The following is a 228,812-nucleotide window of genomic DNA, read 5'->3' as shown; positions in this document are numbered from 1 at the left end:
AAATGACAACAGCTGAATATTATCAGGATGAGTAACAGCATACAGATTCTATTTGGTCTAAAATTCAGTAACAGCTGAACAGCAATATTTTCTGATGCACTGTTACGCTGGGGATCAACATGGATCATGTCTCAGGTGACAGAAATATAGCCACGATTAGCCGGGAGCTTTAGGATACAAGCAGGGCCCTACTTTATCACTGCAAGGTGATGTGGAATTAAGGAATGGGGAAAAAGTCGAGACACAACACAGTCTTTACTTGCAAATATGATGGACAAACACCAGTCAGGGCACAAACACAAGAAGATGGTTTTATACGTCAGTGTTCTTGATACGGACTTAAGAATTAGATTTGTGTGTGTTAAATTTGGAATAATAGTAAAAGAAGGTAACAGAATATACCAGCATTTTAGAACCTAATCATGGATTGCACGGGTTATTAACACATAAAAATGTCGTATAACTCTAAGGATGGCTACTGAATTAAATAAATAAAGCTGATGCTTTTATAATCTCATCTCTATATGATATTAACGGTATTTGTGTAAGTGCAAAATTGACCTTTTAAAATATGGGAATATGTATTCAGAGGGAAAAGTTACAGTAATACAGTAATCATCAGACATTTACCTGAAGATGGTTTTCACATTTGCGTTTTTGTTTCTCAGACTCTGGACGGTAGGAGCCAAGATTTTGGTTCATTTTCTGAAGTGTGAATTCTGTTTTTGAGCCCAGGAGGTCACTGGAGCAAACCAAACACTGGTGTGGTCCAAATCAGGTGTGGAATGTGAATATTGTAATGTGATTGACATGATACTTCCTGTTACATGTTACATGCGTGAGTTATGATGTTGATATTCATATAAAAATACTGTATGATTATGAGCCCCTACTGCGGCCAGAATCAGTTCTGAGTGTTGACTCAGGTATTCATACTTAATGTGAAAATAGCCTTAGTGTGTGTATGAGATAGATATTTTAAACTACCCTTGGAGAAAAGTTGAAGTATCCCTCCTTTAAGTGTACACTGGCAGTAAAATAAAATGCTTTGTTCGTTCACGGTTTCTCTCATAACTCTTTCTGACACCGAACTACGCTGATCTTCTCACGATCCAGAATCCGAGCTGTTCTAAAACGGTCTGTTAGTCGTTCTCAGATGTACAGAGAACCTGCATGGCTGCAGTACTAATCCTCCAGACTCTGACATTGACAGCTGTCCTCACTTTATGAGTCCACATCCAGAATCCTTTCAATAACGTGCCAACATCTCTCACCATCTCTCGCCATGCTTCCCGCACAAGCTGACTGTTTCAACATGAGCATGGAGCCCATGTTTCAGCTCATAATCCTGACACATTTTCAGATAAACATTCATGTCATAGCTGGTCTGTGTGTGATATCTGGAGATGCTACTGCCTAGGCTGCATTTATACTATTTAATATTTGAGTCCGTCTCAGGAGACTAATAGAAAGAGCTGGGAATCGGTAACTGAGAAAAGAAAGCAAAACTTTTAAAATATTTATCTCAACAAGACATCTCTTGTGCTTCATGATCACAAGTAACAAAAGCAATTAAATAAGATAACACCTGGGATTTGAACCAACAACCTTCCAACACCTTATCCACTAAGCTACCACAACCCCCCTGTAATAAAGGTTATAACTGTTCAAAAAATATAGATTTTATTTTATTTTGTTCAATTTTAGAGTAGTATTAGCATTACTTAAACTGCAAACTATCTGTCTAACTGTCTTCACTGAATGTGCTTTTTATGGTCTTTCATTACAGAATTGTTTACCGTTTATAGTTACAGGATATCAGTCGAAGGAAAAAGAGAATCAGGACACACATTCCGTCTCTCTCTGCTTTTACCATAGGCATGCTGCAGGCAGAGAGGACGTGGATAACGAGACTTGACACCATATCAGCAAGTTCACTCTGATATGCTTTTTAAAATACATTATCTATCAGCAGGAAGAGCAGAAAGCACATGTCACATAACTCCCACACATCCTGCCATTCAAATAACTGTGGAAAATAAACTGGTGGAATATGATAAATTCCTAGTTTGATTTAGTGAACTACAGTGACGAAAAAGTCTTATTTAAATACATAAACAGGCATGAATCACCTCAACAAGCAGTCGCACTTACCGATCACACACATCCGCGGGTTTATAAACTGTGCATGTTAACTGTAAGGGTTTATAAACCAATGCTCTTATAAACTGAGGCAACTTGGTACTTACTGTCCATTTCCCGAGCATTCCTCTGTGCCTGACCTCATGCTGGTTAACATCAGCTGTTTAGTTTTGCAGACAAACATCCAGGCTAATATAAAGTACATACATGATTAATCAAAGACCCTAGCAGCTCTAAGTACACACATCCTCCTACATGAGTGACAGAACTCAGCATTCATAACAAAAAACTATTGAATTCTACTTAAATTGAAGATGTGTTACCAATTTGTGACCAAAATACGCTTAATCACATCATCAATTTAAGTAACATTAAATCGTTTTTTTGTTATGAATGCTGAAGTCAGTCACTGACAGGTGAAGTGAACAACATTGATTCTCATCACAATGGCACAGTGTGATGCTCTCGGTAATGTTCTGCTGGGAAATCTTGAGTCCTGGCATTCACATGGATGTTACTTTGACAAGCATTACCTACTGAAACATTTTTGCAGACCAAGTACAGCACTTCATAGCAACCGTATTCCCTTATGGCACTGGCCTCTTTCCACAGGATAAAGCTCCCTGCCACACTACAAAAATTGTTCAGGAAAGAGTTTGGAGAAAGAGTTCAGGGTGTTGACTTGGTCAATATAAATTTGACTTGTACTTCACTAGCTACACTGGGTGAGCTACGGGCTCATCTGTCAACAAAAAGTCCAAGCTGTCCAACCTGAATATAGTATAATGCAAAAGAATCTTTTTCAAGTCTTCAACTGTCCAGTTTTAGTCTTAAATTACAGTTTATGGCTGGAAAGCGAGAGGAGATGCTTTTCTGCTCACACCATTCTAGGTAATGCGTTAAAATTCCAGGAGATCAGCAATTTCTGAAATAGTCAAACCACAGACACGACCATGCAAAAATCCGGTCATGGTCAAAGCCGGCTGTGAACGTGAATAAAGCTTTTAACTCATATCTGCATAATTTTATGCACTGCACGGCTGTTACGTGATTAGCTGACTAGATAATTAAGTGCAGTTTTTCGTTAACCCTTCCCGGTTATATCTTACAAATCTGGTCACAATTGTCTCATTTTGTCTTCTTTTGTTTGTTTTTCTGTTCAATCAGTCCTTTCCGTATATTTAAAATACATTTAAATACTACTGTACAGCACTGAGTTCTTGTTTCTGATTGGTCAGAAGGTGTTTATTCATGTTCTGAACCAAGCAGAGATTTATATGCAGACTAATAATAAATGGATTTAAAAAGGAAGTTATTTAACAAATGAAAACATACTGTATTAACATTCATTCATTCATTCATCTTCTACCGCTTATCCGAACTACCTCGGGTCATAGGGAGCCTGTGCCTATCTCAGGCGTCATCGGGCATCAAGGCAGGATACACCCTGGACGGAGTGCCAACCCATCGCAGGGCACACACACACTCTCATTCACTCACACAGTCACACACTACGGACAATTTTCCAGAGATGCCAATCAACCTACCATGCATGTCTATGGACCGGGGGAGGAAACCGGAGTACCCGGAGGAAACCCCCGAGGCACGGGGAGAACATGCAAACTCCACACACACAAGGCGGAGGCGGGAATCGAACCTCCAACCCTGGAGGTGTGAGGCGAACATGCTAACCACTAAGCCACCGTGCCCCCCTGTATTAACATCTTTATCATAAAGCATTCTTTAAAAGTTTATTTAATATGTATGACGTTGTCCCTTTAAGTGCTCAACCACACAAGCGTCTTCTGGACAGTGAAGCCTTTTTGCTTTCAGGTTTCATGTTAAAAATGATCCACTGGGTTTTTATTTCTGTGCTGATGGACTGTGTTGTCCTCTCTACATAACATCCATGTGTATCAGGAGCCAGATGTGGTATTTTTTAAAAATAACAGCTGATACATATGTATCTGTACAGATGTTAATAGTATATAGATAAGTTTAAAATCTTATTTTAATAAAAATGTTGTAATAAATGAGAATTAGCTGACAAAGACCTGCTAGTATTACAGACACAGTCAGTAAACTCTGCATGAATGGGAATTTATCTCTAGGCATCATGAGCTAAAAGTCTAGCTAAACTACTCACTCACTCATTTTCTACCGCTTATCCGAACTACCTCGGGTAGCTAAACTATAGAACAGCTGAATAGTAGCTGACAGTGTGAAATCCTACTAGGAAACAGATGTTTTCCCTCTGCCTTTGTGTCAAAATATGCACAAACATCAGGGCAGAACAGACTGTAAATGTGTTGTAAGGGTGCAAAACATTTCATGTTCTGACAAACATGAAGAACATGTGCATCATAATGCCATTTAGCCCACATATGCCATTTAAAATGCTCTTTAAATCCTGTGAAAACAAAACGTTTCTTTTGCAAGTTAGTGTGCAAATGTTGCCTAGCCTTGCTCTGAGCCAACAATAATTCAACTTAACCTTGTCTCCTTTGTAGATGTCAAATAAACACCACCGAGCCTGATTCAGATGAGGGTTAGTGGTACCAAAATAAACCAGTGGGTATCTTGGGGTGTGTAGTGCACAGGGTCTGTCTGAGAGTTGTGTACTCGTGTGGAATAAAGTTACTGTAATCATACCAGGCAAATAAGAGATCGCTTAAAAAAAAAAACCCAAAGCCTAGAAACACAGTAGCACTGCTCTATTTACTCAACATCAGAATATCACTGTGTGTCTAATGCAGCGGTGTCCAATCTTATCTGGAAAGGGCCGGTATGGTGCAGGTTTTCATTCCAACCAAGCAGAAGCCACAATAGGGTCTACTAAACGCCAAGAAAGACTGATTAAACAGGTGGAATCAGGTGTGGCTTCTGTTGATTGGTACAAAAACCTGCACCCACACTGGCCCTTTGTGGATAAGATTGGACACCGCTGGTCTACTGTGTATGTACAGTGTACCTCAATAACCCTGTTAGTCAACGAGGTCATGAGGCGACAAACAGCAGAACATGTTTATCGTAATGAGATAAAGCTGAAAGAATTTAACTCAATTTAGGATAAGTGCTGGAAAACGAGTCCAGGAAAACACACAGGAATGTTGCTCCTCACAGAGCTCTGAGGTCATCAAAGGTGGCAGAGGAACATAAAACATTTCTGGGTAACTTTAGAAGCGAGTAAACAGACTTTCCACAAGACACATTGTGAAATGTGCATAATTTACCACAAACCACTAACAGAAGTAAATCTCAAGTGGAAGATGATGCTTCATTGTAACTGTCTGTTTCAGCTCGGGCACAGCTTCTAGAGCAGACGTCTGTGTGAATATTAGAATATTAGACAATGCATTTATGGGACAATGAATAGGGCTTTTCACACTGTGCTTAACCCCGTGCTATCATTCTAATCCCTGCTTTCAACCCCAGGTAGAGGAATGTTTCACACAGAATTTAGAAGCTGCAGGTTAGCACTGCTTTTTTACCTGGGGTTATGAAACTCTGTTCCAACACATTGTACTGCTCCTTGTACATTGCGGTGCCAAATCTGTACAGCATGAAATGATGTGGCGTTAGAATGTTATGTATAGCCGCTTAACAACAAACATCCGATCAGAAATGAAACACAACATACGTTATATTATGTGAAAAACAGGACGTCGAACAAAACAGCGAACAAAAACGGCTCGTTAGTGTCAGGAAGCAAAACGCTGAACATCATGGAAATGCATGCCCTCGCTATAAATAATAATTTTAACCAATTTAAAATTCTACAAAACATTCAACCGCTCATCCCTGAGATATCACACTAGGTTTTGAAAACAAGTAATGTTATAAAGGTTTTTGGTGTGTCCGTAATTCTTTATGAAGTTACATTGAGTTGATGGCTAAGCAAATGTTTTTAATCAGGAGCATGGTATGCAAATGTTTTGTTAGAATTTCCATCTCGATGTATCAACATGTGTGTGTGAGTGTGTGTGTGTCCTACCTCAACATCAGGCAGGTATTAATAATAATTAATCTCTTACATATGCCCATATGAAAAATAATGACCACATTTTTTTAAATCTTAAAGTTTTATATATATATATATATATATATATATATATATATATATATATATATATATATATATATATATAGTAATGGTGCAAAATTGACACAATTTAATACTAGCACCATGTAAAGCTCGAATATGCACAATTAGACAACAAAGTTTTCATGTTTGAGATACAGTCAAGTAAAATGAATCTTTTCAACCTAAACAAAGCATCCTATTAAGATTTTGTCACCACAAGCCATGAGGTGAGGTGTCACTACACCGTGGCATCAATTCGTTGAATCTTAATGATTGAAGTGGACAGCATCGTCTAACACGACATCGGAATCTCCCACAAACACTTAACTGTGTTGAGAATGTGATCATATTCACACTCATATCCTGGAGACAGGGGAAGGATCAGCCTGGATGAGACCACACCTATCAGGAGAGGAATGATTCATCATCTCATAAAGGTGATCATTCAGAAGAAGTTTGCAGTGAAGCTTCACTCTAAAGGGAAAAGACGAGACTAATATCATCAATTACTAACTATAACAGAGCAATTGGGTTCTCCTTTGAAAAGCTTTCTGAACTCTCAGCGTTATCCTTTCTTTTTTCCCCTAGAAAGCCTGTACTCATATTTCACTCAAGTCAAAGTAGCAGAAGACAGAAAACACAATAATAGAAGTCATCCATTTTATTTATTTGAAGGAAGGCAAAGCCTGATTCAAGCTATTGGAAGATAAACATTATGAATGTTTTTTAGTTTTATGATGAAAATCCCAATATTCTCCTATAATTACAGCAGATGTTGAAGTTTCAGAAGAGACATCTTTAAAGAAGCAGATCTGATCCATCCACTAACCATCTGAACTCTGAAAACAAAAAAATAATGTGTAAACATACACGCAAACTCAGTGGGTCCTTCTCGCTCCGGTGTTTATACGACTGGACGACTTACGATTAACAAAATCTGCAGCACATCGGAACTCTGGATGTAAATCAGGAACAGTTTACTTCACGCTCAGACTTCTGAAGAAGGAAATGCCGTTCATCAGAAGAGAGCTCAGATTGCAGTGACCCTGAAAATCAGGCGTGATGCCTGGAGCATCTGGAGCACTGAAGTGAGCGAGAAGCTGTGGATTCAAAGTCACAAGAAACAGACAATCTGCTGCTCTGGATCCTGAGCACAGAGAACTTCACGATAAAAAAAATAAGGGGGACAAATCATAAATCCGTTCATCAAGCAAGTGAAAGCTGCTCGGTCCCACAAGCTTATTTCCCAGAATCCCACTTAACTAGATCATCTGATCTGATGTAGAATGAATTAAATATACCAAATAAAATCTATAGATTGTACGGTGGAGGAATAAGTGTAGAAGAAAGCTGGGGACTGCTAGTCTACCGAGCTTACATGTAGCCAGGCAGCTATAAATATAAAAAAAAATAGATCTTTTTGTGCTGGATACATTTATCCATATTTCACAATGCGCTTCATTGTCTTGTCTACCTATTCGTGGAATCCCAAGTCCAGATGTCTCAGTGTCTTCATTCCTTCTGTAAAACATTGCAGATCTACCTTATAACACAATATCTACTGTAGGATCTTTGTATTTCTCTACACTGAATTCTGCTTGTTTAGGCACACAGACTTCACTGCTCTACATTAGGGCTAAAGTTCTTTTTTGTGACAGATTTGTCAAGTATTTTAAACCTTGGTTCCTTCAGTAGATGGAAGCGAATGCAATTTAAATCCTGAAAATAAGCAGTGCTAGACACAGGCAGAAAAGTTTCCCATAAAGATAGGATATATTCCAGGGGTTAGAAAAGAGTGGAAAAAGTATAGGAAGTGGAATGTGTGTGTGACTGGAAATTTAAAGTGTGTGCGAGAAAGTTTAGAGGACAAAGGATGTGCTTAAGAAAATACAAATGTTAGAAATCCAAACCTAAAGATAGTGCTGATGAATTTTTGAGATCTGAAAGGACATTAAAGTGAAAAGAAGAGGTCTGGGATCGATGCTGTAATGTACAACAAGGTTAATAGAGCATGAGAAACACTAATTAGAGTCTAAAGTCATCAGGTCAGTGCTAAACCCCTGCAGCGAACAAGCCAAAGGTCTTAAGCGATTAACGAGTAGATTTACAAACTGAAGAAGAAATACACAGCTTTTCTACACTTACTGATGTATTTAAAACACACACAATTCTTTATCAAGGGACGATTCGCTTCTTGTCGCCCACTGAAACCTTTTGTTTCAAAGGGTTTAATACGAACATGAATTGCTTGAAGTGGCACTGAAGTGTCATTTGGCTTGAAGTGGGTCATTTAAAGACACAACAGCCCTCAGACAGAACGTCTAATGACAAAGAATGACGACAAACAGTAATTACACAATTACTAAATCTCAAGACTCCTGAAGGCCTTTAACTACACTAAAGAGTAATAAAGCATCACTCCTCCTGTACAGTAAGGAAATTATTATAAGGAGTCATATTATAACACACATCACTCAAGGTTTACTTGCCTCAGTTTAAAAAAAGAAAAAAGAAAAAAAAAGCCTGTTGTGGTAATTAACAATTTTTCTTGTACTGTTTACTAAAAACCAGAGGATTACTGTAAGTCTAGAGATTTACAATCCTGAGCCTGACTCGAGCTCTGAGCTGTCAAACAGCTTTCTTCCTCTAGTTTAACGGCTCTCACTAAGCCTCCCATAGCCAAAGAAGGACTTGCTTGATGAAACGCACCTCTCCAAGTTCCCGGGAGAGTTCAAGGGGAGGGTTACTTTCATCAGTGGAGAGACGTGAAGTGAAACAAATCCTCCAACAAATTCCCTCGATGGCTCACAATAGAAGATAATGTCAGTCATTTAAAACACACCGGAGTCACAGACACAAAAAAATGTGGACAAAAACAGTTTGGTGCCAGAATAGTTGTAACAACATTACAACCATTTCAAAGATTAAACATAGCCATTGGCTTGTTTTTAATAAATGTACACACAGTAGGGTGCAATAAAGTTCAAAGCATTTAAGTGAAACTGGAGATTACATCCTATCAAAGGAGAAAACAAGGTTAGCCGTGTGCTCAGCCTCCTAATAGTTTAAATGAATACCAGAGCTGTGCGAGTGTAAATAGCAGACTCTTATCATCTCATCATGCCCATCCTCTGACTGTGTACCATGTTATTACAGTGTATTTGAATCCATTATCAGAGGAGACTGGATCACACGAGTAATAACAGACCTGCTCAGGCATTTCTCCACATTAAGACGACTGGCACGCACTCTGTCAAGCTGACATACAGTACAGTATTTTTCAGTCCGGAAGAAAAAAAAAAAAGATGAGACAGAAACTCTGTACACTGGCTTTATAAATGAAGTGAATTTCCACAGCTCGATTCTAGACAAGCCGACGACAGCTGGAACTTCAAAGGAGAGGACGGAAAGGATTTAACCATCGTTTTCAACCATAAAAGAATTTCCTCCTCGAATGCTTTAATTATTATGCATATTTCACATCATAAACAACGTAATAAAAGCAGCATGTATTGGGCCAGCAAGAGAGGAGAAATAACTGTATTATTGAAAGCAAGGAATTTCTCACTCACTAATAATGCAGGCAGAAAAACAAAAAAAAAGCCTGAAAGACATCACATGTTGTGATTTTCCGTACGTTCATCTCTGCCCAATCTATCTATTAAAAGCATGACGTGAGAAGTTGTACATCATGAAATAAGGATACTGTTTCCCCCCCTCACCAGAGTATTCCACAGTGAATCCTGCTTTCAGCGAAGTACATCTCACTGCCTCCATCTACTGGCAAAAAGAAAGACAAAGCAGAAAAAAAAAAAGACGAGAAAGATTCCTTCATAAAATTAAGTTCATTTCAATTCAGCATTAGGAGCTGAAGATACGTAGAAGGAAGCGTTTGACAATTTATAAAGAGGGACAAAAAGTTTTATTGTTTATATTAAATCAAAGTTAAAGCACTATATGTCACAAACCAAAAGCATTATGGTGTAGTAATATTTTAATATCTGAAAAAAAAAACAATAATAATAAAAGGTTTAAAATGGCATATTACAAAAATAATAATAATAAAAAAAAATTAACAACCAAAACATAGTAACACTAGTGAATAAAAATATTTTTAAATAACAGAACTGTACATTTAAAAAAAAAAGTCGAATAACAAAAAAAAAAACAATAAACAAACAAACAAAAAAAAAAAAACAGTAAAACATCACCAAAAATCATACAAATAGAAAAAAATGCTGCTCTACAAACAAAAAATATCTACTAATATTAATTGTAGTACAGACCAGTATAACAAAAAAGTGTGTATATATATATATATATATATATATATATATATATATATAATGTTTTAAAAAAAAAGAAAAGAACATTTTTAGCACAGGGCTTGGAATAGGGGGGAAACATCACAGTACAATCAGAGGGACGGTCACGAGGTCAGAGCCCAGCAACAATAAGGCAGAAGAAGACGAGACGTCTTCTAGAAAGCAGAAGGAGCAGGCTGCGAGTGCCGTCTGTGAAAAAAGACTTCTATAGCTGGAGCTCGAATCCAAACTTTTGAACTGTGCAGAAGCGTCTACATTAAAGTCTGCATACAAACTGTTTCAAACGCAAAGCTGACACAGATAAGCTAGACAAAGAAAAGAAAAGGATGCTATGCAAAGCAAGATGCAGCAGAAACCCTGACCTCTGATCTGCATCATGCTATGAAAGAAGAAAAATGATAACTCCACTTCTTCAACTGCAGATAGTCGTTAGATAAATTTTTTTTTGCTTGGTTTTGTACATACAAAATCTCCCCAGATCCCTTCAAGTGCACAGACCACAGAGTGCTGATAAAATCAAAGTGGACATGGTACACACGTAGTATTGCTATTGCCTCAAAAAACGATCTTACAAAAGAATCTTTTAAATAATGTTTTAATCCCCGTTCGAAGAAAAAGCTTCTTATAGAACAAAGCTTACCCAGCCTGCTGATACGTGATATGATTTAGTGAGCGTAACAAAAAACATGCGTATTCCTGAGCAACGGTACTGCGCAGCGATAATTCCTTTTAAAAATTTGTTGGTCATTTTAGTGTGGCAAAGTAAAACAAAAAAAAATTTTAAAAAATAGTGCATACATTCAAAAGGCCTTTTTTTGCATACATCATGTGCAAAATCACAGCGACATCCATAGCCAAAAAGCAATTCAGTTCCTTCTGATGATCAGTGCAAAATGTTCAAAGGCGGCAATAAACGCAAAGCTTAATGTGTACCATGTCCACTAATAAACATTCTGACCACAGAGGGAATGCAGGCCAAGCGTTCATAAAAACACCACAAATCATTCACAAAAAAAAAAAAAAAAAAAAAACAACCAAAATTAAATTCAGAGCTTGACAGATCGACAAATGAAAATAAAAGTCAGTATAAAATGTATAAAGTGAATATATAGAACTTGTACATAGTATTAAATATACAGGTAAAATAGTTCCTTTCTCAAGACCTGGGACTTTCCAGCCTTGAGTTTACATTGATATTAAATTCTGCATAGCCAAAAGCATGAAGAGGGCTTCTATTCACAGACCAGACCAAAAAAGATAGAAATATACTCTACCAGAAAGATACCAAAATCATAAAAACTTTAAACTTCTACTTCTAAGCTTTAGGTCTTAAACTTTTTTGTAAACAGTTTTCCCTTTTTGAAATTATGAGGCATATGTATTTGTGATTAACATTTAACTTTTTTCCAATACAAAAAAACCTTAGAAGCGAAAAAATAAACATCATAATGCTCTGTACAGAAAAGCCTGATTCCCTCATCTCTTTACTCTTCAAATATATCTATGAGGGACAGAATTCACTGCTCATGCTAGGCAGTCTGGAGGGGAGGGAAATAGCTCGACCCGTCCTGCTGGTGCACAGACACGGTGCATGTGGTGCATCAATATGAGCTGCGATCAGGCAGATTGCTGTCTCCTTCTGTTCCACAATGCACCATGCTGTTGTGTATTTTCTCTCTCTTTCTCTCTCTCTCTCTCTATACAACCACACAGTGCAGACAGGACAGTGCTGGATAGGCCCCACGGTCGGCTGCTATTTGGCATACAATCGGGAACCGTTTCTGATTTCTAACAATCGTGCCTGAAAGCAAACATGGCTTTCTGGATGTAAAAATAGCGCATTCTTTTGGTTCTAGCCATTAGAGACCTGCGATGCGGTGGAGCAGGTCAGACAAGTCTCGTGTCGTAAAGCTGCCTACATTTAACAGTGCTGATTGTCAGGCTGAATACGAGACCTTGATGTTAGACAGGATCTCTGTAATAAGCAGCAGTCAGAAGCAATTAAATGAGCAAAATTACAACAACCACAGTGCTGCTGGTGTCACTCCTGCAAGGTGATTACACTACCAAAAAAAAAAAAGAATACACCCTCAAGGATGTAATGCACATTTGTACACATGTTCTCCGTTCGTAAAAATGCAGAATGCTGGAGGGCTTCATCAATTCCCAGCTCGAGATTTAACAGATGTTGGGACTGGCCACAGATTAAAAGATTAAAAATCTTTTTCAGTCCTGGACCAGGCTTCCTGTCTGTGTGTGTGTGTGTGTGTGTGTGTGAGAGAGAGGGTATATGAAGCAATCAGACTGAATTCACTTGGTGTTCTCACTGTGAATATTACAGTCATCAGTGTCTCAAGTGGCAGATGGAGAACACAGAGTGAGAATGGCCCCTGAGAGACGATGCTCCTGTGAGTCACAGAAACGTGTGAATATCTCACTAGTAATCGTACATGAAGCTGTAGTGTATGCGTGTGAGGGGAAAAGGGCCATATGTTTTTGCTTTGTGTGTGTGTGTGTGTGTGTAAAGAAGGACTGGGTTCTGCTGGTGCAGTTTTACACAGCATTGGACATAGGGTCTTGAGAAAGTTTGTGTTAGACAGAGAAAGAGAGAAAGAGAGAGACTATGCATGCACACATGCAGCTCCTCAGAGTCTGTCACTGCGGAAGCTGTCCTCCACTGAGGGGTCTGGCAGAACCATGTTGGGGTCACTGAGCATGCTCAGTCCATCCAGGCTGAGAGGTTCAATGCGGAGCTCGTCCTCCAGGGGGAAGACCCCCTCTGAATCGAAGCACTCAGGCACGGCTGACAACACGCTGCTGATATCCTTCGACAGGCTATGACTTGACTCATCTGTAAGCGGAAGTCCAGTGATATCATTTAATACGTTTTAGAAAAAGGCTCTGATGCAGTGTTTGAAGGACGTCTTTTCCCTTTGTTGGGTTCTCCAATATTTAAGCATTTAGTAAGATCTTATGTTTTTATAACTTATTGCATTATTGAGTCAGTACAAAAACTATTTCTGAACATTACTTTTCCAACAAAACAGATAAATATTACAGAAAGATGTCACAAAAAAAAAAAGCGCAACGTGACATAATACATCACATTTATAAGTAAGACTGTAGGACCTTTTTCTGTAACTGACATTACCTGTAAGTATGATATTGGGCACTGCACCCCCGCAGTTCGAGTACAACATGTTAGCCTTCATCTGCAAGGGGTCCTGTAGGTTGCCATGGCTACCGCTCAGGCCCATTAGCGAAGCTTGTGAGCAGTAAAGGTTAGAGGAAGGGTCAAATCCTCCGGCCATGGAGCTCATGGCCTGCTCCAGCATATTGTACTGGTCCTGCTACATGAAAAACAGGATACACACAAAATACCTTTTACACAGCATCCAAATTTGACACGAGTTTCTGCTACGTAACAAATTATCAGCTCTGGCACGGCTAAATTTAACATTAAAACGAGTTCTCGCTAAAGAATCGGGCCTTTAGGCTCTGGCTTTGTAAAAAAATTAAAAAATAAAAAACTGTGGAAATATTTTTTAGCAAATAGTTTTTCTAATTACTGATATTCTTGTCTGTAGTAAAGATTTGTTCTTGTTTAATATTAGCCTCTTGCTTTGAGTGAACTTTATGTAATGCTCTCTGATTATTCAGTATAAACAGAATTGGCATTAATCACCTATTCGCTTTCTAAATCAATAAACCTACATGACAAATGCACCACGTGTCAAGAACGTTTCGTAGACACGGTTGTTGCGATGAGGACTGAACAGTTTAATATGTGATGGAATATTATTGTGTACGTGAAATACACGGTGCGTGTTTGCACCTGGTAAGCTGAACACTTTGACTGGCGACCAGAGAACTGCAGCTCCAGGAACGGATCGTTGAAAAACACACCCATGTGGTTTTGCTAATAGAAGACAAAGAGAACAGATCTTAGATCACATCATATACTTGAGGTAAAAGCCATACAAAATAAATAAATAAATAAATAAATAATAACTATTCTACTAACACATCACGGATACTAAACTACTTTACTTATGTGTCACTCGCGTTATTTTATTAGTGTTGAGTATTGACTTACATGCGTGATGAACATTGTAAACAGAGTTAAACAGAGTAAACAGAGTTACTTTTTATTGTCTATATTGCACAGATTCTTTTTTGTTCTTGTTTACTGTGTAAAAGTTTGCAGCATAATATTACAAATTAATATTCAAAGAATTTATAGGGTGCTTAAGTGTATTAATTGTAAAATTAAAATTGTAAAAATGAATTTTTTAAGTGTAAATTAAACACACACACACAGACTAATTGCTCTCTAGCAGGTTTATATATAAACAACAAAAAGAGATTCCCCAAAACTACTGCATCAAAAGTAACAGTAAATATTAATAAAAATAAGGCAAAAGTAATGATGCTTTGTATCTCACCCTACTTCGGTGATGGGAGGAAAAAAGTCTAAGGAATAGGAACTCACAACACTGGAGTTGAAGTCCAGAGGAATATTTTGCAGAGGGGAAACGGGCTGCTGCTGTCCTCCCTGAGGCTGGTGCTGTTGGAGGTTGGGTTGATGGGACTGGGTCGTCTGCTGCTGCATGGCCTGCTGAGATTGCTGGTAGAGAGGATAGGGAGGAGGCGGCTCCATTGGCAGATTGCTGGTGTCCAAAGGGACCCCCTGGAGAGAGCAATACAAATTGTGACCTGTCTGCACAGTGTATCCAAACAGGTGGCAATTTTCAACTTATTCAGACTTTCTGGAAAGCCCTATGTAAATGGATATCCTCTTGCCACCTAGTTCAGGGTCATACTGATGAGCTGCTGTGGAAGAGCAATACCTGTGTGATTGGAGAGAGGGAGGGAGACATGGTGGGTGAGAGCTGCTTCCCCAGGCTGCGGCGCTGCTCCGAGCCAGGAGAAAGGGTGAGGGGGCTGATGGGAGCTGGTCTTCTCCTGGGTGAGGTGGCCATGCCCCCTGTGGGAGGGCTGGAGAGCGAGGAATGGCGTAGGGACGAATGGATGGAGGGGTTGCTCAGAGAGGATGAAAGGCCTTAAAAAAAGATGAGACCGCACAAAACCTTAATTGCAAACTAGAAGAGAAATGTATAATCCTCTGTTTTATGAGACAGACGAAGCTTTTATCTACTAAAACAATTTTTAAATTAGCCCACATCGTGGGATTTGTTTTTCAAAATTCACTGTATTCGGCTAAAACTAGCATCATCACTTTGCCTGTGTGTGTGACACCGTTTGCCACCGACAGGGAAGCAATTTTTACTTTCAATAAGTTAATAAATATTACTGGACCATTTGAGACAATATTACACTTAAAAAAAAAAATAACTCATACACTATGTGGTAGAGTACATAGTGTATAGTGAATGTGAATATTGTGTAGTGTTTCATTTGGTGCATCTCCGCTACAGGAACTAGAGTGAATGTTCATGGTCCACAGTTCCAATACTCCATAAAATATCCACCTAGTTTAGGTTATTTTCTATAGACCAGGAACTATTCAGGTGGTAGATGCAGTAATGAACAACCCCAGCATTCTGAATATTAAAAATATTAAATCAGAGTTAAGAAAAATGACCACGTTACTCTGCTTTTTGCGTCAATTATCCTGCCTAAATATATATATTTTTTATTTAAAAGGTCACAAAAGGTCCAGGAACTGTAGTTCTCACTTAGGATAGATCCAGACGCCATTAAATCTTCAAAAGGCTCTGAAACCTTGATGGAAGCTTGCTGAAAGCGAACATGTTTTATTAAGATCATGTTGGATCTTTGTAGTCTCAATCTGTCCTCTCTCACATACACACTGAGTGATTGTTTGTGAGCTGAGGGACCACTGAGGATAGGGAGAAAAGAGCTGTTGATAAGACGCCAATTTAAGGGTCAAAGTTCACTGTGATTCTGGAATTCAGCCAACCTGTATCCAGTTCAGGGGATATTGGCAGGAGCAGTTGGACAGTGCAGTCAGTTCCCAGACATAGGCCTGAATGTAAGGTCCAAAGCTCAAGAGAGAGCTGAACTGAATGAGAGCAATCAGATAGTGGAAAGTCGGTGGGTGGATTGGATTGGTGGGTGAAAGAGAGGGTTGGGGGGTTGGGGGAGCAAGATTCTGGCTGTTCTTAGGCACGGATGTGCTTGTGCTGAGAACAAGACGCATTTATTCATCACACTATGTCTAAAAGAACCATGAAACAAAGGGCGGAGTGTTCAGCAAGGCACTTGTGAAGCATGACTTCTGCCAAGTTCAGCTGAGGAAATGTACATTTTGTGCAAGGATCAGTCACAGATATCCTGCAGTCTCCAGACAAACAAAGCTGCAAACAGTTTTGAATTTAGGACTTGATCTCTCTCATATGACAATTTTCTAAGGTTTTTGCTGTGTAATCACCAATTTCAACTTTTTTCACATTTCGTACACACACACCCAATGACCTCACCCGGAGAATTTCCGATTCCAAGGTGCATCATGGCAGCGGGCAGGTTTCCTGTGCTGCTGCCTCCACTCAGGTTAAGATAGCCCCCCTCCTCAGGGTCAAGCGGGGTGGGAAGAGGAGAGGGGAAGTGCAGGTTACTGAGGTCCGGTAGAGAGCCGCCTGTATTTAATGTGCCTTGGTAATGAGAGAGACCAACGTTCTGCTCCGGAGATGGGAATATGCTGCAAAGAAGAGAGAACCAGATAACATGAAACACGTGTAACATACAAGGGAGACTTGGCTTGGAAGATACAGGCTTTACATATATCAGCTGAAGCAAACAGAATAGAAGACTGTTTGTAACATTAACTATAGAAAAAGCGCTTCAGACGTACTTGATACCAGGCACTTCACAAGATTTGGGCCGTGATGAAAGGGACTGAACCTGTGGCAAAAAAAACAAACAAAAACAACAACAAAAAAAAAAAAAAAAAAAAAACACAGAGCATTAAACCAGCTGAGTTCAAATGACAGGACTTCAGAGTACAATAAATACATAAAAAAAAGAGAACTGAAACACTGCAACTATTGAACACAAGGATGGACAAACTGCATGTAAACAGCAGAAGAGTTATATGACCAATGGGTGATTTTTTTTAAATAAATATAGTTATAAAATAGTTAGAAATATAGTTAAGAAAAAATTCACTTTATTTTTTTATATAATAAAGTGAATACCTGTATGTTTTGAAAAGACAGCCCACAATCCAAGCATGCTGCCCTGACACCCATCTAAGTAAACAGTGTTATACCGTCAAGCTGATTGTGAGTCAGGAATGTGAGTAGTGCAGCAGGCGATAGGATTTGGATTATAGTGCTATGGTTAAAGCATTAAGGTGTGCTGCAATACTGTGAAGTGACAGTTATACAACCAAGAAAAACGTGTTTTGTGAAAGACAATAAAGATCCAGTAAGCTAGAACAGAAACAGCATAATACCTGCCTCATAATATAATCGTAACACAAGCCCAATTAAAGCATAATGCAATCCATAGGAAATGTTGAAGATTGGAACTGAGTGATGTTTAAAATGATTTGCTCTCTTTAAATCTTGTGTACTAAATTTTAAGGAAAAGTGGTGAAGCTCAGCAGCTCTACCGTGGCTACAGCAGGAGCTATTCCTGCCTAAGGAAAAAAAAAAAGCCTGAAATAAAGACAAAAGCCAGATCAATTTGTTGCAGTTTGTCGAAGGCGTCTTTAAAATAACTAATTCTGTAGACATTCTGTAGGTCCGGATGAACACTTGGATAAACAATAGAGAAGATACACATTTAAGCGTGATAACTCGGATAACTTCACTCACTCACCTTTTTGGCCTCCCACAGCTGCCTGGGCAATGGCTTACTCACACCTATAAGACTCTCCTCATTATGAACAGCAGGGAAAGAGAAAACTGCAGAAAAAGAGGAGGGAGTGAAAAAACCCCAGAAAAAACAAACAAACATCTATTTATCCACAAGAAGACCAGTCTGGCACAGAAATAAAAAGCATCATAAACCTTCTCTAAAATACTTAATTCAGTGTTTAAATAATTCATTTTTAGAAACAGACATAATCAATTCTTCATTTGCTAAAGGAAAAAAAAAAATAAATTAACAGACAGAAGACATTCTCCCTGTGCCTGACCTCTCCTGCCAGTAGGGGACACTAATAAACATCACACCAGAATAGAACAGGCTGAACCTCAGCCCTGGAAGCAACAAAACTGTGGTTATGTAGATAGCTAAAACCACAGGGTATTTTAAAATGCAGGCAAAAAGAAAAAAGAAAAAAAAATATATATATATACACATCTCGTATACCGCAGTAGCTTGTGGAGGTTCAAGAGAGGTTTAGTGAAGGTTGTGCACTGTGTAGAATGCCACAAGCAGGGTCAGTAATCTGAGACATTACCTGTATGTCAATATTCTACCCACACACACACACACACACTTACCATCTCCTGTGCCATCCACCTCTGCTTCATTCATGCTGGCTGCATCACCACACGAACACAGCAAAGAAAAAAGACAAAAGAAATGTTTTCAAATACAAAGCAATCTTATTTTATGCAGTAAGTTCATTTAGCACAAGTAAATAAACATTGCTACAAATGTGTTGTGACAGTGCAAATAACACTGTTGACAGTGATTCATGCAAGTACTAATACACTGAGACTACGTTATTACACAAATAAAAAGCTGACACAGGTTTTAAATATTAAACAAATACTAATTCTCCAAACGATTTACGTTACAATTGTCTAGCCGTTGTACAGGGACAGAAAACCAGTTTAGAACAGGTTCAAATTCTTTCCATTCATTGCAACCCAAAATATCGGATCTTAGAGAAATGCTTGTGACCAATATGTGTATTTGTATTTCTGTAAAAGATGGCTGCAGTGCTTAAAGCTGCATTTGTGATGTTAATCCCACTGGGATGGCAATCACTCCCCAAAGTGCAAATATTTGATTCGAACAAACTGAGTCACTTGGAGTGCACACTTGTTCCACCCATTTCACAGTTCAGGCCGATGCTAAGGCCTTTTGCTGAAGTTCGGACTTTTGGAGAAAAAGCTACAATGCCGTGTCTCTTCAAGACAATTATAAGAGGAGCTGCTTTAAGAAGAGGAGGGGCAGGCAGGCTCAGTGACTACAGGCACTGTGAGAATCAAAGGAAAGGCATTGTTTAGCATGCAGCAGAGAGATCCTTCTAAGAACAGGCCTTCTTTCTCCTTCCCCTGGGTGCAACTGGGCCAGTGCTGGCTAAGTGCAGGATCACCTCGGGCTTCGAGCCAGAACTCTCTGCTCTGCTCAACAGCACCAGCAAGGCAGATCTCAGCACCCGAGTCAACGTACATAATAAAAGAAAGAAAATGGAGGAATTATCATTTAAAAAAAAACAAAAAAAAAAAACAACTATTGTTTTCCCCTCAAGTACAATATTCTAATAGCTAGAATGTAAAATACTCGGGTTCTGTTAAAAGTATCAGTTTAAATGATTTACACATTTTTACATTTTTTCACTTTGCAATACATATGCTGTTCTGACTAGCAACAAAATGTATAACAACGCCTTGACTCTACGCGTATTCTGGATCAAAGGCTCACCCAAGATCAACTATACAAACCTATGCCCCATGCCTAAGCCCTAAACAAACACTAGTTATATTTACAGGATACCCAACTGCTTAGCTTCATGTGCTGAAACTAGAGAGCTTAATGAATTTTGCTCTAGAGGTGCTTGTATAAATAGAATAGCTTCGTTCTGGTTCTATGGGGAAGCTCCTGCCCTTTCAAAACACGTTTAGTACAACTCTCGTGTCAGACTGGTCGAAAGAGCCAGTTTCTACATGTCATGAAGAAAAGAAAAAAACAAAATCAGTTGGTTTTACCCAACACAATCCAACACTGCGTCTGCACTGCTGAGGTTGGAGACTCGGAAGTGTATTTAATCCCAACTGTCAGTCCGCGCTTTAAGTCTCATCAGCCAGCACTCCTCAAAAGCAAAAGACAAGCTGCAGGCTGTTTTGGTATTGTATCTGCCCTGGATACTTCACTCAACATCCTGCATAAACATGATTAACTACACTCTCACTGTGCCTGAGCTACATGTCCTCTCTGCCTGCGAGTCACACAGGGAGCTGTGCGTGGTCTATGCGGAATGTTATTACAGTTATTACACTACATTTGCATTTATTAACTTGGCAAATGTTTTGGACAGAATACATTTTAATTCAATCACACAACAGAGTTTAATGTCTTAATCAAGGGCACAACACTGGCTCCCTAGCAATCGCGGCTTTTATTAGAACAGAACCGTATCCACCAAGCTAGAGCTGTACCTAAGGCAACTGGCACAGGGCACCCAATCTACCGAGGTTTACAAATCATCCCGACTTGTTTTTTTTTTTAAAACTGTCAGCAAATGAAAAGCAGGAACACAGAATCCATGCCACAACACAGAAATACACTCCTTGCTTATAGTAAGCTTCTCTTCATACAATACAACAATGTCAGCATAAAATAATCACAGAAAAGAAAATGGCCAGAGATGATGGATTTACTGTATTCATGTGCCATTAATGTGGCAAAAGCAGTCATGCTGCTACCATGCAACTAGAAAATGAGATTCACTGTGCATGGCTTTCCTGTGGAGCAGCACACACACTGAAACTAGCACACAGGACTGAAACATTGTGATTTCTCTCTGTGAACCGATATGCTTTCTGTGCATGATACGGTTACTTTGAGTGAGCGTTTAAAGACAGCAGAGGTCAATAATGCTGGTTAATATAACGATATAAAACCTCGCAGCCTTAATCCCCGAACAGATCTGTGTTATTAGGTTAATTGTACATGTTTGTATGTGTGGGGTCATGTTATTGTGCTTGGGAACCAAACCATCATCTTTTTCCCTGCTTTACTTTATCATTAATTCTTACACACAAGAATTTCACAACACCCAACAATGAATTTTGTTGGCATGGTGTGTACGCTGATCACCACAAAATAAATTAACAATGCTGTTTTCTTTTTTCAAATCCGCACCGGGGGTCAGTTGCCACGGTAACACTGCAACCATCGCCAGGCAAGTAAGAGAAACAACTAAAAGAGAACGATAAAGCAACACGAATTAGTACAATGAAAGAAACGGCAACCGTTTTACACTTTTTGTCATTAAACATGGCCCAAGTTCACAGAAAAAAAAGGCCATTTGGCTGACGGTAACATGACCAACTGCATATTCTTTCGTGGTCACGTTGGGCAAACACTCTGACATGAGGACCGTAGAAGAACAAGCTCTGGATGTGGGTAGATGCACATCTTCTGTCTAAGAACTGCCTACTTCACGGCTGTTGCAGTAACACAGCAGATGTGCTGTCTCACAGTAAGCCTGTGCCCAGGGAATGGCAAATTCACAAGGAGGTGGTTCAGCTCGTTTGGAACACCTACGGAAGTCTATCTGTTTGTGAACAGGCAGAGAACTCATCATCCAATGTGGTTCATGGGCATGGAAGAGACAGAAAGGCTTTGGGTCTGGATACCTTAGTACACAACTAGTTCTGTATGCTTTTTCCACCACTGTCACTGTTTTGGATGACACTGCACAGACTACACAAGCTGGGCTGTTACCCTTATTCTGTCTGGATAGACAAGTGTCCTCTGGATCAACTCCAACATACAGACATGTTTACAAGGTGTCACAAACACTCTTGTGAGTTTGATTGTACATCTATGCACCTTATGCACTGCAGGATTTTTTGTTTTGGGTTTTTTTTTTGCGCTGACCTCTAATTACAGCACATGAAAGGCTTGATAATTACCCAATGAGATGATTCCGGTGTGTAAGAGCAGAAAAAACAAAAAAACGTGCAGTGCATATGAGCCCCAGGAGTACTGTCCTTTTGAAACAAAATAAACAGGCTGAACACAGAGACAAAGCACTTCCCAGAGGGTCATGTTTGCAAGGATGGCAAACATTGGGGAAATTCGTGCATAAACTAGACAAACCGTGTTTTCTGTTAATCAGTAAACCTTCATTTACTGATCAAACACCCAAATAACCAGAATCAGCTTGACACACACATATACATACATACATACATACATACATACATATACACACACATGTATGTATGTATGTATGTATGTGTGTGTGTGATTCTGCACTTTAACACAGAGGATACCTGTACTGTGCAATCTACAGCTTCCATACTATACGTACAGTAATGAATGACGGTCAATCATCTACCAGAAAAGAATGCTAGTACTTCTTTCATTAAGTCACGTGTTCATAATAATTCAGAAAGGTTGTATTAATGTTTATCACCCACACACAGTGCACCGTATCCCAGCCTGCATGCCACCCACACAAGTGCTGCATTGTTTATGGGAGTGTGAGCTGAGCAGTGTTTTTGCTGATTTTAAGTGCTTTTTGGGTTATTGTACAGACATATATAAATGATGGATTACAATTATGCAGTGAAATGTGAAGCGTGTGGCGCTCACCGTTGCGCTGGGGCGGCCCTCTGCCCGTCTGCTGGTTCCCACTTAGCGGATCCTGCGGGTTTGGGTTCATCGCACTTGTATGCAGAGCTGAATCGGAGTTGGTTCTGTGTGGAAGAGGAGAGAAGAGTGCAGGAAAGGTGGAAATAAAGGGCTTGTTAATGCCATGCTGGGTCTAGAAGCATATAGAGTAATAGGCTCAAGTGAGTCTCAGACCTGAGAAAGTACATGTGTGAGTAAGACCCACAATCCCCCCCTTTCTGCAATCTTTAACCAGTTACACATGAGATCTCTCTCAATGGCTCTTCATAATGCACTGCTGCTTTTCTGGCTCTTTTTGCCATGCACACACTCACTGTGGAGCTCAAACATTAATCATTACGCATGAAAGGTGAATGCAAAGCATTTTTCTTTGACAGGGGGCTAACACTTTAAGTGTTGGTGCACTTGGACAGAAAAGAAGGTAGGTTACAGCGCTACATAGACTGGACTCAAATCCCAAAGAATTTTTTTTAATTTAGAAAAATTCCACAAAAAAATAGTGTCGGAAAAAAAGCTAAAAAAAATTCAATTGTGCAAAATTATACTTAGTATTACAATACTTTAAAAGATGATTTCTTTTGTCAGTTCAGTTTCCATCAGTTTCAGTTGACAAGCTTTTTTCAGGCTGTACAACTCTATTAGCAAATCAAACTGAATTTAGTGTGAATAAAAACAGAACTTATTTTCACTTCAGGACAAACATGACCTGTTCGTTATCTGAGAGATTTATATATGCTTTATTACAAATTAAATTAAGAAACAAAAAGGAACATATACTTCATGCTTTAATTTCCAGTAAAAAGATTCAGGTCCAGGGTGTTTAAAAGAAATTACAGATTAAAAGAAATTTAGAATCCTTAATATCAGGTTAGTTTAATATAGAAGGGTCTGGCATATAAATATATATATTTGCTGTACTTGTGAGAGCCAAATATGATTGAAGCAGAAAAGAATATAGAGACCAAAGTTAGTGATTTGGTTGCAAAACCCTTATCCTTGTGATGGGAGACATGAATCATGGTGTTAAAAGGCAATAAAATAAGAGGAGCATGTGTGAGGAAGAGTAAGTGAGAAAACATGAGAGAGGAATCCAGAAGAGCTGATCTGTGAAATAGTAGTTGGAAGGTCAAAGGTCACCTGTTGAGCTGTGATATTAATCTAAACCCAGGCCGTTTCTCTTCGGTCCATGGCTGCTGTTCCCTTTGGAAATGGAAACAATCGTGCGTTACTGACCACCACACACAAAAGACCAGGAGCTCATGGCTCAGAGCGTTAGTAGAGGGAAACAAGCAACAGGACAGACGGAAGGCCAGAGAGAGAAGCTGTGGAGAAAAGAAAGAGTGGCAGCCTAATGTGGCACTCTGCAATCAACAGGAGCCTCGACGGGCCTGCGGGCAAACGCAAACAGAGCCGCACAAATCACAGCTTACTCCCCAGTGTTAACTCATCCAAGGCACTTGGCTGATTTACTGCCTCAATTATACTACAGGGACAACCACGTCTGGGAACAGATCAGAGAACAAACAGAAGTGCTGCAATAATCACTGCATTTAACGGGACGAATAAAGTATACAATCAATAAACATGAGAGATTTATTTAAAAAAAAGAAAAGAAAAAGAAATAAAATAAAAATGCCTGAGCTGAAGCGAATAAAACGGCTTCACTCTGATCAACAATAATACCTCTAATGTGCTAATATACTGTAGAGAAGACCACCACAAATCAAAATCACTAAGCACAACAGAAAAGCAAGCATGCAAGCCATAGTTTCTACAACAGATGCTGCATGTTAATTCAGATGCCAAAGCAACAGCGGTGACTTTTACTTAGCCAACATGTTGCGTTCTGACATGTTTAACGAAGGAGGTCTTCAAAATTCTACTGTGGAAAATGGCTATAAGTATGATGCATAACACTCACAAAAAAGGACCAGCAGTGCTAAGGCCATCAACATGCTGCATCTCATCTCCCATCTTCGCAGATATTATATGGTACGCATCACTCTAAAATAGATGTAAAGTCTGAAAACGTGCAGACTGTATGGATAACCAAATACGATAAGACAAATACGGATACTGTAGAGTAAATGACTGACCATTTTGAAATTTCTGACCCACAACAGAGTGATTTATATAAACTGTTGGCCACTGGTGTGTGCATGTTTTTTGGGTCATGCAAGACCTAATATTAAAAGCAGATCCCTGATAGCTAGCATGAAATCATTCGAACCGCCAAGGCACTAGACAGATTGTTGAATGAGTGCATATTGCTGTTGGACCACACTTCCACTACAAGTCTCTGAGATATGTTGCTGTTTTGAGGGTGACCTCCCTCGAAAGGCCGGACTGACAAAACAGCGAGAGGGTGAAGGGAGCGTGGGACCTGGAGAGCAGCCCTGACCCTGAGATTTGACCTGGTCCAGCTGGGTTCCACTGGGGCACTGTATGGACCCTACCCAGTCCTCAGAACCACGCCAAATCCATTTCAGAGGGACTGCGTTTCCCTTAGAATAGCTCGGCCCTTGTCTAGGAATGAAAACTGACATCACTGAAAAAACAGTTGAGAGAAATGGGCATTTTTGTTGCACTGAAAGACTTCCAATATTACACTCCATAAATATTCTTATCAAACCAGATTTGGAAGCTTCATGCACCATTTATGAAAATTTAAAAAAAAAAAAAACATCTGAAGCATCTGAAAAATATGGACTATGAAATCATTGATCAACAAACGTTTAAGCTTTGTACTGCTCAAGTGTTCATAGAGTGACCTACTTTGCTGTTTGATGCAAAACAAATGAAAAGCCACAGCAAACCACACTTTGATCTTAGAAGAGAAATGAAGAGCCCTCTACATTAACCAAGTACAAACATACGACGATACAACAAAAGAGCCACCCACTCTCATGGGGATGACAGGAACAGCCTGATCCTGGTGTGTAGACAGAATTGCAAATGTTGATCGGGACAGAGGGGGTTAAAGCGAGTGTGTCTTGCCTCCAACATGTCCTAAACTAATGCATTACAGATGTGAAAAGAACTGTAAACATGTCCTGCTCTTCTTTTCCCAAGAGGTCGTACATTAGCATCTGCTTCCCAACTGGAAAGGACTCTATCTCTGCTGGCCAAATGCTGGTCCTAGCTTGTGGATACGTTGTGCTAAAACTCCTAGTCAATTGTCACGCTTGCAGATCTTAAGTGCTTATTAGAAAAAAGAAATGCTTAGACTTTTTGGCATACTCCTACTGATGGCAACTTACCCTAACTCAGGTAAAAATTCTCAGCTTCTGCTAACAGAGCATTAAAAGGCCAAATGAGAAACACTGGAGTCTACTGTTGACCAAAAAGCTAACCACAGCTTAAAAAAATCTTGGCTAGATGAAGCGATCTCCAGTTCATGAAGCCTAATGCAGACCAAAGTAAATAACTGCTTAACTGGCAAACTGCTTGTTGCCCCTTTTTACCCTTTCAATAACCTATATAGCCAAATATATAGCCAACCAAAGATGTGAATTAAAGCTCTCGCCAAAATATAAGCCAGTTGCCCCACCGCAAGAGAGCATTTTCATAAATTTAACAGCCAGGTCTTCTTAAACTTTCCCAGCAAAGTAACTGCCATGCAAATATAAGTACCTCTATATTATATATATATATATATATATATTATATATATGAAGTATCTAGAGAGAGAGAGAGAGAGAAAGAGAGAGAGAGAGAGAGAGAGAGAGAGAGAGAGAGAGAGAGAGAGAGAGAGAAAAATCCTGGACAAGAGAAGCTTTACAAAGCTAAAAAAAAAAAAAAAAAAAAGTGTCATTTTTTACACAGACAGAGAAAATATCTTTCCTGGTTTCACGCTGCCAAAAACGACGCCCACCTTTCAATTAGATACATCAAAGAGAGAAAGCAAGGAAACGAACCACAATCCCACAGTGTTGCTATTGTTCATACATCAAGCCAAGCCTTTTTATCAAGCACACAGGCCATGCTAATTTTGGTCTAATCCTGAAGGTCCTGGGCAGAAAGGAAGTGAACCTCTAACACAGTGAGAGCACAATCTGTTATGGGAGGCAGCAGACGGCAAAAGCTTGGAGGAGCGCAGATCTGGCAGATTTAGTTAGTGCTGTTCGCTCTGGGGGAGCGCGCACACACACACACACACACACACACACACACACAGGAGGAATAGCTACATACTGAACCTTGAAGAAGAAAGACATGGTTAGATCAGAGAGCAGGGCTTAGTTAGAGCTGGAACTTCACCAGGAGCTCATGAAAAACATTAAAATAAAAATGAAAAAGTCACAAAATAAAAATACTGAACATCTAAAAACATTCAACACGAAATTATATTTCATATGAATATACATTATACAATTTTACAATACAATTTTGATCGATCGATCGATAGAAACAGACAGACAGGCATATAGACAGAGAGAGAGAGAGAGAGAGAGAGAGAGAGAGAGAGAGAGAGAGAGAGAGAGAGAGAGAGAGATCAGATATAAAATAAAATGTGTCATTCTGGATAGATCTTGTGTTACATAATTTATCATAAAACCCTGTGCGCATCCTTTGATGCTAGACCATAAGGAATAATGTGCTCACTGCGTGTGTAACCATAGGCTCGAAGTTGGCCAGTGATTAAAGATGCAGTCTATATCAGCATGAAAGAAAATATCAGATAATGTAATAATAATGTAAACCCCCTCTCTGTCTGCCTGGTCACTCTGCTGACTCACAGACCGACATGAACCTTCGGGTTCCACTTCCAAAATAAAATAAATAAATAAAATAAATAAAAAAAACAAACAAACAAAAAAAAAAATTACATGTTGAGTTTGTGATCATTTTTGGCATCTGCTGTTAATTCAACTAATACTACATCAAATATTTACAATAAACACTATTTAAATAAAAATGCTTTTTTTTTTTTTTTTATAAATTCATTTATATTTCTGCACAGGCTTATACTGTACACTGTGAAAGAAAGAAAGGCGTGAACTTACAATGTGACAAAATATTTTGTCTCTAAACAGACTAAATATGTGTGATGATTAATTATTACTGTAATGTTAAAGTAAATAACAGCCTTAAAAAAAAAAAAAAAAAAAAAAAAAAAAGAGTAGATAGTGTTTGGAATGGCAAGTCCTCAGGTAATCGTGTACATGTTGTGTAGCATATGGCTGTCACAGCATTCAGGGAACAGAAGGTCAAGCTAAAGCTGCTCTGGCCAATATTGTCCTCAGGTGTAAACAGTGACAGAGGGCGTGGACTCGTTCAGTATAACACAGAGTACAGTGTGTCAGGCAGGTCACGGTGGAACTGCTATTGGGAAGAAGCCATACTGGCTAGAAGCCAGACCAACATGCAAAACATGACTGTACAGAGAGGAGGAGCTGCATCAGGACGTTTATTACAGGATGCAATTCACCAGCTAGTGAAGGCAATAACAACAAAAAACAAACCTCCACGGATTACAGTTTACTGAGGATGGGGGGAATGGGGAGCGGTTTTAAAAGACATTATCAATCCAGATTTGTGTTAGGGTTTAATTTTCTGGCATCTTAATATTGATGGATGGATGAAACACAGTTGGTGCTATTTTTGGTTTTGTAGTGCATGTGTGACGTGTGTGTCTGCACCATGGACATAGATATAAGTGAGGTCACTGGCAAATTATGCCATTTTTTTTAGTTGTTCTGTGACCAAAATAGAAATAGTGAACTGTGGAGCAGGTTCTCCTTCAGGTGAAATGAAAGAAAAACGTCATTCGCTATTGTGTATGAGCTATTCACTAGAACGCAACACACACTCACATTCCACTCGAGTGCACAACATTCTAAACCACACCTCGACGTATGACGGCTTTTGGGTGTTGCGTTTGTGTGTGTGTGTGTGTGTGTGTGTGTAGCATTGAGAGGTAGGACACAGAAGACTCACCTTCTCCAGTTGTTGTCTGGGGGAGGCGACAGGTATACCGTTCCATAAGGAGAACTCTCTGCGTGCGTTAGTCAAGGAAAAGTGCTGCTGTCTAACCTGACACAGAATCACAGCTCAATGTTTAAACGAATCTGTCTAGACTCTGTGCGTGGCTATTGATAAGCAAGAAAACCAGCCTAAATAGGATCATGAGACAAAAATGACTTAGAGATGTGGATTCATTTTTAGGATACTTTTTAAAACAAAATGATGACAAAAGGAAGGACTGTAGAAACCTAGAAAGATAAACATGGGTTCTTCAGCTGCTTAGAGCAGTGTTCACAATACTGACTCGTCATGACTGTGCCAAATCTCCTGTTAGAGAAGAGGCGGAAAGGAGAAACAGAGCAGGAGTGAGTCTGGCGCGTTCTGTTAAACATCTGCTGAAGCCTGAAAAGCCGAGTCATCGTTTCTGCACTGAGAAGACTCCATTCTGCACTCCAGTAGCACTACCATGGCACAAAAATATCCATCGACTGACCTAGAGCATGACACCACAGGAATGACCACCAGCAAACAAAACCTGACCACTAAAATTCCCCCTTCCTTTGAAAATAAACCGAAACACTTGAGTCATTCGGGTTGATCTAAAACAATATGCAGTGCCATTTCCAAGACAAACATGGCACCCGGTCTGTTGTTTTCACCACTCTGGCCAGCACTCATTATGATGGGTAGGTGGAGCATAACACAGCTTGCTTCAACTTGGCAGAAGGAGTTGATATGGTTTCTAGGAAAATTGAGCCAACACTGTATGTGGCATCTGGCAAGTTTTCTCTTAGAAGCAAATCCTCTACCCTTTACAAAATTAAAATGTTAGTGGTAAAGGTAGAACGGATATTATGATGAATTACAGTAGTACAGACAAAACTGGAGCACTTAACAAAGTGATAAATCGAGTGAAAATCATCCATCGTAACAGATCGGTTGGATCACTGAGAATATGATAGCTTTATAAAAGTATCAGGAAAAAAGATCCTGCAATCCTTACAATAACTGGAACCAAACACAAAAGCTTCATATTCCCTAAAGAATCAAGTCAACAGCTGCTCAAAGCATGAGATCACCTTGATGCAAAGATAGCTAAAAATCTCGCTCTTGATTTTCCTCATCGCAGTTTTTAACATTTGAACAACTGAGTAGTCATTTTCCTTCAAATTCACATCCCTTTTAACATTTATCACTAGCTACTTTGTGTAGCTACCGAGTGTTTGTGCTGAAAAGCACAACCAAAAAAAACCCTCCTGTTACTATTAGCATGTTTTTCTACCCGTTTTTTTCCGGTTACTCTGAAATATATTTACTGAACGTCAATTAATGCTTACTAATATACTTATTGTAGGTGGTACGGTGTAATAAAAATATAATAAAGCTTTAACCAATTAAAGTGGCTTTGTAGTTGAAAAGATTTAGCCCTCTAAAAGACAAAATAATGCAGCCAGACCTAGTGCTAATTTATTCATAATGCGGTGTAAGATGGTCAGAGCTGAAGTCCGTCTGTTACTGTAGACTAACCCCAAATCCCACATATGCAAAAAAAAAAAAAAAAAAAAAAAAAAAGCCTTCCACACACAGAGCAACATGAAACACGCACACGGCTACTGCTCACCCACAGCAACATCCATGCTGGTATGAGCGCTGAACAGTAAGATACAGTCAAGACCTGCATTGACCCTACGGCTTTAAAACAGCTGCCCACACGAGTAAAGGTCAACGTGCTCTCATGCGTACAACCACCTGCTCACACATAAATGTGCATGTAAATTCTGGACTCACCCTCCAGTAAATTTCAAAAATATATGTTTTTTTTTTTTGTTTTTTAAAAAGCTGTTTGTATGATATTTCCTGTCGTTTATTTTCTATAGTGTTGAAACTGCACTGTAGGTAAAGGATATCTGCCGTCCGTGTTTGTCGATAGGTCTGCGGTGTGGTGAATTGATGCGGTTGCGGTCTCTTTGGACCGCTCTCTCTACCAGACCGTGGTGCCTGGTCCCTCTCACAGAGTCAAGCCCAGAGGGAAACGTGCCCTGAAACAACAGAAGAAAAAAAAAAAAAAAAAAGAGAAATGGGAGAATGGAGAATTGTAATGCTAGAGCACAGGAGCAAACAGATGATATGATTTACAACAGAAAAAAAAATTGCAAATAATTACAGTGAGTAACTGAATAAAAATAGCTCGAGGGAAATGAAATGAATACGTATGTAATAACAGATCAGAAAAACTGGAGGACTTGGTAAGGACACCTGAAATATCCTAAAAATATGATCCTACAACTAAAGAGGATATCAGTCAGAGACTAATAGCTATCGTGTATCTCCACATGTTTAAGTCTGATACTGAAGTAAGTCCACTTCTTGGCTAAGATGGTAAGCAGGCCAGGAGAGTCATCATGCAATATTTCCCCGAGTTTAAAGAATCCACAATACATCTTAATAGTCCACTCATTTCTTATCTAAAACGTACCATAAATTCCACCACGGCTGTGTGTTCATCCCGATACTAGTGTGTCGTCAGAGAAATTGCACACATGAGATGACTCAGTGTTGTACCTAAAGTCTGAGATGTCCAAGGTAAATGAAAAGGGAGCCAATAACGTTCCCAGTGTGATGCCTTTGGTGTATAATATTCTGAGATCACAGAATACACTAATCTATACTTGGAAGTACCAGTCAATAACCAACACCAATGTGATCCTGTTAGAGGAGCTACAGAAGATTTAGATCAAGTGTCCTGGGATTACAGGTGAACAAATTTCAGCCTCTCCAGTGTTTATCATATGTGAGGTCACAAACCACTGGCAGTCATTTAACTCATTTGGTTGGTGTTTCTTATGGCCCAGGTCCAGATATGATGCTTTCCATTCAACCGCAAGCCTTTACAGACTCACCACTAAAGAGTTTAACTCTTTACTCCACTTTAGTACAACGAATAAAGAGCTCCACACAATTTTTTAGCAAAATACAACAAACTCCAAAACCTCTGTGTTTCTGAAATGAGTTTCCTCAGATTTCACTTCACCTGCACCTCTGACCTCTTTCCATCAAGGTGGAGCCAGTGCTAGTTACTAGTAACATAAACGAGTTTATGTTAAACGAGTTCAGACGCCCTGGACGTTTTCAAGAACTAGCTTGCATCACCACCAGTTCAGGATTTATCCAGAATAGACAATAACAACAAGGTTGTAATATACAACAGTTATATTAACTGCTTATGAAGAGTTAATAGCTGCTCAAATAAAATTTTGTTGGCCTTGTTGAAACAGTGGGCCAGTAAAGCTTTGGTTCTTTTCTCAGAACTTTGATTCATTAAAAATATAATTTTTTTGCATTTTCACCAAGAATTTCTAAACCACCTTTTACATTTTATTGACTGTAATTAAGCTGTTGCTGTCGGGGGCCACCGCCGCTTATAGGTTTTGCAGACGGAGATCCAGATTTGCACCGAAGCCGTTTCAAGCCGACTTGGTGGAAAGGAGCTACTACTCAGCAGTGGAACGATGTATATGCAAGTAGACAAACAGAGAAGCATAAACGTTTTATCCCAACTTTGTAGTTGAAATGGAGTGAGGTTGAAAAAGACCTCCCACTGCCATGGCAAGTCAAATGCAGCATAAGTTCTTGCCTGGGGTAAGTTTAGACAAGCACAACAGCACTAGATATACATATATGGAGGGTGGAGGAAGAAGGAACGAAGTGTGGAAACTTTTATTGTGCAGCAGTGTGCGCTGTATCAGGGGGACGGGTGGACAGGTGAAGAGGAAAACGAGTGACCAGAAGGATTTTTGTTAAACTTGTAACATTTCAGTAATCTGAACATTTCTTCCACCCATATTTTTGCATATTTAACTAGCAAAATATGCAAAAAATAAAACAATGTATATGTGCAACCATTTAGTCTCATTTTTCCACCCAAGTGAGTTTGCAAAGCATGGATTTACCTCACTGGATTCAGTTTCTGATGGCAGACAAAAAAAAAAAAAAAAAAGAAAAGGATCAGTATCCAATTCCTTAAAGGAAGCTTTTATTCAGTGCAACAAGAGCACTTTCACTTGGAAGTACACAACACTTATTCTCCTAAGAGAACATATCAGGTTTATAACCCAAATTGTCCAGCTACTTCGAAAAGACCAACTGTGATGTGAAGAGAAAAAAAAAAATCTTTGTTTTGTTACATGACTGAGGTTTGCAATTACCATCTCTGAACAACATTCATGTTAATGTAGTGAGGATACTATTGAAGTTTATCTTCCCCTTAATAAAACCATCTTGCTTAAGTCCTTTGACTTGGATAAAGCAGGACAGGCCATTTACCTGGAAATCAGTGCTGGCATTGCCAATCTGGTTGACGTTGGGCAGGGAACCACCGTAGTACTGGGCACGGTTCTGTGATAACCGAAGCTGCTGGAGTTTCTGAAACTGCACCTGCAAAACAACAAGGAGGAAAATTATCAGTGGCTTTATATCAATATCTGCATGAGTAAAGAATATGAAAAATGACCACCATAAAGTTTATGGATAAACACTGAGAAGAGGGATTCTTAGAAATAAGTAAAGTTTCTTTAAAATCTTAGATAAAGAAGTAAATGATCAACTCTGGTCAGGAATAAACAAGCTGCCATTAGCTCATTCACTGCACCAACCAAATGCCAACAATTCACACCACGGTACAATCCAGATATTTCACCAGAAAACTTCTTTCACCAGAATTACGCATCAGAGAAAGAATAACTTTAGGTTTTTTTTTTAGTTTGGTGAATTTCGTGATGGTCGTGCATTTTCTTGCAAAAACGACAAACTTCCTTCTCTGAGTTACTGCATTCATCTGTTTCCGCTGCATTAAAAACTAAAGCAACTAAAGGTGTAATGAGGTGATTAGCTTTGCAAAGTAAATATGCAACAAAGTGAAGTAACACACAGGAAAGTAAGATTTTCATCCAGGGTAAACTAGAAAACCTGAGAATAGAATAAAGCGTGAAAATATTTTAAGTCCAATAACCAGACTGGCACCCAGTCATTGACTCACAATTTATCACGTTGTTCTCGTGATATAGAAACAATTACACGTCTAGTGAAAGCTGTCCCAGCTGTCACTTCACTGTTTTCACTGTAATCAATCTAAACATGGCTCATTTTGCTGGGAGGAATAAAAATAAGACCTCCTGCAAGACATTTTGGGAACAGTGCACCGTGCGCATCACACGTTTCCACCTACGCAGCAAATCACAACAGTGACGACTGGCCTGAATTTAAACATTTGGAATTTACTAAACAGATGGAAGATGTCACGTTAACTACATCACTACTTAAGCACACTATACTCTTCAACCCCCTAATAAAGCACTAAATTCAAAGTGTAACAGTATGGAGGTTATAATACGATGTTCTGTAATATTTAGAAATAGCACCAGACACAAACCTACAAACACTCAACAGTTTTTGTCCCCCTACAGTCCTAAAGATATTGCCAGACAAAGAAAAGCTATGAGAAGTCGAGTGAACGGATTCGCTCATGCGCTCGAGACTACTGTATAGAGCTGATGCTCAGGATATAAAGAAGGGGTCCGTGTAGATGAACAGAATGTGTAACCTGCAGCAGCAGCAGCGTGATGAAGAGTGCAATATACAGCAACTCCTAAAGTGCATACTGAGGTCTGAATCACCTGAAGTGTATTAATCATTAGATTCCACAAACACGTTTCCAAATATATTTTAAGTTCAATATGATATGATGCAGTTGTGTCATTATATACACGATATACTATACATACAACAAAACTATCCAGGATGAAGATGTGCCTCAGACTTCTATTTTCAACTGATAGAAACATTCAACACTATAGGCATTTTGTGCAGGATCTTTCAGACTCACTGCAGCATGTAATGACACCCTGGACTGTAACTAAACAAAACAAGGCTAAGCTTTCACTGCTGTGACTGAAGCACGAGGCTTCGGTCGACAGTTGCGATTGACAAGTATTACAGATCTCTCTGTGTCGCTAGATGTGTTTGTGACCACTAGGGAATATAAACTTCCCAGTTACAGCAGAAATTAGTGAGGAAAGATGCAGCACAGTCGCACACGGTTCGGTGACACAAAAAGGGGAAGCTGAAGTGCTCCCATACACCAGACATACAGTAAAATGAGAAGATTTGGAGTAATCTTCCAGCTTCTGCATGGTGCCGTCTTTAGTCAACGATGCTTTTTCCTCACCTGTGATGATGCTAGTGGACTGACTCAGGAAAATCAGTGTGAAGCAGAAGTAGTGATTTTTAAAACCCCTGTAGTCTTGCCTTAGGGAAGATGAACTTTTTTTAGGGAAGATGTGAGTGTGGCCTTGATTTAGTACTGGAGCGATACGATACTAAACTCTACTGTTGATAAATATATAGAGTTAATAAACACTTTTTTTCTGATGCAATAAAAAAAAAAACACTTGTACTCGAGAGCTTAAATATTATTTGCAGTCAATGACTATGATCTAGGAATAGTTTGTGATTATATGTTGTCTCATGAAGCACAGTAATATTAATGCTAATATCTACACTGTATTTATGGGAAACATTAAGCATTACATTTTATGTGTATAATAATGAAACATCGATTTTCTCACACAGAGCTAGCCATGTCTGACTTCGATCATTTACACCCAGATGGAGGAGTTAAAACCAAAATCACTTCTGGATTTAAGTTCAGTTTAGTCGAGCTTGTTTTGTTTTGGGAGGAGATCAGAGGAGACCGCTTCGTAAACAGAGAGCTTATTTATTTTAGGACCTATTTATTTTTCTAAATCAACTTAAATCAATATGAATCAACTTAATGAGCTGTGAGCGTAGCAGACTGAAAGCTCATGGATGTATTCCTAATAAACCATTCACATTTAATCTCATTCAAAAGTAACCACCATACAGCTGTCGTCAATTAAATAATTCTGTTTAACCACGAATAAAAATCAACTGTTCCTGTAGGATTTTCTTCACTTCTTTATGGTTCTGAACTTGAAAACCTGCCATTTTATTAGGGGTGTGTTTGTCCTGGTTTGGCCTCTAAATGGTTGCAGATTCCTCCGATTAGCAATAATATGCAATTGCTACCATTAGAGATTTTATTTTGGGTCCATCCATTTATTTTGACCTCACTTACATTGCACTGGTTTGATGAAATAAATTCACCTCCTTAATTCCTCTTAGGTTGCGGTGAATTTGCTGCTAAATATTTTGTTTACGCTCCGAGACACAAGTCAACAGACTCCGTAGTCTCTCATTAGGCATCTCAACCTGTGATCTCACCTTCCTCTTTCAAAGAGAAATTCTTCATGTTTTCTGGCTGTTTTGTAGCTCTTGCCCTTTCCGCGCCGTCGATTTTTAAATCGATTTCAAGGCCGTCGCCAAAAACAAAATCAGCTGTGGCATACACGCCTGACGAGCGATAAGCGTTTATCAACAGATTACAAACAAATATGAAGAACATCAGATTGTTTACAAAACTTTTGTAAATCCAAGCTTACATTTTTAACTCGGTTAGGCTCACACAAATATTGCTTAAAACACAAACTCAAAAACTTTGCAGAAAGATTGATAAAGAGACTTAACGTTAGTTTCTTTACATCTCAGGAAGAAAACACGATAAGACGAAAAGACGAAAAAATAAAGACTAGCAGAACCATTCAATCACACCATCCACTGAATAAACTTATTTAAAAGAGTTTCTGTACATCCCGAATGCAAAAAGCACATTTTAAATTAAAATGTAGTTTAATAAATGTAATGAATTCAAATGTTAAACAGCTGTACAGGAGGTGAAAAGCAAACCACAAGCAATCTTCTTGCTTCGCTCATGCTGAGTGAAAATGCCATATTTGCATCTACTCTTACCAACAATTCAAAAACGTACAACATTTGAATGAGAAAAGTACGACTTAGTAAAGAAAGGAACCCTTTATGAAAGTACAATCCCCCTGAAGTCCTTCTGCACTCTTACATCATAACCGTGTAAGACATCATGGCAGACGATTTGTAAAAGAAGAAGTTCATTTCTGCCCAAATAACTTTTAAAGGGTCTTTCCTTACTCAGTGATTCAGGGAAAAATGTCTTATTGAAAGCAGAGCACTTTAAGAATATAAGAGGATTAAAGCATCTGATGTAAATAGCATGGAGTTTCCCTTCTACTTATACTGTACAGTACATCCGCTATTCTCTTCAAAAACTGACTGAAAGAAAAGTGAAATAAAGAAAGCTGGAATGTTATCCATGTTCACTAATCATTAATATTCCATCAGCTTGTCAAGGTTCTTTAAAAAAAAAAAAACCTGTTAGAAGCAATAGACCGAACAACAGCTCCTTTTAGTCACCGTACTGAATGAACTGAATCCATCAGCAGAGGATGGACGACTATGCGACAGAAAAACCTGTGCGTCTGTAAAGATGGTACTAGCGATGAGGTTATTGTAGATGGAAGGCTTAAAAGCCATAAATAGCCTGACAATAAAGCTTTTACAGTTGAATAATGGATTATATCACAAGGTTTCATTGATCGCACAAGGATAATGTGGTACACACAAGCTTAGCCTGTTCACGGAAGTCGTGTTAAACTAAGAAATGACAGGAACTAATTTGGGAAGAGAAGAAGTTAAAAGGAAGTTAGTTGAAGGTTTGAAGTGTGCAGAGTTGGGATGTAGACAGGGTGTGTAAGCAATCCTCCTTCTTCGAATGGAAAAAGGGGTGCGAGATCGAATGCGTCCTTATAAAACTCACCCAGATAGTAGTAGTTTATAAAAGAATAGAAAGGAATATAGGGTTGAGTTAATAGCATCCATTGTGAGTGTGTGTGAGCACAAACCAAAGAGTGACAGAGAGCTGAGACAGATGCATTGCTGAAACAATAAATCATCATTATCATACAGAGCTTCAGTCATTTCCTCTAAGCACCAGGCTCTAGTCCAGTACAGGTGATGAACAACTGCTTCACTGCCCAACACCAACAAAGTGCATGCTTAGAGCGTTATAATGCGTCATTACGGTAAGTTGTGACTACTGACAGCTCAGGTGTCAACAGTCTCTAAGCAGCAGCACCGACATGCTGAGATTTAATATCGATGCGATTAAATACAACCGAGTCGTTTTACTACGAACAACTAAACATATACAGTAGCACAGTTTTCTATTTAAGATCATAAATGTTTTTAAGCCATATTTTTTTAGACATTGGCTTTACTTTACCCTTGAGACGGTGAGGTCCGTCATTAGTTGCTCGAAGGCCCGCGTTTCCTCCGCTTGTTTCTGGTTGTGCAGCGCGATCTTCTCGCTGAACTTCCTCGGGTTAGAGGAGCTACTCGAGCCCGGGGATCCGGACATGATGAGGGCCGCAAGAGTTTATATAGACTCGACTTCACAGCAAAAACAAATGTCCACTGGTTATACGCTTGCAGTTAAATTTCAAATACGTTTTAAATATCCTCTCATGGTTGACAGTCCTGTTGGCTCGAAATGCAAATCATTTTTGAGGGGAAGAAAGTCCGAAACGTCAGCTGTCAAACTCTCTAAACTATCTAAAGTTGTAAACTGTCTAAAATAAAAAGTCTGACTTTTTTTGTCTTGTACGTAAATAAGTCTCTAAGAAATATTATATCAGTATATTATTGTCGATTTAAAACTTTTTTACCAACGGTCTGAATTTGTTAACAGGTTTAGCCGCGCTAGCTACACTACCTTAGCATGTAGCTACTAGCACGTATCTGCATCATTTCCTCCATTGGGATCTCGATATTATTTTTATTTTCAGCTAGATATCTAATGTACGGATTTTTCCGATTTGTTATTAATCGGTTAGCAATAATAAAGCAAGTATTTTCTCTGACACGTCTCTGAACTTAGCTTAGCTCGAAAGCAACATTTCGAGCTCGCAAGCTAAGCCTTAGCTAGTTAGCTAACAAGCAGCTAACGACGTTTAGTTAAACTTAACTAAAAATTGCCAATTCCGCTTAACATTCAGGTCGGATAAATTCCTGTCAATAGCGTTGTCTTGGATAAATTGTTTGTGGAATCAAATGCTTTTGCTGAACTCTTATAGCTGTTCAGCTGTAGCTTCCTTAACTAACCTGCTAATTTAGCCAACAGCAAAAAAAAGTGCCTCAAGCCCCGCAAAGCTAACAACCAAAGCCAGTATTCAGTGAACACAATTCGACTTCTTCCTTCTTCGTAGATGTTTAAGTTTTTACAGACGTAATTGAAAGTATTTCAGACAGCAATAGATCGACCCACGAACTAGCAAAAACACACAAAAAGTCTGCTTTTGGTTTTCATGCACCGGTGATTGTAAACTTTTCCCAATTTTCAACAAGTGGTCTGAGCACCTTAACTGGAGCTAAAGCCTTGATACGCGTTGACATCTAAACAAATAAACAAACTTGACCTTGTTGTTGAATTGAATACAACGCTCTCATCACCGTCTATATAGTCACTGAATCTGCTACTACAGCCATCCGACAGTGAAGAAAACAAAACAATCAAGTGTCAGATTGTCAAATCCTGGTCCTCTGGATCAAAGTGTCCTGGATCATGACAGACATGTTCACGTCCACCTGCACTGTAGTTTATTTCATGCAGGCTCTTCTTGTTTTGGTTTAACTCCGATGCCCTAATCACCGAATGAAAACAGCAGGGAAAAAAATACACACAAGCTCGCTTCAACACTGTACGTCAATTTAAAAACAATAAAACTTTGTCCACAAGACGGCAGTGGAGTTTTCTTAAAGGGATAGTACAGCTTTATACTGATGATCATCAGGGCTCTCAAGTTTTGAAGACAGGCAAGAGTGACATCTCCAACCCTCCACCCAAACACAACAATGGGGTGACCCCTACTTGCCCACCAACCACCCCAAAAAATTTATGACATAAAACATTCCAAAACTTAATATTTGAATTAAACAAAACATATTAAATTATGAATGAGAGTGTGTGTGTTTGTGCCCTGCGATGGGTTGGCACTCCGTCCAGGGTGTGTCCTGCCTTGATGCCCGATGACGCCTGAGATAGGCACAGGCTCCCCGTGACCCGAGGTAGTTCGGATAAGTGGTAGAAGATGAATGAATGAATGAATGAATATTAAATTATGCTGTTGGTTAGTAGCCTTATTTTTCTGAGATTTAATTATACAGAATTTATGATACATTTATTATTTTATAAAATGTCATAAAGCCGGGGCCCCTTGGCACCATCTCAGGGCCCCCAGTTTGAGATCCACTGGCCTAGACTACTTGTTCTGAACAGGTGTTGTCAGTGAATCATCAAGAACAACAGTAAAACTTACAGTAAAGTTACAGACACTCATGAAAAACTCATGCTATTTATCTGGGAAACTTTCTCTAACAGCAGTCAAAATGTCATTGTTTGTGTCAAACAAGTTGTGAGTTTGTTGTAACATTACAACAGGAGATCATGACTTACTCTGTGCTCAAAGTGATGCTTGCAGCTCCAGTGGTTTTCTCTGTGGGTGAACGAGGATGATGCTGAACAATTCCAGGATATGCTTTTTTTTTTCATTAGTTGTTGCATTACCCAGATACAATAGTGCTATTTTCTGATTGGCTATTGTGTAGCCTCTTTTTTTGATTGGCTGATAAGTGGCATTCTCGACTAAGAGCTCCAGGGGAGACGCGCTTGATTCTTGCCCGTTTCCATAGAGACAGCGGTGCAGACTGATACATTTTGGCCGCTGTGGCATATTAGATATATGATAAATAGTACATTTTTCTGCGTGATAAATACAATGTGTGGCGGGAGAGCGTGACAAAAGACCGAAATGCGTGACTTTCACACTCAGTGCGTGACACTTGAGAGCCCTGGATCATTGAGTCGACTCTCTTTCATTCTTGTTTGTGCGTTTTAATAATAGGGAAGTCTTAAAACACTTACATTTACATTTAGCAGACACTCTTATTTAGAGTGACTTACAATTTCTTTTGATTTATACAACTGAGCAATTGAGGCTTAAGGGCCTTGCTCAGGGGCCCAGAATGCCCCCTTTTCCATCAGAAAGAACCGGGTGCTGGTTCAGAGCTAGTGCTGGTGCTGCTTCTAAGTTGGTTTCAGTGGCGAGCCTTCTAAGAACCGGTTTGCCTTTCCATGGGCTAGAGATCCATCACAGAGCCAATTTTTATGTCACTGTATACAACGTTATACTTTAGCGCAGCAGCGGTAAACACAAACACAACATCAACAATGGCGGATGTTGCTTTACTGTTAATGCTCATGGCTTTGCGAGCCTACTGTACATTGGCATCCAAACGCGGCAAATCCTGATTTAAAATAATTTAAAAATAGCTCTAATGATGTTCTCTTTGGTCTTGTTGGTCACAGTAACCCTGCCCCAGCCCACTTTTCCTGGTTCAGAGCCGGTGCATTGGGTGTCGTAAAAGAAAGAAGTGATTTTAAATTAGGCACTCAAACTGCCTTGGTGGTAAAGGGGAAGAAGTGGCAGCTTAGTGGACCTGGGATTTAAACTCATGACCTTCCGAGCAGTAGTCCAACACCTTAACCACTAGGCTCAAGTCCCAACAATTATTTATTATTAAATGAGAACAGGTTAGAATAATAAGTAATGAAATTTATCAAAATTGTTAAGAAATAAATGTCATTAATTTGTTCCAAAGAGCTCAAAACATTCACAAAAATTGTACTTAGCAATTGTAGTTGTTTTAGGCGGATCTATATGCGTAGAAACTGATCATGGTGGCATTTTATGTTAGTACTGCATTTTAAAGTCACTACTCTCTTCAGTATGACCCATTCTAATGCTATTGCTTGTCTGTGGAGAATGCATGGCCTTTTGCTTGATTTTATGCACCTGTTAGCAATGGGTATGACTGAAACATCAGAACTTATTAATTTGTAGGCTGTCCACATACTTCTGGTCATTTAGTGGATTTGAAGTGTTACTGGAGCTGCGTCTCGAGTGATGTATGACTTTATGCATTTACACTATGCGCTATGCATGTCTGTTATGACATCAAATACACATAATGCAACACTGCTAGCTTTAGCAGAATACGGGCAAGTTTTAAAATAAAAAAAACAAGAAAAATAGTCAGGATTAATTAGATAGGTCAGGAGGGTGAGAGGAGCCATATCGTTAGAAGTGTGTTAGGATCTGACACCAGGCAGCTGGAGCTTGACATGGAGAGACAGGACAGATTATTAATGATACTCATATCCTACAGTGATTTAAAAGGGTTATCATTGTTTTTTCAGTGGCCTTATATATGCAACAGGAAAGACAGGAGATGGCTTTAAATTTATATGGATTTTAAACAACTTTCTCCACAGGGAAAGGTGGTTGACTGCAGCAATAAAACTGGATTTTACGTTTTCATTTTATGGTACAAGAGTTTCAGTTCAATCAATCATCAGAAATGATCTCAAAGACATTGCTGGTTGAGTATTTCAGATACCACTGAGCTCCTGTGTTTTTACAGATATTAGAATTTACCCAGAATAGTGAGGAAGAACAAGGAAACATCAGTAAACATCAGGCCTGTTGGTGGAATTCACTTTGAGGATGACAGAAGTCAGAGTAGGATGGTTAGAATTGTTTGAGGTGATGGGAAGGCTAAAGTAACTCAACCATTCTGTTTAACCATGGTGAGAAGAAAAGAATAACAGAATGCACATCAAACCTTAAGGATGGGTAACAAATAATAAGGACATTATGAAGGTTCTCCTGCGGTCAGCCAAGGAGCAAGGATACGAGGCTACACCATCACTTGGGTTTTATGATTGTCATCACTTAAAATACAGTTCATGACACTTGTAGGACTGATTCCATGCGGCACTGAAGCTGTTCTGGCTTTCACAACACTTCACTAACACACGTTTTTGTTGACCTATTGTACACTTACCACATTAAATAGAACCTACAAAATAGAAACAGCAATAAATCCAAGAAAGGAAAAGCAAAAAAGAGGTCAGAAAGGCCAAATAATTTTACACATTTATTTATTTTCCAGCTTTACTTCGATTGTCATAATGGTCTTTATTTGTATTGCTCTCTGGGCTATTCAGCACCAGCATATTGGGCAAAGCCGCACTATACTGGCAGGTAAATACTTTTAATTAAAATTTTACACATTTGTACGTACGTGCTATCAGGCAGTCAAGTGCTGTTCAATCTGATTGTATACAGTAAAACTTATGAAAGGGCAAAACACAATGATGATGAAATATCGAGACCCAGCCAACAATGACGCCATGCAGCTAGATGTAGTAGTCCGACACCACCATAAACAGTAACCACAACAGACAGAAAACGTGAAAAGTTGGTTGGGTGAAAAAAATGGAAAGGAAAGCAAAGCGAAGGAAAAGAAAGCTGATTTAAACGATTAAGTACTGTAGCATTTACATCTATATCCATTTCCCACAGTAAGTGTAGTTCGTTTCAAATAGAGAAGCAGTGTTGAGAAAGACCCTGGCACCGTGTTCTGCCTTTGGCCGTCATACTTCAGTAGGAATCGAAGAGCCCTGTTAAGACTGCTAATATATAAGCACTTTACCCCCAACAGTTTATTCAAGTTAAGGCAGTATAAAAACAAATTTTGGAAAAAAAGATGCTAAGAAAGCAAAAAAAAAAGGGCAAAAACTTAAAATTCATACAGCATCTCATAGCTGGGAGGGGTAAATAGATATATTTTCCAATAAATTACAATTTGTGACAAGATAATACAATCCAGGTTTCAATTGCAGAACTCTGAGTAAGGCAGATGATAAGTTTTGCATCGATAAATATCATTCCCGGCTGCCTACTTCCTATACGACATACTAAAGCATACTCCGAAACATGCTCTGTCTTACCGAGGAATAAAATTTTAAGGTAACAAAAAAAAACCCCATCTTTTTTTTTTACACATTATATAGTATTCAATGCTCATACAGCAGAATTTTCTGCAAAGTCAATCATTTTAGCACTGTTTCAAAATGATGAAACATTACTAGGAATTGAAGAACGTTCTCATTTGACACTTGAAAAGAGGAATATTCGGAGTAGTGCAGGTGGATAACAGGACCACAGGGGCAGGTTGTGGTATGGCCTTAGCTTTGTATTTAACAGTCTATTAAGCTGTTCCCTGAAGCCCTTTTATTTGCCGTAGAATTTCTTATTCAGCAGGAAGATGAGCAGGTTGACGTTGATGGTGGCTCGGTCAAAAAGCTTCATGACAGCAACGCCCTCATACTGTAACTGCAGAAGATCCTGTGAATCAAAGAACCATTAAAATGTACTGTACACCAGCAATGGCAATGATTCATATTCAATACCAAATATAGCTTATTCTATTGCATCCTTTTTTTCTTTTCTTTTTTTTTCAAAAGCATGCAAAAAAAGAAAAAAAAGGAAGCAATAGAATAAGCTATATTGGGTATTGAATATGAATGTCTTACAATGACAGGTCTAAATTAAATAAATGAATGAATAGGTAAATGATTAAAATATTAATAAATTCAATGAATAATAATCAATCAATTGTACAATAACTTAATTAACTACTTAAAATTCAGTAATAATATAAAGAAATCTGAATCCAAAAGAATATCTTGTATCTGGCTAACAATCGTGTCAAAAGAAAAATAAACCAAAGAAACAAAATATAGGATGTAAAATGTTTTTAAATGCATTATGTTTATTCTAACACAAATGACAAAAGGTCCAAATATAATAAGATAATATAACGTTTTAAAAAAAAAAGTGTAAAGTAAAACAGCAACACAGGATGGAATAAGGATATTAAAGAGAAGGAGAATAAACATTACCTGATATTCTAACATTAGCGTCTCCAAATGGACTCCCATAAACTTGGCTTTTACATCAAACACTCCCACTGACTCAGATGGTGAAATCTCAAAAATGACATTCTTGAACCTGTGAAATATTGAAAAAAGGAATTATGACGCATGTTGTAAACTGTTTATGGCATGTTTAGTGTGTATATCTATCTAGTATCTCTATATTGAGAGAGAGAGAGAGAGAGAGAGAGAGAGAGAGAAAGGGAGAGAGAGAGAGAGAGAGAGAGAGAAAGGGAGAGAGAGAGAGAGACAGATATTTGAGATGACTCACTGATTGGTTTGCAGATCCTCAATCTCGATCAACACTCCCTTCTCATGCAGACGTGCTGCTGTGTACTTCTGTGAAGTCTGCTTGCTCTTCTTAGCCTTGTTTTCTCCAGGCTTCTTTGACACTCTGAGCAGGAATAAAGACAATCCATAAGAGCAATATTCAGCCTTCTTTGGCTATTTTTTACGCGACACTGATATTACCCTCATCACTGGACATAAAACAGATGAAATTCACTCACTTGCCCTTGCTGGCTAGATTGTCCATGCAGGTCTTGATGTACTGGTTGTAGTAGTCGATTTGTACGTTGTAGAAACTGGTCTTGGTGTTAAGGGCGCTGTTGGTCTGCTGAAGCTTGACCAGCTCTGCCTTCCTTCTCTGTCGATACCTCCTCTGATTTCTAATATCCTGCACAAACGACACAGATTTTACATATACATTATGAAGAGTGCTGTGGGATTATATGAATGTGTATTTTGTACCTTTACATACACAGCGTCTCTGCTGGACTGGTCATGTCCACTTACCATCTCTCAAATTATTATTCATTAAGAAATGAGAAGCTGAACTAGTTCTAGATGATGGTTAAGACACATTAAAAATCTGAATTACTTAAAAAGTTCTTCGACAAAAAAAATGGCACTGTAATATTAACCTGCATTTACTACACACTACACAGTTCTGTCAGAATCTATAATGACGCCTTATCTGATGCTCCCATCTTATGCGGTCACTGAATCCACTTAATTTACCATCCATTTATTTTAAAATATACATTCTGATGGTTTCCTAGAAAGAATACAAGCTCACTACTGAGTGCGTCACAAGGATCTAAATCCTACAGTACACCGTGCACTAAATGGAAAGCGGATTCATCTAAAGAAAGAGACTAAGCTGAATGTTAGAAACCAAATTTTCACATATAATACATTTCTAAAACTTTTTATTTCATTTTGAAATGTATACTTTATTTGAGAAATACATCACAATAGGGTGCTATTCATTTCAGAGTCCATAAAATAAGCAAATAGGGTCTTTTGATTAAAAAAAACAAGTGTTTCCAAGGTTTCAAAAGAAGGCTTTAATTCTTGAAAACTGATATATGTTACCTTGGTGATGTCATTGATGAGATCCTGGTATCGGTTCTCTGGTTGCACTTTCCCCAGCTCTGCCAGCCTCTGCAGGTTGCTCTTAATTTTATCCTTTTTGCCCTGCAGTGTGAGACTGTCGTCCACCACCGGTTTGGCCTGCTTCATTTTCTCAGGTGTCTTGGCATCACGGATGGCTCGCCGCTGCATGGCCCGCTGGTACTCCACTTCCTGTGGATGACACAAAGCGATAACATGGCATCAGTGAACACATATAGCTGGCTTTCCTGGTAGAGCGACGGCACGCTTCCTTCCTGGTGTTTACCTGCTCCGGGGTTGCTGCCGAATCGAGGATTTCGGATAGAGTTTCTCCTTGTTGGAATCGGATCACGTCCACAATGAGCCTCTTGGTGCTGAAAAGGAGATGATTTGAGAGTTTTGAATTCTGAAATACAATTCACCTGAAATAAACCTAAACCAGTGTCTAGAGTAGGATCTACTTCAGAAGGAGGGTCTTGGCGTCGGTTTCAGCGTTGGCTTCTCCAGGGACGTCAAATTTATTGGTAAGGGTGAGAGAGACTTCTGTCTTGCCCATCATTTCCTTGTTAGGGTCATCAGGAGGCAGTGGATTCTCTCCTACAAGTGAAAAAAAATAATTGCAGCATAAACTGCTGTTCGGTCACTTTCGCTTATTTTCTACGTTCCCTCAGTGACTTACCGATCAGGGACTCGATGGTTGGAACCTCTCCCAAATCTTCCAGCAGCTCATGAATGGGATCATTGTGCTCAGGAGCGATGGCATCCTGGTGATCTAGCAAGAGCTGTGAGATAAGGAGGAGAAAAAAAAGAACAAATGAGTCATAAATAGATCCTGCGTGCAGGTATGAGTGCGAGTGTGCAGACACGAACCGTGTGTGTGTTGATGATCTCGCCGATGGAGATGTAAATAACAGGCTTGGACACGGTGACCAGATCCGAGTACTGATCAACGTTAAATTTATCTTCCAGTGACGGGACGTCGCAAGCTGCCAAGAAGAAACGTCTGTAGGAAAGAGAAGAAAGAGAAGAAAAGGAACATGTAACAACAGATGAGGCTGTAATTAGAATGTTATTGTATAACATACCATTTGTTATCATCCTTATTTGATTATAAGATTGGCTCACAAAATGCTATGTGAGACACTGTCAGCAATAGTGGAAATGAAAGGCATGGGGTGAATAAAAATTTGGTAAATGATGTACCTAAATTTCTGGTAGGAGTTGGTAAGGTACTCGTTGATGGGGTTAAGATGGGCGTTATCTCCGAGAAACATCTTGTTTGAGGCAGCGTGTTGCAGCATTTTAGCAATGGAGCCCAGGTTTCGTCGCTGATCAGTGGTCAGCTGACCACCAGCAGACATGTCGATGATGTCAAAGGCATCAGGGGCAACAATGGCGGGGTTCATGTAACGATAATACAGCAGGTTTCCAACAATCTGAAATCAGACGTACACAATCAGCCTGACTGCCAGTGCTTTCGTGTAAGGCGTAAGGAAACGCAATTAAGGTTTTCCTCTAGTGTTTCCAGGTTTCCACAGTGCGGAGCAGAAAATAAGGAAAGCAGGGTGCGTGAAGGAAAGAGAAAGAGTGATGTGACTCACCTGGTGTGCTCAGGAACGGAGAAGCTAGAAGTCTCATGAGAGGAGCAAAGGCAAGGGCAAAGAGGGCAGCTGCAGCCAGAAGAGACGGCGGGAAGAAAAACAAGAGAGATAGAGGCAGCACTCAGCTTTCAGAAAAGTGAGGAGACAGAAGCACCACGGATGAAAACTTCACAAGGACAGGTTCTGAAAGTATTAAGAAATATGTAATACAGTATAGTGATGGGCATGTGTAGTCACCTAATCAAGTAGCTCTTATGTAAACACATACTCGACTAGTAAAATGCTACAGAAATTGGGCTGAGAAACAAAAAGACAAGGAAAAAAAAAAAATCAGGTCCATCTGTCCATGGTGAAGAGTGAACTCATTGTGTTTTGGTGTTACCTGCCCACCTCAGCGTGAAACAGGACATAATGAAGACGACGCCAAGTGTTCAACACTGTTTATTGAAAATAGAGATCTGCTAACGCAAAAGTGAAGTGCACTAAATACCTCCTACAAAGTAGCACAAATATGACGTTCTCCCTTTATTTGTCACAAACCTGATCTTTTTCCATGACTGATCCTTTTAAATCATGTGACTTTCCCCACACTTGTGTGACTGTAATACTGCTGAAACTTGAGGACAGAGGAGAGCAGTGACAGCAGTGATTATATTCATGGGAAAATCAAGCCTGTTGAAACCGAGTAACAAAGTCAAACTGTACTCGCATGCAGGGGGATTTGGAGGATGGCGCAATCAAACCAAAGAGTTGTGATGAATGTGACCTGACAATATACAGTAGACACTACAAGCTCTTTTTTTCCTTGTATATGTGAACGTAATTAGGATTAATCCGAATCACCATGGCTTCATGTTCACTGTGTGTCGGATTCATATTCCACCTGTTTAACTACTATAATATCTATTAGTACCAGGACTGTATAAAACCAAACTAAACAATCTACAGCATTAATGTTTTATAATAAAAGTACGATATTTCCATCATTTTGTTGTTTAGGGATTTGACCTGGTTTATTTATCAAGCATTCTGTATACAGTAGCTACTAATGCATGTTCTGTCTGACGTAAAATAATACATTTAGCAAATTCTACCTTTCTACTATGCTAGATAAAATGTAGCTGTTTGCTGTAACAAGGGAAATGTTCTGTTATTAAAACTTCCCATCATCAACGAGTCAGTCGGTTTATTTTAAATATGAAGTAGTCAAAGTTGTTGTTTTTTTGTTTTTTTTAAATCAACCACAAAATTACTTCAGATGCCCATCACTAGAAGTGATCAAATCCAGGTTTGTGTATATAAACATACAACAGATCCAAGCCAGAAACGACCCAAGAAAATGAAGAAAACGTGCACAACATTTATAACTCAGAGGCACGATCAGCGGTGATCACAAATCACAAACCTTCAAAAGCTCATCCTCTGTGGCATCGGGGAACTTTTCTTTCAGTGTATCCTTCAGCACTTTGGCAATGAAACGCATTCCGTAGCTGCAGATGAATAAAGTCAGTCAGTCAGAGTCAGAGAGAGAGCAACACTGATGCTTCCACACTGAGCCTGAACAAACAGGCAGATCATATAACAGGCCTGCGTTTGAATATTCAAATCCGAACACACCAGCGTTCTTACAGCTTTACATATAATGAAAAAACACGCATAAGAGACAAATCTACACATGCGCAAACACCAGAAAAATGGACTCATCATGTCAAAGAGGAATACTCACGGGATCTTATCTACTGAAACTACGATGGCTGACAGGAATTTGTCCGTCACCGTCTTCATGTTCTTAATGGAGGCTTCCAGGCGGTTTCGAACCTCTTCGTGGCTCATGGCTTGCTCTGGTGTGACATCATAAGGCAGCTTGCTGTAAATGAAAAAAAAAAAAAAAAATGTAAGTACATTAAACTCTCCAGCTTCCTGAAAGCAAAATCTTTGTGTGTGATGGAGTGGAAAATATCCATTACATGCTCGAACTCAAAGAAAATGTACTGAAATATGTTTCTCTTTCACATGTTGTAAAAGCTGAAGTAAAGCTCTAGCATTTTAATATCTGGTTTTCCCCAAAAGTAAATTTATATAAAAAAAAAGAGGTGCAAAAGTATATAATAGGCAAAAATATTTGACCTTTGAAATCTCTTGCACCGTTTCTAGAGTATCAGCTAACACAGGAACTAATGAGTCACATAACAACTATAATATACTTAACTAGAAATAGACTGAAAGGGTCATTTGTTAATGAATAAAATATTTTTCATGTTGCCAAATTGTGGTAATGGACAGATACAATGATTAGTCACTTCACACCAGCAAGTCAATGCTTATTTTTCTTAGAACAGCACATTCTATTTTGTTTTATTGCATAGCTAGAACCTGGTTTAATCACAAGTTTGATAAGTCATTAAAGTGCAAATGTAAAACTTTAATAAAGCAATCGTTACCTGGCCTCTCCAGTCTGAGACTCCATCTGGTTCACCCAGGCCTTGTAAATGTCCACCGGGTCAGTTTTAATGTTTAGCGTCTTATCATCCATGATTTCTTTCACGACCGGAGCCAGGATCTGCCTCAGAGCGTTCTGACCGCGAGCTCCTCTGTTGAAGCTCACCACCATTTTAATGACGGTTGGGTTTCCAGTTACGATCTCCTGGATCTGATCCACTTTTGATCTATTCAAAAAGACTGAGCATTAGACTCATGACTAAACGGATGACTCAGACAACCGATTCTAAAGTTTCATGTTGGATATGATGACCTGGGTCTTGAATCTTACTTGATTTCCTCTTGCAGTGCTGTTTTGAAGAGCTTGAGCAGCAGGTACTCTTCACGCTGGTTGGATGCATAGTTGTATAGCGTGAAGATCACAGAGTCCATGAATTTAGTGGACTTGTTCTGAGGCATCTGGAAGATCAGCTTGGCCAGATAGGTAGGATTCGTCTAAGGAATGAATAGAAACACAAAAAGCTTTTAGTTTTTGCCAAAAGATGACAAATCGCAAGACCTACTGTACGTGAGGCAGAACTTACCTGCAAAAGGTAGAAAAGGTACTGATAAGCTTCCAGCTTCTCTCGCTTTTCTTTGCTGAGAGCCTTCAGACCTCCCCTCTGCTTGTTCATCATCATGAGGTTGGACAGCTCACCCTTATTCTTCTTGGTGAGCTTCTTGCTGTGGGACACGACCTCCTGCAGAGTGATCTTGTTTTTCACCAGAAGTCCGATCTTGATGTCCATCAGGTTGAGGTCATTCTCCAGCTGCTGGTTGGAACGAATGTTGGTGATCACTTCCTCCCTCAGGCGCATCAGTTCCAGCTCTTCCTGGAAGTCCTGGTCACTGTGATCAAGCAGGTGCACGAATTTACGCACGACCGCCATCGGTGGATCGTCTGCGCTGACTGGGTCAGAAAAGAGGATGTGAGCACAAAAAAACAACAAAAAAAAAAAAACCCACAAATACTACTAAAAATTAGAATGTATTAATCTATGAATAAACGTATATCTCAGGAATAAATCATTATAGAGATATGATGTGATGCTTACTGAGTGTCTTGTAGTCATCTCTTGCTTTGTTGGCCCGGATGAACGCCTGAATTTTCACCACTTCATCAATCTGAGAATACGAAAGATATCCGAGGAACCTGGTTAGTGCTCCAGATCAGCATGCACTGTATTTACAGTTGAGTTGAGCATGTGTAGTAATGATTTAATACCAAAACTACATCAACGGTTTTCAGACATAATTACAGACTTAAGCGCTACTCAGACATTACGTGAGAGTTACTCACACACGAGTTGGTCTGATGAAACCATGCTAAGCTTTAATGATGCACTTCTCTGTCTTTGGACAGTTTTCTTGTGCTCTATTGGGTCTAACATAGAGCAGTATTACTGTACGTTATACCGCTGTCTGACAGTTTGCTATAAGCACAATGTCATGCTGAAATATATGAATATATTTTGACTGTAAACAAAAAAAAAAGAAAAGAAAAAAGTGGGACATTAAATGCAATCTAATAGGATGTGCTAGATCATTTATTAATTTATAATTAATATTACAGTAATATTCCAGACTGCAATTAGATATTTATTGTAATCTCATTTATTTTGAGAATTTTTAAACTATCTGCCACTACTATGTTACATCTGACAGCATTTCATTCTATTCCTGATTTTTTTTTTTTTAGGCTTTATGGCATGACTTGAGTTTAAAGGTGGTGGTCTAGATGATACTGAAAAACCCTGTTCTTTTACTAAAGACGTATTTGGCAAACTTTAGCCATGTGAACTATATGCATTAGGAAACCAGACAATCCACTTAAACAAGTGTATAAACCCATTTTTGGTCCGCACTCTTCCTGAGTAAACATTGACGAAGTCTGAATAAGAAGCTGTGAAAAAAAAGTAAATACTGCTAATAGATAGCATTGTTATATACTGATGCTGAGGAAACGGTTACTCACATGGTCTCTGAAATACTTCAGGCGATCTCTATATTTTTTGCGAGCTTGGTGCATCCTAACCATTGACTGGATCTGAAAAATAAGAGCCCGAACATTAGCTCACACTTGTAATCACTTGTAATCATGACTCAACTAGATCAGTGTCTCTAAACTACAGATATGAAGCGCAATCATACCTTAACAGCATCCTCAGTGTGATCCTTCAAGTACTGCTTTCTTTCACTGAAGGCCTTTCTGTCTTTATAACCCTTCCAGTGGGCCTGTCGATCACAAAGGACTAATCAATTCAGTGGCAAAGTAAAGTCATGAACAGCACCACTTACAGATTACACACCAGTCCTAACGAGGCCTGTTGCCTGGAGTCCAGGACTCACCTGGATGCATCTGATGGATGGATCCTGGGACTGTAGGAAGTCGAGTCGCTCTTTCAGATTCCTCCTAACCAGGAAACCCCGGCATCGTGCTTGCAGTTTAGCGATCAGACTCTCATTAGCCAGCCACAACTGCTCACGGTTGTAGGCCGCAGTCACTCCTGATACGACCGACTAGACATGAACAGAAACAAGAATCGGCTCATGATTACGGTGATGAAATCAGCTGCAGTGCAAATTACGATGAGACAGCTACCAGATGATCATATCCAAATTATGTAAATTAAAAAGGAGCCTAAATTATTATAGCATATTCTTTTCTTCACATATCCCAACTTGTTAGGAATTTGAGGTCAGAACACAGGGTCAGACATGATAGTGTTCCTGGAGTGGAGAGGGTTAAGGGCCTTTCTCGAGGGCCCAACAGTATCAGCTCGGTGGTGCTGGAACCTGAACCCCTTGTAACCCACAGCCTTAATTGCCGAGCCTCTGCAGCACAATCAGAATAAAGATAATATTAAATCACTGTCGAAATATTTTGTAATATTCACCTGGATCTCATCCTTATTCAGCTGTGTGTTGTTCTGTATGAATCCTGTTGGTTCGTCCCATGTTCCCTCTCTAGTCTTCAGGTTGTAGTAGTAATTGTAGCCTCCCTTCACCCAGTGCTGCATCCATTCACTACCATTATCACCTAGGAAACACATCCACTCGGTTCACATCCACCTCAAATCCATCAAAATATGTCTAAAGTTACCGGTACACAGGTGATGCACATGTTACACTCTCACCGTCCTTCTTTTTGTCGTTCTTGATCTTAGACAGGTCATCCTGATATGTCTGGGCACACTCTGGGGTCAGCCCATACAGACTAGATCCAGGTGTGCGCAGAGCTGCCAGCGTCTGGGTCGCATCCCCGCTGTCTACAGCCTCATTAATGGTTTGGATTGCCTGAGAGACTGTCAGAGTGAAGCTGTGTTAATGCCAAAAAATAATGAAGATGATGATGATGTAAGCTCGAGACTATGGGTAGTCTTTTCTTACACTGCAGGGCCTCTTCGGTGTCTTTGTTGGAATGGAAGATGGCCTCCTGGATTTCATCCAGCCAGAGCACTGCTGATGGATCCTGAGTCTCCTAAACCAAAATAGAGTCAAAATAAAAAGTTGAAATGATAAAAAAAAAACTGTGTGTCAACTTTCCTACCTAAACACGGATCTCAATAAATGTATTCTCTCTTTTAGCCACCAGGAGGCTCTGTTTCTTCGCAGGGTCACACCAGCCTGCGGTTTTATTCTCCCGCCCTTTTTACCAGCACACTGCACTGGGATTGGCTAGAAGTTCTGACACATAAGCAGATCTCTGTTTGGATTGTGAAACTATTTATGAACCAGAGACTTTTTAGGTACAGTGAAGTCTTTCTGTGTATTCTTTTTTTGGGGTTTATTTACAGCACATGCGCTCATGAGTTTAAAATAAAATGGCTTACTTGGTGCTTAGAACAAAACTGATTCCCTTAGTGTTATGTTTCACTAATAAGTTTCCCGATTTGACAGAAAATTAAACTCGGCAAAACGAGACATTGATATTTTGAAAACAGAAATAAAATCTCATTACATTTTTACTTACAGCATATTTAATAAATCTCTTTGAATTCAGTCCTGTAGTGAATCTATCATCTAGTTCTGTAATCTGTTGCTACAATTGGATGAAGAGGAAGTGGGCGGGGCCTTGGAGGTTTCCGCTGTGAGCAAATCTCTATGCTGATTGGCTAATAGCGCAGGGCCCCTCCCCATTAGCCTCAAGTGCTGGTGGTTCAACTGAACTTTAGGGTGTGGTGGTGAGCTACTAAACCACTAGGGAATAAAAAGTTTAGTGTTTTTCCTGGAATTGATTAAAACCCTGCTGTTTTGTGATCATTTGATTTAAATCACACTGCAATTCTTGTCTTGTAATTCGTTTTGAGCTTGTGCTTAAATTTATTATTATTATATTTGATGATCGTTTGGATATCAGATTATGACCATATTTATTCATAATACATTTATAAGGATTGTGCCCAGGATGTTATTTGTACAGTAACTCCACCAAGCTTCTCCATCCATCGGGGTATAACAAAAAATTTGCCAATCGCAATTAAGGAAGTGAAGCAAGGTGGAGCAAAATGACAGATTATATTTTAGCCTCTTTAGGCTCGGACACAACATGAGAACAATAAAACGGGGTTGCTTCTAATTTTACCCAGAATTTCAGCTCAGAGTGCAAAACCTTTGCAGCTTTGTTTGAATAGAGATCTTCCCTTGCTTCAGCTGCACAGTACATGACTTTGCAGAAGTTAAAAGAAGAAAGAAACGATTCAGAAACTTCCTTCCATAACCACTTCCTGTCACAAGAACATCTGGAGAGCTCGAGGTACACATCACACCCAGGAATCTCCACTCAGAATATGGTCAGAGCTTAAAAATGCATAGTCTAATTCTGCCAGTGTGGAGGAGCAGAGTTTTGTCCTTTTAAGGCAGCGACAGTCATCAGACTGTTATTTCCTACTGTTGAGAAATCCATCGCATAAAGGAAGACTTTGTTTTCATTGCCATGTCGACTCCTGCATGATTCAGAAATTAGACAGAGCAAAAACTAAGCCTCAAACACACATTAGATAGAAATCGGAGTTGAAAATCATACAAAGTCTGCATAGGTGTGGAAAATAAGTAGGGGGAAAAAAGTCAATACGTCATAGACTCTAACTCTTGCAACACAATCAGTGGCTATTCAGCAAGGCTGGAAATATTCTCATTACATCTGCAGGCTGGTGCCCGCTCCAGGCTCCCCCACATCTGGATGACGTTATTTAAGCAAGCACAGGGACGACGTGAACTTACCTGCATATTCAGACTTTCACTTTCAGCGAGTGACAGCTTTACAGTCACTTTGACACGTGTAAACAAAGTGATGGCTAATTATTTCTAATGAAGAAAAGCAGCCAGGGGAGAAATCCATACTGATGAACAGTATCAAACAGAATGTGTTTGATACTCAGACATTGGACTACTACTACAACTAACAATAATAATAAAGGTTAAAAAGGTTAACATAGAGCATGAGTCATTGGGTCTTAATGATGTTATCAGTATGAGGTCATGGGTTACTGAGTCATATGCAATGAGGAATTAATGACAGATTAGAAGTTTACACATCCCCTTCACTGAGAAGACTAAAAAGACCATTAGCCTGATATATTTTATGTTCCTTCATCTATACGTGTGAGCAAATCTAATAATAGGAAATACATAAGGCCGTCTTTATCCAAAATAAGGAACAGCTCAAAGGGTAAATTACCAGCATGAAAGCTCCCTCACAAATAACTGCCAAATCAGTGACTAGCAATCTGATGTGTTAGCAGTCTGTAACCACAAATAAGTTTTGCTTTCAACTGAAAAGACATTTGCAAAAAATAAATAAATAAATAAATATAAAATTAATTAAGTGTTATGGAACTGTAAAATGTAGGGAAAATATTGGCAGGAGTTCTGGGCAGCTTCTTTACTACATATGCAGAGATCCAGACTCTAGAGTAGGGAAGAGATGGTGAGGTGTGGAGTGTAGTTGCAGGTGATCAGCAACTCAGCTACTAATCTATAATTCTGTTGTTTACAGATACACACACGATAGAATTAATCTACCTGATGGTTTAAAAAGCATAAATTAAAGAAAAATGTAATTAACATTAACAGTTTTTCTACAAATTCTCGTCTGACTTACAAAAACAAAAGCAATTTCTTCATACTCGCTTGTGTATGCTGATAAAATCAGTGCCTCCAGGATTTCACTCTGTTTATTTGTGGTTGTTACAGCTAAAAATGCTTGATTGTGCTGCAGCTTTTTTCAGTATCTGTGCTTCTATTTGCAATAAACTGCAAAATTGTTGAAATTGCCTGTTCTTCTTTAAAGTCTTACCAGTGAAGACGTGTAACTATATTTGTTGACAGCAGTACTCATGGTTGATGCACGTGAATCGAAGTGCTTTGACTGAATGTGTGTTCTGATGATGTCTGGTCCAAATCGGCAGGAAAAATTGCAAGTGTCTCCAAATACGGTGGCGTTAGCTTGATTTTGTGTTAGTTTCTATGATCGCAAACTCGTGGAGAGACTGATGAATCATTAATGCCCTTACAGAGCTGGAAATGACAAAATGGCAACTAAATGGATAAAGAATGGTTCATGAGAGTGCAGCAGTGTTGTAATGTAACGGAGGAGTACAAATACTTCAAATACAAATACTTCGTACCTGTCCTTAAGTAGAAATTTCACGTATCTGTACTTTACTTCGCTATTTAAATTTATGTCAACTTTCACTTTTACTCCACTACATTTCCTAGATAAAATGTATACTTTTACTCTGATGTATTTCCACTAAGCGTCTTCGTTACTACAAAATAAAATCAGAAGAAATGTGTGTGACTGCAATAAGGGAGGTTTGGCGAATCACTGCTCCTAGATTGCATTACGCTCCGCACGCTCTATTTCAGTGTAAAGTTGCCAAAGGAGGCGGAAGCACAACTGAAACTGCCATGGAAGCACCTACTGGAGGACCTCCCGTTATCGTAGACGACCACCCTGACCACCGAGTGGTGAACAGGGTGAAGTAGATAACGTTATACACCCGTGGCCGTATTTGCAAGAAATGTTTCTGTACATTGGAATGAAAGATTCTTCCTACCGGATGAAGTGCCTCTTATGCCTTAACGAAAATCACTGAAATTTTACTTTTGACTTTTACTTCAAATACTTAAGTACATTAAATATCAGAAAATTACTTTTGATATTTAAGTACAGTAAATATCAGATACTTTAAGACTTTTACTTGAGTAATATTCTAAAAGGTAACTTTCACTTCTACCAAAGTCTTTTTCTAGCACGATACTTGTACTCGAGTATAAAAGAAGGAAGAATTAGTTGTTTGTGTCTATTGTAGCTGGTGCGCTACTAAATCTGACAGTGATGCAGCTCATCCACTGAAGCGCACCAGCTACAATAGACACAAACAACTAATTCTTCCTTCTTTTATAAGATGCTGTTTTTATTTTGTCCTAATTGGACAAAAGCTGAGGCTAATTATTTATTTATGGAATTACATTTCTTGTGTAAATGCGGCTGGGAACAATTTATAAACACATTTATTCATTTGATTAATAAGGCACAATGACTGATACCTGCAGGCCTGGAGTGTTGTTTTATGTTATATTATATTTTCTATTATTACTAAAATATTCTTTAACCTTCAACAGAGACAGTGGAGTGACAATTTAGAGTGACTTTGGTCTTCTAGAATGACTGGGCAATTGAAATTTTATACTGCACTCATTCTGTAGAAGAAAAAACTTACGTGAGCTTTCTCTCTCCGGGTCTCCAGGAGTTTGTCGAAATAATGCTGAGCTATTGGTGGATCTACATCCGTCAGCTTGGCTGCAGGGTGCTGCAGGGCCTCCAGAGTCTTCTTTGGATCTCCTTCATGGAGAGCCTCATTAATCAGTCCAATAGCAGCGATTCCTGAAAACATGACGCATCAGAAGTTTGTGAAAGGTCAGAACCAACGATCCAAGGTTGTGGACTGAAGCTTATACGTGACTCACTCTCATGCTCCTCCTGAATCGTGCTGTTGACCTGATCCACACACGCCTGGATGTCGTTCCACGTAAGATATTCGCTGCCTTCTTCTCGCGCTGCATCCTTCAGGCGCATCAAATCCTCCATGTACCTGCAAACAAAACCGAAAACCTGTTTGAACCAAACCATGAAGGCACAAACACACCACCAGACAAATATCCCAAAACATCAGAGTTTATCATGTTTTATTTCATTGCTTTGCTCTCATGGTTGTACGAGTTTGACATGTTCATGAGAAACCTATTTTAAGCCAGACAGAGTTACAAAATGCTTGAACAAGGACTTACCACTCCTTACTTAAGTATTTATCCCTTAAATGTTCCTAGTTTATAGCAACCTGAAATAACCTGGAACTGAAACTCTTCTTCAGGATTATAGACCATTAATATGGTTCTGACCTCTCACAAAATAGGCAAAAACAAATCAATATAGTTGGCAAAATTTTGATGACTGCATAATTATTCACCTCTTTTGCTACAAAACCTAGAAACTGGTGCACAAGTGATTTTTTTTTTTCAAGGCACTGTAGATGTTTGCTTGTTGGGAAATGAACGTCTGCAAGATGCAATACCAAAATGGGGGCAATATAGAATGATCTGAACAAATGTAAACTTTGTCTCAGTTTGCATACTTTTTATTATATTCTTTACCTAGTGCTGTGATGATGTTTTGGTCCAAATCTGCAGAAAGTCTTTGGTCATTTTAAAAAATTCCAAGCGTCTCCAAATATTGTGGCAATTTAAAAAATGGCATCTAAATGGAAAATGAATGCCTCCTGAGAGTGCAGTGACTAAATCTGCCAGTAATGCAGCTCATCCACCGAAGCGCACCAGCTACAATAGACAAAAACTAATTCTTCCTTCTTTTATAAGATGCCATTTTTAGTGTGTCCTAATTGGACAAATGGCAGGGTTTATAAACTATTGTTTATATTACATGCATCTTTAAAATTGCCTGTTCAATTCTAATGGCTAGTGTTAATCCTCTAAATCTTCTACAACAATAAATTACATGCTCATTTTTTGCAATTAGAGAGAACATAGAAATGAAAGGAATAGCTTATAAAGCCTAAAACAGACAACAATAACCTGTACATGTGCATTTTGTTTTGGTGTTGCCTGGAGCAGTGGAGTCAGTGTAATCACAATAAAGGTGATTAATTTTTAATAACACCATTACAAAGAGCTATATAAACATACAGAGCAAATATAACCATGGCTTGCAGATGTCGGGACTCAGCTCTATTCAAAATGGAAATTTAGGCAGTTTGTTTAAGAGGTTTCTGTGAGGTGATCTGAGAATTGACCAAAAGTGTTTGATATGGTAGATATCCGTGTTGCTTTATGGAGTTGACTATCCTATTTCAGCCACAAATCAGAGCTGTGTTGATCACTGCTTTACAAATCAACATGGTGTGTGTGTCATGCTTATTTTTATGCAAACAAGACCTAATGCTCATGGCAGTATGAGGCATGGTCAATATACAGCGTGTGTGATGATAAAACAGCAGCCATATTGTCTATTATATAATGTTTCCCCATTAGCCTGAGCTTCCGCTCATTGCTAAACAGGAAATCATATAAAAAGGTCATTGTTGTAGCTTGTAAATATAAAACATGTTTTTTTTTTTATGTAATAGGGAAAATGAGTTAAGTGAAATTTACATTCTCTTAAAAAATACAAATAATAATTGATCGCGGACATTTCCTCAGTAGGCATAAAGTTTTATGGGCATTTTACATGTCAGTGCTATTTTTTTTGTTTAATTTGGGCTTAAATTTTTCTAAACCTGAAAAAAAAAAACATAAAAAGTGGCTAGCGTGTGACTGAGTGATTCGTACAGCAGGCTGGCAGTGCGTCTCACCTCTGAGAGTACTCTCCCTCCACATTACTGAGGCCTGTAACAGGGCTGCTCAGCTGTTTCCACAAAGCGCCTCGGTCTCCAACATCCAGAGCCTCGTTTATCAGCACCACCGATGACAGCATCTCTACGGCAACCAGAAGTTCCGGGTGAGTGAGCGAACCCTGATCAAGCGGATAAAGATACATGTTAGTCAGGACAAGGGAACTCGATCTTACTTTAAGCGTATGTTTGTGTATTCTGACCTCTGGGCTTTGCTGCTGTAGAGTGAAGAGTTCTCTTTGGTAGAGTTCAGCGGCTCTCGGGTAGACGGCTGGGAGCTGAGCATCTGGATTCATTAGCTCATTCACTGTGTCCTCAGCTACACCTGTCTTTATTGCAGCATTAATCCGCTGTACGGCTTGAAGCACTGAGAAAAGACACAAGTTGGGTCAAAATAAAACGGACTCAAACAAAGCCATTGAATCAACTGCAAAAACCATGGTTTAAATCACGCAATACTTAATACTTTTTGTCCAAATTTATTTGAATATCTGGAAATTTGCATGACCAAAAAAAAAAAACCATTTCATACACTCAAAAACATATATACATATACACATATATATATATATATATATTAATTAGGGTGTTGTGACAAGGAAGTACACAAACAGGGAGACATATTCATACTTTTCTGATAGCTGTCTGCAACGCTGTTAGCTGCATTAACGCCACTCTGCAGCTCTTCTTTGGTCAACGGCTCTCCTGGGTTGTTCTGAGCAACCAAAAGATGAGAGTTATATCCATTTATTTTTCAAATATAAGCGCAAATAGCTTAGCTCTGTTTTTTAACCCATTACCTGTTCTTTTGCTTCACGGTCTGCCATCAGCTGTTTGAGGTACCAGCCTTTGTTCTTTGACTTGAGGGACTGCAGACCCAATGCTGGTGATGAAAGCGCCTGGTAGAGCTTGTCCTCATCGCCACCGAATAGTGCCTGCTCCACTGAGGTCAGGGAGTTAGACACTGAAATACAGCAAAGAAGGGCGTCAGGACGGAAAACGCTGACGTCAAGAAGCCAAACGTGTATACAAGCAGAATATAGCAAACTTACAGTTAACTTTTTTGACGTTGCCCTGAATTTCAGCATGAGTGAGCAGCTCCTCGTAGACATCCCGTTCTGCATCCATGTTTTCCCCGATCTAAAGCAGACACAGCGCTTAGATCTTATGCAATGACAGGATCATTGGGTTAATAAGACTGTGGCTCATATTATGCAACTGGTTAAGATTGGTTAAGCTTCTCGCACCCTTTTCCTGGAGTTGGCCACTTTCTCTGATTTGGCCTGGTACAGCGTGTCCTGGTAGTGCTGGCCGGCGTTCTCATCCAGGTGAAGCAGCATGGCATTGGGGTTTCTCATGGCTGCCAGAGTGCCTGCAGGGTCTCCATGGTCAATGGCTTCATTGATGGCGATCACGGCAGCATGCACTGAATCAAAGCAACACAGCATCGTGTCAACACTCTCTGTCTAACAATGTTTCTTACCTGAATGCTTAGTTGAGTTCTTGGCATTACTTCATAAGATTTCGTCAGATGTGTGTGTGAATTATACTCAACATGTATAACAAAAACCTTTTCAATACCTTTGGAACCAGAGTTGCAAATGTTTACACAGTAATAATCAGTCATCATTTTTTTAATAATCTTCTTTTCATTCTGAGATATTCTTCCAAGTCCTACTTCCCCTCAATTTGTCATTATCAGACTTATTTAATGCTGTTTCTTTAACTGGATGAAATGAGCCTCCACAAATTTAACACCAGCATGCAGTAACTTCCTGTTCCCTGACATTAGTAAAAGTGAACTTAAATCAAAGGATTAGATTTCCATGTTTGACTATGAGATTCTCTAATAATGTTCTCCAACACTGTATCATCTTCAACAGCTTTTGCTTGCTCTCCGTTGATATCTATTTTTTCTTCCAAAATATCTGTTCTTACAATTTGACCCAGATTTTATAACAGGGCCAGATGTTAAAGATTGGCCAAGCAGATGTGTCAAGAGAAATGGGAATTCACTGCCTTCTTCGAATCAGCTCTGGGGACCAAGAAGGTCATGTCAAAACTTCAACATCTTGCTTTTGTCCTACCCACTCGCTTACCCACTGCCCCCACACACCAAAAGCATCTAGAAACATCCTGAAAACTCTCACTTCTAAATAAATAAGGAAATAGAGATCCATTTTCCAGATCTAAAAAAAAAAAACACCTCAATTGACTGAACCTATAATTGATCATCTTTGATTGTGGAGTATAAGAAGGATCTGTAAATAAAACTCACAAGCAGCCTCGTCAACAGATAACTCGTTAGCCAGGATCCCGCCAATTTTACTGAAAGCCGGCATCTGAATGTTGTACTTCTCCAACTCGATTTTCATGTTGTTAATCTCCTCCTCTGAAAGACAGAGATTAGGCATATGTGGGTCAAACATGATAGTTCCAGACAAAACACAGGCTCTGTATGACCTCATTTTAGCCACAAAATTTGGGTTTATAAAAGGTTAAACATCACGTGTACGTTTCCAGTTCCACCAACAAGGTGTGGTATTTGTTCTGATCTTAGAACAGAATTTAGTACTTATCAACCATTTAGTACTTTAGGACTTTTCCACCAGGAAAGGAGTCTCATTAGCAAAATGTGCCGGTCTGAAACCATGAAACGGCAAGTTGTTTCTGCCCTGTAGTTTGAGTTTTCAGATACTAGACTAATGCTATTTACAGAATGGCACCAAATAAGGGAGCATGTAAACATACTGGACGTTTTTTTAATGGTAGTGAGGGTTGGACATTGTTCTTAGCATGCGTGTTCAAATCACAATCCCCTGCCATGAGCTTGGCAGGCTGAGCATGTTGGCGCGACAGGAAGTGACCGGAAAAGCTCACACAATCAGTAATAGTTAGTAATATACACTCCCAAAATTCCACGAGTCCTTGAGGCTTCCTGCTGCTAATAGAAAACAACTTCAGAGGGTAACTGAAGCACACTGGGGTCACTCACCTGTGAAGGCCACTTTGCCGTACAGGTCTGCGATCTGTGGGGCTAAGCCTAGCTTGAACAGGTACAGGCTGAAATGAAATAAGAACAGGCTGAATTACAGGAAGAGGTCTAGTTTATTTCTGTACAAGCTCAACAGGAATTAATCACAGTATGCAGTGGTGCATAGCTTTTGACTTTCAACACCTTCTCACAAACACGTTTGTGCAGGAGTTACATCTGCGTTGTTAAAAACATCTACAGTAAGATGCAGTTCTTTTCCAAACACAAACCCCCCTGTCTTTCAGCCCACAAAAGCCCCTGGCCAACCTCTCTTCCCTGCTACACTGTGTGCAATTTCCTGCTTCTGCAAGGTAAGATTTATGGTCTGTGGTCTGTGTATCCACTCACCGTAGGACTGGAACGAACTGTTAAACACAGCTTGCACCAGCTTTTCCGATGAAAACTGCTATTAAACATACAACACACACTAAACGTCTCCTGATCAGATAAGCTTGAAATTTAACGGCACTTTCACATTGCAGAAATGTGAACACTTCATTCACCAAACTGTCAAATCTGGACCTGCCTCTGCCTCTACATTTGGGAGATTTATTAGTGTGCAGTTTTGCAGAGCAGGGTGGAATAGCTAGAAAAAAAAAATCCAGATTTTAATGACCTTTAATTATCCCTTTTTTTTTTCCCTACTGTCCAAGCTTTTTCACACTGTTTTGTGTAAAATCTAAAAAACTGTTGAGTGAAAATCCTTGCATCAATCCAGTCCATATGACACTGTATACTATATGGCAAATCTGCATTTGTTTTTATGTACGTTATGAATAAAGGGCCTTATGTGACTTCATAAAAATTCAAACAGAGCTTATGTGCAACACTCCCTGAACCAGTTTTAAGTAGAATTAAATGTAAAAACACGGACAAGTAAATGGATTCAGTGTGGGTCTGGAGTGGTACGTGAGGAACATGTGGCGTACCTGAGTGCATGGATGCAGTAGATGCAGCGTGGCATGTTCTTCCTGTCGTATATATCTGTGGTCTCAGGATAGAAAATCTGAGGAGGGGGAGGGGAGACAGCAGAGCCTGGGAGTGAGCAGTTTAGTGAGCATACACTGAAAGCTCTCTATTGTCATCACACAAACGCTGAGCTGTTAGGCAAGCTGGATCATGTTCGAGATGCCTCTGAGTGCTGAGGGATATTCATTCAGTGGGCATGTTAGTTAGTGAAACTGTTACTGGGTGCTTCACCCAAGACATAAATATCACATCTGTAGTACAGGCAGGGCATATATCAAACTCTGATGTTATATGTATTTTATATACACGTGCATATTTTATATATATATATATATATATATATATATATATATATATATATATATATATATATATATATATATATATATATATATATACACACATATATACACACACACATATACACATATACACATATGCACATATACACATATGCACATATACACATATGCACATATACATACACACACACACACACACACACACACACATACACATAATGAGCGTTTAACAATTTGAACAAGATAGCTAACTTCAGAGTTGTCAATTAGATTTGACTTTGGCCCAGACACTTACCAGTGTACCACTTCCTCCTCATTTACATTCTCACTCCTCACTGATTTTCAGCTGCATGCGTCTCATAGCTAGATACAGCAGAGATTTGGGCTACTTACATGTGAATGTTTTTTTCCTCTACATTGTACACAGGCCCACACAAACCTGCTAGATCTCCTATACGTAGGTCTTGAAAGTAGGACAGCTTTCAATACTTTTATTAAAGAGATTTTAACATGACTGTAAAATGTGTTGGGAGGAGGGAACATAATCATGAACCACTAATTGAATATCAGACTCGAGTACAAAAATGAAGAATGAAACATCAGATACAGAACAGAGGCAACCGGCACAACAGTTAAAGGTTAGTTCTATTTTGGCTAAACAAATGGGTGTTTCAAGACATTTTGTACCGGTACCTTAGTGTTAACAATAGCATGGAAGTATATCTGAAAAGTTTCGGGAGATAATCTCCTTTTAATTTTACAGTTCACTTCCTGATTGATGATTTATACCCAGAAACATTTTGTGCTTGACCATTAATTGGATCTGATATAATTAACCAAGTCTGTCACAAGGACTATATATGTCCCAGTCCAGAAGCTGGGTCTTGCTCTAGTAGTATTAGCTTGTTAGCTCATTAGCAGAAAACATGGCTCGTCAAGGTGTGTTTGTGTGTCTTCATTATTCTTTTTTGTTATTTCCTAACCCTAACCATCCCTTGGCTAAGAAAACAATTTAAGAAAAAAAATTATTTGTGCAAGTATGTGAGTCAGTATTTATGGAACTTGGGGCATTTTAATATTGGAATTAGTTGCTTTCTCATACTTAGTGAGAACACAAATGCATCTTCATACAATGTTTGGGTTTCTCCATCAGTAAAAGAATAATGTGGTCAGTTTAATATAGTTTGCTAAGTTACTATAAGGTTTGTTTAGGATCGAATGCGAGTCATTTCTTGACCACTTAAGGCATTTATGTTAAACAGTTCAACATGACAATGCTATAATTTACTATGTGTAAACATAGAAAGTCAAATCACAGCTAAAACGCTATTTTATTAGCTAGTAACCATTTTCCAGCAAAACCTTTCCCAAAAATATCACCCATTATCCACATTTCTTACCTTGGGAAGGCCTTTATCAGCCATAGCATTCAGCCACTGGATCACATTGTCTGTGTGTCTGAAGTGGAGTCCAGTCGCCTACAAGCAGAGCATTAAAAAAAAAAAAAAAGCATAAATTCCTCACATGTGATATAATGAGCATTGTGGGTTTTATTTCCCCCTCTGCTCTTACCTTGTAGCGCGTCTGTTCACGGTCATAGATCCTCTTCAAAGAGACAACCTGTGGGGCAAAGAAGTTGCCAAGTTTTGCCAGGTATACACCGTTTCGCAGGCCTTCCTCCAGTTCGGTGGTGGGGGGAAGCTCCTCATCCAAACAGGCCTCCATCCAGCTGAGTGCACACACAGACACACACACACACACACACACACAGACGGTAAGCATGAAGATTTGGACTTATGCCAATAATACAAGGCACTGTGTTTAAAAAATGATTTAAATAACAGGATTGAAAGCTTAAGGCTTTGACAGTAAGCTCTGAGTGTGGGAAATATAAACACTGTGCTGGTTTGTAATGATCAGATTACATTAATACATATTAATACATTGGTAACATTTACTACTTGGATCTGCATCTGAAACTTGCATGCAGTGACTGCAAAAGATTCTCTGATGATTTTAGCAACATTAAAGTCTTCTGTTTATATCAGGACAAATTACGTACAGTATAGTGAGACTCGGGTATGTTGTAAAATCACATTATAAAGCACAAAATATACAACGCAGCAGTACAGAATCAAATATAAATAAAAATAGATTTCCCATTATTACTATACACAGCTAGAGAAAGACAAGATTAGATGACCTCACCATAACCCTACACCAAATGTCATCCACATACTTTCATTATCTGAACAAGAACCAGTAGACAGCCAACAGCATTCCTCTAACATTACTGCAGTCTTATATGTCCTGTGAGATCCTTGATTCTCAGCATTTGTCTGTTACCAAGACGGCAGAGCAAAAATGTCTGTTGTTACCTCACACAAGCCTGAGGTTCTCTGATCATATTATATTATTTTACTATGTAAATGTGAGAGCCTACTAGTTTAGTCTGTGGATTTTTTGTTTTCAGCTCAACACCACTGCATCAGTCATCAACAAATCTGAAAGATTCTGACCCATAAAACTGTTGCAGTTTCACAACAATTTTACAATATTGCACAAGTGCTGAATCAGCCAAATAACCTTCGAAACAACATTTCTGCTGACTGCAGAGAAGACAGTGAAACTGGCAAAATAATTTCTTTATGATACTAAGAATAAAGACATGAAGGTTACGTAAGACTTGCACTTTTGGCATAATGAAAGCAATACTCCAGCATTTTACAGCATTTCTAAGGCATAGGCAATTACCACAAACTAACATTTGTTTTACAAACTCAAAACGCTCTTACCCTTCACTCAAACCGCTCTTACCCTTCACTCAAACCTCTCTTACCCTTCACTCAAACCGCCCTTACCCTTCACTCAAACCGCCCTTACCCTTCACTCAAACCGCTCTTACCCTTCACTCAAACCGCTCTTACCCTTCACTCAAACCTCTCTTACCCTTCACTCAAACCTTTCTTACCCTTCACTCAAACCTCTCTTACCCTTCACTCAAACCTCTCTTACCCTTCACTCAAACCGCTCTTACCCTTCACTCAAACCGCTCTTACCCTTCACTCAAACCTCTCTTAACCTGTATTCACAAAAACTGGCCACAGGTCACTCATGCCACTTAAATGGCACTACTAACATGTAGGAACTGAAATTACGAGTAGGGAATTAAAGAAGCCTCAGACCACACACACACACACACACACACACACACACACATACCATCAGATTGGTTCGAGGAGTAATCTGGTTCAGGTTTCGAGTGAGTTGTAACGAGATGCTGTACATGAGACTTATTCATTCATGTAAAGCTGAATTTGTTATAAAGTCACACATTCTAAATCATTTATTTGATTGAATTCAACAACTGCCCCAATATATCTAACTATCATATCATATAACGTCCAAGAAACGAAAGTTTAACTTCCATAAAGGTTCATTGCTTATTGTTAATTTGCTGACAAATTTCAAGTGATTTCAAACAACTTCTACTTTGGGGGAAAACGATGCAACTCATTATGTAAAAATGGAACCTATTTTGCCTCCTTCTGCTTTGCCCAGAAGGAATCCTCTCCTTCTCGTCTCAGGAATAATGAATCTCACATGCAGCAACTTCAGAAACGCCCCTCACCAGTTTTCTACAGAAACACCACAATTAAACTTGGTGAGTTGGCGTCTTCTGCTCTTAAACGCTTGAGCTAGCAGTTGGCAGTTCAAATAGCCTGTGCTTACACACACTTCACACACAACACAGTGTTAGATCAGGTCCTCCACCCAGAGTCTTCATGCACCCCAGGCTCACACAGACTCCACATTCAGAAAGACAGACTCCTGGCCTTTCAGCTCCACTGGAAACAGCCGTCCTTTCACTCTCTCGCATTGACATTTACACACTAATGGATTTTTATAAGGGACACACCCGGCTGGACCCACACCCACACACACCCACACACACGCATTAATTAGTCACTGCCATGAGCACGGCTGGAGAACTTCAATAACTTTTGTCCAAGATGAGAACACGTGCCAGGAGCTCCAACCGAGACTGGGTCTGTTTCTAATTACTGTTTGTCTGTGGAGTTTAGTGGAAGAGGAATGATATCAGAGGAGACAATAGTAAGGGTGGCTGTGAAACTGCATCTGGTGGGTGGCTTCCTTTCTGTGTGCAGCAGGAAAGTGCAAGTCACACAGGTCAGGGGTCAATCCGATAGGAAGAGGCAGGAGCACCAAGAGTGTCGATGGAGGATTTTGCTTAATTCATCATGTTTTCAGAAAATAAAACGGAGCTTAAACTCCATCAGCAAGACTCAATGCAATGAGTGTAGCTTCAGTGTAGCTATTAGCTTCAGTGCTACAAGGCTAACAAAGCTAAGTAGTAAATGAAGCTTTTGGCTGATTTCGCATCGGAAAACAAAGATCAAAAAATACATTCTGATATATTCTTAGATTTATTCACAAATTTTACTTTACCTTACAGACAGATAAAAGCTTTATTTATTAGCCTTGTAGCACCAGTGAAAAACTAAGCACACACCAAAAATCTTGAGATCATTGGAACAGTTGATAAAGTTTTTTAAAATATTTTTTTTCCAGAAATGCCATTTCAGGATGAACTCCTCTTTTGGAAATCTCATGGCACACATGATGCACATTTTTCCCTGCTCACTGCTAGAGCATTCCATGGCTGCAGAGCACAAACAGTCATTTCCTTGCTTATATAAAGGACTTCAAAGGCTGTGGTTTATCTACTTACTCCACCAATCACGTCACAGCGTAGAGTAAGGGGTGGAGATGCAGGATCAGAATTATTATGACTTACAAAGAAAGGGTGAGGAAATATAAATCTAGGGCCTGATAGAGTTTGAGGAATGGGTGTGTCTGCATTGGTGTCTTCATACGAGTTAGTGACGAGAGGCAAATCTGTGGCAAGAGTTATCTGACTACAGTGAAATATTGAGGGGAAAGACACACCTGTCCCCCTGTCTCGCCCTCTCAATCATCTCTCATTCTCTTCCTACGCAGTTTAGCACTGAATCTCAGCCCTGGTGCGATGCTGGAGTTAAAAGCTTTGCATCGGATTGAAATGACCGAGTGAAAATATGGACAATACAAAACTGTTGTTCAGATACTACCAAAGTAATGCCATACCAGGCTGTAAGCCACACCAGAGAGAGAGAGAGAGACTTAAAGAGAAACACAAATACGGTAGCTAAACAGAAACTGAGGACTCTTCATTGCATTATGGTCCAGATGTGAAACCCTTTCTTTCAGACTCGCCTCTCACAAGGATCTTTTGCATGCTCTGTTTACCAGAAATTTCTTAACATGTGTGTCACTTCTCTTAAGTAGTCACACTTGTAATGGAGAAGTTAATCCATTAGTGTGAAACGTATTGTGTGTCAAACCAGGCACTAAGATAAGCATTATGGAAATTATTATAATAGCTAATAATAGACAAATTGTAGAAATGTGTTATTTAACAATGAAAAACACTTGTACAGGCTGCGAGGCTTGTGAGGCTGCTTGTACAGTGAAGCTTTCTCTAAGGCAATGTTAATTAATTTATGGACAAAGTCAGAAGCTTTTTGGTATGGACAAAGTCTAGGGCGCAGAGGACTGTGGCTTTCACAGCTTCTCAAGACTGTCGCAAGATGCTTTTTCCCTTATTCTTTAATCCTTCGTATTTGTTCTTTAACTTCAACAGAAATAGAAGGGATGATGTAATTAACCACACCACAAGTGCAGAAAACTTTTTCCATGGGATATTACACAACATAAAATGTAATCACAAACGGATAAAAATGATCACTATCTTGTTGATTATTCTCTCATAACACCGTCACATACTGCGATATACTGTAAAGGGTGTGGTCATTTGTTAGACACCTCATGATTTGACTATATTTTGATTGACAGCCAAGGATGAGCCTTGTGGCCATACTGACTAATCTATACTCTGAATCTATGAATATACAACGTTGACATACTTTCTTAAGAAATCTGTGTGAAAGAGTGTTTTGTTTGCCCCAAAACACAGAAAACACACAAGAATTACAATGTGCCAAAAATTGATTTTTCCACCACTCATTTTTAAAGCAGACAAATTTTCCACTCTGAAAGGATGTATTGTCCAGAAAATATGGTAACTGTTCTGCTCAATAGACCGAGTGTGTTTTTTTTTTTCTTTTTTAAGATTGGTAACACAGCTGTGACCTGAAAGCTCACACAGATCAGTAACACAGCTGTGACCACAGAATAGGCTCTATGGATAAAGTGCAAAGAACCTTTCATAGGACCAGAAGTGACATTATCTCACTCTCTCACTCCCACACATTCTCACGCAGAAAACAAACGATAAAGTAAACATTGGGTTGACACACAAGGCCCGGATGAGCAGGTCAACCAGCAGCTAAATAAGTCAGATTGAAATTTAGACATTCAGCAAGCCAGAGAGAGAGTGAGAGAGAGAGAGAGAGAGAGAGAGAGAAAGAAAGAAAGAAAGAGGGATGAAGGGAGGGGGTAGACAAACATGAGGGTGTGTGCCTTTTCCTGCTCAAACAAGTGTGTGCTCTGGGGAATTGAATGTGTATGCAGCAGTGCTTCAGCCACAAGGCTGAGACACCAGAATTGGCTGGTACATACATGCTAGCAGAGCTCACGTCTCTCTCATTCAAAGCAAAATGGCACTGAACTATTTTAGCACTCTCATTCATTCATCTTGTTTGATGTTAAACATCCTGAATAAGCCTAAACCTTAACCATATGTGAAACAATGAACATGAACAAGGCGGATTACTTCCACCGGTAGATTAACTAAGCAAACACTGTCTAAGCCCAAAAAAACCCAAAGAAACAAATAAATAAATACTTAAAATTAAAATAATAACAAGAAGATAACTTGTTTTGCTTTGTGTGATATATGCTAGTTTATGACGATTTTCTTTTCTGTTATTAAAACCTGAAATCCAGAGATTACGGACTTTAATCTAACCCATGTGCTGTATTCTTTGTGCATTAGCCCTAAAATATGACATCACAGCCAGCCGTCACTGTGAGGTGTAACACTGCAGACTTTCATCATATAACCCATATCATCTAAAATCACTAGTCAAATTTTACCTCAAAACCGGAAGGGTAAGCTTTTGAGTTTCATGTTTTGCTGAGCTGTGCTGTTCCAACAGGCCCAGGCTTTACACACTCCCTACTGATGTGTACTCGCTTCACTACTACAGCTAAGCAACCTAGAGGTAATAATAGATCACTCAAGCTTAAGGAAAGTCTCTAGGAGCAATATTTGCTATCATTATCTAAAAGGTTTATGGTTAGAATAATCCAGGGAAGGACAGAGCAATGTTTACATAATAAATAAAAACGGGACACAGTTATGCCAGAGGCAATAAGACAAATGCTTCATTTATATTAAAAAGCTAGTTTGCACCTCTAGTACAGTGAAAATACACATCCTCTGTATTGCCCTCCACAGAGCCCTAGTACTTTTATAACATAACAGGAAATTACATAAAACTGTTTTTGTAATCAAGAGGTAATGCACATAGCAGAGAAAAAGAAGAAACAGGCTAACCAGTTTCCCCTTTTACGATCTTGAATAATTTGTTGTTTGCTAGCTGAATTCCTCTCTTATCAGGCATTATCATACAGCTCAAATCATACCATAATAAAATACCAAAGAACATTTGAGTAAATAGTTTATCATTTCAACGTACAAATGGAAGTGATTCGAGAAAACAACAATTAAGTGTCTTTATAAAAACTCTACCAGCGACTTTAACGTGTCTTTATCGTACAACTCTATGGATCCGTACTGAACCGTTCATCCATAGACATTTACTCTGCTGGTGTTCTGATGCTGGTGTTAAAGAGTGCCGTGTATCACCCCGCTCTAAAATTTCCCTTATGCTGCTTTCACATATATGTTGATTTTATCACTGCAATCACCAGTCACTGAACTATGAAGTTGCTTGTAGGCTTGTGAAGTTGCTTGTGAGTTGCTATATATGTGAACGCAGCGTTAGATGTTCACAGCATCATTTTCATATTTCACCAAACCAAGCTGCCCAATCCAGTCCCATCAGTACAGAAATGTTACATCACAGAATAATGGGTGATGCTTTGTTCTCGATTTTAATCACATGCAAATAAATAATCCAACAGAACAACACAAGGCAGTTTTTTTTTCAGGTCCAGCAGCTGTTTAAGAGAGATCTACACATCTTTACAATCCCAATTAGATAACTGATGAGAAATTAAATGTTTTTATTCCCTCGGTCTGAAATGTACTACGTCTGTACGTGCTTGCGGAAATACACCACAAACAGAAACTCGTATCTTCCACATGACATTTTGAAAAACCCCAACATGTAAAATGTCACTAAACGTCAATACAGTTAGCAATGCCATAACTAAAGACCTGGTACTGTATTTACATGGAAGAGAAAATTCATTATAAATAGGAAGTACTGTGTGAGTGATGGACACGCCACACCTCAGTCTTTACCTGAGCAAAAGAGAGCTTAACAAAAAAAAATAAAAAAATTCCATAACACAATAACAAAGTCACATAAGATTGTACAGTACTCTTTTTTTTCCCCCTCCAGTCCATTTTCTGCTGCATACAGCACTGTTTTTCTCTCTTACAATAAGCCACAATTAACAGCAAACAAAATGAAAGCTCTTGTGCAATATGCTGACTAGCGGGTGGGCCGAGTGCCGAAACCACACATCGCATGGCAAACTACCCACCAAACCACCCAATAGACTTCTTGATATGATTTGCACTTAGATGATGTCAAGAGGTATAGTAAAGCTAGCAAAGGTAATTTATATATAGGGTTTTATATATATACAGAGTTTTACAAAGTTTTAGCTGCTATACAAAAGAATTAAGCCATAACAAGAACTAGCTTGCTTCGCAGACATTCCAATGTTAAAAGTGTTCAATTGAAATGTGATCGCTGGTAAACTCTATCTTAGCAGCAGCATTTAGTCATTTTATCTGTATCATTTAAGAAAATAAGTCTCATGAGGTTCCGAAGAAATACTGATTTCGTTTTTAAGACTTGCATGTAAGCCAGTGATATGCCACTGTGAATAGTCAATATTGGGGGAAAAAAGCCTGATCAGTATTTCAGCCACGATCACAAGGTCACGGTGTGAAATTTTCATATTACTGCATACCTACTGATATAAATTCTTAGATACAGAAAGCAGAAAAAAAAATCGTTACTGCATTCAAGGCCAAGTCTCATGGTTTTAAAAGTACTGTATTATAACGAATGCTATTTGAAAACCGTATCTAAACAGCAAGTATTCAAATGTTACCTTTTAATCAAGAGCCCAGGGTTTTCCCTTTAAACAGTTCTGTCAACAAAAAAAGGTAGCACATGGAAGAATAACAAGCTAGACTGATCTGCATTATACAGCTAAAAGACAACACGTTACATCAAGGAGAGTCTCTCTCTCTCACACACACACAGACACACACACACAAGACAGACGTTATATCAGTGTGAGAAATTCCACACCTATTTACAGGCACAGCAGTACAGCGAGTGTAGTGGCACGCAGGCTTTTTTGTTTCTCAATCTTATTTCACCTGCAGGTGAATTCTCTTCATAATATAATGCAGTGTATTACGCATGACCACATACTGTGTGCATTCCAGTCTGCAGAGCCAAGCCTTAATGGGGAAAGTTGACATTCTTATCGACTGTGGACTAAAAACAAAACTCAAGCTAGAGTATTAGTGCAGTTACTGGGAATTCTGGGAGTTCTGATGTTCGGACACGTTGATTGTTTACGGCTGGGATGTGAGAAGGCAGTCAAGAGGTTATTTAATCATAGAGAACATAACCGTGTTTCAAATATCTGGATTAATCAACATAGAAGGTTCTTCATTTGCTAAACACAGGCATTTTCATGGTATGAGAAGCTAGTCTAAAAATAGCACTGTATCCTGCACAAAAAATGTCTAAAAATATTATAACTACATATATATTTTAGATTATAATTATAAATCAGCATTGATAAATTATACTATTTCATACAGTATAAATTATTAAATGTTGTTCATTATATATAATTAATAAATAAAATGTATAAAAAAAACAAGTATATTTAATATAAATAACAATACAAATTGACAAATTATTATTATTATTATTATTATTATTATTATTATTATTATTATTATTTACAAAAAAGCTATTTCTAGACTTTTTTATTACTAATTATTAGCTGATTATTTTGGTTGATTCTAGAAGGAATTAATTATTTGGCAAACAGAATAAGAATCTTAAGATTATTAATCTTATATTAATAAGATTAGGAATCATTTTTAATAATCCTATTATTGTTTTATTCCCCTATTCTAATTACAAAACCTAGAACGGTTTAAACAAGACGCAAGAAATTGATTATTCATATTTTGCAGTGTATAAATTAATCTTCAAAAAAAAAGCTGATCAAAATGGAAGAAAATTTACAATTGTCAATATTTATTACAATGACATTATAAGCTGAAATATAATAAAATAAAATAAAACAAACATTGACAGCTGTTTTGTTTAGTTCTGGTATGAAACTTTGTTTATATCAGTAACAGATTAACGGTAACAGCTGCAAAAGTTGCTGGACTCCGATTCAGTTGATTAAAAAAAAAAAAAAAAGAGGGTGTGAAATGCCTGGATATTCAAAATCAGACAGTTTTTCAAACAAACAGGTGAGTATTTAAAAAAAAAAAGTAGTTGTTCAACCAAGAACATGTTTGGTGTTTGCATATTTACATCATCACCACATTTACAAGCGTAATTAAAATAAATAATAATAGATGTCTCTCATCTATCCCAAAAAATAAAACCTTTTACTGGAGTATGTGCTCACCCAAACAGCTCAAGGCACATCTACTAAAGTAACATGATGCAGACATGCTGATGGAAGCCTTTGTGTTAGAGAGGAAGCCATCTTGGGAAAATGGAATACTTTTCTGTTTATTAATCTTACCATAATTTGGGATGTTTCATTTTCTAAGCCCCAGCCATTCAAAGTCTGAAGAAATAATTGTTGCAAAGATTACTTTTGGGAATGTAATTATGGAAAACAATTTGTAGGCGGAGACGGACAGGGAGTGAACACATCACGACGTGTCTTGGTCGCTTGGCTACACTTGGTGGGAATAATAAATTGTGTACATCTTTTTCTCCAAAACAATACTTTAATTTCCTAATATTATAAATTTAAGTATAATTAGCAGATGAATAAAGTGAAAGCAATATTATGTGCTCTCTTTCTCTCTTATACACTCACTACCTCTGACAACACAGACACCGGAACCAGTCTCTATGACAACCAAGGGTTTCTATGGTTACACAGAGAGATACTCAAAATCAACAGAGTATGACTCACTTCCTCTTGAACTCAATGAGTGTGAAACACGCATGTGCGTTTGTGTGCAAGTGTGTGTGCGTGAGTGAGTGCAGGAGTCTTTATACAGAGTGTATATTCATTATATAAAGACTTTGCATGCATCAGAATTTAGTACAAATAAATAAATAAATAAATAAATTAATAAAAACACATTACACAATATTGATTACAGACGATCATGATCTAATTCTCAGCTCAGCTCCTTCACATCCACACCAATGTTCAGTGTCCAGCAAGAAACAGCTCTCCCTCTCTCACAATTACCACACAGGCACACACTCGCACACACTCGCACACACTCGCACACACTCGCACACAGGCTCACGCGCGCACACGCAGGCTCACGCGCGCACACGCAGGCTCACGCGCGCACACGCAGGCTCTTTTCCTAATTAAAGCGCTGTGTGTAATTATATATGACTGGGAATAACAGCTGCAGCACGTTGAGTTGTTCACTATCAGACTTGTTTATGTAGTTTCTAAAACTGTTATCTACAATAATAGCAGCCTTGATGAAGTTGGAATGACTTTTAGGGTCACATGATGCATAAACATCAGACTCCAATAGGAGGTGTGTCCCAAATGTCTGAGACCTCAACTGAACTTAGGGGACAATTTAGGCAAACAAACAAAGTCTGATGATGATAAACTAATACACACTCACTCTCACACACACACACACACTCACACACACTCACTCACACTCACTCACACTCACACACACTCACACACACTCACACACACTCACACACACTCACACACACTCACACACACTCACACACACTCACACACACTCACACACACTCACACACACTCACACACACTCACACACACTCACACACACACACTCACACACACTCACACACACTCACACACACTCACACACACTCACACACACTCACACACACTCACACACACTCTCTCTCTCACTCTCTCTCTCACTCTCTCTCTCACTCTCTCTCTCACTCTCTCTCTCTCTCACTCTCTCTCTCTCACTCTCACTCTCACTCTCACTCTCACTCTCACTCTCTCACACACTCGCACACACTCGCACACACTCGCACACACTCGCACACACTCTCACCAATCAAGAGCCAGTACACCGAACAGGATGTTTTTAGAGACAGAAGAAACCCAGAAGAAACCCATGCAGAATGTAACCTAATCTCTGAGACCCAGGAGCTGTGAGGCAACAACAACCCCCCCGTTCCTGATCTATCAGATGCACTGCTGATTGTATATAGTGGTGTTGAAAAAACAACATCCATAAACAAAAAGGAACTTTTCTTAGGGACAAGAGAAAAAGAAATAAGCTGCAGCAGCTGGTACAAACAAACTGCACAAAACATTACATTAACTGTTTAGGGTTACACCTAACTTTGTCTTTACCAGAAAGAAAAACACAACAGACTGCGAGTTAATTCAGTTAGGATGGAATGATATTTACCGCTTGGCCTCTTCCAGGTGGCACAGGTACTCGTAGGCCATGTTCTGCTGTCGTCGCTCGTCCATCTCCTCGGCTGTGAGACGCTCCATGCCATCCAGCACGGCTGCAAGGGAGAGCAAACATTTCTCACACAATGAGAACAAACACACACCAAAACACACATTACTGACTCTCAGTACACACAGAACACAAACAAACAAACAAACAAACATCTTGTCTTTGACAGAGCAACAGATTACTACTGTGTGAGATGATGATACATTTGTGAGCTGCAGTGGTGGTGGTTTTTAGTTCCTGCATGCTGAAATGATTTAAGTGCTTCTGCAAAGCGGGTGAAAATCTAATTTATTACACTGCTACTCATACTGCAGTGCTGCGATAACATACCGTTTATCAGCAAAACTTGGCAAAAACACACACATCTCTCTGTGATTGTGTCTAAACTGTACTCAGGATACAGTGAAACATTAACATGCAGCTAATATGAGAAATCAGTGGGTAATAATTTTGTTTTTAACAAACCAAATAGTATGATATACAGAAATGAGAGATATAAAGAAGACAGACAGAGAGATAAGAGAGGGATACAGCAACAGACACAGAAGAGAGAGACATAAAAAAATAGAGAGAGAAATAGTGACAAGGAGAGATGAAGAGACACCAAGAGACAGGTATATTGAGGAAAACAGGGACCGTGAAAGAAACATTCAAAAATATAATAGCAAAAGAGTGAACAAAAAGAAACAGTTAGAGAGAAGCGAAAGAGAGAGGTGTGTCCCTTCATCAATCCCCATTACTTCACTACACTTCAGCTCAGTAAAAGACAGGAAACAGTTTCATCACTTCCTACCTGCAATGTAAATTTAGCTACTTTACAAAACTCAAGATTACTCAAGACTTAAAAGAGATTTTTTTTTTTTTTTTTATTTACAACCCAAAACTTTTGCAAACTAGCCCCGAGTTTGACGTATTTACCATCACGGGTATTCTATATACATCTATATATATTCTATATATCTAATTACAAGATCATCTTCACCCTGCAGAGAACCGAGAAACGTTTGTTAACGTGACTGCAGTCTGTCCCATGCAGTGTACAGGCTGAGACTCTGGCCTTCAGTAAAACAGGACACATCATGGAGCATCAGCTTCACCATATATCACATAAACAACTCCATGATTTCATGTTAGCACTATATACTCCAGCCTGCACACTGACACAAAGATACCTAACTACTTTTTCTTGTCACTGGGGGTGGAAAAAAAAAATCAATGGTGTTTTTCACCTTCAGTAGTTTTAAACTTAAAAATAATAATAATAATAAAATAATGTACTGTAGGGATCATTTAAGCTTAATTTTAAAACCTAACCAAAGCTGTACTTCATGCACCTTAGTGAAAGATACATCATAAAAACACTAAGCATGTTGTTGTTGTTAAGTCACCAAGTCCTACAGTTATATAAAAAAATAATATTTATACAACATCTAGTAGCTCTACTTATAAGCCGAGCTACATTGTTTATTTATTTATTCACTGGGTAGATTATTTAGATTATATAGATTAAACCAAACTTCAGATGTAACTGCTTAAGAGAAATGGTTAGTAAAATGCGGAAGTGCTTCACCACGCTGATGCAGTCATAAACCCATGAGAAATGATGTAACTTAGTATTACAAAAAAATTAACTGTAACGCTTTTATCTTTTGTTTGTTTTGTTTTTTCAACTTTCCTAACTATTATCTTAAGTCTAGGATCTGAAACTTGGGTTGTTGTTGTTTTTTTTTTTTTTGGATCCAAAGGATAAGAGAGAGAAACCCATGGCTCCATCCGAGCATTACGCATATACTCACAGCCATAACGCGGCCGCAGTCCGTCTGCTTCATCTGAAGTTGACATGTTTGCACAGAAGTTCACTCAATTCCTCAGTTTCTGTCTATATCCGCTGTGTCTGTTTGTAGTATTTCCTGAACGTCTGGGCGTCGGAGGTCTACTGTGGCCTCCTCGCTTCTTCTTTACAGCACCGTCTCCAAAAACTGTTTTTCTCGTCCTCCAGACCTCCCTGATGCCCTGGGTGTGTGTGTGTGTGTGTGTGTGAGAGAGAGAGAGAGAGAGTGGATTCCTACCTAAATCCTAAATCTATGCACTCCAGGAAACACCCATCAAAAAAAAAGAGCTCAAAATGAATCTATAGCGCCCCACTATGGGCACAAACATAACACATGAGTGGGAGAAATATTGATAAACTGAAACACTGTATAAGGGCCGGTGTGGGTGCAGGTTTTCCTTTCAATCAAGCAGGAACCACACCTGATTGTCCAGTGGCAGCTTGGTGGACCTGGGATTTGAACTCATGACCTTCCGATCAGTAGTCCAACGCCTTAACCACTAGGCTACCAATCAGCTGGCCTTAGCTTTCGTAATACTTATGAGGTGTGTCTTCTGCATGGCTGGAATGAAAACTTGCACCCTTTCTGGATATGATTGGACACCCCTGTTGTATATACTGTATAGCACTGATTTATTGTGCAATATGCCAACCTTTGTGGACAGCCAGGTAATATTGCATATATTATTGAGCAATAATCCAACCATGTGAATGACATTTTGTGTGCAATCATCAGACTTTCACTGCGAACTGTCGTGTATACGTGTATACGGGTATATTTGTATATTTGATTACTGTACTGTCTAGTGTGCTGTCTATTTGTTACCTGTTGTGGCTGTTGTTTGATGTACTGCATGTTTAAAACTGCATATTGGAGCTTCGGAGAAATGCATTTTCCTTCTGCTATGCACACCCTGAGTTCACTTTGACTTTGACTTTACTTTTCAGCTCTTCACTTCAAGTAATATATTTTTTAGTTTAGTATAATATTATTATTATTATTATTATTATTATTATTATTATTATTATTATTATTATTATAAATAATACTACTAATAATAATAATAATAATAACAATAACAATAATAATAATAATAATAATAATTATTATTATTATTGGTGTTATTATTATACTTATTATTATACTTATTATTATTATTATTATTATTATTATGATTATTAAATAATTATTAAATAAATTATTATTATTATTATTATTGCTATTATTATTAAATCAAATCAAATCAAATTTTATTTGTCACATACACATACATACAGAGTACGACATGCAGTGAAATGCTTTTTGCATCTGTCCGGCATTCAAACATAAGGAATGCAATTTGGGATAAAAAATATAACCAAAAGGAGGTAGATAAATAAAAAAAAGTATAAACTATAAAAAAAAAAACTATATAAAATATAAAAATATGAAAATATAAGTGAAAAATAATGTATATACATATACATAAATATATAAATGCGTATAAAGTGTATAAAGTGGCACTGTGCTGTGCAAGTCCAGAGTTAAAGTGACAGTCCAGAGTTAAAGTGTCAGTGCAAAAAAAGGTGTGCAGAAAAACAGTGATGATGGAGGGAGAGGTCCAGTACTAGATCCAGATCCTGGGTGTTTCCTGGTTTAAACTCCGAATGGCCTGCGGAAAGAAGCTTCTCCTCATTCTCTCTGTGTTTGCTTTCAAGGAGCGGAAGCGTTTCCCTGAACGCAACAAAGAAAAGAGTCCATTGTTGGGATGGCTGAGATCCTTTAGAATATTCCTGGCCCTGGTTCGGCACCGCGTGCTGTAGATGTCCTACACGTCAGGGAGCTTGGTGTGGGTGGTACTTTCAGCTGACCGCACCACTTTCTTGAGGGCTCGCCTGTCCTGCATGGTGCTGTTCATGAACCAGGAAGTGATGCTACCTGTCAGGACGCTCTCAATGGTGCCGGTGTAGAAAGACTTTAGCACCTGAGAGGATAGTTTTAAGTCCCTTAAGCATCTCAGATGGTACAGATGGTACGGCTCCCGGGCCTTCTTCACCAGGGTGTTGATGTGACAGGACCAAGACAGGTCCTGTGTGATGTGAACAGCCAGGTACCGGAAACTGTCCACTCTCTCCACTGGAGTCCATTCAGGAGAAGATTGTTATCCTGGCACCATCTCTCCAGGTTTTTAGTCTCCTGTAGGTAGGCCGTCTCGTCTTTGTTGGAGATCAGGCCCACCACAACAGTGTCGTCAGCAAACTTGATGATGGTGGTGGAGCTGGAAGTGGCCACACAGTCATATGTGTACAGTGAGTACAGCAGGGGGCTCAGAACACAACCCTGTGGAGCTCCAGTGCTGAGGGTGAGGGTGGATGAGGTGTGTTTGTCCACCCGTACAAAAACTGGCTCTATCCGAGTCATATAATATAAATATAAATATAAATATTATTATTATTATTATTATTATTATTATTATTATTATTATTACTGAAACCAAATACTTACTGTACCTCCCTCAGTAAAATGGTTTAATATGCTTGAGTAAACAAAGACTCATACAAAATGAGGGTCCCCCTTAGAAGACATTGACATGGACTCTGGGAAGTAAAGTATGTCTATGTTTCAGCTTATGGAGTGTTGATAGAGACTGGTAAAGTCAAAGTTTTTGAAATAAATGAGTTTCGAGTTGAAATTAAATTTTATATAAAAATTTTAATATTTCTGTGTGTTGGGCAAATTGTTTTTTCTCTGCCCGACTTGTTCTTGCTGTTTTCCCCCGGGTGGATTGTTATCCCTTTATCTTTTTGTCCTTTGCATGAATGTGCTGGATCAAATAACTTAACCCTGTACTGTAAAACCTATTACTTATACAAATGATCTGACCCTGTCTGAGCTGTTAATGGGAACTCTTCCTGGTCAAAGCTGCTGTTGATGAAGTAGTTCAGTAGGACTAGATCTGTTGCCTTTCTGATGTCCCTCCTCTTCTTCTGTATGGTCAAGGATGAACTATTTTACTATTTATATTTGTTCTTATACTATTTATTTGATTTTTTTATATTGCATTAGATTGTATGCATCACACTTTCAATCAGGTCCATGATACCCCACCACCTTGGATTTAAAATGTCACAATCAATAAAAGTTTAAGGGAATAATAGGTCTGGCGCTGTTAAATTTGCCTTTCACGAAAACTCTCAATATGCAGTCCGAAGAAGTGTTGACTACAGGAACATCCGAAAGCTTACCAGCATCTTTAAGCTTCAGGGATTTCCAGAACTTTCCTTGGCAATCACTTGTTATATCAAAGACGTTCATCACTGTGACACCCTCACATTGGCAGTGCAAAGTGAACATGATGTAGAGAAACACAAAGCTCAGTGTTAAACCAGCCAGGGGTAGTGGTCCGTATGCTAAGTCGTGAAGGCAAAATACAATGTGGTATGATAAAAGTAAGGTTTAGGCAGGCTCCCTTGATTTACAGGTTTTTGCAGTTTTCTGAAGGCTAAGTATGAGGCGTTTACCGTTCCAGCTGTTTACATAGCTTCTCTGAAAGAAAGAACTTGTAATTATAATAATTACATTTAGATATTGGTCACCTTAATGTGAGTCATGGCAGAGTGTAGGTTTCCTCTGATCTCCCAAGTTGTATTCTGCTCTTATAGCCATTGTTCCTGTGATAGTCTCTTAAATCACTACAACCCTGACGAGGATAAAGTGCTTACTGAAGCATAAACAGATAAAAAACCAAACAAACAAACAAATTTATTAATATTATTTTAAGGACATTGGTCTTGCCTGACAGAGAGAGTTGTGAGCTAAGACCTTGTTACAATCAGATGAATTTGAATATTAATGGAGGAATATATAACTGTCATGTTGATCCTGACTCCATTTCCCAGAATCCTCCACCAAGTAATGAACGTATCCCAGAATCCTCCACCAGGTATGTATGACCTGTCACTTGATATGTCACTTTAATAGTCACAGAAAATACACTCCACATACCTGTTCATTGTAAAGTCGCTCTCCTAACTGACTAGTGACAATACCAAACCTTTACTACTGAGTATAACTATATGCTGGTTTTGACCCTGTTGGTGTAGCTCAATGATTCTCAAACTTTTTAAAACCAGGGCTTTATTTCCTTTAAAATAGGAAACTAACTCCATCTATAACATAAACTAACTACTCAAATATTATGCAATAATCAACAGTAATCCTGCAATTGTAGTTTAGTGGATACTAAATTCAAAATCTTTAGTTTTAGGATAAGAAACCATATAATGATACATTTTCTAAATATAGCAGTATTTGTTGATGGAGTTGCTTATGTTCACAGATGTTACTTGAGGTTGTTCCTGTCGGCAGATTTCTAATAGTATGATCAGGGTAATTGGAGCTTCCTAAAGGTTTGTTCTGTAAAATGGGGGGATGAGACAGAAGAGAAACATGCATATGTTTTCTATGGTCATCTTATGGTAATAATTGAAGTTTTGGAACAAATAAAAGGATTCTTTATTTTAACTTTACCTACTTCCCTTCACCTTCAACAAGTTTAACACAGACATGAACAAAAATGGTTCTGGACTGCTCAGCTCTCTTGTCTGTTACAGGGTTTGCCTTCTTTTCATTCACACCCCATTGATTTTTGACCACAGCCCCACTACCACAGTCCCTGTTTGATTAGAGCAACACAAGTCAATCCCAGACATCTCATGAATACAGAATAGGCACTTAGTGCTCTCCTCCAAGCATGTTCAGCAATCTTTGGTGTTACATGAGCAGCAGGTTGAAGAGAGAAAATAGTCATTGACACATGCTATAGTACAAAATACTTATTTGTACCTATTCTGAAGTATTATGAAGAATTTTAAGCTGAACAAAAATGTAATTCATGTATTCATGTAAAAAAAAATTCTACACAATCTTAATTGTTGTCATTTCATTCTTAGTTCCTAAAAATAATATGTTTAAGTGAAGTGGATGCAGATTTTTGTCCCCTACAGATCTGTGACATATAGCAACTGTTGCAACAGTTTTACTTATTAAAACTCATTAAACAAACCTGAGAGGTGGGGCGTGTGGGTTTATTGCCCAGCCTTGGGGGCAGGACATATCTGATTATATAGATAGCTTTGGTAAGAGCACAACTGCTGTCCAGGTTCCTCAATCGTTAGTATTGCAGTGTGATCGAGACACTGTCTCAGGACCATGCAGAACTCAGGGATTGTGATCGGAGTGCTGCTCATCACTCTGTCTTTCATCATGTGCAAGGGACAACATTTACCTGAGACATCTGCAGAGGACTTGCAGAACTCTGACATCAACCCTGACAAGGAGATGGTATGTACAAATCGTTTGTATTTCACCAGGAGCTTAAAATGCTTAAAAAGAGCTTAAAATGATCAATAAATTAGCGGCTTATATATAAAGTAGTCTGGGTCTTAGAATTAATTAGCTATGGTATGTTAATAGATTAGAAGTATACAGTATGTTAATAGATTAGAATACATTCATTAACCACTAATTACTTTAGTGTTACAGTTACAGATCGTTTTTGTTTACCAAGACACCGCTCATTTACTGGATATGATACATTGCAGATTAATTAGGAGGAGTTGAATAGACTGCACCCGGAATAAAATGAAGGGATGTTTTCTCATTTGCACAGGTTGAAGAGATGGAGGAACTCCTGTCAAGGCTTCAGAACAGATTTCCTTCAACAGAAAAACGCGGCATTCCAGCAGCAAGTTCTTCTTCCTTTTCTCCTCCTTCTTCTTATAATCCTTACTTTAGTGTAATGCAGTTGATTAGAAAAATTTAAGGTTAATAAATATGTTCTACTAAAATAGACAATGAACATTGAACAATGTAGACTCTTACAGTGGATGAGACATCAGATTAATTATTATTCTTAACTGTGTGGTGCCAAATGACCTAAATGTGGCTCTTATTATTCATAAATATGTGGCTCTAAATTAGTAGGGAAGCGGTATCTTAGTGGTTAAAGTGTTGGACTGATCGGAAACTCATGAGTTCAATTACTGTCAATTGCTCAGCTGTATAAATAAGATAAATATAAGTCTCTCTGGATAAAGGTGTTTGCCAAATGCAGTAAAAATGTAATTTCTTGTACTACAAAAAATATATATTTTATCAAAAATTACCTAGACCATTTTAATACCTGTGTTTTTGTTTTCTTCTTCACATAAAACTGTCTTGCATGTAATGTACCTGTTTAAAGAGATATAGATTTTGCAACCTGTTTTTCTTTTTTGTTATTTGCTTTTACAATAATCAATATAATATTTTAATCCTATTTTCTTTGTGTATAGAATAAATAAGCTTGTTTCCTTTTGTGTCTATTTTAAAGTACTCATATTAAGAAATATGTGAGTGTAGTAACAAAGAATTGCATGTGTTGTTTATTTTCTTAGTGTGCATTCGGCTCCCGCTGTGCGATGAGGTTTGGTCCTCGCTTTGGGCAGCTGTGTGAATGTAGCCGAGGCTCCTACTGCAACTCGTACCTGCTAAAGTGCATCTGAGACATCAACTGAAGGAGATCTATCTTGATCTCTTGTTTTAACATTTCCATAAACATGACCACTTACTCAGACACAAAAATGTCTTACTTAAAAAAAAAAAAAGCAAATAAGTGTGTATCTTAACACTACAGCTTCATGCACCAGATAACAATATTACTTTGTGACAAGCCCTGAATTTCTTGCATGTTGTGTGTTATAATGTTTGCAGTTGTGTAGCTGTTGTCACTGTACAATCTTAATCATGTATCTTAAAGCATGTAATGACCCATGCAGTACATTAAATTGCACAATAAACCTATGCTCTTATTGAACAAACTTCTGTAAATGTTTAATGCTTTGCTGTGTTGATCTGTTCTTGTGTTTTTTTAACCATTTATTCTCACTGGATGTGTAAAAGGATGTTCTACCAGCGTGTCTGCATCATTATTAATGCATGGGGAAACCTATTATTCCCCTAAAGACACTATTGACTATTAACTGCTGAAACAACAATTACTTGCCTCAGGAAATATTCTGAAAGCATAGTTAGCAAAGATAGTGCAGTACATAGATGCCAAAGATTAGCAGACCAAGATTATATCATTGACTGGTCAAGTAGAGTTTAATTAGAATGAGTTTAAGCTGTTGCTGGAGAGTCAGGATATATTAATGTGGATATAGTCAATTAACTCTACACAGCTGCTTTGGGAATCTAGAAACATGAAAAATAACCATTCAGAATGGAAAAACTTGGCATTACTAATCACCGACCATTGAGTACATACGCTGTAGGCAAAAGTGTAGCAAATCTTTATGAGTCAATAAACGTACAAATGACTTCTTCATTCGTCTTCAGTGAGCGATAAAAACTAATCAATACAGTACTGACTCTTTCTAGAAGAATCTGAGAATGATGCATGTTGGACGTTAAGGTTTATGCTTCTTTCCAGTCCTTAATGTTTATCGCTATGAACCCCAATGGCATTGATTTAAAGTGTATAATTGTACACTTTCTCACCACACACCAATTAGTGAGGATCAGCAACATTAATGATGAAACAAGCAATCTGCACCAAATTAAACCATATATCACACAGTAGCAGGTACTTGAATGAACAGATTCATATCAGCTACGTTAGAGGCTGCTGATGTGTTGTTTGGGTGCAAGTTGAGTATCTGTGATTTCTCTGTGCCCTAGCAAACTTTAGATAGTCTTGAGATGCAAAACACAAAGGATCGAGGAGTTTGTGTATTACCTTAGTAAAGAGTCACTAAATCTTTGTGTATTGAATGCCATGATGAACATCTCTCTTAGTGTGGCGAGTTTTCTCTCTCCCTACCTTATCTCTCTCTCTCTCTCTCTCTCTCTCTCTCTCTCTCTCTCTCTCTCTCTCTCTCTCTCTCTCTCCTTTCCTCTGTCTGTCTGCCTGTCTCTCTCTCTCTCTCTCTCTCTCTCTCTCTCTCTCTCTCTCTCTCTCTCTCCTTTCCTCTGTCTGTCTGTCTGTCTGTCTGTCTGTCTGTCTCTCTCTCTCTCTCTCTCTCTCTCTCTCTCCTTTCCTCTGTCTGTCTGCCTGTCTCTCTCTCTCTCTCTCTCTCTCTCTCTCTCTCTCTCTCTCTCTCTCTCTCTCTCTTTCCTTTCCTCTGTCTGTCTGTCTGTCTGTCTGTCTTTCTCTCTCTCTCCCTCCCTCCCTTCCTCTCTCTCTCTCTCTCTCTCTCTCTCTCTCTCTCTCTCTCTCTCTCTCTCTCTCTCTCTCCGTTCCTCTGTCTGTCTGTCTGTCTCTCTCTCTCTCTCTCTCTCTCTCTCTCTCTCTCTCTCTCTCTCTCTCTCACACACTCTCTCTCTCTCTCTCTCTGACAGCCCAGATGTTAAGTGTTCAGTACCAGAAAGTAGTTTAATATCTCACATGACTAAAGCTTCTCTGTTACAGACTTTAACATTTAAATTGAAATGATGTTAAATGAAGTAACACTTAAATTGTTAAATTATTAATTAATTTAAAAATTAAATTATTTGATGTTAAGAATCAAATGTACTCTAGGTTTAAAAGTAAAGGCTTTATCCTAATACTATTAAACACCTGATCATTTCTGGCATCTACATATTTTTTGCTTTATATATGACAAATGTATATATTGTTTATCATACACAGACAAACTAAAATGTGTGAACTGACACTTATAATGAGTCTAAACAATGGCATGGTTTGCAGTTTGCACATCAGTGTCATTATCAACAAAAACGTAATTTGATGTGTTATATAATTCGAAACTTACAGGGTCTTTGGAGAACTGCATCAAATAAGCGAAATAATATTAAAGCTGTCTCAGATGAAGCAAGTGTAATGTTATGTTCACACATACAGTGATTTTATCGCTGTGAATCTCCAATCACTGTGCTATGAAGTCACAGAAGCCATAGTAATAGCATTTATCAGTGTGTGGCACAAAGAGAAGCAGTGAGTGCTTTTTATTATGGATCACTGTGCACCAAGTCACTTGATATTTGCACAAGGTTTAACTTTTCTAAACTTCTAAACTGTCACTGGACATCCCCACATCTAATTGCTCAGCAAAACAATGATCTCTGTTCGAGTTGCTGTATGTGTGAATGTAGCATTGGCATTAGTAACTGGTAACTGGTCTGTTATAGTGAAGAGCTGTCTGGTGGGTGAAACGTGACCAAAAAAAAGTTAATAAATCCGTGACCTCAGGGTCTGAAACTAGTTTGTAGTGTTCAGCAGTTCATGATTGAGTCTGTATTGCCTTCTTTATTAAATATTCCATAATTATAATGAAAATAATTAAACTATGCATTGTTAATATTCAGTATAATTAATAAATACATTAAGGCAAGGCAAAATTCCATGTTTAATCTATAGTGACAGAGGAAAGAAAGAGGTTAAAGAATATTCCCAATAAAGCAATGAGAGAAGAAAAACTCATTTGCATAAACATTCATGTGATAAACAAAATGATGGGAATAAATTGTTTGATTTGTTCCTCCAGATGCTTGGAAAGATCAGCTCCAGAAGCTATCACTGGGATTAGATCATGTTCCCTGTGGCCTTACTAATCAATATTTTAAAGCGTTCACCACTTCCTACTTTGCTTTATATGAAAATCATCCATCATTTCACAAGTGTGGATAAACAGGCATTCAAACATCCCATAAATGATGATGTGGAGGACAATAACTGAAGTGGAAGAAAAGAAATGAGTAATGCTGTAAAGAATTAAAAACAGAGAAGAAAAAAAAAGTTCAATAAATTAAAGCTTGGTGAACAAACGGTGAAACACTGGGACTACAAACACATTTTACTTATTGAAGATAATGTTACATAAAAAATATATAAGTAATGAAAAAACAGAATTTTATTAAGCACAGTGATGAAGTGTCAAATTCAGATTTATTTGTATAGCGCTTTTAACCATTAACATAGCAGCTTTAAAGAACATAACATAAAATGTTAATATAAAGATTAATATAATACAAAGATTTAAGATTAATATTAGATATATTTGAATGTATTTGTATTTATCCCCAATGAGCAAGGTGAGTGAGTCTGAGGTGACTCAGGTGACTGTGGGGAGGAAAAACTCCCTTGGATGGTAAAGGAAGAAACCTTGAGAGGAATCAGACTCAAAGGGGAACCTCATCCTCATATGGGGAACCTCATCCTCATCAGTCTGACAGTCTTTCCTAAAAGTCCAGATGGCATCTCCTCTTAGTATGTCTGAATACTTCATGAGTCCAACTGGAGCTGGTAAATCTCTAGATGCTTCAGGATCCTCACAGAGTCGGTCCAAAGGGTCCAAAATCTTCATGGCACGGAAGACAATCTGAGCTGGTACAATTTCTGGATGCCACGGGATGGGTAGAAAGAGAGAAGCAATGGAGAGGGATTAACGTAGCTGCTGTTCATAATATCAGCAAGCACTAGATGATTAGCAAGCACTAGATGACTTTCTAATAGCAGGACAAGATGGCATCACAGGTCTGGTTCTGAAAGCCTGCACTGACCAGCTAGCACCGGTGTTCACTGAGATATTCAACCTCTCACTGGAACAGTCTGTTGTCCCCTCATACTTCAAAGAGTCCACCATTGTTCCTGTCCCGAAGAAACCCCAGCCTGCCTGCCTCAACGATTACTGCCCTGTAGCCCTGACATCAGTAGTGATGAAGTGCTTCGAAAGACTGGTCAGAGACTTCATCACTGCATCACTACCAGTTGTGTTCTGAGCCCTTTGCTGTACTCACTGTACACATATGACTGTGTGGACACTTCCAACTCCACCACCATCATCAAGTTTGCTGACGACACTGTTGTGGTTGGGCCTGATCTCCAACAACAATGAGATGGCCTACCTACAGGAGACTAAAAACCTGGAGAGATGGTGCCAGGAAAACAATCTTCTCCTGAACGTCCACAAGACTTAATTTCATTCCTTTTTATGCTTGAATCCCAGACAGACGTAAAAAGCATTTCACTGCATGTCATACTCTGTATGTGTCGTACTCTGTATGTATGTGTATGTGACAAATAAAATTTGATTTGATGGATTGGATTTGATGATAATGTGCGTGTATTAGAGCACAAGGTTATGGGAAGTATTATTTGTACCCCTGACTAAAGAGATACGTTTTTAATCTACATGGGAAAGTGTGTCTGAGCCAGAATAATCAGAAAGACTATTCCAAAGTTTGGGAGCTAAATACAAAAACGGCCTAAATAAATTTATATGTCCATAAATCAAAACATCAATTTTAGAGTTTATTGCAAAACCCTACCTAAGTCATTACCTCAACAAAACTTATTCATTTAACCTTTTCATCCAGCTATATTGCAGCCTAAACATAGCACTTCCTTTAAGGTCCACTTGGACCTGTGACCCTGTGTGGATAAGTGCCACAGGAAATAAATAGATGCATGGATGGATGGTTTAGACTTGAAAATATATAGTAATAGTTTAGACATGGTTTAGACTTGAATCTTTAGAACTTTAGCTTATAACATCATCATTATCTGATATTTCCTTTTATTAATTCCAGAGCATAAGACATGAATGGTATTACACTATGCTGCCACTTTGTGGCCAGTAATATGTGATACATATATTAAAACATAATTCACCTGAACTGTTTATTCATTTAACAACTTGTGAGCTGGTAATCTTTCACTTAAAGATTTAAATCATGATCTGTTCACAAACATCTTTCCATAGTATCACACTGACATAGATATCAGTTGCAATAAATAACACAGAGGAACTAAAACATACACTGACGCTGATACACTGATGATATGGTATATTTCTTATATTTTTCTACCTATCTATCTATCTATCTATCTATCTATCTATCTATCTATCTATCTATCTATCTATCTATCTATCTATCTATATATATATATATATATATATATATAGCTCAGATGGTTTAATATTAAAGCTCTTCAAGGTTTAATATTTATATTTCATTTAATATATTGTTATATATTATTATATATATTAATATATATAAAAAAAAAAAAAAACTGTCTAGGTCAACTGTAAAATATTATTATAGTTTTAAAACCTTTTAAAACCAAAATTTTTAGAGCTAGTCAATAATGTTGTTACATCATAGCTTAATTATTACAGCAGTTGAGAGTAAGACAGCAGTTTCCTTCATGAGCAAGCTTTCACATGCCCCTCTGAGATGTGCATTGACTTTAAAACGGGCAACACCTTTTATTTAAGGCTTGCCGGGAGCAGTCAAATTATGCAGAAGTCGATGTGACCAGTACAGAAACCTTCACAAAAAAACAAATAAAAACAGGAACAGACCTAGGGCGGCTCTTGTAAATAGTGTAAAAGTGTTTAGGAACACAATTACCAGCAATGAAAATATAAAAGTAAAGACCATAAGATAAAAACAATTATAATAAAACATCCAAACAGGCAAGTGGTTTAAAAACTTTTTTAAAGTTAAGAAATATTCAATATTAATATGCTAACATATATTTTTCTTTTATTTTTTATATATTTTGTTTAACTCTAATTCACCTTAATAGATCATTGATCCATTCATGTCTGGATATTGCATTACTATAGCATATAGAGAGAGAACAGCTGTAACAGGATTCACTGTAACATTAAAAGGCACAAATATGTGTACTATTTCACATACTTGGCTGTATATTTTGTACATCTGGTGGATTAGTCAAACTGTATGCTTAGTGATAGCATGCACAGTGAAATCAACTGTAAAATCCTCACTGTAAATTCAAAAATATATACCCATCTAGAAAATTCAGAAGATTGGTGCTCAAAAAAGACATTATGGCATTAGTTTGATTATTCAGTGGTAGATACTGTGTCACATAAACCTATAATGACTTCACTTAGGTGTTTGTCTTGCACCATGCAGACACCAACGTTAATTCCTGAGGACATAAGTGCATTGGTGAGCAAAACAGCTAGAGCGTTGGCACTCACTCTGTACATGCACAGTAGCATCCTTAACTTTATCATCAAAAGTAAGATTCTAAGTCTTTTTCTAATATGGAGAATATTTTATCTTATGCTTTCATTGTTTATGCAAATTAAACAAAAAAAAAATTTGGTTTCACCGCCTATTTGACGATCACACTGAAATTCAATTAACATGATTGAAGTGAGGGACATTAAAACAGTTAGCTTTTGTGCATCCAACATGATGAACATGAAAGAAAAGTTCTGAAAAACAAACAAACACGAGCTCACACTCGAATTCATGATGCTCTCGAATGCATAAGCAGCCACATCCTCATGGGATTTCACACTGGTATTGGTTTACTTTCAACACTATGTGAATTGATCACCCTCACTCTACATAACACAACCTGGTCATTAGAAACTTGCTTACATTAATTAGTATAAGCAGTGAAGTCATGTGTTATAGAGAAACTTTATATTTTATATTATTTACATTATATTATTTTCTTGAACCCTGCTGACCATATATTCATTAAATATTTTTAAATATTTTAAATATTCAAGATAATGAACCCCAAAAAAAATATCAAATAAAAACATTCACTGTTGGAAAACTCTGTTATTAATACATAAATTGTATTTATTTTTTATGAACAACAGACAAATGTATTTATCATCCAGCAACAAATTAGAATGATATTTGCATAATAGAATGTTTTTATAATTGAATTACTGTTTCTACTAGACTTACTGTGCATGCAGTTATTGAGTGTGTACAACAAAAGTGTTACAGCAGTGTTACTGTGCCTGGGAGGTTGAAGGAACCCCATCTAGTGCTCTAATAAGGGTATAATTGGCTTTAAATTGGATTTAGGAGGAAGAAACGATTAACCAGACTCTTATAAAATGCAATGTTGACACCATCCTCAACATTAACTGATTAGTTTCAATTCTATCAAAAAACATTACTGAGTAATTGTGAATGATTTGTTATTCTCTACTGCCAGTAAAATTAGACATCAGGCTCAATAGCACTGCAAATCCTCCAGGGGTAAGTCAATAGGTGAGTAATGCAAATCATTAACTTGACTGCAGTAAACATCGTTTCCTTCATTATTTATCTTGTTCACTTGTAATTTATTGTGCTGTTGCCAGAGAAGGATGGCATGTGTTTTAATGGCCTTTCCAGATACAACCCGGAAATCAACACAGTTTCCATAAAAACACTAAATATAAAATGTGAAGCACCAAATTCAAAAATTTGTATTGTGGGTTAATTAACAGCGTCCGAGAGTCGACATAAACAACCTGTGCTGTCCATTTACTGACCAAACTGAATTGATCATTCTGTCTCCGTGTCAATTGTAACATCATGACCTTGTGTCCAGTGAAACTAACCCTAAGGTAACTTCGAAGGTTCGAGGTTTCTAAAATAACTGCTTGACATCTCAGTAATTAGACTTTTCTCAAGCAGGGGTGTATCAAAATCTGTCTGACGATGTTTGTATAACCTAATCCTAAGGATACCTCTAAATAGTAACTGCCACATTTAAACAGCTCCTGAAATAAATATTTGTCACTGCACAAAATGAAAATGTCATCTCTTCTGACTGCCTGGACACATCCGGCTCTAATCTTACAATACAAAAATATTTGCAAAACATCTACATGCTCCACAAGACTACAAATCCTGTCCTGATATCTATCATTAATACATGTAATTCTTCCTCAACCCTGGCTGGAATGATAACACAGAAGACTACATGACTAAAAAAGGAATATAGGGGTGGCGTGTAGGTGGAGTGCTTTAGGAATATCTTAGAAGAAGTTGTAGTTATAAAATAAGCATGTGCCTCATTACTGCAAATACAGCTGTGTAGGCAGGGCGAATGCTTCAGAACTGAGGACAACGTTTTAAAAGACCTTTAATTACCTCACAGTGACGCACAATGGGTCGACTTCTGAAGACCCTGACATCGCTACACAGCAATATAGATGAAAACAAAACAAAAGTCATGGCAGTTGCCTCAAGCCATACAGTAACTTAAAAGGAAAGGGCAGAGGTACGACTCAAACGCTTTTGCTCTTATTAGTCATATTGTCAAGTTAATTAAAGGCTCATAAGCTCCACTTATTATACAGAACATACACAACAACTCTGTATGCATGTAATGTGTAATATACAATATGAGCATGTAGCACTTACACAAACCCAGCATATACAGTATAATGTTTTTCTAAAAAGTTAAGAAAAACCAAAAACCAAATTCAGTGATGTATTTTCTTATACTACGCATTTAAAAATGTCTTTTATGTCTTGTTAATTCTTACCTGGCTTTGTCTTTGTTAAGCCACATGTAAAACGTCCCACTTTCTAGTATAACAAGACAAGCAACACCTAAAAGTTTAAAATGACAAATGCAATATTATCTAATTGTTTCTCTGCCAGTTTTTAGGAGGTGACATTTACCAACTGAAGCACAGGCCGCTCTGTAACTGCTATATACTGTATATGCACCAAGGTAAAAAGCACTCAGATCTGCACCCCTACCGTACAATGTTAAATGCACTATATAAAAAAAATCATTCAATTCAATTGAATTAATTGATCTTCAAACTTGTATATTTAAGCTAAATAATTGCAACATATAGTGTATTATGATTATTGTATCCACCATCATGGATTAAGTGTATTCGCCTAAATAGTCTGGCATCAACATGATGGAACTGGAATAAATGCTGGTTTCAAAGTCTTGTCTGTGTAATTAAAGCCCAGCATGTCACTCACCTCACACTGACGCACAATCTCTCCACTGCAGTCACACAGGCTTGGGGAAAACTCTATCAAACTGTGGTACATTTGATACACTACACTACAGTATCAAAGTGTAAATGTATTCAAATAAACTAAACATATGAGAATACAGAAATAAAATGAAAGTGTAACATGAATTTAAATTGCACTGACAGTAAACTTGGTTATGTTAGTATACTGGTGGATGATTGCTATGTTCACACTAAAGAAATGTTCTAAAGTTTTATTATGACATCTTAGTATCAGTGCATCTGATACAGAATATGATCTGTTTCTGTGATCAGTTTATTCAGCATGAGTGACTAGATTTGAGTCCGTTTTTCAATCACGATATCTTTCAATACATTTGACTTCTATGAACTATCGTTTAAATCAAATGGATTGACACCGAACTTAATAACACATCTACTATAAACACATGAAAACATTTTCCAATTTTGAAATGAAGGCATGTTTACATTAAAAAGTATGAAGCAGTATTATATCAGCAACCTTGTTATGCAATGCTATGATTTCCATCTAATTATAGAGTTCATCTCTGATGGTGGAGCTCAACTCTCATGTGCTTTCAGCTCTCTGCGTTTCTGTTTTCCTTTCGATCAAATTAAGCAGTTTGTATATTGTCACTTGATTACTGTCCCAATGAGACTACAAATGGTTGAACTAATAACAGAATTTGTATCAGAGCTACAACACAAAATCAAATGTGACTTTATATTAACTTTTGCTGTTCTAGGAAAATAAGTCACCTCTATGCAATCGCCGGCAGGGTTTCAGTATAATGTAATCTCAGTTGGCAGTTGAAATAAAACCTCAGAGAGAATGTCAGTAAAGATGTTTGTACTGCACACTGACTGTCTGTAGTCTTTATACTAGATTATATGCCAAATTGTGGATAGAAATATAGCCTTCTTCATTTATGGTACACTGGTAAGTCAGTAAATGACAGCAAATGAGCTTCCAGGAAAATAACAAAATGGAAGACAGCAACATACACTGAGTGAGTAGGTAATATAGATGTAACTAGTAACCTGGCAACTCAGAGTAAATCAACAAGCCCCTGAACGAAATAATCCAATAAGCAGGATTACATAGGTCACAACAGGTATTTTCTGTGTGTTGTTTCCATCTGAAAAGAGACAAATATAATTACAAACCCACAAGAATCAATTCTAAGCCAAGCTTCTGTCAGTTCCTTTAATTGGACTTCCTTTGTTTGTGTGTGTGTGTGTGTGTGTGTGTGTGTGTGTGTGTGTGTGTGTGTGTGTGTGTGTGTGTGTGTGTGTGCACATGGCACTGTTGGCACATGGATCCAGAACATCTGAAAATCAAAATGAACAAACCCTGCACACGTGTTAAGGAGGATAAAGGGAAGAAAGAGGTCATTCTAGGAGATAATGAATTCTCAATCTTTCCCATGTAGGATCACTGCATCTCAGTTAAGAACCAGAAAGACAAACACAGATCTTCATTTACTGTCAATATATTAGTTGCAAATAAAGACAAACTCGCATGCTCATGCTAACAAGTTTCCCTGGGAATCCCTGGTGTTCAGAGCCGTGAAATTTAAACAGAAGATTTATTATGGAGCTTAAAACTCAAAGCTGTCTGTCATCTGTTATTGAAGAGATTTGGGTAAGAAATGGAAGTGAAATCCATCTGTGTTTCTCATCATCTTTAAAGTTCCTGAAACTGAATAGAATATTAATGCTGCATCCATAATTTTCTCTGTTTAAAATAATAATGAAGTAGCATTACTATAAAAATCAGTGGAGAAAATAAAAGTATCTGCTCTTTCTCTCACTGCTGTGACTCACCCTCAAAAGCCTGAATTATTCATTTAGTCCAAGTTCTTCTGAAGTGTTTCTGACTCATACATCATATCTAATCGCAGTTTGATGCTGCGACATTAGACAATACTCCTTGAACATGTATATATATATTCACTCACAGCCATCATATTAATCACTGTGAGGAAGCGAAGCAAGCACAATTCACAACATAAACATGCTTCAGCTGATGCCTGCAAAATCTGCAGACTAAATCCTCAAAAGTTACATGTAGTCGCTTTAAAGCATGAGCTGAATTTATAAATAGTCAAATGAGGAGGTAATGATTTAAGTATGGAATAAAACACCATGAGGAAAATAATTAACAAGTGTGGAGTCACCGTTATTCCAAAGTTCATAAATTTTCGATAACAGCATGTCCTGTAAAGTTTTATTCCTGAGTTCCCTGTAGTGGAAATTTTATGTGACAAGTTAATTCCTCAATTCATCATGAATCCTGTTAACTCATGTTATTCCTGTTATGACGATGAATTTCCTTCTGAGTCTGCTTTCTCTCAAGGTTTCTTCCTCATAACTTCTCAGGGAATATCTCCTCACTATCCTCTCAGATCTCCTCACTATCCTTTCAGATCTCCTCACTATCCTCTCAGATCTCCTCACTATCCTCTCAGATCTCCTCACTATCCTCTCAGATCTCCTCACTATCCTCTCAGATCTCTCACTATCCTTTCAGATCTCCTCACTATCCTTTCAGATCTCCTCACTATCCTCTCAGATCTCCTCACTATCCTTTCAGATCGCCTCACTATCCTTTCAGATCTCCTCACTATCCTCTCAGATCTCCTCACTATCCTTTCAGATCTCCTCACTATCCTTTCAGATCTCCTCACTATCCTCTCAGATCTCCTCACTATCCTCTCAGATCTCCTCACTATCCTTTCAGATCTCCTCACTATCCTTTCAGATCTCCTCACTATCCTCTCAGATCTCCTCACTATCCTTTCAGATCGCCTCACTATCCTTTCAGATCTCCTCACTATCCTCTCAGATCTCCTCACTATCCTTTCAGATCTCCTCACTATCCTTTCAGATCTCCTCACTATCCTCTCAGATCTCCTCACTATCCTCTCAGATCTCCTCACTATCCTTTCAGATCTCCTCACTATCCTTTCAGATCTCCTCACTATCCTCTCAGATCTCCTCACTATCCTTTCAGATCGCCTCACTATCCTTTCAGATCTCCTCACTATCCTCTCAGATCTCCTCACTATCCTCTCAGATCTCCTCACTATCCTTTCAGATCTCCTCACTATCCTCTCAGATCTCCTCACTATCCTTTCAGATCTCCTCACTATCCTCTCAGATCTCCTCACTATCCTTTCAGATCTCCTCACTATCCTCTCAGATCTCCTCACCATCACCTCTGGCTTGCTCATTAGGGCTCAATTAAAATCTTATTATATATAATTTTATATATTTCTGAAAAGCTGATTTGTGACAATGTCCACTGTAAAAAGCACTATACAAATAAAATTTTATTGAATTTAATAAATTAATGTTGTTTAATAAAAGCAAAACAAAAAAACCCACAGCTTTTAATACCAAAAATCATCAGAAAACCTACAGACTATTACAAATCACTGACACTGGAGACTCCTTCCATAAATAATAAAGCAACATCTACATACAAAATTTTATCATATCGACCGTTATACATTTTTCAGACATTTATTATTATGCGGCACATTTACAGCCAGAACTATTGTCAGAGTGACTTTTATAGAAAATCAATCAACTCCTTGGGGACCAATCTGTTTCAACAAATCCTTAATTTACCAATATATTTGTTTTTGTGTGCCTGAGCATCCTGTGATGTCACTCTGCGGTGTAAAATCTTTCAAATCTACTTCAGTGTAATCTGTGTGTGATTAATTTATTTTTAACCCTGAACATTTAGCAGGTAGTTAAGAAAAACTCAATGAATAAGGTAAACCAACCACAGTATATTAACACAGTGGCTGTAATGAGCTTACACAGTGCTCAGGAAGAAGTTGCTGTATGTGTAATGGCTCAGGAAATAATTGGAACTGGATGACTCATGAGCTAAAGTGAGTTTTGCAAACAGACTTGCTTGTCTTTAGCTAAAAAATGCTGCAAATGTATTCAGCGCTGATTAAAAAATTGTTTCTAACAGCAAAACAACATTATGTGTTTGGAATGAATAATAACAACGTTGTTATGATTTAGAGCAATGTTTTTAATTGAACTCAGATATGTCTAACAATCTGAAATAGGTGCTTTGTACAGAGTGGGCACAACATGACAGATCATAAAATAACATTTGATTGAGAAGATCATTAAATACAGCATACAGTTTATACGATATGAATCTATATGAAAGAAAAGATGTCTAAAAAATTGAATCAGGTCTTATTCCTAGCCAAATCTTTTAACACAGCATCCTTAATAGAGAATTTGTGATTCTTCTGATCATCTATTGTTTAATCAGAATCATAACAATATCATTTAAGTTTGCTTATTTTATTTATCTTTGTTATGAATGCAATCAATTGCAGCAGAGTAAATGTTTTACCACTGAGATGCTACAGCCCTCCCCAGCAACTTTGCAAAATGACTCACATCAGGCGTTTCCTTTACGCATGAACTCCACTGATGGTGAAAGGTGGAGCAAAAGGAACCACCGACAGAGCTAGATATAAACTGATGGCATCGTTGGGAAGCACATGAGAAGCTGAAGAGCATGGAGAGCTGCAGAGTCTGTGTGATGGTGTGCGCCGCGCTGCTCTCCTGCGCCTCTGGCAATGAAATTTACCATCTGGATGATGAGGAGACAGGACTGGATGTAGACACGAGAGCCTTGAGGAACTTCTACCCTAAAGAGCCTAATTTAACCAGCCAGAAAGAGCTCGTAAGCTCTGCTCCTGAATAATGCAGAAAAATACACTGGTGTCTCTTTTTTTTTGTTGTGTTTAGAAATGACCTGTTTCTGTATTGAATTTAATGAAATTATTGCATCGTGTCCACAGCTTGGGGCTCTGCATGATGTTTTGGAAAAGCTGCAGAACAAACGGATCTCACTTTGGGAAAAGAAGTTTAGCCGAGTTCCCACGGTGAGTTACACCATTAAAGGGTCTCAGATATAAACTAATATTCACATAGACACATGAATCATATGGCTTTGTTTAATGACTGGTTTAATTTTAAAGAATGATACAAATATGTATAAAATTGTTCGTGATATAACGCACTATAAAAGAAACAGTGTTGAATGTTTATCTGTAGTGTCGATGTCCAGCTGTAGATATTAATGAAATGATGGACATTTTGTTGTGTACGTACTTATTAATTATTATTATATCATTCTCAGTCTAGTGCTTTAGACCCTGGAACAGGGCAAATATTTAGTCTGTTCCAGTAAACTGTTGAGTAATCGTCCAAACAGGAACAGACAAGATGAAGAAATGAGAAATGTGGGGGTAAAAAAAATCTGCAAAAAATGTGTCAAAATGTCTGCAAACAGTCTACATTCAGTCTTTTAAACAGCATTTGGGTCAATTATTCATCTTGCTAGTTTTGTTTTAAATATCTTATAACCAGATTTTATACAGTGCATGCAAGATAAAAAGGTCAGCAGTGGATAATTATTTTTATTGAATTGTTGTATACAGTTTTGTACACATTGGGAATAAGTCACATCCCTTATGTTATAACATAAAGGTAGGTTGTATATAATAAGGCTGGATTTTTCATTCACAAAACAGAAGGGATGCAAAAATGTGCTCTCAGCAGCTACAGTATGATGTGATGCTGATGATGTCTGGTTTTCACTGTGTGATTACAGTGTGGGGTCGGACAGCAGTGCGCTGTACGGAAAGGCTCGCGTATCGGCAGGATGTGCGACTGTCCCCTCGGAGCGGCTTGTAACACCTACCTGCTCAAGTGCTTATAATCATTACGTCATATCTGCTCCAAAACGGATTCATGTATTTAAGTTTTACGTCTATTCGAGTTAAACTACGTGCTGCTTTTTATGTACATATGTACATTTTGTCTTTAGTTTTCTATTACACTATTTCTGTGGTTGTTGTTTTGAGAGAAAAAAAAACACCCAATGAAATATTTTATTTCATAATATAATAATAGAATAAAGTTATTCGAGTGGGGTCGAGTTGCAAATACTTGTGCAATATGTTTCTTCTTAATAGTTCAAATGTTACTTTGATATGATACTGATTCACAAAACACATCACATGAATTAAATAGAACTGGGTATAGATTTAGAGTTTAGAGCAGCAGCTGATTACAAAACACAAAGCATGAAAAGGGACATGAGCAGCGAATGAGACACACGGTCATAACACATCTGGGACAGTTTGATTGACGTGTCATGTCGAGAGCTGATCCCTTAGTCTTATGTAAGGAGAGACCTTTTTTTGTCCAGTCACCATAAATGATATGAGTTTCGATTTACTTCCACAATCATAAGTTTGCATCCCAGATGAGAGAACAGAAGAGAAAGGCACAGAAGTTTCAGTCTGTCCCCAGATAAATCAAGTGTCCCTCAGAGGCTAGCCATTTATGAAGGTCAGCACAAAACCAGCCTTCATCACGTACGTCTAAATTGCGCCAAGTGTCCATCAACACAGGCCACTGACTGTGCGCTTTCGCTTCATATTAGTTTCACTTGTGTTTATTAATATATAGCAGCGTCACGGTGGAATCCGTAGGGCATGAGTGTGCGCACGTCAGATAGATCTTAAGTTTGATTTTTAGTGCATAACAATCTTCTTAGCGGAGACCTAATGCTGTGTGTGTGTGTGTGTGTACAGGTGGTGGGGTTTTAATGATGTGTTAAAATTTCACAAAGGTTTGGAATCCCAGTGTGAGGACAAAACATGACGTGGCCAAGATCTCAAACTTGTTACTCTGCATTGAAAATGTCATACTGACCACTTAAGATGATGCCTTATAGAAGAAGATATGAGAAATTATGAGAATAAAAGGTGATGAAACAGGAAGCATTAATAAAGCAACAGAAACTGTAAATGTTTAGAGCATCATGTCATTAAAGAGCAGTGAGTCGTCATCACATTTGGCTATTAATGACGAAAAACTACATCACTACAATTACATTCGACCTGAAAAACACTCTAATAAAGACCTGTGTCTTTGATTGCTTCAATAAAATAAGTCACTAATATTTCTTAATTCACTCATATCTTATGCTTACTTAAAGTGAGTCAACTGCCTGAAATGTATGCAAAATAAAATCATGGATGTTCATCAAAAATAAAAGATTTCAAATATTCTAGAAAAATGTAAGATCACTTTTGAGTAATTTGGGTAATAAATAACTCCCAAATCGTTATTATACATTCATGTGAACTTATGAAGCTTTTAAGAAGATGAAGATTGATGATGAAGAAGAATGATGATGAAGATTGATGATGAAGAAGATGAATGATGATGGATGATGTAAGAAGTTGAATGATGATGGATGATGGATAATGAATGAAGGAGAAGAAGAAGGATGATGGATGAAGAAGTCCCTTAAACTTGTCTTGTTTCTGGAAAGATATATATTTTTTTCTTCCTTGCTCCTAGTAACTAACAAAGTCCTAAGTCCTAAACTATTTTCTATGTTAATAAAAGATTCTTTACACTGAAAACAAATTTTCTAAACAGAACCACAACTAGGTCTGATAAACACTGAACACTACATATACACACATGGACGAAATTGTTGGCACCCATACATTAAAGAAAGAAAAACCCACAATGAAACTAATGAAACTGGACAAAAATGGTGGTATCCTTAGAAACCGCTGTAAATAATTTGACCTTAGGGACACGTTAAAGTAAAGTGTGCGTCCTGAATTAGCATCTCAGGTGTCTTCAAACATGTAATCAGTCTGATTAGAAGGAAATCTATAGACAAACATGTTAAAGGTTTTTTTTTTTCTTTAATGGAAGGGTTCCAACAATTTTGTCCACATGCTTAGATGTGAAAGTTTGCACATCCTTAAGACAAGATGAAAAAACAAATCATTGTTCTTTTTTCTGATTGTGATATAAATATTTAGTACAAAGCGGTACACCAAGTGGTTACTTTCATACCCTTTATTATAGTGAATATCTTCTAAACAGCATTTGGGTTACTTGATTAATCTTTGTCCATTTATTTTGAAAATATCTGTTAAAGAGATTTCGTACACTGCCATCAGGAAAAGGTCCGAATTGGGACTCTGGGAAGTGAGTATTACTATTTAACAAACAAAAAAAAAAAAAAAAAAAAAAAAAAAAAAAAAAAAAAAAAAAAAAAAAAAAAAAACCTGAACTGAATGATACGATTTTTGGACGGATTTGTATGATTTCAGGCGTGCTGTTTTGAGTAAGTAATATTTAAACAGAATCGAAAAGACATTTCTGAGTAAAAACAATTTATGCATTAAAGAGTCACATTTCTTCAGTATCATTACCAAAAATCTCTCAGAGTATTTTTTTACTTGTAAATTTAAGTAAGAGAAACTAAACCAATGTAGAACACCACATTTTGTGAAACATAGGATAGTTACTCAATAACATCCAGAACTCATGGGCTTTGATTTCAGCATGTCATTTTGACTGTTTTATCTGCTGTCAAAACAGGGAAAAGTAAAATTTTTCAAAAATATTCAGTCAATGCTCCGGTAACAAAAAACCTGGAACTAGGAAATGATATTAATGTCAAGGTAAAAATTCAAAGGTACAGTACAAGTTGCACTAAAAAACCCAGATTCAGGCTTAATCCATTCAAACCTTAAACACTTCCATAAAGGACATGACAAACTCAATAGGTTTTATAGGAACATATTAGGACTTCAATGATTGGGATAAACCTTATAACTTTTTATAAATGATTGGATTACATATCATAAGCCACCGAAATGTGAAGGATTTTAGAATGTAAAGAGGTCAAGTGCAGTTTGCTTATTAATTCAACGTTAGCTTATATACAGCCGAAAACATAGTCAAGTTAGCATAAAATTTTAAATTACTACCAATAGACTGCTGCACAAAAGTGAGGCTCAGACTCTAAACAATCCTACACACTGATGCTTGCACTCTGAACTGTTGTGTCAAAAAATTCTGATCAGTTTTAAATGCACAGCAATAAAAACGTGTGTGTACTTTGATCACTACAACCCTGCACCTTCCGTCGTCAACATGACCTTATAACAGCAACTGAAATGCCAGTAACAAACAAAATGAGAAGTTGTTTTAGGGCACAAAGGGGCAAAGATTTGCTCAAATGACTTAAAAAGGATAGCTAAGAGCAGGAGGCAAAACTGAGCTTCTCGGCTGTTCGTCTAACAGGACCAAATCCTCTAGATCTCGACCACGGAACCTGCGACGGGAGGTCTTCACCGTCACCTTCCGCCCCTGAAAAATTTTAAGGGCCTCTTTCGAGGCCATGGCCCTCGCTGCACATTCATCACGACCGTATCCTGTACCCATGTAGACTGTGTGGCAACGCAGTTCACACACCTGGCCCTCTCTTTGGGTGCAGCCGGCAGGCAGGTCAGGAATGTCTTTGAGAGGCACAAATACACAACTAAGGCTGGCCTTGCATGACTCCACACAGGTGCGCAAGATCTCAAAGTGATCCAGGTTGGGTCCAAAGCCTCCTGCAGACACCAGTTTCCAGGCCACAGTTTTATAAAGACGATTAAAGAAGGGCTGATGTTCTGCAGGGGCATCGGGCAGGGGACCTGATTTGACAGCAGCAGCGTTCGGATAGACAGTATTGCGTTCTCCGCCTTTAATGTCAGAGTCGTTAGGAACTGTTTTGTTTTTCTTAACACAGCTCTCAGCATCCGTGGCTGCACATAAGTTGGAAATAGAAGTGAAAAGGACTCAATCAGTGACTGTTAATGTTGTTATTATATTAAGTTAAATTTAAAAGATCCTAAAGGTGTGTGAAGGTGTATTAAACTAAAGGTGAGTGAGTAAATGTTCATTTTTTGCTCAAAATAAAAATTCTAGACTATATTCATTTATTATTATATATTTATTTTATTTAGCTATATTATGTTACGCCAAACAATTTGTATTTAAAAAAAAAATCCAAATTCAGAATTAAAAAATTTAGCCAAAATGACTTCAGATAAAATTTCTGATTTCAGGTGAACTAATAACACTGCTCTCAAGTTGGAGATGATGACCTGTAAGATTATTTACTGAGGTCTCACACCTGAAACAGACGGTCTCTTTCCTTTTCCTACGATCTCATCTTTAGTCTTTTGAACAGGACTTTTGCTCACACCCATCCCTTCTGCCATCTCTTTCACCTTGTCCATCACAGGTTGGGGATAGCTACAATAAAAGCACACCATAGAAGTCAAAATTGACTTGTAGCTATGAAAAACAACGGTATGCAAGTAAACATTAAGACGGAGCACATACCGACAGCCTAAGAACGTTTGGTTGGCCCAAACCTTGGACAGAGAAAGAAGCCTGTCCAGACTGGGAGTTCTAACCCCTGGTTGGACGGTAGGAAAGGTCTCCATATTGCGCAGAACAAACTCTCGCCTGGCGTGCCAGTGCTTATTTGTCTCAGAAAGCTCTCTTAGGGATTCCACCCAGTGTGCCAGGTGAGGGTTTTGCTGAAGGAACTCAGACACGACATCATCTCCACTCCTCTCTGCCATCACTGGAATAGAACCAAACAATAAAAAAAAACATGAGCAGGGTTATTCATTCATTCATTCATTCATTTTTTTTCCAGACACATTTGTGTACGTCTGCAATAAAATACTGTCAGCAATATTTAGCTCTTTGGTGAATGTTTACATCAACACATCAAAGTCATTTAGCATTTAGGATGTTTTGTGTTACTTTATGTAACTAGAACACAGCAATCATTAAACTAACATTATAACACCTACCAGAAATCCAAACTCGATGCCCTTATGCATAAATATCATAATAATCACTCGATATATTCGATAATGAGTCACTTAACACGTTGATTATTGTGTGTTTTTAGCTTTAGCACGTTTCATTTGCATCATATTATGAATACAAAGAAAAAAAGCCCCTAAAACTAAACTATATTACTTAAAACACATATAAAAAAACACAATGCGTAAAACACCAACCTTTAAAAGGTTCCTTTCACCGTTTCTACATAACCAGGTAACATTAGCTAGCAGCAACATCAACAAAATATCAGGCTATGCAAAGCCACTTCCGTGGACGTCAATCCAATGCGCCTGCGTCACTACAACGCGACGTTGTTTATGCTAGAAGCTAATGGATGTTGTGTTGTTTAAGAAGCGCGTAGTGATGATCTGTCTGTTGGACTGAAGGCTGCCTGTAACGATGATCCACGAGTTGCTGCTTGCTTTAAGCGGATATCCTGGAACCGTAGTTACATGGAATAAACGAAATGGTTTACAGGTATTTATCCTATACTATATGGTCTGTAAAAAGTTACCCCACACACCCCTCACACACACTCTTCACCCCACACACCCCTCACACACACTCTTCACCCCACACACCCCTCACACACACGACCAGAATGTGTAACAGTTTCTTCCCACAAGCCATCAGACTTCTCAATAACTGAACTGAACTGTACTGAGCACAACACACACACACACACACACACACACACACACACACACACACACACACACACACCATCTGTATGGACTGCACAGACCTACACCAAATACACACACTTCCAATATACATCCATCAACTTGTTTACATGCTGTTTTGCACACTTTTATACACACACTGTCTTTGCACACACTGTCTAATCATTTCCGATGTTTTGCACATACTGTACAATATTTCCGTCGTTTTGCACATACTGTACAATATTTCCGTCGTTTTGCACATACTGTACAATATTTCCGTCGTTTTGCACATACTGTACAATATTTCCGTCGTTTTGCACATACTGTACAATATTTCCGTCGTTTGCTGTTTTTTAATCCTAACATTATCTCAGTTCACTCTAATATTTCTTCACGCGATTGTCTGAACATACAGTATTTACACTGTTTCTGATTGTTGTCTTTTGTGTGTTGTCTTTTGTGTATTGTCTTGTAACTTTTAGTTTGCACTGTCTTTTGTCCTGCACTGTCTTGTTTATCTTGTCCTTCACTGTTTGCACCAGGTTGCACAGACACACTTTATGTATCTAGGACTACTTACTAAGTCCTTATCTCTGTCTTTGTTTTATATAGCACCACGATCCTGGAGAAACGCTGTCTCATTTAACTGTGTACTGCAACGGCTATATATGGTTGAAATGACAGTAAAAGCTTCTTGACTTGTAATTAGCACATTAACAAGTTGTAAACAATGTAAACATTTGCATAATAATGCTTTGTTTATAACAGTCGACATGCATGGTGATGGAAATGGATGTTTTATCTGAAACCTCAGTTGTTTCCAGTATAAGTGTTGAGCTACAAATCAGAAGGTTGAGGGTTCGAATCCCAGCAGCTCCACAAAGCTGACACTGTCGGGGGCCCCTGAACAAGGCCCTTAACCCTCAATTGCTCAGCTGTCTAAAAAAATAATATAATGTAAGTCGCTCTGGATATAAGGGCGTCTGTTAAGATAAGAGATATAAGATAAGATATATCTTTATTCGTCCCACAATGGGGAAATTTCTCTTACAGCAGCAAAATATATAAAAAGAATAGGGATATAATATAATATATAGTATATACAACACAAAATGTATAAAAAGAATAGGGATATAATATAATATATAGTATATACAACACAAAATGTATAAAAAGAGTAGTGGTTACACTGAAAGACATATTGCACATAGGTAATATTGCACATTTTTCAAAATTTCTGTTATTGCACGTGTTAAAAATACTTTGTTATTGTTTATTATTGCAGTTAAACAGTAATAACAGTGTTTATGGTGACTGGTTCACTGGGAGCAGCTTTGATTGTACAGTCTAATAGCAGCAGGTAGAAAAGACCGTCTATATCTCTCCTTCAGACACTTAGGATGTAACAGTCTGTTACTGAAGGAGCTTGTAAATGATGTATATGCTCTATATTTCTAATTTGGAGTCATTTGGAATTGAATCCCTGCATGTTTCAGGTATCCCAGGATCTGCCCTTTCTCCATCCCAGTGAAACCAGTGTCCTGACCCGGCTGTGTAAGATGGGAACAGACTATGTGCGGTTCACAGAGTTCATTGAGCAACACACGGGCCATGTTCACCAACAAGTAAATCTTATTAACGCATTATTACACCTGGGGTTGTACAGAACATATTATATTTGTATATTTTCAGTTCAGTACTAATTTCAGAGAACCGATTTTTAAACCTATATGGATACCTATAGCCACTGTACCAGCTCTGTACAATCTTCTTGTTAAATTATGCATAGCATGAAATGCATGTTACACGGGTTAACAGTATATAAGTATGTTTAGATTGGATTAATTCATATACACCAATACTGATTTGAACGTTTCTACATCTGAGAATTATATGAAGCCTTTTCCTAGTCTCTGATTTCTAATTTGTCTCCAGGAGCACCACCCGAGCCAGCAGAGCCAAAGTGGGTTACATGGAATATACCTGAGGGCTTTCTGCACTGGCTTACACTCCATGTTGCAGCCTTACAGACAAGCAATACTAGATCTTGAACAAGAGGTGTGACATGACATGATATGGCAGGAAATTATTTCATACCGTTCAAATGTCACTCGTCTTTCATATAAGTATAACATCTAAGACTGAAATCAGTCTTTTAAATCTTTTTGCAGTTTCTTGGTGATCCACATCTCTCCATTTCTCATGTCAACTACAAGCTGGAACAGGTAGTTAACATAACATTTGAGCACTTTAAGTTAAACTAAATAACAAACTTGTTCACACATTCTGTATGCTGATTCGGTCTTTTCTGCTAATCAGTTTCAGTTGCTGTTCCCTTCTGTAATGGTCGTGGTGGAGACCATCAAATCTCAAAAGGTTAGTTGTTTTTTACACATTGATATAAATCAGGATAGTTCAAGCTTTTCCTCAAAAGGCTGGAGTAGGTGCAAGTTTTCGTTCCACTCAAACATGTGATTTCACCTGATTAAGCAGCTAATCTTGGTTTTCGATAGATTCAGGTGTGGTTGGAATGAAAAACCAGAACCTACAGCGTCCTTTTCGGATAAGATTGGACACTCCTGACAAAGTTAAATAATCAAGGGTCTGTCAATGAAAAATATTAGTGTTAAATATAAATTGAATAAATTAATTGCTTAATAAATAAATTGCTTGCATTAGATCCATGGCTGTCAGATTCTGGAGACTGTTTACAAGCACAGCTGTGGAGGGCTACCACCTGTACGGATGGCCTTAGAAAAGTGAGTGTCTTACAAAAAAAACAAAACTCTGCCTTCAGTCAGACGTGGGACACTGTAGTAACATTTATGTACTTCTGAAGCACTTGGCTTTGTGTGGATGTTGTCAAAATAATAAAACACGAACATTATAAATTTGTGTGAATTATCTTTAGTTGATTCCAGTTTAACTCAACATGTTTTCTTCTGACAAACATTTGGCTTGAGCAGGATTCTTGCAGTGTGCCATGGAGTGATGTATAAGCAGCTAGCTGCATGGATGCTGCATGGTCTGCTTTTGGACCAGAGTGAAGAGTTCTTTGTGAGGCAGGGCCCCAGTGCGGGAGGAGCTGCAGCAGCACAGGAGGAGGAAGAGGAAGACCTTGGCATTGGAGGTCTGAGTGGGAAGCAACTTAGAGAACTGCAGGACTTGGTGAGAAATTGCTCTTCTTCACTTCAAATGAAATAGGACCGCATATTTGTGCCTCCAGGAAGATATGATGCACATTTATACACGTGATTAACAATCAAATGTAGGAAAATGAACACAACATAAAAAGATATAGTGCGAGTCATTATTGTGCACACCACAGATTTATGGAGGCAGTGTTCCTTTTTATTAGATCTGAGCAACACAGAGGCCACAATCAGGATGCTTCATGGAGTTTAAAAGCCTAGAATCTGCTTTATCCAAGAGCTCATAACATCATCGCCTTCAGTCTGAGTGAAAATGTAGCAAGCTTGTTCATGTGTGGGAAAATGATTCCATTAGATTAAATATGTACATTCTTGTGTCTCAGAATTACCTGGTTGTATCATTGTCTTTTTCTAACTTTTCTAACCTGTTAAAATCCCTGCCTGAGGTGAACTATTTCATTTCGAAAGGTCAGTGAATGTAAACGCACTCCAGGCTCTGCACTGACCACAACATCTGAATCTTTTTTTCCTAATGAATCTGAACTTTTTCACTGAAGATATTTTTTTGTGTGTTTTGGTTTGTGATACAACTAAATTCTGATTCTGAGCTTTTCTGACCATTTTCCTCTGTAGAGACTGATCGAGGAGGAGAACATGCTCGCTCCGTCCCTGCAGCAGTTCTCCCTGAGGGTCGAGATGCTTCCTTCCTACATTCCTGTCCGAGTAGCTGAAAAAATCCTCTTTGTTGGGGAATCGGTCCAAATGTTTGAGAACCACAACCAGAGTCCCTCCAGAGCTGGTGAGACTACATTAGATGCATGGTTTTGTGTTTGCTTCTGTAAATGATGATCCTTGACCTGTTGTATTCTGTCTAATTCAGGGTCCATACTGAAACACCAAGAGGACACATTTGCTACAGAGCTGCACAGACTCAAACAGCAGCCACTTTTCAGCCTGGTGGACTTTGAGAATGTAATAGATGGAATTCGAAGCACGGTTGCTGAGGTTGGTTATAAAGTACACGATTTTTTTTCTTTCTTTTCTTTTTTTTTAACACTCTTGATACCACATAGTAACTTACTCTTTAATAATCTTCTGTTTTTCATCTTATAGCATCTTTGGACTTTGATGGTGGAAGAATCTGATCTTTTGGGTCAACTCAAGGTAAACAGGTCAACATGATACAAACAGTGATGTTAAGCAGCGAGGATGATGATGATGATACAGATAAAGTATTTATATAATGATAAATTTAGCTTGAATATTGTTTAATGCAAAAATATGCATGTTTTATTGGGTTATTAATAAGCAGGTTATTAATAGTTTATTGTATATATTTACATTTCATGTATATTGTCACCAACTTTGTGTCGTTTATTTTTTTATCATATTTACCTTGAATTGCTGCACACAATTGTTTCTTTTTTCCCCCATAGATCATAAAGGATTTTTATTTGCTGGGTCGTGGTGAACTCTATCAGGTCTTCATTGACCTCGCCCAGCACATGCTGAAGACCCCACCGTCAGCTGTGACAGAGCACGGTGTGTGTGTCTCTGTGTGTGTCTCTGTGTGTGTCTCTGTGTCTGAGTGTGTCTCTGTGTCTGAGTATGTCTCTGTGTCTCTGTGTCTGAGTGTGTCTCTGTGTCTGAGTGTGTCTCTGTGTCTGAGTGTGTCTCTGTGTCTGAGTGTGTCTCTGTGTCTGAGTGTGTCTCTGTGTCTGAGTGTGTCTCTGTGTCTGAGTGTGTCTCTGTGTCTGAGTGTGTCTCTGTGTCTGAGTGTGTGTGTGTCTCTGTGTCTGAGTGTGTGTGTGTCTCTGTGTCTGAGTGTGTGTGTGTCTCTGTGTCTGAGTGTGTGTGTGTCTCTGTGTCTGAGTGTGTGTGTGTGTCTGAGTGTGTGTGTGTGTGTCTGTGTGTGTGTGTGTGTGTCTGAGTGTGTGTGTGTCTCTGTGTCTGAGTGTGTCTCTGTGTCTGAGTGTGTCTCTGTGTCTGAGTGTGTCTCTGTGTCTGAGTGTGTCTCTGTGTCTGAGTGTGTGTGTGTCTCTGTGTCTGAGTGTGTGTGTGTCTCTGTGTCTGAGTGTGTGTGTGTCTCTGTGTCTGAGTGTGTGTGTGTCTCTGTGTCTGTGTGTGTGTGTCTCTGTGTCTGAGTGTGTGTGTGTGTCTGAGTGTGTGTGTGTGTCTGAGTGTGTGTGTGTGTGTGTGTCTGTGTGTGTGTGTGTGTCTGAGTGTGTGTGTGTCTCTGTGTCTGAGTGTGTGTGTGTCTCTGTGTCTGAGTGTGTGTGTGTGTCTGAGTGTGTGTGTGTGTCTGAGTGTGTGTGTGTGTGTGTCTGTGTGTGTGTGTGTGTGTGTCTGAGTGTGTGTGTGTGTGTCTGAGTGTGTGTGTGTGTCTGAGTGTGTGTGTGTGTCTGAGTGTGTGTGTGTGTGTCTGAGTGTGTGTGTGTGTGTCTGAGTGTGTGTGTGTCTGAGTGTGTGTGTCTGAGTGTGTGTGTCTGAGTGTGTGTGTCTGAGTGTGTGTGTCTGAGTGTGTGTGTCTGAGTGTGTGTGTGTCTGAGTGTGTGTGTGTCTGAGTGTGTGTGTGTCTGAGTGTGTGTGTGTCTGAGTGTGTGTGTGTCTGAGTGTGTCTCTGTGTGTCTGAGTGTGTCTCTGTGTGTCTGAGTGTGTCTCTGTGTGTCTGAGTGTGTGTCTGAGTGTGTCTCTGTGTGTCTGAGTGTGTCTCTGTGAGTGTGTGTCTCTGTGAGTGTGTGTCTCTGTGAGTGTGTGTCTCTGTGTGTGTGTGTCTCTGTGTGTGTGTCTCTGTGTGTGTGTCTCTGTGTGTGTGTGTCTGTGTGTGTGTGTCTGTGTGTGTGTGTGTCTGTGTCACTGTGTGTCTGTGTCACTGTGTGTCTCTGTGTGTGTCTGTCTGTGTGTGTCTGTGTGTCTGTGTCTGTCTGTGTGTGTCTCTGTGTGTGTCTGTCTGTGTCTGTCTGTGTGTGTCTGTGTGTGTTTGTGTCTGTTTGTGTCTGTCTGTGTGTCTGTGTGTGTTTGTGTCTGTTTGTGTCTGTGTCTGTGTGTGTCTCTGTGTGTGTCTGTGTGTGTGTCTGTGTGTGTGTCTGTGTGTGTGTCTGTGTGTGTGTGTCTGTGTGTGTGTGTGTGTCTGTGTGTATGTGTGTGTGTCTGTGTGTGTGTGTGTGTGTGTGTGTGTGTGTGTCTGTGTGTGTGTGTGTCTCTGTGTGTGTGTCTCTGTGTGTGTGTCTCTGTGTGTGTGTCTCTGTGTGTGTGTCTGTGTCACTGTGTGTCTGTGTCACTGTGTGTCTGTGTCACTGTGTGTCACTGTGTGTCTGTGTGTGTCTGTCTGTGTGTGTCTGTCTGTGTGTGTCTGTGTGTGTCTGTCTGTGTGTGTCTGTGTGTGTCTGTGTGTGTCTGTGTGTGTCTGTGTGTGTCTGTGTGTGTTTGTGTCTGTTTGTGTGTGTGTCTGTGTGTGTCTGTGTCAAGTCAAGTTTATTTATAAAGCACTTTTTTTTTTAAACAACAAGTGTTTGTCAAAGTGCTGTACATACAGAAAGTACACATGGTTTATTAATACAAACACACAAATAAAAGAAAAAATACTTAAGACACAATAAAACAATAAAAGAAAGCAAGCAGCTCTCACATGGCATCGTATGCCAGACTGTAAAAATAAGTTCTTAGGGCAGATTTAAAGACCTCAAGTGTTTGAGCCTGTCTAATATAGAGAGGCAAACTGTTCCAAAGGCTCGGTCCCCCCTGCTCTTCAGTTTCACTCTTAGAACAGCTAAGAGCAAATGGTCAGCAGACCTTAGAGCGCTTGACGGAGCGTACAGATTAATCAAATCTGATAAGTAACTTGGCGCTGACCCATTAAGAGATTTAAAAACAAGCACCAATATTTTAAAATGAATCCTATAATGGACAGGAAGCCAGTGAAGAGACGAGAGAATGGGAGAGATATGTTCCCGCTTTCGTGTGTCCGTCAATAGGCGAGCTGCCGCATTCTGGACCATTTGCAGTCTGGAGAGGGAGGCCTGATTAATACCTAAATAAAGGCTGTTACAGTAATCAAGGCGACTCACTGAAAGTCCTTAAGAGCACAGGAAAGGTTTCACCTTGGTGAGTTGTCTCAATTGGAAGAAACATGATTTAACTACTAAATTAATCTGTTTATCCAATTTAAAATCACAATCCATAACAACACCTAAATTTTTTACAAAGGGCTTCACATAAGGATTCAGCTGACCGAGGTTTAGGTCTACTGACTCACAGGTTCCCCCTGGTGTAAACAACACCACTTCTGTTTTCTTTTCATTAAAATTAAGGAAATTTAGTGCCATTCAAAGCACTGCAGTAGGGGCACTAGAGAGCAGGTATCTTTGTGTGTGTGTGTGTGTGTCTGTGTGTGTGTGTGTGTGTGTGTGTGTCTGTGTGTGTGTGTGTGTGTGTGTGTGTCTGTGTGTGTGTGTCTGTGTGTGTGTGTCTGTGTGTGTGTCTGTGTGTGTGTCTGTGTGTGTGTCTGTGTGTGTGTCTGTCTGAGTGTCTGTCTGAGTGTCTGTCTGAGTGTCTGTCTGAGTGTCTGTCTGAGTGTCTGTCTGAGTGTCTGTCTGAGTGTCTGTCTGAGTGTGTCTGTGTGTGTGTGTCTGTGTGTGTGTGTCTGTGTGTGTGTGTCTGTGTGTGTGTCTGTGTGTGTGTCTGTGTGTGTGCGTCTGTCTGAGTGTGTGTCTGAGTGTGTGTCTGAGTGTGTGTCTGAGTGTGTGTCTGAGTGTGTGTCTGAGTGTGTGTGTGTGTGTGTGTGTCAGCACCTCAGCTAAACCTGCTCCCAACATGTGATTTAAAAATAAACTCTCATTGTAATAATGCCATTTAATTATGGTTGTGATCTATTTGTCACTCCAACACATTTCCAGATGTGAACGTGGCCTTTCAGCAAGCCGCTCACAAAGTTCTGCTTGATGATGACAACCTGTTGCCCCTCTTGCATCTCACTATTGACTATCAAGGGAAAGACACCAAAGGTACTCACCACAGTGGGATGATTTTATTTTGCGTATTCATTATGTGCAACGGCTGCTGGCTTAGAAGTAGCTCCTTTAAATAATTAATCTCTTGCAAGGATCTGTCTTAATCACAGATGTAGATGTTTATTTAAAGGCATGTAGCACCACATAGTGGTGGCAGTCAGATATGAATTCTTAGAGCTAGAGACTTTTTTTTAATCATTAAAGAGAAGTGCTTATCTTATTAAGAATTGTCATCAAGTATAAATGGAAGCTTTAGTATTTTTTAATTGCTGGTAGAAGATATAGGTGAACATTTTGGAGTAACCCAGCAGCCCCCTGCATGGTATTTAATTAATAATATAAAAATAAAAGGAAGTGAAGTCATTGTTAGGCTACCAGATGTATACCAGAGTACAATGTGATGTCTAATATAGATTTATTATTATTATTAATTATTATTAGTAGTAATTATTATTATTAAATATTATTATTGCTGTTTATTATTATTATTATTATTATTAGGGAAGTTAACCTAACAAACTTGTTTGCTTGCTGATTTACATTATTCTCTCTGTTATGTACTACAACATTTGACATTTATTTAATAGCTGAACTCTTTGAGGACCCACATGCTTCTTGTCTATAGAGAAACCACAAAGATGATCAGTATAAAGTGCATTCCTTGTAACAGATGTTACGTCCGTTTTTAACAGAGGCGTCCGGGACTCGAGAAGGCACCACACCTCCTCAGGACTCTTCTCCTCGAGAGGCTCCTTCCACAGGCTGGGCTGCACTGGGACTGGCCTACAAAGTCCAGTGGCCTCTGCACATTCTCTTCACTCCTGCTGTACTGGAAAAGTAAATCATGCAGAAATGTGTACATGGCATTATTCTATCATGTCCAGAGCATTTGACAGTTTGGTGAATTTGCTCACACAGTAGCTCTGATTGAACTGAATTCAGACTGAATCTGGCAGGAAGTGTAGCCATGAAGATAGATGTTTCTGAGGTTGTTGATTTGAATTTAATTTTATCTGTACAATTGATTGTGTTTCTTCTGCTCTTTAGGTACAATGTAGTGTTTCGATACCTGCTCAGCGTGCGCCGCGTGCAGTCAGAGCTGCAGCACTGCTGGGCCCTGCAGATGCAGCGCAAACACTTAAAGTCTAACAAGACTGACGCAGTCAAATGGAGGCTGCGCAACCACATGGCTTTCCTTGTTGATAACCTGCAGTATTATTTACAGGTACAGTGCTGCCCAAGTAAAATGATTTTTATATGTCGTAACTGGTTTTTAACACCGACCATCATTTCTGCTATTCATTTCCCACTCAGGTGGATGTCTTGGAGTCTCAGTTTTCACAGCTTTTGCAGCAGATCAACTCAACACGAGACTTTGAAAGCATTCGCCTGGCTCATGATCATTTTCTTAGTAATCTCCTTGCCCAGTCCTTCATCCTCCTCAAGCCGGTAAGTCTGATAAGCCTCTCATTTATTATTGCCCTCAAAAATGTCCAGCTTATTATTTAATTACTACAGTGAAAACTGATCACGAGTGTGAGAAATATCAGTCTCAACCTGACGCCGCTTTAGCGAGCTTAACCCCATTCGTATGCATTCTAAAACCCAAAACTGACTTTTCTAGGTGTTTCATTGTTTGAATGAGATTCTGGATCTCTGTCACAATTTCTGCTTGCTGGTGAGTCAGAACCTGGGGCCTCTGGATGAGAGAGGAGCAGCTCAGCTGGACATTATGGTGAAGGTCAGTACACCAGTGGTCAATGGAAAACCTCAGCCAAAAGTGTTAGTAAATATAACTACATTTCATTTAAAGTTAGTAAAAAAAAAACCTACTACACTGTTTGCAACTTGTGATTTAACAGAATTGTGGAAGTGTTATCAGAACGGAACGATTTATTGTTCACATCATTGTGTCCGAGTACAAAATAAAAGCGTAAGAGCTTGACTTTTAGCCGTTTAGATCGCAGCAGCTCCTGCGCATTGCTGAGCAGTTCATTCTGCAAGACTATGAACAGCTGGTGTGTCTGGATGCAAGACTGTCAGGGCTACTCACATATCGTGTATTATAGAATATTTTTATCTTGTAACTAAAAATACATATGTACTCACCGTCACTTCATTAGGAACACTGGTCACACGCAGTTATGCAATCAGATAATCACGTGGCAGCAGCACAGTACATAAAAATCATATAGATACCAGTCAAGAGCTTCAGTTAATTTTTTACACCAGAATGAAGTGTGTTTCATCTGATGAAATACCTGTATACATGAACAGGCCTTCTCACTGTAGATTTAATACCACGTTAAAATGTATCGTTCTAAATAAAAAACTAAATAGCGTTGCCTTAAAGACGAGTCCAGCATGCCTAATTTCCAGCTTGCCTAATTTCTTTTATATGATAGTCATTTGCAACTGTACAAGCTCTTTGCTTGATTTTTCTTTAGATGTATGACTGAGAAAATACAGATCTCTACAAATCACTTATCCACAAATCTTTTTGTTCCTAATTACAGATCATGTGTATATAAATAATAGCTGAGCAAAGTATGTAATCCTTGAGACAGTGAGAGATGCTTAATGGCGGATTAGAGATTGGTGTTTAAATAGAAGCATGTTTGTGAGAGCTTGTGTGTGTGTGTGTGTGTGTGTCTGAATTTTGTAACATTAAACACTCTTCTGCTCGAATAGGGTTTTAGCCGCCAGTCGTTCCTGCTCTTCAAAATCCTCTCCAGTGTGCGTAACCACCAAATCAATTCCGACCTGGCTCAGCTACTGCTGCGTCTGGACTATAACAAATACTACACTCAGTCAGGAGGCATGCTGGGAAGGTATGTATGGTAAAGCTTGAATAATGTCACACTGCTAATTATAGCAATATTATAACTTGTATTTCTTTTCCTCTGGCAGTTTTGGGCTCTAAAACAGAGGCCGAAGATCCATTTTCTCACTGTGCACCGTGTAAATATATCCTGAAGTCATCTCATCAGTTGTAATAGGAATTTACATTTGTATTAACGCACATATGGTGATATTTATGTTGGCTTGTTGTCTGCGTGTATCACATTTTTTTAATTAAAGTTATACTTGTATACCTTGTAAATACCACAACCTGAATTATTAAAAAAAAAAATAATAATCCCAAGGGGGAAAAAAGGAGACACACAGTTTATTATGTCAAAAACAGTTTAAAACTATATACAGTAAAAGCAGGCAGGTGCTAAAACAGTACAGGATGTTAAAAAAACACAGAAGTGACAGAGCCTAAGAAGAGTAATCGTGATTATACTCAGGCTGACTGCTGTAAGCCAGACGTTCTCCACAGATCACACACTGAACCAGCCACTCCAGAGACACCACCGGAGTGTTTGTGGCCATCACACACTTCAGCACCTCTTCAGGACACGGAGACGCAGACACCACCAAGTCAAACCCCTCTACTGAAGTATCTACAAACCAGGACAAAGGAAATGGCTTTAGATGTAAAGCTTTACAAGCAAAGTCATGTCTTCAAGTTAAACACTTTCATTGACCCTGAAAAAAAAAAATCAGTAATTTGGAACAAGGCTACAATTCTAGTGAAAGTAATTGAACAGAAATAGGTGTATTATGTGGTTCTGAACTTAATATCCACCCCCAGCCCCACATACAAAATACATTCATGTGGCCTAATCCAAATCCTCTCAGATCTACACCAGAACAGTAACTCCAGGAGTTTTTTGTGATTGTTGCAGCCAAAAATGCTTGATTTTCTGGAGCTTGTCCAAAGTTTTGTGATCTTAACTTGCACAGTATTTGCATTGTGTGGACATGAAAATAAGAAGAACATGCATAGAAACACAATCACAGCGTTCTTCTTATTTCGTTAGGATTACTCTACATGTCCCAGCCCAATTCTGTGGTAAGATGAAGTCTGGAATATAATTGACGGACCGCACCAGACCCTTGATTTATGTTTAACAGAAATACAACTTGTATAGTTAGAGTCTGGAATGCAAAACATTGTGAGGGAAGAAAAATAATTCAGGTGGAACATCTTTAAAGGTGGAGTCTCCGTTGTTTGAAAGAAAATGTTGACATTTGAAATCACCAAAACAAACACGCCCCTAACCCAAATGGGTCCCACCCCTGTTTTGATAGCTCCGCCCCACACATACACCAGACAAGTATTATAGCGAAACCTGTCGGGGCAGCTGACCGAGGGTATATTTTTATCAATAAGTGAACTCAATGAGTAATACTATGGTAATACAAATGTGTTTTTGTAGTACTGTGTGTTGTACCGTGAAAAGTTTAGCTCCATTTCACACGGAAGACGTTCAGTTCTCTACAGCGCTGGAAAGCTGATCCTATATTAACACGGGAACTACTTGTTGCCTTATTGTAAGCCTTACTTCATTTTCTTTCTTTGTTTTTATCCTCCATGTCAATGTTAAAACCGCTTTCTGCTGATGTCACACATGCGCACTGAACACTCTCTCCGCCCATATTGACAAGACACGCCCCTTTCTGCTAATTGGCTACACAGTAGTTTTGCTTTTTTGTTTTGTTTGGCGGCCCGATTCAGTTTTCTGAAGCATTTCTCAAACAAAGGAGACCCCACCTTTAAGTGGACCAGGCAGAACATACCAGAACTGTTGTTGCTTATTTTATGCTGCTGAACCTTTGCGGCTCCACACATGGTGAGCAAGGACGTCCACAAATCCACACGTTCTTCTGAAACCAGCAGGACCTTCAACGCTTTGAAAGGGGTACAGCGCACATGCCTGTGGGAAAAGAACCTTGTTAAAAAATCTGTACTGTTTTGTATGATAATGTTTGATATGATAACAAGCTTTCTATTACATTAATTCCATACATGACCGTAGTTGCTCATGGAAGGACATGAACTATGACATCATGTCTGTGACATCATTAGACAACACGAACACTTCAGAGGCTGAACAAAACAGATCTCACACAATGTACAATGTTTCTCACATGATCATTTCATCGGTTTCACTGAATTAATGAATCTTTTTAGATCTAGCGGCTAGATTAAAACCCCTCTCTCTCTCAATTACGTGGCGTTACATTGGCGAGGTAAAATTGGCAAAGACTTTACACATAAATAAGCTGCCTTTTTTCTTGCCACAAATTACAGCACAGTAGAATTCTTTAACACACATCCCAGCTTTTGGGGGTCAGGGTCAGAGGGCCTTGCTCAGGGGCCCAGCGTTGGCTAAATAAATCTAATGAAATCAATCATTGTGAATGAATGTTCATTCTTAAAGACTGAAATCAAACAAAATGGCACTATATGTTTGGAAAAAGGATGTGGTAGGGAATGAGGTAGCCAAGTGGTTAAGGTGTTGGACTTCTAACCGGAAGGTTCAAATCCCAGGGGCCACCAACCTGCCACTCCTGGGCTCCTGAGCACGGTCCATAACCCACAATTGCTCAATGAGATAAATGTAAGTCGCTCTGGATAATGAGTCTGCCAAATACTATAAATGTAAATGTATGAGGTAGCCAGAGTTGCGTTACAACACACTCACATGGCCCTGTTCACATTTGTCTTTTGATTTTAATCTTGCTTCACATGCATAAAATTTTCTTTAACTGTCAGTATATCAACTATCATATCTGTCACATCACCTTCCCTAATTAAAATTTTACTTTCTTTCTTTTTTTTTTTTTAATAGTGAGTACATTTTCAGAACAAGGAAGCCCTGAAATACCATTCTATAATTCGTTGCTCAGGCCCCACTCCAGCAGGGAGCAGATAGTTCCTGTAGTTCATCAGCTTCTTCTCTTGACAGCAGTCTCGCACCCAGATCTGAGACACACAGGGGACTCCACCTGCCACACACAGCAGGTACGTCTCCGTACGGCAATGCTTATCAGCAATCAACAGGCTCTGGTACGCTGCTTTACACTGAACACAGAACACACAGGAACATTTCAACTTAGTAGAGTTCAAATACTGCAGAAATAACTACTAGAAATCACAAATGAGGTCTTACTTGTTCTTCATTGAATTCAGGCAGGATCATTCCTCCACCAGCCTCCAACTGCCTCTTAGTGTACTGCTTGTTATATGGAGCTGTTGGTACATATTCTGATGTCAAAAAGGAAAAAGGAGAGTCTGACAAACTGTCCACAGGTTGAAGGAATAAATAAAGTCCAGGTCTCTTTTCTCACCTTCTTCTGCATCGCTGGTGGTCTGGTTAGACTTCATGTCGTTGTCAGAGGATGCAGTGAGCATGAAGACGAAGCCCATAAAGAGGGACGTGCTCTCAGGAAGGGGGCCGTGCGTCACCAGGAGGTCACTGGGGTCAGAAGGCAGCTCAGCTCCACTCCCAGAGGTGTCACATGGAGCCATTTTCAAACCTAAACCCACATATTAATATGTGTTATATACATCGTCTGATTGGTCCAGAGAATAATCTAATTACACAATTTTCTTCTTAACTTAAAAAGGTGTCTGACTTTTTGTCTAGTTTCAAAGCGAGTGTAACAAGCCACCTCTCACAAGTCTCTCTCAATGAACATTTTTGAATGAATCCATGCCCATGTCTTCATATACTTGTTTCAAACACCACTATGGAGCTTTAAAATATAAATTTTGTAATAAATAATTTAGCAGAAATCAGTTTGCTAAGCTTAAGTGTGATAATGCAATACAATGGCTTCAATAAGCTTCTAACTTCAGGAAGAAAGGTATATGATCATGTAATGAGGCAATAACGTTTCATTTAAAACTTATTAGTGTTGTATATAAAGATTTGAGAATGTACTAATGGAATAGATTTTGGGTGAGACGGACATCCTTTACTTGTTAGCCATATTAGTTTCAAAGCGATTGTACACAAAGAAGCAAAAACATCAAACACCAACCTACTTAGGTTTTTAAGTAGAAAATTGTGTAAATTAGTGAGCCATTTCTTTCTAATGAACACTAGAAACCCATACACCATATTCAGAATTATTCCATTGCATTGAAGCATGCAAAATAAAAATGAGCCACCACCGTGAGCACACGTGCGCGCGCGCACACACACACACACACACACAACCTTTCCACCTGCCTTTCCAACAGCACCCAAAATCTACATACCAACATCCAGGATCTGCTGCTCATTCAAACTCAATAAAGGGGATCTTGATTCACGCTTGTAAATGACAAATTTATGTAAAATATCTGAGGTTTGTTAAAACACCAAGATACCAAACCAGTGTTTTTCAAAATCATTAAAAAAAAGTAATTAAAATGCATATTATGAAGAAGAGTTTAAAATGTATAATGCTATACACAGTAAGATCAATGCAATTCATAACATTTTTTAGAAAATGTAAAAAAAAATAAAAAAATAAAAAAAAATTAAAAATCACGCAGCCATTATTAAATAGCTCTAAAAACGTCTTTAGTTCAGGCTTCGCTGCTCGTGCTGCATGTCATTAATCTCTGTCCAGATGCCATCCGTACCCAATCTGGCCCCACCCACTCTGCGCCCTCTCTTCGCTGGTGTCTTCTCGTCCTCTGTGGAGCTTGTAAGTTTCCTTTTGGCTGGGGTTTTTGGGCTGTTTGTGGAGCTGCTGTTTGGTGTTCCCGGCCCAGTCCCATTTCCGCGACGACGCCGTTTTCCTTCTACAAGGTTATCTACATGAAGATCATGAACTGTTAGGACACATGGGCTCCTTAACTGAACAATGTTAACAGCAGTAATACATGCAATTTTTTTTGTCTATAATATGTCTATATACATGTCTATAAACTGCTCATCTTCAAAAGAACTATGAGATGAATAGAGGGACACACCGAGGCTGATATCGGACGCCATGTTCTGAGGCGTAGAAGGTTCGTAAGGCCCGAGGCCATATTGTTCCCTCAGGCGGCTTCCCTGCTCCATGGTGAGGATCACTGCAGTCCTGCAATACCATGTGCTCTGTCCATCTTTCTCTATGCAGTACAGCAACTCGGCACCTTGACGTTTGTGTGCCTTCACTATACCTGTCAGCAAAATGCATACACACAAACATTTATCTTTTACTGTTTATTTAATGGGGCTCAGGGCAACACACTGAGGAACATGAACAAGGTCATGGTTTTATCCATGTACTCCAGTCTCTTACCTGTGTTAAAGTACTCCTCCTCAGTCAGGGCCGTGACCTCGGCCTCCAGCGGAATGGGATCACACAGCAGGATGTCCTTCCCCTGCGCCTCACACTCCTGATTGTCGTCAAACAGTAGGCGAAAACGGTTCTCTCCCAGGTCTCGAGTAATGGTCCCAGAGTAGAAAAATGAATTGGATGACCACTTGGCCATCACACGCAGTCCAACGAAGCTGCTGCCGCTCCCTGCACTGTTCTCAGGGGACGTGGTGTTCAGTGCATCCAAACGACTAGAGGGGATGCGGGCATTTGTACGAGCGAGATGCTCGTCTTCTGACGAAGACACGGTTGGGCCGTGAGCACCTCCTCTCTGAGCTGACCTTCCACCTCTGAGTGAGAGCAGCAGCAACAATCAGCGAGATAAAAAGTCATGAACACGTATCATAAATACATTAGACTTACTACCAAGAGTTTTTGCAGGCAGAAGGGTTAGTAAGAATTTGAAAAAAAGGGAACTAATTTCAAAGGATGTTAAGAGTAGAAGTTTTCATCCACATGTTTTCACTTTTTGATTACACAGAAGAAAATTATAAAAGGAACACCAGATATCTGAAAAATACCTTATTACAACGTCATAAAAAAAATCAAAGGAAAAAGACCCTTATGATCTCTTTCATTGCTAATTAAAATGCATGACAAATTTTATTTTGGGATGTTTTATTTGCTTCAATTTTTTTTGATGGAAAATATAAATTATTGCTGAAGTGCTAGATTTATTATTAGAATTTTTTCTTTTTACAGCAAACTATATTTGCAAACTATAATAAGACCTTATGATTTTGGTATTCCATTTGATATTAATAAACGGATGGAATTACAAAAATTATTGTATTTAAGCATATCAGCAGTTCCTTTGTTTTCTCTTAACATTTGGATGAAATTCTACCATTGCCATCAGGTTTCAGAGGAGTTTACATACAGAATTATGTACATGGAGTCTGTGAGCCCTCACCTGGACAGTGGACCACGTGAGGGGGGTCTTCCTCGACGCCCGTGGCCTCTGGGGCTCAGCGGGGCAGTGGACAAAGAACCCCAAACCCCTGTTAGCTCTGACCCCACTACCTGTCTACCCCCTCGCCTGGGGCTGAGAACATACACACACACACAGACGAAGCGGTCAAAAGACACGCCCTCAGCCAGCAAGTGTGTAGCAGCAGCAGTGGGGAAATAGCTGTACAGGCCATGAGTGTTCTCTTGAAATGGTGTGTGTGTGTGAGAGAGAGAGAGGGAGCAAGACTGGAAGAATTAAGTGGTACTGAAAGTGGTGTACATGCTTTGGGATTACCATAAACATATCAAACTGAAGGAAACTAATGTAATTCTGTAGCACTGCCAATTCTGATAGTGAGACATGAATGTGCCACATTGCCTCTGAGAAGAGATTAATTCACATGCAACTTGAGATGTATATATTATTCCTAATTACATTTTACATTATCTCATTTTTATATAGCCGAGCAATTGAGGGTTAAGGGCCTTGCTCAGGGGCCCAACAGTGGCAGCCACATAATTAAATCCAGTGCATGTACGCGACTTTCATTAGAAAGTAATAGTATTAATGAATAGTATTATAATTAAAAAGGAGGGTCATGCAGAGGCCACAAAACAGACTCCACAGTGACTCACCTGCCAGGCTTCGCGCCTCGGTTGGGAGGCATGATGAAGTCGGTCAACCTGCTGGGAGCTGGACCTCCACTGCTGGTCCCGCTGGAGCTGAAGTGAGACGCAGCCTTGGACGAAAGCGAGCTCACATCAGCCAGGTCTCCTGAGGTCATGGAGCTTCCAGTACGTGAGGGAGAAATGTCGCTGTCCATGACGCAGCGATCCACCACTGGCTCCTCAGTCTCCTGGAGAAGAAATGGATACATTATGATTTTAGAGCATCGTTCTGACTTTCCATCAGCCCCGGACATGTTCTCTCTATAGAACATAAAGGGTAAAGAGTGAACTCACCTCAACAACCTTACGGTCCACCTCCCTGCCGTCTTCGTAGTACACGTCAGTAATAATGCGAGTGATAGTAGTGCGCACTTCTTGAATGGTGCGGACGTGTCTGCGGTGAGAAGGACCTGACTGTGAGCGGGTCGGAGTGACTGGCTCCCCCTAAAAATACAAGAAATACAAGAGAGCGCAGTATTGCCATATAACTGTTTTCTTTTTTTTTTTTTTTTTTACCACAATGTTAAACATCTTTAATTGTTTTCTTTATTAAAAGCAATAAACTGTATGGTATTATATAATTTAACACAGAACATAATTAATCATTATAAATCAGCAGAATTCTTTGAGAAGAGCCGATTATCTGATCATCGTGTATGTAGTAAAGTACTTACCCTGCCTGATGGGAGCTGTGGTCCAGACGCATCAAAGCTGGTCTGCTGGGATACGGCTCTCTGAACAGGAAAAAAACACAGAAAATACACTGTTTTAACCCTGTTCTTTACTTCTTTCCTAATAACTCTTATTCTATGTGAAAATCTTACTTTGCTGAGAGGACTTGCTTTCGAGGACAAATCCATGATGGATTGCTGAGACACAGCTCTCTGGCTTATGAGTGACTTGTGTGGTGACTGCCCAGAAGTACCAGGAGCTTCATGCTCTTTAGCTGTGGAGGACGGTACCGCAGCCAGAGGCTCAGAGTGCATGGCAGTGCCGTTGGTCTGCTGTAACGACTGCTCTGGCGTACCATTACCTACTGGCCCGGGAGCCGAATCAGAGTTCTCGCTGTTCAGGAGGTCAGTTTGACTCAGTGGTCTAGTAGCTCTGGGAAAAGAAAAAGATAAAGGCATACGAGTAAGAGTAAATGCAGTTAAACTGCTTCAACAGGCGTGTGGTGTTAACACTAGAGTTGAAGTATTCACAATATTAATACTGAACATAGAATTTTACACCATAAAAAAAAACAATCTGCTGAATCACAAAGTGAAATATTTTCTAAATGCTGGTGCATCTACAGTACTAAAAAGGAACAAGAACATCTCCACATCTCTATGTTAAACCTCATAAAGAATCCAAAAACCTATAAATACGCTAATTGAAAATGTCCTCACACAATCATGTCATTCATTTGAGTCATTCATTGGAATCATTCTTTTCTTATCTATCTTTTCAATGGGATAAGCCTGTCGTATAATCATAACAGAAGACTACACATCATACTAAAAACCCCCATTTGCCTGATTAAAGCCTGGTAGCCGGCTTTTAAAACCTACACAGATTGTAGGTTTTAGATCTTTAGGTCAGATCCTACAGCTGATTCAATAAAATGGACAGCAAGTTCAAAGGATTGCAAAGTTTATTACTAAAGCTCTTTTTTTTTTTTATTACCCCAAACTACTCTGATTACATTAGTTATTACAAAATGATAAGAGGCCAGACCAGGGAAACACAACACCAGCTATCTCTGAACCTCAAACTGACTGAACCTGAAGAAAAACATTTGTTTACCAACACCGTAGCCTCAAAATCTTGTCTTTTAGATGAAATGTATATTCCGTAGGTACCTTCTTAATATTTGTCACGTACTTGAGAAGCAGCTCAAATGATGCGAGATTGCTAAAAACTATTAATAGCCCAAAAACTAGAATCAAATCCCTTTTCCACGTTTGTCTACAGACTCAGAATTCAGAGTACGCCCGCCCCACGAGGTAGTGTAAGTAGGGCACGCACCATCATTCTAAGCAAACAGGGCACTGTGAAACCAATTTACTGGTCTCCAGAAATACCCTATACCAAGGGAGCTCTATTTATAACACCTCCAAAAACTGCCAAGGTCAGGCAGACTCCAGACAGCAGGATGAGAATCACAAAGAAAACCTGTAGCTTTTCATATCCACATGTCTTATACAACACAACCCACCATCAGCACATAAGCAACATTAATGCAGCAATAATGTAAGTTCATGTGCTGAGGTGATAAAATAAAGCAAAGAAAGGTTGAACAGGTAACATGTGTGTGTGCAGGATGAGCAGCAGCACCTGACTGACAGATCACTGGGCTCCTTCTCTTCATCCTCCACCTGTAGCTGCTTGTGAACCTCACGGACACGAGTAAAGATGGATTGAGGGCTGAGGTGATGGAGCAAACAAGAGTAGGGTTCATTAGAAAATAGATTTCTCATACAAGATTTGAAATAGAAATCCTTTACTTAAGTAGTATGTTTTCAATTCCATTAAAATATTTTCCAAGTATTATTTTTTATTTTATTTAGCTATTTTTCAAATCATGAATCTTCCCGATAGAGAACACCACAGGCTGTGTATGAATAATCGAGAGCTTTTTGTAGAAATGTGCCGTAAATGTAAGTGACGATGAATCAGCAGCAATGAGACTGGAAATCTGGCATCCAATCTCTCTGACACACACACACACACACGCTCTTTCTCACATAGCAACCACCAGACGTTACCTGGTTACAGCCTTGGCAACAGCGGTAGCCTTGGAAACTGAGCCTTCCTCATCTGATAAGGACGGTTCTGTTGAGACATTTCCAAAAGTCAGCGAATTTTAAACAGTAGCGACAATAAAGCCAATTCTGCTCATCCTTAAAGAAAGGAGGCAAACATTCCTACATTCATAATGAGTATTTATTTAGATCTAGGTGTAATATTTAGAATCTGATACACTTGGTAATGGAGACAGATGAGATTTCAAGTTCTTACTTTGTAGGCTGAAACGCTCAGACCCTGAGCTGCCGTCTTCTACAGGAGTCACCACCTTCATTCTGAGACTTAGTTTCCCATCACCCCCCTGTGCTGACAGCGCCTCTCCTTCACCACTCTCCTCGACTGAGATCTCGCTGGCAGCCACTGTCGTCTCGCGGGTGGCGTCGGCCTCTGTCCTCTCACGGAATATACTAGTTTCTGTAACATTCAAAAATGTCAATCGGTAATATGAAAAATTACAGAAAGGGTCGTGAAGAAATAACACTTCCTGAGTCTTCCTACAGAATTTATATACATGATGTTCAAACAGCTGTTACAACGTCATACAACAGGGACGCCCACCGATAGGAGTGCTGTGGAGCGGCGTGTTCTTTAGCTGCCTGACGTTTGGAGGAGTTGCGCTCGCTGAAGGCCCGATCAGCTCTCCTTCTCTGGGAAGTGTGAAGTGAAATGGAAGATCTGAAGAGCAAAACGAGCAAGATAAGTATTCAGTCTAATCTAAGTATTTAGATTTATTGAAAAACCTTAATGGAAAACGAGGCAGAATCAGTTCATCTACTTCAACACTTAATCAATACAGATTAAAAGAATTAAGAACTTCAGCATCATAGGAAGTATTTAAATCTAAAAATACAGTTCTCATTTATAATCGCATTTATTTAGCTGAGCAATTAAGGGTTAAGGGCCTTGCTCAGGGGCCCAAAAATGTCAGCATGTATATATTAATAAATATACTAATAGCCTGCACGTCCACATATTTTGCTTTTGTATTTATTACACAGCATGTGGATCATCTCAACCGTATAAACTGTGAGAATTTAGTAGGTTACTAAATTTTAACTTTAACCTTCAACTTATTTCAGGCCCGTTTTTTTTCTTCATAAGTCTTAGAGAGAAAGCTAGAAAATGGGTTAAATGTCTAATCAACAAGAAATTGTAGTGATGTCTATGGCCACGATACAAACGACAAAATCCATCCCATAATGATGCCAATGTTGTCTTCAGCAGACCTCTGCTGTCAACAAGTCTAATCCTTTTTCATTTGTAAATATCCTTTGAATACAGTGCAAACATGGAGGAAAATACTGAATCAATACTGTCAGCTGCTTCACTACGTCATTGTCTGGATCAATCCAAAAATCTAATCGTCTGCTGTTTACGATATTAATTCTATCTTAATCCGCTAAACAAACATTCACCCACTAATCATATAGCTCTAATGAGAACTGTGGACAGACAAAACAACGCCGCCATCATCTACTGGCAAAAGGCATAAAAAGTGAAAGGACAAAAACAGTAACATTTGATTTCTCTCATAGTTTGCTACATTTTGTTCGCATTGTTGATCCCTAACATTTTGCTTGTGGATCTTGTTATAATGAATAGCGATTTTAGCCTCAGTAATTCTGTATTTATTACCCTACCTCCAGAGCTGTCACTCAGGCTTTTGTTGGCTGTACTCAGGACTTCTGATCCTCCACTGGGTGCTCCATCACTCGCTTGTGTGTTACTGGCACCAGTTTTAGTGGCCACCTGCAAACTCTGGCCTGAGCTGTTTGGCTGGGAGCCTGTGACTTTTTTGCCAGGCTTAAATTTCTCCTTCGGGGAGACAACGAGAGGCTGTGAGGAACTTCTGAACACCGGTGACCTCTCAATACTCCGTCGCTCCTGAGAGACTCTCTCGCTCTCGTCCAGGACTATGACACTGAGGCTCTCCTCGTCCTTGCTGCCTGCATGTTGGGCGACTTCCCCTTCGTCCTCCATCGGCTCTGGAGAACCGATCTGGCTCCGAGAGTGCTCCAGGTGGAATCCAGGGCCTTCGTTCCTGCTCGTGCTCTGTAGCGCTCCTTCATCCATTTTGTCATCATCTTCCTCATCAACATCCTTAGTGTTGCTGATACTCAAGTTAGGTTGGTGACTTTGAGAGATGGATTGGCTCGGTCTTTGGTCACCATCAGCTTCCTGTTCTCCTTCACCTGGAGGATTACTGTGAGAACATATGACTGATTGGGATTTTGACTGAGATGGAACAGGAGATGTGCTAGTTGGTCTCCCTGACTGTTCTTTGCTTTGTGAGCAACCACTCAAGGTCAGGTCTTTCCCCAAATCCATTTCATTCATCTTCTGAGAGGCTGCAGTGTTGGAAATCTCCTGAGATTTAGCCACACTATCATTTATTTGCCAGTTCTGCCCCTTTGAAGACTGTGAGGACATCTTTTGAGAGGAACATTCTTCATTTTCTGTGGTTTTCAGGTCAGGCCCATGGGAAATTCCTTGTAAATTAGCAGCATTATTAAGGCCACAATCCATGCTGCTTTTGTCCGTTTTCTCATTGTGCTGCACAGGGACACCACAATCTTTCTCACCCTCTCCTACAGGCCCTTGAATTTCCTCAATCTGTGTGGCCTGACTGTCATCATCCTCAGGGAATGCTTGAGTTTTCTTATCGAAAACGCTATTTTCCGTGTCCAGCTCCAACTGGAAACATGTAGCCACTTGAGAAGACGAGCTGCCAGCAGGTTGTTCAAGTGCATCTGCGTCGATGATTGTAGACGGACTTTCTTTTGGTGCTTCCTTTTTCTTCAAAGCCTCTGGACCTGGACTGCAGACACCAGATTCCAAAGATGGTGTAGGCACAAAAACATCCTATTTGGGATTAATAGCATGTGTTAGTGAATGAAAAAAAGCTAATAGATTTTATACCACAACATTTAATTCTCAGCAGCTCTGAAAGTCATGTATGTAATTAAGAAAAATATTGCAAATGATTGATTAAATGATCATTCTTACATGTGAAAGTTCAGGCTGTGTTGGCAAGGACAGGCTTTTCTCAAAGGCAACATTGGGGGAATTCTGGGATACTACATTGGACTCTGTGGGCTTTGGGGCAGGATCCACATCCATTGGTTCTTCCTGCCCTTTTTGTGCTTGGTCATTTTGCGTCCCAGATGTTTCTTTTGCTGGTTCTGCAGCCTCGTTAAAATCTGAAATAAGATTTATAAGGACGGTGGTTAGAGATCAGGGTTTCTTTCTTAAATCTTGTGTCTCGGTATCTAAACCTGTCTCCATATCTGAAGTCTTACCTTGCTCGTTCTCCTGTCCTGTGGGTGAATCAGGGACAATATGCGGTGTTTGACTCAGGTTCTCCTGGGTGGCTGCCACAAAACCAACAGACTGCCTGTTGCACAAAAAAAGAGAATGTAAAGTTAGTATAAATCATTTATGTTCATGAGAATGTATAAAAGGCACCAGAATACCATGACCAGCACTAGATTAAGTTTAGCTTACTGGCTCTCGTGCACCAATGTTCTATGACCAGACAGATGCAGCAGGCGGAGGTCAGCAGGCGTGCATGTAGGGTCCTGCTGCTGCTGATTCTCAATCACTGCTACTGTGCTGTCAACCTTAGAGCCTGGGGGGAAAAACATTATGAATTAAAGAGAGTGTGAATTATAAAACACATATTGATGAAGATGTATACTAGGTCCCTTAAATTTCACTTGCTGGTTGCTGTAGAACGCAACGCTTAGATAAAAAAAATAAATCAAAATCCGTGTGAGAAAAAAAGCGTAGTGAAGGATTTCAAATCACCTATGGAATATAAATTGTAAAATAATATAAAAAAATAAATAAAAACTGGTGGGGTCCAAAAGTCTTAGAGCACGAATGAAAATGCTTCCATTTTGTGTCTAATTAAATACAACAATTTTCATTTAAAATTACATCATGATTTATACTAGTTAGTTAAATGTGCAGAATAGTGATTATTATATAATAAAGATTTTTTTTTACTTATTTGATTATTTAAAAATTTACAAAAATTTTTTTTAATAAAATCCCACATTATCAAGGTTGTCTCAAAAGATATCTTACTGACTCTCACCATTTTTCTCTCCATCAAAAAGATCATCCTGGGATGACAAAAGTTCCTGATCTTCAGCCTCTTCAGCCTTAGAGACCCGTGAGTGGAGTATGTCCTGGACACTCAGCTCTCTGCCTTCTCTCCTCTGAGGCACCGAGGCACTGCTGGAGCTCACCTCTGGCCTAAAGAGAGAGAAAGAAAAACCTTAACACAACAAACCAGATATGGGACCAAATCATTAATTCTGTGTGTTTCTGATCCACAGCTTACTTTCTAAAGCTGTCATCTTGACTATCCGATGCCCTAGAAGAGCTTTTCAATCCAGCTGATAAGCACAGAAAAAGGGAATTTGAGAAAGTCAGTGAGGTTAAAGGATAAAGTGGTGTACATGAAAGTATTGAAGATTTAGTTTACTTTGGTTGGCTGTTTTCTGGCTGTCTGATGGCTGGAGGTTGACAGGTGTCTCCTCTACATCCTCATCATCACTCTCTATATTCTCTCTCTCGATATTTACTCCCTGACTCTCTGACAGCTCCAGGAGGCCAAACTCAGACATTCCCTCTGAACACACACACAGAAAATAACAGAACTTAGCTTGGTCAAAAGAAGAAAGAATAGAAAGGGGGGGACCCACCACTTACTATAAAATAACATTAAAATATTAAATATAAAAAATATTAAATAATAATAATAATAATAATAATAATAATAATAAATCATAATAAAATAACATAACATTTTTAACTCACCGTCTGATTGTACACAGTGAGTGGTGGAATCAGCCCCAGACTCCATGGCCTCTTGGTTACTTCTGTACAAAGAACAACAATAACAATAAAATAACATTAAGGCTGTAACATTGAAGAAGAAAAAAAAAAAGTTTCATTACAAGCATTTATCTGGAAATACCTTTTTGTATTAGAAAGGGAGCAAACTTCAAATACTTGACTATGCTCTTCAGCTGCTGAACTCAGATTAGATGGACAACGGTCTAATGTAAAAAATAAATAAATAAATTTTAAAAAAAGACTCTGTAAACTGTATCAATCTGATGTAGCAATTATAAAGACAGATTAATAATCGCATACCAGCCTCTGGTACACTGTTACTCTTTTCAGTCTGGCAGTCACTTTCAGTGCATCTGCCTTTAGAAGGAGAGGCAATCAGTTCCTGGACAAAAAAAGAATCTCTTAAACCAACAACAATTGGTAATAATGAATGAATGGGTGATGTGGGAGATCTCACCAGCACCGGGCTGTGGGAAGTTGGCTGGAGGTTGGAAAGGCGGCGGGAGAGCAGGGCACGGTAACTGCTGTCAGGGTCGTCTTCCAAGGCCACACTGTCAGGCTGAGAGTCTTCGACAATAAGGCAGGGGTTCTCAGTCTGAGGCAGACTTGACTCCAGATCACTTCCACCAGGATCCATGTGGCGGCATCAGGGTCAGCAGGCAACTGCATGTAAAGATGTAAAAGAAGTGGTTATGGGGAAAGTGGGCAGGGCACCATGTGGTTCAGTCACGTGGCCTATTAAGTCACGTGGTGTATTAAGACCTAGGGATATAGGGTCTAGAACCACCCCAAAATAAATAAACAATCAAATAAATAAATAAATAAATTTAAGCACATCAGCTTCTTGAAAAAAAAAGTCATAAATATCTTCATAATAATAATAATAATAATAATAATATAACCCTTAAAAATAAACAGCAATTCAAAACACAACACAATGAATTATTCATTCAGGCAAGACTGAAGTCTCTCTTCCTAAATAAATAAATAAATAAATACAGTGCAATCGGTACAACGCCCATGGTTCTTATTTAGCCAGATAAGAGCATCATAAAAATAGTTCTTATAATAAAAGTCCTGCCACTACAGAATAAACTGAGCTAACCAGCTAATGCTAACAATCCACGCAGAGATTCAATGCTAAACAAAACTCCTGCATCTATTCAATAAATAATCCAAAAAACTATACCTTTGCTATGTTTGCTACTTTTAGTCATCCTGAACTGAATCCATACATATATATAAATATTAGTGCAAAACAAAACATAAACTAATGCGTGCTTTTTTCTGGCCAGCTTTCACCACTCTGCAGTTCAACAGCAAAAGGCCAGCAAAGGAGACCGCTGATTGGATGAAATCCATATAGAAGCAGGAGCAGAAGAAGCAGAGCAAGACCGGTGATTGGCTGAACTGGGAGAGGAACCTCAATAGCCCGCCTTACAACAACAACAACTACACCGTTGATTGGCTTAAATTTAATAGATGGGTTTGTTTGTTTGTTTGTTTTATTTATACTACACTATAGAAATGTATAACTATATATACTTTATTTCTACACTATACACAATCAGGATAGTAATTTTAGGCTTTTTTATTTAAAAAAAAGTTGTAATAACACATACAATTCAATTTTAATGATATTCTTATATAAATAGCTTATTAAAATGCACATGTTTTCCTGACATCCGGATAATCACATTTATTTCACTTTCTTTTCTGGTTCTGACACTAGAAAGTCATTCATTTTAATGTTACCATTGCATTTGCTCATATCCTGTTTGCTATTGGCTTCTTTTTAAAGCTAGTAACAAACAAATCTGCTTCTATTATCACAAAAGAACAATAACAGGACTTAGAAGGACTACACAAAATCATCATTAAACAGTGCAGGCTGAACCCACGCTTGAGCGTTGTACCCAAAAGCCTGTTCTTTTTTTATTTGAGTGAAGTAAAAGAAATCTACAGACATGGCTCCTGCAATCAGTAGAACAATACAACATGTTCAAAATACTTTACACACCTTTAAATCTGTTAAATAATTATAGAGAAGAGGAAACCAGCACTCTGAGGTCAATTATAGCTCTTTACAGCACCATTGGTCTAGACCAGCTAGAGATTATTATAGAGAGCAAGAGATTTATTCTTTATTTTCTTATATTTTCTGGAGGCTTTGTTTAATATAGTGGCAATAACAAATTATATAAAATGTAGATTAGTTTTTAATGCTGTGTATTTAGTCTCTTTATGAACCTTATGCAAAAGAAATTTTATGTAGGGACTCGTGGAAGATTGAGCGTTTGATATGATCGCTTATGAGTCAAGAATAGAGCCTTGAGTCAAAAATTGAGCATGTTTTTTTTTTTACCTTCACATTCCTGTTTTGTTCCTTTTTAGATGCTTTAAGTATACAGAATACTATTCAACTCCATGGAATATGAACTGAATTCAGACTGACTTTTTTTTCGTGTTATCTGTTATTGTGTAATAGTCTAGATGTGAATTTGGACAGTTTTCAAACTCAGTAGAATTAACAGCAAAATACTGACAGAAAATGCATGCATTTTTTGAAAACCTGTTGCTATGTCTAATAGTTTTATGAGTTTCAAAATGAGCTTCAAGTCCAATGACTGATGTTCAGTGGATTTTTAAATCAACCCTAGAATCAGACATCAGAAATATCAGAGTTACAGTCAGCGTCCAGCTCGGTCGGATAAGTGCAGGTAGACCAACACCAACTTTGAAACACAAGAATTGTTCATTCTAACAATAGAATTAATACACAGCAAAAGCAAATTTTCATAAATTGAACACCTACAGTGCTGCATTCCTTCTTATCTTTACTTACACTGTAAGTATCACTTTAGCTATCAGTATAACCTTTGACACAAAACTGGAACTTTATTTATATTGTGTAACAAACATGCAACTATCTCTACAGTCAAGATGACGTCACAGATTATGACGACAGCACACGAAACTGAATTTCTATTGGCTGCCCTTTCTCGGTCCGCAACCATGTGTCATATTCCATGGATCTGACATCATGATTGACATATTTTTATAGAAATATCACAAACCTACCATGCAGTTAGTGCAGTGTAGAAATGAACCTGCAGCTTCTTTTCGTTTCTATTCTATTGCATGTTAACCAAAAGCCAACAGATTCGTACCCACAATCTCATACCTAGCCTGTCAGGATAATAAACATGCTACATAGAAAAAAAATCAAAAATAATAAATATTATTTTTTAATAATATTTTTTTTTGTTATTTTTTAATAAATAGACTATAATTCACCCGAATAAAACAACAATCTGTCAAGCCTCGAGCCTAGAATTAAACCTAATTTATGGGGCTCGTGATAAAGACGCACAAATACACACCTGAGTGTTGAAATCCTTCAAACCTACACACAACGTAGGCTCTCCGTTTGCTTAAACGATGAGGATGAAATTGCATTGATGTGCTCAGATGTGCCCTCTTTTCCCTAGCAGATAATGGGGTGTGTTAATGGTTTCACCGGTGTCACTTAAAGACGCAGAACACAGGCGGAGCTTTAATGCCTTTATTCTGTATAGAGACAAACCACTATAGTCTGGTATGAGATATATAATATAAACATAGTTTTATATATTGCAGTAAAATATAGACTCGTGTAATAGGGAATGTCAGTGAGGTTTGTAAAACAGAGACTTTATCAACATCAACCAACGGTGGACATTTTTTCTCACTCCTTGTGCACTGATGAGTGATTCTTCAACGAATCGGTTCTTTAGTGAATTAGCGCAATTGATTCGTCAAGGATTCGGTTCTATTGTGAAGGTGTCCAAGACAAAGAATCAACGAGCTGCTTTTGTGTGACTTATTTAAGACTTAGTTATACCCCCCCACCCCCTTTTTTTTTTTTTGAATTAAACACATAATCCAGGTCTTGGGCACTTTTTTTTGGTCAAATCTCTGAAAGCACAATTATTTGATAGTAAATCCAGTGGTTTTTTAAGCTATTATTTTATATTAATTAATTTAGCTTCTCGAATTCATCCCATTTCCTGAAAAATGTCACAAAATCCCTTAAAAGCATACTTAAGGATAACAGGATGGACATTTAGATCAGTATACAATTGACAATTGATCAATAATAACTATATGTCAATAAATAGGATTTGTAGTACTACTATGAAAATGTGTCAGATCGAGAGAAAAATCCATTGTTATGTGTGACCTTGAACGTTGCGAGTTGGGCAGAGGAAGAAGTACACTATAGCAACCTTGCTGACAAAGTATCAGGACTTAAATATGTTCCTTTGCATGGCATGTGGCTGTGTGTATGCACACTGGTTATGAGTCTGTCAGAAACATTATGGCACATAGGTTTCTATGGCTGTGAAATGCAGAAGTGTGGAATAACTCTCTGTTGTTGGACTATTTTGGAGTCTGCGTCTTGTTATGGCCCCAACAAAGCGTGATTCAGGAAGTATGGACTCTGGAAGAGATCTTCTGGAAGAGATCAGAGTATATGCGTGAACAAGCATTCATGCTGTATTGTTAGGTTCAAGATTGTGGAATCCATAAAAATGAAAAAGCGTGATTAGTTGGCTTTTTTCATGCCTTGGCATCATTTCTCCAAGTGTGACTTTACAAAGAATTCTCTGTTCTCTTGATCATAATTGCACTCAGCTTGTGGTACTGGAGAACACTTATTCTAAGCAGAACTTCTAGGGTTTCTCCCTGTTTGTAGTCATCAACACCAACAGTAAAGGGAAACATAGGGCCAGAATGATCCTGCATGGGAGCAGTAATAAAAGTTTTTGAATGCTTTGTAACAAGGGCGTCGATTTGGGTAGGGACGGTAGGGCATGTCCCTACCAATATCCAGGGAACACTCAATTGTCCCTAGCAATAATTCGACCAAGCCTATATATATATATATATATATATATATATATATATATATATATATATATATATATATGTATATATGTATGTATATATGTATATATACACACACACACACACACACACACACATATATATATATATATATATATATATATATATATATATATATATATATATATATATACATATATATATATATACATGTATATATATATATATGTATATATATATGTATATGTATATATATATATACATATACATATATATATATATTTATACATAACCACTGATGTGCTCTTGTGCTTTTTTACTTATTTCATTTAACATTTATCCAAGAATCATTAAATAAGATAAAAAATATTTTACAACGGCGTTCTGTAAAGAATAGCGCAACTTGTGGAACACAAACGGTTAACAGATCTACCCCCTGCAATGAATCCCGCCTCTTTAACTCACCTCTCTAAAAGGATTGGCCTTTGTCTTTTTTGAGTCCCGCCTCTCTAACCCACGTCGCTGTTTGATTGGCTTTGTCTTTCTCGCTAATGTGTTGAGGTAGGAGGCTGCAGCTATGTTCCGTTGTATGAAGCAATATGCAATGTGATTATACAGGCTACCGGTATGTGAGTAAGAAAGTATTCTTATAACAACAGTTTTATGCACAAAATACAGGGAATGTTGTCCCCACCAATGTCAAATAAATTATGTCCCCACCAATGTCAAATAAATTATGTCCCCACCAATGTCAAATAAATTATGTTCCCACCAATGTCAAAATCAAACTTACGCCCTTGCTTTGTAAATATTTCTGAAGGTAAATCCTAAGCTAATGTGCATACGCAAAATATGGTGCCATGTTAAGAGGTTGATTTGTTTTATAGAAATATGGTCATGTAATACACTTTCAAGGTTACATGCATGTAGACCAATTTTCAGCATGGATAACTATAGTTGGATCAGAAAAGACTGTCACCTTTATACTGTCTTACAACTGGCAGACAAACACAAAACACCACTGGTTATAACAAATGTTAAAGGTGTTCAGACTAAAGCTTCAAAATATACATCAGATGATACAACGTGAATCTCATATGAAATAAAAACATAACAGAAACATAAGCTAAAATGCTTGAAAGCTCTAAACCAAACTTATCTTGTGAGTTCAGGCTTCCAATTGGCGACTTCCGTCACCAAAGATCAACCTACAAATAAATAAACAATTATAAAAATGATGAGATAGTTAGTTAGCGTTTGAATGTCTGTCTAGCTATAAGATGCCTGTCAAATAGGTTGAGATTCTCAGGTGGCTTTTATGTTTTCTATTAAAGTTTTAAATTACATTAAGAGGCCTTTTCTCCACAAATAATTAACTAAAGTAAACAAACTTTACCAGTTGTTACTTATCTTCACTCTCACTTAACCCTTGAGTCACCATATGCATATGAATATATATTAAGTGTGTGTAATTTATAACCACAATAATACACTATAATTTTGGTTGCATCTCAAATAGACCAGTAGAGGGCAGGAGTAGCTTATGTTCCTTCAGTGCACCTTCAAGCTTGGTTTGGACTATCTGTATAGAAGTAAGCCATCTTACATCTAACTTATCTTACAGCCTAATTGTACCTTTCTTGAAATGAAAAATAAAACTTATAATAATTGCCTACATAAGTTGCAACTGGTCCAGAATTCCAGTGCCAGAGCATACAGTCAAAGAAAGACAGAAATATAGCTTTAGAAAGTCTTGCTAGTGTCCAAATTCTATAAATCCATCATTAAATCTGCTACAAAAACAGAGTTGGAAATTGTTGCTGGTAATGTAGCCTGGTGTTGGTAGTGTGTGACAATTTGAACTGCAAATAATATGTATTTTTTGCAGTATGCACCAAATGATATTGATGTATGTTACAATTAACAGACTATTATGTTTAATTACTTGAAAAATAAGAATGCTTATAGCATAAAAAACCGACCGAGTGTCTTGTGATTTGTTTCGCTCTATCTTAAAACACCAAAGTTAGGTGATGATAAATTCCTGATTAACCCATGTGAACTAAAACAAAGGGCTAATTTCTTGCCTGATAAACATGCAAAAATGATATTTATATTAATAAGGAACTTGGGGTTTTCAGACACTTTTTCCCAGATATATACTTAAGGCTTGATGATAAATGAAGCGCTGTCTTTTACAAAAGAGGAAAGTCAATACAAAGCCCCTGATATATGAATCCTTTTAAAATGCAAGTTTTAAATAACGACATATAATAATTAAACCATGGATAGCCATTGAGGCTCTAGTTGGCACAGAACACCTCCTGACACAGCCACCTACACAGAAAACATCTGTAATAATTATTCTGTCTTTCTTTTTATTCTCATTCAGAATTTAACAGAACTATTAAAAAATTAGAAGATAATAAAACCAATACAAGGCAGCAAAAAACAACAAAAAAAAAAAACACATCATATAACATAAATTCCCATCCATATCGGCTGTCTCGATATGCTTATTTTATATTTTTAGACCACATACTGTGATTTATTTTCACTATTTTACTTTATAGTGTATTTTATTCATATTATTATTATTATTTGGGTGGTGTTATCATACCCAGTAGCCTAGTGAGTCAAACTAGTGTCACATACAATGAGGTACAAATGTATATACTTAATAATTATACTTAATTATTAATTAAATCATAATTTTAATATATACTTAAAGATGTATATACTTAAAGATGTATATACTTAAAGATGTATATTCTTGATACATATTTATGTATTCTGATTAGTTTGTCGACGTCAAATAGCCATACAATCAGTGCACCAATCAGAGAGCGTCATTTTGTCGAGGCCTCTCCTGTTGGTCCGTCTCTAAACAGCCCCGCCCTTATCTCAGTCGGATCGTGCATGTAGTTGTCATGGTAATGGAAGGGGGGTGATGGTGGTGTTGCCATGGAGATGCATGTTGGAGCCGCTCGTGCCGCAGTAGACTGTGAGGAGCTGTGTGTTGCTCAGACTTTCTGCTCCACGCGATATTATCTGCTTATAGTGATTGGGGACATTGGAACGGATCATCAGCTGCACAAAGTGAAAGAACAAATACAACAAGGTGAATTTTCTGATACCTTCAGGAGATTTTAAACAGGGCGTCAGCATGTGCAGGCTACAGGTTAGCAGTTAGCATGTGCATGCTATCAGCATAGGTAGAATAAACTGATGTTTATGTAAACTGACTAATAAGCTGATTTCAATCAAGACTAATTTCAGCCAAGAGCAATCTGACATCATAGATGCTGTGCACTGCAGAACAGCAGATGTTGGAAGATATGTCATGTCTTTATTTTACTGAAGTAGCTATAGTGCAGTTACTGCTTCTTCTTTATATATACATAACATATATACACCCTGCTGTGAATATCCGCTTTAGACTGCACCAGTTTTAAGTTTATTGAGCGTAGGTATTACCAGCTTTGCACAGTGTTTTTGCACCATGATGTTTGTCCATTCTTCCTGGCAAATTTGCTCCAGTGTCTTCAGGTTGAGTGGGTGTTGTTTGTTGACTGCAATTTTCAACCATTGCAACAGATTCTCAGTGGGATTCAGATGTTAACTTGGCCATTGTAGAACAATCTCTCCTGTGTTAACCATTCTTGTCTTGCGCTGAATCTTCAAACAGGTTCTCTTGTAACATCCTCCTGCTTTATTCATTCTCCCTTGATGAGACAAGATGAGACATGTTGATCTCATCACAGAAAAAAAAAATTAAACCGTCACATCTTTACTGGGTTTCTCTCGTGCTTTCACTTGGCTCTTTATGAGCAACAGTTTCTTTCTAGCTACATAGTATTAAATTATGCAGAGCTCTTGAAATGGTAATCTGGTGCACCTTCACTCCACTCTCAGAGACTGTATTCTGTAACACCTTCAGACCTTCCATGTGCAGGGACATGGTAGCTTAGTGGTAAAGGTGTTGGACTACTGATCGGAAGGTCATGAGTTCAAATCCTAAGTCCACGAAGTTGCCATTGCTGGGCCCAGGAGCAAGGCCCTTAACACTCAGTTGTATAAGTTGAAATAAAAATGTAAATCATTCTGGATAAGCGTGTCTGCTAAATGCCGTAAATGTTGTGCAGTGTGTTGCAGATTCCACTTCCTTTACTAAGCATCCAGCAGTGCGTATTGGGATTTCCATCCTCAGATATAATTTTACACCCTATTTTTAAGTTATCAAATTCTGTTACCTTTTCTTTAACTTACATAAATTGCTCATTAGCTTTCATTCCTTTTTGCTGATATTTCAGCTGGGGTAGTTTATATTCAGAAAATGGAAGCAGTTTTAATATTTCACTCGTGAAAACCAAATATAAATCTGTTGTATCCTCGTTAGAACATTATCTTTCATCTAAAGCTTTGGGGTTGAATACTTATGCAAGCATTCTGTGAAAACCAACTTAAGAACAAGTTTGCAATAAAAATACTGCCAGGAAAATATGTGTTTATCTAAAGTGTGTGAGTGTGTGTGTGTTGCATGCATCTACATAACAGATATACATGACAGGTGACAGATACCTGAAATAATACATAAACACTATTATGTTGAACCCATAGTGTGATGTGTTTTGTGTTTTTTTTTTTTTTTACACAGGGCTTCGGTCATGGGAGATTGATCAGACAGTGTGTGATTTGGACAATGAGCTCCAGCTCTTCAGAGCCAAGCATTCAGCTCAGTTCTCTTCAGAGGTGAAAGGTCAGTCACATGTGAGATGTGAAATATTTTGGAGGAGGAGTCTATACCAGTAGACTATGTCTATGTGCGTATGAAAATAACATAAAGATTACGTATATATATATACACATTAAATTACATTTATTTTATTGTTTTATTGAAATCATTAGTGAGGATGTAAAAAACACATTTCTTGTTTTTGTGTTCTCCATCTGATTTGTGTTATTTTATTAATATATTTTTGTTTACTTTTGCATTGAAATCACTGGATTTATTTATTCATTTATTTATTTATTTATTTATTTATTTTTATTTTTTTTATTTTTTTATTTAATGCTATTTTCCTCACTGTTATTTTTAGTTGCCTCCTGTTAAGCACTTTGAGTTGTAAAGTCTGCATGGAATTTTTTTTTTAAATAAATTAAGTTTTTGTAACCTCTTGAGAGAATTTATTTCTGTCCCCTAAAAATGCCAGTGTTAAATTTTCCATTAAAATAATTGAGTAATATGTTCACTAGAGATTATCAGATTCTATTTTCTAGATTATTTTATTCTATTTTTCAGACATGCTATTTATTAAGGTTTGGGATTTTTACTGTACAGTCATACCGATCCATTAAAAGAGCTTAGTAAATATATGTTTAATACACTCTTTGATTCATGATATAATTTCATTCTGAAGCCATCTTCAGTAGAAGTGTTTTATAGCACAGAACTCAGCCTTGTCAGCTAATGGATTTTGTTTGTAGGGTGTCTGTAAAGCCGTTACTCCTGAAGGGCAGAAGGGAAACTATTTATCTTACAAATATCTTACCGATTATCTTACAAAAGGCTATTTCTGAATCATAGACATCTCTCCATCTAGAGAAGCATCAGTGCCTAGGAAGTGCCTCGAATTGTATATCACATGACTTACTGTATTTACAGTATCTGCTTGTTTTATCTGCAGTGTATTTTGATCTGGATGCTCAGTAATGCTGATGCATTGTTCCGCTTGCTTGGTGAACGCTAGCGAGTATCGTGTAATGTTTCTTCATCAAGTAGCTTATATGACTCTTCTGAGAATTTTCATAAATTAAACAGCCCAAATATACATATGGAAAACATCACCTACTCATATTTCTGACCTTCAACTACCTGCTTTCTATGAGCCTGTGTCCACTGTAGCCTCAGATTCCTGTTCTCATGGACAGGAGTTGGGCTGATGTGGCTGTTGTAGTGAATTTCACTACACGGTTTGACATTTTGATTATTCTGGGATGCTTTTCTGCTCAGCATGATTAGTAAAGAGTAGTTATTTGAGTACATATAGCTTTCCTGTCTGCTCAAATCATTCTGGTCACTGATCTCATCAATAAGTAATTTCTGTAAGTCAAAGTCACAGAAATCACAGAGATTTTTCCCCAGTTATGATGTTTGATGTGATTTTTTACACTGACCTGCTGCTACATGACCGGACAATTGAATGACTTAGCCGTGGTACACGTGGTGTTCCAAACATGTATGAGTTATACATGGAGCAGAGGTATTTTCACTTTCTATTTTCTCTTTTGAGCTTAATTCACAGTAGTTTTGTAGTTTAAAAATGGTTTTATTAATATTCTCCCTTATTTTGTAGCTGTGCTATATATAAACAGTCACTATGAGATTTTTAACCCACTTAGTTCCCATGTATTCATGACTCTGCAAAAATGAATAACACCATGCAGCTCTGAGCACTTTATCCATCAGCTCAGCAGATATGAGGCTTTAGAGCATAATCCTTTAATATCTGAATTTACTCTCGTCTCAGTATGGCAAAGTAACACCAACACCAATGTTCACACATGCATGTATGCCCCCACACACACACACCCTTATTTCTTGTGCAATATTTATGACGCCGTCCTATCAATCTCTCTTATGACTGCTGACACCGCCTCCATCTTGGCTTCACCCTGATGAATTATACATCCTTTCCACCTCCCATTCTTTTCCTATAAATAAAAACATCGGTAGCCTGCTTCCACCAGATTCCAACCCTGAAACTCTCTCTTCCTCTCTCCCCTTTCCCTGAATTAATGCAGTCCGTGTGAGCCTCTATCAATATGTAGTAGAGAGTGTAAGCGCATCAAGGGTGTTGGAGCAGGAATCAATCATACTCCCCAGAGGAAAGCTCTGTTCCAGACAGCAGGGATTGGGATCTTTTTCAGTTGTCTGTCTTTTAAAGTCAACAGTTTTTAAGCACGTACAATGTATTTTAATAAACATACTTCATAAAAAGGTGATCACCTTTAAGCAATAGCAGTAAACAAACCACAATTCTAGTGTGTGGGTGGTCTCAAAGGAAATAGTGTGAACAGAGGAAGGTTATGAGTAACAGCTACTAACTGTCATAGCAACGCTTTGTGCTGCTCAGAGGCTGTGTGCGATAACTCTGCTCTGTGGAATGCACTTGAGTGAAGAAAGCAGTTAATGAGCAGACCAGAAGATGTACATTGAGAAATTCAGAGGCATAATGCACCACCACCACCACTCACTGCTATGAGGCCTTGATGTCTGAGTTGCTCATTGTTGGTAAAAACCAGACTTCAAATGATTTGCTTCAGAATTTATTTACAAGCTGACTGAACCTAAAAAAATGAAGAATATGAATGAATGAGTGGCACTGAGGAAGCGAAGAGTGTTGAGAGTATTTAGTGAAAAACTTTAAGAGGTCATAATTAACATAGGAGGCACACAGTCTGATAACGTTGTTATAACATTGCCATCGCACAGTTTTTAAGTTTCACGGATAGATCCTGAACTTGGGTGGATATCTTTGCAAAGTCATTGTCCTTGTGCCTTTCCGGCTCCAGATCCTTTGCGACTCTGTCAGGACAAAGCAGTTGAGTGAGTGTGTTCATCCACCCGCTATCCATCCATTTTCCATACCGCTTATCCTATGCAAGGTCACATGAAGCCTGGACTCTAGACACAAGGCAAGGAACACCTTGGACTGGGTGACAACCCATTGCAGGACACACACGCACACTACAGACAATCAGACAATTTAGAGGTGACAATCAGCCTACAAAACATATTTGGTCTTGGGAGAATGAAGTATTTGTTCATATTCTGAATAAATGGTGATCTCAGCTGTGAACATGTTTGATAAGTCAGATCTTTGGACAAAGTTACAATCCTGATATTAAAGGAATATTTTTAAATTGTAAACGTAGACAATAAATCTATTGTAGAGAACACATAATGATGAACAACTAACAAAATTCAGCAGTGAACAAACATCTTGTCAAAATAATCACATACTGATTATCACATACTGTAGGTTTAGTAATTGCATACAAATTTTTTTACATAGACTTTTATTAAATATCACAATAAATCGGTATTATAACTTCAACTCAATATTATCAAATAAATTCAAATTCATTATGTCTTTGAACTTCCTCAATCCAGATGATTGCTGGGAAAGATAGTGAAAGATACCTTTGTGCTGACGATGAAATTGATTATGGCTGATAAGAAACATTTCTAGCTCTGCAGTGCTAGATTTTTCACAGCTAACAAATTTACAGACATTATGCAGTGTCAGAAACCATAGAAGTGAATCTGCCTGAGAGTTAAAGAGTCCTTTTACACACTTTTAGTGGCATACAACATCACATCTAATTGAATCCCTTTTATTGAGTTTGACAATGTGCTCTGATTTACTTGAACAATAACGGAAAACTGAACTAAACTGATTACTAGAAGGTTTGCAGTTGTCTCAAATAACTCCCTGAGCACAAGTCATCACTACATTTCAGAGAACAGGTTCAAAAGTACAGATATGCTTCTGTATATCCTGCTATTTAAAATAATTAACCTCCTGGCAGGGTGGACTGTACAGGGTCACTTACTGGTTATGAAACATAAAGCTTTCTATTCCCACAAATCATTTTACTGCACACCGTAGAACATTTCTAAGTAGCAATTCTAATTTATTTGCTTAAATGCAGAAGTCGTGCAATTGGAACAGGCAATTACTGACCTCAACGTATTTATATAGCAAAGCTACAGTACAGTAGTACAGTAGAAATTGGCAGTGCCTTTCATAGCCATTAAAGTCATAGTCATAGTCATTATTAAGTCTATTGAGAAAATGATCGTGTCATTTCGTGTTCGGTGTGTTTACTTTTATTTACACAGAAATAGATATTTTATTCCAGACAAGCCTGCATGCCACAGCTCAGCCTCAGACAGCAATGGAAATTCAAATAGTAAAGACAGACTTTATTAGTTATGTGTTTTTGGCAGCTGGGACATATGCCACTCAGTTTAAGTAATAAAAACATCATGCATGTAGATTGCCAGGCTGTTACTGTACTGTAGAGTCCACAGGGAAGGGGAGAGTACGGGGAAGTAAGAGGAATAGAGGACACACCCTGCATCTTTTCACTGAGGCTTTCAGCTGTCTCTCATTGCTCTCTCAACTGAGCTCAACCAGGGAGGGTGTGTTTGTTCATCCTCTGCCTTAAGATTGTAGAGATTCTCTGCTGCAATTTAAAAAATTTCCCTTTCATGTCTCAGTTGGATGAGGAAGATGAAGGAGGAGGAGCACAGAGCATGCTCAGTGTGACTCGCCCTTCTTTCCTGATGCTGTGCCCAGAATACTAATCATGCTTTCTGGAATGCAAAGTCATCATAGCTGTCTAGCATTGGCAAATGTGTAACTAGGTCTTAGTGTTTTTTATTTAAATAACTATATCTTTGTGCATTTGAAATTCAAACAATATTGTATAATATTGATCAATATTGTATTGAAAATGAAATTTTATCCTCGCTGTGTATATTTGGTATTTGTATTATTGAATATGAATAGACAAACAACCAAGGCTTAGCCTAGATTTAAAAAAAGATTGAACTTAAATAACAAGGAAGCTTGTTATTATTATAAACCTTCACACGTAGCAGATGTTCTGAAAGGGAGACGGCATCTTCTCCTGGTGGAGCAGCGTCAATGTCTGGAAATTAGGAGCAGAACAGAGCTGCGTCCAGAGAGGAAGTGAGGGTTAATGCTATTCTGATAGGTCAATTGAGTTTGTACTGAAAAGCTGCCAACAGCTTAGGACAGGTAGTAGAACATGGTCAGAAAATAAACTCTTTGAGCTACAATCAAATGCTCTGACAGATACTGACTTTTTTTTTTAGTATGATTAAATGATTAAAGAACAAAAGGAAAAAATAAAAAGTAGCTTCACCATTCTGTGACTAAAAAAATCAAAAGAATACATATCATCAGAATATAAGATATGTTGAGGACTCCAGAGGAAATGTGTGTGCATATGTACAATATATGCAAACTTTAAAAATTTTGAAAATGTGTTTGAAATAATTCTTTTCAGTTTCATGCCAAAATCAAATGCATGCAGATACATTTACAGTGGTTTGAAATGGGTGCTGATGTCTTATAACTCGTTCAGTTTACTTCCATTCCTTCTGCTTTAGGGATATTTAAGTCTTCCTCATGATCTGATACCTCTGTTAAGCTTGTAATTAGCCATTGATTCAGTGTTTTTGGAAGTGTTACATGTGAATTGTTTTACCTAGTCCAGTTTCAGTATTCTCTAGTGTTGTCCATTGCAGAATAGTTACACGGGTTTACTGTTTATATCTGTGGTGTAAAATGCTTTATGTGTTAACTACTGCTCAGTTTTCTCATAGTAGCACCATCAGCTTGCAATTTACAATATGGCCTTTGGAGGACCATCAACATCTCATTACCTCCGCTGGGATTTAGAGGCAAAAGCTGTAATAGCGACCATGGGCTCAGCTGCATGTACTGCTGTTCGATTAATTACATTCTTTCAGCACCTTGACACAACTTAACGTCTGCCACTATTGCTCACTGGAACACTCACTCTCGTGACGATGCTGACGTTACTGACCACAGCCTTGGTTCTTTTTTGCTGACACACAGCAGTCATATGGGCTGGTAATGGTGTGGTCTGGTGGTCATAAAGTCAGCAGAAGGACTAGGCAAGGAAAGAAGACCAAAAGAAGCTGCTCTGAACATTAGGCAGGTGTGCAATTTACAGACCTTTGTGGCCTGTGGCATTTTATTATAAAAGAAAACGGATTTTAGCCACACATTTAGCCCCAGGTTGTAATGGCTATACTGTAAAGCTTAAAGCATTGATGAGTACAGCCAGTATATTTATTGCTATAGTGGTTGGAGAGTTGCTGTGAATGTTTCCAGCGTTTAGTTCTTCTCCACACCTCAAAACTTTGCAATAATGAAAAACAGGGATGTGTAAATAAAGTGAAGTTATTTGACTAGATGCAAATCTGCAAACATCTCACCTTACTTAGAATTTGCATTAGATCCAAAGGCAAAATCTCTGACTAAGACACCAGGCATGGTGTAGCCATAGAGCTGTAATCCATGAAAGGGCTGTGCCTGTGTTTTAAGAGGTCATCAATAATTCAGAGAAGGTTATTGATCCCAGTCCTTTATATCTCTTCTGCTTTCACGTGAACACAGAGCATCAGCACAAGGCTGTGGCATCACCAGACTGCTATTGATCATCCACCACACCAGCTACACACACACATAGGGAAACCTGAGATCACACTGTTCACACTGCTAGCCCACTGGAGAATTTGCTGTATTGTGCAGAAAACAGGGTCTCACTGACTGTCAAGGGCAAGCAAGTCTGACACTACACACACAAATCTCAGAGCATATCAGGGTTGGAGGAAATAAGAGAAAAGCTCATTTTTTTGTATCTAAACATGAAATCCTTACATATATAGTGATAGAATAATAAGAATACATTAATCATAAATATATCAGATTAATGCAGTCATAACCCTAAGCCTTGTGATTAGATGATGACATGGTCAACAGAAGTCAGTACAGGGATATAGCTTGTCTGACAGCTCGGGTGTGGCAGTGAGACTGCTGTTCAAACACTTGTCTGGGATTTGGCTGGGATGCTATTTATACTCCTGTAATAATACCATTTTAGGTGACATCTAACACAAGCAACTGCTTGAGAATGGTTCACAAAATACTAGGTGGATTTTCATCCATGATAAATTTAAAGCTCAGTGTTCAGGTTAATTTGATGACCCACTCTCTGAGTATTTCATGAGAATTCTGAGATGTTTATAACTGAATGACTGCATTGTTGAAATACTGAAAACGTCCCCAGTACAATAAACCAGTACCAGTAGATATCATAAATCTTATGGTCCTCTTGTCTGTCCGTTCAATAAATGTGGTTGAGATAAAACACTGATGGAGTCTGGTTACGGGGGATAAATTCAGACAGTCCCACCCTGCAGCTGCTGCGCTAGACATGAGATGCATGAAAATCCCAGCACTGCCAGCACTGCCCTCCCTAACCTTCTCCTGGTAATATAGTTGCAGAATATAATGACATGCTTGATGGATCACAGTCCATAATCTTAACGAAGTCGAACGGTGAATCAAACAGTGAATCACGGCTCTTAGTATAGTCACATATCCACAATCTTTATGTTTTACATATACAGTACTGTACAGTATTTGCCATGTATTAGTGTATATACTTTGGGATATTGATAATAAAGTATTTATTAGTGGAGGAGAATATGTTCAGTTGCAGGTCCTCGTCGCGCCTCCACTGACTTAAGTCAATCGATATAAGGCATGAGGTTTCGCCAACAGGGCTCTAGGATACGATTACACATTAAAAAAAAAGAACCAGCAGACAGAGTGGATGAAAGAGATGGAGCCTGAGGTATTCATCTCTTTCAAACATGGCATGCTTTTTCCCAACAGGCTTGCTTAAGAGCTTCTTGATCTGCATGACAACCAAGAAACCAGCTGCTCCTTATTTTAGGTCAATCTATTTAATGTTATTGGCCATGAACAGGGATTTTCAAAGACATCTCATTGAGTCAAGACACCAAAAATCTATCAGTTCCTGTCACAGTAAAATTGTTGCCATGGTTGCTTTGAGAATTATGTGTTTTCTTGGAGATGAACTAAAAACTCAAAGGCAAACCACAGTGATGTAAACAGAGATGAAAACCTGTACAGATGTTCCATGCTTATTTTTTGCCTAGATAGTCTAGATATATTTTACCTAGAAAGTAATGTAGTAACACTATGTGGACAGAGAGTAATGAAAAACACTGAAAAACATATTCTTATACATTAATTAGACAAGGCAGTGCCAGAGGTTTTGAGGGTATGAATTGTGAATGATGTGTATTCATTACACATGTGTACAGTATATAATAATCTATACTTGTCCACACATCTCTGCACTGCTATAGACTTTATATTTATTCACTGTACATATGTTTACATATATATCTATATATATTACATACTGTACATATGCTACATGTTTATCTGCACTTGTCTACTATGCAACGGCAATAAAGTTCTATATATCCATCCATCCATCTATCTATCTATCTATCCATCCATCCATCCATCCACCCATCCATCTATCTATTAGTTTGTCCTGACTCACAAGCTCCGCCCACTGGCCAGTTTGTCCTGACTCACAAGCTCCGCCTACTGGCCAGTTTGTCATGACTCACAAGCTCCGCCCACTGGTCAGATTTTAAATCGCATCTTTGACCTCGATTAAGTTATATATTATGTTAAGTATTCAGGGATGACTCCGTATCCAGGAAGTTTTTTCGTTTAAGTCTTTGTTTATATTTGTGGTATATAAGGACGTGCACCGTCGTCGTTATTTAGATGCTAATTTTAAACAAAACAGCCTGTGTGTGTCCTCGCGCTCCTGCCCCGCCCACTCGCTGTCCCGTGCACGCTCATGTGTCCGTGAACGCGCTTAGCTCCAGACACACACGCACGCGACTCTCCATCATCATTTTTCGGTAAGTCTGTTTATTATTTTCAGTATTTAAATGCACCAAGTGGTTTTTGCCAGACCGCTTGAATAATCTTATAATATCACTAATTAACCAGTCCATGTTGGTAAACGTGGTGCTCCTGATTCATATTTGCTGTTACGCTGATTCTGATCTGATCTATATATATATTTATTTATTTTATATTATATTACTGAGAGATTGTTTATATTATTTATTTGCTGTTTCAGTAGAAATCAATTAGTGGCTTAAAGGGAACGTCACAGTGTCTGGAATGTCAATCAGTTGCTATAGTGACAGCGCGTGATGTGGCGATTGATTAATTCATAAGCTTATATATATATATATATATGTATATGTATGAGCTTGTAATTATTTTGATGTCAGACTGAATTGTTGTTGTAAACACAGGGTCCTTGAGCCAGTTGAAGGTTGCAGAGTCTCAGCAGCCTCCCTGTCTACCTGTTAACACAAGAAAGCTTCTCTCAACATTTATTAACTTATGATATGTGTTGCTTAGCTGACCTACTTATTATCCTGGCTTTGATATAAACTACAGGGCTTGATATGAAAATCCAGCTCAGCCCGCATATGGATAATATGCAAAACAGTCTATTAAAATATATCATGGATGCAAAATATACACAGCCCTTCATCTGCAATTGGAGCATGAAAATTTTTTATATACATAACCGTGAGGCCTAGATGTTTGACAGAAATGGCCTGTTTATGAGGCTGAAACCGTTATATGCATTACGTCTTCTTAGCTGATGAAACTATACCCTCCTTTTTAATACTGTTTTAGGATTTATTGTCATTATGAGCAATAAAAGATTCCTCCAGAATGGCTGAATCTGTTGGAGACTTAACTCCTGTCTGTTCTGGTTTAGCTCAGCTGATTAAGATGCACAGTATAAAAGAAAGTCAGTTTGCTGAACTGGGTGCTTTAATTATGAGCACTCTAAAGTGATGCCGCTGGTGTTAACACACTAGGTGTTAACATGACACACATATGCTCTTATTTTAGCTGAATTGTAGATCTTAACCTGTGAATAGCAAATCTGATCAGTTTTTACTGTAGTGGAAAGAAATGTTGTTAATCTCTATATATGAGTTTCAAGAATAGTATGAGTATCAGTCAGACAGTATGACAATGGGGGGTAATCTTAGTGCCCCTTGTACTTGAGGTCACTGGTTTTCTGTAGTTATTTATCATGTTTTAACAGTCCATTAGCTGAATATAAGCCAACAGTCAGTATTTGTATATTTAGTCTATCACTGCAATGTCCTAAAAAATTAACAGAAGCAGTAACAGCTCTCTGTCCTTTTTTATATAATGATTCTTATCCCAGCAAACCCTACCTTCACGTAAAGGTCTTTCAACTTACCTAAACCGATTATCATGGTTTTCAAGACATCCAAATGCTGGCTCCTGAATAGTGGACAGAATTCTAATGATTTTATTGATGTGATTAAAAAAGCTTAACGGGCTTAAAAGCCGAAGCTTGCACTGCATACTAAATCAACAAGCTTGATTAACTGGGATACACACATTTTCTCCTTGTTGTTCTCTTCCGCTTTCGTCTTCTCTATGCATTATGAACCATCTCTCTCATAACTCCATTAATAGAAGGGTTGTAGTGATGGACAGGAAGCAGATGAACTGATATAAAAGGGCCTTGTCATAATGTAATATCAGGCATTAAGAGAGATCTTTTAGTTTAATGCAGCTTAAGTCTGTTCTATTCAGGGCCTTTCCAAGTGCCATCATAGCAACAACTCACATTTAAGGGAAAACCCAATAAATATGTCGTATAGGGTGTTTAATGATGCTAATGAATTACTCATGAAAAAATAGAGAAACTTTCTAAATTTAATTCATACCTTAGCAATATTATACCTTTAGGGTTGCATGCTGTGCTAACATTACAATAGTCGAAGCAAATGCCTACAGTATAAACAAATAAAAGAAGGAAGGCTTCTTTAAGATTGTGGCACACTTGATTTCTACATTAATTCAGCATTTTGATCAAAAATAAAATATGTAAAATCTTTATATTCTCCTTTTAGGTTGATGGTGTTTGCACAAATCCCCTAAATCAGATTATTCTCTAAAGCAGAATTTAATTGTATTCATATACTGATGTTAGCTGTTGTGCCATGGTAAAAAAATAATACAAAAAAATGTAAATGTGTAAATTACAGTTGTTTTTTTGTTTTTTTTTGTGAATTCAGTATAAATTTACTGATTTGGGAAAATAAAATGTTTTTTTTATAGATTTATTGTCCTCAAATGATATTAATTAGTATGTTGCTGTACAACAGGAGCTGTATAGCACAGCAGTATGTATATTATATGTAATATTATATAAAAATGTTTTAGCAATACCACATTACCATGTGTTACACATATATAATGCTAAAATAGTAAATAATTTTATTTACAAGTTGTTTTGATTTTTGTCTCTACCCTAATGGGAAATATGCTTTTTTTAATGCTTGGGGGGAAAAGTTTTCACCCCTTTAAAAAGCCACATAAAACATTATACTATACTATACTATACTATACTATACTATACTATACTATACTATACTATACTATACTATACTATACTATACTATAGTAATCTCTTTCTTATTGTCCCTACACAAATAATTACCCATATTATTAAGTGTCCGTGAATTTATTTTTTAATCTATGATTTTTATTATTTATTTTATGTGTTCCAGACTGCACTTCTGAGAAAGAACTCAGAATGTACTGTTTAACGGGTGTTAATTCAACTCTACGTTTTTGACGAACAAGATCAAAAACAACATTTAAATAAAGCTTACAGTACAATTATGTATCTACTCTGATTTCATTTTGGATAGACGGTAACTGTCAGACATCTCAGCTTGCTTCTTACTGAAAGCTTTTGGATATTGTTCTTTCTAAAAACATGATGAATTTATCCTTGATCCTATTTGTTAGCCAAACCTCAATCTCAGCTGGCTATTGTTTGTATTTAATAGAGTTTAATAAAACTTAATAAAAGCCTGGTCCTTAGGGGGAAAATATGCGTAATTCCATTGTAATGATTTGTATACCACCTTTATTTCTACAAATTCCAAGTATTTTTAGATGTAATGTTCTCAACAGAAGGCCCAAAGATCTTTTCTCCCTGTTTACATACAGTACAATGTTCCTATTTAATTGTAATCGATCCAAGCTCGTATTTTTACAAGGCACTGTATTATAAATGTGTATTTTCATGCCTGTATGGTCACTCTGGATGCAGATGTACTATATTTTATATCTATAACACACATTTTTTTTGGGCAGATTCTGCGCTTAACTCATGTTTTCACTTTAAATAATCTGTTGTATTGTTGGTTTCTATTCAGCTGCAATGTGACTTTGTTGGCTTAAGGCCCCGGCCTGTCTAAATGTGCAATGTCACTAGGGACTTTGCTGTGTTCTTTTCTTGCTCATACCATTATCTAGTCTCTGTTTTCCCTTGTGGAAGCACATTTGAAGGTCATATTGTCACAATTCAATGACTCTACACAGAACATCATATACTTCAGATTAATAAACTATTTTGTAAGACCTAGTCAATGCCTTTTTATTGAATTCACCTTTTTATTTATACGAAATGCAGTTGGTGTCAACTGATATTAAAATCTTTGCAATCTATTTCATTTTTGGATTTAAAAAATAATCCAAACCTAGTGTGTAAAACCTTAAATATGTATATATATGTGAATTGAGTATAGCAGAATCACTGGAAAGGGAAAATGTTTATTTTTTCAGTGGGGAAAATGAACTGAGCTAATTTTTTTAATTGTTTCCTACTTTAAAATTTTAAATAGATCATTTTGACCTGTTTGGTGAAGATGATACAATTCAGTTATATCATATAATGTTCAGATGCTGGTGTCCGTCATCGGTGATTTATAGAAGATTTATAGATTTATAGGAGGTTGTCAATGGCTTAGTAAATCACAGTCTTACTGTATATAGCTTAAGACATATTTGTACCCAATTTTCATACTATGGTTTATAGTATGTTTATTTAGCTGTACATACTGTACATTATGTTCTGATTCTAAGCTGTGGTCATATCGCTGGAGATGTAAGGCTTACATTGTTTAGATAAATATAGTAAAAGAAAATAAGGAAAGCCCCAGCACTCATATCTATATTACTTGAATGCTAGCATGCTCACCCCTCCTCCACTGCAACGAACGTTATCCGCACCCTATGGAACAAGCTGTTATACTTCTGTAGGTTTTACACAGCCAATGTAAGGCTCATGTTTAACATATCATGACGTGCCACCTGGAAGTCTCTGCGTGAGGCTGCTGATCTGTTTCGATGCCACACCTCTTTATATGCATTAGATGTGAGGGCTTTTTTCACTCCCTCTCACAGAAATGCTGCAATGCGTCGGACGGCTCCAGGACTGGGTCAGTGTAACGGCGGCAGCCGCCAGCTCACCATCCCCATGGCAACAGCCAGTAGAATGGTTTACAGGAGCTGTGCGATGTTGTTTTTATTTCACGTTTAATTATAAATTCTGCTTTTCAATGATGAGTGAAGCATTGAATATTTTAGAATTATAAAATTTAATTGGTAAAACTATAAATTTAGTCATTAATAAATGACAGTAACAATAACAATAATAATAATAATAATAATAATAATAATATAAATACTACTACTACTACTACTACTACTACTACTAATAATAATAATAATAATAATGATAAAAAAAATATAATAATAATAATAATAATAATAATAATAATAATAATAATAATAATAATAATAATATCTCTTCTATTTTAAATGTACCTTCCCAAAGTATATACTACATCCTTACTACTTGCTAATCACATGTTTAAGAACATTAATGTGTCTTCATGGTTTTTAAGCATTTTCTTTTTTGTTAGTAAATAAATCCCTGTTTTTGCCTTGTTCTTTTGCAGGACAAAGAATTCTGCAATACAAGAGTGATGTCCTTGAGACAGTTGTATTGGTGAATCCATCTGTGAACAATATTGCTATAGAGGTAATGCTGGTTTAGACAAAAATCTTTACAGCCTGACTTTTATATTTTATATCTCTGCTACATAATGTTTTTTTCTCTCCTCCAGATCAGAACACTCCTCTGTGATTCAGCTAAACACAAGTTATTGGTCCTGAGCGGTCAGAGCACTGAACAAGGTGGTGACATCATCCTGAACGGTGGAGTATTTGACTGGAAGAATTTCTCGGACATCATCAACATTCAGAGAGTAAGCATTTATTGTTCTGCAGGAAACTGTAAATTCAGTAAGGATTAATTACTCAAGACGCCCAGCACACATGGGGAATATTGGACAATATAGAGAAGAAATCAGATTGTAATGAATTTTGCTGTTTCACCTTTTTCAGATTAAGAATTTCCTGAACCAGTCCGGTCCAGGTGAGCGAGCGTGTCTGACTGTGTGTTGTGACGGAGAGGGGGCCTGGAGCTCCCTACCTCTCAACCAAGAACAGAACCTGTTGGAGTACCGATATAACCCTGACCCTGTGCTCCCTGAGATGGAGGGTATTACAGAATTTACAGATTATGTCTCTGAGACTGTGGATATTACTTCTCCCTTTGAGCTTCTGGAGCCACCCAGCTCAGGGGGATTCCTGAAGTTGTCCAAGCCATGCTGCTACATCTTCCCTGGAGGCAGAGGTGACTCAGCCCTGTTCGCTGTTAACGGCTTTAACATACTAATTGATGGCGGTTCAGACCAAAAGTCTTGCTTTTGGAAACTGGTGCGACACTTGGATCGGATAGATTCTGTTCTGCTAACCCACATCGGAGCCGACAATCTTCCTGGGATAAATGGACTGTTGAGGAGGAAAATTGCAGAGCAAGAAGAGGACCATTCTCAAGGCTCAAATGCCTATGGAGAATGGAAGAAAAACCTGATTTCACCTGAGCTTGGTGTGGTTTTCTTCAACGTTCCAGAGAAGCTAAAGATGTCAGAATCAACTTTGAAAGTTAAAAGGAGCATTGAGGAGGCATCTCTTACGTTGCAGTACCTCAGCAAACTAGGTATCAAACCTGAGCCCCTGAATCGAGTTGTTAGCAACACAATCGAGCCTGTCACCCTGTTTCACAAATTGGGTGTTGGTAGGTTAGATATGTATATTCTAAATCCAGTTAAGGACAGTAAAGAAATGCAGTTCTTTCTGCAAAAATGGGCAGGTAACAGTAAGGCTAAGACTGGCATTACCTTGGCCAATGGAAAAGAGGGAGAAATTTCTGTTCCGTACCTAACATCAGTAACGGCACTTGTTGTCTGGGTTCCAGCGAGCATTACTGAAAAGATAGTGAGGGTATTGTTTCCTGGAAATGCACCACAGAACAAAATTTTTGAGGGCCTGGAAAAGCTAAGGCATCTTGACTTTTTACGTTATCCAGTTGCTACTCAAAAAGACATATCATCTGGTGGCCCACCTTCAGTCATCAAACAAACAAAACTTAAGCCAAGGACTGACAGCAAGGAAAGCCTCAAGTCTTCACCCAAAATACCTGCCACTACTAAAGCAAGCAAGAAAGAGGCAAATGAGGACATTGAATCAAAAAGCGACTCAGTAAAAGAGACTAAAATGGAAAGGAAGCCACATAAAATGCAAGAGAGTGTTAAACGTTCCAAACCAGTGAAAGCCAGTACAGAAACCACTGATACAGCGAAACAAGAGAAGAAGAAGTTGTTAAGAGAGAAATCCCCTAAGAAACATGCCAAAACATCAAAAATGGAGGAAAAGAAGGATAAAGAAAAGAAACAGATTAAGAAAGAAAAGAAAGAAATAAAAAAGCAAGACTCTGTTAAGAAAGATGACAACAAGGAATCCAAAATGAAGGCAGATTCAAGTAAGCCAGAATTAAGGAAGATCACCAAAACTGACTCAAAACCCTTCACCCCTGAGGTCAAAAAGACTCTTAACAAAGCAAAGGTTCAGACCAAGCCGAAGACAGAAAAATCAAAAGCAACCAAGGAGCGAGAGAACAGACCTGCTGCACAAAAGGTTTCAAAGGAGATACAGGAAAATGACAGATCCCTGGTCTCCTCACCAGAAGACCTTACTAAGGATTTTGAAGCACTGAGACAAGAGGAACTTTCTATGCTTGCAGAGAGCAAAGTGCTTTCAAATCTTGAATCCACAACTTTACCTGACACACGTATTGTGTCGCCGGATGAAGGAATCCCCACTACTGACAATGAGACTGAATCCCCTCATGAGGAAAAACAGGTGCATGGAGAAAAGACAATGGAACCCCTAACAAAAACAGCAGACAAATTTGAGGATGAGGGTGCTGCAACAGAAGATGACTTTGAGGATGAATACAACACTGAGACCAAAATATCTAAAACGTCAGGTCTCACAGAGAAGACAGACATCAAGAAGAATGAAGATCTTGAAAAGAAACATAAAAAGAGTGAGAGTGAGGAGGAAGAGGATGTTATTGAAAAAGCTGAGCTGGAAGAAGCAGAAGATATAGTTCATGAGGAAGAGTTGAAATATAAGAGTGAGCAGGTGAAAAAAGAGACTATTAGCAAAGACTCAGACACCAAACAAATTGACACTAAAACGATCAAACCTGCTGGTGCCACTGAACACATCTCCTTCATCCAAGATGAAACCATTCCTGGATATTCAGAGACCGAACAGACCATTTCTGATGAGGAGATCCATGAAGAGACAGAGGAAAGGATCCCTCATCTCCGCTATGATGACGTCTCTGTCCCCGATCAACCTGACATTTTCTTTCATGGCATGAAGGACACAAAACCCCAAACCATATCTGTTGCACCCGAGTTAACAACAAAGATAAGCAGTGAGGTCCAAGAGCCACCTTTATCAACATATTCCATGAATATCATTGCAGCACCACTGGCTGAGGAAGAACATATATCCTCAGCCACCTCCATTACAGAGTATGACAAATTATCCTCTTTTGCAGCATCCGTTACTGAAGATCAGTCTATTGCCTCTGTGACAGCACCTCCGACCGAGGAACTCGGAAAAAGCTCTTTACTCCTGGACAATGCGAGCAGTATGCAGTCATCCAATCGTACAGAAGGAAAAGAATACCTACATTCAGCTGGCACAATCTCTCCAACATCATCTTTAGAAGAAGACAAATGCTTCAAGTCACCACCATCAGAAGAATACCAGCCCACTGTTCCAGAAATGGAAACTACCAGAAAACCCAGCACTCAACCACATGAAGATGATGATGAAGATGAAGAAGAGGAAGATGACCAGACACCCAATGTTGACATGCCTCTTGGAAAACTCCATGAGGGATATGCATCTGCCACACTGCAGGAACATCTTGATAAATGCCCTTCCTCAATGGTACCTCTTTCATCTCCTGGAACACTTTCTGTCTCGCAAGAAAAGAATGAAAAATCCTTTTCTCCAGATGAACCCAAAATAGAAAGTGCTGACAAACCACTATCTGGTGCACCCTGTGTCTCCAGCACACCAGAAGCAAGTGGTGCTTCAGAACCCTCAGAGAGATGTGCAAGTCCAGATGATAGCACCATGAGAATGGCCTCACCTACACAGTCAGGCCCTACTAGCATTGGCTATTCACCTACTGAGGAAAAGGCACCAAAGTCTTTATTTATGGAGAAAGAGGACAGATTGGACAAGGACATATACAATGTTCAAATGTTAACTAAACCTGAGACGGTTGTAGACACTGATGCAAACAAAAAGACTACGATGGAGGATGGAGGGGACCCATTCATAGGTGGTTTCTCTAGCACAAGGGCGACATTTGACGATTCCGGTGAAGAAGAAGATGATGTTGGTGAAGTGGAAGAACAAGATTATTTTGGAAAGGGAGATTTTACGACCGGTGTTAAAACAAAATACAAAGAAGAGAGGGAGTGTACATTCCTCGATGAAGATGACATTTGTGATCCACAAGCTTTAAAAGAGGAAAAGCTAATTAAAAAGGAGAAAGAGGAAGCAGATCAAAAAGATAAACCACAAGACATGACCACATACTTGGAGAAGGAACAGAAGTCCCAGATGCTGAGCTCTGAAGAAGAGGAAGAGAGTGAAGATGAAGAGTGCACTTACTCAAGCATAAAGGGGCACCAGGACAAGTTTGATTCGGTGTCAGCAGCTTATACCAAGAAAGATGTGTCATCCTCAGAGAGAGATGACTCAACCGTGAACTCCAAAAATGGAGATAAAAGTGTACACTTCAACTTGTACTCTTCCCCTCAGTCTGAAAAGGATGTTAAAGAAGACCATATGAGGGAAATAAGGCAGGATACCCCTTACGTAGGAAAGAGTTTTACATATTCTGATGTATATGACAGTAAATCTAGTTCTGTGGATTCATACTCACCTAATTTACCGAAAGACACAGATAAGTCTGATGATCGTAATGACACCCTGAAGGAAGCAGAGAAAAAAGATTCCATGTATACCTTCATGGAACCTTCAAAGATGTCAGATTTGGAGGAATCTTACATAAAGGATGTGTCATCACCATCATACAGTGAAACCAAAACATGCATGGAATCAAACGTTGGACATGTTTTAGATGACAAATCTACAGACATATTAACTGAGGCCAAAAAATCATCACATTCATTCTCAACAGAAAAAGACATATTTTCTGTTCAATTTGACAAGCCTACCGTTAGTGGAAAGACGGAAGTAGGTGATAAACCATCAAGTGATTATAAAGAGGACTTTTCTTTGACAGCTCAGTCTTTTGGGGTGGGGTCAAGAGCAAGTGCACTAGAGATGAAGATGTTAGCACATGGAGAGGATGATGATGACGACGATGATGAAGATACCGAAGAAGAAGAAGATGATGATGTTTACAAGAGGCGTGTCGGTGACAACGATACGGAAAAAGATGCTAAATACGGACTAACTAAAGATTTAAGCGTGTTATGTGGTACCACTAGCAAAGTGCCACCTGATTTCAAGGAGGAAAAGAAGGAGCCCTCACAGGATCATAGTTTTGGCTCTGTCAGCTATGGCACATCCCCTTTTAAAGAAACAATGAGTCATAAAAACACTGAGAAACCGTTTGAAACAGGTAAAAATGAAGTGTCATCACCACTCTCTGGCAGCCACATGACAGAATATTCTGGATATGAATATTCTTATGGCGAGGTGAAAAAGTCTGTCCCATCCAGTCATTTAGCCAAAGATGACAGCTATGGTCAGTCTTTCTTATCCTTATCCACAAAACCAAGTGAAGACAAATATTACCACGATGACAAAGACTTTGAATTTGAAAAGCAAAAGACACCAGACATTTTACCAAAAAAACCTGGTGACTCTGTTTCACCCGGCTTCAGTTATACAACTACGTCAGCCACAGCATACTCCTCCTCTTCCTCCTACAGTCACTCCTCCTCTGCCTCTGCCTCTCTCTCCACTAGTCGCCAGTTTGGAGATGAGGTAGAAACTCCAGCGAGTGTTGGATATGAGTATTCACCCTTTAAAGATGAGCACTCGCCTGTGGTAGATTCACCATTCTCCAGTTCTGTTGGGATGGTTAAAGACGAGTATTTGGAAGTGTCAGAGAAGACGACTCCCATCACCACCACAGCTGAGTCCATTCCCAGCGTAGCAAAGGTTTCACCAATATCATCTTTTGAGGACATCAAACCCTTACCTTCTCATCCACTTACCTCTGCAGTGGATAAAAGAGAAGAACTTGCCAGCTGTGCAGGTAGTGCTTTTGAGAAAGGCCCCCAGGGTGCATGCTTTTACAAGCCAGAATGGGAGGCAAATACAGGTTTGCAGGCTGAATATGGTGCTACTGGACCTTACAATCCTCTCTCCAGGTGTTCTGAGAAAGACACTATGAAAAAAGATGTGTTTGGTGCTTCCTCAACACCTCATGCTGATTTACCCGAGAAACAATATTATGAAGATACTGAGAGTAGCGAAGAGGAGGAAGATTACATTTGTGAGTCTGAACAGGACAAACTGCACTATCATAGTTCTCCATTTACAGCCGATGCAGATAAGAAAGATGATATGTTTTCCATGACTGAGAAACTGTCTTTTGCCAGTAAAGTAGGCACATTTCCAGACATGCTTACATACACTTCTTCAATACCACAGACTACAAAACCAGGTACTGCAAACGGACCTGCAGAGGTCACTATGGCAGCACCAGAGGCCTTTGCGGACACCAGCAGCGTTACATCCAGCCTACAAAAAACTGAACTGAAAGGTGAAAAATTTGAAGCATGCAAAATCAGGAACCCATTTGAACGGGAGATGCAGCAGCAAAGAGGCGTTTACCCAGGAGAATCGCCACCTCATTATCGTCATGATGATGAATATGAGGAAGAAGAGGAAAAGGAGCCTGTGCAGCCACCTCGTCCTCTTTCCCTTTCATCTGCAGATCAGTCTTTCCCATCCTCATACTATAAAGAAGATCCAAGCAAGCCTGACCATCCATCTGATGCATATACTGGTGTCGGGTCCTTCTCCTCTTCCCCAGGGTTCTCTTCCTCTGAGTATAAACAGAGAAAGGGAGACACGTCCCCATCATTTATCAACCCCAGCATTTGCCAGCTGTCCAGTGATGAGGAAGATGAGGAGCAAAGGAGCCAGGATGCAGATCAGCAGCAGCCATCAGGCAAGAACCGCTCCCACACCCAGCCGCAGCATGGATACTGCAGAGAAGACAGTGAATCACAGCACCTGTCAGGAGCCATGGCAGCAGGGACTGGCCTAGCTGGAGACGACACACCTCCAACCTCGGTCAGTGAATCTCTACCCTCACAGACAGATTCTGATGTTCCACCTGGGACAGAGGAGTGCCCCTCCATCACAGCAGAAGCAAATGCAGAATCTGATGAGGATGCAGATTATCTCCCTGTGGACAAATCATCTGGAGCCTATGGTGGAAAGCATTTTTCATCCCGGTCAGATAAAAATCATGATCCACTGCCCTCACCAAGGATGGATCCGGCCCCTTACCCACCTCATCCTGATGTCTGCATGGTAGACCCAGATGCTCTCTCCAGCCTTACTGACAAACCTTTAAAGAAAGACCCAAAAACAAAGAGCCTTCGCAAATCAAGTAAGTCAAGGTCACCAGCCAGGAAAGCTGACGCCATTCGTAAGAGGTCTCCATCAAAGGATTCCTCTCCTCGTACCACCTCTCTGAAAAAGAAGGACTTAGAGGACGATCTATACAAGTCAAGTCACAACACTGGCAAGGGCCTTGTCAATGGAATTAAATCTATTTCAGGTATGTATTTGCATATATTACACTTTTACCTGCAGTATGATACACAACAACATGATGCATGAGGGAAGCATTCAATTGTAACAGAAAGTTTTGTTCAGATGTAACACTTCAGTTAAGGCTTCTTCTGCATGATTCTTCACTGTTCATGCACTTGTTTTCAACAGGATCAAACAGTACAAAATCCAGTTCTGCTGCACCCTCTGGTTCTCCGATCTTTGTGGACTTGGCCTACATTCCAAACCACTGCAGTGCTAAAAATGTCGACCAGGAGTTCTTCAAACGTGTGCGCTCAGCCTATTATGTAGTGAGTGGGAATGACTCCAGCAGTGAAGAGCCTAGTCGTGTTGTCCTGGATGCATTGCTGGAGGGAAAAGCACAGTGGGGCTCTAATCTACAGGTACAAATTCTCATACGTCTTTACAGGTCTTCATTTGTAAAGGCTAACAGCATCTAACAATAAAACGGTCATAACAGTGAGGAACATATTGCCAAATCCTGTCTTTTAACTGGTTACATGGCCATTGAAACTGGTGTTTAATTTTAATCTCATTTGAGAAAACATGCACGATTAATTATGCTAATTCGTTTAGGTTCTTGGAGGGTAATGAATTATTCATGCAGAAATGAACACCACTGGATCAACAGCTGATAGTGCTGAAATATGTTCCTCTGTTCTGCTTTAGGTGACATTGATCCCTACCCATGATACAGAAGTGATGAGGGAGTGGTACCAGCAGACCCATGAGAAGCAACAGGAGCTGAATATCATGGTTCTGGCCAGCAGCAGCACAGTTGTGATGCAGGATGAGTCATTCCCTGCTTGTAAAATTGAGTTCTAAGTCTGGCATGGCTCCCAGGTTCACACTTTTACACTTAAACAATACTTTATCGCCTTATTTGTCATTTCTTCAGGGTAACAAACTTCCTTTGATAACATTGTCCATAGTTACTCAGTAGTCTCTATCTCTCCAAAAATGGTTTTGGTCCTTATAACATTCCCAATTCTGAATGAGGATGGTATTATCTAGAAAGGCTTTAGCAGGATGTGCCTTTAACATTAGGATTTTCAGTTCACTTTCTCACTTTGATGAAGAAAAATGTTTTTTTTTTTCAGTTGGTAATTGTTTGAAATATTTTTTTTATTTTTATTTATTTTTTAATTTTTTAAATTTTTTTACAATTCTCATTTTCACTTTTATTTTTTTGTATTATTGAATGATGCAGTTACATCATTCAGATTAAAAGGTTAAAACATCCCGGTTTTATAAGGCACACGTCAATCAGAGCTCATTTGGAGTTTGTTACTTTACCTTTAATTTATTCTTATATTATTTATGCATGTATTATTCTTCTGCACACAACTTCAGACCTACATATATGCTCTCTGTTCTCTCACACATACTCCACAAAATATCATGTATTACTCACGTAATCTATTCTTCAGAACCTAATTACATGCTGGTATCCGTACATACAGTTTGCAGAATATTTACTAGTATCCGGATAAATGTTTATTCTGTTCCCTTGGTGAGAAGTAGAAAACAGCTAAGGGTTTTTAATTAATAGCACCACAATGTACCAGCCTATTACAGTTCCAATGTAAACATGCCTTTAGTCAGACAGAGAGGACAAACCTCACAAACCATGACGGAATTGCATAAAACAAGACAAGATGGCTGATGTTCTCTGTGAAGAATTAGGATTAGGTGTAGGATAAGTCAGTGTCAACTGCTGAACTGGTTATTTTGTGCTGTCAATGTTCATAAATTCATCATATTAAGTTGCTATAAAAGACCTGTAATTGTTATTCCATTTCCAGATTGCAGATTGATATCATGAAATGTATCAGCACTTTATAATTATTTTACTTTTATTTTTATTTAATTTAATGCTTTGTGTAAATAGAAATGCTGACTGAGATGGGAAAAGCCAAAGGGACTAGCAATAGAAAACGATTGTGAATGTTGAATTTTAGGAGCGATGTAGTTGATGGAAGGTTTGGATGGTATAAACTTGGATAAGGTTAAATGTTTGCTGCACAAATGTGGGAGGAATTAATGACTATGAATAAGCGGTATCTTTTCCTAGGATCCAGATCCAGGATCACATTTAGTTCGGGATATTAATAAGCACATTGTGGCCTCTACTAGGAATAACACCATTGTTATTAGAATAATGAATTCCTTATACATAGCCCGAGTGTTTAACGTTAGCATTTAAATGTTTAAGGATTTAAACAAAAAATTTTTTTCAATAGAAAAAAGAAAAATGGCTGATAAACACGTTTTGAAGATATATGTTAATTGTCTGCCTAATACAGTAAAAATAATTGGGATTCAATTCAACACGTTATTATTTATGCACTGTTTTTAAAATTCTAGTAAATTATAATATAATTTGCAAGAGCCAAGTATGCATTGTTTTATTTTGGAAAAGACAAAATATTATTTGATTCTGAATAGTACAGTTTGCGTGGCCAGCTGAGATATGTCACGTTAATGTTTACAACAAACGGTAACTTTTTAGCTGCTGGTTATTTCTAAGTGCTAAAAAGACACGTCCTCACTAACGGTGTTAACATGGGTTTAAAACGATTCAGTACAAGGACAATAAATGTTAAGCAAGTAAAATGCTATCGTGTACCTGACTGCCAGATCGTGTGACCAGATCACTGATCATATTTTATTTTCAAGGTATGTAAGTAAAGCGTCCATTTTCCGTGAGCAAAAGAACAACTCAATAACAAAAAAGTTACAAAAACCAAACTCATTAATGTGCTGTGCAAATAAAGCCTCCTTTAGTTGCAGTTTTTTAATTATCCACATCTTGAACAGTAACAAATCATTCAAATCCTGCTTTCCATTCAGCCTGGCTAGTTTCTGCATGTGATTTTAAATTTGAACGTGTGTGTTCTAGTTAATAATGTTATTAAATACAGTACTATTTTAAAGATATATATTTAAATGCTAAATGTCTCAATAGCACATGTAACCGGGCAGCGCTTTAATTTAACTCTGTGTGGTGTTATAAAGAACATACTGGGTTTTTTTTTTTATTCTTATTATTATTATTTCTCCCAGTAAATTTATGTCTCTTTTCAAAGTTCTTTTAGCTCTGTTTCTCTTTTGGTCTTTTTTATTTTCTGTGCACTATGCTGTATCTATCTTTGAAGTTTCTCTAAATGTAGAATCTACAGATTTGTTGTAAAAGGGTAAACCTGGTGATCACCAATAAAATACAGTCGTTGAAATGTTTCACAGCGTCTGTGACATTGACAAAGTAGAATCGCTGCTATTGAAATCGCTCAGTTTCTTATATTATAGCAAGGCCAAATCCCTTAGAGAACAGAATCAGTGCTGATAAGTCAGTAAGTCAGTCAGAGAGATTAAGGGAGACCTGAAAGGTTGGAGATATTTGGAGAGTTGTGAGCTCTTTGCTTTGTGGGATTTGGGGAAAGCAATACTGCGTAATAAATAATTAGACGAAAAGACATTGATAAAGGAGGAGACAAAACTGGAAGAAAATTCACTTTTGTATGACTGGAGTACTAAATCAAATTCTGGAGACAAATCGTGTTTTTATAAAAGACATGACAGGAAACGGTTATATCTGTGTAGAGCAAATACGCTTAAATTTAGTTAGATGAATAGGCAACTTCTTCATTTTTATTCAGGAACATTAGTTATGTCATGGTTACAAGATCACTGTGTTAAAAAAAGAAAGAAAGAAATAAAAAGCTCAGTGTCAGATACAAAACAATATTTTCTTCAGTGTTTTATATAAAACTGCAGCTTCTCCTGTGTACTGTTGATCCTCATGGTACACGGTGTTACGCTGTTATTCTGCACCTATTAACCGGAACATTCTCTCTAGACAGAGAATATTTTCACACCCCAAACACATGACACTTATTTAAACAAGCTACACATTGTTAATACAACGAAAATGTTGGCAGTTTTGGCAAAGACTGAATACAAAAGACTACGATATCACAGTCTGGGTCACTGGATCACTATTATTCTTCCGAGCCCATCACACCCCAATCCTACATGGCTGTTCTTTTTTTTTTTTTTTTTACTCAGAGATGAATGGGGAGGAACAAAGCCCTTGTGTTTGGGTAAAAATCCAGTGCTGGGTACAAGAGCTGTAACAATAAACAACAGAGCCTTGCTGTTTTGGTTGGCAGCTGCTGATAACATAAAACACTGAGATGGGATTAGTATCGGGGTGAACTGGGGAAAAAAAAATCAGCCTGGAAATTGTCTTTAACATGGTCCTAATATGAGATAAAATGAACGTGCATTGAGTATTATTATGTACATTGGCAGTAAATGTGAAAGACAACAAACCAAAAACACGAGCGAATTCAGCAACAAAACACAAGGATGACAGCAACATTAAAACTGAAGGCTGAGGCTCAGACTAGTTAACGTGTGGACAGGATCTTAAAGCAGCAGTATGTAATCTGTAGAGGCTAAAGGTTTTTAATTTGGAAATTTCTTTAGTAGAAATATTCCAGTGGAAATAAGTCACTAAAGAACATTTTGTAGCATCAGTTAAACGTCACAATTTGAATTAAAAAATTTCAACATTTATTTTAGATTTAACTTAATGAGCAAGCCAGAGATGAGGAAAAAACAGAAAAATGAAACCCATCCTCATCTAGGTGACAGCAGGGAGTAAGATTATAAATCATTTCCCTATATGCTCAAAGAGTACAACTGTGTAATCAGGAAAATGATTCTAGTTATAACATGACTGTCTTGTTGACGTTATCAACTGTTCACTGATGAAGACGTGGTAACTTTCATAGCGATCCAACGTTTCCACACCATCCGTGTGGGTTTATCCTCAGCAGCGAGCGGCCTCCGAGTGCTGAGACTCTAACCAGAAGCGGGGCATCAGGATGGAACGCCGAGATGAGGTTGCAGGCCTCGTTACAGTAATCACACGGTCGATTTGGCACAGTTGATAATTCAAAGCGAGTATACAGGATGAATTAATAGATTATTACTCTTCAGTCTTTCCAGGTTGTAGCCTGTAAAAAGCTCATTATTACACACAACCACACAGTATTATACGTCAGTCTTCTTCATTCAAAAAGACACTCAGTAAGTAAGTACTCAGTAAGACACACAGAGCAGCATACATCAACTTTTATTCAGATCGTTTTTAAGGACATGTACTAGAACACTGAAAATGACACTTTTTATAAAGACTACACCGACTGCAAACAGCACCAGCAGCACTACACCTAAATAACAACACAATGTAATTAAAATGGTTTTATCATGTCAGTAATTAACTCAAAATAATCTTAATAATAATACATAATCTCTGTGGAAATTACAATGACATGTCAATAGAGCAAATAAAGTTTTTTCCCCCCCAGCTGATAGTGTATACTATTGTGTATAGTAATAGTAGTATTAGACAAACATACAGGTCAGTCAGAGTAGAAAAGCTCTAGTCAGACATTTAACTCTACACACCACATTCATGTGCACCATCTACAGTCAACAAAAAAAAAACAAAAAACGCACTCGAGCGCTCGTCCTCCTTTTATGTCGATTACTCATCTGCTTTTGTCAATCTAACAGTTTACAGTGCAAACTTGTGAGCAGCAGCATATTAACTGGGTGACATTAAATAATATTGTTTCATTGGTAAGCTCTGTACTGTACAGTAAAAATAACAAAATAAAATGTCAGAAACGTCAGCTGAGATAAGCAGGCACAGGCGTCTATGGTAGAAAATGAGCGTTTGTTTTTTGTTTTTTTTTCCTTAAGAGCCGACAGCTACAAAGCTAGAGGAAAATTAACCTGAATTTCACTGTGATAAGAACTTACTCCTTAATCCAAACTGTGGTACTGTATGTTTTTAGAAAAATATAAAATCGATAAAAGATGAGACAATTTATTCATTTGTTAAGTTTCTATATTAAAAATATGTTTTGCATTAGCTGATAAATATAGTATAATGTATCGTACACAGATATATAGCTCCTTGCGATTTAATAAGTTATGACTGTCGTGTTGAAAGCTTTGGCAGATTAAATAAATAAAAAAAACATCAGTAGGCTACAACATCAATCTCCTGTCCTTGTCCACACTCTGTATTATGTAAGTAAGATAAGTAAATTTGCAATCAAATGTGGCCTGTGAAATGCATGGAAATAGCAGCCAACTGTATGAATACAGATTCATCAATAAAGTACTGGCTACTGATGTAATATGGGAACAATATAAACAAAAAGGTGTGTTTACTGTATGAAATGGCAAGATGCTCAAAGAAAAAAAAAAAAGAAAGAAAGAATAAACAGCGTGTATTCAGTGCACCTTAAAGAGTTGATCACCTGGTCGTTGTCCATTTCTATTGCACGTACAGTATAGCCACATTAACATGAAGTCACAGGCAGGTTCACAAACAAGTTCTCAATGTGACACCAAGCTGATGGGGAAATCTGTGGTATGGTTAATTCTAAAAGGAGCAATACGGCTTCACGCTGAAACGAATGACATGCAGGATTTCAGTAGAAGGCTAAAGGAGGAAACGCAAGCCTCTAATTCCACAATGTCTGAGCAGGAAACCGTTTTACCTCCAGGACCTTCAGCAGGTGTACAGCACTTAACATGAAGTCACCCAGGCACCATAAAGGATAAGCATGGATTAGCATGCAAGCTGTGTGTGGAGAGGCAGATCGTCCTCAGGACTCAGAGGCATGTGGAGCGCCGACCTCTAACGGAGTGCCGGGGTGAGAGAGACTCTGTGTGCCGTTCCTCCACACATCCACCTGAGGATGGCATAAAACATAAATATGATGTTATTCTGTGGAGAAATTCACAACACAGCAAAAAAGGACACTAAACTTTTAGATTTTTTAACTGGTCAGTATAGTTTCAGTCGGGTTTTTTAACCACTATGGCACTGACTGGTTCTCAGCTGTGAAGTTGTAGATGAGATGTAGATGCGGCTGTAAGAGACTGGTGAATAAAATAAATCCACCATACTATACATTATATTGTAGTTCCACTTACCCAAACATGATTTAATGATTTTATTAAAAATAAGAATAATAAAAAAGATTTTTTTTCTCTTAAGGTAATTTAACAACAAACTCAGACATAATATCATGAGAATTAAGTCTTTACACCAGACACTGGCTGCATGGTCATTTTAACTATAAATGAAATATACTGTATAGTTTTGCATCTCATTGGATTAAACAATAATGTGCCAATATGAGATGGAAGTGACCACATAATCTTGAAGAATACGTCAGGTTATTTAAGCCATTTCTACCAACCTATGCCTCGAATGGCAGTGATGTCAAGCCTACCTCCACTGTCTCCTGGGTGTTGAAGAATTCTTCAGGCTCGTCAGGGCTCAGGGGAGTTTGGGTGCTGGAACCAGCCTCTGAACTGCTCTCACGCAGCTCCAAGAGCACGGGCAAAGAACCTGGGACAGACATGGTCACAGATTCAGGCAGGGTAGAGAAGGACTCCATGGCCAGGCTGAGGTCAACTTGAGGAGAACAGAGAGGACTGGGGTCTGTTTTGGCTTCAGTGATACTATAAGCCTCAGCAACCTGTTCGCACTCTGGAAGTGGGGAGTCTGAATATGCTGTGCTGTCCATGATGAGGTCACTAGGTCTGTCTGGACTTTGGGGTTGGGGGTCATCGACAGAGCGTGGGTCAGAAGGAGGGCTTTCAGGAAGACAGGAGTGCGGAGGAGCAGGCTGGCTGGCAACATGGGAGGACGAGTGAATCTCCTCACTGCTCTGCGGTGTAAGAGCTGCTTTCTCACTGAAGCTGAAACGAGGAGAAGTGTCTGCTGTGTTGGGGGACGAGGGACCTGCGCTGGACACAGTGCTGGAAGGACCGCTGCTGTCTGCACAGAAGACACACACAATGATGTGGATTAGTTTAATACATCAAACCTATAAGCCTCACTAACACGTACAAACCACATGCTGCATTTAACAATACAAATACAGACCACATGCTGCAATTAGTAAAAAAAGTGGTGGTTTGACAGAAAAACATATAAAGCACTTAAAGGGTAGATTAAAAATATTGTATATTTCTTTATCTTAATTTTTTCATCTATATACTATTGATTTTTCATGGTCATATTACTTTCTTCAGTAATATGAATGACAAGTAACGTCACATTTTTGTCTTATTACCTTCAAGAAAGTATACAGTGGCTGCTGTAATACACACTATGCAACAGGAACGGATTCAATATTTTGATAATTATCCTTGATATTTTTATTAATAGCGTGACTCATTGCGTGTGTTTATTTGCCATTTCTTTTTCAGCCAATAGTCCACCCAAAAAATGAATTATTGAACTGAGGAAAATGCTGACAGGGGCTTTATGTGAAAAAGAAACAGCTGTTTGTGAGAAGACTTTGGGTGCATTTGAATTTTTAGAGACTCGAGCGGTGCAATACTCACACCAGGGAGGTCGCTCAGAGCGTTGGCGTAGAGATGCAGAGGAGGACAGCACCCTCTGAGGAATATACGTGTCCACCGAGGGCTGGTTCTGTGAGTCAAACATAGCTGAGAGAGCTGCAGAGAACAGCAGAGAAGTTTAAACATACAGAGCAGACATATTCCTATGTTATACTCTTATGTTAATTAATATTGCTTATAGTGTTAAGATTAGCCACAACCTCTAGTGGTTCTGGTGTGCGAATCTCCTGCGTTCTCACACACTGCCGTCAGGAACCCGTCCACCTGTTTGAGTGAGAGCGAGTTGTGCAGCGTCTCCAGGGGGTAGATAGAGGGCACCATGGAGCAGCCTTCAAATCCTACAGAGCAGTAGACACAGCGTACCAATAATGCAATCTGTGTGAGTTACAAAACACAGCAGTGTGTGAGGAACATAAACTACACACACACCATTACATTCCGCCACATAGGGTTAGTACAAGGATCACAGGTACATCTGCCCCACACACACACACGTACACACAAACACACAAAAAACTTAATTTCAATACTTTCAAAAAGAGATTGTGTTAACTAATCACACACGTTCAAGCATGTTATATGTTGTGCATACCTGTTATATCTATTAAAATTCACTACATGTAGTAGAAGCTGCAACTGGTACTACTGAATGATACAAAATCAACCAAAAGGGAAAAATGAACTCTATTAGGAGTCCTTTAGTCTATTTAGACGCTTAAGTAAACAAAGTGAGAATTAATAGCAAGGTTAAAACAAATCACACAAACACATAATGGAAGTCCATCTGAACCAAAATCTTTTCTGTAAATGTATACATCAAAACAGACAAAACAGACTAGCTAAAGCAGCTTGGGATAATCCATATTAACCAATATTTACAGCAATTTTACCGTCCTTCCTGGGATTAAAGAGAACATAAAATCTAAAGACAGAATTATGGCAGAAAATTGTTCAAGAAAACGTTTACTCAAATTTTTAGTTTGTGGCCTAATTATATAATTTGAAAGAAGCACGTTATGATTATTTTGGTTAAGCCCTAAATGTACAATGAATATGAGAAGTCTATACAACCCTTTAAAATTGAAGGTTTTTTGATGTAAAAGATGGGTGGCAAATAGTTCATTAAAATTATATCTGTAGACAAGATTTTGGTTGTGATATATTTCCTTTACTTTTGATCACTATTAGCCTGTAGCTCAAGCGCAAAACTAATAAGAAGTATATGTAAGATAATCACAGTCTGAACTGTGAATATTGAACTGAACCATTTCTTTAACCCATTAGAATAAACGCCTGTATAATCACAGACCTGAACCATGTGAAATGGAACAGATTCTCCCACCTTCACGTCAGTCAGTATCATCGGGCAGGTGTACGAGATACAGCCTTTAATTCCTGGTCCTCATTTGATCCTGTTCAAATATTTAAACACACACTGGCATAGCGCTCAGTGCAGCTGAGTTTCAACTCCACACCAACATGCAGCAAACTTTGTACAGTCAACACTCATAAGAATGACACCATCCAGGCCTGAAAGCAGGACCACAAAAATAACTGCTGCTTTTAAAACTGTATTAGGACACATTACTCGTTTGCTGCATAAGCAAAACGACAGCAAAAAACCAGCAAGCATTACACATGCTCAAGACAAGCAGTATGGAATGCAAAGATGGGGCAATTATGACACGCTAGTTTAAGTGCAGCACAGTGCAAGGCAGGCCAGGGCGCGTTATGTTGCAGCAGAGCTAACCGTATAGGTACTCTAAGGGGTCCTGGCCGGAGATTAGCCAGTTTCGGAAGAGGCGCAGGTGGTAGTAGCACTGGTGGAGGTGGTGGGCCAGTGTGCTGTCCAGAATGAGCGAGTGGAGTATATTTGGGTCTGTGGAGAAGCGCCGGAGCAGCTGGGCTACCTGCTGTTCCTCTAGCAGCTCTGAGGAAGAAGAGGCAGAGCATGGAAGAGCAGGAAGGAGGATGGGAGTAGGTTATAATAAAACATAAATCTGGAGGAGGGGCTGGTTTTAAAACTGCATATATTTAAGAAGGGCCATGGGGTATAAAGCCAGGTTTCAGCCCCATAAACCTTCACACAATGAGCCGTAACCACTAAGGGCATAACAAAGCAGACTATAACAGAGTTGTAGTCTGTTGGAGTCAACTGCTTTTATTTAACAGCAGAATGACTCGAAATGGAGGGAAAAGACATTAGACGTATGCTGGAGTCTTTTGGATTGACCCGATATGGGAACAGACCACAAGGAATAAGGATCAATGCAACGTGAAATAATTGTTCAAAAAGATTTTGTCCTACAGTGTGTCAGATAGTGGTCGAAAAAGTCTAAAATCTGGTTTTAGACAAAATAATATAGATTTTCCCTGCTTACATCATATTCTGATACCTCAGTTTTAAGAAACCAAAAACACATTACACAAATTTAATATGGATATGGATTTAATTTCTCTGTAATCTTGCTCAGCCTTGCTGGTCTAGCTGTACTAAAAGATGGTGTTGGGTAACGCAAATGCAGCAATAAAAACAAAAGAAAAGGTCTGATAAAAGAGGTTGAAAATTCCTGATAAAGTGAATAAATGAACTTTGATTAAGATGCTGGATAATTCTGTGCCAGTGAAAGACATAACCCTAATAAATTAACTTTTAATAAATGTTCCTGGCTGAAACTGTCCACCATGCTCTTGTGCAGCATTTGAACAGAGCATTTGCAGAACCTGAAAAGTGGCACAAAACTAAAAGTATGTGTCTTCATTTGTAACTAACTGCCAACATTTCACCACACAAAAATGCAAAACTAACAAAACGCTGTCAGACACACCACAGAAGCTTAATATGGTACTGATGTCAGAGCTGTGAATATCAGCTGGTCGGATTATACTGATTCAGGACACACATCCTGACCTTTGTGAAAGCTTCTGTTACTGTCGTCAGAGACAAAAACATGACATAAGACAAGTTGTCTTGCAATCGTATAACAAGATATGTGTTGTAGCAGTTAGGATGCATTCAAAAACTTAGAGGATTAAATCAGAAAATCTGTCAAACTTGAACGTTTCAGGCCTGATTATAAATATCTATTGGACTGTTACACAGTATTAGGTAGATAAAATCACAACCTACTTCAGAGGGAGTGTGTGGCTTATGGTGCGTGTGTGTGAGCAAAAGGGAAGAGTAATATGTAGCAGCTATAATCAAATCCTAATATGTACTATGATTACAAAGCACAGTACGGCTCCTGTACTGTAGCGATATAAGATCCAACGCAGCAGTGAATCACACTCGTATCGTTCACATTCACATTGTTAAATCATTCCTCTAAGTGGATTTTTCTGATTTTATTTCCCCCAAATCAACAAATCAATCCACTAGAATATTTCATTGTTGATCTATATTTTGGATTCACGATGCCATTATGAAGCCAAAATATGCTGGGAGAATATATGGGAATATACTGTATATAAAACCTACATATAGACACAATTTATGGGAAATAGATTATAAATTAATGCTTATAGCACATATTAAACCTCTATTCTTCCATATTTTATGTTATCCAAACTCCATTTTTATTTGGCATCAGAGCAAAAGAGAAGCATAATTGTACAGATATCCTGAACGGGCATTTATGCCTGTTGCCATGGATACATTAAGGCGTAGTTAAGGATTTAATCCACACCCGCCCATCAGAAAAGCTATATGTTTGTCCATGTCTATAATCAAATATAGCCAACATAACGGAGTTTTCTTTCTAAAAAGGTTTTAAGGATTTGCATTGTCTTTATAAATGATTATTGTTTGAATATAAAAAAAGAGGAAGGCTGATAAACTCCCAGCCCAAACTGTTCAGCATTATTAATCAATTCAGTTGCATGATATTAATTAATACATCAAAATCAACAGTAATCTGAATAAACAGTGATCTGAATCACCTGTAATCATGAGTACTCTGTGGACAGGGCTGTGAAACGTCAGATAAAGATCCGCACCTTTCGCATTTAGAACCCAGTGTGAAAAACATGACATACAGGTCACACTTGTGCTCAGCTTATACAGTGGCTAATACACATACTGGACAAAATACACTAATAGGGTAAAGGTTCATGAGGTCATAGGCATAGGTCATGGGGTTCATTAATGTCACACACACACACAGGTCATGGGATTCATTAATGTCACACACACACTCACACACACACCTCCAGCACTTTTAAATATTTCAAGAAACCAATCATACTGTTGTATAAATAAAGAAATAAAACAGGAATGTATCAACACTGAGATATTTGGGTAAGAGTGGCATTGTTATGCATGGTGTTATAAACAGAATGTGACAGTGGTGTTTAGAGCGAGCGTCCAGATGAATGGGTGGACCGAGACTGAGAAATTCGTGGAGATGGAAAGGACACAACAGTGACCATGTTAAACTGAAAGAAAGTTAAACACTAAAGAGATTAAGAGTCTTTTTTTTTTCCAAAGGCATGCAAGACAAGGAAGGTAGAGAAAGGTGAAATATACTTGAAGAGAAGCAGACGTACCATTAGTCGGATGCTTTGCAAACGACACAGAAAATCGCTTTACTGCCGGCATAGACAACAACTCTGAGGAAATAAAAAAGGTCACTGATGTTACCATCTTTTGGAGTGAACCTGTAGAGGATAAGGGAGCTTTCTTGGTTAAATAGTGCTGAAGGTGTGAGACATTCAGAGGATTATTAGGAAGAATAGAGCTGGAATTCACCGAGAGGCTCTATGCTACTGTAAAACTTACAGCAAGACACGGTTAGAGAGTCACTGAGGGTAAGCAAGAAAAGCAGCTATTAGTACTATTAGTACGGTGTTCAGTAGGATTCGTCACAGAAGCTAAACACTGCAGTCCATTTCATTTTACTATTCATGTATATAATAAGCGCACATAAACGAATCCAAAGGTTGCTGCAATCCCACCCCAAATTAGAGAGACGAAAAAAATCTGGATCTTTTAGCATGGCTAAACTTCATTCACCTTTAAAGCATTTTAGCTGCTTACACTTCATAAGATTTAAAGCCTCAGGTCGCCTGTGAAGCCCTGAGCCCCCCTCGGCTCACTTATTAAAATGATGAACAAGCTTGAGTCATGTTTAACCTTCTCACACACACACACACACACACACACACACACGTACACAACCTTCAGAGAATACCGTTATAGATTACAGTGTAAACAAGAAGACAAAGATCGTATACACAGACACCACATCTGAATGAAGATCACAGTGGGACAGATGAACTCACAGTCATTATAGTTAGGATAATATTAGAACATGTAAAACCTGGCAAAATAAAAAATAAAAAATGGCACTGGAGAGAACAGCGTCTCATGTCACATTGCCATCTTGTGGACAAAAAACGTTCTACACATATAGGAATGTTCTGGAAGGGTTTCAAAATTGTTGCTGCTCTATAAAGGACTATTAAACTCTGTCTAAGGTATAAAAAAAAAACCTGTAAACAGAGCAAACAATTATCATCGATCCTATTTTATCTATAGACCCATACTAAAGTAAATGTGTCACACAAGGTAATAATCTAAGGATATTTTAATATAACCGCTCGGTGTTTAGCTTGAAAATTAGCTTGAAAGGTATATCATCATATAATCTTCTAATTATTCAGGTAAGTCTGGTATTTATATTTAACCAAACCTAATTCTTTATTCAATTCTTCTAGTACCTTTGGGCACAATCATTTTCTGTTCTTTTCTCAATACGGGGTACTGAGTCGAAATTCGCATTGATGAATTGACTAGAGATGACACTGAGTGGAATATTCCACTTACTCGAAGAGCGTGAAGCTAAAAATAAATAAAAAAAAAAATCAATGCTGAGTGAAGGAAAGACAAACATAGAACATGAAAGAAAATGATTGGCAACTGAGCTACACAATATTAAAATAGGACAGTGTTAAAAAGATGGATGAATGAACCTGAATGATCTACAAAAATACTTGATCTTGATCTACAAATGCTGAAACATTTCTGTTTCTAAGAACCTTTCAGCATGGGCCCTGAAACATGCGATCTCTGAAAAATCTCTATCTGGACAGAAATTTGGCTAAAATCAGAACAGCTTGTATAAGCACATACCATCTTTATAGGTCAAACTGCCAGAGGAGATTTTTTTGCGATGTGTGCGGGCATAATCCTGCAGATTGGGGGCACTAGAAGACCCCCCAAGAACAGTGGTGCTGAAGAGGCCTGCACACTGAGAGCCTGTAGAGGAGGGTTAGAGAACCATGTCAGTTAGTCATCACAACACACACATGCTGTTATTCAGATTTAGACAAAATGCATATGTGAAATATCACATCAGTCAAACTGTAATTGTTAGGCTTATGTTGGGTTTAATAAACTATCATCAATATTAAGTCAATATGAACCTGAAGGCATCATTTTTATTAATAATCATTACAATTAATCAATAATAAACATACTAATACTTGCATACAGTTATTCATTCTACACTACATGCTATTATTTTGTTAACTGGGTTGAAAATACTAGATGTCACACAGTGTCAATATTTAAATCAGTCCGGCAGGCCCTTACTGAATGGTATTTTTAAACCTATAGGATAAACAGATTTAAATCATTTCATGGCTAAAATGTTAAAACACTGCACTGATACATAAAGCACTGCGGTGTGAATGTCTTTGGCAATCAGCTGTTTATATCAAAACTAATAAAACTCAATTAACACTATTCTAACCTTGATGTGAAAACAATACCAATTAAAAAAAAAAAAAAAACAGCTGAACCCATGACATATCAATTACATGGAGGATTAAATGACAGCCATTTCCCAGCACGTCAGACTAAAGTGGTCTATTAGCTGTGTATACGGTTCAGGGAACTGACATGACTTTTCTGATCTAAATGTACAGGTCGTTAAGCGGTGGTGAGTCAGAAGCTTAATCTAGACACAGCTCTTTAGACAGAAAGAGAAAGAGAGGCCAGGCAGCAGGGACAACTGAGACCAACAGACACATGATACCAACCTAATCCACTCTGCTTCATCTCTGGAGACTGGCGTGAGCATGAGGGGAAAAGGCGATAGTTAGCTGCTTTACAGGATGAACTCTCTGAGAGGACCTGGACAAGAATCAAATAAAAAATAGTTCCGAATTAATTACGTCATGTATGAGTCAAAATGTATAACCAATAGTATTAATATACAATATATAATATGCATACAGTTTGTCCTGTATCTCAATCTTGCATGTTATATCATTTTATTTTGCCATGTTCCAATATCACACTTGAAGTTTATGAAAATGTAGTTTATGTCAAAGAATGTCAAAGAATTTACTGCAGCAGAACGTAGTCATTCACAATAACACATCACACGTCAATCGCATAAACCTCTAAAAATGGTAATCTCACAAATAGGATACGATTTAAGAGGCTTCGATCCATGCAGTCCGATGCAGAAGCCAGAAAGTGTACGCGATCAGGCATTGTATTACAAAGTACATCTAAAAGCAGAGATGAGAGTGGATGTGCAAAGAAAACTGTATGGAGGATGTTGAGAATATTGTACCTCCATGGAGCTAGTCTTGCGGTTTTGAATCAGTGGGGATCTACGCTGAGTGCCTACAGATTCAGACAGAGGTAATGCTCGATCTGGTTCATCCCGCACAAGGTTCTCTAAACTTCCAGGATCTGTCTGCTTCTGGTCATTCTAAAGAAAATAATAAATCACCCATACACAGTGACAAACAAAACCACACACAAAGACAAAATAATAAAATCTGTTACACCAAAATCTTATCATTCGACATATAGAGCCTGATCACAGATCCATAACCAGAACTTGTCAGAAAGAAATTCAAATTAAAAGTAACTCAGCTTACCTCAGAAGAAGCAGGACGGAAGCCAAAGCCCATCGGTGTGTTCTCCTCTTCACACACTTTAACCCCAGGGCTGAAATGCAGCTCAACATGAAAGCGCTCTTCTGAGGTAGGGTCCTGCAAAACAATAAAGATCTATTTCACAGAACTGTAAAAAACAAAAATTGGGATTATTTATGCAAATAAACACTTTGTTATTTGTCTACCACATGTGGGCAATAATAACATTTAAATTGAACTAACTTAAACCTCAGCTATAACAGAAGCCTAGGGGTTCCATTCAGTTTAGCTTTTGGGGCACTTTAATCAAATATATTTTGTAATCATCATAAGTACAGCTATTATATCACGAAACTCCCATGACAGAGAAGAGCTTTCATCAAAAGTGAGTTCCAAGCAGTCAGAAAGTATGTGTTTGAACCACCGTGTATGAAATAAGCATGCATGACATACTCATACACTATTTGTAACAGCAGATCAAATAACCCTGAGTCTGTGGAGTTTCTTCTGTAGCTTGAAAGAACAGAAAATACCTTGTTGTTGTCCTCATACAGCATGATAACAATCTGGGTCATATAGTTGAGCTCAGGCACAGCACTTAGATAGTCCATGGCCCTTTTCCACTGCTGGTCATTGTCTTCCTACAACAAATCAGAAGCTCATGTTAGTGCATGCAGGCTTTATATCAGATTTACAAGAACCCCAGTGGATATACAACTTGGTAACTTACATCCAGAAGGCCTCCGTAGCGGAAAATGCTAAGCAGAGAATGGACGTGACTCTCGCTGGTGAAATACAGTCGTGTTCGTACACGCCTGCCTGGTGACAACACACCACGGGAATACCTGGGGTAAAAGAACACATAAAGAAAAAAATACAGACAGTAAACAGCTCAGTATAGAAAAACAACCTTCCCTTTCTATATTTGATTTCATTTTCGAGGTGCCTACAAAAATGTGCATAAAAATGCAGAAAACAAACTTACAGCGGATGGAGCTTGTTGACAGACTCGTCCTCGTGAGTCCTCTGAAGGTCCAGCTGGATCTTCTTGATCAGAGGCAGACAGTAGCCATATGCTATCTCCAACTTCTCTAACTTGTTAATGCCATATTCCTAAACAGACATCAAGCAAAAAGAGCATGTGATTTTTATTTGAACACCTGCTCATTAAAAAAAAGAAAAAATCCTGTCAACTAAAAATGAAGCAGCAATGATACCAGAGACTATGAAGGGTTTACCTGTGGTATCACAAGATCTGCCAGCGCTCGTGACAGGCTGAACAGTTCCACGGTATCCTGAAGGCCCAGGGAACTGTTGTGCTGAACATCATACTTCACACAGTCATAGATATCTGGGATCTTGCTGATGTCGTAACGTCCACTCTTCATGAAGAAGTCCCTCTCCAGTTTAGACCAGCGCTGCAGCATCATCTCCAAAGTCTCGCTGTGGTACAACTGCAGATCTGAGGGAAATTAAAACACCCTTGTCATTAATACTGACCCAGAACAATCTCTGTGCTTGTGGCCTTGACTGTAACTTATTTGAGAATTAAAAGGTGGAAATATGAAATGACTATGAATATCAAAATGAAATATGAAACTCTCAGTTCAGTTTCACAGTCCACAATATGATTATTGCATTTTATTTTAACCAAAGGTGTACACAACACAATGTACTTTTATAACATCCAAAAGAATAATGAATGAATCACTACGAAAGTGTATTTTTTTTTTTATCTAGGAGACGGTCCATATTAATCAAGCATTTTAAAGGAATATACAACAACTAATGTGCAATATCAATTGTTAAATTATTATATATTACATTATAATGTCATAATGTCTGGCTCTATTATACACCAATGTATTCAGTGAAGTGACTAACCTGCAGATTTGGGATCTTCGAGTTTTTTTTGTATTTGGGAAATGAGGCTCTGGATGAGGCTGTAGACTTTGTTGCATGTTGTCACTGGATTTTCAACAGATTTCATTGAATTCACCATTGAGGGGCTTCCAGTTGGAACCAGCTGTGTGGGAAAATCAAGAATAATGGGTACCAGTGTGCGTGTGTACGCTGTATATCAATTGAACCCACAGTGCTACTGAATTCTCAAATCCCATTGGACAGAAGGGGCTCGTTTTCTGTAATAGTAGCTTTGACAATAAACATGCTCATTCTAATATGCTATCATTTTATAGCAACATCTAATTAACAGCTACCTTATAATAGCAAATGTATAAATCAACAATATGGTGAAGCTTTCTGCTTGAGACGTTCATTTGGAAGAAGCGTTAGTACTTTTTAAATGCAGTAATGGAGTTACAGAGTCATGAGAAAGTAGTCATCCATCAAGCCGTGTTTATTTATTTTTTTATAACAGCACATCCTGATGGGTTTTATTCCTTACACACAACACTTATCTACAACACTTGAAAACATGCAAAAGCTTTTAAACAAACTGATAATCTGGCATGGCAAACAGACAGGTCCAATCCAGAGCATATTTCAGATGATGAAAAAGGTTTCACCTTGTCAAAATCTTCTTCAGTGAAGTCTTCGTCTTTTTGCATGATCTCGTGAAGCCTGGCTTTGACACGTTGCTGACAGCCGCTCAGTGAGTCTAGGTCGTTATCCAGCAGGCCGTTCATGTTAGCACTCTTCACCATCTGTACCAAAATTGGTGTCAGCTCTCCTTCCAGCGCCAACAACCCCTGTCAGGCATGTTATAAAAAATTAGTTCTGCAGACAGAACACACAACTTGCTTTACCTGAATTGCAGGTTACTACCTTAGCAAAGGCAGCTGCAGTCATCTGAACCCTGCCTTCATCTGAGGCATAGATCTTCAGATCATGGCGGTAGGTGCTGTGGAGTCGAAGTAGGCCGCAGCCAGGAAAGCCAGCATAATCCCCTACGCACGACGCACACAAAAACATACATCAGAACATATCGGCTGGAAAGAACACTACAAACAGAAAATATACAAGCATTACTATATCACCTAGACCACAAAAGGATTTATTACACAAACTCATCCCAGATTATGAACACAAGAAGAGTGAAAATGGTTTATGCTTCTGCACAGAAGCGTGTTAACTCACACGATAAGAACCGTTACAAGTAAATATGTAGAAACTTTATTGAATATCAGGTCATTATTACTACCCATGATAAGAATAGAGAATAAAGAATAAAGAATAAAGATAAAGAATATTTGGACATTAAAGATTTTGTATTTTAATGCCAGATTTCTACTACAGGATAGATCTACTACTAGGATCTACTACTTTTTTGTGAAAGAACAAGCAAGTCAAAATCTATTAATCCGCACTGTTTAATATTTAATCAAAAGCAAAGAACCAATTCACATCATATGTAATATTAAAAAATAAGCTGTATGCACTAGTTTCTCTATAGTATGGGTTTAAAATTAGCACAGGTGTATCCAGTTTAACATATTTAGAATGAGCTCTCGAAAACTAAATACTAGTCCTAATTTAGATCGATAAACGGGGTGAATACTTCCTTTAGAAAACTTCTAGTTTTGTTTTTTTTAAATAATGCCAAAGACATTGAATTGATGTGCACTTTAGTAAATAAATTACTGCTCAGTAAATTGACAGTGAATGGAGATATTAGATGGTTTAATAAGGGAACATTGCAGCAGACCGGTTAATCATTCCAGGGTCCAAAGTTCTCCAAGCCCTTCTTACCATAGCCAGAGGGGCTTCACATCCTACAGACCTGTGCCTACTGTCTAACAATCCAGAGATACAAAGTAGATAGGAAAAAAAGGATAAATAATCAGAAAATATAACTTAATTTTATTACATCTATGTACTGGATTTAAAGTTTTAGAAGTTCCCAAAAGTGGTACTGCATAAGGTATATTTTACAAGCAAATACACTAATGAACTAAAAACAATTTATACAAACTATTTCGGGAGTTTTCCCTCGGCACACTGACTTCTGGCTTGCTCATAATAAGAATAAATTTCAATTTACAATTTATCGTTTATATCCTGAATTTATATATTCCTATAAAGCTGCTTTATGGCTGTGGTCGTTTAAAGTGCTACACAAATTAAATGGAATTGAATATTAAATTTTTTATTATTATGTGTGATATAAGTAGGATTAGAAAAATGGACATTAATTTTAAAAGCATGACTATAATAAAATTAAAAGCTCTAAAAAAAAAAAAAAATAGGCTGTGTGAAAAACACGATAATTAATGTAATGTTAGCCCAAAATGGGAAAAAAAAGGGAGCAACAGAAAGAGGAAAAAAAAAAGAAATAAATAAAGAGAAAGGTCATAAAAAAGGAAATGTAGTGATAAAACAGACCTGCATGGGAAATAGCATAGAAAAAAAAGAAAAGCTGAAAGAAAGGTGTACCTTGTCCCCCAGGGTACATGCAGCGGAAGGCTCGACCCAGCTCCTCTGCCTGTACGCGTCCCGCTGGAGTTAACTCACCTCCCCACTTTAACACCAGCAGCAAGGACGGACCTTCATTCCGTGTGTCTGCTGGTAAGACGAACACCAAAAGCGTCATGTCACAGTAATCAATTTAGGAATGCAAAAAAAAGGTGAAAAAGTCGGGTTCTCCTGTACCTTCCTCCTCACTGGAAGTCTTAGGCTGTCCATGTGGAAGGTAAGTCAGCTGCACTTTCCTGTTTATCCCAGAGAAATGGCCATACCTACATACATAAGATTGGTGGAGGTGAAAAAAAAAACAGACACCAGATGGGTTAGTAAGTCCAGACACAACATCACCTGTACAAAAACATGAAAAAAGGCAGCCAAAACACATTACCTCAAACACCTAGCCTGTAAAATTATTAAAAAATAATTGTCTTTGTAACCCAAAAGTTACATTTTTTGTTGGGAATTTGTGAATTTTTATACTCCTATCTTTTAAAAATGCCAAATATCCAGAAGAAATAAATATCCTTGCCTACAGCCACAAGATAGGTTGTCCTACGTGCCTCGAGACATCCACCATTGTCCCTGTACCAAAAAAGTCAAAAACAGTGTCCTGCCTCATTGACTATCGTCCCGTCGCTCTCACACCCATTGTAACGAAGTGCTTCAAGAAGCTTGTCATGAGGCACATCAACAGTTTGCGTATCGTCCAAACCGCTCCACGGACGATGCCATTGCCACGGCCCTTCATTTAGCACTCACCCACCTGGACAATAAAGACACTTATATTCAAATGCTGTTTATAGACTTTAGTTCAGCATTCAAAACAATCATCCCTCAGCACCTGATTGAGAAGCTGAGCCTGCTGGGACTGAACACCTTCCTCTGCAACTGGATCCTGGACTTCCTGACTGGGAGACCTCAGTCAGTCCGGATCAGGAGCAACATCTCCAGCACCACCACTCTGAGCACTGGGGCCCCTCAGGGCTGCGTGCTCAGTCCACTGCTGTTCACCTTGCTGACTCAGACTGTGTAGCAATGCACAGATCAAAACATATCAGCATGTTTGCCGATGACACGACTGTGGTGCATCTCATCAGCAAGAACAACAAGTCAGCATACAGAGAGGAGGTGCAACAGCACCAACAACCTGGTGTAGCGCCAACAACCTTTCTCTGAATGTGGATAAAACCAAAGAGATGGTTGTTTACTTCCGGAGATCACATAGCGACCACATAATGGAGAACTTCACCTGGTCACTCAACACCAGCTCCATCACCAGGAAAGCCCAGCAGGGTCTCTAATTTTATGAAGGCTGAGAAAAGCACATCTCCCTCCCCCAATTCTGACTATGTTTTACAGAGGGACCATTGAGAGCATTCTGAGCAGCTGCATCTCTGTCTGGTTTGAGAACTGCACTGTCTCGGGTCACAAGACCCTGGAGCGGATAGTGAGAACAGCTGAGAAGATCATTGGAGTCTCTCTTCCCTCTATCATGGACACTTGCACAACACGCTGCATCCGCAAGGCCAACAGCATTGTGGATGACCCCACACACCCCTCACACACCCTCTTCACCCTAGGGCCGTCTGGAAAAAGGTACAGTAGCATTCGGGCCCTCACGACCAGACTGTGAAGCAGTTTCTTTCCACAAGATACCAGACTCCTCAATAACTAAACTTAACTATACCGAGCACAACACACACACACAATCAACTGTATGGACTGCAATGACCCACACCAAATACACACTCTTTCCAATTTTACATCGATGTCTACAGCACCATCATATCAAACTGTTTACATGCTGTTTTGCACACTGTTTTTGGTCTTTGCACATGATGTCTCACATTTCAGTCGATTGCTATTTTGCACAGTACTTTACATTACCTCGTGTAACTGCTGCTATAATACTTGTGTTCATTCCAGTATTTCTGCACACGTAATATTGTTTGAACATGTAGTATTTACACTGGTTTGCCCTGTTTTTTTGTACTGTCTTTTGTGTACTGTCTTTTGTGTATTGTCTTTTGTGTACTGTCTTTTGTGTACTGTCTTTTGTGTATTATCTTGTATTGTTTGTTTGTACTGTCTTTTGTCCTGCACTGTCTTGTTTATCTTGTCCTACACTGTTTGCACCAGGTTGCACAGACGCACTTTATGTATCTAGGACTACTTACTAAGTCCTTAGCTGTCTTTGTTTTATATAGCATCATGATCCTGGAGAAACGTTGTCTTATTTCACTGTGTACTGCAACAGCTATATAGGGTTGAACTGACAATAAAAGCTTCTTGACTTGACTTGACTTGACTTAAAAATAACAATCATTTCAGTAGTTGATGCTAACTAGCAAAAGATCTGTCAATTATTTTATAACTGAAATAACTTCACTATTATATTATAGCTTACAATTTTGTGATGTTTTCTAAATAGGAAATTTTCATTCATTAATTCATAAATTTTAACCATGTAAGAATTTAATTAAATGTTTGAACTCCCTGAACCTTACATTAAGGCCTTGAAGAAGTTGCCGACTGACTATATCATAAAAAACATCCAGGCTAAGTTCCTCCTGTTAGTAAGAAGATTTATTTGTGCTGCGTCAACAGCTGCTATATCCAACCCTCTCTGACTGACTGTGGTGTGGCTTTCACAACTACACCTAAATCATCACTCTGGCTCAAGTACATAAAACAGGCGAAAGAAAGGCAGGTTTTTTTTTTTTAACTAAAATTGAACATAAATGTAAAAAAATGTAAAAATTCTTGATATTGTTCCAAAATTTTATGAATACTTGTATGAATCTACCTCATATTACATGCCTCACTGTAAATATTGATACAGCTGCCATTTATTTGCTCTCTAGTGGCATAACGTAAAAGATTTCATAAAAACACTTTAGGTATTCTCCAGCGAGACTGAATGTTTCTATTTAAGTGGCCCGATTCTAAACAGATTCTCACTCACATTTCCAGAACAGTCTTAAGCTGCTCCAGTTTTGACTTCTTCTCCTCGATCTCACAGTCACTGTGTTGCCCCAGATCTGATAACAACAGCCTGCTGATGTCCAGCACTTCCTGAAGGGAAAAAACAGTAACTAAGAACAGCAGGATTTAAAAAAAGAAACAGATGTCTTTTCTAGTCTCTATACGGTATATCGATTATATGTGAAAATATATACACCAGTAAGTGTTTTAATTAAGTAAATGCTGCCTGATACCTGCAGCTGTTTGGGTTTCTTAAGCTTCAGCTTGCCGGTTTTGTAACCACCATACTTTTCAAACAGCTCAAAAAACCTGTGGGAAAAACAAACAAACACAAGGACAAATCCCTCAGCATGTGTGTCTCTATGGATCTTACAGAGTTTCACTAACAGTGACTCATGGGTTCTCACATGGGATTTCTGACTTCCATTTTCATCTTCTGTTTTGGTGTTCGGTCTCCATGGCGGATCACCGCGATCACGCAACGCAGCTCCATCCTACGTAAATGAGAGATGCTTCAATCATTATACCAAACCATTTCCATGTGTAACCCACAAATTATAAGAGTAGACATCTGGAAATTGTTTATTCAATAAAGAAAAAACATTGAAAAAGGAAATGAATTCTGAGCAAAAATCAACATCATGGACTCACATGGTGCCGGATGTGGTTGGGACTATGGGAATGTCCTCTGCCTCAGTGGGAATAGACCAGGGAATATGGAACTGAGGAGCCAGCTCCCTCATCACAATGTTCCTATGGACAAAGAGCACAACAAAACCTCTCACTAACCTCTCTTACTCTGGTGAGAAACATATCATGCATACCATGGGGTTGGAAGCTTTTCAGCTAGAAGAGCAAGGAAGTGAATAACGAAGCTTAATTAAAAATACATTATTTTAAGTATTCTTCACATGGCTGGTTCAGGATAGTAGGCTAACTGCTGCGGACTTGAATTTCAGTGCAGGTCACCATTATGAAATTTGATAGTTACATGGAACACATGGTCATTTCTGTACGAGCTCTATGTTTGTTGAAATATAATATTGCAGTTTAGTGATGTTATCCGCTGAGAAAAAACGAAGCTCTCCTAAACTAGCAGGAGGCACCAAGTTGGCAGTGTGGGTAGTGTTGCCACCTCACAACTCTATGTTCTCTCAGTGTCTGTGTGAGTTTCCACCAGGTTTTCCCATTTATTATTTATTATACAGATATTAAACCAGAATGCAGCGACAGTGTAATAAATTACATTTTATTGTGTAAGTGATGATTTATTATGAAGCAGTATTTCTAAGAGCACAGCTCTTTAGTTATTTTTACTTATGCCTGGCCTCTCGAACGTAGGCATTTGAACATATTGCATTTCAAATAATTAAAAAGCAGCTGAAAAATATTGTGTGTGCTCTTATAGTCTTACAAAATATAGAATAAAATGTAATGGTATGTTCCTTAATGCATCTTTAGTAACAGCTTCATGCTGGTCAGGGGCCAATGTGGATACTGAGCTTATTCCAGAAATACGGGAACACACATAGGATGAGATGCCAGATCATCACACACTCAATTACACACTCAGTTTGATCTCCTAACATGTTTTTCTCCAGATAACAAGAGAAAACCTATAAGTATACAGAAAGAGCATGCAGCAAACGATGCTCAGGATCAAACTAGGAATCCTGGAGATCACATTACACTGTGAGTCCTGTGTATAATCACAACTGAAATATCAACACGAATGAGAAAACACAGGCTCACCCAAGTATCTTGGCACAATCATCGTAATATTTCATAGAATTCTTCACAAAGCTGAAGCCGTTGACGTCACACACGTACGAGTGTCCGTTGGCCCGGAGCAGGTCAAACCCACACACTGTTTGCTGCAGAAATTTAAATCAGAAACGATTTTTATTCCGTGTTTATATTCTGCAACCAGAGCACAGAGGACTGAAGAATGAGTAAAGAAAAAGTAAAGTGTCTGACCTTGAAAGCCAGACACACTTTGCGAGCCACTAGTTTTTCCATAGCAGTGAGCATAACAGGATAGCGTACTTCTTTTCCTTCACTGTCTCGTTCAACTTTGCCATCCAGGGCAGGAGACTTGCGAGCCTCAGCATGAGCATAATCAGGCCCTACTGTATACACCTGAGAGATACAAACACACACATTTATAAATAATCTTACCAGAAGTATATTATCAAATGCTCCAAAGTTTAAAGGTCCTGGGACTCCCACATGCAGGTGAAATATAGGAAAGGCTTCGGCAATTTTTTTAATAATTTGTAATAATAATAATAATAATAATAATAATAATCCTTATCCATCATAATCAAAATTATTTTATTTATTTAGTTCCTGTAGTTGTACGATTTTAACAAAATTGAAGTGAAAATTTCAAGAACGCTAATCTCTGTGGCTCTAATTAACAATAAAATATTATACCGAGTTGAATATGTAAATAGGTGAATGCCCTCATAAAATAGGGAAGTGGAGGTTTTTTTAATAGTTAAAAGGAATCCCTGTTTTTTCCTTTTGTCTTATTTATGAATTAAAATATTTTTCAATGAATATGTTGAACATTACCTTCACATCCGTTCCATCTGTAGGCATGAATTCTTCATAGATGTAGGAGCCGGTCTTTCTGACGCTGCTCTCAGGGGAATAGACACTGCTCCGGCTCCCAATCTGCAGAAGGAATCCTAATCATATTCCACAAACTTTTCCTCTCTAAATGTAGATTGTAGAATGTAGAAAATTATTATTTCTAATAGCTTTACTTTACATGACTGGTGAAATGACCACTGGGCTTTTCTTCTTTGCTGAAATCTACTAGTTTTGCATTACAGAGCTCTGTTACTCTGCAGCAAACTACTGATTCTCATGAAGGCTACGTTTCTTAATATTATCACATTAAAGCATCCATCCATCAATTTTCTGTACTGCTGACCCTACTAGGAGGTGTGAGGTAAACAAGCTAATCTACTGTACATCCTACATTAAAGTATATTTCATTAAAGTGAATCAAAGCAAATGTCTGATTTGTTCATAGCACATACAGCGCCGTGCTTAATCTCAAAGAAGGTTTGAAAAGAAAAAAAAAACTATGGATGATATATCGCTCCCAGCTGGGCTTACCAATAACTAGCTATAAAATGTACAAAGAATTAGACTTGGTAATACACCTGATCAACTTTCAATAATATTAGGGCAATTCTATTTGTTAAAACATTTCAAAAGGAACAACATGTGGCGGTGAAGGAGAGGGTCTGGAACATCCACCTATCAGCCTGTTCTTCTGGATTTCATGGCTTCAGACAAAGTAAAGATGGCTCCGTTTCTGAATGAGCAATATTCTCCTCTACAAAGACTGGTGCCTATTACTCTAACTCTATGGAGTTAAACGTTTGGGAGTGGGCTGGGGATCGCTACAAAAACAAACCTTCCTGAAGAGGCGCTGGCTGCCTCCACCAGCTGAGGTCGGATAATAGATATACACATTGTGATCTTCTGCTGAGACTGGCTTCTCTACAAAGGGTTTGGGGAAGATCTCGCCGTTCACCTCCACGTGGTCCTCCCCTTCAACCAGGTTACACTCTAAAAGAAAAGAAACACTGCGTTCATGTTCTGCACAACTTTTTTAGTCAGGGATTGAAACCTATTCGAATATTCAGGCATTTTGTTAAACATGTGGCATCTAGATTTCTTATATCTATAGATAAAGCATCACAGATTAATTGTGCATCCAGACCGTTCTGTTGTCCTGTTAACTATAATTCCTGTACATTTACTATGCATTCCTATAAATATACATATTACAACCATTGATTTAAATATGTCAGTAAAACAGTTACTCAAGACTAAAAGGTCTTGTCTTAGTTTATTTCTGTTCAAGCCAACATTTCGCCTACATACTACTCCTTTCATGGAATTTATATTACTGTGGTTTTCTTATATGCTTTAGTTTACTTCAAAAGCAACTTAATTAGACTGATGTTATATAAATGCTTGGGCAGACATCTGTCTTTCCACATTTTATAGATAGGCAACAGCTGCAATAAAGGCTGGCATCATTCAAACTCATCATTGCCTAAAGTTGTACGAGTACACGTAGCTAGAGAAAAGCTTTACATTTAACCACCAGATAAAATAATAATAATAATATTAATATTAATAATAATAATAATGCAAACCATTAATGATTGTGTAGCCTTCGGCTAAATTGAAGCCTGTGTAACAAAACCCACCTCACCACAGCATGATAACACTACGTACTTGATCGTCTGTTTATTCTGACTACGTTGCATATTACTATCCGGCCTGTGGGCAATGCATATTAGTTATATAGCATTTATGGATGTGATTTCACTGCGTATTGATGACGCAGACCTAAACGTGGCATAGCATGCATTCATTCATTCATTCATTTTCTACCGCTTATCCGAACTACCTCGGGTCATGGGGAGTAGAGCCCTGCGCGGGACTGTTTTTATAAACCCGCACCCGCTGAATTTCTGACCAGGACCGCCCACGCCCGCAAGCTGCGTGTTCCACTCCCGCCCGCAACCGCAATGTTTGTGTCCACTCCCGTGGATTTTTTCTTGAGAGCTTGTGAAAATTTTGATTGTATACAAATGATCAGACTAATTATTAGTTCAGGCTAATGTCCAGAATAACAGAATTAAACATGATTGCATTTAAATAAGATAAATGAATACTAAACCAAAGCAACACACCTGACAAAAACATTTGTTTTTTATTATAAAACATTAACCGTTTTAGCAAAACCACAACTAGCGGCACCTCATTTTTTAAACGTACTGCATGATACACAGACACGCACCAAATGATTAACTGTTAACAACTGTGCTTTTTCCTCAATATGTCGAGACTCAGTGGTTGGATGTGGCAGCGCATCTCTCACATCAAATGTACCAAATTTAGCGGCTACGTTAACAAAGTGCTGAACTATGTCAACAAAGCCATTCCCGGCAACAATGTCATACGGTCTAATATCTTTACAGCAAAGTGCGATACATTTTTCCATAGTATCTTGCTTAACGTGAGCAGGAAGTGCTTTATTGGAGAATGAGAGCTTGCTTTGACCACTGAGAACTGACCACTGAGGTATGTCGCCTCAGGCCGGATGTGCCAGATTTATGTCCGTTGTAAAATAACACTTTTGCACATTTATTGCAACTTACGAAGTTTAACTCTTTCCCATTTTTTTCAGTGACAATTGAGAATTGTGTCCAGATGTCTGACTTGCCTTGCTTTGCTTTTGTCAAGTAAACAGCCGCTTTAATCTTCTTCTCAACATCATGTGTTGACTCCATTCTTATTATTAGGCTACACGCCAAATCCCACCGGGTCCCGTGGATCTCCCGCTAAATTTTCTGACCGCCCACTCCCGCCCGGGGCAAAGGTGAAACCGCCCGCTCCCACGAGATTTGTGTTGGGTCCCGCGGGTGCCCAATCCCAATGCAGCCCTCTAACAGGGAGCATGTGCCTATCTCAGGCGTCATTGGGCATCAAGGCAGGATACACCCTGGATGGAGTGCCTATCCATCGCAGGGCACACACACACACTCTCATTCACTCACGCAATCACACACTACGGACAATTTTCCAGAGATGCCAATCAACCTACCATGCATGTCTTTGGACCGGGGGAGGAAACTGGAGTACCCGGAGGAAACCCCCGAGGCACGGGGAGAACATGCAAACTCCACACACATAAGGCGGAGGCGGGAATCGAACCCCCAACCCTGGAGGTGTGAGGTGAACGTGCTAACCACTAAGCCACCGTGCCCCCCCCACAGCATACATGGTTTTACAATATTTAGTATTTCCAATAGCTGGGAAACACACCTGTGGAGTAAATGGATGCCTGACAGCCACATTATTACACAAAGTAATTTATGTGTCCTGGGTCTAACTGCTCTACATTAGTAGCTATTTATAGAACAAGAACTAAAATAACTGAGACAGAGAACAGGATGTTCCTCTGCCAAGAAGTTCTGTTATTTATTAGCCCTTCCGCTGTCATGAATGTTTAATAACATATTTTGATTAATTCCAGAAACACAGAAAGGCATCCAGAAACCTCGCATTGACGTACCATCGGGTTTGTCCGGGTCTCTGTTCAGAACAGCATAGCGTGGTAGGTCAATTCCCTCTTCCTGTAGGATGCGATACACCTCCCTCCTGTGATCAGACGTTACATAAGACAGCTGCCACACTTTCAGTCTTCATTACAGCAGTATAAACAGACTAGGAGATTCGAAGTGGGTTAATAAGGCCTTGGTCAAGTACAGGGAAAAGCAGATTTTTTTGGACCACATATCTACACAAGATGCAGGACTGTTTATTCTGCGTAATGTAAGAGCAGGTATAAGCAGTTGGCTAGTTATCAACACCAGCATTTCACCATGGATTAGGGTTCATATATGCTCAATACAGTTCTGACCACCATCATCTCAACAATTTGGTCATCTGTCATTTCCCAGCTGCCAACCAGCTCTCCAGATTATATGACAGCTGATACGTACTTCTTCTGAACATGTAAAGTCAGCCAATGACAGGGACTGACAGGGGAGAAGGAGACAGACAGACAGATATACTTATATGGAAGGAGGTGGTTCATTCATACCTGTCCTGTATGTAGTACTGCATATTAAGGTCATTGATCAGCAGAGGATTACGGAGTTTGGCGTAACACACAGCCTTATCCAAGGGGAAACCTTTTGATGCATAGAAAAAAAAACAACTTTGGTAAATAAATAAAAGCAAATGAGGGAAAAAAGATAAACTGTGCATGAGACTGATTAAGGCAATCATGGCTTTTACAAAAAGGGTTACAACTGTATCTTTCTACATATTTACACTCATGAGACTATATGAAGAACGGCACTGAACGAATAACAGCGGCGATATCTTAAAGATGAAGAGTTTTTTAAAGAAAAAGGTTTAGGAAGGCCAAGCTGGTCCTACTTCAGGCAAAAACAGTCACCTTTTGAGTGAAAGGAGATGAGGCAGTCGCAGAGGGGCCATTTCTCCACTGGCTCGTTGAGTATGACGTCCTCAGGAAAGATGACCACAGTGATGTACTCAAACTTGCACAGACGCTCTAGTATCTGCGTCATGGGCTTAGACTTGGACTTCTTCATCATGCAGCAGATCCCCACCACAATCTGACGCTCTGGAGGCTGGAAAGAGCAAATCGGTGACAAACGGTGAAAAGGGTGGAGCACACAAAAGCTCAGCATGACACTACAACCACGACTAGTTATTACCACATTACATCATTCCTGTACTGACAGAGATGCTGATGCTGCTAACTTTTAGACTTAGTCATTTAAAGCCTAGGTCTTAACATTCTATGTTAAATAAAAGCCCTTGAAAAAAATGCTGATATAGAAAATAAGGTGTGATTGTGTTTAATTGCACAAAAGTGAGTTCCTGTTATCACTCAAAATAAAGTTATTAAACACTTAACCAGCCTCTCTTTATAAAAAAATCAAAAATCAATAACTTGCTGTTTGATACTTAAATACAAAGCCCTCTGTTTTGATGAGTTGGAGACTCCTTCCACCGTACAAATGAAGCTTGTTATCTGTGTGCTTCATAGATTATTCTTATTATATATGTTTAACGAGACCTCATGAGGTTATGCATTGCTATTCACTGTTGCATTCATTTCTACTGTAAATAAAGTGCAAAGAATCTACGACCAAGCGATCCTCACCGAGTCTGCCTCCAGGTCGTCTTCGTACAGCTCCATGTCAGTCCTCATGCTGCCGTAGCTGTCCAAGCCCTCGCTCTCATCCTCGTCGCAGCCCACAAAGAATTTGGGAGCGCCACGTTGGCTCTCGCCCGGGCTGCTGGGCTTTGACATCACAGTCCACGGCGGCAACTATCAGTGTCCCGCCGCGCCATTGCAGGCCAACACTCAGCGTGGGCCACCACCGGGGCGTGGTGGGGTCTCGCGCCACGGGCAAGACTCTGGCCAACCTGGACGACCTGGAGTCTGTGATTTTGTTTGAGAAATGTGCACTTGTAGATGCAGGTGAAGATGATGAGTCCGGCAAACTAAAGGATTTGTACTGGATCTTTCAAATTTCTTTCAAATATTTTTGGATTTTTCTCAAACAAGCAACACGATGAATCATACCAGCTCCCAGAACACAGCAATAATTTAGTGCCTGTGAACAAGAAACAGCGTCAGAGATTATGAGGAAGCTCATATAATAACAGTACACACTTAAGCCTGACAGGGTTTGGTCCAGCAGTTTGTAAAAGGAGTCATTATAATTATCCACCATAATTATATTTGTCACGCTCATCACTGTTGCATCAGCAAACACTAGAATGTGTAGCGTTTGCTGCCGCAACATAAAACCCACACTTTACAGCTTTAGTCTATGCCACAGCAACATTTCATTTCAACAGTTTGAAAACTTTGAATTGTTTTTTATTAATGCAAATAATAATAGGATTTAATAATATGATATAAAGATTTTAATTTCCCAAAAGAGCCTGAGGCAAATTCAAAAGATGTTAGAGCATGCAATAAGTTTTTAGTTTTAGTAAATATTTTTAAAAACAGGTTTTATTGTCATTAGTATAAAGAGTGCTGTAAGCATATAGTCATGGGTAAAGAAAGTACACCCTTCATTTATTCATCGTCATTATTCATCAGAGCCAAATAACAAATTGGTGTTCCTCATTAATCTCTATAAGCAAACAAATTACATCAGGAGACAACAACAACAAAAAAAAAAAGACACCGCACATTTCAACATCTAAGTCAAAAGAGACTTAAAGAGATCAATAAGCTTAGCTATGGTTTATTGGCTACAGATATGTGTGTGTATGTATTATAACTATAACTATAATGTGTAATTATAACTATAAATAAATTAATTACATTAGAATAATTGTGTTTCTATATTGCTGGGAAAAAAATAGATATATTGTGCAGAAAAAAAAAACAAAAAACAGTGGCATCAATGCTCTCGATTTGCAATATATAATGTCAAGAAGGAAATGTGATTTAAGACACTAAATGATGTGCTTTAAGTGCAATAAATCTATCTTGGTCCTAAAAAGGCTGCATAACATATACAGTACATGATATGGTTATCTCTAATACTATTCTTGTAAATATGTTAGGGAATTTGGTACATGTTTTAATTTGGGTAAAGCTGATACCATACATAACAAGATTAGCCTTCACTCACACTGAGTATGGACTGGAAATCCTCTCTCAGGCCAGAGCACGAGAGAGCGAGAGAGAGAGAGAGAGAGAGAGAGAGAGAGAGAGAGAGAGAGAGAGAGAGAGAGAGAGAGAGAGAGAGAGAGAGAGAGAGAGAGAGAGAGAGAGAGCGCGAGAGAGAGAGCGAGAGAGAGAGACAGAGAGAGCTCCACTTCATCCCCTAGAGGACAAAGCGGATGTAATGTACCTTTACTTAAGGTGTGTAATTGGACCTCCAGTTTGCCTGCATTACTTTTGGATGCACACACTGTTTTTATGTTGGAAAACAAAAAATCAATATTAATATATTAACATCTGACATTTCCTGTTACTTGTGGTCATGAAGAAAGATCTGTAAAACCCAGCACGCTGAATAGTCTTGGCATAAATGAGCCTACATTTGGTCAGGTTTTAAGTTTACACCTCATCGGTTAACACAAATAAACCTCAGCATTAATGTAACATATCTAACATATTATCTGAATTAATTGCTTCATATAATAATAATAATAATAATAATAATAATAATAATACAGGCTAATTGCCACCATTAACCAAAACAACAAATTAATGATAGAACACACTGTTGTTTGCTTTGTGCTCATTTGGACATATTTTGAATTTGCATAAACATCCATGTGAACATATTTGCATAAACATCCATGTGAACATATTTTCATAAACATATAGGTGAACATATTTGCATAAACATCCAGGTGAACATATTTGCATAAACATCCAGGTGAACATATTTGCATAAACATCCAGGTGAAAATATTTGCATAAACATCCAGGTGAATATATTTGCATAAACATCCAGGTGAACATATTTTCATAAACATCCAGGTGAATATATTTGCATAAACATCCAGGTGAATATATTTGCATAAACATCCAGGTGATTATATTTGCATAAACATCCAGGTGATTATATTTGCATAAACATCCAGGTGATTATATTTGCATAAACATCCAGGTGAACATATTTGCATAAACATCCAGGTGAATATATTTGCATAAACATCCAGGTGAATATATTTGCATAAACATCCATGTGAATATATTTGCATAAACATCCAGGTGATTATATTTGCATAAACATCCAGGTGATTATATTTGCATAAACATCCAGGTGATTATATTTGCATAAACATCCAGGTGAATATATTTGCATAAACATCCAGGTGAACATATCATTAACATTTAAAGCAACACCAATAAACAGGCTACAGGTGTTGAATTATTTAGTGAGAAAGTTTAGAGCCCTTGTATCACTGCACCCATGAGGAGTGTTTCTCCATGACTCCATAATAACACACAAGATGGATATTATTATTAATCCACAGGTGCTTTATTCATTTTATTCCCTCGTGTAGCTTTTTTTACTTCCACTCACTGATGATCACTTATGCAAATATACACACGTATAAACTCAATGTGAACGCTTGTAACATTACAACATTACTAAGCTAATCGTGTAAACGAGCTAAATTAAACACTAAGGATTCAGTCTAAGACTAAACTTCTGTTTAACCGACGGTGAGGTTTGTTTATTGACAGAACGTTACTTATGAAGCTAACGGCTAATTCTGTTAGCTTTCTTTGTACAAAACACATATTCAAGGTTAAAGGAGCTCCATATTGGTGTGGAGTAGAAAGGCAGGAATGTTATTTGTTTAAAAAGAGGACCGCTTGTTACTTACAGAGCGTTTTTATCCTCTCACTGGTCCGTCTTAGAGGTTTGACAGGTTGTGAGTGAAACCAAACTAGTCAACGGGGTAAAAATAAACAAACGTCTCAGCCAATAGGAACGCGACCTGGACGTTGCGTCATTACTGAACTATTCCGTTAACTCGAAGCCTGATTTGTTTGCTGAACTGGATCAAAGATGATCGTTTTAGGTGTTTAGGACATACTTAAGTATTCCAAGTGTTTTTGTGGAACTTGAAATATGTCGTTGTTTGTTTGTTGGTAGTCCGTTCAGTAAACTACATTTCCCACAAAGAACCACAGATTGTCTGGACAAATCAGAGCCTGGCGTCTCATCCGGGTATTTTGTGTGTGTCCCCGTTTATCGAGAGAGAGACGGCTTTGTGTGTTAGAACAAACTCAAGAGATATTTTTCTGCAGGTTGATTATAGGTTCTGAAAAACAACACGTAACATAAAATTAAGATAGAACTTGCAATACCACCCATGTGCAGCTAGAAATACCTTTAATGTGCATTTAAGTGTGACTTTTGTCTGCAAACCCAGTACATTTTTTATTTCTATTTTGTTTCGCCACTAGAGGGCGCCTCCTTACTATATATACATACATACAGTACACTTATACACACACATATATACATACATACATACATAGATACAGTACACACATATACATATTAAAAGTGGATAGGAAAAAAGAAAAAACAAAACAGAAAAACAGCAAGTTGTTGTTTATTTTTTAGATAATCCTCAGAAACACAATCAATTTTTCCACATTCTTAGGTGGAGGTTTGATGCAAACATCTCTTTACATGTATCTGTATCTGGATGACATTTGCCTTGTCCTGCGACATGAATGCTGATCAGGGCTTTTTGCAGGTTAATTGAGTTCTTCCACACTCAGTCATGTCTACATGTAGCTTGCATTATGTACAGGTACACTGTCATGCTGGAACAGGGTTAGGCCTCTTAGCTTCAGTAAAGGAAAATTGTGATGATACAGCATTACACAACTGAATGCTTCAAATTTTTAACACTTTGGGCAAGAACCACATCTGGGTATGGTGGTCACAATCCTTTAGCCACACACTAAAGCCTTTAGCCATACACAGTCATATTCCCCACCCAACCCCCACCCATCCCATCATCTTGAATAGCGATGCCAAAGACGGCTTAAAATTTATAATGTACAAGTTTATTTTTCAGTAAAGTGGATGTTTTTTATTTACTTTCCCTTTTTTTCCTTGGGCCAGCTTTAGCCAGATTCTTCCTCAAACTGTTTGAGCTACAATCACACAAGTCAGTTCAAAGCCACTACATTTGTTGGCTTATATATTTTCATTAAAATAAATCAGTATATACACACACACACCACATTTTTACAATAATACAGTGTCACAGTCATGTCTTAGAACTCGGTCACTGTCTTAAAACAGACAATTTTTCCACTATTATTATTATTAGCACTGTAATATATTAAATAACGTCTCTTGTGTGTTCACAGATAGACTTTAACGGCATGTTTTATTCCGGAGTAATGATGTAGAATTCTGTTGGCTTTTCTCTCTGTAGCTCTGAAACTGGCAGCCGTTCTGGGACTGTGATTTCTTGAAAACACTCTGGTGAAGATAGCCATTAAAGAAATCTGCTGCTGATAATCTTTTCTTTAGCATTACAGTTTTGAATCCAACCCAGCCATCCTGAAAGGTGAACATAAAAACATTAAGCTTGAATCCATACACTATTCAAATGTACAGTAGGCCTGCAGATGTATAAAAGAATAAATGATTCAATAATGACAAATATATATGTTTAGACTGTGCATGCAGATAAACATGCAAATGTACTTTACCTTGCAGCAGACCGACAATGTGTTGGATTCCTTTTGATAATAAATGGACCCAGGGATTGCAGAGAAATTTGAAATTTCTGCAAAAAGAAGGGAAAAAGAATACAATTTCTCCTAATCCCCTTTTTACAGAGTTATATTTTGTAATTGTTTATTACAGAGAATTCCTTGTATTCTAGATGCTGTTTCACAAATTTTCTTTGTTTAAATACTTCACCTTCAATTAAATGTTACACACTGAATATTCAGGGTGAGATTAAGCTAAACAGAAAATCCACTTTTTTCCCATCTTTAGCATTAGTGCCAATAATTCTGGAGCTGACTGGCATGCAGTAATAGGCACAAAAATAATATGCTACTGGGAAGACATTAGATGAGATTTAGATTTTAAGCTTAAATTGGCGTAGCTGCATTTCATTTGCAAATAAATATTCTTTATTTATTCTTTAAAACTCAGGATTTGGTCAAACCTCAACACAATTTACCTGCTGACGGCACGTTGCATTTTCCAACAAAGTCGAGAAGTTTGATGGCACGGCCCATCCAGATTGTTCTCAAATGAACCTGAGCACGTAGAAATGAAGTGATTCAGAACTAACCCTCAATTATTATGATAAATAACATGGTACAGTTTCTAACAGCTGCTTAAAAATTCCTCCCTGAACCTTACCCGAGATCCTATAGCGCGATAGAGTCGATCGATCTCGTCACACGTCTGATCTTCCCACACGAGCCAACTCAAAGAAGAGTTGATTTTAGGAGCTGAAAATAAAATACACATCAGTTCTCTTCTTAAATAAAAGGTTATAGGACAAAAAATATAAGTGCTGTGATTATGAAGCTCCATCCTCTTACCAAATGTTGCCCCCTCTCTGGCCTGCTCTGTCCCATCTGCTATTCGTTCTGGTAGGTTTCTTAGTGTGTCTATTAACTGTTAGATAAACATTAGACAAAATGTTTAGATCTGCCTGATATTACATTAAGGTGTTCCCCCTACCACACACACACACACACACACGAGTGCACACTCCCACACACGCACACACAGACAAGCATAGCTCACTTATTTAAAAAAGTCATGCAAATTGAGTGAACGTTATTTGAAGGAAACGCTATCAGCCCTCTTCTATATGAATGAGCTCACATACACCCACGATTGTCTAGCATTGCTCTGACTGACAGGAGTGAAAGACTATAAAGGCAAATACCAGTTTCCTGCCACTCAGATGTTCTTTATATATTTTAATTTATTTTCAATTTTTTTTAAGAAGTTCAAATGAAACTTGGATGTATCCTGCTAAACAACAATGCAAACAATAAGGCAAAATTTAAAAATAGCTTTACTGTGAGCATCTCAGTCTCTATATCTTTTTTAAAGAAAGCAGTGTGTGACCTGTAAAAGTACTAACAACCTGAAATAGGCTCGTGTCATATCAGCAATTCAGTATTTACCAACTGGGCTCCCAGAGCAGCTAGCGAGCCTCCAAGCTCATCAGCCGTGCTATTTTCAGGGACCTCATAAAGCTTCTGACTGAGTATGGGACCGACGTCAAACCTGCAACAAAGCCGTAATGAATGAATTAATTAATGATAAGCATCACAAAGAAGTTACTTTATTTATCATGAAGCGTCTTATGGTTCTCATTCATCTTCAATGCTTTACACACAGGGAGTAAACACGGACCTCCTCGGCCTAATCTGCATGATGGTGACTCCAGTGACTTTGTCTCCATGCAATATTGTGTGAAAAACAGGTGCAGGTCCACGCCACCGAGGCAGGAGGCTAGGGTGCACGTTGAGGATCCCACTGAAATAAAGCAAGAAGTGGTGAACACCACAGAGAGTAAAATAATTAGAGATGCATTATATAAAATTTATAGATTTAAAATTTTAAAATGTATATAGTTTTTCTTACTATACACCACTTAAGCATTAAGAAAGCGTTTTTGTAATAATACTATGCTTGCCATTCTATTATAATTGATTTGAGTAACTGTGTTTTCTGTTCAGTTCAGGAAAATGAGAACCTGCAATAATACTAATGTAGTAAACACACTTTACAAATACAGTACATTTACCTTTACATTTATGACATTTAGCAGACACACTAATCCAGAGTGACTTACAATTTATTTCAATTTATAGAACTGAGCAATTGTGGGTTAAGGGCCTTGCTCAGAGACCCAGCAGTGGCAGCTAGGTGGACCTGGGATTTGAACTCATGACCTTCTGATCAGTAGACCAACGCCTTAACCACTAAGCTACCACAGTAGATAAAAGATGTTTTTTTTTTCTTTAACCACAGCAGGATAATGTGCCGTACTATGGAAAAGTGTTGATGAGGCTCTCCTGAAGCAGGCAGCCAAATGACACAACCACTCCGACATCAAACCGCCCTCTGGCTCGCACCTCGGGCCACTCATGAACCCTGAGCTTGTGCTGCTCTGCAAACTTCCTCACAGGGACGTTATTGGACAAAGTGACGACCTCAAGCGAGTCCACCACAGAATCAGCTCCATCTCCTCTGAAACATACACAGACACAAGTCACAATGCAAATACATTAAAGACAAATCAAATAAAAATCAAATCACATACACATACATACAAAGTACGACATGCAGTGAAATGCTTTTTACAACTATCTGGTCTTCAAGCAAAAAAAGGAAAAAGGAATGCAATCTGGGATAAAAAATAAAACCAAAAGGAGGTAGATAAAAAGTATAAACTATATAAAAACTATATAAAATATGAAAATATATGTGAAAAAATATATGCGTTATGATGATTGTCCTTAAAGTGTCCATGTGCAGTATGGTGTGTAGAGTGTATATAAAGTGGCCCCGTGCTGTGCAAGTCCAGTGTTAAAGTGACAGTCCAGTGTTAAAGTGTCAGTCCAGTGTTAAAGTGACAGTCCAGTGTTAAAGTGACAGTCCAGAGTTAAAGTGTCAGTCCAGTGTTAAAGAGACAGTCCAGTGTTAAAGTGACAGTCCAGTGTTAAAGTGACAGTCCAGTGTTAAAGTGACAGTCCAGTGTTAAAGTGACAGTCCAGTGTTAAAGTGACAGTCCAGTGTTAAAGTGACAGTCCAGAGTTAAAGTGTCAGTCCAGTGTTAAAGTGTCAGTCCAGTGTTAAAGTGTCAGTCCAGAGTTATAGTGACAGTCCAGAGTTAAAGTGTCAGTCCAGAGTTATAGTGACAGTCCAGAGTTAAAGTGACAGTCCAGTGTTAAAGTGACAGTCCAGAGTTAAAGTGACAGTCCAGAGTTAAAGTGACAGTCCAGAGTTAAAGTGACAGTCCAGAGTTAAAGTGTCAGTCCAGTGTTAAAGTGTCAGTCCAGTGTTAAAGTGTCAGTCCAGTGTTAAAGTGACAGTCCAGTGTTAAAGTGTCAGTCCAGTGTTAAAGTGACAGTCCAGTGTTAAAGTGTCAGTCCAGTGTTAAAGTGACAGTTCAGTGTTAAAGTGACAGTCCAGTGTTAAAGTGACAGTTCAGTGTTAAAGTGACAGTCCAGTGTTAAAGTGACAGTCCAGTGTTAAAGTGACAGTCCAGAGTTAAAGTGACAGTCCAGAGTTAAAGTGACAGTCCAGTGTTAAAGTGACAGTCCAGTGTTAAAGTGACAGTCCAGAGTTAAAGCGACAGTCCAGTGTTAAAGCGACAGTTCAGTGTTAAAGCGACAGTCCAGTGTTAAAGTGACAGTCCAGTGTTAAAGTGACAGTCCAGTGTTAAAGTGACAGTCCAGAGTTAAAGTGACAGTCCAGAGTTAAAGCGACAGTCCAGAGTTAAAGCGACAGTCCAGTGTTAAAGTGACAGTCCAGTGTTAAAGTGACAGTCCAGAGTTAAAGTGACAGTCCAGAGTTAAAGTGACAGTTCAGTGTTAAAGTGACAGTCCAGTGTTAAAGTGACAGTCCAGTGTTAAAGTGACAGTCCAGAGTTAAAGTGACAGTCCAGTGTTAAAGTGACAGTCCAGAGTTAAAGTGACAGTTCAGTGTTAAAGTGACAGTCCAGTGTTAAAGTGACAGTCCAGTGTTAAAGTGACAGTCCAGAGTTAAAGTGACAGTTCAGTGTTAAAGTGACAGTCCAGTGTTAAAGTGACAGTCCAGAGTTAAAGTGACAGTCCAGAGTTAAAGTGACAGTCCAGTGTTAAAGTGTCAGTCCAGAGTTAAAGTGACAGTCCAGTGTTAAAGTGTCAGTCCAGTGTTAAAGTGACAGTCCAGTGTTAAAGTGTCAGTCCAGTGTTAAAGTGTCAGTCCAGTGTTAAAGTGACAGTCCAGAGTTAAAGTGACAGTCCAGAGTTAAAGTGTCAGTCCAGTGTTAAAGTGTCAGTCCAGTGTTAAAGTGACAGTCCAGTGTTAAAGTGACAGTCCAGTGTTAAAGTGACAGTCCAGTGTTAAAGTGTCAGTCCAGTGTTAAAGTGACAGTCCAGTGTTAAAGTGACAGTCCAGTGTTAAAGTGTCAGTCCAGTGTTAAAGTGTCAGTCCAGTGTTAAAGTGTCAGTCCAGTGTTAAAGTGACAGTCCAGAGTTAAAGTGACAGTCCAGTGTTAAAGTGACAGTCCAGTGTTAAAGTGTCAGTCCAGTGTTAAAGTGACAGTCCAAACAGAGTGTGCAGAAAAACAGTAAAGACAAAAAGGAAGCAGGTTTTATATTTAAGATATTTCAGACTTTCTTACCGAGATGCATGAAGCCGTTTCAGAGACTCTACAGCGAAATCATCACTTCCGAAGAACAAAACTCTCCACGGTGGATTAGACACACAGCAGCTTTGTATGTTACAGGATATGAAAGAAGGTCTTCTGTGAAATCTGTGACTTTCATCAACACCTGAGACAAACTTTTCTTTACAGCATCTCCGACAAAATCCGTGCATAAATTTAGCAGCATTGTGGATCACTGTCATACCCTTTTGATTCCACATCCTTAACAGTTATAATTATAAACAGCCAGCAGCTGGTGATGACCTATTAACATTTAACAGCTAAATGCTCTGTTTTACTTATTAACATTAACAAACAAACCGGTTTAAACATCTTTTAAGTTGTAATATGTTCGTCTACATTTCCCAACCCTTTCTGTATCCATATAACCGCGGTGTATGTCAGAATCAAAAAGTTATATGACATCAACATACTAAGTTTTCATATCTTAGCTAGCGTGTGTGCGCCGCCATCTTTGTTGAACGTCACTTCCTGGTGAACGGCTAGGCTGCAGAGGCTCAATTAGATATTTCCCTTGCGCCCCTAGTGGACCATGATGGTACTGCACGACTTCCTTAAATACCCTTATATGTTTTTATTATTAGAATATTACTTTTTTATATAGGATGCATCTTTAATGAAAGTGTCACTGGTGTTAATGATACTGTAAATTGTGGCTCTCAATTTGGCTCTCAATGTGGCTCTCAATTCCAACGCCTTAAAGTATTGGCACCCCATAGAAATGAAAAAAAAAAAAGAAAAATCATTATACATTTAAAATAAATTCAATTAGACACAATTATTAAATATGTGTATCTTTTAAAAAAAAGTTAATATACACCATGATTAATAATTACGAGATATAATTATATATGTGTACCCTGGTTGCATATTTTTTTTAGAAACACCTTTACTTTTGCAAGACTATACATTCATACTTTTTCATATATTTAATTATCATACACAAATTTCGTCTCATGTTCTGCTTCACTGATGCTCCTTAATAGTTTGCGTTTTTAAAGACGACCACAAGATGGCGCAATTTACTACAACATGCTAAAGGGAGATACTGTAACAGAAATCAGAAGTAGATGAAAAACTAGAATGTACATTTCCTGAAGAAAATATGAATGGTGCTTGCACGTGGCATGTTCCCCTCATCGGGCTGAGTGTTTTGATATATGACATGTCTATGTTGTGCTAACTTTTTGATTTCGCTTATTTTGGGGGCGGGGCTGCAGCACAACCAGAAGGCCAGTCGGTACACCAAATTAAAAATTTGTTCAGAGTATCACCCTAAAGGAGCTGGCCAAGTTTGGTGTAGATAGTTCAAAAGCTTGCCGAGTTATAAACCTCCAAACTTTATAATGGGAGTCTATGGGAAAAAAGGCCACTTTGAGACCCGGTACCAAAAGTACCGGTACTCAGATCGCTTATAAAAGTCATAGCACACCTCTCCTCAATGAGCTGGTCAATTTGACATGTCATTCATGGGTCTAGGACAAAAGCTGCGGGACAAGTTACGCGCCGAAATTTTGTCCAGAAGAAGTATGCAGGACAGTAAGAATGTTGCTTTGCAAGCACCATTAATAATCCTTCAACAGTTCTTCTTATTTGGAACCTGAAATACCAGAGTATTATATTAAGCATATGGGGGAAAACATGCAACACAAAGATACCGTACTTTATTATACACCACACACGATCCGGTTCACGTTGTTCACACCGGTGTTTTTATTAAATCAAGTGGGTTTAGATCAAGGTCAAGATGAATGACAGGAGAAAATGTAAGGGAAAATAGCTAAATAAATAAAATAAATAAATAAAAGGTTTTAGGCCAGTGAAACCACTGAGATTTGTTTTCCTGATGTATTTATTTATTTATAACAACCAACGTACTGAAGATGTAGAATTAGTTCAATTAAATTCTATTTTAATTTAATTAGATGAGTTCCATCTTCTGTGCCTGAACTCTCTATGCTGGATTTACGCTAAACAAGCATGACGTCCACAACGATCTTACTACGTATACAGAAAGAAAGCAAATGGAGACTCACTTTTGCCTAGCTGTAATAATATATCCAAAGATACACGATGTTCTGGAGAAGGAAGGCGAGCCCTCGATGTTAGCACATTGACGATTTTGCACGTATAGTGAAATCAGTTTTGTGCTCATGGGCTTAAGTGGTGCGGTTTTTAATGTTTAAATGGTTTGCTAAATTTATAAATATCACAATTTAATGTATCACAAGATACATTAAAAACAATACGGTCCTGTGCAGAAACTTACATACGTTTACTTTAAGGCTACAAAGAGGTGTAACACTGGCAATAACAATAATTAAGGCAAATATAGAAATCATTTTACAAAAACTAAACCTAAAACACCTAAAACCTGACTGAAAAGTGTTATTTTAAAGTGCGCAGCCATCAAGTGTCTTTTTGTTCAAATAAACCATTTGTTTGAGGTCCCACGTACACACATCTGGATCGCGTGTAGCTTGACGGTGAAACTGACTTAATGAAATGGTGAGAAGAAACCCACGAGTCACCAAGCAGCACAGTAACACAAGGTGTGTAATAAAAGAGAAGTTCAGCTTTATTCGTTTTAATTAGAGCGAGGACATGATGGAGCCTTACCTCTAAAACCCATTGTGCTTTTGTCCAGCGTGACTAGAACAGTGTAACTGAATGATAGAACCTCCTTTTCCAATTAAAAAAGTATATAAAAGAATATCTTACAGTAAAACATTAAAGCTTTGTGTGTGTGTGTGTGTGTGTGTGTGTGTGTGTGTGTGGAGAAGGCTGTTTTTATCAGCTGGGTACACCGTGATATCATTCAGTGCACTGAGACACAGTCTCACCTAAAGTCCAAGATAATTCAAGGTTCCTCATGTGCCAGTTCCTGGTATTAAATTAGGTGGAAAAAAGCAATGCTGATTATGGTAACAGTTCATTTCACAGTCTCTCAGTTTGTTTCTGAAATGGACAATGGTTCTTTATAAAAGGCAATACTTTGTACTGGAGCACAGTAACACAATCAATCTCAATTCAAGTTTCGTCACAAACAGCATTTTTTCTTATCAGTTCCAAGAGATGAACACTCCATAATCGTTAAAAGTCTTACATTAAGTAACAACCGTTAAGTAGGTTTTAGATCTAGATTAAAAAAGATGTAAAAGTAAAAATGGAGGTGTTCTTGTCCTATGCTACTCTGAAGCTAAAAGTTGTCTAGGTGTTTATCAGGCCTGAGGTCTCTTCCTCCTCCTCCTCCTCCTCCTCCAAGTCTCTATTACAGGTAGGTGAAATGCCTTTCGTCGGTTCTGGCACGTTCTCAGCTTCATCGCCTTCGAGAACCTTGGATGGAGTGAGAGGCTCTAGCAGGGAGTGCACACTTATAGACTCCACTTTATCACCTTTATTCAGGAAGTCATCTGCTGTCACGCCGCCTCCGTTTTCGATTGGGCTGAAAGGGTTGATGGGAACATCAGAGTCCTGAGGTTCTGTCATCACCGAGTCACTCTCGGCTGTAGGCTCCAAGCTTTCAGGTCCCGCCTTCTCTTCTGCGTCTTGGTGAATGGTCTGCGTTGGCGTAACTTCATTTCTAATGGGCTCAGTGACACATCCTTCGCTCCACACATTAGCAATGCTCAGAGATTCCATTTCGTTCAGCCCTGGTTTCACGGTGGATACTTGTGAAGAGGAAACCTTGGAACTGAAGCACAGGATAAGAAAATGGCCACAGATGAGAGGGATGGAATCCATATGTATGAATATACAGTACATATGAATCATAATATAAAGAAACTTCATTACCTGTCAGAACTGCTCACTTCTGCTTTCGGACTTTGGTCCTCAACCTGTTAGGAAACATTAGGGAACAAAATGGTACATGTGATGCACACATGAGAAGGCGAAGGAAAAGTATTTCAAGCAGGAATTAACATCTTCACTCACCTTATCAGTGTCAGAAAGAGTCATCCTAGGTAAAGAGACAAGAAACGTGCTTGTTATTTAATGAAACTCGATTTAAGACAATAAAACTGATACACAAGATAAGCGCACCATTAGAGCTGCTAATATCGATCTTATGTTAATTACCTGAGAAAGCCACGACTAAAGTAATCGAGTGACCACGACTAAACCGCATTAATTATCCAGCATTACAGTACATCAGCAGTTGTAAAAAAGCAATGAGAAAAGCAAGGAGATTAACTGGATAAAGTAAACCGAGGACGAACATCTATTTTGAGTGTGAAGTACAGAACAATAGCTCTCTGGTGGCTTAGTGAAAGACTCTCTTGGGGAGTGTCAGTTCTTGTGGGATTAAAAAAAAAAAGCAGTGTGCATTTTCTTACACCTCGATCCTGCAATACTTCACTTTGACTCTTAAGGACCTTTCTCTCTGCTGCACATTAGTTACGTTGTTTTCCTTTTTGCGCTAATTAAGGCCAGAGCTCATTTACACCGTGTCCCCTGCACACCATTTAATGCGCGACCAAATTAGACTAACGAAATAAGTGATGGCTTTTCCACAAAGAATGATATTTACATAGAATTCGAGGGTCAGAGAGTTGGAAATTGCACACGTATTTCATCACAAAGGGCAATTTATCTAAATCAGTGGAGGTGAATCACTCGCTCTATTTTTATCCTTTTCTCCTTACAACTCTGCCCTCTACGTTTAACAAAAGCACCAGACGTCTGGTGTCACTGTCTCCCAATACATCATGGAGTTCCGCTGAGAGCGAAGATATGGCAGGGACAATCCTCAGAGGTAATGCTTAACAATCCTGAGCAACAATAGCGAGTGACCAAATTACAATAAATAGAAATCAAAATAAGATCCTCAAGATATACAGACAGTTTCTTCCCCTGAGCAGTAACCCTGCTTAATGACACACTGTCCACATTCTTCTAGCACTGACACAAATACTGTCACTGCAGGAATACTGCACTGCGCACACACACACACACACACACACACACACACACACACACACACACACACACAAACACACAAACACACAAACACACACACAAACACCTTACTGTTATAAGATACGTGTGTGTGTGTCACTTTATCATTATTTAAAGTAAACATGCAGTAAAAAGTATATGAGAAGTAGATGTTATGGAGTAAGATCAGAATATCACTTGTTTTGTTGCTGCATCTCTAAAGGTGTGCATTAGGTGGATTTCAAACCGCATGACCACCCAAGTATTGTGCATACAGAGAGAATAGTCAGACTTTTGAGATTTAGCTTAATTTACTGTTAAACATCATCAGTCTCCTGATAAGTTTAACCCTTGTAAGGTGTTCGAGTCTGTGGGACCCATATTCATAAACATCAATAGTTTTGAAAAACTTTGCTTCCTTGTAAATTTGTTGATTTTTTTCCAGTCATAACTTGATTAAATTTGATTTTCTTTTTTTATTACATTTTATTAAAAAACAACAAAAAAACGAGTAGCACTTTAATTAAAAAATGTGATGTAATAAAGGTAAAGGGCAAACATTAACCATATATGCTGTTTATATTGCTTGTAATAGGGATGAAGTAAACATCTGTAGAGTATTTTAACGTAACATTTCTGATTGTGTTGAATTAAAAACGCAAAAATGCAGCAGGTCACCAGACCCACCAACACTGGCTGAGTAACAAAAATACTAAAAAACTTACTAAAAAATAACAAAAACACTTTTGGTTGAGTAACAAAAACACGAACAACATACAAGGGTTAATCAAACCGTACCTAGCGTGATTTATGTCATGCAAACTATTTGTTGTTGTCTTTTTTCTATATGAAATTATAGGCTCATTAATATAAAAATGCATTATGTTTAAATTAAAACTCCAACAAAACTGAAAACCTTTACAATCTGACCTGCTTTGTTTTTTGCTTTTTGTCTTTATACATTACAGCACAGTGAAATCCTTTCTTCACATATCCTAACTTTGGAGGATGGAGCTTCGGAGCACAAGGTCAGCCGTGATACAGAGCCCCTGGAGCAGAGAGTGTTAAGGGCCAAACAGTTTCAGCGCTTGGATTTGAACCTGATCCTCCAATCAATAAGCCAGAACCTTGCCTCTTATGCTCACTGATCACTTCTGTGATCCAGGTTACATTCTGCTATAGCGTAAAACACTGTAATGTGGAATCAGTGCCATGCTAATCAAATTGCTCACCTCTCCGCTGTCGAATCTGCGTCTGCAAAGTGTAGAAGAGAATCAAGCTAAGTCGTATTCAGGCAGGGACACAAAGCAGAGTTTATGGTTGAGTGGGAGATGTGTGTGTTTTACCTGTCTCTAAAATGACCTGGCAGCTGTGGTTAGGTCTGCTGATTAGGTGCTCACACATGCGGTTGGCGTCAGACGCGTCGGCCAGGAACTCACAGTTCAAACACACCAGAGTCAGACTACTGCAAATCGGAGCGTTATGAGATTGGACACTTTTTTTTAATACATAATATCAACTCCAAATATCTGCAAAGTGACAGCACACTGGTTTCAAAAGTACTGGCACCTGCACTATTAATATTTACTAAATACAACAATAACTGCACAGAATCTCTTCCTGTAATGTCCATCAAAGTTAAAGAGGATCTTGGGCCACTTCTGCAAACTATCCATTCAAGCTCAAGTTATATTCATAGCTTTGTTCAGAGATTCATAGATTGCTTTTCTTCATATCAAATAAATTCCTGTGAACTAGTGAAAGTTCATTCAGGACTGAAAACTTACCGTACGCCTGGCAGAGGCCTATTCACCTTGTTTAATCGTAGTTTTGAGGAGCTGATGTGAAACCTTAATGAGATAAGACACACAAGTGTAATGGCGCTGGACAGAGGCATGTGAACAATATATCTTGACATACTTTGGGCTCAAATTTAAACACGCCCCTGTTTTTACCTCAGCCGATGTCGTCTGAAAGCTTTCTGACAGCTCGTCCGATACTTGCATACAAAACATTTCAGTGAAACGGGGTAATGGCTGTACGGTTCTGTAACTTCATTTTGACACTCGATGCATTTGTGCACTCCAGGGACAAGTCTGTGGATAAAGGAGATCTTTTATGTAAACTCCTCATATACACAGAACACAAAAAAAGGTTAGCTTTGTGAACGTGTACGTTAAGGACTCACTTTAAGCCTCTGAGCTCAGTGTTGTGTAAGGAGGTGCGGTTCTTATTGCTCTGGGTTGTCTTCATCTTTCCTATGCTGGAGTTGGACTTGTGAGCAGTCGGTTTCACCGTGTCTGGGCTCGTGGGGATGAGGTTGACGTACGACTTGCCAGGAATGGAGGGACACATCGTAGATCCTCCGCTGAATGAAGCTCGAATTGTCACCTGGGGGAAAAAAAAAACAATAGTGCAGTGAAAGGAATAAAATAAAATAAAAAAATAAAAAAACACCCCAGCAACAATAATTCATATGTTAAAGTCAGAACCGCGTAACTAAAAAGTGGGCCAAATCATGTAGGGTAGTGCATGCCAAAGCAAAATCCTGTGCCAATACAATCCTGTGACACATTAAAAAAAACAGTTCTATAAAAAAGAACCATCTGTTACAACAAATAAATCAGCAAAACATGTCCATTCGATTTTACACCTGCTATGAAGAAATGTCCGTGTAATTTTCTTTTTATTCTCAGCATTATGCTTAAGCTTGCAGGGACCGGGGGACGACACATGCCTTCAATTAAAACACGCACAGACAGCCAGAGAGATGAGGAGAAGATCATCTCAGCATGAACAAAGCATCAAACCTTGAAGTGGATGAGCTACAAAAGCAGAGAACTACACTGGGATCCACAGCTGTCATGCGAGCATCATAGATCTGAGGCTATCATGGGCACAGATTTAACCAAACCGGACAGTAAAAGAAAGAAAAAAAATCACTTTCCAGTCCGAAATACATCAAACCAGACAATCGGGCACCATCGTCCTTACTATGACCGAAGTCAGAGAGATTCATTCATCTTCTACCGCTTATCCGAACTACCTCGGGTCACGGGGAGCCTGTGCCTATCTCAGGCGTCATTGGGCAACAAGGCAGGATACACCCTGGATGGAGTGCCAACCCATCGCAGGGCACACACACACACACACACTCTCATTCACTCACGCAATCACACACTAGGGACAATTTTCCAGAGATGCCAATCAACCTACCATGCATGTCTTTGGACCGGGGGAGGAAACCGGAGTACCCGGAGGAAACCCCCGAGGCATGGGGAGAACATGCAAACTCCACACACACAAGGTGGAGGCGGGAATCGAACACCGACCCTGGAGGTGTGAGGCAAACGTGCTAACCACTAAGCCACCGTGCCCCCCAAGTCAGAGAGATCATACTTTTAATTCATTCTGATGTCTGATGTGAATATTAATCAAAGCTCTTGAGCTGTATCTGTATGATTTTATGCACTAAGCTGCTGCCACATGATTGGCTGATTGGATAACTGCATAAACAAGCAGATATACACCGATTAAATTGACCGGTGAGTTTATTGCTGTATGATACAAGCCACAATTCGAGCCCTGAATCCAAATCACCAATACAAAACTTACTAGGAATATCAGAGAGGTCAGAATGCAGAGCACAATAAATATTGCGGTCTGATTCATGTGAATATATATATACACTGTATATATACTGTATACATAGCAGACTTCTGTGATATCAAACACCACCGCAGAACCCAATAATGCAATTACTACTATTAATAACTTGTACTCCATCCAAACCTTCGTTCCTGGAGGAAGTCCTTCAAGGCTTTTTGGTTTTTTATAAGTCCGATGATGAAGCGCTTTGTGTTCCACTTTCTCCTTGTAGGTGAGAAAATTCAGTCTGCACTTCCCGCAGCGTTGAATTCCTTTTTTCTGTGAAGTAAAGATTACAAATTGTGAACACATGCACAGTTTCACTCACAGCTTAGTAACAATTACAGTCACAGTAAATGTCCTGCTCTGTATAACGGGTTACTTTAACATCGTCACTCCGTCTCTGACACCACATCATATAACTGTTGATTGTTGGTGTTTTTTATCCTCTCATTTAAAATGTTTCTCGGTTAGTCTCGGTTCCTGTTGCTGGGGGGGAAAAAAATCCCTTTAAAGTCTTGTAAAGGAAAGTAGTCTCCACTGTCAGACGGTTATGTATTGCACCAAGTTGTTCGACAGACAAGCAAATCAATCCAAGCTCTGAGATTGTAACAACAGGGCCACTCACAAGCGAGTTCCACATTTTGCTGACTTCAGACGTGTGTAGCCTCAAGCCCCCAAACCCAGAAATGAGAAACGAGGGCTTTCACCTCTCGAAGACCAGAACTCTCTTACAGCGGAGTCTGACCTACAAAATTAAACACCTCCAAAGCCCAGATTCATGAAAGATTTGTATATAAAAAAAAAAAATAAAAAAAACACATGCAAACTTGAAAACTCTGGCAGACTAATTTGCAAGCTGATTTAGTAGCAGGGTCTATGGAGGATTTGCGTCATTCACATGAGCAAAAAAAAGCACGTCTTGTCCTTGTTTGCATGCTTGCCTTAATGAATATACAAATAAATGGATTTTTACCTTAAAGTGCAAAATATATGGTTCTGTCAATGAAAATTTTTTACATTTGCAACCAGTATTGTACTGTTCAAAGTTTTGAACGCCTGTACTGTTCAAAGTTTTTTCAATACGACACCATTCGATTGGTCTGAATTTAAATAAGCGTATGCATTATTATGTCGTAGTGTCACGAAGCAATCGGAAAGTTTCAACATTTGAACTTTCTTATAATTATGGCTTGGTGTTATAAGAGTAAAACAGAATTTAAACATAGCCTCTAAAAAAATGTTTATTCACATTGACCTTATTAGCACGATGAACTCTCCTGTCTTCATGGTTTTAGTTTCGTTCATCGTATCTCATCACCTTTAATCTCTGTTAGACCTCTGTTAGACACCATCATCCCTAATTTGCACCGGTTGTCATTCACGTAAATGTTAATTGTAAATAATCTGAACAGCATATTCACCAACTGCATTTTTTATCTGATACCACACAAAAATCCCATAGCCCAAGGTTTTAAATGTTACAGAATAATTCTAAATCTGAAGGTTATTATAACCTTTAACTTTAGTAAATCTGAAGCTGTGTCCTAAATCACGTACTCATGCGCTATTCCAATATTCCAATACGATTAAGATTTATTTTTCAACATTCACCGTATTCTGCTAAAGCAAGCAGAGTCACATTACATGCTTTTTACGTCATTTGCCATCAAGTGCGAAACGCCTTATACTTATACATTTGAGATGCAGCTCTGGTTCAGCATAAGAATTTCCACTAGGAAAGTGTCACATTAAGAAATAAAATATACCATTTAGGATTATCTTATTGCTCTTTGGTAAGTGACTAGTCGTCCTTCACCTGCTTTTTTTCCCTACTTAAATCGATGATTAAACCTGGTTTGCAAAAATCCTGTTAAAAATGAGTTATTATTTAAGAGGATGCTTCGCTCCATGGCTAAAACCCAAACAGTGTCATAAAACCAAACCCACAGCTTCCACACCTGGTGTTTCATGTAATGCTGCATGTACATGTGGGCACTGCGTAGGACTTTAAGGCAGAAAGGACAGAGGAGGTCTTTAGTGTTTTCATGGACGGTGCGGAAATGGTTCTCGACGTCGGAGAAGAATGACGATCGGTAGTTGCAGACCTGTGAGCAGAAATACAGCGGTGAGATAAACAGGACGTGACGAGAAACGTTTAATGATAGCGATGCGAAGAGGTCCGGGGTACCTGACAGCTGTACGGCATCTCTCCTGGCTTGTGATTGTCCTTCATGTGTTCCAACAGCACTTGTTCTGTCTCAAAGGCCAATTCACAAATCTTACAATTAGCTAAAATGGAATAAAAAAAAAAAAACAAAAAAACAAAAAAAAACAAGAATAAAAGAATTAATTAAGAGTTAATTGCAGGGTTTGTATTGCAAATAAATCTGGCTGATTAATCCTGTCTCCTGGAGTATATTAGTGGGTTTTAGTGTTATAGTTAGTTATAGATTACAGTTGTAGGTACATGAGATGGTGCTGGTGGTTTGTGCTGACGTACTGGTGGACTCGTAGGGGCTGTGGGCGCTCTCTATGTGGCATTGCAGCTGGAACGGGGTGGAATACTGCCGGTAGCAGTGCTGACATGTAGTGTGACTCTCCCAACTCTCACTGTTCTGCTTCTCCAGCTCCAGATGATGCTTCATATGATTCATGAACCTGAGAGAGACAGAAAGTAAGATACTACATTATATGGTATACAAAACAACAAAATCTAGTGTGGTTACAAAGGACACAAACAGTACAAGGACACTTGAAATATAGTGAAATAAGAATAAGAAAAATAGTGATATAATAGATATGAGAATAACTAATTAATACTATATGTATACATACACATACAGGTGCATCTCAATAAATTAGAATGTCGTGGTAAAGTTCATTTATTTCAGTAATTCTATTCAAATAGTGAAATAGTGTATTATATAAATTCAGTACACACAGACTGAAGTAGTTTAAGTTTTTGGTTCTTTAAAATTGTGATGATTTTGGCTCACATTTAACAAAAACCCACCAATTCGCTATCTCAAAAATTTTGAATACTTCATAAGACCAATAAAAAAAAAAACATTGTAAATTGTTGGCTTTCTGGAAAGTATGTTCATTTACTGTATATGTGCTCAATACTTGTTGAGGCTCCTTTTGCTTTAATTACTGCCTCAGGTCGGTGTGGCATGGAGGTGATCAGTCTGTGGCACTGCTGAAGTGGGATGGAAGCCCAGGTTTCTTTGACAGTGGCCTTCAGTTTATCTGGAATTTTCCCTCTTGACAATACACCACAGATTCTCTGTGGGGTTCAGGTCTGGTGAGTTTTCTGGACCAACAGATGACATTCCACCCCAAATCATCACAAACTATTGAAACTTAACGCCGGACTTCAAGCAGCTTGGGCGATGAGCTGCTCCACCTTTCCTAGGACCTTGGTTTCCAAATGAAATACAAAACTTTCTCTCATCTGAAAAGAGGACTTTGGACCACTGGGCAACAGTCCATTTCTTCTCCTTATCCCAGCTAAGGCCTCTGACGTTGTCTGGGGTTCAGGAGTGGCTTAATAAGTGGCTTACGACAACTGTAGCAAAATTCCTTGACACGTCTCTGTGTGGTGGCTCTTAATGCCTTGACCAGAGCCTCAGTCCATTCCTTGTGAAGTTCACCCAAATTCTTGAATCGATTTTGCTTGACAAGCCTCTCAAGGCTTCGATACTCTCGATTGGTTGTGCATCTTTTTCTTCCACACTTTTTCCTTCCACTCAACTTTCTGTTAACATGCTTGGATACAGCACCCTGTGAACAGTTTCTTCGGCAATACATGTTTGTGGCTTATCCACCTTGAGAAGGGCGTCAATGATTGTCTTCTGTACAATTTGTCAGGTCAGCAGTCTTCCCCATGATTGTGTGGTCTAGTGAACCAAATTGAGAGACATATTTGATTCCTCAGGAAACCTTTGCAGGTGTTTTGCGTTGATTAGCTGATTGTCATGTCACCATATTCTAATTTTTTGAGATAGTGAATTGGTGGATTTTTGTTAAATGTGAGACAAAAGTCATCGCAATTAAAAGTACCAAAGACTTAAAGTACTTCAGTCTGTGTGTATTTATATACACTACACGAATTTCACTGTTTGAGTTAAATTCGTGAAAATATATATATAAATAAACAGACAGACAGATGGATAGAGAGAAATTCAAATGAACTGCATCTGCAAGTAAAAAGACAGAGAGGAAGACAGGAGAGGAAAAAAACAAGAAGATAAAAAAGACAGGAAATAAAAGAATAAACAGTCTAAAAACAGTCAAACAATGACAAAGGATGAAACAAATAGAAAAGTAAATACACAACACACAGAGAAAGGAGAAAAAGAAACAAAAGTACAACAAGACATCAAACCAGAAAGAGATGGAAAAGAGTAAGAAATGAGGAAAACAGATGGAGGAAAAACCCCCATCACAGAGACGGTATCAGGGAGACGTGCGCTGTGTGGCATTCGAGTCAACATTAGAGTTAAACATGAGCGAGCTGCAGTGTGGGAAACTGCATTGAGGGGATGCCGCTGACTACAGCGTGCAAACCTACACAGGGAAGGCTTTGATTCAAGCGGAAATCAGTGTTATGCAGATGAGTGTAGTTCACACAGGTAAACCACTACAAAGCGGCTACTCTTTCAAAACATAAGCTTTGTTTTCCGCCGCAAAAAAGAGCTGCTTAAAATAGACACGCAGCAGCCTGAGAATTACCGAACTTCAAAATGTTCAAAACCAACATGCCCTATTTACACGATACAATATACCACTACAGATCGTTTAAACATATTAAAACAGACACCTACTTTAATCTTCTATAAATCAAATCTGTCCACCAGAACAAAAGCACCACAAATAGAGCGAACAGCAGGAGCCAACTGGCCGTCACAGCCATTTGGGAATAAAGGCCACGCACTGTTAAATATAACAAACCAAATTACAAAGTCGCTAGTTTAAAAAGGGACTTTTTAACAGCATGTGGCCTGTATGTGCATCAAAGCACTATTTGGACTCCCAAAGGTTTTCCTAAAGATAAATTAGCACTCATTCTCCTCATGCCTCACTTTCTAAGCATGCATAATAGCCATTATAATACCGACAATTACAGCAGGCTTTTTTGTTTCGTTTAATGATGAGCTGCTCTTCACGCTGCCTCTAGCCCCCTCTCTCTCGGCTTGCCATCTTGCCCTGACGTACACCGACCTATTTTTCAGACGTCGTGTTCTGCTACCTCAGCTCCCCTAATAGGGTTTTTTTTTCTTTTCGCGGGCGAACCATGACCCTGACTGCTGGAACTTGGGGTACACTGCAAACGTGTCTCCCCATTAAAAGGAGCTTAGCGAGGCTTTTCTCATGCCGTGGCAGAGTGAAGTTATTTAATCACACCAACACTTCTTACACCAGCCAAACTAGCGCCCATTATTCATCTCAGGACCCAGGAGGGGAGCATGAGGGCTGATAACATCTCATCCATCTACAGGGGGCAGAGCTGTGATGGAGGCAGTAGTCCCTCTCTTCCTCTCAGTCATTCCCTTCCTTTACTACCTGCCTCCATTTTTTCAGGCTAATTGTAGCATCATAATACACAAAATATAGGATAATATTGGCATACGTTACTTGCGTTATTAAAGCATACAGACTTTAAACCAAGATAAATACATGTAACAACTTACACTAACTAACCTACTGAATATTAAGTGATTGCTATGATCGTTGCCATGTGCTTCTAGCAATGAGCTACTTCTGCTTTCCATTAGGAAATGATATCAACTTATCTGACATTTTCAATCAGTATAAATAAATAAATAAATAAATAAATAAATAAATAAATAAATAAATATAAGGGTATCAATTCGATTCAATTTCCACTTTACACAGAATATTAATGGTTGAAGAAAACCCCTTCAAATTTTAGATATTTATAAAACAAGCACTTGGTGCATCACGGAGATTGGTTTGATTTCACCATTTACTTTGAAAATATAAATATTTTGTATAAAAATACTAATTGTTTAGGGGTTTTTTGGTACTTTTCTATGAGTATGCTGCCTCTAGTAGTCTAGAAAAAAAAGAAATACTCATGAAAAACTACACATTCTTAAAATGAAGTGTTACTTCCGTTACGTTACTTCTACGTATTGTAGGAGTATGCAATAGGTCTCTTTTGATATTAATGATGGCACTCAAAAGCAAAGCAAACTGTGCTTAGTAGATCATACATGATTTCATGTAAATACATCATTTCATGTAATCATATGATATCGTTTAATATCTGAAGTTTTTTTTTCTTCACAAATATGAGTATGATTAAATGAGTATAATATTGAACCAATACCCAGTACCAAGTCCAGCTTCAAAAGCTTTAAGCATTTTTTTTCCTCTGTAATGCTCTTAGCAAACTACAAGATATCCATCTTCCTACATTATGCTCATAAAAATCCCAACCAATGATCTGGGAACCTGACATCTCTCATGCGCAGTTCAGCTCGGCTTTCGACGTTTATTACATCTTAATGCGTGATGTAAAGCTTACATTTTCACATGATAACCAGCTCTCCTTTAATTTCACTGGTTAATGCGCTACATAATGACACTAACGTCACTCAGACTGATTCTACATGACCCAGTAGTGTCATATTTTAGAGAATTACGATTATATTGCTGCAAAACTAACTACTATTTCAGCATTTTTTACTCAAAATGTGTCAGATCAACTGGCACCCCAATTTCCCAGCACTATTGGAGAAGAAGAGACACTGTTTAAAAAAAAAAACTTTCATTTTCTACCATAAACCTGGTAAACCTTTTCTACCGTTCATAAAATTGACATGAAATTTACAGAAAATTCCATGAACGCCACCGCTCGGCGTGGAAAGCCGTACCTAATGTTGTTCTTGAGGATTTTCAAACAGCTGTTGCACTTGAATGTCGTGTTGGACTTCTGCTCGCGTGCAGCAGACTGATCGCCCTCGCAATTTCCGTAGTAAAACTCTGACACCAGCATGATCAGCTTCCCTCGCTCTGTATCACACAAACGCACCGGCATTGCGGCTCGGTCCATCTTCGAGGTTGACGGGAGGATCGTGTCCATTAATTCTGGGCAGCAGATCTGAAACATGAAATAAGAGGAATATCAAGTAGGAATGCCAAAGACTTCCTTTACTAGGATTGAAAAAAAACAAAAGTGCATAATGAGACCGATGAACTCACCTGCATGTGAGATTTTAATGGGTCCATCAAGTTAAAGTGAACATGACATTTTGGACACTTCCTAGGCAAGGGGCTCTCGTTCTCTGTTGCAAACAAAATTCTCTTGCTGAATAAAATAATTAGTGGAATACAAAGTAAATGTGTCAAAAAATACAGCGAATGAAAACAAACCCATGTCGATTTTAGTTCTTTTAGACGTGCCGTTGTTCAACTCGGGCAGGGTGCTACGTTTCATTTTCCCGTTATCTATGGTCCGAGATAAAGTAGGAGAGGAGAGAGACAGACGTTTAGATTAGATTAGATTAGATTAGCACCTTTAACATAAATCATATCATAAATAATCTTTCATGCAAATTCACAAACCCCGGTTGTTCACAGCTTGTAGAGTGGGTGGGATGTGTTTGGAAGAGATCAGAGAGCTGGATTTGCTTTGAGAGCTTTGCCGGATAGATTGTGGACTGGTGTTGGAGTGAGACTGGGTGGAGATGTCAGCAGGGCCCTGGACGTTAGACAGCGTCACCACGTTGTTGTGGATTAACTGCACTTGGGGCCGGTGGATGACACCTGGCACTGGTTTAGGAGGTGCGGAAGGCGGCTGCACCGTCGGTTGACCGGCTTTTTTTTTACAAGGATCAGAACGAGGAAGAAAACGGCGTGAGTTTAGCTGACTTATAATATCCGCATGCAAAAATTAATATATAAAAGTTTTTCTGATGGAACTAATGATCAAATTTAATCGAAAACAAAAAAGCAAGTCTCTCATATCCTAGGTGCATTTTAAACACAGAAATATAACGGACACGTTTTCAGTTACGTTGAAGCAGAGATCAGACATGATGCATACCTGCCACAACAGTGAACGATGTTCCTTGAGGATACGGAGAGCCCATGGATGTGATGAACGACGAGTTATTATTGTTGAGGTTTTGTGGGGACGCCACTATATAACCCTGAAAAGAATACAAAACACTCAGACAACACATCCATCAAAACTCAGAACTGAGCTTGAACAGAACGAGCCGTACGGTTCTTTAAACCGTTCTTTAAACGGAGTTTAAACAAAAGAAGCAATTATACTAACACAAACATGATACTGTATGTCAGTACTGTGGATTTAGGAGGCTTTGATATAAGGTTCTGGTGGTTGTTTTAAATTCCACTGACCCCTGAAAGAACCCAAAAAACAATGCTTAGCCCAAATACAACCCCGGTTAAGAAATTACAATAAAGTGTTCTCAGTAATACAAAAAAAAAACCCTGTAAATTTGATATTGCTTTATACGAAACAAGATCTAAGTAGATTAATGAGAAAAAAATGAAAAACGTGACATATTTACATGCTTCTTTTCATCTAAGCAGTTGTTTTTAACAGCGTATGACTCAAGTTACATATAACATCTGTGTCCAAACCCAAATAGCGGTCAAGTCCAAGTCAATCGAAGTTTGGTGGATTTAGAACCACAAACACTGTCATTTTACTTTAATACAGAATAGTTTACAAATACTGTCTCACACACATCATGACATTAGCATGTGAACTGTAGATATCTGCAGGCAACCGATAAAGTAACCATCAGGTTTGGATGTAGACTCAACATAAAAACTGGGAATGAGATCAGCGACGTGATCTGATGGACCCAGTAATGACTGACATGCTTGAGCAAAATCACACATCATCTGGGTGTAGGTGCTAAAAATAAAAAACATAATAATAATTAAAAATAACAGTAATTATTTTAATTTTCTTTACTACAGCAAGTAGTACTGTAATAAAAAAAAAAGATATAGGCAAAATTTTTTAAATGTTCAACAAAAAAAATACCAGCTTTTTTTTGGTATCACAACATAATTCTATTTATTAATTAATTCATTCATTTGAGAAAAAAAAAAAAAAAAAAACACCGTTAAAAACACAACCATTAAAATAGGTAAGAACTGTATACCAGGAGACTGGAATCGACTAAGATCAAGTGGAGGAAGTGTGTAGTGACGACGGGGACAGGATTGAATAGCCACATGTGGGACAGGGATGAAGTAGACACAGGAGGGATGTTGATCGAGTAGTGATGCAAGGAATATTGTTTGAGGAGTAATTTGGGCAATGGGGATTAAAGCTGCAATGCAGGGGGTAAAGATCAGGTAGCAAAGATCAGGTAGCAATGTGGCGCATAGAGAACAGGTAGAAAAACGTGGCATGGAGGTCGAGTTGCATCTCGAAACGCTGGGGTGGGGACTGGGTAGCGATGCAGGGTCCAGGGATTACATGAGTAATGAGGATTGAGTAGCAACATGGGGCACAGTGACTGGGTGGCATTGAAGGGAGTGATTCAAGCGATATCAGTGGACATGATTTCTGACATTGCATAGTATAGCATTTTAATCCCTTTAGAGAAACCTGAACGTGTCGTTACAAAAGAGCACACGTTGTTAATCCATGTGTAACACAAACGCTGATCTAGGACATAAAGTGTAAAGTGTAAACAGTCGTGTGTGTACCTGGTTATTGATGATGATGGGCTGAGGAGAGACAGTGTTGAGTAATCTGGGTCCAGTCTGCAGTGGTGCTGATTGGGAGCTGACAGGGATGAAGACTGGCTGTGATGAACCTCGGACAGCGAGGTGAGGAGACTGTTTGGCAGAGTTTATCTGAGCCTGACCAGCCTTTTGGGGTGACGTCAGTGAGGTGACCCGTTGGAATGTGACATTTGGTTGGTTACGCTGATAACCGACACCTAAACAACAATCAAACAAAATGAAATCTATTAAAATAATGAATGTCTGCAAGTACAAATTTCCCCAAATGTGATGGCATAAGAAAATTTATGGCTAATACTGACAGAGAAAACATTTACAAATAAGGGCAGATTTCTGTGGGAGATCACAGTACAGACACTCATTATGTATTTGTACAATTACACAGTTTTCATAATTGTGCCTCTGAACACCACCAGAATGGATCTGGAATGAATCAACCGAGATGTGATCGAAACTTCAACTCTCAGCTTTACTTTTCAACTTTCAGGTTTAATCATTACAGCCATTTCTTTCCAGAATCCCTCCATTTTTCACATGACTGATAGCAGTTTCACGTCAATGTGTGGCCTGTTTCGAAGTGTTGAATTTGCATTTAGTAGCTGAGCGTCTACACATAAATGACATCATTTTAAATCCATTGTGGTGAGGAATAAAGGAAAAAAAAAGACAACTGTATCACTGTTGAAATACTTCTAGAGCAGATTGTATACGAGAATCAACACTGTATATTTATTTATATACAGTCGTAATATATTTCATTTATAAATATCTGGGTGTTTGGATCAGCAATTTCATTTTGATCTATTAAATAACTGAAGGACACAGTAATATTTCAGTAGTGAAATGAGGTTTACTGGATTAACAGAAAATGTGCAATATGCATCAAAACTAAATTAGACTGGTGCATAAATTTGGGCGCCCTTGCCATTTTGTTGATTTGAATACCTGTAACTTAGCACTGATTAATTAGAACACACAATTGGTTTGGTGAGCACATTAAAGCCTTGTACTTCATAGACAGGTACATTAAATCATGAGAAAAGGTATTTAAGGTGGCCAATTGCAAGTTGTTGTTCTCTTTGACTCTCCTCTGAAGAGTGGCAACATGGAGGTCTCAAAACAACTCTCAAATGACCTGAAAACAAAGATTGTTCAACATTATGGTTTAGGGGAAGGCTACAAAAAGTTATCGTAGAGATATAAGCTGTCAGTGTCCACTGTGAGGAACATAGTGAGGAAATGGAAGACCACAGGCAGTTCTTATTAAGGCCAGAAGTGGCAGGCCACAAAAATATTGGGGAGGCGAAGATGAAGGATGGTGAGAACGGTCAAAAACAGCCCACAGACCACCTCCAAAGACCTACAACATCAACTTGCTGCAGATGGTGTGCACTGTGCATCGTTCAACAATTCAGCTGGCAAAAGAACACAGCATTCCAAGAAAAACACTTGATACACACAGTAAGATTTGGTGGAGGTTCCATCATGCTGTGGGGCTGTGTGGCCAGTGCCGGTACTGGGAATCTGGTTAAAGTTGAGGTTCGCATGGATTCCACTCAATATCAGCAGATTCTTGAGAATAATGTTGAGGACTCAGTCACAAAGTTGAAGTTACGCCGGGGCTGGATATTTCAACAAGACAACGACCCAAAACACTGCTCAAAATCTACTCAGGCATTTATGCAGAGGAACAAGTACAATGTTCTGGAATAACCGTCCCAGTCCCCAGACCTGAATATCATTGAACATCTGTGGGGTGATTTAAAGCGCGCTGTCCGCTCGGCAACCATCAAACCTAACTGAACTGGAGATGTTTTGAAAGGAGGAATGGTCCAAAATACATTCATCCAGAATAACTAAACGTTTGCATACGACTGTATACTTTTATTTCGAATATCTCATTTCAGTGTCAGCCAGCTCATTTCTATAGCAACCAGAAGCTGTTTGTTTCCTGTTTGGATGCTGGTGTGAATTAAATCTATTCAAGTACATTAATAGTGTTCTCTTTATACACAACAGTTTCTGCTTAAATAAATCCATACAGAATATAATATGCTTACACACTGCCTATGAATCGTTCCATCTCATAGACAAAAAACAACCCGTGTTGACGATCTGTTTCTCCTGGTTGTTAACTGACAAATTATTATTTATTGTATAAAACCAGCAAATACACATAAAAGAAACTTTAGCAGAAGTGGTTAAATCTGAAGATATTCAACATGAACGCTGTGTCAACGTCCATACCTGTTCGGCTGTTAGGAGACGGCTTGGAGCTGCAGATTTCCCCAACGAATATCGGCTCGTCGTCGTCATCATCGTCAATCAAACTGATTTCCGGTATCGCCCTCTGCCAAGGCTCCAACTCCTCCTCCTCACATTCCATAAACAGCTCAGACATGGTTGGACCTAGAGCGTAAATTACAGATATGTGTTAAATATGACTTTTCTCCCCAATGGGAGCTCAGTAAGCTCTTCATCCTGGTTGGAGTCATGATGGATCTTTATCATATCATGGGAACCCTTGGTTAGAAGGGGGAAATCACACTGGATGGGATGCCATGCACATAGACACACAATCGTTCATTTCCAACAAACTATTAATTAATTAATTACATTTTCTCTGCAATTTGGTCACTGGTCATTCAATAGTTTTATCCAATTTAGTAACCTGCCCCATCATATAACAATCAGACAGTCCTCCAAGACACATGACAGCCAACAGCTGCATCACAGAGTTAAGTAAGACACTCAAAGAAAACACCATAGACCTTCTTCTGCATACACAAATCCACAGACGACGATTAGCTGGTGTTGCTCAAAGTCTACAGGTATGAGTACACAATCGACAGACAAATAGTGTTTACCGTAAAACTCTGACAATACAGACTCACTCTACTGACTGCAGTCTCAGAGCCTCATCAGAGCTAAAAAAATATATATATATACATTTAAATGCTAACCCAAAATGTCGTCCTCAGCCTCTCTGAGGTCAGTTGAGAATAGGCTGGAAACTTTCCATGAGAATTAACAGGAATATATGGGAATTAACGGGAATATATGGAAATAAACTTGGAATTTTAAGAAAATGCAGAGTTGTCTATAACAAGGAACTTAAATGTAGTTAAAAGCAGCATAATTGTGTTTAAAACAACAAGATTTAATGCAGTTTAAGTTGAATTTGTACCCTGTATTCCTCGGTCACTTGCACATAACACACTGCTTACTGGAGGGCCATTGAGGCCAAACACCCTGCAGGTACTTGCATTCTTCCATAACATGCACAGTAACACTTTATTTTAGGGTCTTTTCACTAGTTGCTTATTAGCATGAATATTAATAGAATATTGTCTATTTATTAGTACTTATTAAGCACATATTAATGCCTTATTCTGCATTACCTTATGCTACCTTCTTAATTGTACCCAATACCTAAACTTAATAACTACCTTACTAACTCTTAATAAGCAGTAAATTAGGATTGTTACACATACACAGATAATTTGATGACTCCCCCCCCCACACACACACACACTCCCCCTGAAATAAAAAAACCCTCCATATATCACTTAAGGGGGGGTTCACCTCCATTTTCCAGGCCTTGACTACCACAGAAGCAGAGACCTAATAAGTTTGAGAAAAAATGCTTCATTTTACATTTTGATTGAGAATTTTTTAGAAGGGCAAGGGTGGGGGATGCTTTCATTTTACAGCAATTATAGGGAAATTATGTTTATTACAATTATTAAGTTTATTACAAGCATAATAATGTTTATTATGCATGTGTTACTCGATGAAATAATCAATTAAAGTTCTACTTACAATTAAATCAGTCAAGAGATCATTTTTAAAATTTGTATTACCTTACATGCATGTCTGCTTATGACCAAACAAAATGTTTATTTAATGTTTGTATTTGTATATGATATAGTTTATATACATTTCCCTATATTTCCAAATAATTCCCATAAATTCCTGTAAATTCCCATAAATTCCCGTAAATTTCCATAATTTCCCGTAAAAAGTTTCCAATTTGGTATATTCCCAAAATTCCCCAGATTAAGTTCCCGTGGAAAGTTTCCGGAAATTTACCATAAACTTTCCACCCCTTTGCAACTCTAGTTGAGAATCAATCATTTCTGCTGATTAAGTGAGACATAAAATGAATTATCTTTCTGCACAATAATCTACATTCTGTAACATCATTACAATCACTATTTGCATTGCAAATTTGGAAATAGTGACTTTTAAATAGTGATAGCTGACTTTTTGGGATCAAACAACATGTAAATGGTATCTATATACATACATACATAAATGCATACATACACACATACATACATATATATTATATATATATATGCACACACATATACATACACACACATACACACATATACATACACACACATACACATATATATATACATATATATATATATATATACACACACATATATTTGAACTGATCAAGGTTTAAGTTTAAGACTCTAATTCTAATTCTAGTCTATTCTGATGAAAGCCAAAAAAGAACCCTGATCTCTTATTAATGTGATGGTTAATAAAAAAGGACAATAACACTGAGTATATGTAGTGTATATATAGGCCCAGCATAATTTATTAAATACAACACCTACTTGATAAATGAACTTACTATAACATTTAGTACAGATGATGCATCAGTTGTTACATTTTTAGGACCCTTGTCCTGGATAAGCCTCTGTCCTGTTTATTTCAGTTCAAACACACTCACTTCAACACTCAGGAAGGGCTGTTAATGATAGGATTATATGAATGCTGCTTTTTGGGAGCAGGTTGAAGACAGAAACGTGTAGAACAGAGTCTACTCCAGGACCAGGGCTGGGAACCTTGGCTTTGGGATTCAATACGACTCTTCAGTCCAATTGTATCTTCAGACAGCTTTTCAGCAATAAACACAACCGTGTTTAACGACATAACTAAGTTAGTGTATAACAGCATAATTATTTTATACTAATTAATATTAGTGTAATATTATGCGGCTAACCTTATCCGCACAAAGCAAATACTGCGTCTGCACACAAGCTAAATGGCTAACAAGCTAAATTGCTTTATTTCCTACCACTATTAAGACAAACCCCGCCTACTGGGTACTGACTGGGAACTGGGAGTTGATCGACAGCAGCACGAGCGAATGAAGAACACAACAACCAATAACAATGCGGAAGAAGAGAAGCGCTAGCCAATCATATGAAAGAGCGACTTGTCGGAATAGGGGTGGGAAGAAAACGATTGTGTTATTAGCTAGCCATTGTAGCTAGGCTAAAGCCTAACAGACGCTAGCCAAGCTGGCTAAGCTCAGTTAGCATTTTGAGATATAACACGTTTAGTAAACATGCTAAATGAAACAGCCGTTGCTAAAAGAAAAGCCGAAACATTAAGTTTTCCATATGAATGATGGCACTGATGCTTACCTCACACACAACCTGTTTACAAATCACATCGGAGGTGGTTCAAATAAACAGGCATAGCTACTAGCATGAACAGCCCCAGTGCCTGATGGGAAAATAGAGGAGGAGTTTTTTTTTTTTGATGCATCAGACGCGTCTCTCTCTCTCTCTCTCTCTCTCTCTCTCTCTCTCTCTCTCTCTCTCTCTCTCTCTCCAGTGGCAAATCTTGCTGTACCTTTGTCTCATGTATTCATGTATTGCTTTCTTTCCGTCTCAAGTCTTGTTGTCTCTCTATCTAATCTCAGACTGTCCCCCTGCCTCACATCTCACTGTCCCTCTGTCTTACATCTTACTGTCCCCTTGTCTCACATCTCACTGTCCCTCTGTCTCACATCTTACGGTCCCTCTGTCTCACATCTTACTGTACCCTTGCCTCACATCTCACTGTCCCTCTGTCTCACATCTTACTGTACCCTTGCCTCACATCTCACTGTCCCTCTGTCTCACATCTTACTGTCCCCTTGTCTCACATCTCACTGTCCCCCTGCCTCACATCTCACTGTCCCTCTGTCTCACATCTTACTGTACTGTCCCCTTGTCTCACATCTCACTGTCCCCCTGTCTCACATCTCACTGTCCCGCTGTCTCACATCTCACTGTCCCTCTGTCAAACATCTCACTGTCCCCTTGTCTCACATCTCACTGTCCCTCTGTCTCACATCTCACTGTCCCCCTGTCTCACATCTCACTGTCCCT

General features: G+C 38.5%; 11 protein-coding genes across 21 annotated transcripts; 4 read left to right on the top strand and 7 right to left on the bottom strand.

The window, feature by feature from the left end:
- Window positions 1-10,586: 10,586 nt before the first annotated feature.
- crtc3 (CREB regulated transcription coactivator 3) lies at window positions 10,587-39,765 on the bottom strand. Of its 3 annotated transcripts, none has more exons than XM_060858868.1 (15): window positions 38,276-39,765; window positions 33,370-33,480; window positions 30,954-31,085; window positions 29,020-29,081; window positions 24,217-24,279; window positions 23,041-23,144; window positions 18,987-19,025; window positions 18,358-18,443; window positions 17,387-17,436; window positions 17,016-17,233; window positions 15,402-15,613; window positions 15,044-15,241; window positions 14,387-14,470; window positions 13,703-13,901; window positions 10,587-13,402 (listed from the first exon to the last, which is right to left on the bottom strand). In XM_060858868.1, exons 1-15 carry the CDS (start codon window positions 38,408-38,410, stop codon window positions 13,197-13,199), a joined length of 1,899 nt encoding a protein of 632 aa, XP_060714851.1. In that variant the 5' UTR covers window positions 38,411-39,765; the 3' UTR covers window positions 10,587-13,196. The 3 variants fall into 3 exon arrangements, with proteins under 3 accessions (XP_060714851.1, XP_060714852.1, XP_060714853.1); XM_060858869.1 differs by having other exon boundaries at window positions 13,703-13,898; XM_060858870.1 differs by lacking the exon at window positions 24,217-24,279.
- A 3,269-nt stretch (window positions 39,766-43,034) lies between these two features.
- iqgap1 (IQ motif containing GTPase activating protein 1) lies at window positions 43,035-79,611 on the bottom strand. The gene is made up of 37 exons (XM_060859791.1): window positions 79,323-79,611; window positions 77,470-77,572; window positions 66,153-66,309; window positions 65,981-66,058; window positions 64,239-64,315; window positions 63,271-63,338; window positions 62,554-62,667; window positions 61,523-61,701; window positions 61,328-61,415; window positions 61,076-61,239; window positions 60,906-60,990; window positions 60,479-60,642; window positions 60,237-60,397; window positions 58,339-58,463; window positions 58,092-58,255; window positions 53,755-53,845; window positions 53,502-53,669; window positions 53,262-53,404; window positions 52,714-52,884; window positions 52,516-52,599; window positions 52,340-52,411; window positions 51,420-51,489; window positions 50,910-51,274; window positions 50,657-50,820; window positions 50,328-50,552; window positions 49,613-49,753; window positions 49,292-49,376; window positions 47,489-47,721; window positions 47,156-47,288; window positions 46,965-47,067; window positions 46,747-46,882; window positions 46,572-46,659; window positions 46,268-46,477; window positions 45,400-45,566; window positions 45,162-45,284; window positions 44,858-44,966; window positions 43,035-44,300 (listed from the first exon to the last, which is right to left on the bottom strand). The coding sequence occupies exons 1-37, from the start codon at window positions 79,366-79,368 to the stop codon at window positions 44,187-44,189; spliced, it is 4,968 nt and encodes a 1,655-aa protein (XP_060715774.1). The 5' UTR covers window positions 79,369-79,611; the 3' UTR covers window positions 43,035-44,186.
- A 4,922-nt stretch (window positions 79,612-84,533) lies between these two features.
- cartl (cocaine- and amphetamine-regulated transcript-like) lies at window positions 84,534-85,948 on the top strand. The gene is made up of 3 exons (XM_060858809.1): window positions 84,534-84,680; window positions 85,009-85,083; window positions 85,775-85,948. The coding sequence occupies exons 1-3, from the start codon at window positions 84,549-84,551 to the stop codon at window positions 85,880-85,882; spliced, it is 315 nt and encodes a 104-aa protein (XP_060714792.1). The 5' UTR covers window positions 84,534-84,548; the 3' UTR covers window positions 85,883-85,948.
- A 13,689-nt stretch (window positions 85,949-99,637) lies between these two features.
- Window positions 99,638-101,036, top strand: cart3 (cocaine- and amphetamine-regulated transcript 3). The gene is made up of 3 exons (XM_060859254.1): window positions 99,638-99,851; window positions 99,970-100,053; window positions 100,785-101,036. Exons 1-3 carry the CDS (start codon window positions 99,684-99,686, stop codon window positions 100,890-100,892), a joined length of 360 nt encoding a protein of 119 aa, XP_060715237.1. The 5' UTR covers window positions 99,638-99,683; the 3' UTR covers window positions 100,893-101,036.
- A 2,012-nt stretch (window positions 101,037-103,048) lies between these two features.
- On the bottom strand, window positions 103,049-106,361 carry cdkn2aip (CDKN2A interacting protein). The gene is made up of 4 exons (XM_060859780.1): window positions 106,084-106,361; window positions 105,389-105,635; window positions 105,177-105,298; window positions 103,049-104,805 (listed from the first exon to the last, which is right to left on the bottom strand). The coding sequence occupies exons 2-4, from the start codon at window positions 105,631-105,633 to the stop codon at window positions 104,240-104,242; spliced, it is 933 nt and encodes a 310-aa protein (XP_060715763.1). The 5' UTR covers window positions 105,634-105,635; window positions 106,084-106,361; the 3' UTR covers window positions 103,049-104,239.
- Window positions 106,220-117,827, top strand: tubgcp4 (tubulin gamma complex component 4). The gene is made up of 18 exons (XM_060859779.1): window positions 106,220-106,384; window positions 108,069-108,197; window positions 108,508-108,630; window positions 108,744-108,797; window positions 108,892-108,948; window positions 109,252-109,331; window positions 109,539-109,740; window positions 110,358-110,523; window positions 110,605-110,729; window positions 110,838-110,888; window positions 111,161-111,266; window positions 114,620-114,727; window positions 115,426-115,570; window positions 115,781-115,958; window positions 116,048-116,182; window positions 116,358-116,474; window positions 117,425-117,564; window positions 117,644-117,827. Exons 1-18 carry the CDS (start codon window positions 106,307-106,309, stop codon window positions 117,654-117,656), a joined length of 2,007 nt encoding a protein of 668 aa, XP_060715762.1. The 5' UTR covers window positions 106,220-106,306; the 3' UTR covers window positions 117,657-117,827.
- Window positions 117,828-117,869: 42 nt separating this feature from the next.
- On the bottom strand, window positions 117,870-133,542 carry tp53bp1 (tumor protein p53 binding protein, 1). 2 transcript variants are annotated; one of them, XM_060859777.1, is made up of 29 exons: window positions 133,392-133,542; window positions 132,660-132,865; window positions 132,503-132,584; window positions 132,324-132,405; window positions 132,164-132,225; window positions 131,829-131,975; window positions 131,685-131,739; window positions 131,436-131,596; window positions 130,841-130,964; window positions 130,636-130,730; window positions 130,343-130,536; window positions 128,977-130,198; window positions 127,895-128,011; window positions 127,550-127,750; window positions 127,297-127,363; window positions 126,866-126,955; window positions 125,371-125,650; window positions 125,221-125,280; window positions 124,841-124,990; window positions 124,514-124,734; window positions 123,840-123,971; window positions 122,849-123,216; window positions 122,535-122,726; window positions 122,202-122,375; window positions 120,917-121,105; window positions 120,739-120,833; window positions 120,454-120,650; window positions 119,363-119,499; window positions 117,870-118,182 (listed from the first exon to the last, which is right to left on the bottom strand). In XM_060859777.1, the coding sequence occupies exons 2-29, from the start codon at window positions 132,837-132,839 to the stop codon at window positions 117,998-118,000; spliced, it is 5,259 nt and encodes a 1,752-aa protein (XP_060715760.1). In that variant the 5' UTR covers window positions 132,840-132,865; window positions 133,392-133,542; the 3' UTR covers window positions 117,870-117,997. The 2 variants fall into 2 exon arrangements, with proteins under 2 accessions (XP_060715760.1, XP_060715761.1); XM_060859778.1 differs by lacking the exon at window positions 123,840-123,971.
- A 6,514-nt stretch (window positions 133,543-140,056) lies between these two features.
- map1aa (microtubule-associated protein 1Aa) lies at window positions 140,057-166,339 on the top strand. Of its 2 annotated transcripts, XM_060859567.1 has the most exons (7): window positions 140,057-140,213; window positions 141,750-141,851; window positions 155,664-155,746; window positions 155,832-155,972; window positions 156,112-162,976; window positions 163,141-163,373; window positions 163,660-166,339. In XM_060859567.1, the coding sequence occupies exons 1-7, from the start codon at window positions 140,057-140,059 to the stop codon at window positions 163,813-163,815; spliced, it is 7,737 nt and encodes a 2,578-aa protein (XP_060715550.1). In that variant the 3' UTR covers window positions 163,816-166,339. The 2 variants fall into 2 exon arrangements, with proteins under 2 accessions (XP_060715550.1, XP_060715551.1); XM_060859568.1 differs by lacking the exons at window positions 140,057-140,213; window positions 141,750-141,851 and adding an exon at window positions 150,652-150,695 and having other exon boundaries at window positions 163,660-166,337.
- A 1,777-nt stretch (window positions 166,340-168,116) lies between these two features.
- On the bottom strand, window positions 168,117-197,930 carry ppip5k1a (diphosphoinositol pentakisphosphate kinase 1a). 7 transcript variants are annotated; one of them, XM_060858890.1, is made up of 32 exons: window positions 197,710-197,922; window positions 196,215-196,274; window positions 194,498-194,954; window positions 193,763-193,958; window positions 193,403-193,493; window positions 192,872-192,957; window positions 190,193-190,347; window positions 189,337-189,438; window positions 188,737-188,898; window positions 188,512-188,633; window positions 187,411-187,512; window positions 187,167-187,253; window positions 186,993-187,068; window positions 186,740-186,849; window positions 183,961-184,046; window positions 183,745-183,873; window positions 182,137-182,258; window positions 181,878-182,060; window positions 181,234-181,375; window positions 180,588-180,811; window positions 180,335-180,462; window positions 180,080-180,194; window positions 179,883-179,990; window positions 179,353-179,466; window positions 179,040-179,180; window positions 178,498-178,591; window positions 177,587-177,712; window positions 176,002-176,064; window positions 171,657-171,794; window positions 171,439-171,552; window positions 170,316-170,866; window positions 168,117-169,769 (listed from the first exon to the last, which is right to left on the bottom strand). In XM_060858890.1, exons 3-32 carry the CDS (start codon window positions 194,645-194,647, stop codon window positions 169,683-169,685), a joined length of 4,104 nt encoding a protein of 1,367 aa, XP_060714873.1. In that variant the 5' UTR covers window positions 194,648-194,954; window positions 196,215-196,274; window positions 197,710-197,922; the 3' UTR covers window positions 168,117-169,682. The 7 variants fall into 7 exon arrangements, with proteins under 7 accessions (XP_060714873.1, XP_060714874.1, XP_060714872.1 ...); XM_060858891.1 differs by lacking the exon at window positions 196,215-196,274 and having other exon boundaries at window positions 183,745-183,870; window positions 197,710-197,924; XM_060858889.1 differs by lacking the exon at window positions 196,215-196,274.
- Window positions 197,931-198,888: 958 nt separating this feature from the next.
- Window positions 198,889-204,753, bottom strand: mtfmt (mitochondrial methionyl-tRNA formyltransferase). Its single transcript, XM_060859237.1, is given in 10 exon segments — window positions 198,889-199,415; window positions 199,568-199,644; window positions 200,050-200,128; window positions 200,235-200,326; window positions 200,420-200,495; window positions 201,017-201,119; window positions 201,249-201,371; window positions 201,888-202,088; window positions 204,229-204,479; window positions 204,482-204,753. Coding segments are annotated over 10 exon segments (1,236 nt in total). The 5' UTR covers window positions 204,527-204,753; the 3' UTR covers window positions 198,889-199,226.
- A 2,075-nt stretch (window positions 204,754-206,828) lies between these two features.
- Window positions 206,829-228,179, bottom strand: znf280d (zinc finger protein 280D). Its single transcript, XM_060859238.1, has 20 exons — window positions 228,081-228,179; window positions 224,875-225,036; window positions 222,589-222,824; window positions 220,937-221,042; window positions 220,456-220,707; window positions 220,264-220,338; window positions 220,093-220,175; window positions 219,765-219,991; window positions 215,363-215,520; window positions 215,051-215,151; window positions 214,821-214,967; window positions 213,004-213,138; window positions 211,400-211,602; window positions 211,167-211,307; window positions 210,999-211,061; window positions 210,558-210,676; window positions 210,444-210,465; window positions 208,210-208,234; window positions 208,069-208,112; window positions 206,829-207,967 (listed from the first exon to the last, which is right to left on the bottom strand). Exons 2-20 carry the CDS (start codon window positions 225,026-225,028, stop codon window positions 207,484-207,486), a joined length of 2,775 nt encoding a protein of 924 aa, XP_060715221.1. The 5' UTR covers window positions 225,029-225,036; window positions 228,081-228,179; the 3' UTR covers window positions 206,829-207,483.
- Window positions 228,180-228,812: the final 633 nt, after the last annotated feature.

The sequence above is a fragment of the Tachysurus vachellii genome, chromosome 23 (genome assembly GCF_030014155.1).
Source record: "Tachysurus vachellii isolate PV-2020 chromosome 23, HZAU_Pvac_v1, whole genome shotgun sequence".
Lineage (NCBI taxonomy): Eukaryota > Metazoa > Chordata > Actinopteri > Siluriformes > Bagridae > Tachysurus > Tachysurus vachellii.
Note: the sequence above shows the minus strand (reverse complement) of the source record. Positions and strands in the feature narration are given on the sequence as shown.

Coding starts and splice junctions, on each gene's coding strand:
- crtc3 (XM_060858868.1), bottom strand. CDS start 38,410: ATGTCCGGATCCCCGGGCTCGAGTAGCTCCTCTAACCCGAGGAAGTTC. Junction 15,614..17,015: donor TGGAATCGGAAATTCTCCGG/GTGAGGTCATTG, acceptor TCTTTTTTTAAG/GCCTTTCATCCTCTCTGAGC. Junction 15,242..15,401: donor CCCTCTCTCCAATCACACAG/GTATTGCTCTTC, acceptor TGCTCTCTCCAG/GGGGTCCCTTTGGACACCAG.
- iqgap1 (XM_060859791.1), bottom strand. CDS start 79,368: ATGTCAACTTCAGATGAAGCAGACGGACTGCGGCCGCGTTATGGCT. Junction 64,316..65,980: donor CTGATAAAGGCCTTCCCAAG/GTAAGAAATGTG, acceptor CCCCCTCCTCAG/ATTTTCTATCCTGAGACCAC. Junction 47,722..49,291: donor CAGAGGATGAGCTTTTGAAG/GTTTGTGATTTG, acceptor GTCTGATTTCAG/ATTGTTGGAAACCTGCTGTA.
- cartl (XM_060858809.1), top strand. CDS start 84,549: ATGCAGAACTCAGGGATTGTGATCGGAGTGCTGCTCATCACTCTGTCT. Junction 84,681..85,008: donor TCAACCCTGACAAGGAGATG/GTATGTACAAAT, acceptor TCATTTGCACAG/GTTGAAGAGATGGAGGAACT. Junction 85,084..85,774: donor AAAAACGCGGCATTCCAGCA/GCAAGTTCTTCT, acceptor TTATTTTCTTAG/TGTGCATTCGGCTCCCGCTG.
- cart3 (XM_060859254.1), top strand. CDS start 99,684: ATGGAGAGCTGCAGAGTCTGTGTGATGGTGTGCGCCGCGCTGCTCTCC. Junction 99,852..99,969: donor TAACCAGCCAGAAAGAGCTC/GTAAGCTCTGCT, acceptor TCGTGTCCACAG/CTTGGGGCTCTGCATGATGT. Junction 100,054..100,784: donor AGTTTAGCCGAGTTCCCACG/GTGAGTTACACC, acceptor GTGTGATTACAG/TGTGGGGTCGGACAGCAGTG.
- cdkn2aip (XM_060859780.1), bottom strand. CDS start 105,633: ATGGCAGAGAGGAGTGGAGATGATGTCGTGTCTGAGTTCCTTCAGCAA. Junction 105,299..105,388: donor CAAACGTTCTTAGGCTGTCG/GTATGTGCTCCG, acceptor CTTTTATTGTAG/CTATCCCCAACCTGTGATGG. Junction 104,806..105,176: donor AAAGAGACCGTCTGTTTCAG/GTGTGAGACCTC, acceptor ACTTATGTGCAG/CCACGGATGCTGAGAGCTGT.
- tubgcp4 (XM_060859779.1), top strand. CDS start 106,307: ATGATCCACGAGTTGCTGCTTGCTTTAAGCGGATATCCTGGAACCGTA. Junction 114,728..115,425: donor TCAAGGGAAAGACACCAAAG/GTACTCACCACA, acceptor CGTTTTTAACAG/AGGCGTCCGGGACTCGAGAA. Junction 115,959..116,047: donor ACCTGCAGTATTATTTACAG/GTACAGTGCTGC, acceptor TTTCCCACTCAG/GTGGATGTCTTGGAGTCTCA.
- tp53bp1 (XM_060859777.1), bottom strand. CDS start 132,839: ATGGATCCTGGTGGAAGTGATCTGGAGTCAAGTCTGCCTCAGACTGAG. Junction 126,956..127,296: donor GTTGCCAAGGCTGTAACCAG/GTAACGTCTGGT, acceptor CCATCACCTCAG/CCCTCAATCCATCTTTACTC. Junction 121,106..122,201: donor AGTGGGTGGGGCCAGATTGG/GTACGGATGGCA, acceptor ATGTGGGTTTAG/GTTTGAAAATGGCTCCATGT.
- map1aa (XM_060859567.1), top strand. CDS start 140,057: ATGGAGATGCATGTTGGAGCCGCTCGTGCCGCAGTAGACTGTGAGGAG. Junction 155,747..155,831: donor TGAACAATATTGCTATAGAG/GTAATGCTGGTT, acceptor TCTCTCCTCCAG/ATCAGAACACTCCTCTGTGA. Junction 162,977..163,140: donor TGGAATTAAATCTATTTCAG/GTATGTATTTGC, acceptor TGTTTTCAACAG/GATCAAACAGTACAAAATCC.
- ppip5k1a (XM_060858890.1), bottom strand. CDS start 194,647: ATGTCAAAGCCCAGCAGCCCGGGCGAGAGCCAACGTGGCGCTCCCAAA. Junction 188,899..189,336: donor CAGATGGAACGGATGTGAAG/GTAATGTTCAAC, acceptor TGTATCTCTCAG/GTGTATACAGTAGGGCCTGA. Junction 180,463..180,587: donor CAGATCTTGTGATACCACAG/GTAAACCCTTCA, acceptor ATGTCTGTTTAG/GAATATGGCATTAACAAGTT.
- znf280d (XM_060859238.1), bottom strand. CDS start 225,028: ATGTCTGAGCTGTTTATGGAATGTGAGGAGGAGGAGTTGGAGCCTTGG. Junction 220,339..220,455: donor ACAAGCTGTGAACAACCGGG/GTTTGTGAATTT, acceptor CTCGGACCATAG/ATAACGGGAAAATGAAACGT. Junction 215,521..219,764: donor ATCCTCAAGAACAACATTAG/GTACGGCTTTCC, acceptor TGTCTCTCTCAG/GTTCATGAATCATATGAAGC.